At 32.7% G+C, this 213203-nt stretch overlaps 6 protein-coding genes and 4 long non-coding RNA genes across 15 annotated transcripts; 7 read left to right on the top strand and 3 right to left on the bottom strand.

Annotated features, from left to right (window-relative positions):
- Positions 1-578: 578 nt before the first annotated feature.
- On the bottom strand, positions 579-99562 carry LOC105839800 (probable G-protein coupled receptor 158). Of its 3 annotated transcripts, none has more exons than XM_036286434.1 (14): positions 99174-99562; positions 94410-98000; positions 70896-71079; positions 27384-27507; positions 24312-24455; positions 20985-21185; positions 13180-13248; positions 8785-8894; positions 7488-7702; positions 5719-5857; positions 4771-4876; positions 3973-4140; positions 3245-3479; positions 579-2652 (listed from the first exon to the last, which is right to left on the bottom strand). In XM_036286434.1, the coding sequence occupies exons 2-14, from the start codon at positions 96211-96213 to the stop codon at positions 2342-2344; spliced, it is 3810 nt and encodes a 1269-aa protein (XP_036142327.1). In that variant the 5' UTR covers positions 96214-98000; positions 99174-99562; the 3' UTR covers positions 579-2341. The 3 variants fall into 3 exon arrangements, with proteins under 3 accessions (XP_036142327.1, XP_036142326.1, XP_012541808.3); XM_036286433.1 differs by having other exon boundaries at positions 99306-99562; XM_012686354.3 differs by having other exon boundaries at positions 94410-97855; positions 99306-99562.
- Positions 43557-53947, top strand: LOC105839801. Its single transcript, XR_004963117.1, has 4 exons — positions 43557-44681; positions 46244-46622; positions 51305-52861; positions 53933-53947. It is a non-coding gene; the product is annotated as an uncharacterized LOC105839801 (long non-coding RNA).
- Positions 55025-56293, top strand: LOC105839804. Its single transcript, XR_001139333.3, has 3 exons — positions 55025-55140; positions 55434-55693; positions 56157-56293. It is a non-coding gene; the product is annotated as an uncharacterized LOC105839804 (long non-coding RNA).
- On the top strand, positions 56788-57621 carry LOC105839802. The gene has a single exon (XM_028193992.2). It carries the CDS (start codon positions 57041-57043, stop codon positions 57299-57301), a length of 261 nt encoding a protein of 86 aa, XP_028049793.1. The 5' UTR covers positions 56788-57040; the 3' UTR covers positions 57302-57621.
- On the top strand, positions 59478-74229 carry LOC105839805. Its single transcript, XR_004963118.1, has 4 exons — positions 59478-60182; positions 61181-61342; positions 61521-61731; positions 74106-74229. It is a non-coding gene; the product is annotated as an uncharacterized LOC105839805 (long non-coding RNA).
- A 2019-nt stretch (positions 99563-101581) lies between the features above and the next one.
- LOC114255334 lies at positions 101582-105207 on the bottom strand. The gene is made up of 2 exons (XR_003626624.2): positions 103889-105207; positions 101582-102660 (listed from the first exon to the last, which is right to left on the bottom strand). It is a non-coding gene; the product is annotated as an uncharacterized LOC114255334 (long non-coding RNA).
- Positions 105208-105444: 237 nt separating this feature from the next.
- LOC105833885 (Golgi apparatus protein 1) lies at positions 105445-115456 on the bottom strand. Of its 2 annotated transcripts, none has more exons than XM_012675972.3 (15): positions 115365-115456; positions 114621-114981; positions 113996-114558; positions 113154-113571; positions 112913-113014; positions 112447-112725; positions 112128-112297; positions 110866-110983; positions 110606-110802; positions 110306-110525; positions 109710-110036; positions 109447-109626; positions 108312-108540; positions 108012-108118; positions 105445-107213 (listed from the first exon to the last, which is right to left on the bottom strand). In XM_012675972.3, exons 1-15 carry the CDS (start codon positions 115439-115441, stop codon positions 107049-107051), a joined length of 3513 nt encoding a protein of 1170 aa, XP_012531426.2. In that variant the 5' UTR covers positions 115442-115456; the 3' UTR covers positions 105445-107048. The 2 variants fall into 2 exon arrangements, with proteins under 2 accessions (XP_012531426.2, XP_012531427.1); XM_012675973.2 differs by lacking the exon at positions 115365-115456 and adding an exon at positions 115121-115348 and having other exon boundaries at positions 107049-107213.
- Positions 115457-133213: 17757 nt separating this feature from the next.
- On the top strand, positions 133214-135160 carry LOC118645386. The gene has a single exon (XM_036286264.1). It carries the CDS (start codon positions 133214-133216, stop codon positions 135158-135160), a length of 1947 nt encoding a protein of 648 aa, XP_036142157.1.
- A 5733-nt stretch (positions 135161-140893) lies between these two features.
- LOC105837844 (GATOR complex protein Iml1) lies at positions 140894-176617 on the top strand. Of its 3 annotated transcripts, none has more exons than XM_036285553.1 (25): positions 140894-140977; positions 142397-142769; positions 143422-143547; positions 144987-145458; positions 145598-145794; positions 147235-147518; positions 147813-148039; positions 148119-148337; positions 148869-149042; positions 149129-149272; positions 150620-150628; positions 153404-153621; positions 156701-156906; positions 158830-159004; positions 159078-159278; positions 162374-162484; positions 168077-168150; positions 169972-170082; positions 171462-171669; positions 173008-173116; positions 173173-173427; positions 174013-174173; positions 174276-174444; positions 174534-174847; positions 176171-176617. In XM_036285553.1, the coding sequence occupies exons 2-25, from the start codon at positions 142419-142421 to the stop codon at positions 176366-176368; spliced, it is 4713 nt and encodes a 1570-aa protein (XP_036141446.1). In that variant the 5' UTR covers positions 140894-140977; positions 142397-142418; the 3' UTR covers positions 176369-176617. The 3 variants fall into 3 exon arrangements, with proteins under 3 accessions (XP_036141446.1, XP_036141445.1, XP_028048788.1); XM_036285552.1 differs by having other exon boundaries at positions 140971-141034; XM_028192987.2 differs by lacking the exon at positions 140894-140977 and having other exon boundaries at positions 141854-142769.
- Positions 176618-186584: 9967 nt separating this feature from the next.
- On the top strand, positions 186585-199472 carry LOC105840024 (coiled-coil domain-containing protein 34). The gene is made up of 5 exons (XM_036286263.1): positions 186585-186810; positions 189057-189426; positions 189756-190183; positions 194686-194826; positions 198852-199472. Exons 1-5 carry the CDS (start codon positions 186585-186587, stop codon positions 199010-199012), a joined length of 1326 nt encoding a protein of 441 aa, XP_036142156.1. The 3' UTR covers positions 199013-199472.
- The last annotated feature ends 13731 nt before the right edge of the window (positions 199473-213203 follow it).

Here is a 213203-nt window from a genome sequence, read left to right as displayed (position 1 = left end):
ACTGCTCCCGGGGAAACTCGCGCGCTGCAAGTTTCATTAAGCGAACGACAGATTCATTCTTGGATCTCTCCCTTAATCTGGGTATTCCGCGCGAAATTGTCTGATTGAGAAGATGAAATATCTTTACTAACCCGACTCTTTCTGTAACCGATGCTTAATTTAACGAGTCGAATGCAGATTTAATCGCGATCGTCTTTTCGTCGAAAAAGGAACTGTAGAGGATTAACCGCGAGTCTTAATCTGAGATTCCAGAGAATCTCGTATAACGAGCTGTTAACTTAATAAGCTGGATTTTGAAGAAGCTTTGAGTGGATTAAAAAACCATTTTTCCACAAATATTGTTACAAAAAGAGGGGAAGAGAGAGAGAGAGAGAGATCGATTTCTAGGAATAAATATTCATCTTAATTATAATATTATTTTATACAAATAATAATCTTTTCCATAAATTTGACGTTAATAATTAAATTATCTTAACGATCAGAGATATCTTTACTTACCTTTTAACGATATATTGGTTGATTACGTTCGAAACATATTAAGATTATTATTTTGTGAAATACAAAATCGTTTATCAGACTTGAACTTTATTCATCTCGTCTTTATTAATTGATTAATTATGCATTTTATTATTTACAATACAACGCGTTCACTTAAACTATACAGTAAGCTACACGATTAACGATGGTAATTATTAAAGTAATATTCACGTCAAAGTGAGCAATATACAAGCACGTAAATTATTTCTACACCGTTTACATAAACTGTTATTGGATAAAATCAAGATACCTGTAGAAATTTAATAGAAAAGTTTTATATGTGAAAAAAATTAATAAATGAGATATTATAATATTTATTTTTAAAAATTAATTAAATGAAGATTAATGATTCAATAAAACACTAAAAAAAAATAGAGCTTAAAATTTCGAGAAGCAAACAATTTATTTGATTTCAATAAACTTGACATTTAGGAATAATAAAATACACGAATTAGATTGCTCTTAAGCACTTTTGCGGATTGCGTTTTAATATAACAATAAAAATTCTTGCAATTTTATTGAGCGAATCACTACCGATATCTGCACACGTCATGTAAGATTGTTAGCAAAAAGAAAGATAGCATAAAAAATTGTTTCCCTTAACCCTTTCAAGCCCAAATTATTTTTACATCGCAGATTTGTTTTCCTAGATAAATTTATTACTTACATTTATTATATATGTATATATATTTATTTATTATAATCTCTGATTGTGTAATATAATACAATACCGTTGACAAATATAATACAATACAATGTAACATTATGCGACATGATTTAATGCACATTGTTATTTTACACTACATAATTATGTTATATGATATTATACATAACACAATATATTATATTACACATTCATATATATGCATATATTTAACATGTTCCTTAGGAAATTAATTAAAACAGTTTCATAATTTTATTAACTCTGTGCAGCATCAGGGAGCTGGAAAGGGTTAATGAGCCTTATCCCTTTAACTTGCTTTTACATTAATACATAATTACAGGTGTAGGCTATCTTGTGATCCGCGAACACGCTGACGAAGCACATTTTGATCCTGGAAAGCCCGTAGCCTGAGATCGATTTGCTGTTGGAAAGGGCGGATTACTCCCTAAGGGTAAATGAACGGTTCATTAATGACGCACTAGAATTGCGATCGTTCTCGCTTGAAAATGCCCAACAATGTAATTAATCTAACGGCTTAATTTTTTGGTTACTTCACGGATACTTGATATACACCGAAATATGAAAAATCGATATGTGCCGTGACTCTCTCATTAACATGCAAACAATTATTATTCACAATGACTAAACGGTCACTTAATTAACTTTCATTCAGATCAATCATTATTTCAACAAATCATTTTAATCGATCTTCGAGAAAGAGAAAGAGAGAGAGAGAGAGAGAGAGACATTCTTCGACGTTTAAAACTTCCAACCTGTCGTCGGAATAATTATTATTACGCTCGACAATCGAGAGATTAATCAATCTTATTAATTCAGAAAAACTTCTTTCAAGTGTCAGTTTAATTTATTCATGATATGAATTCATGAATTCGAACGAACTAGAATTTTTAAAATTGTTTTTATACAATGAATTATTATTATTAATATTAAATATTGGGCAAAAATTTCTTCATTAGTTTTATTTGATGAAATTGCGTACTGATTAATTGTTGTCAACTTTTCCGAAAGTCCGCGATTGATAATTATAATTTACAATGAAAATGATAAGTAATATTTCACTCACGAGCGTCAATTACACTATTCATTTTCACCGTTTTTCTTATTTCAAAGATAAACGCGTTACACTGTAACTTCCTCGGAAAACCTGCTTTTGTCATCGAGGTTGATAACTATGGCGTGCGTTCTAGCGTGACCGGATTTTCCTCTGGATTTGTCCTTCAAATCGGTTTCCTTGCTATCTTTCCCGTGACACACTTCCTTGCTGATGTCCTCAGTAGCATGCTTCGAGGATGTTGATACGGCGATGTCTTTTCCGATTTTCTTCGACTCTGGTGTCTCATTATCCTTCGACGTATCCCGCACATCCTTTCCTCCGAGCCCGTTTTTCTCAATACACGCGCGACATCGGTTTTCACCCTGAGAACTGTTTCCTAAACAAAGATAGAATTATTGGCCCACAGGGTGCAAAATTAATGGATCATCGTAAACGGACTCAAAGAGAGGAGAGAGTAAATGAATAGAGGTCTCGTTTAGACTTCCGGTTTCCATAGTAAATTTAACTTCACCGGGCAGTTTTCGCGCAGTTTTATAAAGCTATTCATTCTCATTTTTCCCATGTATATAATAGGAACAATTTTCCAATTTTTGCACCCTCCCCTTCAATTTTCAACTTTAAATATAATAATAAATGAATAACGCGGGACATATGTACTATTTTTGCTAGAATTTATACTTTTTCTGTTTTTATCTTTCGTCTTTTTCGTCTCGAGTTACGATCATTCCGTGCCATTTTTAAACTGGAAAAACTTCTCTAATTTTATTTCCGACTACTCCAAATGTGTATACATATATAAATAAAATGTTTTTCTCCAGTTTGTTACAGAATTTTTATCGACGAGATTTTTATTTCCGGCTGTGCTAATCTTGAAAAACGGTTACAACATATATTCATATGACATATTTCACGTCCTTGTCCATCCGTGCAAAATTCAGCACATGGTTTTTACAAAGTTTCTTTCTTACCTGCTCGGGCCTGTTCCTGACAAATCTGTCCGAGATTAGTTTCTTTCGTCGATTTACTGAGATCATTCAACTGAACGATGCTAGTCGAAATGGCTTGAATAGTGGATACTTGAGCCTCAACTCGATTCGAGGCATCCAGCATAGCTGCTAGTTTCCTGGATAGCTCCTGATTTCCTAATAATATGTTTTTCTCCTTCAGGACCTCTAACTGGTTGAGCAAACGGCGGAATTCGTCCTGAAAGCAAGTTGCAATCTCTCTCTCTCTCTCTCTCTCTCTCTCTCTCTCTCTCTCCTTCTTGCCATCTCTACATTATATCCACAATTTAAAATGCTAAAGTGCTGTGAAATTTTTAAATTTCATATAACAAATAGCAAAGGTTTTACGATATTATAGTTGAAAGAAATTTCAAAACTGCTAGAATTTAAAATTCTAAAACTTTGAGGTTCCAAGGTTCTAAGACTGAAACAGGTGCCAGTTCTAAAGTTTCGGCTTTAAGAGTTTACTTGTTTAGAGGATTAGGATTCTAGAACTCGTCTATGTGAAACCTTGAGATTTTATGATAAGCAGAATTAGGGTAACATTAGAGCAATACGATCAAAATTCGCTGCGAATCTGGAACTGGCTCGGATTACATTTAGGTGGAAGGAAATGCATAGCTTCCGGTATACTCCACAGAGACCGGAGAATCCGGACGATTTCGTTTACCCTGGTTTACCGAGGTGCTTACCGTGACAGAGTCGCTTTCTTCGGCGAAATTACCCTGCTGAAGCGATATCGAGTTGGTCTGGTTACTAGTACCCTGCGGACGACTGCTTTTCCCCAGGAACTTGCCGGTCGCGCCGCAAAGTTTGCCGATCGTCTCCTCCTTCCCTCCGTCGCGGAACACCACGTAAGCCTTCGTTAAATGCGACGTATGTAACAACTAAACTTACACAGCAGTGGGGGTTTCTATTCAAGCTAGGAGGAGGACTTTACAGTAATCTTGCTAAAGAGAGGGAGAGGGAAAGAGGCGCAAATAGAAAACGAAGCGGAAATTGCGCGATTTAATCTTATTCGTTGCCGATTGAATTTTAGCTTTATACGATACCGCAACTTCTATTTTCCCAGTAAATCTCGAGAGGAGAATGGTCTATTTATGGATTCATTATTGTTTGATCAAATATTGTCTCATTCTCGAATTTATTACTTTAAATAAAGTAAATCTCTACTCAAAAATATTTACAAAATAGATTTTCATTAATTCTTTAGAGCTATTTTCACAATTATCGTTTAAAGGAAAACTGTTTTTAATTCACCAAAGTACTCGCTATTAAAATCCGTTTAAAATTATTTTAGCGGATTAATAAACGCGTATACACATGTTTTATGTAATATTCAAATAATTTACTACGTATTATTCGTTATTGCAACACACTGTAAATTTGATACAAAATAATTGATACGCCAAAATAAAAATGCGCGCATGAGGTTGTAAAACATATAATGTGAATCATACAGTAAACCTACAATAAATAATACTTCTTACTTTACTGCCGAATATCAGGCAGAGCAGCAGTGTGACGGTAAGCTGGGTATGGCAGAAAAATATGATGTACAATAAATCCGGATTGGCCGGCGATTGCAGGAACAACCTGCAGCAAGGGGAAAGAAATTATTCAGAGCTGTTAGCCGCACGAAGCGCTATCGTGACGTAAGAACGGGCCGCTATACTCTGCGAGTGTCCCAGATCTTTTGTTATTTTTATTTGTTTCTCCCCCATCTCGAAAATTCAAATTGCATCCTCAAATTGGGCTGCCCCATATTCTTGATTGGATCAGGTCTTAATGATAGATGCGTTTGATGCAACTACCTCTTTGCCTTTGATAAGAATTAAAATGGAAGATTGAACGCGAAGGGGGAGCGCTCGAGTAGCTCGAAATTTACATTTTTGGTTTTACAATTTACCGTCGCGGCACGTAATCGCGTGCGTGTAAAAAAATTGAGTATACTCGCAATATTGAGACCCGTTAGAAAGAAATTAATTATAAATTCGTCAAGGGACCTGTCATTAAATTGCAGTTAAGGTGGGATATCGTTTGAGAAACCGTCGACGCAATATTTACATTTAAAATAAGGGTCGCCCTAAATTGACTTGCATTATGCATTCCACGATTAAATTCTTGAAATATAAAATTCCGAGGGATTTGATTAGATTTAAATAAATAAATAAAAGAGAAATAAAAAGGAAAGAGAATTCCATTGTTGCAACGCCGAGTAGCGAATCACGCGTATGCGTCACGTTTAATAGAGTCCTTTCGTTATTCCGCGCGGAAAAACGATTTCGAGCGAATCTCGTGTTACAAATAATTACGAGGGGGGGCGGGGGCGGGAAAGCGACGATAGCCTTGCGAGGTGCGCTTCCCGGACGAGCTGCAATCGGTCATTCCGAATAATGAATGGAAAGGAAAAAGGAGGTCTTATAACGCGAACTTACATTGAAACGTTGAGGAAGACTGATAGTAGAAATTCGTTGTAAATCGCCATTGAAATGAATCGGCTCTCATTAAACTCCGACGGAGTCTTTCTTACTACGATGCACAACCGGATGCCCCACACGAGGAACATCACCTCGACTGAAATCACGTGAAATTCCAAGTCACATTAGTCTCAATGGGAGGCTTTAGCGTTTTGCCCAAAGGGCCCGCAGAGTCGCAGCTAAGGGGGGAATATTTTCCATTACGCGCGATGCAAGAGAGTCGAAGGCGCGTCGATTCGCGTTTCCTAGTTGCGACTCTGCAAAATAATCTGTAGGGATCGATAGTGCCACGATGTAAGGATATACGTCATGGATATACATCATGGAGATAGTGCAATCGAAACAATTACAAGTTATCCAATCGAAGAATCCCTGGGAAACTGTCAGACGTAAACGCAATCGGATAACCTTGCATTATGCATTCCGCAGTTAAACTCGCGAAATGTAAAATTCCGAAGGAATTTGCAGGATTAAGGGCCTTCTTCGAACTACCGTGAGAATGCCCGATCGAGATACCGGCGTGTTTGCGTAAGATTTACGGATGCAGCCGTTTCCTTCGGAGGCCCGTTGTAAGAAAAGCAATGGCCCCTTCTCTCTCTCTCTCTCTCTCTCTTGCGTTGCTCTCTGACGACAGATGAATACGAATTAACTGTAATGCGAGGTCTCGCCCTCGAAGCCCGTGGCTACGTGCTACCACTATCCATCTTGATTTAAAATCGCGTTTGGCCATCTGCAGCAGCGTTACTAAATCAATATGGTGGTTCGCACGCGCGCGATTTTCCACATTACATATTTATACGCGTACGTGTGTATCGTATCTCGTAATACGCTCTAATCCTTCGTGATGCCGTAACTAACTGCTGCGCGAGCATGCACACACAACGATACGATCGTTAAATGCCTCTAATTTAATGTAAATTAATTTGATATACCGCCAAGAGCAATTTTCCGGGACGGGAGAGAAGAGAGCTCCCGCAATAGAGGACTCGGTAAATATATTTTACATCATGTAGACAGAGGCACGCGTAACTGACAGCGCGGATGGGTAATGCGAACTAATGCGTCCTGCCACGTGTAATACAGGAACTTATGGATACGGCGAAGCCGGGGATACGGCCGCCGGGAGACGGATGCCCACTTTCACGCCTCATTTATGATGCGCGCTGCACCGGTCCCGGAGGTTCTTCGCGGATTTTTGTCCTTCTCCACCCCTCCCCTCCCCACTCACTCCCGTTAAACGGGATTCCTCGGCGAAAATTCGAGGGACGGAGGGGAGGGGGATTCGCCGACTTGTTTGCATCGAGCGCCATCCGTCCCCCCGCGCAGCTCGCCACGCAACTTTCTATATTAAATATTTCAGTAAATAAGCTCGAGGCGCTGAAGGCGCTTGAGGTGGAAAAGCGGAGCCCGGAGTTTAATTCATCAGGAACTTTCCAACTTTCGATCGCATTCTTACGTGTGCGCGAGGGATCGATCATTCTATAAAAGCAAAGTTAATCCAATGCCGCCTACTTCCCGTGTAACACACACATATGCGATAGCTCTCTGCCGCGCGCTCATATTTCACTGGAGCTTACGATACAGCTTGCGATTACAGAAGTCCGCGACACCGAAGGCACCGAGCGTGCAGCGAAGGATTACAAGCGAGTCGATATCTTCTTTCTTTTTTTTCCCCCCCCTCTTTTAATGCGTGGCACACAAACAAGCACTGTCCACGCGGTACTCACGCGTAGTGAAGCTGTGGTCCCACCAGTCAGTACGGCAGAGATACGCTTTGAGATCGTCGGCGGTCCGCGCGACGATCACGACGGGCGGTGCGACCAGGGTCCTTATGCTCAGGAACACGCTGAACGTCAGGACGATGATGCCCAGCCGCTTCAGTAGGCTCGCGTCCGTTATTTTCACGGCCTTCGCCGATTTCACCCGGAAGATCACGGATATCCTGCGAGCACAGCATCACTCGTCGGATTTACTTTTTTTTCGCCCTCCCCCGTCCGGAAAGTTTTTCTCGTTTTGTTCCTTCTCTTTGTTTCCCGATTGACTGCCGTCGTGGGAATTCACGGATTCCGCGTTCTATCACGGCGGGAATTAACTGGTATTTTGAAAACCTAAATAGACCCACTGATATTCTATAGACGTAATACCTGACGTCAACGGCATTATTTTTTTTCAACGATAATCTGGTTATAAATATTGCATGGACCCCAACGGATTTTTTCCCGAACAAAAAATTGCGCGAGAAATGTCATAAAAATTGTAAAAAGAACTACAAAGATATCGATTACTGTGAGAATTGTTTTGTGAGAAACCGCACTTTGGCATTTTAATTAAAAAAAAAAGTCACAAAGGTAATAGAAATATATAATTTCAAAGTGTAATTAAAATAAGGTGCCCGCGATTCTGGCATTACGAAACTCAGGGGAGATTTTTCGAGTTTTCATTAAAAAGGAAAGATAATAAGAGACCGTCAAGATAAATAAACGATATAACAGATTAGCCTCAGAGTGCTACTTATTTTTCTGACGTAAATGCCACTCTAGGTGAAAATTCACCTATATAGTTAAAAATCTCTTTTTACACTTAAAACATTTTTCTTATATTCTTCTTGGATTTTTCTTTACAAATTGCCAGGTTAAAAGTTAACAGAATCAAGGTTGTTTTAGTATTAAAAAATATTATCTTAAATTTACTATCAAAAGTTTAATAATAAAAACTGCACTAAACTTGAATTGGCATCTGAAAATTCACCCGAGTTAAATATACCCTCGAAATCTCGTAGAACGGCAAATCACTCGAAAAATTGCCCAAGCCCAATTTTCACTCTCAGCCCGTCGTTTCACTCTATTGAGATTTGAGGAATATATATAATCGTCATTCGCAAAAGTGAAAAAGAAAAAAAAGAAAGAAAGAAACATCGGAGGCGAATTCAGAACGAACGGTTCTTACCCCCGAGGCGAGACAAATGGGAAAAATGGCGGCGAAAGGGCCGAGATATAATGTCATCGAGAAGCGAAGTACACTTACCGCCACGTTTTGAGCATGAGTGCCCCGTATGTGAGAGAAAAGCCAATTTCTCGTAGCCATACGCGCACGGTGCACGTGATGATGTTTGGCCTGGGATACATGACTATAGTCTGCAACAAGCAATCGCACATTCTGCAAAGCGATGCGTGAGCAATTTCCGCCGATTAATGCGCGCGTGCCGCGCGGGGGGGACGCCAGATCTACCGCGCCGTCCCGCCCAGGGTGTATTCACACATTCCGTTTCTATTAATCGTGCAAATTTTAACAACGTCATTTCGATAAATTGCCTCATTATCGCGCTGCCGCTCGCCCGGAATATGTAATTACGCAATTAGAATGTAATATTTAAAGCACTTTCAGAGGCGCGCGCCGCGCCTTTGAAACCGAATGACGAGGCGTCCACCCATTGAATCGCTGTCTCCCGCGCGTTTACTATTTATCCGCGTATGGGAGGATACAGGATATGGGATTATGTATTACATAACGATGAAATTCTGCATTAACTAATATCTAAATAATTCATGTTTAACATGGCAAATACGAAAATGATACATTATGGCATATCGCGTCCGTATTATATTGGGTATTACGATGGACAAGCGAAACGTAAATACATCGATTAAAATATTATCGCATATTTAATATAGCCCGGTGCGTAAACGTTTACTCGGAACTTTTTAACGATAATTCGTTACTTCCCTCACTTAAGATGACGAATAAGATGGGAAAAAGAATGAAAACGAGAAAATAGTCTCCTTTTCTCTCTCTCGTTGCTCCGTCTAACGGCAATTATTTCGTGATATTTGTAAGAAAGTCTGTTGTTATCAATATTACGAATAGAAGTTGCCGTAGGAATAATATTCGAATAATATCGGGAAGCGCGCTATGGAAAAGTACACGGGGAAAGAGAATACAGTGAGCGAAAAAAGGAAAACAGAATTCTCGCTGAACGAGCACTTTGGAGCGATTTTTCTTTTGTGTAACACGACGCTCTGACATCGCATAAACTTCGGACTCGAGCATGGATTCATAGACATGTTAGAATTCTCGGAGACTAATGATTTTCGCAGAGAAAAATAGGAAAATATATACCGGGGAAACGTTATTGGGAAAGAAAAAAAACGAACGAGAGAGAGAAATCTATTAATAATAACAGAGCACGTGTGGACAGTCTTACATAAACATTACGTTCTCATAACGCGAATTCGCGCATTATTAAAAATACGTCTGGGTAATAAGAGTTAAAAAAAGGGAGGAAGTTATGCGTGCAGCGAAAAATGTAATAAATTTCCCTCTAGAGTGGAGCATCTGCCGTAATTTGTCCTTTTTGTTACGCTCGAAAATTAGGTCCCGGACTCTACCGGGAAATATTGCAAAGTTAGGAAACAGAGTTCTGTCTTAACAAGAGCGGGTGCAGGGAACAAGGAGATAAAATGACGGGGTCGGGGGGGGGGGGGTGGAGGGAGGACGCCGCAAAATTCGACGATGGTTTTCCCGCCGACTTTACCGCGGCTCGGTGTATCGCGCCGATTTACACCGCCGACGGCGACGGCTCTCGAGGACGAGATGGCACGTAATACCGAAGTTTAGACGCGAAACGGAAGCAAGGTGAGGGGGGAGAGGGGAAGGGACGCGTCGCCCCCGTATAAGCGGGCAAACGACGCCTCATTAAGAATAGTACTTTCGAGTTTGGGCGAAGCCATCCGGGAGTTCGTACGTCGTAAGGGCAAGGCATTACGTAGGCACGACGACGAGCGTTCCCATCCCCGTGTGTGTGCCCGTTGAAATCTTGATACTAACCCCTTCACGGCCGTGCCATTACTCCAGAGCGGCGGGAGAAAAATCACGTCGTCATTTCTGACGTGGGAAGGAGAGAGAGAGGGGTCACGTTGCCGTCACGCGCTTACACGTGGCTCGATGGTCGCGCAGACCCGCCCGTCTATATGCGCGCGCGCGCGCGTTTAAGTGTCTTATATATCTAGACGTGTCGAGGGAAAAGAGCGTTGGCGTTATATTTTATATACTGGCGAGCCCGGCCGCCTCCGCCTGGCCGGAACGGACTGCTCTATCGCCGCGGGTTTGATTTCTGTTGATTCGAATGCCACGCGGAGAGACTGCGGGATGACGGCTACAACCGGGAGGATAGTACACTTGTTGTCACTTTGGTTAAACTTCCGCAGTAAATTCTACAATTCTGTGTACTGTATGCAACTTCGGCGCAAGTGAGTGTCACATAACTACTTCCCACAAGCACAAACGTCCTTCCCTCCCGCCGCGTAAACACCGAATGCCCGTGCCAGTTTCCGTTTAATTACTGCAGTTTAAAGTTTATCATTTAACAGTTTTGCTGTAAAAAAAAAAAAAAAAAAACGATACGTGTACACGGAGAGAATTCTCTCTGAAAAATCACTCTGAAAACCGCGGTGATTGTGAGGCAACGTGAACCTCGAAGAATCTTACTAGACTTTTAACAAAATTTACTAAAATTTTAATAAAATTTCGCAAAGTTTTAGTAAATTTTGTTAGAAGTATAGTTTTGCCAAATTTTATTAAAATTTTAGTAAATTTTGTTACTAAGTATAGTAAGATTCTTCGAGGTTCACGTTGTCTCATAATTACAACGATTTTCACGGCAATTTTTAAGAGAAAATTCTCTCCGTGTATATGTGTGTAATATATGCACGTTTACATGAAATAAAATACTCGTTGTCGCCCGGTGCGTTATAATTGATAAATCATTGAATTACGCAGTAACAGATACGTGATTAATATAACGTGAGATGACGATACGTATGTAACAATCCCGCTGTGAAATTTGAGAGGGAAATTTTAATTCTTCTTCCCCGCTTCGAAATCCCTTTAAAAATATATCGAATATGTAAAAGAGTTGCATCTCTCGAAGAAACCCTTTTTGCGCAAGGAAAAGGAAATCTGAAACGAAGTGGCGGGTACGGATGTAAAGGAAAAAAAAAAAAAGAAATAATAAAAAGAAGAAGAACTCATTTACCTCGACGTACGTTGCAATTTAGATTTTTCCGCTTTTGAAATAACACGATTGCGATCTTCAGCGCAATGTAACTGCAGTCACTACTTTTAATTCTCCCCCTTTTTTTTTCATTTGCACGAGCGCGCGCGCGCGCGCGCGGGATATTCCCCGAGTAATGATGTAACCGCTTACCGCGCGACGTGGCGGGAATTATCAAGCTGAATTAAATGTGCCTCGCGCGATGGGGCCTTTAATTAAGCATTTCGTACAACGTCTGCGACGACTTAAACGGACGGGGTATCTCGGGATACCCGCATCGAAAGGTGAGAAGGCCGTGTGGATCGTGTGCGCACCCCCCCGGGGAGGATACCCTCGAGTTTACGTTTATACAAATGACTTCTCCTACCAGCGAACGGGATCCGTTCCGGATTCGATAAAGCAGGTTTGCGAAATGTGATAGAAATTCCGCTATCAGCCCGATATATCAACGTAAGAACGTGCGCGGAATACGCGCGGCGCCACTAGCGGGCTGTCACCGCGGGTCAAAATTCAGAACAACCCCGGAGTACGACGTTCCGGGATTATTTTACGCCGCTACGTGATCTATGCGCTCGGCAGCGAGAGAAGGAGGAAAAAAATAGAGAGGAAGAGGAGGAGGTGGAGGAGGAGGGGGGGGACGTTTCGTTGCGCCGCGGGGAATGCGTGAAGTCTTAGATAAGATCTGTAATAAAATAGTAACGAATAATAGTGACGAGGCGTACATAGTTCCGAGGGTGGCTTCGCGGCGAAGGACTTTCGGGAGAAATCTGATTAACGGCTTAATTGCAAAGATCTCCAATTTAACACGGCTAAAGTGGACTTGACTCGTAACTCCGGCTTCGATATATTTCGAAAGTAACAGGTTTCTCGGGGAGAGAAGTCGTTTAATTAGAATCGGGACGGAAAGCCGGACGGATTACGTTCTCTCTCGCGGAAGGAGGGGCGACGAGGGGGAGGGGTGGATGGGGTGAGAATTCACGCGTCGGGAGTGTCGGGACGACGGTGTACATTTGGCACGTCCGCTTTAATTAGTGGAGCATGAGGGGCATTAATAGCTAGTGAATACAGGTAGAGTATACATCGTGTTTCGCGCGACCGATGCGCTAGCTGCGATACCGCGAATCATGTGTTATCGTAATTGGCGGGATGCATACATTAGGGGCCGCAGTCGTCGTGGCAGCGGAGGGCTGCGGTCACAGCCGACGCTGCGACGCGGATGCAGCAGGAGAGACGGACGGACGGACGGACGGACGGACAGCCGGCGGCTCCGGCGCGCACGAGGGTGGCTTTGTTATCGGACGCCCACGACCCTCATGAATATGAAACGCTTCGGGAGTATGCGCGGGTGGCGAGACGTACTCGGTACTTACCGTGCAGTATATGAAGAAGGCGCCCAGGACAATCACGCGCAGCAGAACCGGGCTGGCCGCTCGCACCACCTGCAACAAATCATTTTCGTTCGTTCATTCACGCGCCGCTGGCTCGTGGAACCATCGCGCGCGCCGATGGGAAACCGAAAACGGGCGCGCGCGTAAATAAAATCAGAGAATCGGTCGGCGGGGCGGAAGATCCCCGTTTCTCATCCCCTCTTCCCTCCTCTGGTTCTCATCTCTTCTGGGTGTCGTCGATGCGCGGCAGAAATTGCATCTGTCAAAAACTGACCTCGATCCGCCGCGATACTTTATATAGACGCGGGAAAGACATCGAAGTTTACGTTCTCTTGAGTTCGTAAATTCCCCAAGATTCCTCGGGATTCGAAAAGTATCCAGAAAGCTCACCCAAAAGTTTCCCCCCCCCTTCTCCGCCGCCGCCCCCCTACCTCCCTCTTTCCCTTAAACGTTCTCCGATACTTTTATTTTGCAATAACTTTTTCGTTGATTCACGAAGAATATGTCTCTAAATTACACACGGACAATTTTGCATCTTCGATCGCTCGGTGTGTCGGGATTTGTTACCTTGGGCGAAACCGATCACGTTGATTTTCGCGGAGCCACGAGGCGTCAGTGGAAATTCCTCAATGGTATTCCGTGACATATATTATTTAAGAGTATTTTGCTCCGAATGCTTTATTTATGTTGCCAGCTGCTTCCGCAGCATTGTGCGGCCAGCAAGTTTATATTCAAAATATATACATGTTTGTTGTACAACACGAGCGAACAGAAACGGGCATCTAGGCATCCCCGCTGTGCGTTCACTCATGTTTATTTTATTCAACAAAATATATTTGTTTACAGAGATTGGGATCTAATTACACACTTTACGTGATACTTTATAAATACCGGAGAACGACTGTTTTAAAAAAATGCCCTGAAAGAAGCAATCGGAGAGAAAGCGATCATACATATTTGCATTCTTGTTGAAAATATTTTTTAAATAAAAAGCCGGATAACCTTTATTGCATTTCCAAATGAAATATTCTCATTTTATTCTGTGGTTCTTCTTTTTTTTCAGTTACGATAAAAAAAATTGTTAAAAATACATATCACGCAAGAAATAAAAAAATACATATCATAAGCTGTCACAAATAAAGGGAAAAAGGGAAATCAAAGGTGAAGCAACTGTGTCATAAAATGATTTTCGTTCGAGTTTGTATTTTTGGTATTCCGTGGCATATCGCTCAAATGGGATTTTTCGCGTTTACCGTGCTTGTCGGAAGCAACAAATATTATTACGGCGATACAGTTCGGCAAACACGACCTTTGAGGCTATCCTAAAATCTGCCCGTGAATCGCTAAAAAGTCAGCTACATGCAACTTACATGATACTTTTTTGCGGGTGGAAAAAAGTAGCGTGGCGCTATCAGGTTGGAATATTTTAACTTGCTAACGTGCTAGCTGACGACGAAGAGGGAAAAAAAACAAAAACAGCAAGTTAGTTTAACGGCGTCTTGAAATATGTACACGGCACTTTTTTTACTAGCCATTACCAGAATGGCATGCCCGCGGCCGATAAAGAAAAGCGTTTGTGTAAAACCGCGCGTTCCCTACTCACAAATTATATAGTTTTGTGTAAAGTAAATCCCGGTTACGCGCGCGCGAAAAAACTTCGTGTGATATCTGCAAGCTTGAATCTTTCAATTGGTTACAACTCATAAATTATTCAGCCCGCATACGCGTTTGCCGGAGGGGGGAGGGGGAGGATTGATCGACATTAATGAAGACGGAATACTTTGCATAATACAGCCGAAACGCGATATAATATTTAATGAGCGGCCCGCGCGCGCGCGCGCGCGCGTTGACGCTGGACGGACACTCGTAAGCGCGAGACACGCTCGTTGTCAGTAACGTATTACGGCTGTCGACTGGATTCTTCTTAAAGCCGATAACGGGTTATAAATGCGTCGCACCTAGTTACCATCCATTTGCGCGCTTTCATACGATATTCAAGAAACGTGCTGAAGTAGAGGAAAGGTCGCGGGCATCGCGATGGGGAAATGCCGCAAAATCCACCGCAGCGCGCGCGAACACCGGGGTAGAATAATAGCGAATAAAGTGAGTTAAAGTCCGTACCCCCGCAACAAAGCTAATTTCCCGTTCGCGTGTCTCGACTGTTTCATTCGCGCTCCAGGACGGACTTATTTGTTGCTTCCGCTTCACCCCCCCGTTTCCCACCGCGTTCCATCTTGCGTGCGCATGTGTGTGCGTGTGTGTGTGTGTGGATGACAAATAAAAAGAGGGAGGACGCGAAAGAAAAGGGTTAGGGGGGGATGAAGAAAAGGAGAAATCATGCTCTTAACCCCCACCCGGGAGTTACGCCGGCTATTAGCGCTACGAGCGGTAAAGTGCAGTTTCCTTTCTGGCAAAAGGCGATTTGCACGAATTACCGAAGCGGTAAGTCCAGGAAGGACGTATCTGCAGTTCGCGAACTTCTTCACGGGAGACGAACGTACTCCGTAACGACCCTCTCGACGAAAAACGATCGCTTCGACCGCCCCAGGGGGTTACGCAACGTCCCGAGAACCCGACGAGGCCGTACCTTTCTTTCGGCTACATAAATTGAAGATCGACAAAATCGTAAAGAACCCGCCCCCTCCTCCCTCTCGCGCTCTTTCCCTACGTATCTTGGCGCTACAACGGGATTATCCCAGCCATTGGCGTTAGAAATTGTAACTTGAGAATTTTTTGAAATTGTAATCTGAAGAGCGCGAAACGAACGTGCCAGCTGTGAAATTCCAGACCATCGACTAATGCGAATGTTGAATACGGATGGTGATTGAAATTCATACAATTTAGGGTACTAAACTTGGGTATTATTATTGCATAAACTCGAGTGTAAACTTGGGGTAGGATATCGTGGAAGCAACTTGCAACATGAATTAATACAACGCCCCGCGAATCGTCCGTTAAGAGGTGATTTGCACAGGATCTTGATCTCGGAGAGTGGCATTTCAATTAGTAAATCCTTAATCCCGCTCAAGCTCACGGCTAACTTTACAAAGGTGCACATGCATCGCAATCGAAATAGATCATTTTAATTCTACGATCACCGTTCGCCGGCGAATCGGATTAAAACCGTTCGCCGATTCTTCGAACCTCTCTCCCTCCTAATGTAACAATCTCGAAATGGAACAGAATAATATTTGCCTTTCACTTAAGAGAGAGAGTTAGAGCGAGAGTTGGAGTGAATTCTATAAATCCGTTATAATACATACGAGTTCCATTATTCCGATTTCGAGGTAATCCGCGTTGTGTCCGCAGACACGAACGATTATAACCGGGATACACATCTCTGAACATATATATATATATATATATATCCATCTGCCACTTCATGAGACTGATTACGCCGCGATATTAAGCTTATAAATCGTAACTCGAACTATGAATGCCTGTGGGACATCGAACGACCGAATTTGCCCGTGTTAAACTCCCGCGCGCGCTGCGCTGTTTATCTTCCAAGTCAGATTTATTAATGGGACCATCAAGGGAAAGAAAAAAGCGATTATTCCCGTCCGTCTTTATCTCGTCATCTAAATCTAATTAAAACGTACTTGACTTTAATTATGCCCGTACGTAATGTAGATATTAACTTTTGTACCTTTCTTAAAATTTGTATACGGTGATCTTGAAATTTGTATAAAGTAATGACGATGTGAAACATTTTGCAATTAATTTCGATAAAATTAATTGTTTCGTTTTTTTTTTTTTCAAAAATTTCTTTCAAGACATCTCATATCTTTTAGGTCCAATTACTCAAACGTTCAGTTTTCTTATGTTGCGAACACATTGATTATTACAAAATATGAAACAGTATTGTAAAAATATTACGTCATTTGATACAAGATGTCTTTTAGTTTACATTTACGTTTTCACTTTTTACTTTTAAGCTGTCCAATACCGTTAAATACCGCCCGAAGAAATACTGTCCGAAAAAAAGTGATGTACACCGATATTGTTAACCTTCCTGTATGGTTCACAACTCTCAAAAACTCAGGAGTGCGTTATTGGCGCTATTACGTCATTCTATCCTTGTTTTCCATCGTTTAATATAAGGGTAACTATATCCAATATGGCCTACTATCCAACATGGTCTACTTGCTGTTTGTAAGTAGTTACATGGTAAATTCAATAAATAACGCTTATATGTCGTCCAGGTTGTTAACTTGACTTGTTCGCAATAGTTCAGTTTGTATATTGCGTTATTGATAGAGCCAAAAGCAAAATTTCCATTATTGTGTTTCTACCGATTTAATATTTCATAGACAGATGTATGTACAGTACTGCTTTCTATGATTATTAATTGATAATTAATTTCCGCGGTTTATATTATTGCAGTTCTACGTTTACTTTATCTTATACAATACGGTTTTTAATTAATAGTTTTGTCAACAATATTCTGCTCATACGGACAAAGAAAGAAAATATTTTGTAAAATAAAATCAATGCGAGCAACTTAAGCTAATAATGGATACATATATTATTGAAATCTCATATTTAAAATCAATGTTCAAAAAAAAAAGTTTCTTATTTTAAATCGGATAATTCGTTGTTAATTTTTAACTCAGCGAAAATTAGAAAAAATTGTAAAGCTTAAGTAGGTTACGTGGGGTATAGTAACTTTATGATAAAGATAAAACGACACAACAGCGCTGAAAAGAGCTGACGGCGTATTTTCTGAATGCGCTTTTAATATACATTTATATCACAGTACTGTTAATTTAAAAACTGGCATTCCATACCACCTGCTTTCATCTTGTGTATCGGATTGATCAAAAGATTCGCGTTTATTCTTATTTCTGTTTAATTAATACAAGAATTATATTTGCACTCCCTGACCCATTTAATAATTTTCCTCTATCCCGCGCAAGATTGTCCCTTTATTTTTTTTTATTTTTTTTCAACGGGAAAACTCGCAGGACGTCGCGCGCAATTTTAATGCACGGGATTCTCAGGGACACGTCGCATGTTTCAGGCCTGAATCCCATCCGAGGAAAATCAAGAGGCAGAAAGCCCCGTTCTACGGGCGACGATGGCTCGACGCCACCAATTTCGGGATTACGGTGACAGTGTACCACGGAAAATCTGGCCGTTTCTCCGCGTGAGATTCAACCCGGGGCAGAACCCCTATCGCAAATTCCGCGAAATTATCGTCGAAAACACACGCGCTGGCAGAGAAACTCCAACGCCGTCTTCCTTTTCCTTCTTTGGATCTTTTATCCGCGCCGCTTTCAATTAAAATGAGTCCGCGCTAGAATCATTTATGCTGCTTTTTTCGCGATACGTACGAGACGTTACCAGTACGTGCGTCTCTCGTGAAAGCGCGGTTTTATATGCTCGTGGGATGATTTATGCCTACACGCTCATCATCTGGTACGGCGTATATAAATTTAAAGATACGGCGGGACTCTCTGTGTTATAAATATCTGAATATCTCAGCAACGGAAAGCTCCATTCAGTGACGTTAAAGATGCAAGAAAGATACACGCTCCATTCAGAACGGAACGAACGCCAGCGAACTCCGGCGACTGCGAAATTAGCTTATTAAGCTGCCGAGTCCAACGGAGCGAAAGAAATTACGCTTTTATATTTCTTGAAATGTAAAACATTAAATATGCGCTGATTAGACTTTCTTCGAGGGGGAGCTTTATTAGTCTACATCCCCCTCCCTTCGAAGGGCGAAATTCTCGGGTCATTACCGTCGCAAAAACGCCAGGAAGCTCGCCGCGTGTCATTATTACGTTAATTAGTATCGGAGTGCCTCTTTGATATCCGGACAAACCGAAGCGCCGACAGCGCCGCCCTTCGCCCTCGTTAAAGGCAAAGGCTGCTATTTCACGAACTAACCCTCCAAGGGCTCCGGCGAACGAAGGTGTTGTGAGCTCAGAAGGACTAATTAACACCTCGCGGTTGAAAGGATTCTTCTTCCCGGTGTTTTTTAATGCGACGACAGACTTCAATTTTATTTGAAGAGCCACGGAACGACGAGAGGGGAGGGGAAAAAAAGGAGAGCCCGATAGCCGATATTCAGAATAAGCTCTTGATCGAAAAACGGATTTATCTGAATACAGAGTTGAGCGATAACCCCCTATCTGCATGTTTATTTATCCGTTCCGATTTATTCGCATACGAAACTTTATCCGCTACCCGTCGCCGTTTGTATAATTTGAGGAAACACCAATAATTATTCAGATATTACAAATACACCAATATTGAATGCCATAATTGGAATAATTCAATATAATACATTACGAACGAAAATGGTAATTACAATCCAAATAATGTAAATTTTAACAAAGAAGGAAAAAGAAGAAGGGTCGTTCGAGTGATCGTATGTACAAAGAAATTCACAAGTGACTAATACCGGCACAAATCATTAAAACACTGGGCGCAAGGGCACTCGCGAGGGTGTGACGGGCGTCGTGACATAATTACCGAGTCACATTCATCAGATATTGTTTAAAGTGGCACCCTCGTGCAACATTCTCCGGGGTAGCCCTCGCACCCGGGGAGAGCCCTTTCGAGTAATCGCGCGCGATATCGGAGGCTCCGAGCTGAACAGGATTAACGTGTTAACCTCGATTTATCCGATCGGCCGTTAAGATAAGCCGTAATGCAACAATGGCACACTCCTCTTTCTACCGGCGTGCTTTTGTCCACGGCGACGTTTAGATATCCACCACGTTCAAACGAGCGTCCGTCGGCCTAAACGCGAAACGGGTAGTCTAAGAATGGAACTAGGGATGTAGGATATCGCGTTGCTTTTCAAGCATAAATATTTGTGCACGGAGCTCTGAGGTATAAAGGGGTTCGTGTTGTGCAAAAATGAGATTACTCGTGCGCCAGGCGGTACTTCGAGCAAATCGAGTTAAAAATGCGCAACATAATGCGTAACCCAGTCAACAGAATTTTATGAAGCTAAACTGACGAAATGAAAATTTAACTCATTTTTATATGATAAATCAAAAAGATCGCTTCAAATGCCGTCCACAAGTGCGGCCTCACATTGGCCCCCGCATAAATAATGGATTTCGGACGGAATGTCATCTACATAGATATTTCACTACGGACATTACTTAGGATCTTGTTGGGCTTTTGGTCTCCCGTGCTTACTGGAGATTTATGTGTTTGTGGAACACGTTCGCTCTATTAGCTATCGCGATTTTAGAAATTTATTGACTCGCGTTTATACGGGCGCCATATAAGAAAATACATTTCGCAATTTCTTCGCGAACTTATTGTCCGGATTTATTTGAGCTTTGGGAATCGAGCTTTGAGCTCGCGAAATATGGCGATTAGCCTGCAAAAGGCTTTTCCCCTTTGAACAAACGGGAATATTCCCGCGTAAAATATCGATAATATCGTGAAATGTTGAAAGAACTCTAAAGAAATATGAGTTGAAATCTTTCATCGGCCCCATCCTCGGAGGTTCACTTAATTAAGAGGAGGTGGATACTTGCTGTAAACTACTAGGAAAAAGAAGACGCCACTTCTGCAGATAGAAAAGATGAAAAGTGTGCGCTAATATTAATTCGCGGATTACGCCTTCGGACATATTTAACGAAATATATAGGGCGCGGTTAAAGAGGAGCGAACACCGCTTGCGCGACAGGTCGTATTTATAAAAACGGTGGGTGGCGAAACGCATTCTCCGCTATTTTCTCCGGAACGCTAAACGATGCCGTCGATAGTTTGGAAGGGGTCTAAATGCAAAAGAGCCATCGAAGGCTCTCTCCTACCTTCACATGCCCGTATTTCCATGTGAAAAGGGCGACGGCTGGCAAGCAAGCGATGATGCAGCACTCCAGGATAAGTATCGCCGTGCGCATCAGCCAATTCAGGGATACGACGCAAGGCGAGCCATCCTCGCAGGATTCGCATCCTTCGGCGCACGGCAGGCATTCGAACACCCCGCTCTCGGCGTATTGGTTCTTCTCACCCTGTTGACAAACGCGAAATTATTTCCCTCAGAGGGGAGGGGGGACGCATCCGCAAAGGAATGTAGAATGCAGTTCTCCGAAATTAGTCGTGGTTAACCCTGATCCTATACCTGGGGTAGAATAAACCCCACTGGTTTTCGGCTTTAGTCTTAGAGTTAGTCTTTTGCTTAGCTTCGTGAATTTCTTTTCACTGTTTTGAAATTTAAATTGCCCCAAAATAACTTTTTAGACATTATTTTAGAAGTTTGAGGAATGTTAATTAAAAAACTTTTTGGGGGCCAAAATGTTTGACAATATACGAGTAATAACCGTTTAAAGAGGGATGTATTATACCCCTTGTGTAGAATACCGAATTATTTGATAGTGCGTAGGAGCTTAGGGTTAGAAGAAGCTTTTCTTATCTTTCGGAGAATAAACACTGGCGCTTTATCGGGTGCTTCCTTTTTTGTAAATTTAATATTGCGAACTATTAAATATTACGAGTATACACTTTGTATTTGAGAGATTTTTCAACATTGACGGCATTAGTATAAATATAATTGAAAAGTTTTTCACAAAAATCAGACAAGTCCAAAGAGGTAAATCTTCAACAGATTATAAGATAGTAAAAACCACATGAAATAGAATAAAAGGCTCAGCATTGTAAAATCTACCTATTCAATTAAAAATCAAATCTTTATATATCATCGCGCTGCATGTTGTGTTTTACGCAACACATCGCAACACACGTGTGTTGAGGTCAGGAAGAGAAAAGAAAAGAAAGATGTAGCACACTGCCTTCCCAAGGAAACAAATCGGATCAATGTCAATTAGACATCTAATGTGTCTAGTAGACATCTAATAGACATCTAACAAGACAAGGAAAAACAACAGAAAGTAACAAAGATCTAAGTTCACTATTATTTTTCCTTAGGTAACTATATCTATTTTGTGAGATGTTTATATTTGCTTTATCTCACAAAAATTTATAATAATTATTGCCAAATTCGAAATGCTAATTATAAATACCGCTACATCATTTGATAGAAACATTTTTTAGTTCACATTTACGTTTTTAAAGCTCAAGTATTTTAAATCTATCCTTTCTTATAATATTAATATAAACGAAGGAGGAAATATTATTTAAAGTAATATCATTCAGAGCACAATTTTTTTCGGTTTAATTTTATTCTCATAAAATAGTATAAATTCGTATTTCACGTTTTTGTTTTATTCCTGTCAGAAAAAATTGTTCACGACGTGACGCTATTGATAGAGAACGATTTGGCGCCATAACCCAGATTTTTTTTTTTTATATGGACTTATTTGGTTTTTGTGGAAACCCCCTTCAATTCTATTTAATCGATTTTTATTTAATCTTGGCAGTTATACGTGCGATCGTACTTCTCTTTTCACAATTTCCTTTCTTTTCGCTACTTTACAATAATCTCCGCGGATGCTTAAACGTTAATTAGAATTGACATATATCGTGAAAATTATAATCCCTGAAAAGCAGAATGGCGAATAGCTTTTTAAAAAATTGTCTGCAAAATAATTTTATCTTTGCATTTAGGATGACATTGAGACAGACTGTACCGTTTCGATTTAGAATAAGACAGTCCTTAATTAACAAAATCGACTCTTGGGACAAGGAATAATCTAAAACATCGAGCGTAATAATTTATCTTGCGTGCGAAATACTTTAGCAGATTTCACATATGAAAGACTAAAAATAATTCTCCGTGTTTCTTGTTTCCACTTTTCTTTCGCAACGGCAAGGAAGGAGACGTGTCTCTCGTGAAAAACTGAAGAATAATCATTTCCGAGTTCCCCCTTTCTAGCGTACTTTCGAGCCGACAATGCGGCACATCAGCGCTGTCCGCCGGCGCGACCGCGTCGAAAGAAAGAAAAGGAGGGAGAAAAAAAAAGGATGACACGTCGTTAATATCCCGAGTTCTCTGGTTATTAAGGATATATATTCGGCGGAGGAGATGTCACCCATTGTAACCGTTTTGCGGTTACAAACGGTCGCGGCGGCAGCCAACGGTGAAGCCGAAAGGCGCGTCTGGAAAATAGTTTTGCCGCGCGCGAGCGATGGAAATTGTCCATCAAATCACAAAGGATACGTAACACACGGTGACAATAGATGCCATCGTGCCTCGCTGTCAATACCCATTTCGCTTCTACGAGCGCGCAGAAGTGACGGGCCGGTCTGACGGACGCAGTGAAAACTGCACTCGGGAGGGGAAAAAAACGTCGTTTCTCCGCCACGTAATAGAATGCGCGGTAATGTGCGTTACGTCGTAACGCGTCGCGTCGCCGACGCCGCCGCCGGCGGCGACGATCTAATTGCGCTGTCGCGGTGATCTTCCATTCGCTGCAATCCTGTTTTTGAAGCCGTAGAAGGACGGAGAATTGAGGGACGAAAATGGAAACGCGATCCTCATATCAGCTGAATATTCCACTCGAATTGCGTTTTGCACCGCGCAATAACGGCGAACTGAATTGCACCGGCTATATCGATATGTATTCCAAATCGCACATTATCGATCCCTTACCTTCAAACACTTGGGGAAAATTGAATATTTTTTCCCCCCCTCCCCTTCTGCCCTCCTCGCATCCCGGCTCTTCGGGGCAAATAATTGTTGCTCCCATCGTAATTGGAATGTATGTCGTGGCGGGAGAAAGGGGGGAGGGGGGGGGGGGAAATGCGGTGGACAAAATATTATTTTACCCGTCGAGGAAATCATGAATTATTTTTCAATTTCGAAAAATGTTTCTGCAGACTTTCGCAAACTGACAGACCCCCACAAAACGTGCATTACCATTTTTCCCCATCGCGTTAAATTTTAATGAAAAATTTTGCCCATCGATATACTTTGAGGCTCGAAGTAATCAACCTCGTATTTGGCGAAGGTGGCTGCAGTTATTGCGGTGGGCCGCTTATCAAAATTTGATGAGATACGAAATACCTTCCCGATTTTGTATAATTTCGCCACGTCTACGTATAGCGAGGTAGATTCTTCTTTTCACCCTGCGCTTTCGCGGGGTGAAAAGAAGATATTACAGAACGGGCATCAAGCGTTCCGCGAGACGTAAAATGGAGCGCGCGCGCGGCTGTTTTTAGTTCGGCTTTAAACTACTCACCATCATCAATCTCTCGTACTCTTCCTCAATGACCGTGCCATTGTAGTACCTCTTGTCCGATTTCGTGTCCGGGTAGTAGAAGCCTCGTTTGCAAACGCATCGATAACTACCGCGGCGGAAGCCTAGCCCGGGAATGGCGATGCACTGCGAATAGAAGACAAAACGATCAATTGTATCTAATCAGTGCTACGTGTTCAAGCCTTTCGCTACTGTGGACGGCTATAATCCATCGGAATTGTTTCGCGCGAGCTGAGCTCGTGGATTTCGCAGGCTGAACACGAGCAGCGCTTTGTCCCTCGCTTGATTATAAATTTATTCATATTTCATTACAATATGTCGTATCTTGTAAAAAATTTCCGTTGTATTCTACCTAATCGGTCATGTGCGCGCGCGCATGTATTAATAACTTAAGGTAACGTCCGTTACGAACAGAAGAATTTCGCTCGTGTTTTCAACTCACTTTTATATAAAAAAAATAAAAGTCAGTTTTGATAAAAACGGTTTTAAGCAAAAGTAACGCCCGTTACGAACAGAAGAATTTCGCTCATATTTTCAACTCACTTTTATAAAAAAATAAAAGTCAACTTTGATAAAAACGTTTTTAAGCAAAAAGTTATTCAGGTAAAAATTTGAATGGATGGTTTGATACACGCAGTAGAGTAAATTAGGATATGATGGCCATACGGAGAAGATGGTCAACGGCTGTAAATTCTCCAATAATTGCTAAATAATGTGTTCTTGTAATTATTTTCAAAGGTAATCGATATTTACTGTATAATTTATGCGTATAAAAATAAAATTTAAAATGTGATAATAAATGTGATAATAAACTAAATAAATGTAAAATTATATTACTTCAATTAGCGTAGCTTTTCCAGCAGAATAATAACAATAAATGCAAATTAAATTTGTAAGATGACCAATTCTGGCATAATTTTATCCAAGTTGTAAATTGACAATGTTTCGATCAGATGCTTTTTGGTTCTTATCAAGTAGATCTTTGATAATATAAAACAGTAGGTGTGATTGTAAAAATTATTTCGTAAACGTCAGATGCTAGCAATCCGTGTTAGAAAGCACGTCTAAATTCCGTAACGTCTGACAATGGAACGTTGTCAATTTACAACTTTAATGAAATCATGCCAGAATTGGTCATCTTACAAATCTAATTTGAGTAAAATTATAAGTTTTTAAATTATTTCTTAAATGTTAAGTACATAAAATATGTATGACCAATTGTTCTATAATACTATGGCCATCTTTTCCCTAAAAGTTGCAAAAGATGGCCAATGTTTATGTTTCAATATTTTGATAATATAAAATGTTTATTAAGTATTTTCTTTTTAATAATATTACATGCTTTAAGCTTCAGTAAAGTAATATATCAAACGCTATTAAAAAATAATAAAAACGAAGTACGCTTTTTGTATTTTAAAAAAACTATGGCCATCATACTCGAGTTTACTCTATATATTAAGTTTGATACAAATTTTTCACTTGTGTAATAAACCATAGCATGTTCAACTATTAAAAATTTAATTAGTCTCGGTTATAGATTTTAGACAATTGAAAATTGAATTATTAATTATTAGAAAGAGTCAGAGAAAAACTTTATGTTAGGATTAACTTAAAATAAATCAATAAGACGCTAAAATTAATTTTAAATAGATCAGTGTTAAAGATTTAGAAAGAGTGAACGTTAAGATTTTAAAATCTGGATTTTATCTACAGTACTTTAATTTTAAATTTTATGAACTCTAAAATAGCAGAATTAAAAATGTTTTATTAGAAAGGATTGCGTGCAACGTAAAAACTAGCGAAATACTTCGTCTTTCGTGTGCATTTACGGTAGAGCTATTACCGTTTAAGTAAAAACAGAAAGTAATATTAAAAAAAATATTACAGTTATAATGAAAATCTCCATTAAAATGAAGATCTGCGATAAATTAGACGGCCGCGCTGCAGAATGGGCCAGTCCAAGGCAGTCGAAACAAATAATGAAAAAAAAAAAATAAAAACAAAGATAAAACGAGGCGTAATAGCGTCGTGAAAGGAAAAAACAATGAAAAAAAAAATAAAAAACGCAAATAGTGATACTTATATCATTTTTATAACACAAGTATGTTTTATCCTGTCGAAAGCCAGCGGTTCACGCGACCGACGGACGTGGAGAAGTGTGCTCGAAAACGTTCTCGCCAAATTGCGATCCTCTCCAAGTTTGTGAGTTATCGTTGCCGCGAATCGGAAAAACGCGCGGTTTCGGAAAAACACGGGGGGTTCAAAGTTTGGGGTTTACATAAGGAGCCGGGCCCGACAAGTGTGATATGTACGCCATTCTACATTTTTCCCGTAATTTTCAGGATTTTTCCACCGCGTATTTACCTGCACTCTTATACACGGCGGAGAGTAGAAGAGCTGAACTTTGAAAAATTTAGACTGACATCTACATAATAACGAAGATGTTAAAAATTTGTAATTTAAATTTTAATGGAAAAATTTTAAATCACGTAACAAAGGTATGTTAACGTTGGTTTCATTCAGGCTCTTATCACGACAAACGTTTCGTGAAATTTGTCAAGAAATTCACGAGGGCAAAATACGTGACTTACACTACAATGCAAATATCGCGCTCCGCGACGAACTAAATCGTAAAAACTCAACAATCTCGTCGAACAGAAATCAAGCTTAAACATTTGTGAAAAAAACCCATCGGCGGATTCTCCCTCCCTTCCCCCCCCTCCCCTCCCGGCCTTTAATCTGTGAAAAGTAAAACATGCCGATAACGCGCGCGCGGTTTGTTAGAGCGGGATAAAAACGCGCGGGGCGGGAGGGGGTGTGTTTTTCGCGCGACGGAAGCTGCGAGCTGGTGGCGCGGCAGGGTCGACAGTGGCATTTACAAATAGAGTCGGTCGCCACGCGGAAAAACATCTCCTCGGCGGTGGTTTTGCCCTATTCCGTACGGTACGTTTAAGCGCGGCGTCGTCGCCGCGCGACAACTCGCGGGGAAGAACACTCGCGGGAAACATCGATTTCCCCGGGAAGAGAAGCGCAGCGGTGGGAAATTAGCATTACCTCGGTGGTGCGCTTTTTGCACTTGTCGCTGGCGGCGAATATGTTGAGCTGCATGGATCCGGCCGGCAACGGGCACTGATCTATGTCTACCCGGCGCAGGTCTATGTCGATGCCGCTGGTGCCCCTGCGAAACGATAAATCAAACGTTTTGCGATTAAGCTTTTACCACGGCGGCGCCAAGGACGTATATAAGATAGGCATACACATTAGACTTGAGCGACTTGCGTCGCGCGCGCGCTTACCGCGCGAGGGGTGAAGTCTCCCCTCCTCCTCCTCCTCCTCCTCCTCCACATCCCTCTCACTCTCGCGCGAGAGGCGCGAACGAGTCGACGCCGCTGTTATCGGAATTAGATTAGTAGTAGAAACTAACGTCTGTTTTTACGCAATTCAAGCAGTAACTAACATCTGTTCCTAACTGGCATCTGCGCGAACTTGTATAATTGCGTTTTCCACCCGCGTCCTTAGGGACTGTGCTCTAACGACAGGCTGTTTCATTATTCACGTTCCTAAAATGCCGAAATAATGCGAAAGGGGTAGAGAAATTCCAGAGTGGGTAACGCAAAATGTAGAAAAAATGTTATTACACAAGAAGGGCGGCGTGGCGGGTTTTTAAAATCTGATCTGAATTCATATACATGAAAAGTGGCGTTGTTAAAAAAGTGGTAATATTAAAATCCTGTTTCGCGATTTCGCAATTTCTCTCTTTCTCTCTCTCTCCCTCTCTCTCTCGCGCGCGCGCGCGCGCGTGTGTGTGTGCCTGCACTCCAATCCTCCAGTTTTATATATAATCTTTAACATCGAATCAAATTCTCCTGCTCCGTGTCTCCTAATGCATAATTCAACAGTGCGCGTGTTGCTGCCGATTATGCGTGCAATATATCTTCCGCTGATTCGCGACTCATGTAACCCGGTAATCCTTCCTCCCGACATAAAACGCAATATGGTTGCTTTGTACCAGATATACGATATCAGCAGCTACTTCGTAACATTCAATGAATCCGTATAATATCGCGTATCGATTTCTCTCACAAGAATCTTCCCCCCCTCCCTCCCTCCTTCCCACTTCCCCAATATTTTGCACAAACGTGTTCCATTGGAGTTTCCCTCGCGAAAGATTTGATCGCGGGGTGCGAAGATATTGCTTCGAAATTGAGAAACTCAATGCAAAATCGTTTTTCAATTAACCTAGGACTAAAATTAATTTCCCGATAATCGAAACCGTCGTAATTATTTTTAACCCTTTTTTTTCCCCAGTGGGTAACGGCACCGCCCAGGTCTGGGACACCCTGTATAACGAGCCCGTCTGATTCCCCCACTTTCGATAGTTGGCCGGTATCGATTCTTGATTTGCAAGAATTACGATGCGTTCGCAGTTGCGCTGATAACAAATTTCCTTTAAACGGATATTGCATTCTTCGAAGCGACATAGCCCCCGTTCTTTTCCTTCCGCCGACATTTACCATGATTTCTGCGTGCAGTGGTCCGTGAAATTTTGCATTTTTGGATTTAAACGCGGGAACGGGAGAGCGACGTTATTTCCGACGCGCGATTGCGAGCGAATTCTCTCTACGTGAACATATCGCTCGGATATTTTGTGAATGGTGATTTCACTTAGTCCGGTCAAGTGGAAACGCTTTAGTTACACGGCAAAAGCGCTTTAATTCACTCGGATAGCGGGCGCTAAATAAATTTAATTTCTTAGTTACATAGGTATTACATAAAAGACCATTTCGTTCCTTTTTTTCTAACGCACTAGCTAAAAGCATTTAAATTAGGGGAAGTAACGCGTTACTCGTAACGTCGTTATCGTCACCGGTTTTTTTTTTTTTTTTTTTCTTTTAGCAACGGAACGGTGAATGAATTTAATAATTATTCTTTTATTGGGTACTTTTTATATCTTAAACTTATTTGTGACACAATTTCTGTTGTGTGTAAATGTTTAATTTTTAATTTTCAACTGTATTCATATAATCGGTTGTTATATTTATAGAATTATCTTTAATATGATGCTACAAACCAGTCATATTACCGCATACATTTTAGGAGCAATTTCATAATTCTCATGTTAAAATACAAGATTAAAGATACAAAATATAAATGAGTTTTGCTGAATTTATAAATTTAATAAAAATCAAGGTCTTTTCACTCGTATTTTGAGCAATTTTTAAATAATTCTCTTTAAATGCTTGCGAATTAAAAACAAAATAATACCGTTTTTATTAATATCTTGATGGGAAACACGAAAAAAGTAAATTTTTCGAACTTAATTTTATTTCAGTATAGAAAATGTAAATGTCGTTACTTTTAAATGTAACGGTAACGAGTTACTTTCAAACAATAACTTTGCCAACCCCGACGAAAATGTGAAACGCACGTAATTATTACTGAACCGTGTTCGCCGTATTTCTCATCCGTGGCAGGAATATAACTAGGATGTAACTTCTTACAAGGAACACAACTCATGTACAATCCAAAGAGATTAAACACAATATCTCGTTTCGCGGCACGAGAATCTAGTTTCACGGGAAATGAATTTCTTTCGATTGTTATTTCATTGTGCGCCGTTGCAGACCGTAGGACAACAATTTTATATTGGGGCAACGATCAGTTCCATATCCTGCTGCACGCGGGGAAAAGTACTTTGCGCAATAAATTTTTTGACAAATTTCTCAAAACTGAACATAAAACAAGAACAAATGCGCGAAAATGATGATAATGTACCCTTGTATACCATCGCGTGTTACCATAAAGCTACAAGAATTTTCGTTCCAATTATGGCAGAGCTAAATCGCAAAGGATTTCCCATTTTGAAAGCCAGCAACAATTAATATCATTGTATTGTTTCGTAGAAAGTTAGAAAGAAGGAAACCGACAGAAAGAGAAAGGGAGAGAGATTCTCTGCTGACACAGAGACTTCAAATGGCCGCTCTCGGAATAGAACTGAAAGCTCTCCGAACAGTTAAATCAATTTGCATAACTGAGTTCCGTTCGTATTTTAGATTAACTCTTCGTCTCATATGACAGCACATTTACAACATATCTAAATTTGCCATTAAAATAAATTGAATATTGATTTAATGTAGCCCTCTGTTCCGTCTGCCGCGACGTGCGATATGCTTCTATAAAAACTTGTTGCAGTCGGTAATTCTGTACGTGTGGATCGAACCTTTTACCGCAAACATGTTAACAAGACGTTAATCTTTTTCTTCCTGAACTCTCGTCTTGTTCAGTATAGGCAAAAATTTGATTTTATTTACATTACAGGAAGATAGTTAATTGGATCACGTCCTGAACGTAAAACCAACTAACAATGTTGCGGTTGTTGGTTGGATTCTTCCTGCAGCATTTAATCCAATTATTCTACCGGGTAACGTCAATCAATATAAATATTTGAAAACTGTGAGAAGCACAGACAAGTTTCCGGTTTTGCAATGAAATAAAATTTGATTAAATCAAAACCAGATTAAGTAAAATATTATACGTAAATACAATTGAAAAATAGAATTACGTATAGATAGAGAGCTAAAATTGTTACCATTTGTTAACGCTTGACGCAAAATTATATATTTCTACTATCGCCATTTTATTTGTACAGCTTTATTAAAAATCTATATAAATTAAATCTGACTTTATTTTAATAAAAATTCCAGATTTAATATTACTACTGTGGGATATTTAAAAGTTACAAAATTGCAACGGTTTATAATTGTTGAATTGTAATTGTTCTCGAGTAAAAAAAGTTGAAAGAAAATACAATTGTTTCAGTGCACGCCTTATATAAAGACATATTTGAGCTATAAGAATTTTTGCTGGGCTATAATAAGATTCTATAAAGGGTATGATATCTGCATACTTCCACGCCAGGAAGGTGAGGAATGCTGGAAATATCTCGGCCCCGTGTTCATCAAATTGGTCGTATCGATTATCGATTGCAGCTGCGAAAGGCCTGGGTTTCAACGGGAGTTCCGAATTATCATCGCTTTCACGAAAGCGCGACTTCACCTTCCATTAAGTTAAGTAAAGCCGGCGTCTTGTTATTGTTCGATTAGGCGCACGTAAATACTCGTGCAATCTTAATAGACGACGCAGTGGTAACTTACATTAAAATTTCCATAAGTGAACAAATATTAATAAATAATTGTGGCAAAAGTATGTGAGTACAATTAGAGGATTTGACCGCGTCGAATAAATCGGGATTTTTTTAATTAAAAAAAAAAAGATGCACATTTTATAAATATCGAATACTATTTTATAAAATCTCAATTAAAAGTTTTGTTTACCTACCATTTAAAATACAAAATAAGCTGTTTTACTCGAATAAGGTCGGTACTAGATTTCATGCAGAAAAAAAAATCGGTATTGACGTTCGGTTGGATATGTTTAAATATGCATATCTGTGGGTGTCCGCTCAATAATTGTGTTAGTAAAATTTTAAGCGCACAGTAAAAGGAATGTTGTTGTAGTCCGCGCGCAATTTAACATATATAGGGAATGAAATTAATTGAAAGCAGCAACATATTTTAACCTGTACCGTCAACGACAAACAATTTCAATGTTAAGAGAGACAGAGAGAAAGGGAAAATATTCACACATTTTACGTAATTGGATGAAAATGCTTTTTAACTTCCTTCATTGATATTCTCGATTACAGTAATTTGTTTAATGTGAATTAATGTGAATTAATATAAATTTATTCAGAGAGAAATAAACTTAAATGCATTATATATTATAATGCCGAGATTATAGGTAATTTTGTTATCAGAATTTCCTTTTTTTTTGCACTTGTATTTTTATTATAAAGAAAAAAATTTACCCCAAGCCTCGGAAAAATCTGTTTTTTTTTTTCTTTATTCCATGATTTTATGTATGACTTTCGCGTACGAATTATCTATTGAATTGACCTTAATTGATTTTATCAGCTTCAGCTGGTGTGCCCGCATTGTGTGTTTATTTATTTACTCGTCATCATGCGAGAAACGAAGCGCACATGTGTGTTCCATTATTCCCGAGTTGTTCCATAAGAATGCCAGGACGTGACGTGTATAATTATCGGCGTGTAATTCCGGCGCAAGTTAGGTTGGAGATAATAAGGTAACCGGTTAAACGTATAAATTAGGTGCGCATGTGCCTCGGAGGTTTTAGCAAACTCCCGATGCCGTGGTAACGCGGTGACCCGTGCCGAAAGCCCGAGCCCAGGCCGGTTACCGTATTACAAATTAGATCCGCTAACTCTTCTCTAGCAGATAATTCGTTTAACCGTCCGGGCGCAAAATAGAACGGGGAAACTGGACGGCCTTGGCTAAAGTGGATTTTTCAGCCGAACACAGAACTGACATAATTACCAGTAATTATGATAGGGACGCTATCGCGCGCCCTATCCGCAGAGTTAAAGATCCGGGAGGGAGAGGGGGGGGGTAACTTGGGGAATGGGGAAAGCCAGCTTTCGGAAAGCGTGATGGGATACAAGGTGTTCGCGACCGATTGCATTTCCTTCCAGTCTGCTGATCCTTCGACAAACTTGGCCAATCTTTCCTTCAAGGAAACTCGACGGATTACTCGCTCGGTTGTAGTCACCTATGGAAGTGCAAACTGTCCCTTATATCTTCCCTCTCAGATAATTTCGAGTAAACTTTATCTGAATAGAAATTCAATTTTAAACTTTTCGGAAGTCCATTCGGACCTGGACTTTCGAGTAACTATGACTGCTGCCGCGTTAGCGATAAAGATTGACAAATTGATCCACTAAAAAGTATTCAGTTGAAATGTACCCGCGGGGGATATCATGTACCTGATCACGATATTACTGACTTTATCATGATATTACTTTGCTTGGATGGTAATTTGCTTAAGTACTAATTTTCTTGGTCCTAACATGCTTGGATGCTAACTTCCTTGAATACCAAATTCCTGGCACCCAGATTTCAAGGAGTCCTAGCATATAAGGCTTGGCTTTGATCCTAGTTTACTTGATAGTCATTGGCCTAGATGCTAAGTTTGCTTAGATCCCACCTTCTCCTTTCTCTCTATTAAGTCTCTTTTGTTTGTCAGCTGTCAAGTTTCCTTCTGTGCTGTAAGAGATATGTAATATCAAACATGTAGGTTTGAGAAAAAAAACAGAAAAAATTCTGGTAAATTTTAAAATTTCCGATAAGTAAAACGTGTTAACAATAAAAAAATGTATAATCGAGAAATTAGAAAAATTATTATCAATATTTACAAAAAACAAAGAAATCAAATTACTAATTCTAATTGTGAAATACATTAAACTTGAATCAAAAAGTTAAGTCGAATTTAAAATATATAAAAATCAAAAGGTAAATTTCGCGTAAATTATTATATTTCAAAAATTAATTAATAACTTAATAAATAGTAAATAAAGAAATAAAATAAAAGTAAAGAAAAGCATTAGATCCATGCGAATGATAAGTTAATTAAATATTCGAGGACAAATTAATTTTCTTTTAATTAAATTGAAAAATTCTAAAAGGTGGGAAAAAACAAAATCAATTAAAAATAATAAACAAATACAGAGATATAAAATGTGCAATCTAATAAAATAAAATATAATATAAAATAAAACGAGAATAAGTTGAGAGTTACAAACTGGTGAAAAAACGGAACATCGGTGATTTAATAACCGTTTTAATTAACACTGCCCGCTTCCATTGCGAGTCTCTCATTCTCGATTGTAAGAAATTCTGTTCTGTCTCCCTGAAGAATCTGTCATATCTATGAAATGGAGATTCCCCAGCTTGCACTTGATGTGAAATAAACGATGCACGAACGCGCAGATAGCCGAGAGAGAGAAAGAGGTGGAGGAGGAGGAAGCGGTGGAGAAATTCCCAATGGGGAGAGAACGACGCGGCTGTCGCGATGCCGAATGTTATCATCCTCGCGTCTTCATCGTCGTTGTCTCTTTGATTCCATACGTAACTCGTCAGCGAAATACGCTTTCGTGAGACGTGATGCATAATGCGTCTCACAAGGGCGCATCAAAGTGCATGAGTTCCATTTGTATTATTAGTCACATAAGCAACAGTTAATTATATTACTCACTCCCATTTTCAAGAATGGCATGAAATATTTGTAGAACGTGGACGCACGATGTTTGTAGAGTTTCAATTAAAAAAAAATTAGTATATGACAAATTTGAAATTGCATTCCTTTTTTTTTCGTAAAAAATCTCTGGAATACTACTATTAATAATTATTCAATGTGCCTTTAATAAAAATTTAAATATTACAAAGCATACTAACGAACGAGACTCAAACGTATCTTGTTTAACTGACTTTCAAGCATTTGCCCTTTGTCTGTATTACAGATAGGAAGTTTGCTAAATCCGTTGGATCCATACCTTTCATCTTCTATTTGACACAAGTAATTACAGTTTTCAAGTTTTGCTCCTTTGACTCTATCTATATAATTAACTTATTTATTAATCTTTAATAATCATTTATTATTTATATATTTACGGTTCTATGCCAATTTTACATTAATTGGAGTTATACACACAATACTTTAACTACTGCAGATTTCTTAACGCTTCAAGTTTTGTCTCTCCGACTTCATTCTGTATCTCTCTTTTAAATGCAGAATTGCAATGTTTTCATTTTTAATTAACTAACTTTATTTAATTGGTAACCTATTTATCATGAGAAGCGACTTTTGTATTGTTTTATTTTTAATTCGTTTGATATACTCTAACAGTTATTTATATTATTTATATTACTTATGCGTCTAATTTTTTAATATTGTTTTATTTCTTTTCTATCTGTGTCAATGGTGTATTATTTTTTTATTTATTTTTAAAAATGTGTGTTTATATTTCGATTTACTCGCGACTAATAATGACTAAGTAAAGTCGAGAACTGTACTACATTAATGTGATTATGTGTACTAATAAATTATAGTTCACCTTACATTATCTTAATCAAGTTCGTTTTTTATTAGGTTTCTTAATTTTCTTTTAGCTTATCTTTCCTTATTACATATTAAGAAGATACACACATCAAGATTGGGTTAAAACAAAACTTAACTTTGCGAGTTTTTTGTGGAAAAAGAAACAGAAAAGTCGTGTTTGTTTCGTTGTTAAACTCACACTTTTCTTTATTGGACATTTAAATTACATCAAAAAATAATATAGAACGGTGCCAATTTATTCAAGTTTTCCTAAATCATGCTTTTCAAAACGACGTTTATGGTGACTACTGCTGCTCTCATAGAATTCATTAGAAAGCTTTGTAAAATTGAAACATAGATCTTATGTTTGACATAGTGTTTTTCAAAATATTAAAAAAAAAATGATAGCTCAAAATCAACATAGCGGTTTTTTAACTGTAAAGAACGATGAATAGAATGGACCGATTTTGGAATAGTAAAAACACAATTTTTTTTTGTAATTTTTAAATTTATTCCGCGAATCAAAATCGGTTTGTTTTCTTCATCGTTCTTTGTTCATTTTTTAGCGACGAAAGAACCATGTGTGATAAAAAATCCTCCGATAAACACTGGTTTCTGTATAGTGTCCAGAAAAAGCGTGTAAAATTTCAACTTGATCGATCAAGCTGCTTTCAGGATTTGATGATCGCGTGTTTTTAAATATTTGTGATTTACAAAACTTAAATAGAGAGAAAGAGCCACGATTTTATATTTGTCATTTTAATTAAATATCATTTTTTTAAATGTCAGTTTTAATTGAATGTCAACACAATTTTCTATCTCTTTCCGCTTTTCCATAAAAAATTCACAAAGTTAGATCTTTATTTTGATCTCTATAAGTGTACATGCTTTCTTCAGCTGATTGTATTTTAAAACAACTCCATTAATAAAATATCCAGCTAAATTTTATTCTTGGTTTTACTTACTTTTTTCATATTCATTATTTTTATTTGTTACCCGTAATTGGATACCTCCACTATTCAGGTCAAAATTCCTTTACCTTATTTATTTAATAACTGCTGCGTCATTATAGCAATTATCATTTTTCTCAGTTTGTACCTTCATATACCTTCATATACTGGCGGTTAGGAGGACATGTGGTTAGCGTACCTTGTATGGCTTTTACGGCGAGATTTTCAGTCAAGCTATGGAGAAAGAGAAAGAGAGATATGTCGAGAACCAGCTTGTGGAGGCGAAATTCTGTTAAAACTAACTAAGCGAAGGCGGTCGTGAAAACAATTTCACTCGCAACGAAGTGAGCGTCCTCATAGCCTCTACAAAGCGTTACGTTCTCTACGATATTTCCGTTGTCGCGGAAACGACTGCTATCTGGCTTTCATAAGATTGCTAAACAAGAGGAATTTGAAAATTTCCCGACTTTTCGCGGTAGCTCTTAAATCTTCACGTTTTTTTCGCTCTTCTAGGTTTTCAAAGTTGTTTCGCGGATTCACTTCAACAAAGCGTGCACGAAAAACAAGCTTTTATATACATATATTTTGCCTTACAAGGAATGGCATTATACAACAGAAAATGTGCAGGTATTTCTGGAATGTAAGATGTCAAGATACAGAGTTGCAAATCTCGACAAGATAATCGCGTCGCGTTAAGTCATGTCCGCGCTTTTTATTTAATTCTCGAGCTGAGCTGCATAAACGAAGTTGTTTCAAACCTGTGGTCATTTTTATTTTTTAACTCATAAATATTGACTCTAAATAATGTACCTAAATCCAGCATTAAAAAAGATTTACTTTTAAATTTACTATTTTAAAACACGCTTTATATTTAAAATTTTAAAACATCTTGATATGCAATGTATTCGTTTTATTACAACAACTTTACGTAAGTTTTAGTAATTAAAATTATCATTAATTGTTATTAATTCTTATTTTGTTCTATTAATTAAAATAATCTTTATTTTTATTACGTAATAAAAACTATATATATGAAATAATGTATTTACTCATTATTGACCTATTGTTGTATAACTTTTTTCTTTGCAAAAAGACCGAACCTATATATTGGCTATATTATCTTTATATTTAAAATTGTTTAGAAAAACCGTTTTTATAAAAATGTTACATGTATGTATATCATATATATATATGTATATATATATATATATATATATATATACATATATATATATATAAATTAGATTTTACTAAAATAATAAACTAAATTTTCAGGTATCTTATTTATTAACATTTATTATAATAATGTTTTTACAAAATGTGAATTAGCTCACTGTTGTAGCAAGCCTTCCAATTGTCTATATAACAAATATAGAAATTATAGTTTTAAAACCTTGAAAAAGTGTCTTTTCCGACATTCCAAGATTCGTATTGTAGAACTGCAGAATTTATTTCAATAAGCTTTCAATAAGCATACTTTTATTACAAAATATAACCTATACTTCAAATTTTAAAGTTTAATTTATGCCGCAATCTACAATAGTATTGTTTCGACACTTTCAATGAAAACGAGCGATATTATTCCGCGGTTTAAAACAAACAAATGTATGAATATTGCATATCTGTGGATATCATAACATTTGGTTTTGTTCTATTTCTACACATCAAAATCACATTCGTTGTTTTCACTCCAAAATATCGATGTGGAAAGAAGATATGTCCTTTCTATTTACGACGATCTGACGAAATTTCCTTAGAAATTTTATCCCATTTTAGTAGCCTAATTGTAGTCCATTGTAACCGCGTTCCATTCTTCGCTGTCGCACTCTCAACCAGCTGGAATTTACTTGCTGTATGACGGCAGCAAAAAACGCGCTTTTGTTTTTCTATTAGTAATTCGATTAAAGTCTCCGCGGAGAGAATTGCGTTACATCGTATTTCACAATTATTTAACGCGTTCCACTTAAATTTCTAACATCAAGGTGCCACTCTTGGTGTAGATAACACGAAGTCGAAAAGAGATACTTGTAAAATGCATAGAATATTCAAGGTATTTTACGAGAACGTCAAACTTCGCGAAAGGGACTGTATCCTTTGACAAATTCAGTCGATCTTTTCCTATCGAAACTTCAAACTTGTCGGGTTTCGAAGACGCAGACAAGTGACAATCTCTCACTACACAGTTAATTATTTTTATATATTCTTTAATGTAATTCTAATTTAAAATTCAATTATTAAAATGTTCAGTGGTAAATTGAATACCACAAAGTTGTACGAAAATTTTACGAATTTATCAATAAATTGTTCGCTAAAGAAGTTTGACGGAAGTTTTTTTAGAGAGCATTATGTACAAAGCAAAAAAGATTTAAAAAGTTACCAATGTTTGAAGTAGCTGCAAATAATAACAATTTATAAACTTAATTTTTCATATTTTAAACTACATTTGACATGAAAAATTATACATTTAACCAGAATTAAAGACTTTTTTAAAACTTTCAAACGCCTAATAGTTTGCAATGTTAAGAATATACATATTATATGTTACACGTATCATAACAATTTTCAGTACACTCTAACATCAATATTATATTTTAATTTTTTTCTAATTTAATTCTATGGTTAAAAAATTATTAAAACGTTATTAAATTAATAATAATTAATAATAATTAACATAAATTATTATCACTATCAATAAATTTTGTAATATTTCCATTCTTCTCTAATAATAACATAATATTTGATTCAAAACACCAGCTCTCTCTTTTGAACATTACATTTATAATAAGATAATAATTAATTCATAGTAATAGAATAATATATATAGCCGAATATGTAAAATCAAAATTGATTAAAGATAATCCGATTCGGATTTTTATTTTGCTGTTATTTTTTGTGATTTTATATACCTTTTCAAATTTATAAAACTACGCACCGAATAAATTTTCTATCTTAAAATACAGTTAAATAAAAGTTGAATTAGAATAATAATACCACAATATTAAATTGATACTCACAACAATAACATTATTAAACATATGTTACCGTCTTTTTTCAAATACAATAAAAAACTTTATTGCAAAAAAATAACACCTCAAGGATTGAACCTGGTTTCCTCTAATAATTATTTTTACAACATGTAATATATAGAAACACAACATAATTGGGTTAAGAAAAATTTTAAATAGTTACTTGTTTAGACGAATTATAATTTCGTCATAATTATAATAGAAACGTCCTTGAAATAAAACGTCAAGCGTCTTGCGCCAGATTGTGCGGGATTCGTGATGATCCACGCTTTTTGATTTTACATTAAAAAAAAAAACTTGTTTTGCCAGCAAAATGGCACGAATGGTAAACGACGAATGCGAATTCGATGGATATATTCATTTATATTAAAATATGTATGCATAGCTTATTGCAAACTTCGAATGAGAAATACGAAATACGAATCGCGCATAGTCTAGCGCAAGCTGACGCGTTTTGTTTACACCCGTCTGGCAGCTCGTTGCTAAGACACGAATATCAAGAAGGGGTCAGTAGGCGTCGACAGTTGGTTCGTACTTTAACACATTTACTGTTAAATCGCAGCTCTGGTTTAACCCCTTAAAAGGTATGCTCGTAAAAGTGGTAAAATCTGTTATCAATGCTGATATGTCCCGGAACAGTTTTGTGTTAAGTTCCACGCTTAATGAGTTTTATTCTTGAAGATGTTCGTTTAGCTAACTGGTTACAAGTGTTAGATATTACATAGACCTGCGAGTGTTTGAGAATTATGAGTGGTTTGGTGCGCTGAGTACAAATCTGGGTGCAGAATCTGCCTCTATCGCAGATTTTAGATTTTTCAGATAAATAGGGTAAAATAGTTAAAAAATAACGATTTTGGCTGTGTTTGTAAAAGTATTACAGAAAGAGAGAGGAGGGGGGGGGGAGAGGGAGAGAGAGAGAGAGAGAAAGCAAAATATTTGACTGTTTTCGTCAAACGTTTCGTTTGACTTCCATTTTTATTTGCCAATAATTTTTTTCGTTGAGATATCTTAGTTAGAAGTTATGAACTTTTGAAAGCATAGGAATACAGCTCTTTAGTAGATAAGAAACTAGGCACTAGCACAGGTAAACTGAATATATTCCAAAGAAAGTTACTGATGTTTGACTTCTGATGTCAGATTTACAAAATGGCGAATTTAATATAACGAATCCATAAATTTAAATTTTAATTAGATAATTCTAATAAATCTGCATATTTAGGTTTTTGTCACTGATTTCAGATCTGTGGTTAGATCCAAAATTACAAATGTTAAAAAAAAAATATACAAAAAAATGAAATCTAACTTTTCATCCCAACATAGTTTTGTGGTCAGATTTGTTTTCAGCGCACAAAATTACGTAGTAAACCACCTATAAACTCTCGCATCTTTAACAATCCTAATTTCACAAGATTGTGCTATTATCAGACGAAATAGGAGTACTAAAGTAGGTCAGTTGTAACTCAGTGATAGAGTAGTCTGTAGTTAACTGAGAAGGTCCATGTTCGGACCATTAATGTTTGAAAACGCCCTAGGTTTTTTCTCGCGTTTTGTCGCCTATAATTTTCAGAAATAAAATATAAATTGCTTATTTTTAAGTAATAAGAGATGAATTCAGAACGAGGGTCAAAGTTTTTAAGGAATGTACAGGATGGTGTGCCTTTGACGACATTCAGAATGGAATGTCTGGCCAGAGAAGCCTGAAGGCTTTGGGATGGACAAGAGGGAAGCCAATAGTAGCATTTGAGGACAAATGTGTTGTCAGACTGATCGAACTGTAAGATATTTAGGTGAAACACATATATCAGCAGTTAGCTGTCGAAGAAAGAGAAAGTTCTAAGTTTGAGTTCCGGCAATGCTCACATATTTTTGTCATGTTATAACTCGTACAAGTAATTCATAAACTTAGTTTAATTAGACTAATGGAAGATGGAAAAGAAATTTGAAATCATCACTGAAGAGGTTAATACAATCATACACGCATTGCATCTTCGTTACCAAAGTGATTTCGAGATATTCCCCCATGAATAAATTAGGTAAATTATTCTATTAATCATAAAAATTTTTAAATAAAATAAATCAAAATAAACAAAACAATTTAAAATTAATTTAGTTCTGTATATGTTAAAGAATATCAAAATTGGCACACAATTTAAAAAGAATAATTTTTAAGAACTTAGTGAAACAAAAATGACGAGAGTGATATTTGATTGTTTTTTAGAATATATTTGTCTTGCTGATATTCTTTGATTAGCCAATAATATTTTTTTGTCAACTTTAAAAATAGTTCTTTCCAGTATTGGACATTAATCAATTAATTTACTTATTAACTAAAATAATTGACTAAAAATTTAAATGTATAAATTATTATCAATGTAATCAATTGTTAAACGATTTTGAATAATTAATTAAATTTTCGCTTAACTAAAATAATGAATTAAAAATGAATAATAAGCATAATCATGATTGATTGAATTAACTAGTGAAATAAATCAAATATCGTTAATTAAACAATTAGTTAATAATTAATATTGATCTATTCATATTTTTCTTATTTTCTTTTTTTCTCAATGGCCACCGCACGAGATCATGTAGCACGAGATTATCTCGGCTGGTCGCATTATCACAGTAGCTAGCTGAAACAGACACCAACGACCATGATGCTTCAGTCATATCGTATGGAAATTTGACTAGACCTGTCGACCGCCATGTTACGTTCAAAAAGATTGTAAACCGATACATATTTTACCGTTATCTCTTTTCCTCAAATTTTTGTACACAACGCTTTTATCTTGTTCGCGTAATTTAAGTATAACAGCTTTCGACGCGTATTCTTTCTCTGACTGAAGTTACGTTTTGACGTACAAATTATTGAACTTTATCTTTGCCTTTTACTTGTGTTTGTCTTATACGCTCTATTAAGAATGTACATGAATGTGCGCGTGATGTTAATCCAGTGACAGTATTGTGATAGATAAAATTGTAATAATTTATGTTTATGCTACCAAATCAAGCTAGGATCTCCGCCAACGTTGCTGAACTTCTGTGATCGTATCGGAACTGACACTTTGTAATGATTTATGAACACTTGATGTTAATGAATGAATACCCGTGATAGAGATCAGTTTAATAGAGTTATTAAAAAGATAAAAATATTTTCATCTTTTATTTTATACATGTATATAATAAAGTTATAGCTTTTACTGATTTTCACGATTAAAAAAGATGTACAATGTGAGCCACTTGATGTCATAAAAAATAGCTACTTTTGACAGCATTAATTGTATGTCACCAATTATGAATTCTTTTTGAGATGCAAAAAGAATTATTTTTATAAAAATATAATAAAAATAATTCTTTTTGCATCTCGAAAAGAATTCATAATTGGTGACATACAATTGAGTTCTTTTTGAACTCTCTATGCTATCTGGGATGTTATTATGTTTGCTAAGATGGCGAATTAATAATCACAACGTTGAGTTGTGACTTAATAACTGGAGCAGCCGAGAAAACGATAAGTCGGCCGTTCTCATTTACACCTGATCCAACAATATCGGATATGCGAGACTCTTCTCAAAATTCCGTTGTAGCCACTATAAGCTTCAAGTTATAGTCGACGGAAGATAATTATACAAGATGTCTGGAGAGCCCGGGGACCAAATTTATACAACGTGTTAATGAAGTCGAGTGAATAAAAAAGGTTTATGTAAAATTATGTCCAAAACTGCTTTGTTGAAAAAGTTATAGACGTTAAAAAATTTTTATCAATTACCATAATGATTATAATAAATGTTTGAAAAGTTTTGTGCAAAAAAATGCAGACTTCTATTCGTCGAGTTAATTATTATCGAACTCTTTCGAATATTTCTCAAACACTTATTATGCCTGTATTTATTTTTCTTTAACAATTCAAAATTTATTACTGGATTATAGATAAATAACTGGATTAACACAGTGATAAACACACACTCGAGATAACACTTTATCACTGATGATGACTATCACTTTCTCGTACGTTAATTGCGAGCAATAGCTCCAACATATTAGATTTAATGAGCATATAGTATAACGATTGAACAGTTAGAATTTACGATCTATCGATAATTAATAAAATAAGGACGAAGAAAAACTTTCCGTCAGAAGCGACGTATAAAAAGCGGAACACTCTGCGTGCGCCCTTATTTTGCATCAACGCGTGAACGTCACCGTCACCTTTTTCTTCGCGCCTTTTTCTGAACAGCCCTGCTACAGGTCAAATTGTAAAAAAGAAACTTGGAGCTCAAACTTGGAGGTTTTGTTTTTTTTTTTCGTCTTTCCTCGTAATATTTATTGTTAAATTCAAATGCGTGATACAAATCTCGAGAAAGTTCTTTCCTTTAGTGATTATAATTACAAGAACACACACACACACACACACACACACACACACACACACACACACACACACAGAAAGGGAAAAATAATTGCGCTTTCTATATTTGGGCGTCTTCTCAATTTCTCGTTAATCGATTTAAGTTTTCGCTTAATTAAAGTCAACTAAAAATCAACTAAAAATTTGTGATAAGCATAGTCATGACCGATTAAATTGGTTATTAAAATTCAAGATACACAACTTAAAAGATGTGAAATCCTTTATCATAGTCAAGAATCTTTCAATCATAATTACCATAAGCTAACGTTTAAATTTGGCTTGGTACTTGATTTTTTGAGCTGCGTCACTTGAAACGAAATTTAATCGCGTTCGATTTAATCGCTCCGTAACCAAACTATTTTTCTCGCCGAACCGAGGAGAGGCTTCCTTCATACTTCGTTCGTGTCCGGGGAAGGAAGTCCGTGAGATTTCACCGCTTGCCACTAGAAGATTAAAGAGGAATCTCTAGTAATCGATCGCGTGTTCTTCTTTATTTGCCTTTCACGCTTTTCCCCGCGGGGAAACTGCAATTTCTGCAGAGTCTAACTGTAATCCATTGCAACTGCATTCCGTTCTTCCCGGCCACGTTTGCAACCTGAATTTACTTTCGCGTGATGACGCCGGCATTGGAAGCGTTTCATTCTGGAATAGTAGAGCGCACCTTATCGAAGCTAAAGGGCCCCGCGGAACGCCTCTAATCCCGGAATCCGTTTTCGAACGCAATAAAGAGCGCAAAGGCTATTTGCGATAAAGCTTAACGTTTGCCAATTGATAGCAACCGATAACGATAAGACCGAGTATCGAGCGGGCAGGAGAAAGACACCTCAATCGTCGTGAAATCGTGGTCGAGTAAACCGAAGGGGCAGCGTGAGGAACGTGATAAATTGCGCCGTGAAAGATGACACGTTCATATGTCCAGATAAATATATCCGTCATGCAATATGCATTGTGTTTTAATGTTGTGGGCGTCGGCAAAAACTTTCAAAGAGATTAACGTCAATAAATCGAGTTTAGTGTAAGTGTAAAAATATCGATTTTTCTCATTTAATTCTTTTTAAACATCGTGAAACGCAAAAAATGCGACAACATGAAGATGCATGCTGCATTTGTAATACATATGTTATACACTCGTTGAAAACGAGATACATTTCCGCGACATGAAATATAAGCTCGAGAAATTGAGTAATTAAATAATAATAATGCAGTGTCGAAAAATAGTCGAGATCGATGAAACATCTCACCAATCTGATGATAGACGAATGCATCTCTCGCATAAAGTAAATGTAACTATTAATTAAATATTTCATATGGTTTTCAAATGCAATATGTTTAAAAATAGAAAGAGATTTGAAGTACCGATAACACGAGGCAATAAATATCGGATTTTACGATATAGCAATAAAAGATAATCGAATCGATAATACAGCAGGAAGCATTTCGAGATTGCACTAATAAACGATAAAAGAATAAATCGTTGCTATAAAAATGTGATTGATAGTTTAATAGCATTCACATTTTTAAGGATATGGTTCACATTGTGATTTATTTACGCTATTATATGTTATTTCCTTCTCTTAAAGCAAAAGAGAGATAAATAGAAATACATATAGTTTCAAAAAACGAGCTACATTTTTCTAAAATGCGAAGATTAAAAAAAAATAATTTTTACATTTCATATTGAAAAAATTTTTTATCGAACCCTTATACCATTTATTGGAAGTTTCGTGCTATGTCAGTACTCCGGGTCCTCGAGTAACCATCGTGAAATTTCGCACTCTACAGGTAATAAACGGTTCTCTATTATTCCCCATCCCTTCAAGAACGTCCTTAAACTTATTCTCGCAATAGCCAGCCCAGATGGTCGACGTTTCCCCTCTCTGCTTCCAACAGGTTAAACTGGTTTAGGGCATTCTACGTCAGTTTCGAAACATCTTTGTATTTGAGCAGTTTCGTGTTCAATCTTCATTCATCATTATATATCTTTGACTGTTGTACAATATAACTTGTATTTTTATTATAGAAGTTTATTAATAACGATATATGAGAAATGTTATCTTAATATAAAAACGAAGGAATTTTCGGTATGACAGTAAGATTAGTTATTAAACATGTAAAAAAAATTGTTAGTTTCCACTGTGTAATAGAAAAATCATGCATATATGTATGCATATATTTATATTCATATTATAAATTTTTTAGTTTGAAATTTAAATTTAAAAATTTTACTTTTTCATTGTTTGTAGCGTATGTGTGTACAAGCAAGTTGTTTTTTTAATACTCTAATATTTTGAATGTTTCTTTCCTATCTTTCTAATACAAAATGCATGTGAGTATCTGTATTTATCCAAGTAATCCGGGTATATAAAAGTTAAAATATTCGCGATTAAATTTAAGGTCTCAAAAAAATTTATTTAATTTTCGAACGTTATTCAAGTTTTCAAAATTTTACAGCACGTTTTAGATTATTATTTAAAATCAAATATAAATAAAAGAAACATTTCTCTTTTAGGTTTCTTTTTTCTGTCTCAGAGATTCAGGTTTGCCATAAAAAATTTAAGATTATTGTTTAATATTCAGGAGCAACGGGCGGATTGTAAAATATTCAAAGACAGGGATTCCTCGAAGATTCAACGGCAGATTAGAGGGAAAAATAGGATTATCGAAAATCGTTTAAGGATCCGACAATCGAGGAATCGCTACAATGGCTGAAAGAACGTCGGTGGCTGACAGTGAAAAAGTGGAAGAAATCGCGCCCGATAAGACGCAAGAGGTCAACGCCATTTTGTCAAAGGAGACGCCGGTTGTCACGGAAGACGGAAGCGAAATTAAAAGTCGGACCAAGAGGAACATCATCGCCGTGCCGGAACGAAACGAGATGGAGAGAGACGGGACGACGTATCGCCGTGATATGAACGGACGATGGAGGCCCGTATTGTATTGATTAACGTTTCACACGGTTAGTTCGTTCTTTTGATTTTTTCTGCACTAGCAATCTTTAAACCTCTGATTGACAACCTGTGAGACGCACGCAAACAGCCTCCAAATTGGAAATATAATAAATTTTTAAAAACGTATAAGTGAAGTGATTGCAAATAAATAAACATTCGAGATATCATTTGAGATTTCAAAATATTACATCTGACATATTCGTTTTATTATTTACATAATTTAAATTTTTGATTTCAAAGTCAAAACCTGTTATTTAACAATAATATTTAAAATTATTAATTAATATTCCATTGTAATCACAGTAAAAATATTATTAAGTACGTTTATTAAAAATATTTTTATTGTCTATCTTAAATTTTGTATGCTGCCAGATTTATGTTTAATGGTGCCTAGTGTTAAAAATTAATAACCTAATGATAAATATCTTTTTCAAACACACAAATACTTGATAAATAAACGTTCTAAGATTATATTAACATAATTTCAATTTTTTGCAAAAATTCTATGGTTTTGTTGTAAAATTATAAAGCAAACATTTTGATGAAAATAAGTCGACTTAAAAAACAGCGAATATATTTGTTATTGGAATTATAAGCATTAAAAGTTGGGGATCTATTTTATTGTTATACATTCTAAAATTTTTCATCTAAAAGCTGTTTTGTTATAAAAGTTCAATTTGTTCAATTGTAAATCCAGCTTTCTGTTAATCTGCAAAGTAACTGTTATTAAACCTAAAAAAATCGAATTTAAAAAATCTCTTAAAAGCTATTTTTATAGTAAGAATGTGGTTTTTCTAAAAAAAAAAAGAAATTAAATTTTTCTGTGTAGAAACTAAATAAATTCTTGTCATTTAACGTTACAATTGATCTAAAAATTAGATTTTATATTAAAAGCTAAATGTTTTTTATTTGAAAAAATCAAACTGACTTTTTGATCTGTAAAAATTTTTTTTCAATTTAGAAACTAGAGATATATTGGGCTTGTTTTAAGCTATACCCAGTTTCGTTACTAAAAGCGATATTTTATTCGCGGCAAAAGTCAAATATTTGTTGGACTGAAAAGCCAAATTCTATCATCATAAAAGCTATCGTTTCTTGCGCACCAGTTTTTTCCTTATAAAAAGCTAACCATCTGTGAAATTGACTTCATAAAATATAGATAAATTTTTTTTACTGTTTTGGAAAGATGTGAACAACAATAAATAAAACCTTTTATCGCTCATTAAATATTTCCAATTTTTCATACTTTACCAAATGTAACTGTCGTAATTTGAATTTTAAGCGCCTTTTTCTGTTTTTCATTTTGTCCTTTCATTCCGCTTCCCCCCCTTCCTCTCTCGCTTTCTTTCTCTCACTCTCTCTATTGATAATGTCGATATTCACGCAATTTGAACAAGATCTTTTCTATGAGCCACTCAAATATGCATATTTATAGAATTTCACATTGCATTTGAAATGCAAAACGATGCTTGACTGTTCCGAGAACTTTAAGTTAAACGTACTGAACAACTTCGATTGCAATTATTGACCATTTTTTTGAAACTATAAAATGCCATATAAAATAATATATTACATTAGAAAAATTAATTTAAATTAGAAGTGATTACAAGATGTTCTATTATTGGTTACAATGAAAAACAGGGTAGTTCTATACATAAAAAAATAAATTAAAAACGTAAAATAAACACAGATTAATTATTTTGGGATGCATCATTTTTTGGATAATCAAATTTTCAAATATTTTGATATAAAATATAATATTTTGATATAAAATATCTTCTAAACCGCTAAACTTTTCTTACCATAATTTTATCTGAATATTTTTATGCACGGAGAATAATAAAATTAATAGCGATAATAAAAATATCTAGTTGTTATTATACAATATTATATAATATGCAATATAAAATTATGTATTTTTTTTTATAGTATTTATATTTTTTACATTAATTGATTTATTACGTCCATAAAAGTATTAAGCTACAGTTATTTAAAAAATAAATAGATTATAAAATATTTTATAGTCGATTTTAAAATATACTAATTTTCAAATTCAATTATTCAAAGATTAATATATTTTATTCTGTTCTTAACTTATTTTTGGATAAAATCATCTCTTTTCATAAGTTACGAAACAACACACAGCTACTCTTTCTTTCTCTCTCTCTCTCTCTCTCTCTCTCTCTCTCTCTCTCTCTCTCTCTCTCTCTCTCTCTCTCTCTCTGTACAGATTAAATAAATTTATAATACAGATAATTTGAATATTTAAAAACATAAACTAATATATAAAATAATAGACGAAAATAACAAATATAAAAAAAATAAAAATAAAAAAGGTGTGCAATGATTACAAAATATTTAGAAATATAATAACTCGGAAAATTTTTTAAATATAAGAACCTAAATATGTATATATAATATGTCTATATATGTTTATATATGTTTTATATACAAATTGGTTTACCGAGAAGAAATAAATATTTATTATGTAATAGCATGTTATGCAGATTTAGCAAAATTCTTTAATCTAGAAACATTATAATGTAAATTGAAGTTAAAACTTAATCTGTATGATTTGTACCTTCATGGAAAATTCTTTTAGAAATAATTTCATTTTAATCTACACATACTAGTTAAAATTAGAATTTAGTTATCATTTCTGCGAATTAAACATGTTGCGATAAATTCCTATCAAAGATACGCTTCACCTTTGACATGTCGTTGTGTAAATATGACGTAATTTCTGTAATGGAAACTATCAAAAATATGATTTTGTCGATTCATGGAGTTCTCGATAAAAATCCAACCAGTCGTTGCGTAGTATTATTAACGACAGCGTCTTTATAAGTTCTGCCTTTTCGACGAGGATATTTCAAACGATTTTTACGCGTCGCTTTATCAAGAACAAATTTTTAAGACAATTTGTATTGTGTATTAAAAAACGAGAATGAAATTTTGCACCGTATTATTATTAATCATTGTGACGGTGATGACTGTCGTGTCGTCATTTCCACTGAAGCCAGACCAAGCCGGAACGTCTACTACTCAAGCCTCGCCGAAAATTTCGCCACAGAATATCATAACAGTACCGGAATTTTCATGTCCACCCGGTCAGCAACGTGACGCAAATGGAAAATGTCGATTATTTGTGCAAAAGCTTAAGAAGTAGTTCCTTGAGGAGCTAAATATGAGGTAAATTTTTGCGATAACTTTATCGAGATTTGCAGAGATTGGTAAGAGACATATAAAAGAAACAAAAAATTTTTATAAAAATTACAATATTCGAGAAAAATAAATAGTTATTGCTGAACATTATTAACGATGTTATCATAAATTATAAGAAATTAGCAAGTAAACGGTTTCGCTCTTCTAACGAAGATATTTCGTACGTCATGTGCGCCGTTTGGAGAAATTGAGGTCAAACGTTTTGTGTGAATATCACAAAAAATAAAAATTTGGACCACGTTGTTAATCCCTACCGTGACGATGATGACTGTCGCGTTGTCATCGTTGACGAAAAACAAAAAGAGTTGACTACTATTGAAAAATCAAATAACAGTTGAATTCTAGAGCCTCAGTCACATATAATAGGCGTCAGTTCGTGTTTGATCGGTGATTTTCGTGTTCTGTTGATCAGCGACGTGATTCAAATGAAAAATGTCCAAAATGAAGAAAATTAAGCGTGACACATTTATATAATTTTATTGGCAGTCATGAAAATTTGAGAAAAAAACCGTAATAGAATATTTAATAATAGCATTAAAAGACACAAGAGTGAATTAGAAGTTCAATCTTTACTGTTTATTTATTTTAATAAAACAACAAAGACAATTATTTGAAGAGAATTAAAGGATTAAGAAATTTAGACGTGAATAAATTAATAGAACTCTGTATAAAAAGACCTTTATTAAAAATATATATTTTTTATTAAATGCTTTAAATAATTCAAGTAATGTAAAAAAAATTAAAATAAAAGTACATAATCCATTACATTCCGTGCTTCGGTATCATAGAAGATAAATTGTCTTTCAGATAAATTATTCATCTCTTATGTTATACACAATGTACATCATTAATCTTATTTTGACAATAGATTTTTTAAATAATTTTGAATTCTATTTTTGCTGTCGAAAATTTTATGAGATATTGTTATCCGAAACATTTCTTAACTAAATACGAATTTGGTTAAATTACATCCTGTCACATAAAATTAATTAAATATAGTTTTAACATATTTTTTAAAGAGAATTAATTTTTAGGATATTTCTGAATAAAATTATATTAATTGAGATTTTTTATTACATTAACTTACAGTAAACTCTAGAAATACGAATATCTCTGACATATATTTTTGAATCTGCTTTTTGAATGTGCGTTTATTACCGGAAATTTATATCCCTCGTGCAAACTTTTGGTACCGGAATTATCCCTGAAAAGCACGTATTTTCGTTCCCTTTTTCCCCAGGAATACTCCCGCATATAGTCCACACGTTTATTTCTACGATCGTATCTTGGTTTATCTCATAGCTGTCTGAGTACACCAATAAAACCAAATTTATGGATTCTGTGTGCGTATATGTGTCCAAAAAAGTACATATAAAAAATTTAAAGCCGTTGCACATAATTCATTTTCTATGTTGCCGAATAAAGACCGTATTTGTGAGATACTATTTTTTATATTTGTTTGCAGATTTGACGATACAAGCATCATCTCACAAACATATATTGCAATGAAATATCACATGACGAGAGATTGATTATTTATCTACTCAACATTATTGGACTATTTCATCAGTAATATGATTATCAATGTATATTTGTTTTTCGTGTGTCATTGATTACGCGATAATTTGTGGTCACAATATGGATTCCGATTTATTGTAATAAAATATCTGTCTATCAATCTATGTCTCTTTTATTTTTAAACGTATAAAATAAAAACCATGTATGTACGTCAAAATCTAACAATAAATAGAAAAAACCACAGAGTTGTATGTTTGTATACATCACACGTCACTACATGTATTGAATTTAAATGACAAATGAATCGCCGAATTTGAAACTGATTTTTCCCTATAGACGTTTAATTATAATTTCTATCGTGTACAGAGAAGCAACTACAACAAATATTTAATTAAAATAAAATGTTATTTATAAATGTATGCCCGTATCTATGTTCTATTTCCAGTGCATTCTTTAGGTCAGCTATATCATCAGCTTCTAACATTTATTGGTTTATACACGGTATTATCAGCGACGTGATAAACGCCAGCGGTTAATTTAAAGCCGAAAATGTAATAAAATATAAGTATATCGTTATTTATCTTTCTATTCAGACATAAATTTGTTTATCGATGTACAGATTGACCTATTTTTTATTGATCGACCAAAGATATTTTTAAAGATCTTTAACCATGTCAAGATCGATGTTAGAGTTTGTCACGTTGGTCTGTAGCTAGCGGAGCTATAGCGCCTCAGGAGAGGAGGGGGGAGGGGGAGTCATAGGACATGCAAAGCTTAGCCTGTATCTGTATATTACCCCAACGGGTACATTATTTAACAGTTTAGAGTTAGAGTTGTGTGAATGCTCCACTTATATTAAAGTTTCACAGACGTTTACACGGAAGAACGGCGGAGTGTTCTAGCTACGATGTTCATTGACGACACTGATATTTGTAGACTTCGATTGCGAAGAACAACTCTTTAATCCAAACGATTCTAATTTTTATTGTAATGAAGCAAAGTGCTTCGTCGGAAGTAACGTTTCTAAGTATAAATAGAAAACATGCGATGGCGAAGCGGTAAGATACTTGCCGAGATAAATAGAGTAAAGAAGCATTAAGAGCGAGAAAGGTTCGAAGAAGATTCACCCAAGTTACGACAGTGAAAAGAATCGAGAGGATAGAGAAAGAGATTAAAAGAAAAAGGAAATTAGAAGCGCGGGGATTCCGATTTTTATCTGCACTTCTACTTATTTGTACTTTCGAGCCAAGAAATTATTGTGTCGCTTTGAGATGAAATTGTTCATGAGGTATTTTGCTGATACTCGTGACGATGATGTTAACCTTGATACCATCGCCGATTGGTCAGGAGGACAAGAATGTAACATATACACAGCCCGAGTTTGGTACCCAGCGCAGAATTATAGTGGTACCCGCAAGAACAACTGCAAAACCATGTCCGGAACGCCAGAGACAGGATTCCAGAGGAACATGTCGCACGCCTCTATAATGACCGAGAAACACAGGTAACCGTTTCTTTGACGAAGTGTATTTAGGTCTGTCAGAAGCAGAACACAGATTCCAAATGAGCGTAATTAAATCACGCGCACTTGCACTCCAGATTCAAATTCGATGCGTGGCTCACATAAATTTTTATGAACTTTACATACGTGCAAAGCTGAGCACTTTGTATATCCCAACGTGTAATATTAGAGGAAAATTGATACTGACACAGATTTCCTAAAGCGACACCTTCAAAGTCTCGGAAAAACTAAACATTGCATATTAATACTTTAACAAACGTTGCATATTAATACTGTATTAATAAAAACACATTCTGTTTAAATAATAAAAAAAAATAAAAAAATTAGAATTTATACATATTCAAGACTTGTTTCTATATATATTGTTAAATCGGTTGAAAACAAATTTTTTTAATGCAAACGTAATTTTGATAATTTTTTCTGCAAATTGCACTGTTTAAAACAATAACAAGTATAGATAATATTAGTTATAGATAATATTAGATTATTTTACATGTACATAACTTTTTAAAAATTATTCTGTTTATGTCTTCCTTCTTCCTTATTTTCCTTATTGTGCTGTTTTTAAATACGTAATTACGTATAAAATGTAAATCAGTACACTTCTCTATTAATTAAATGTTCATATATACTAAGTATTTGTTATCATTACATATTACTCATGTACATACGCTTAATACTTTGGATTAAATAAAATGCCTCTGAGCTTTGATTGTTAAAAAATAATTTTTTTTCTACGTCATTGATCTTAGAGAATTTCCTCACTTTTTGTCTTATTAACGATAAGGCATGAAATCGATAATCGAATCTATCGAAATGTTGTCACCGCTTTTCCGCGACACTGGTCAGTTCTTTGTTGCGTTAACTTCGTGAGTTAATAGATAATAATTTGTTTACATGATTTTCTATACTATTATTATTGCAATTTATTTTTAAAAAGTAAAAAATAAAACGTTAAATAACGCGCGCGAAGCGGTAGTGTTTAGTAAAACATATTTCAACTTTTGATAGATTTCTTCTCAAAATACATGTGCATTTTATATCTATTTGCAGGCTTATGGATATCATCATTTCAATAATATCAGCTCAAAATCGAAAATACCGTAGTAATGACAGAAGAGCAAAAATATTTTACATTTTAAACTCGTAGAATTTTAATAAATTCACATTATACAGCTAATTTTAATCGTTACACGTTGTAAAATATGTGTAAATAAAATTAACAAAGATACTTGGCAACAACACTAAAGTTATACAAAATCTGTGTATTTTACAGTAAAAAAATTTTACTTTTTTCATGCAATAAATTAAATTATACTTTAATGCGTTAATTTACATGAGATACGCTAAAAACATAATTATTAAAAAATAAAAAAATAAATGCAAATAGTCAAATGCTAACAAGACGTGTTATCCTACTTGTTTATTTTTTGCATTATTATTTTTATATGATAACTGCAATTCTTTTCCTTAAATTTTTGTTTATTGTTCAAGATTACTTTTAATTAATATTAAAATTTAATTGTAGTCAGTATTTTTGAATATTTAATGGTGCGAAAATTATTAGGTGTTTATATTTCAAATTGAATTTTAGTTTGCATTTATATTTATTTGTCGATTTATATGCCGAATTGTTGTTTTGTTTCGCGACCATTATAGACTGCATACTTGACATACATTGCAACCCACGAATCTCAAAAAATTATAGAAATGAATAGAGAGCAAGAGAAAAAGAGAGATATGGCTGAAAAAATAAATAAATATAAACTTTGTAAAATATACGTTAAACATAAAAAATAAGTTAATAAAGTTGTTTTTTTTATATTAAATCTTATATTCTTCAACTGTTCACACACACACACACACACACACACACACACACACACACACACACACACACACACACACACACACACACACACACACACACACACACACACACACACACACACACACACACACACACACACACACACAAATAAACAGCTGTTTCTTATTTTAATGAAATATATGCGTGCTTAGAACTTATTTACATTTGACCTTCGTTTGTGAGAAAGTTTTGTAGTTGTAACTTCTCATTTAAGTAAAAAAAGATGTACTGATTCACAACCGGTTCGTTTAAAAAATAATGAAGCTTGCGCAATAGCCGGGAAGAACAGGATGATTATAAATAGTAGACACAAGATGCGTAGAAAGAAATAACACTGTGAGCTTACTTGTTGAAAGGATAAAGTGTGTACTAAAGATTGCTGTTTTAATAGGTAAGAAAATTGAAATAAATAGAAGAACAAAGAAAAAAGTGAGATAAAAATTCCTTCAAGTTTCTTCAAGTTGTTTTATATTTTATAAAAAAATAAGTTAAAACATTATAACTTAAACATATCCAGAGGATATTTAAACACATGAAAAGAGATATTATTAAGACATAAAAAAACTTTAGAAGACTAAAAAAGAAAAGATTTACATCAAACATTCAATATTTCATAAAAATATAAAATAGAACAAAAACGATGTATTACATGTATTTTTTAGATTTATGTGTAAATTTATTTAGATTCTCTCAACACAATAAAAATGTTCCTTAACGTTTTACTGACAATCATGTTAATGACGGCCATATCATTCGGAATATGTGCTAGGACCACAACTGTACGTTACGATCGTACTAGCACAGAAAAATATGTCCCCACTCGTTATCCTACAGGCTCACGTACTACTATCATAGACAGTCCTAGGAGATCATCTTGTCCACGAGGGCAAAGGAAAGATCCTCGTGGGGTGTGTCGGAGGCCATTATAATAGAGAAAGACTCAGGTAATTATTAATTTACTATTTCAAATCTAATTCTTGATAGAGAAGTGGTATAAACCTTCATATATAATCGCTTCAATATTTTCGGTAATGTAATACATACAAAGTTGCAAGAAACAGACAGATTGTGTGTGCAAATATTGAGCAAACTGATAGGAATTCTAATTGTTGAAGTTATGAAACATATAAATGTTGTAAAGCGTAATATTAGTTTTAAATATACATATTTACATATATATTATATTAATATAATAGATTATTTAAAAAAAGTAAGTTTTTAAAATATAATAGATTATTTAAAAAATGTAAGTTTTGATATACCTCTACTGAAAAATGTTTTTTTGAAAATTGATGTGTACTATACACGTAAATGTTACAATAATTGCTAAAATAAAAACACATCTTATCAGAAATTCTAATCTCTTCATCTACATTTTATATTCTTATTTTAATTTTTTTCTTACAGATTTAAAAATATCCATGACTCATAATTCAAACCGCTGAATGATAATGTAACGTATGCAATAAACTAATTTAATAGAGTAGATACAAACTAACACAAAAATTATTAAACAATTATAAAATTACTTAAAAAGTTATCAATTTTGATAATACTAATACTAAATGTTATATTGTTTTGTAAATATTTTTATATTATGATTAATAAATTAGTTCAATCTTTAAATCCAATCTTTTTCAGAAATTATTTTTCCTTCAATATCCAGTATAATTATTTTTTTAATACCAAAAAAACTTGAAAAGAGTATTCCGAAAGATATAAAATCGATACTAATTGCATGTTTAACCTTCAATATCCTATATATATATATTGATAACCAGTTTTTCTTATATAATGCTAATCAAATTTGCGTAAACAGGAAAACATAGATTATATATACCGAGCTTGAAATAGAGAAATAGCAATGCGAATTAATCTGTCGAAACGATCAAGCATAAAAGCAAGAATCGAATTTATAAGAAAAAAGAAGAAATTATAGTAAGATTATACAGAAAAAATTAAATTATTAACAGAGAAAAGAGAGAGAGAGAGAGAGAGAGAGAGAGAGAGAGAGAGAGAGGGAAAAAATAAAATAAAAGTAAATCCTACTTTTTTAAATTTAAATAAATAAATAGCTAAAACTGTTGCAAAATTCTCAACATTATAAAGAAATATATATATAAATTACAATAGAAAATTTATAATACATTTGAAGAAACAAAACATTTAAGAAAAAAAAATTTATATAGGAATTATAAACTATTTCGACAGAATAAGTAATGAATAAGAAATTATTATTGAATTGGAATTTTCCTCTTTTTCTAGATTAGTAAAGAAAACTGTAGTACACAATGAAAGCATTTCTTAATATTTTCTTGATAATCCTAGTAATAGCAACTATTGTAATATCATTTGGAACATGTAAACCTAGTGCTACGACTAAACATACTATTGAATATACAACTGAAGAAGCTAGATCAGCAAGTATTGGAAGTACCGTCCTCAAGTCTCATCACCGTAATATCATAAGGGTACGTTCGAGAAATGTGAAACTTGGTTGTCCTTTAGGAGAGAAACAGGATCTTCGTGGAGTATGTCGTAAAGTGTTGTAATGATGAAAATTACATCTAGGTAATTATAACTAAATTATAACTAATATTTTGAAATTTATTTTTAATTATAATAAAAATATCATCAAGTTACAAACATGATTTATTCACACGTTAATTAAAAATCAATTAATCAAATTTCAAAACTATACATATAATAAAATTATAAACAAACAAGGAAATTTCTGTTATGCTCGATTGTTACAAAAACTTATTTTATAAAAATTAAATATAAAGATATTATTAAAGATATTGTTAAATATAAGATATTAAAATAAAATTGAAATAAATTATTAAAACTTCTCCAGCACATATACGTAATTATAATATAATAAAATAAGTAAAAATAACTTTGTTTTGCAATTTCAGCTGCAAATTTCTCAAAATTGTGACAATAAAGTAATTCATAAATACAGTATTTGACATTCAAAAAACTATAGAAAATTATTAAATTTATTGTCTTTTTATTGAACTATGTAATATTTCAATGAAATAAATAAAGTTAAAAAATGTAAAATAATAAAATTATATATAAATCTTAATGCAGTAATCTTTTAATTTTTGTATTGTTATATAATTCTTTAAGTGTTTCAATAATTTTATTAAACTTTAAAATCAATATCTTTCAGGAATTATTTATTTTAAATGTCATTACATGATGTGAAAGTGCCTTTTATCGCTAATGTCATCATCCATCAATGTAATTGCATCGTAAAACTTCTTATGTTAAGGACGAAGTTTCCGATGAGAACAGGAAATGTAAATAACGCAACGTTGAACAGAGGCATATTTACACATTTACTTCAACTTCAATAATCGTTTTACAAAGTTAAAACCTCGACATTAACTTCATTCAAAGATATAATTCTGTTTATAAAGTACTTTTATTGAACCGTACTTATTAAAAACTATACAGTCTAGCTTGCAATACATTTCTTTCAGAAAATATGAAACGTGTCTTTAGTGTCTGCTTGCAAATATTTACAGGAATTCAGCTTTTCTGGTACGTCAGTTGAAAGTTATATGTGATGCAAAGTTCCAAAATATTACAGCAGTAGCATGTATAGTAGCAATATAGCACACAAAAATATTTTTATCTATGAATATTTTATCTATTAATAAAATTTCGGTAGATTCATGCATAATATACAATGTGTTATAACTTTCGACTGCGTATACATATACAGGTACTTATTGCAATATTAAGCTCACAAGTTCAATAGTCAGTATAAAAAAATCTTATATGTTAGTTTGTAATCAGTTTTTGGTAATGAAATTCATATCATCAGAAAAATATAGGGTGATACATAGTAGATGCGCAGTAAAAAAAGAATGACAATATGTGTGCTTATTTCCCGAAGGTATAAAGTCGACACAAAACTGTATTATAAGAAAAACTGAGAAAATTCTTTTAGGTTCTTAGACGGAAACAAAGTTGTAAAACAGAAATATAAAGAAATAAAAATAAAACTATTGGAAGAGCATAAAAATATTATATAAGAAATTTTAAAATAAATTTTAAAAGAAAAGTACACAATAAAGATGCAAAAAGAGTTGTGAGTCATTACAAAAGTGATGTATTCGGTAGAAATACTGTATTCTTGCTATCATTTTTATGTCTGATGTAACATGCGTATGTAAAATATACGGAAATGATATGAGGTTATCGCACATCTTTCTAAATTTTACTTCATCTTTAATATAATTTCGCGGAAATAAATGTTTATTCGCGATGTGTTACTATTTATCAATGGGTAGTTTATAATTTTTAATATACTGTCATATCAACATTGATAGCTACGTTGTTAATATATGTATATATGGAGAAACATCTTTATAAATATAACGATCACACTTTCTAGTAAAACAATCGTGAAACTTTGTGGTTTCAAATCAACGTTCGAAAATGAAATTATTCGTAAATGTCCTGCTATTAATCGCGCTATCGATAACCATTGTGATTCTCCCCGGAATTTGTCGGGAGGACTCAAATGATTCAAAACAAGTTTTGGTTCACAACACAATGATACAAGTGCCGTATAGAAATATTTGCCCGCCTGGTCACAGAAAAGATCGTGGCGGAAAATGTCGCTGGATCTTTTAACAAGCAAAGAAGGTATTTATTATACAATTAGAAAGAATTTTTGTTAGACTTTATTACAAATTTTACCATGTTGTGACAATTAGTTTTTTACGTAAAAAATGTTAAATACTTCAAGCAGAGTTTATGTGTTAAATGATATTAATATTTAATGATTTGAAGGCTGAATGGCACGCGCAATATCGTTCTTTCTACCACCTTTCCTTTGTTTTTATATTTAGATGTGATGATTTCACATGCAGAGTGACCACTTTTTATATTAGAATTCATACTACAGATTTATACTAAAGGTTATGCTACAAACTTTTTTTAATGAGGGGCCATTTCATATTTCAAGTATTCTTGATGTATTCTTGATGTATTAAGAAATATTCGACTGATGCTTGTTACATGTACATAAATACATATACCTAAAATTTATAGAAACCGCAATTTCTTGCTTCTCAGAAACTTGAATTTTATTATCAACCAGTTCCGTGAAAAGGCTTACGCAACCGAAAGAATATAAATATAAGACTGACGACGGACAAACAGATAGAGTTCGTTTATGTGATAGCACAATAACAGACAAGTTGTGTGAATCAGACAACATTTTCGTGACGATCGAAATAAATAATATATAAGTGAAATTCAAGAATATATATAGTTATAACATAATTATATATAATTAGAAAGAAAAGAAGGTGCCAAATAGAATTTAAACTTTATACGATTTACATTTGAACTTTGATTTTTCAGTTTTTAAAATAATTTCTTGAGTTTTACGTAAAAATGAGATTTCTCGTAAGTATTCTACTAATAAGTGTGATATTGGCGACTACTATGATCGTACCTAGAGCTTGTCGAAAGAACACGAATCAAATATCGTTTCCTATGATAAAAAATAGTATCATAGTTGCTCCATATAGAGGGCCTTCCCTTTGCCCGGCCGGCCAACGAAAAGATCATCGTGGAAAATGTCGTCAGATCGTTTAACAGAAACGTACAAGGTAAAGATAAAAGAATGGAGTAACTTTAATATTTAATATTGAATGGTCAAAAATATGTACAGATACACACACACAAAGCTGTCACAATACTTTTATCTATATTTCCGCTTTAACATCGTGTTTAAGTATAGTTATTTCGCGGAAGAAAATATTCAATTCGCTACATTTTATCGACACACGTGGTAACATATCGTTCCAAATATATAAAACGACATACTACAATTCCCCGCACGAAAGAGATGTTATTGCGTATCTTTTTCCGGATTGACAGGCTTTTTGGAACATATTTGCTACGCGTTACAGCTGTGTCCCATCAATAATTCTATTTTTCAAGCATTTCCTGATATATCAAAGTTGATATCTGAGGTGGATAACTAAATCTTTATAATGGTTCATCGGTCTATAGAAACGATCGTGGAACTTCATTAATAAATTTCTTCTCGCGCGACGACAGAGATTTGTGCTCAATCGAAGAAATATAAAATAAGTAAAAATGTTCATATTGTAAATACGAACCTATTTCTTTTTGTTTGCATCTTTTCTATATTTTATCTTATAATTTCTTGGTTTATTTATTTATTACATCTTATGTCTAACTGAACATTACAAGAACCTTTCAGGATCACAATCCTATTTTTTTCTTAACCATCGTATTAGAAAGATTAATATTTCTTATAAATACGAAAATTTATTAAATGTTGTAGTCAGTCGCCAATATAGTTTTTTAATTTTCGGAAACAATCAAATTTGATGATTGTCGAATTTCATTAATAATCAATTTTTCTTAAAAAGAATTGATGGAAAGAGTATAGACATCTGCAACGGGCAAATTGTAGAGTTTACCTGTTGGAATCTACGAGACAAATCTGTGAATTAAGGGAAAATTTATAACAATTAAAAAAAATTAACAGAAGCTAAAAGACAAAAAAGAACTCTAATCAAAATTGTAAAAAGGTAGGATATCTAAATATAAGAAAGTATTATAAAAACATTATATATCTCTTAAAAGAAAAGAAAAGAAAATTGAAAAGAATAAAGAAAATAAGATATTAGAAATACTATATATGTAAAATATTTGAGAAATTCTATCATTCAAACTTTTCATTATTACTTAAACCTTATAATATTGCAGGAAAATGAAATTTCTTATAAAGATATTGTTGATATTTGTAATATTGATGGCTGTAGTTCCACCTGAGAATTGTCAAAAGAATCTAAATGTTGCTCCTGTTAGTATTATAACAGCTCCGATTAGAGCCCGCCCTGACTCTTGCCCGTTTGGTCAACGAAAAGATAACCGCGGTAACTGTCGCCGTGTTGTTTAACGCGTACAGAGATATAAGGTAATTATTACAAATTTGAGATAAGATATTCAAATATTCATAATTAAACGGAATTTTTTCTGAAATATTATTTTTGTTCAAATATATTAAGATTAATAATTGCTATATATAAGTAATCGAACATTTTTTGAACAGTCATAATTTCTTTCTTATTTTAATGTAATCGTGAGAATTTTTATTAGGTTTTTTCATTATATTAGGTTTACTCAATTCATAAAGTACAAATGATAAAATTGCAAGAAGCAAACTGTAAAGGTTTTTTTACTGAAAATAAGTAGTTGGAAAAAATGGTGAAACAGAAAAGGGATAAAAATTCAATGAAGTATTGGGAGCGAACGTGATGTAGCGAATAGTGCATTGGTCTGTTACATCGAAAATTCCGAGTTTGATCCGGACAAAACCGGAAAAATTTTATACGCTTGTTTTCCTCTTCAATGGAATGACAGGTTATCAAGAGTATTTTACGCCTCAAAATCTCTCTATCTTAGCCGTTTAAAACTGTTATTAACTATAAGTTCAATGTATCTGTGTGCAATCTACGTGTGCATCATAGATACATACAAAGAAAACTTTCAGGTCCGATTTAGATTATAGTGCCATTAAAATTGAAAAATTAAGTATTAGCAAAAAAATAACTGTATTATTCAACAACAGATATTGAATTACAGTAAAGATACTGATTTATAATAAAATTATAAATTAAGATTTACGTTAAATTAAATAGATGTTTTTATTATTTTAAATTTTATAAGCAATGCTAAGTTTTTGCATTAAATATCTGTTTATTTAAAAAATAAACTCTTTGTTTTATTATTTTATTTTTTTTTAAGCTTTTTATTCCACTAGAATACATCTAGTTGCTTATATTTTTAAGAATTTCTTATGAAAATACATCTCCCAGAAAATCACATATTTTTCTTAAAATACCTGGTTTCATATTTTTGTATTCATTCAATAATATAAATATTACGTAAAAAAAAATACAAATATTGTAAATATTATACGCAGAATGCAGACATGAAAATATAAGTTTATCTCTTTTTATCTATGTATTTAAATTTAAAAATTTCATTGAATTTTTCCGTCTTACATCTAGCTGTGCCTTTCAAAATGTAATGTTATTCTTTTTCAACCATGTCTTTTAGCATATCAATAATAATACTTTTTATGCATATGCAAATTTTTTTATATGTGTGCAACGGTGATGTAATTTCTTAATTTTCAGAAACGATTGTTGAATTTCATTAATAATCAGTTTCTCTGATAATAAAGATTTTATTAAGTAACTATAAATATCAAGAATTGTAAAGGCAAATTTGTAAATTTTGTTTACATGTTAAAATCTAAAAAATGAATTTGTGAGTCAAGTAGAGGTCTTTTTCGAACAGATGTTAGTTTCGCGCTTGTTCGGATACAGTCGTAAGATTCCGTTAGAAACCAGTTTTCTCACTATTTTTGCTTTATGGAAGAGATATAAATGACAGATTCGTAAGAGGCACAGCAGAAGCCGTTTACTTATTGAAACTATAAACGAAATAGTGGAATAGTGAAAAAAATATTTTAAAAAATTCGATAAAATTAACGAAAGAAATAGAAAACTAATCGACAAGAACTTTAAGTAGGTACAATATTTATAAGAGAAAAAATAAAAATTCAAGATCATTAAAAAAAAAGACAATTTAGAAAGAAAATAACAATGTTTAAATTTTGACTTTCTAATTTTTTTATTATTTAAAAAATCAGGTTTTACAGTATCATTTAAACATGAAATTGCTCGTGAATATGTTTCTCGTAATTATGATATTGGCGGCCACTGTAATTCCATCCCGACCTTGTCAAGAAGAAACATCAATAAATAAAATATCGACGGATGAAACATCGACAAACGGAACATTGACAGATGTAGTGCTACAAAGTATTATAGTGGTTCCGGATCGATATATCGCTACTGGTTGTCTAGAGGGTCAGAGAAAAGATCATCGGGGAGTATGTCGCGATGTTCTTTAACACAGGTATCAGACAACTGCTAATTAAGAATTTATTTCTCTTTTACTTGTATTTATAATATACGTAAAAAGAAACAATATTTTTGTCAAAAAATTAATGGAAAAATCAGTTTTCTTTTTCACAAGAGATGGAAAGTAATTTACAAGTTACAAGTAGAGTTCAATCGAAACAATCTTTTTTAATTTTGGATGAAAACAAATATTCGATTATGTGTCAATTTTGCAGGAAACTGAAACCGAAAACTGAAACTTTCATGGCAATCCTAAAAAAATCATATATCACATACAGCACAAGCGCATACATATATGTTTATAATATGATCACCATGTGCTAATATTACAATAATGCTATCATCATAATTTGTAGTATATTATACAATAGTCGCAGTATCATATGTAGTCATATTATCGCAAAAATAACAAAATTTCAAAACAAAAAATAAAAATATTTGGTGCCGTAAAAGTTTCATTGCATTCGGTGTTACTGCAAGTTTATACGACTTGATCAATTTCGACTAGGTCGCCAACGCTGCTTTTCAATTTCAGCCAAAACCGAAACTAAATTTTCGATCAGATTTTAATACATAGGCGTCCGCAGCGAGAGGCAAGAAGGGGCACTTGTCCCTCTCTCCTTGAAAAATGGCGACACGATCGCTTGGATCGGTGACAAGAAAGGATAAATCTATAAGGATCTGTAGAGAGGACAAGAAGGAGTATTTACCCTTCTAAAAAAGATCCTTTGTTTTAATAACATGTATTATTATATTAAATGGTGTTATAAAAGTAATTTATTTATAACACATTTGCTTATTTTTTGTCCTTGATAATAATCTATTTTATTATCTGATAGTACGTCACGTTAATTGCTACATGCATAATTAGTTAAATTTTGTTTAGTCATTTGGTTTCTTTGTTGTTCGAATTTTGAACGTAATCGTGAAATTCCGTTAGCAATCAATTTTTTCACTATGCTCACTCAATGGAAGAGATATAAATGACAGATTCGCAAACTGCAAATCTTTTTACTTGTTGGAACCAGTCGGTCGAAACAGTAAAATAAATATTGACACAAATACGATAAATTAACAAAAAATGAGTAACTGACAAGAATTTCAAGAGAAAATACAATGTTTATATAGAAGAAAAATCTAAACCTGAAACAATAAGAAAAATGGCAATTTTTAAAAAGGTAACAAATAATATTTGAATTTTGACTTTTTAATTTTTTTTATTAAAAAAAATTAAAGTTTTGCAATTTATTTAAATATAAAATTGCTCTAAATATAAAATTACTTAAATACAAAAATTAACTAAAAAGTTAATTTTTTTTACAAAGATTATAAATTACATTTTTTCAATCTGTTTAATATTAAAAATATATAATTAAAATAAAAATTCTGTTAAAGTAAAGTAAATAAAATTTGTTAAAATAGTTTTAATAGTCGGAAACTACTTATGGTCCAACATATTTAATAAAGAGAGAATTATTTCAATTTTTGATAAAAGAAATAGCTCTCATATGTTGGATACATTTATTGCTGAACACTTCACGTATGATAAAATTTTCAGTTGAATCTAATAACGTCAAGACATTTTATAGCGCAAGTTTAATCTAAATAATAAAAAGATCGAGGGAAAAAAGAAGTTTCTTCTTTTAAGTCTGATAAACTCTTTGCAGTTTTCTTTTTCTCTTGCAAACTCGGTTTTCAACGTCTCTCCAAAAGATATGCGAACTTGGAAAATTTGTAACTTATATGATATATTATCCTTACTTATTTGAGTTTAACCCACAGAAAAACCGATTGTTGCTGTAGAAAAAAATATGTTTTTTCGTTCTCATGATAGCGACAATAAAAAAGAACATAGCAATAGCCTACGCATTCCGGAAAGTCAACTATACGTCTAGTCTTCTCATTACGAATTAAGAATTAACTGCCAAAAGAACACTTTATTTTTATTAAAAACACGTAGCAATTTGCGTGAAACCGCTTAACCGCCGAAAGACTATCAAGGAAATATGAAACCTCGCTCGGGATTTTTTAATTAATTTATTTTCTCTCTATCTCTCTAAACTCCAACTATTTTCGTATTCACATACAAGAAGTTTGACGAAGTTTAACGATTTCAAACGAACGCACGAAGGTATGAGAGCGATTCTGCGGGGTTGGCTGGACGGTAGATCTTTGGAAAACTCTCGCTAGTTACGACAGTTTGTTGGCAAGCAACTTCTCTAGTAATATCGACAAGGTTGCGTCCGAGCGAGTTGGCAACTTTAGTGTAACTTTCCACCGTCCATTCCACCTACTCACTTGTTGCCCCCCCTTGCATTCACGCAGGGGCAAGCAGGAGCGCGATGGGCATGCTATCATTAGCTCGGCATAATGCGACCATGCGGTTACCTTTTGTGCCCTCTTCGCACAGTTTCGCCGATTCTATCAAAGGAAAACAAGATCGCGTATAGTGCCCGTATACTTTGCTGTCGCAAAAACGACTCGCAGTAACTCTTCTTTGTCGGTGAATATCCGGGCGCGCACCAGTCAACAAATCTCTAAATGCGCGCACCATAATTTCCGAAATGTCTCTTTGTATACATCTCTCAGTATACCTCTGTATATCTCTGGGCGTATGCTGCCTCTATTGAGCGCTTGATGCCAACTAGAATAGCTTTAAAAAATTTCAATTCTAACACTTTATATATAATTATTCATACATAATATTTAAAATATCATTTCAATTATATTATAATCTTATCGTCTTTTTTAAAATAAAAGTTGATGTCAATGCATAGATATTTTCCAGTTTTAATATTTTTCCTATTTTACAAGCTGATTTTGTTGTGATTCTACAAACTACTTCTTCTACACAAACTTTATTCTTAAAAAATTAAAACTTGATTGATCGGGAATTTAATTTTTTAATAATGTTATCACAGTTTTACGTTTGGGAATAAAGAATTTTGCGATATTAGGCAAGGAAAGGAAAAGAGAGAGAAAGATAGAGAATCCATAAGGCGCTTTTCTTTAGAAAGTGCACTTCCATAGCAGAAAAGACGTAAGCTTCTCTACTTCTTTATCAACTATAAGTACAATGCGTCGCGATGTACCGGAATAATAAATGTAACAATAAACTGATTTGATGGCACAGAAGGTTTTTCGCAAGCTCAAATTGATAAATAAAATATAAATATTGAATAAACACACATACCGACACACAGTAAGCGGAATATCTCAATAAAATTATATTTCCTTTTTTTTCTGCTGATAACAGCTTTTATATATTATGAAGAATACTCTTCCGTCTTTTCCTCAATAAATATATAAATCTTTCTCGTGGGAAATACATCATACGTTGTTTTCTCATTCCCGTACACTTAAACTATGCGTTACTATATCTATATATTGGCAAAAGATTAATCACCAATAGGTGTGAAATAGCCAATATAGAATTTACATTTAAATCAGAAATTCAGTTAAAGTAATTCACATTATTCATGATAATATTCACGATAGAATCCGCCTCAAAGCGAATTAAAAATGTTTTATCAAGAAGTTAAAGTTTTGTTATTATAAATAATTTTTAAATGTGGAAGAATTGCTTTTTCGAGGAAACATTAATTTTAAGTTCATTTAAGGAACCGTAATCGAAGTTGCTTAATATCTAGGTATTTGGTCTGAAACAATCCATGTATCGTGCAATTCCCCTCGAGAACTTATTACATTTAAAATATCGGATATCGTCAGATTTTCTTCATTTATCCTATTTTTCTTTTCTTCCCTTTTAGATTCATTAACGAAAAAGACATTGCTATTGTAAAACGAGAAATAATATCTTTATAATTTTTGCGGGAAAGTGGAACATCGAGAAACGTAACTGAATATTATCCAATCCTTAAATTGAGAGCCTCATTAAAAAAATTCAATATGAATATTACTCGATCCTTCATATTGCTTTTCTCTTTTTACATTACGACGGTTTTATTAAGCAAATGGTACCAATCTGCTGATCAAATTTACGTCGTAATTATGATAGAATTGACACATTCAATCTAAATTGACACATTTAACCGGTTCCCAGTTGTTACGAAGGAAAAGCGATGGAGAGATGATTTTTGATGATTTCTTCATCAAGATGAAACGAATCGTTATAAAAGAAAAAAATTATGGAAACTAAATTTTGACGTAATCAATGATGAGAGAAAATGTTAATTATTGTTATTACAGTTAATTTTCCCTCATTTAGGCGTGTTTACTTAGATTTTATAAAACTCTCTGAAAATTCCCGGATTTTTAACGAGTTAAAAATTTTTAATAAGATTAGAGAATTTTTTAATTTTGGAATTAATTCTTTTTTAATTTTATTATGTCTTCTGATGTTAGAAGGAAGTAATATAAAGTAAAAAGACAATTTTTACGCAACACACATATCAAACTCATTGAAAATACAAAATTCGAAAGGTAATTAAACACACAAAATCAATTTAGAATAATGTGTTGTGTCTTCTATTGTCAATAATTATTTTTATGTGTATCACGATGTGTGTGCCACACTTATTGCTAATTTGTTTTGCAGAGTTAAGAGAAAATTTTAATTATTTAATTTTAAATTTAATTTATGTAAAGTTAAAATGTAATTTAAGAAACAACTTTGTAAGAAAAAGACCCAGTGTCCCAAAAAGACTAGTGTACGGTCTGTACTACTAACACGGTCTGTGTTAGTATTTCGTGACAGTAAGAAATATTTGATTTTTGTAGTTTTCTTAATTATTTTGTTATTTTTATGATGTTTTTATTTGAACGACGATTACTACCATAATTTGCTTTTTTTAGTTGATAAACGCAATTTAATCACAATAGCCTCTTGGATACGTCTGATTGCTGGCTCTTGCGTATATTTTATGGCATGCTTGATCATGCTGGCATAAATTCGTCAATTTTATACTATTTGTGAAAAAAAAATCTCTTTTTAAATCGGCATGACTTTTTGAAAGACTTGGCTTTCAATTTAGTAAAGCCACATTTGCAACGTTGTTTAAAAATAAAAACATTAAAGCTATTTGCGTAATACAATTCAAGAAATTTTAAATAATGGCGATGACTGTACTCAGACTTTTAATCCTAATACAAAAATAAACTAACAAAAAAGATGTTCTGTATGTCCGTCCGCAGATAATAAAAAAACGTGGTTTTGTGTGGTGTATGTGACGAGCTAATTTGCGACTATCATCGCACGATTTCTTGTTTAGATTGCGTACAAAAACATAATTAATATTATTATTTCTTCAAGTTTGATCATTCTACATTGTATATACCTAAGTCTTTTATGATAATATACTATAACTTTTTATAATAAAAAAAGATTTGTGTGAAAAATTATCATTTTATTATATTTTCATTACCCGAAAAATACCTTATTTTTAGTCATGCAAATAATTATACTTTTTGCAACTGAAACATATAGATCAATTTTTTCTGAAAAATCATACCTTAATCTAAAAAACCTCAAAAGAATTTTTCTTAATAATAATTTGTTATTAAGTTATGAATTTTTTTACGAAATTCCGTTTCTTGTTAATCTCGGGAAATTTAAATAGTTATTGTAAAAAAAATTTTAATAAATCACCAAAATAACTATCGAAATTTAAAATGTAGTTACTCAAAGTAATTAGGAATTTTTTCAGATTTTTTGCATGTATTTAACATTTTGAAAGAAAGGACGGGATAAAAAGAAGTCAATGTGCAGACCGTGTTAGTGAAAATAAGTGTTCAGACGGAGGGTTAAAAATAAATTTCAAAGATTTTCCTGACTATTAATAAAGTCTCATAAAAATCCACATTTTTTAAGAATAAAAAATTAATTTCCTAAAAATTTTAGGTTTTTTCAGCTTTTCCTGGTAGTATAAACATCCTGCCACTATATAATTTTAGTGATCTGAGAGAAATTTTACTAGGAAATTCTGTAACTTGCTGATTCTTTATTTCGCGCAGCGAAAATTTATCAATGAAAAAGTTCGACGCTATGTATGTACATTTTCAGTGTTACGATTTAACTAAAAAATTGCAAGTTATCTCATTCTAAAATCCTCCGGCTCCGTAAAACTTTTGACACTTGAATTTTCAGATTCTTGAAATTCTTTGAAGTTTCTATTCTAAGATCCTTGTACATCCTGAGATTTTCAATTTAAAGAGCCTTGGATTCAAATATAATAGCGGAACGAAGATGACGGTACAATATCTCGAGCGGCGCAGGCTGTCCTTAATCCGCGAATAGTAATGTGTGTACGTTCATAATGTAAGTGGCACTTACATTACGCAGCGTTCTCTCAGATTTTCATCTATGTTCCATCTTTTGATACGACGTAGTTAAAGATTGATGAGCTCCGTAATATTTCAATAATAGTATCGACCGCGAATTCCAATTTGAAATTATTCATTACGTTCAATCTGATATTTACATCATATAAATCCAGATTATTTTATCATCTACATTTATATTCGAGCATTTGCACGACAGATTAAGCATTGGAGATTTTTTTAATTGCGTTTACGCACGTAAACATATTTCAATGTCAATGTGTAATTAAAATTCGAAATCGTTATTATGTGGGAATACGAAACGCGATAGTCGAGTATGAGCATAATACGAATGCATGATATTACTGACGTAAGAGTTATACAGACCTTACACGATCAATATAATATTATGAGTATACTTGTGTATGTATATTGTATATATATATATATATATATATATATATACATGAATTATATATAAGTATATAAAAGTAATTAATTTCAATAAATATTGACATATTATACACAATATTAATGCACAATATTATTAATTGTTTATAGTTAATATTGATGCAGACCGAGATAATATATTCTAATAATCCAGAGAAAGACGAGGTAAAACAATTTCTTCATTTAAAAATCCATATAAAATCTAGATAACAAACAAACACTGTGAACGCAGAAATAACCTTGTACAAATGTAATTAATGCATATCAGTATTACTGATTTATAATTTATTACTAATTAGTATTATACTAATCGGGTCAAGGGTCTGTTACAAAGGGGCCTTCTCTCGTAGACATTCTCGATTTATCAACAAGTAAACTAAGTTAATCGTTCGCTTGATGCGATGAAAAGAATACTCACTTGAAGAAGTAGGTATCGTTGATGTATCCGAAGAAGGGTACGGTGTAGGTCAGCATCCAGATATTGCCACCCCCGCAGTCGTAATACGGTTTCGACCATCTGCCATCCTCGTATTTCACTGTCAAGATTTCGTCCTCCTCCCTTTCCGTGTGCGCGCTTTCATTCAACCTATAGGTGTGGAATCCTGGAATAGAGCGACAGAGAGAAATCATTAAATAGGTCGAGTCTATTCTTCCCTGAAATTTAATTAAAAGATTTCCATCTTAATGACGACTTAATTAGTACGTATAATTGATTAATTTGTAATTTAACATAAAGCAGTTAGAATTTTTTTACGCATTAGTATTAATTACTATGTAAATTAATAAAAATATCACCATCAAAAATGAATTACAACATATTTAATCAAAAATTAATTGCACTGTGTAGATTGAAATTGCATTTTAATCAGATATTCCTGTAATTGTAATTAGTTGACATTAATTACTTATCTTGATAGCAATTCGATAGTAATTATTATTTGTTTTATCTGATTATTTAAAAATAAAAAAAAAACACGTCTTAGAGCTGCACGGAAAGAACAGTTTTCTTAGTATTAAAAAAATCTAACTAGATATAAATTTGAAAATAATTTTTGTTAGACCATTGAAATAATAGTTAAGTTATATGGGAAGCTATAAGTTGCAAAGATTATTTGTAGCATGGCTTATTATGTACTTGAATATATAATTATTTTTACGCATTAACAAAAATTATTTTCAAATATCTATATATATATCTAAATTCTTAGATATCTCAGCAAAATTGTTTTGATTTTCATATAAGAAACATAAATGTACGTAGAATAAGTTTTCTTTAGACACATTACATTATTTGTTCTCACGCAATAGCATAATTTTCCATGCATCCACTCTTTTATTTCGCTTAGATGTAATCTTCAGACCGACTCAAGCTATCTTTTCGTCAGTATCTGAATTAATTTTCTCAAAACTATTTTTCCTTTATTTCTGCACTCACGAGCACAGAGTTGACTGAGACAACGTTTCCAGAAGTTAATCTCTAGAAATTCAACGATCCAGACGCCCACCTCTCTCTAGAAATCCACTGTGTAAGGTTCCGAGTAAGGTCTTGGTAATTCAAGGATCTAACAATAAGAGTCTTGCACGTGTATCTCAGTATGTGCGGCGTGCACACAGCAGAGAGAGAGTATTAAGGATTCGTATAAATATATGAGGTAGTACGGAAGGAGGTGCCGCGAGGAATCGTCCCCGAGTTCCCCGGGTAGATAAAGGAAACGAGCTTCGTAGTCGTATCTGTTTTTCTGTGGACTTGCTACTTGCTTTTTCCGCCTCGCCTCTCGCCGTCGGCATCGTCGTCGTCGTCGTCGGTCACGACTGCCGTTTTCTCCCTACATGAAGAAATTGCCGAGCTTTATCGGTCATGATCCGCCCAAACGTGAGAAACGTTATTTGCCCAATTTTCTTCGTGCCGTGTCGCGAAATAATCGATGTCATTTTCAGCATTGTCGTTCGTGTAACACACAGCACACGTCGCCGCCGTAGCCGTTTTACTTTTTCGTTTCCACGTCGTACGAAAAATGCGGACTTTCCTCTTCCTTTCCAAAGGTAGTAACATCTCTGGTTCAAATTCTCAAGCATGCTACGCGTCTCAGATTATATTAAGCGCAACGGAACTCGCTATCGTGGCAAACGGTAATAAAATTATGCAGCCTCGTAAATATTTATCAAGACGACTTGCGTATATTTAAACCCGGTAGGGATTAGAGCTGCCATTTAAGATAATTACTATAAATCCGTACGTTCTTTTAAGTTGCAATTATATATAAATTTCAAACTGAATACTGTCGTTTGTAATTAGCAATAATGAACCGATGATAAAATACGACTGGGTCAGTTTATGTTTATTTTATTATATTAACGAAGATACGTATGCATCTAAATATTATTGTATCTTTCAGAAAATTGTTGCTTTAAGAATTGTCGGGAGAATTTTACTACGCAGGCATAACAGTTTAGTGTAATTCAAACACAAATATGAGAAGAAACAAGTGGGAAAGTTGATACTATTATCTACGAAACAAGAATATGTTCCCCAGCTTCTCTCTCTCTCTCTCTCTCTCTCATATATTCATTTTATTTAAACGCAACTTGTTCATGTTTTATCTAACGCGAATGTTTAGAGAAAGGACACCCGCATTTTATGGCCCGCGTGTGCTACGTCCGAAACGAGATAAAGATATATGACCGGCGCATGTACGTCAACAGTTAAAATATTGTAAAAATATGGCAGAAGACACACCGCTTGGGATCGTAAAATAAAACCGATATACGCCGCGTGCACCTGCTTAAGTATAAGCTCATAATAAATTGTTAAGTGAATGCAACTGAATAAATTAAACGCCGCGTATGAAGATAACCGAGCATGAAAGAAAACGCCCTTAATTAAGACGGTCTTAATCAAGGCGCCTTTTTATTCTCGCGAGGCTGACGAAAAATCGGGGAAGCGCCCTGATACAGCGCCAAGTCGTAACGCGTGCTCCTTTTTTTTCTCTCCTGCTCAACCATTTCTCGTCTTTTACTCCTCATTTCGCTTCCTCGTTTCCCCGACCTACCTGCAAAAGCAAAATCCCTGCTTGATTTATCCGACAGTAATTTCTCCTTTAATACAGACCCATACGAAAACCTGTTTAGGAAATGTGCATGATATTAACCGTCCGTGGTTCGGATTTTTAAATACCATTGAATTTTTAACCCCTAAGCTTTATCTTAATGGCAATTAAAAAATACTTGTCTTCAAACCGTTAAACAAAATTTATTTCGCAAATGAGTCTCGTTAATGAGTCTTGTAAAGTACTTTCTGACAATAATAAAGAGATATCCTGTAAGGAATTTCTCTTCATTTAACTTTGATAAATTAGAGAGAAATGTATACAAACAATACAAATTTAGATAATTAAATTTTATTTTGCTTTTACTTCTATGTTATATTTTGGTACACATCTCGAAATAATTATAAAATTTAATCAATACATTTTTGTGAGAAAAACACACGCTTTTATTGGAAAAAAATAAATTCTTACTCTTTCATCACTGAAAGGATTCAAAGGAGATCGAACGTAGTCGTACAGGGCGGAGAGCAAAAAACGCCAAAAGATTTATTGACGTAGAAAAATATTCAATTTGATTTCAGGTCAGGTCCAGTTCCATTAAAGACGTCAAAGACGGGCAAAGATGGAAGAAGCAGAAGAGAAGCGTTTTAAAGGAGCATCTGAGAAAAGAGTGGAATTAAATAAATAAAATTCTTTTACAGTATATGTGTACTCTGAATCGAATCACTTACTTTATTTCCTTCATGTCCTTTTACGTTGTTAGCAATTCTCTACCACATTCCTCGAGCGTTTCATAAAATGCATATATAGTATGTGAGAAACATACGTTATTATCATGTAATATTTTCTTTCCCTTCATATTCCGCTGACAAAATAAAAAAAAGCTGATTGATGGTGGAGCACATTAGTGGTTTCTCGCATGTGTTAGCATCTTTTTACTTTTTTCTTAATTCCAGATCTTTCACCCGTCCGTGCTTGAACTCCGCGAATTTGTTACATACCAAGATATTTGATTCTTAACATATTTACGAACTTGGACCTTTTGAATTTTACGTTCCTGAGGCGTTCTTTGCGAGCTTGAATTCTTGGAATCTGGAATTTCCGATTTATACTTTTACTGCTAAACTCTTGGACTTTTAGATATCTAACGCTTCGAAAATTTTGAAATTAGCCAGACTTGTGGATAACGTATAAAATTAGTAATTAAAAGTTGTAACGCGGATAAGAAGTTAGTAATATGTTTTCATAAAGGAAATAATCTTTAAATTGAATGAAGAGATTGAGTCACAAACTTTAATTAAAACACCCCAGATAGACATGTCATACTGAACATAACATATGTAAATATTTATTTATATTTCGCCATTGCCATACGCATAAAATTGCAACCATTATCTAGGACATTGCTTTAATAATAGGTTAATTGTTTTCTGCTTTTGGCAAAATAAACAGCATATAATCTATACAGTATTAGAAGACGTCTTTTATTTATGAGGATGCTTTCGAGTAATATGCCGTCATTTTCAGTCCAATTTCATTGTGCTGAAATATGTTTTCTGGAAGATTATATTTTATAATCTTTTAGACAGATTTTACATGCTCGATCCATTCGTCTTAGCTGTAGAATAATAATTCGACATGGAGAACTGATATGGAAAATATAGATGCAGATATTTCACAGGCTGAGAAACGTATCAGTCGAGTATATTTGAATTGCAGAAAACTTCTTTGCTGAAAAAGCTCACTCTGCTTTGCCGAAGCTTTTAATTTCAATTTTTATTTCACGTCATAAATATCATAATGCGAACATTTACCTCCACATTTCATTAATAACGTATGTGACATACATACTAGTATTAGTCACAATTTAATAGCTGCTTTTTATTTCGGCGTTGGCTACGCCGCAATACATCATTACAAATTTATTACAATTTCATCAACATTGCTTATTTATATTTTACATGTTCTACGTTTGATGTTTGGACATAAAATATTACATCGGAAAATTTAGAAGAACATGCAACATCCGCAGATTACGAGTTATATACATCACGTTGCGGTGTATTAAACGTCGATAAAATATTTAATACTAGATATTGTTGTAGATAATTGTTTGTAAATTTTTCACCGACAATGCCGGTTTCACTAAAGGTATTTAGCGGCGATGACGTTTAAGCCGCAGTTTCCACGGGTCGGACGTAATCGGTGGCGATTAAACATGGACTCTCTCCCGCATTCCCTTCGGGGGCAATAAAAAGGCCTGTGAAGCGTCTCTTTAAGAGTCCCCGAAGTCCTCGTTTCTCATCGTCGAACGCTGCTCGTCCAACCATCGCCCCATTGTTTGTTACGTTATCGAGCGCCTTTTGCGAGCTTTTATCCGCGTCACGGAGCCCCAAAACACAAGGCAAGAAACCGGAGAAGCCGGGAGAAGCTACGTGCAGCAGTTCTCGCACGTATGCATGCGATGGATACGCGCTCCCAGAGATTGTCTGAGAAATTTCTCCGGTGCGCTCCGGGGCGTTTTTACAACGGCGAGAAAGGGCAGGCGGAAGTAACGCATTTACAACTCTAATCTAATTTTTAAAGGCAATTCTCCGATATAAAAGTTTCAGCGGCATTCAGGCACAGGTGAGTGAAACGTCGGGTGAGAGAAAATGCGTGTGAATTATTCGCGATGCTTCGCGCTTAAGTGTACCTGAATCCGCCCGACTAAGTGTAACGCAAATGTAATCCCTTTTAACGCATTTATCACAATTTAGCCCGCGCTCCCTCTTTCCTATCCCGCACGCCGTTTGTACAAGTAAATGTGTAAAAGTTTTGATACTTATAAAAATAAACCCGCGAGGCTTTCCCCCCCCCCCTCCCCTCCCCCCGTGATAAATACACCCACGAAAAGCGCGCGCGGGTTTTGCGAGAGCAAATAGCTCGGCGTTCACACGGCGTGTTTGGCGCCAAACGTGGCATATGATTACGGTTTATTCGCCTCACACGAGGATTATAGCCGGCATAAAGAGGTTCGTGCAATCTCATTCAATTAGACAGAGCGGAGACAGAGGATGCGGATTAAAAGATAACGCCGCCGTCCGATACAATATTAGAGGGTGAGCAAGAGTGAGAGAGGCGAGAGGAAGCTGAAAGACGCGACTCCGTTCGTGAAATCGCTTGTTATAGAGGAGGCTTGGTATCACGGGAGCGTATTATATATCTTTACACGCCCGATGGAAATACGCGTATTAGTAGCTTAATTCACTCCGCAAGTAGATAGCGCGTAACAAAGGGAATTTAACACACAACGTAATTCCACCATGTCACGAAACTTAGGCCCTTTGTGAAAGATTTATAACAAGACCCTATCGGGCCTCTTCCCATCGCTATATATATATATATGGTACGTATAGGGCGATATCGTTATACGCCCGTACCCACAATAGCGGTAGGTATCGTCACGGCATTGGCATGGAACGATGGAAGAGAGATCACGTCGCCGCGACGAGGCAGCGCGCGTCTACACGGTTCACGACATATCGATCGAGGTTTCGCGACAGAACGCTGAGCTCAGCATTGTCTGTCGTCGTGTGTGTTGAAGGAACGTGCGGCATCGTTGCCGTGACATTTCCGTTCCTTTCAACGCGATATCGATACCGTTGGATCTAAGAGCCTTCCAGTTTAGAGCGACGGAACAATCTACCCCCGGAGAAGTTCCCGCGGGGGTAGATCCCGCGCGGTAACCCGCCGGCCGCATCTCGACGGTCATTAATTCCGCGGAAAACATTTTTTATTACTTTTCGAGAGGAGCGACGGCGCCGGAGGGATGGGGAGAGGGCTTGCAGAGAGGTACAAAGGATCGGGCTCGCTTTCTGCTGAACGTTTCGCGAGTATCAATTAAAAAGGGCATGATTTTCCAATTAATTTAAAGAGGGGCTTTAACATCCGAACGACGCTAAATCTCTCTCTTATGACAGGGCTTTAAGTATCGCACGGATGCGAACCGTTGACACATTTAATTGTAAATATTGAAAACACAAATATCACGGGGTATCGCGAAAGAACGATTGAACTCCCTCGGGTAATATGACGAACTTTCCTCTCTCGTAAGAGGAAAGGGCAACGTATGAAATTTACTCTGACATACAAATTAGATCATTTAATTTAAAGTGTAAACTTCCCTCTTTTTTTTTTTAACGCAATTTAATTACAGTCACATTTGGACACCTACTTACATTTAAGGAATTAAAAGTTTCCAAACATTTTCCGTGATTTTTTAGCGTCATGAAACTTGAAAAATAAAATATCTCGAGCGAAAGCAACGAGTTTCGAGCAAATAGAAATAATTAAATCCACGAATGGGTTCACAAAGAATCGTTACGCGTTCCTCCGCAGAAGTCGGTGCATATAACGATCGATAACTTACATGGTTTCAAGCACGGTGTAGATTTTTATCTGGCATATCAATAATGCTATCGGAAACCAACAATACTGCGTTCAATTTTCAATAACATCGTGATTTCTTTTTCAGAATTGCTTTTTCGCAACGCGAAACCGATAGTGGTATTCAACCTTCACTTTACCGCCTATATAAATAATTATTTTACAAAGATGTAAATTTGTAAAATTCTCTCTCTCTCTCTCTCTCTGATTCAAATTCGCAGATATTGAAAAAAACGTTTAATTATATTTTCTATTTTTCCTGTCGACGAGGAGTGAAGAGCACTGCACAAAGGGACAGTCCATTTAATTTGTTCGAAATTGCTTCCCAAGTCTTTTATTTCTTCTTACATGGTTACGTCGGTCGCACGGGAGCGTGTAAATTGTATTGCAATGTACACACGCGGAGGGGCTGGATTTAATTCAAGTAGTTACCCATTTTCAAGTATTTTTATTATAGAACAACGCGTACACCGATGGACGGGGACGAGAGGCACTGAACGATAAACGATGAAATGCGTTTTTGCCGCCAACACTATTTACCGAAACGGGAAATTGTCACGGGGCGGCAAAAATTTATTTGTAATCTCGACAACTGCTCGCGAGAAAGTTTCTCTCCCGACATGTTGAAATTTTATTGAAAAACATACTAGAAATCTATCTATATAGAATAATTACTTCACGCGAAAATGGCGAAATAATGCAGTAGCTCGGAAACTCGGCTAACGGAAGGCACCGACTAAGAACTTCTGAAACAGTTATCCGATCTTACCGTGACTTAAATATATATATATGCACGGTGTAGCCTAATGTTACTGCGCCGCAAGTTTTAATGGAAGAGATTGCAATTTGATAAATTCGAGATCAATCTCTCTCAACTTGGAAAATGCAATGGTAGACCGCCATTTATCTCTTCGTCTCTAATATTTAACACGTATGCCTTACAAACGTATTACAAAATCTTGAAAGAGAGAGAGAGAGAGAGAGAGAGAGAGAGAGAGAGAGAGAGAGAGAGAGAAACGCGGACAACTTTTAAATAGCAAGAAGCACTGAATAATTCATATATTTCGATATATCTCGTGAAAAGAAATGGGTTGAAAAGAGTTAATGTTAAATCTTCTTAGTCAAGGATTGACCCAGATAGTCCGGGGGTTGACCTTTCCCGCGATACTGTTTTACGTGAGTGAAACCGGTCGAAGCTGTTCGCAATCGTCGTAAAAGTAGAGAAGCCATGCTCGCCTACCAGAACGTAGCAATAATTTATGTCGCCTCCGCGAATATAGCAGCCAATAACCGCGGCCAGACGGTAACAGCCAGGGAAGATTGTCGGGTTGGTGGTGGTCGGGCAATTTCTAGGAAGGCAAAAGCGCGGAAGAAAAGGCGACAGAAAGAGGGCGAGAGGCATCACGTGAATCGCAGACTTTTCAAAAAGGGCAAAGACCCGAACGTGATAGTTACCCTCCGATTTAACCCCATCGCCAGTATATTTTTATGTCCCGAAGGCGGTTTCTGGCTGGTGAAGGTGCTGAAAACTTTTCTAATAAGAAGGATGAAGGAATAGTTAAGTTATTTCCTTCCTCCCTCTTTTATCTCCAGTTTTATTTTATAAGTAACGCAAAGTAATTTTATAAAGCAGAAATATGACATCCTTTTAACAAAATGTATTTTATTATTTAATTCTTTTTTTGTTCTTCAAGGGAGTTTCTATACAAGTCTAAAAGTTTTCGAGTCACCGCGTTACAGTAGGCAACACGTCCATTGTAAGAAAATCTTAGTTCCTGGCGGAAAATTAACTCCAAGCGTTATTAAAGGAACAAAAAGTTTGTCGATCCCGGTCACGCAACAAACGTTAAATAATGCAATGTTAAAAAATAGAGTTATTAATAGCAAAATGGATAATTGTAATAATAATAGCAAATTTAGTTTGTCTTAGAAAGACAGGCCGGAAACTACTTATCGTGTCTCACGAAAGTAGTTGAAGAACTCTATTAAAGTTATGAGTGTACCACACACTCGTCTACATTCTAAAAGCTTGCGTGAAAGAATCTAATACTTTACGTTGTACTCACATTAACATTAATATTTTCTTATTGCCATAACCGGCTTAAATCTATAAGATAAATGCAGATATTCTTTTATTTACAATAAAATTACGTTTCAAAACTTTGATGTAGAATATAACGTTAAATGCCCTAAACTGTCGTTATATGTGCTTATTGTTTAAACTACGCAGGATTAAGTGTTTGCGCGTAAAACATAAACAATCTATATTATACACTAAAATTATGTTTTATGTGTCACCTATGTAAACAATAATCTAAAAATTATCAAAGATTTAAATTTCATCAGAAACAGCAAAAATTATATTATATTATAAAAGTTATATTTCTTCATTTTTAACATTTTACATTTTTATTTTATCAGTACTGAAATCATATGAACATATGAAGTTGTATAAACAATCTTACAATTTAATTAATTTTTTCTGTAAAGATAAACTCGAGTATGATAAAGTTTTTTAAAATGCAAAAAATATACTTTTATTTTTATGATTTTTTAATAGCGTTTAGTATATTACTTTACTGAAGCTTAAGGTATGTAACACTCTCGATATTATAAATAAAATAGAAAATAAAAATTTTATATTATCAAAATATTGAAACATAAATATTGGTCATCTTTCATAATAAAAAAAAAGAATTTTTAGAAAAAATATAGCCATAGTATTGCAGTTGGCCATACATATTTTATGTAGTTAATATTTATAAACTAATAAAAAAACTTATAATTTGATATATTTAGTTTTATTGTTACATACTAACATATATTTAATTTTATTTTTAAACGTTTCTAATAATGAATGTTCATACAAATTTAGCATCTACTTAACTCATTGTACGGAAAAAATTTGATATATCTATGATATATCAAATTTAAAATATTATGTGCGCAGCTTAATTTTCGTCTTTTTTATAAGATATATACATAAACACTTACTCCGAAAAAAATCATGGGCCATTTTACCCAAACTGTGAGAAAAAGATAGTCTTAGTATTTATTAAAAAATAGAAAAAAAAATAAAAAATATAATTACACGTACATTACAATTTACATACCATTATTATGTTTCTAACGTTAATTGTGACAACCATATGCTTAACCGTAATTTATTCGACGTTGTGGCAATTTTTAATGAACACATGAAAAACTTTACAGGCATTCAAAAATAAAAACGTGATATAATATCTACAATATTCTTATAATTAGTATATATAAATTATAGTAAATATCAAATATCTTTGAAAATAATTACCAGAACACATTATTTCGTAATTATTGGAGAAATTATAGCCATTAGCCCTTCTCTGAATAGCCATCGTACCCTAATTTATCCTATAGTATTATTCAATAATTTACAATAATAAATTAAATATTAAACTGATGTACTTAATAATTGATATAGAATTTATATTGCTTATATTGTTTACATGAAAAATATTTGTACAAACATAATTTGTATAAATAATGTGTAAATAATTTATGAAATAAATAATCAATATAATCTTGAAATGACGCACCCTGATTTAAATTAATATATGATAGTAATGTTATTTTATTTAAATAAAATATTATTCAGAAAAGATGGAATTATTTTATTGATAAAAATAATCATCAATTTTTATTTTAAAAATAACAAAAAAATTGTTTATTTCTTAAGAATATGTAATTGTATTATAATATTTAGTATTATATAAAATTAATATTTAGCTTAAACACAAATAAACATCAACAATTAAAAAATAAAACTACTGCGCATAGTAGTCATCAGTATAAAAGTTCGTAAGTCGAAGGGAATCGTAAGGGATACCTGAATATAAATGGACATATTTTATCGATTCTTCAGACATATTTTTCTTGGAAAATATACTGAATGGAATGTCCCGACGACCTATCCCGATAAATCAGAACCGAAAAAGTTAAGCAAGTCACCTTCTTTCTTCACGCAGCTTCATCTCGCTTGTGAAATCGATTCTCCGTCGATTTTACGCGCGTGCATTCGCTTTGGACAACTCGAGGCTTCTTCGTAGGAAGTGCTCAGAAATTTTCTGATGGAGCCCATTCGAGACATCGTGTGCCTGCGCGCAAGCACAATATTGAGTTTCGAGTCTCCCTTTATGCTTCCACATTGTTCCCGCAAACGAGACGTTTGCTAGGAGCCTTTGTCCTTCGCGGTAAACTTCGGCATTTCCGAAAATCAAAGTAGGATCCAATTTGCGAGTTTTTGACAACTTGCATATTGAATGTCACTTCGATACTTTTTTCGCAATACTCGCCTCAGACGATAACTGCGCAATCAAGTCGAAAATGATTGTTCTGTCGGATTTACCGCGAAATCAAATAAAATCCATATCAGCGAGATAAATAGTAACAATGTTTACCTATAATTTCAATCCTTCCGTATTTGTCCGCGATAGAAAAACAAATTTGCAAGCTCCGCTGTTATGATTCTTCAATTATCATTTCGCGTTATTACTCGTATGTTTTCAACATCCATTCGTTATATATGAACGCAATACTGAAATTATCGAATAATAAAGTAAAATATAAATAATATACAATTTTATATTTACCGTGTCTTTATATATTATAACTGTTACCTGAATATGCACGAAAATTAGTAATTGTTCTTTAAACACTGCACACCAACAATTGTCTGATTGTAGAAATAAATCTCAATTCTGATTCAAGACTTAAGAGTTAAATTTAAGAAATAAGGAGTAAGCACTTTAGAAATTATATTTAAATATATTGTATTCGAAGGATTATGATCTGTAATACTTTTAAAAGATCTCAGCCATTTTATCAGTATAATTTTTTGAGGGGTAATATTTTAAAACAGTTGTAGCTTTTTCAGCAATTTTTCTATAAAATTTCAAGTATAAGAATCGCAAACATTTTACTATTCCAGAGTTGTCTCAGAAATGTTACAGATATATTTCGCAACTTTTATGAAATGTTTCACTTTTTAGTTGAAATATTTCTTTCGAAATACTTTTGAAAAATTTCGGTACTTTATGTTGTTCAACCGATTCTAGACTCAAAGTTATGAAATATTTATTACTTAAGGTGTTATTTATAATAATGTGACGACTGCATAATAGATCAAGAGGAAACCGAAATGGTAATGTAGTCCTCTCATAAAAATAAATTCATAAAATTGATTTTGTGTTATATATATATATATATATATATATATATATATATATATATATATATATAGTATAGTGTTTTGTTGTAAAGTTATATAATTAGTCAAAATAAAGAGAAAATATTGTAGAATATATGTGCAAATATATGTACATATATTTATACCTATTAAATAATTACTTCAACGTGAAAATTTTAGGATGTATGTGTCACATCTCAAAACATTAAAAAAATTAAAAAATTTTATAGACTGTACACTATTATTATATATATGTGAATAACTATTTAAAATTTGCGCACAGTTCTCTTATTGACATGAAAGTTATTTAATTTCATACAGTTTTTCTATCTCATGAACGGACATGAGAATCAATTTCTATTGGTAACTGAAAGAAAGCGGACAAGAACCTCTTGAAAATTATCGAATAGTTGAAGATCGCTTTTAGACTACTTCTTTATTAAGATGTAATCTGTGTGAAGTGAATTTCAGAACGATCAAAGATAGAAACTTTTCGGAAGATTGTGTCCAAAGTTTCAACCAAGAATTCTATTTGTCGAAACTGTAATTTAATTCTCGTCTCGAAGCTGGGACTCATTTTACAAGTAATTGTTTTACAGAAATCCCAAATAAATATTTTATAAATTATTTTAAATTGTTTTAAAAATCAATCTTGTAAATTTTTTGTACGTTCAAAACTTGTTTTTCTCTCTTGAAACTTTAAATGTAATAATAATAATTTTTGTATATCATGAATATGTTATTTTAAACCACATATTTCTCTTTTGCATTTCTCTTTTGAATTGTAACGCACATTGTGCGGACTCTCTTTTTTTTTATTTATACTTCGCCTACAGCTTGACATCAAGGTTTATTTTAAATTACACAGTATTAGTTCTGCTTTGCAACAAGCTATTGTTATATAAAATATAAAAGCATTCCGTAAAACGACGCAAGCGTACAATGAATTGTACTTGATCATGGATTTCAGAATACATATATATTTTCTCCAATGATACAAGCGTTCCGAACTAGCGTTTCCAATTATGTTTTAAAACGGGCACCCTATACCTTCTTCTCGTCCCGTTTCGCTGTAAACTTTCGCCGATTTAATTTATACGCATTAAATCTCGGACGGTCTGGGAGCAAGTCGTGAGCAAGAGCGTAAGTTTCATCAAATACATAATTGAAAGAGTTTGATTGTCCTTGAATGGATTCCGTGTAGGCAAGTCATTTATAAGCGAAATGTCGGACGGTCTCTTGTCCGGAGAATTTACGCATATACCTTCGGGAAAATCGATACACATTGTCAATAAATATATCGACGCTCTCTACCGCACCAATTATCGGGCTTGCGGAACCCGCATTTGTCTCTCGCGCGTCTAATATTTGAGAGGAAAGCTGGAGGAGGATGTATTACATTCCTGCGGTGGATGAGAAATACGATCGCGCGCATAAACTTAGGAATTGAACGGCGAGGGCAAGGAAATTGAAACCGCGGTGTCTAAAAAGCCATTATATAAACAGCTTGTTGTTGCAAAGTAGCGGAAAGAAGAAACACTATCAATTTTCTTGGGACACACGTTTTACCGGATACATCCCCTCGAGGGACATTTCGGGTCAACACCAGACAGACGAATGTTTAGTAATACCGAGCTACGTAATATCACTAAAATCTCTTAACAGATATTACATACATCCTATATTTCATGATTTAAACATTTCAATCTCCACGAAAGCTCGCACGGTCCAGCAGATCGAGCTAGCAGGAATCGTGCTCTTTAATTATTACATATTACTAAACGTGTCCAACGTGTAAAATCATTAAAGTACTTTGAGTACGTCGGTGAAGATATACACGTATCATCATTATTAAACGCTATGCTGTTATGCAGTAGCTTACATTTAATTTCAAGACTTGATATGAGCTTAATAAAAAGAAACGTATAACACTTCAAACACGCAAGCTTAAAAATTATGGAGGACGTCGTTCTAAAGTTTAATTTTTTTATATACTTTCTTTTTTTTTTTTATAGTTTTTCCGTCCTTCGTTATGTGATCTTTATAAGTTCCTTTTAGCTCCATCGCGAGAAATATAAAGTTGAAGGCGTTAAATCCGGAAGAGAAATGTGATGATAAGTAGCCCGAGTAGGCATTCCAGCCACGTCAAGCGGGATCGCGAGGCGCGAAAATCACGAGTAACATTCGCGCCGACACCGATTCGCCCGGAAATTATCGTTTTAATGGTAGTGCGATGGCACTGCCGGGATCGTTTTATGTCTCCGAGATCGTTTTATATCGCCGCGAATTACGAGTAAACTCACTATCTTTCCTTTACGCGCGAATTTACGAGCGGAAGAAAGCCCGAGAGATCGATGACCGATTGCAGTTATTGTACAATGATGCAATTCGAATGGGATTGGCCGAATTCGCCTGTCTTCCTTCCTTGATTTTTTCAACGATATTCCAGTATATCCCGTTTTCCTCGTACACAACACGCAGGTGGTAAAACGAATAGATATCGAAAAGTTTGTATTGATTTTGTGTTAATCGACACGGCCGTAAACAACATAGAACTCCAGTGTAAATAATAATAATTCTCTTCGCGAGGTGTACATTGGTTAGTTAATAAAGCCCCGTGTTCGTAAGGCACGCAGCGTTCATAAACTAGATATTGGTAAAGCCGTAAAAAAAAATAAAAAAAAAAAGGCAACATCGAGTGCAGAGGCAAGTTAATCGCCTGATAAATTTGAGTCTGACTTAATTAACTAATGAATTTTTACCGGTTATTCCCGTGCATCCTACTGCTGGACCTCAACTTTAATTTAATATGTAATTTTGGCTTAGTTAGTTTTTAAAGCTCTCCAGTGACCCCTCTATTTATTGCGCAGATTGCGCCAGGTCATCCTTTAGCCGCAGACACTCCAAGTCGCATGAAACAGAACAGCGATTATTCACGACGTCACTAACCGAGTACAGAAAGTTTCCGAGAGAGGTTCAGAACTCACCGATAAGAATTAATTTCGGATGCAGCGACCTTAAAGGGATCACTGGTCCAAGACTGTAGGGAACTTCTTCATGATTATATAAATCTAAAGAGCAGTTGGCGATAATTACATAAATATTTTATCGTTACGCGCACCTCTCCGAAATCTTTAACAAACTGAAAATTCACCAAACGAGATTTTTCTTCATATTCCAAATAGCTCGAAAGATACTTGTCCATTATATTGTTCACGTTACCGAATAAATAAACCATTCTGGTTTCCGTCGTGTCTGGAAATAAAATCCAGCGACGGATAGCTACACCTTAAATGCACAACAAGGATAAAGGTCTAAGAATATAAGAACCCGATGGAGAGAAAAACAGACTTGCATTAACCTACTGAGAACGCTGAATATAGAAATGGGATATTGCATTAAAACAAACTTTAGCTGTCACCCTCCTTGTGGGGCATAAGAACTACGTAAACCGCGTATTTTACGTTAATACGATCGCAGATATGCTTTTTGTGACAACACTTTTTGTAAGCACCGAGTGAGTAAGATGCTCGAGTGTAGAATTTACGTTTTTTCGTACTTTCGTAATTGTTATCTTGTAATTTTCTCAGCCGCGCATATCTCAAGCAAACCCAGTCCTCTATTGTATTTTCAACGTCCGGAGAACAAGAGAACATCATCTGTTCTAACATCGACGGCCGCCCGCGCCGTCTCGTTTCAGCGTCCCGGGACAGTTTATCTCCTTGAACGGATCCTACTATCAGACGAAATAATTCGATTTCGTTTTGCTTTCTTTCGCGATCATTCAATTTCGGCGGACAATCAAGGGCCCTGCGCAGAAACGACAAGTAATCCCGAACTGACTCTCTATTAAAATCCGAGGTGGATTCTTTGTGTTCTCCGAACAAAACCAACTTTTTCAATCGCTTCGTGCTGCAGAACGCGGGTCAGGATCATAGATCATTTTAAGGATTCCGTACGATAGTTATCAGTTCTAAACTCCGGATAAAAGGACGACAGCTGTAAAACTGCTGCTGTCTTCGTTTTAAGTTTAATACAAAAAGAAAAAAATGTTCATTTTTCTTAGAATTTTATACGCGTCTAAAAGAAAAAGTAACTGCATCTACCTTTTTAGTATTATTAATAGGACTCTAAGGCAAAAAATTACCACCGTTTTTCATTATAAAATATCTTTGAATTGGCTTTACAAAGAATTCCAAATTCTTTTATACACTTAAATATATTAAAAACTTTTTAAAATTAACATTTTATATACACAATTGGATAAAAATGCATTTTTTCTTTAAAATACTACGAACACTTGACTAAAGCGGTTTTTATTTTCTGCCCTAAACAAAGTTTTCCCTAAACAAAGGAAAGCATCTAGGTGCGTTCAGTCTCAATTTGTGTATGTCCTTTATAGAGGATGTTTTGGAAAATTGCCTTAGGACACGAATGATCCTATTGTATATAAAACGGTTCCTTGTTTTATATTTACAAATTTTTATATTTACATATTTTCCTTTATTTTTATCTATATAATTCTCGTTTATATTGAAGGAATTTCACAAATTATTATAAAAAAGTTAAAATTTCAACAATCATATAAATACTTACTAGAAATGTTATGCTAAAGTATATGTAAGTCATTAAAGAATTGTTTATATCTGTAAAGTAACGAAAAATAACGACAGTAATAAAAAGTAATAAAAGTAATAAAAATTAACTTAAACACAGATAATTCAACTGTACCCAGGAAAAATGTCATTAAAGAATTTTTTATATCTGCAAAGTAACGAAAAGTAATGACAGTAATAAAAAGTAATAAAAGTAATAAAAATTAACTTAAACTCAGATAACTCAATTGTGCTCAGAAAAGATGTCTAAAAGACGAAAACAACATATGTACAGGAGGTGAATTCATGCTAATAACAACAAAATTTTTTTCGTTATTAGCATGTAATCACCTCCTTTTATGTTTTAATTGTGCAAAAGAATTTGGAATTCTCTCTCTCTTTCTCCCTCCTACCCCCTTCTCTCCCTCCCTTCTTCCCTCCCTCTCTCCCAACCCATCTTTCTCTTTCTGTAAAGCAATTCTAAAATATCTTCACAGTAAAAAACATTTTGCATTATGGTTTGCGTTAAAACCTTGTTAAAATTTTTATGTTAAATTCAACATTTACTTGTTATTTTAACATATTACTGTTGTGTTAATTCAAGTGAAATATTAAGTTATTAGAATTACACACACTGAAAAAAAGTGTAAAAGTGACACAATGTGCACGTATTTTTAATTTTACATAATAATATATTCTTTGTTATTAGTAATAGAATTTATTTGTTGAAATTGACAGAAAAAAATGTTAAGTTTATTCTATAATACAAGAACGACTGTTATTTCTCGACGTGATTGTGTAATATATGTTATAACAGTATTAAAGTAACATGTTACATGTGTTACTTTAACATAATTTTCTCATTAAATTGTTACATAAAAGTTATGTCAAATTATAAAATTTACATTTATTTTTATGTTAAAATATAACATAATATTTATGTTGCTATTTAACATATGTTTAATATGTTAAATTAACAAAAAAATTTTTGTGAACCGCTTGAGACAGGCGATATCTGTTAAATTTAACACAAATTTTTTTACTGGGTTCTAATTTAAAAAATGTTATTTGCTTTACCATCCTCTTTAGATATTAAAATCCTTCTCTGAATTTATACATTTTATTTGAAATCTGAAATTTTACGCTTAGTGAACGTTGTTGTGTGCAGTTGTATGAAATTAAATTATTACACACGCGTGTGCGTGCGCGCGCGCGCGTATGTGTGTGCGTGCGTGCGTGCGTGCGTGCGTGTGTGCGTGTGTGTGTGTGTGTGTGTGTGTGTGTGTGTGTGCGCCTTTTGCAGCAATCAAATGACTAAACCGATTAAAGCAATCTATTGGAGACTATATCGAATTTAAGTTATAAACTCACGCTGCAGAAAAACTATAATGATTGGATGAAAGGGTAACTGCTCCACGCCGCGCGATGTAAAAGTTAGTAAAGTTGAAACGAACGGAAGCACACAATCCTTTTTTTAATTTAAAATTTAAAGTATTCTTCAGTTTTACAATCTAATCGACTTTACTTGCTAATTATTATTACCACCTACTTTCAAAACTTGTCAATTTTTAAATAGAATACAAAGACTTGAAAATTATCCACGGTATAAGCGTACGAGAACGCAGTTAAATAGAGAATTTATAATTATTATATATTGACAACTATAACTTTAATAAATATATTTTCAATACAGCCATCATTTTTCTACCAATTTACATACAAAATTCGGAAAATTGCTTTTTTGCATTGAATGATAAAACAGGTCAAACGATTCTCAATCGAATAATGACAATTGCATAAATATTGAACGTTCCGCTAGTCATTGGCACATTGTGCGATTGACTTATACATTAATTAATATACGTTTGATTTACGTGCTAATTAATGTAACAGCAACCGGAGCGCTAATGTTTCTGTGGCTAATACTTGGGGTCAAAAGGCCAGTTATTTTCGATAGTTGGTACAGAAATCGATCAATCACGTCCCCTTTTCTTATTCGGATGCATGCACATGTAAAAATACGTTCACGCGGGTCTAACGCAAACTCAATGCTAATCAAAGTTTTCTTGCTCGCAAAAACCCGTGATTATTTGCAAATCAGTATCAACACAAAATTTGTTACAGACAAATCAATCAGAAGGATTAAACGTACAGATGGATAAACACTTAATTTTTAACCATATTTTAGTAATAAAAAGTTCCTTTCTTTAAGTGCATTACAGCATCTGATAATTACTATAAAAATCTGCAATAAAAAGTAAAGGGACATTGATACGCATCGATAATTATTACAATTAATAATAATTACTATGTAATTAACCAGATGGTTATATTCGAAAACATATAAATTCCTTTGGCAGCACTGATTATCTACATACTTCTATCGTATGTATATGATTTCTCTCTCTCTCTCTCTCTCTCTCTCTCTCTTTCTCTTTCTTTATTATACAAGTGCCGTTTGAACAATGAAATAACCATTGAATAATTAGCGGCGGGATTGCGATTCAGGAAGGAATAAAACAAATCACACGAATTCACGGCCGATATACAATCATTATAATTTTAATCATTATCATCTTATTATGCGAATTGCTTGAAAATCCGCCAACGAAGTGATCGATGCCAAGTATTCGATAGCGCTTGCGGAATGCGAAATGATCGGGTTATTTGAATTTCTAATTTAACAGCCGTGCACAAAGGGTTCGGTATTAAATTCATATTGCGAATACGAACGCATAACAAAGGTTCCGTAATTCCGCGGGGACGTAAATGACGGATGATTTCGCAACACGCGAGATATCCCCAGTAAAAATGAAAATATATGGTGCGCTACGATACTTTTTGAACTCGCATTATACCGCGGGCGGTTTATTTCGGCTATTTTTGTTGTCTCTTGGACATTTCCCAGAAGCGCTCTTGCGCGATGCTAGAAAATCTTCCGTCCTCCGTTCTCGAAAGTACCGAAAACGCAATAAGAGTCCTCATTAGAATTAATTATTTGTTCCTCTATCCTTCTGCACTCCTTACCTACGATATGCTATTTTAAATAAATTACGTTTCTCTTAAAGATTAATTGCATTTTTTTTGCGTCACATTAATATCAAACGTTATTCGCGTTGTATAACGTCTGTGAGACTCGTCGTGACACTTCTGATGTGCAAATTCATCACGGCGCTTATTTTTTATTATTAGATTTCTTTTCTGCTGGTGCATAAATAATGCACTTAATAAATACGTGCGTTAGATGTATCGCGTAACTTTCTGCATGTAACGCATACTTTTACTCTCCTTGGCTCAACGTCCAAGCCATGTATCATGAACTACTGCTCAAAAGTCCTATAAATAAGAGAAGCAGCGCCGCAATAGTTTCTGCTGTTTCTGCTAACATAACGCATTACTTATCGATATCGCTTGTATCACTTCCACGCCATCTGATTTCTTCGACAGCTGTGTTTAGCTTTCACCTTATATTTCTTAAACTTTCCCGTAGAATTTTCCACTTCAAATAGATTTTCAACACTTTGCCGTATATTTCATCGCTGTTTCGTCGCTATGTAAAATTGCTCGTAAGTAATTCGTCTATTTAACAATATTTAATTAGTGACATTATTTCTCTAAGATAATACTATTAAATTCAACATGCGGATAAAAATTTAAAAGATAATGATTTAAGAATTAAAGTTGTAGAAAAGATTCCATTTCACTTCGTTTAAGGAACATTGTATTCTTTTTTTTTTTTTTTTTTGTTAAAAGAAATTCAATTCAAGCCGTTTGCTTAAGTTATTTCTACTCTGGAGAATCCTATTGGTAGCTGGATTATTATCGACGAAGATTTCGATTCCATCAGTACGTACAATCCTTCTTCATCAAGGAAAGTAATATCCCGAAAACCTTTCTCTCTTTTGAGCTTTTTCCTTGATCTTTTACTTTTCTGTATTGAATGATTTTGTAACCGAACCTCAAATTGAAATTATAAAACGTCATATATTTCAAAATAATCAATCAAATTAAAATTATATGTCTACTCTCTAGAGTTTTATTTAATAAGATAATCTTACTTTGTAATAACTTGTAGTTATTGTTATATATGTAAGAAGTATTGACAGTTAATCGTTGAGAAATCAATTTTTCTTAGTGAAATATTAGTACACTTAAGTACGTTTTTACCAACGTAGATTAATTTACGTAGATTAATCTTGATTTTACTTTTACTTGTTATCTCATTCTAGTTACAAAACTTAGAAAAAGATCAACAGTATGTTCGAGATTAAAGTTAATCTACGTTGGTTGAAATGGGCCTTAGAAATGAAAATAACTGCATTGTTTATATCGCACATAATACAATGATAAATATTTCATAAAATAAATATGTATATGCAAATACAGTTTATGTATGCAAATGACTAAACTTTAAAGCAAAAATGTGTCACGCATCTTTATTTATTTTTCTCTATTTTTTACTTATCTCTTTCATAATTTACATTCTGTTACAAAATAATTGTCAACAAAAAAATGTACAAAAAAGTTATATATGTGTCAGCTAAAAAGCTGTTAAGACTTTAAATTTTAATTCAAGTGTTTTTCTTTTAATTAAATAATTAAGTAGTTTTAACAAGAGAAAAAGTGTTTTATTAACAAGTTTTTATTTACTTCAGCAGTAATAAAATTGTTTCTGCCATAAAAAAAAAAAATAAAAATTACAATTTTTCGGAGAACACAGGTAGAAAATTTCATTAAAATATTGGAAAGATAATTCAATTATCAGAAATAATCTGCTTTTTTGTCTTTACTTGTGTCTCTCTTACTTCTTTCCTCGCACGCACTAAAAAGGACATCTGCCTATCATCGGCGAGATTTAAAAAGTTACAAGGTAAAGGGTTAACAAGCTTAAATAGTTTACCGAAAAATGCAATATTTCGCAAGTTGAAACTTAAGCAACTCAAGACAAAAAGCGGCATCGGAGAAAAAAAGGTCTTTCCCTTGAAAATATTTACAAAAATATGACGAGCTTACTTTTCTTCATAGAGAATAAATGTGGCAAATTACTTTTTTGCCAACGATATATCTCAACATATAAAATGAGCTTTATATAAAAGGACAATTACACACGCCTCATCGTAAATTAAAGTTCTTTGTGAACTAGAGGATATTACGAACTTTTCTTTGTACTACTCGTTATTGCGCAAAATTGTCACGTAAAAAGTTTCGATAAGTTTGCGATGGATAATTTGTGCGGTGCTAATTAACTAATGTTAATTAAATGACTGCAAATACTAGTAGGACTTTTTTATGAAGAGCTAATTATTGAATATTTTTTAATTAGATGTAACAAATGAAATAGATTAAAATTATTTAAAAAAGAAGTCTTTCACGACCAACCTCAAACGCATACACTTTTCAGTTTGTGGAGCGAAAAAGATAAGTTAAACGAAAAATGTAATCATTGCAGCTGTCTGCTAAAAATGGAAAAGTTTATACAAGAAGTTGACAGATGGCTGGTGCCCTGCGGACATCTGCAAGCACCATCGTCTTGCAGACGAGTGTATAAAAGCATAAAGAGAAGCAGAAAAGATCATTAAAAAGAGACAGTTAAGAATAAGAAATGCTTAAGACGCAGACAGCACAATTCGTAGCAAAAATATGATAATACATTTTGATTTGAACAATACGAAACGACGAAAATAATGCAAAACAAAACCGTAGGGTGTAACAAAAACTAATAATAATGATAAAATAAAGCAGTTACACAACACGTATATTTGATTGTACGGTACTATAATGAAGCAATCTTGTTAGTAATATATATTATAAATTTGAGTATCGTATTATAATTATCGCTGTAGTTACACAACTACCCATTACTACTGCTTGCTAAACTAATTGACCGCTACTGGCTGTACATGGCTGCTGTAATTTTGCCTGCGGGCATTCACGAACGTCTGCGCCGCATTTTGTTATCAACTTGCTCAATGCCTGGTCTACACAATTACGAATTATAAAGACGATATTTGTGAGTTGTTAAACGTTTACAGTATATAAATTTCGCGAGATTGAGAACATTTGATAAATTTTAAGCAAATCAATTAGCGGGCGACTATTATTCATCATAGATTAATAAATCTATTTGTTTAATAAATTAGTATTAATGTTAATTATTATAATAGTAATATATAATAATAATAATACATTTATTAAGTGATAATATTTTAAATAACACAGATCTGCAATGAAAAAAATTTTTAACAATTTCAAATGTTTTTAATGTACTTTTGCTGTTTAAAATGCGAATTTATTATCCAGATTTCACATTATAAATGGACAATGAATTCGTGTGTCCAGCAAAAATATATTAAAAACAGCTAAAGTTAAAAAAAGAATTCTCAATTCGCACGGTTGTGTAATCGTAATTTATATATATTTTTCTTTTCTACGTTTATATTCGTTTAATGTTTCTTTTTCTCTCCTTTATCTTAAGTAATTTTCTGAAAAGTTTGCAGCAAAAAGCCTTCAGTTAACTTGGTGAATAGCTTCTTGGAAAAGTGGAAAAATTCACTCAGCCTCTTTTATATTGCTGATTTCTCGACCTAACAATATCAATAATTGCAATAAAGAAAATAGTAATAACCACGATAACTTGCCTCGGCTGAACTGCTCGTAACTGGCAATTACCCTCTCGGCATTCTTCCTGGCGATGTAGAACCACTCGCTGCTGTTGCTCAAGTACTTGTACTGGATCGCGAGGTCCTTCACGAGGATGCCGTCCTGGTTGGGCAGCCGATGGGCGAACGGGCAATACAACCACCGATCCCGGTACTGTAACTTGTCGTAACAGTTGCCGGCGGCGAAGATGTCCTCGTCGAACTCGACCATCGAGAGTACGCTCGCGTGCAACAGATACTCGGAGGAGAGCATCACTTCCGGCGCGTACTTCCAAAGCCGGGTGAGCATGTTGGCACGATTTACGGCGAATTCCGCCTCCAGGCGAAATCTTTCCTGCGCGTATTGGTCCACCACGCCCTCGCCGAGGTTCAAATCGGTGCCCGCGGTGCAGTTCTCCCCCAGGGTGTGCTGATTCTCGATTATCCGCAGGAAACGCGTCACGATGTCGACCTGGGCGGCCTGCGGCCTCCTGCGAGTCGGCCGTTCGGGCGACGAGACGTTCGCCGGTTCCTCGTAACTCGCGTAATCCAGCGCCACATCTTGCGGGACGTCCTCCTCGAGGTCGTGGATGGACTCGCTGGTATCGTCGAGCGTGTCGATGCTGAACGTCTCCGTTGTGTTACGGTCGGTCGTCGCAGCTGCCGGCGCGACGGTCTTATTTAGAGACATCGCCTTCCTCAATTTACTCATAGGGTCGTTCTTGTAGGAGCTCTTGAGGGAATCGAGCTCAAGGGTCGAGCGCAGAACACCGTGATTCTCCGAATAATGCATTTTGAGCGTATCCTTCCGCGTCTCATCTTTGACCTGATCCGCGGATCGACTGTTCGCATTATCTTTAGAGATATTCGGTTCAATCAGCCAGGAAAGATTACGTGTGAGGGGAAAAGCGGAATTCTCCTCGGTAACGCTCCCCCTTTTACCCTGATACAGCTTGAGTAAACTTTCCAGTCCTTCTGATACATTATTCTCAATTCGATCGAGAGATTGGATGTTGACCGAGTTATCCTTTGAGAAATTTCGCTCAAGAAGCCAGGAATGATTACGCCTCGGTGAAACGGATCCCTCCAGAAAATCACTCACTTTTTCCACTTGACGCGCCTTGAAGTGATTCTCGTGATCCCCGCGAACGTCGGGCTTGATCCTATTTACCGCGCCGTCCTTCGAGCCAGGATCCCTCGCGGAATCCTCTATCTTCTGGCGCGCGAAATGGCTCCTGGATCTCCCGTGGCGGATCTGCGATCTTTCGATGCTCGTCATGTCCACCTGCTCGATCCTCTCCGTCCAGAGAATCTCCATCGGCCGGATGCCCGTCGGCGAAACTTCCTCCGCGGAATGACGGCCTTCCGCCGTTTGCGGGCGGGTTTCCACGGCGCGGAGTTCCCGGCCGCCGCCGCCGCCGCCGCCGCCGCCGTCGAGGGCAGCGATTTCCGCGGAGTGACGCGTCGACGTCGGAGAAACTTCCGCGGGATGACTTTCCGCGCGGCGTAGACGACTCTCGTACGCGGTTATCGGACGGCGATTCAACAAAGTCCCCGCCGCCGAGCGATCGACCGCCGCGATCGGATCGCGTGTAATCGTCGGGCGGGCCTCGGCGGCGCGGAATCCCGTCGGGTCGACGAGCTTGCGATCGACGAGGGCCGTCGAGCGGTGGTTCTGCTGATGACGCAGGCACTCCTTCGCAGGCTTCTCGATCTGCGGCGGTACCTTCTCGCGGTGGCCCGCGAGGGAATCTTGCGTGAACGTAAGCAGGATGAGCGCGCACCAGATGCCTGACGCACTCATCTTCAGCCGCTCATCTTCCCCGTTCCGCGCGACAAACCGTCCGCTTGTTACATCCACACGCGACGGCACGTCGTTTCCTCGTGCCCGATCGATCTCAATCCCGACATTCCCACGGCGTGGGATTATCGCCCGTGTGTAACAACAGCTATTGCAACAGCTGCTCGCGATAACGTGACCACGCCTGATACATTAGTACGCAATTATATGTTTCTTGAGATCAATTTAATCATTCTCCTCCTCGCCCAAGTAATTAATTTCAACGTCTCCGCAAACCAAAATGACCGTCATCCATCTCTTCTTCCCGCATATGGCGTGTACTATCGTTACGCTTCTACCGAGAGATTTCAGCGTTACAACTTTGGATATCAATTTCACGCAACGGTCATATTTACAACACGACTATACCTCTAATCGCGCGGCTACTAACGACACGATATCTCTATACTTCACGAGATCATTGAAGTATAGGGGATTTTAATTTAACGACCCTTACATCTCACCCCCGGAACTTCGGGCCCTTAATTTAAGTCCTTTGCCGATAGAGAATGGCCCTCTAACGTCTTTGTTAATCTCACGCAGCTTCTTCCTCACCGTATTTAATAGATCCTGGCGCCGAGCATCCTCGGAATCTCCGCGCAATCTTACATCTCTCAAGACTTTATGGCCCTTAATGAATAGTATCCCTTTTAATAGACTCGATAACTAATAGCTCCTCCCGACATCTCCGCAATCAACTTACCTCCCGCCCGAAACTGGCGCAATTTCAATGTTTGCTCCTTTTTTTTCCTCCCTTTATCAGCGAAACTCACGAATACGGCGGCTCTCAACGGTGGATATACCTCGCGGTAAATCGATCTCGTCGGTGATCCGTTCTCGTTGCTCTTGAGATTAGACCGTGCGTGAAGTGTTTTTGCGCGGGCTACTAATCGAGATGTCTCTCTCACTATCTCTCTCTCTCTCTCTCTTTCTCTCTCTCGTTCCTTCTCTCGCGCGGTAATCCGATTTCCACGCAAATACCTCTCAGTTGATTTTTGTGCGGCTCATGTGGATCGGAGTTTTGTGGGAGTTGGGGAACCCCGGGGGGCGCAACTGCATCGCAGGATCGATCGGAGATCGGCTAATATGGAAAGTGTTCAAAGCCGAAAGCGTTCGCTCGGTATTTCGGGAACGTCACATCACGATTCGATCTACCAGACCGATCTCCTACCGGACGAGGCCATGTCGCGGCTACGTTTGATCGACAAGTTCATCGCGTGTATAATTACCGTGGAATCAACGCCGCCCGCGATTCGGAACGATAAATAAGAGCGATCCTCCTCCCCCGATACTGTTCGGTTCCTTCGGCAGCGATCTCACACAAATGCAAATTGCAATTAATCGAGCTCTTCACTGACGACACCGGCCCGATTTGTCCCTCTCAATCCCGCGATTTTGCAATTTTTCACACACATCGTCATAGTTTACGACACACTCACATTACATCGCACGTTGCGGCGCGAGAGAAATACAGACATTCGCGGCGAATATTGATGATATTTTAACGAAAAATTGGTACACGGCAAACTCATCTGTTGGCGCGAGTCGCCATTTCGGCCCGCTAGCGATTAATGATAGTGTTAACGTTCCAAACATTGTTGCGCACCTAATTGTTAATAAAGCATACACGTATTTATTTGCCCCGTTAGTCAATTACTTCCTTGCTTGCTTGCTTGCTTGCTTGCATGCTTGCTTGTTTAGCCGAACAATCGTAATCGTTTATCCAACGTGCACCATGACGCGCATACGTCCTGCAATTAAGTGGACAGTTAAGTGGCCGGAATCGTAAAACGAACATGCCTCCTTCATCAATTTTAATCGCGTATCGCTCCTACTTGCGGTAAGGGTGTTGAGCGCCAATAAAATTTGAAAATGCGAAATGCGAGCAAAAGAACATACATGTGCAAATTGGTGTAACGATAAATGACAGAAATTAAATGCGCCTTCAATTATATAATAATCATCAACTTTTGCGAAAATATTAGGAGATAACGCAATTTCATCAAATATAATGTCCATGCGAAACTGCGCGTTAAAAGTCACATATATAATAATTCCATTCCTATTATTAACGAGAATTAAATCTGCATCGGCACATTGTTTCGTAATTATACAAATTAATAATTTTGCTTTGATGTATATTCGATTACAGATTAACTAATACGATCTTGTGAATAAACGACTCGCGGTTTTATGGAATTTCATTCGTGCGTCGTAATCGGCGAAATACCGAGGACCAAAAAAATTTCATTTATGTGCAAAAATATTTTTTTTACTCGATCAAACTGATAATTATAATTTATTTTAAAGGGGGACTTGTCCGACTCCTCTGTAATATTAGTTAATTAATTTGATTTCTCTAGTAGTAATCTCCTTGAATTTTCTTTTATTTCTTCGCGAACCAAAAGCTTAAAAAAAATAAGAATAAAAATCGTAAGAATTTAAACCTACGTTTGCAAACAGTTTTCAAAGAAGTGATAAGCGAAGCAAATTTTGATCTTTTTTTTTTATTCTCACAACACGAAAAGATTAGTATAATTTTCTTGACAATCAACTTTTAACAAATTATTTTTAAAACTTCGATTCACGAAGCTGTATTGTCGGATTAAAAATCGCGTTCCAAAGTGCATTTATTTTTAATAATAATATTCGACAATTAATTCCATCCTTTCTACTACGACATATGTATTAAATCGCGTTGCATGCATTCTCTTTTTTTTTAAAATTAAATACAAAGAGCAAAAATTTCAACAAAAGAAACCGAAAATTATTTTTCAATCAATTCAACAAATCAACAATGTCCCATACAATTCTATTTTACATTAAACCGTTATTAATCGTTTCCGAACAATTATACATGAATCGCTCATAATCGGTCATCCGTCATAAATGTTCGAGATTGATAATCGGATTAAGGGACGTACATCTACACAGTCCTCGCAATCGCACGAATTGAACTGCGTCCCTCGCAATCTCATGTCTCCTAAAGAAAATTAAAAAAAAAAAAAAAAAGAAGAAGAAGAAGAACGAAACAACCCGCGTGCGATCCACCTTACATTAGGGGCAGCGAATCTCTGACGGCGTGCCTTTCTTTCTTTCGCGCCTCCCGATCGGCTCTCTCTCATCAGTTTCAAGTTGGATCGACGGATCGAGTGTGCAGACTCGCCCTGTCGGCGGTCATTTTACGGCGATTCCCTGGAAGAGGACCAGCGAACTTTCAGTTTTTGCCCCCAGTCCTTTTACCCTCTCGCGCGATCGCGACGGATCTGTATGCGCTCGCACGCGGCGTCAAACTGACGACGACGACGAGGGTTGGGAAACCCGCCACCCTTCGTGCCAACCAATGTGTGAATGCAGAGCGCATGATCTACCCCTCTCTCCTACCGCAAGCGAACCTCGCGCCGGCATCCCGACGCTCTCCCGACGCTTAATCTAGATCTTAATCTTCATCTTCGGTACGCCATCTCCGCGCCGTTTTATGCTTCCTGCTGGGATCGTACGAATAAAATGGACCTTCCATTCCGCCGTGGCAAAGGAACGCGGTTGCGAAACGCGAGCGTACATACAGAGTGTGCCAGACCGCGCTTCCGAGAATTTAGCAGGACGTCCCTATTTTTTTATAACTTAAAAATTTTTCACGTGCGTCACACGTTTATTACATTGACATCCGTTTGAAATTGTTTTTATAGAACGGGCCGAAAAATAAGATATTTTTACGCATTACGTAAACCTGTTGTTCAGAGAGAAATATAAATAACGTATGCCTGCTTTAAAAATATATAAAATATGATGCAAAATTAAAGTAAATATGAAATTAAATAAATCAATAATAATTCTAAATAAATACGCATATCCACATGTTAACCACGATTTAGTCTCAATATATTATCTAAAAATAAAAACAAGCAATTTTTTTCTTTATACTTGCTATTTTTTAATTATCGGAGAGAATTATTAAAAATTTTATTTTTTTTGCGTAAAAATCAGAAAAAAACCGATGCTGAATCCGTAATTTAATGCCGAATGTTATAAAAAATATTGTTTTAAAATTTCAAATTAATTATCATGTGAGTTACCGTTTTGAAAAAAATACGTTCAAATTTTTACAATGTTATTTTAATATGATTTTACATCTTACTTTTGTTAACAAATATATATTTTTTAAAACAAAAAATTAATATTATTTATCTATATCTTTAAACAAGAGTGTTATGATATTGAAAAATATCCTGTATATTTTTTTCGATTTGTTAAAAATCTATAATCCTTTAAGAGTAAAGAGCAGTTGGTTTTCCATTGGCACCTAACAGAACAAAAAATCATCGAGACGTTAAAATAATGTCAAAATGACTCCGAAATGATTATTAAAGTGACTTTTCAATCACATTCAGTCACGATTTATTTTAACGATTTATTTTTGACGCTATCATGACTTGTTGGATGCAAAGTAATTTTTAATCGCTAGGAAACTCTATTTATATATTAACATTATCATAGAAAAAGACTTGAAAATTAGCTGAGTAAAAAGGAAGTACGATTAATATGGAACATTCTATATTATGTATTTATTTAAGGAGAGACTCGAAGCTCTCGCTTTTAAACTCGCGTAAAAGATTATAGTAGCCTTCATAAAAACATGAACAAATAGTTACGTTTATCGTGCGTTAAAACGTTATACGTTTAAATAACATTTTTTAATGAAACGCGAATAAAAGTTCATTATCTAGCTATAAAAACTCCGCTCCGATCAAAATTAAGTTCACGGGCTCACTTCGGAAATGTTTGTGCTGAAAATATATCTCTTTTACGCATTTCTATTTCATTTTGTAATCTATCTTAACGGTTCAATTGTTGATTTAGCTCTGTAACGTTTTCAAAAAGACAAATACCGCAATAGTTATTTATTTTGAAAGAATCAAGAGACACGGTAGTGGCTCGCGCCATTATATAACGTTATATTCTCTCTCTCTCTCTCTCTCTCTCTCTCTCTCTCTCTCTCTCTCTCTCTTTCTCTCAAAAGACCTATCGGTTAATAAAAGGTTCTATCTGGCGAGTTTTAAAAACACAACGACGATACTTCAATTAACTTCTAATGTATATCAATTTAAGTTCAATTGTTGATTTTGCCTCAACACATTTTTAATGTAACATCATCTGTCTATTTTCTTTTTATACGCACGTTAAAGATTCACATACACAGGCGGACCGTATGCATTTGCTCCATGTTCTTACCTTAAAACAGACGCTTTTACCTTTGCCATCTGCTATTGAGTATTAATATCATCTTTATTCATTTGACCTGATTTTTTCATCCGTTATATGTTTCATTCCGTTTCATTCTGTATCGTAAATATTTAAGGCTCCAAAGGTAATATGGTGAAAATGTATATAAAAGTCTATATTTGGGGACAGCTAATATTAAGCTCGTTAAGCTTATTTGGAAAAGCGCGAGTCAACGAATTTCAATTCCGAATAATACAACCTGTCGTGCAATTATAACGCGATAAAGAGAATAAACAATCACAATACTCGAGGTAAACCGATTAGATAAGCTAATTTAAATAATAATAAACAATAAAAAATATCGCATTAACTACAAAAGAAAAAGAAAGAGAGAGAGAGAGAGAGAGAGAGAGAAAATTCGGATATTTCGTTCAGTAAAGATTTTAGTGAGATTTATCTCGTGACATCAAAAATGCTCTTTGCTTTCAATATACATTTAACTTAAAGCGTACTATACACACACAGGTGAAATCTGGGTATGTTTGAGACACACAACTTCTAATTTTACAGAAATTCCAAGAATAAATCTGTTTCCTTAAAAATGTTGGCCGTATCGTGTGACACACAAAATTATCGATAGAATTCCCAATGTGACGCGCGAGAACGATACCAGAGATAGTACGGCGCATTCCCGATTTTTATATTTTTTATAATTTTCCAGTTTCAACCAAACACACTTTCGTTCTCGAGTGCGAAAAATGCGCGTTTTAAGTGAGATAAAAAAGGGAAGGCCAAAAATCACAGCCAGTTGATCGAGTTGCGATCGGCCACTCGGGATCGCACAAATCATAAAAAAAAGATATACGTGTACGATTCAAAAACAAGAAAACAAAAGAGAAAAAATTGCTGCGACAAGAAGACACACACGTTAAGTAGGTGGAAAAATATACAAAAGTCTATATTTAAAACAGTTTAATAAGCTCGTTAAGATTATTTAAAGTAGGAGTTAACGGACTTCAATTTACAAATAATGTGATATAAGTCGATCATAAAAGCAATAAACAATTGCAAGATGTAAAGAGTCCATGCACCGTATTGTTGTCATTGTCCAATCGAGGTTTCTTTAACTTTACCAAAGACATCCAGTTTTCACCGAAGACGTCGAAGTCGAGGTCCGTTGAGTTTCTGCTGAGAAATTGAGATTTTCTTAAATTTCTGATCGAAAATACCGATTTTTAAATTTACATCGCTTCCACATGATCAAGTTCACTGGCAGTTTTTCTACTCGCGTAAAAAGGTCCGAAAAAAGACATAATACCTAATTACAGTTAGAGGTATATATACATACTTAATAAATCGATGGATACGACGATAATACATCGCGATTTCACAAATTAACTAATATTTCGTAATAACAAAGGATAAACATCAGCATTAAATTTATTTAATTTATATAAATAATTTAATTTATATATTTAATTAAACTAATATGTTCTATTTAACATTGTTTCATACATGTAAGCAAGAAATTCTATTTTTATATATAAACAATAATAATCCTACTTATAATTTAATCTTTTTTAAAGAATTTAATAACTTTAAATCTTTAAAATTTCAGCAAAATATTTTTTTTTTTTTTCGATATTGTAATAATCATCTAAAGAGCATAATATTATTGCTTTGATAACAATAATATATAAAACATTTTAATTCTTGTTTTGAAAATATTGTTATTTTCTGACATTTTTTCTTCTCAACTCATGAAAATTATTATTGAATAATGAGAATGGATTTTTCTTAATGGAAAAAGCTATACAAAATTTTTCATGCAGACAAATCAAATTATCTCTTTAACGCTATATAATCTCATTTCAATTTTTAACATTTTAAAAATAAAAATATTCTTAAAATAAGAATGTTCTTTTTTCTTGTGCGTACTCCAGCATTCGATGACGATTGAGAGCGCCTTCTTTTGAACATCGAGATATCGATATACTTCGCGTGTAATCGAAGTACGTACTGAAATTGCATCCCTTGATCGCTGATCGATCATAAGAGATGAAAGGTCTCGAAAGTAGAAATTGGTTTTCGCTTTTTCGTATTAAGAACAAAAATTTTATTTTCTTCCTTTTTTATTCTTCTCACTTTTTCTGTAGAATATATGAATAAAAGAGAATTTGTAATCCTTCTATCGATATAAATAAAAAAAGATAAAAGCCGAAAAGAGTTGAGCCTGTTAACATTCCCGACTATCCGAAAAAACTGTATCGAAAAATTATTTTAAAAACTTTTTTAATTGATGATTTTTCAGAGAGAGAGAGAGAGAGAGAGAGAGAGAGAGAGAGAGAGAGAGAGAGAGAGATTAAAACTCGCTCTTACAGATTGAAAAAATCGCGCTTACTCCTCCTTAGTTTACCTGTTTTATTTGTCTCTCCTTTTTTGTTGTTACCGTAAACGGAACGGTTGCAGCGCGTGATGCCGCGCGATTAGCGCGGATAATTGCGAATATCGAGCAATACGGTCGGTCGTGACGATAGCGCGCACTAATTAACTCCATTATGCGTCCCGTTCCAGGGAGAGGGGAGGGAAGGACGGAAGGATTCGATATTTTGCCAGACGATTTACTCGCGACAGACTGAAAAGCACAAGCGACAGTTTTTCGAACTGGCTAACTGGCTTGCGTGACGTCATGCAAAGTAAACATGGCGGGCTTTCCGTCGCACATAAACAAATGCGTTTGCCAATTGCGAGAATCGCTGAAGAAACAATTCATAATAGCTAATGACGTGTGAACGATTGGAAATTCTATAAAATCTAATATAACGTCGTAATTAATCCGAAATGCTTTCTCGCAATAATTTTAATTAGAAATATTTTATGGATTTAGAATATTAAAAATACAACGGATATAATTAACGATAAGCTGCTTTCAACTTTTATTAAGTAATTTCTGAGTTTAATATTTGAAACTAAAGTGCGCCTTTCGTTTAAATCTCGATAAAATTACCCGTAATTATCGCGCAAAAATGTTCATCAATATTATTTTCTATGAAGTTACTTATTTATTTACCCCCACAATTAAAATAGTGATTAAAGTGGCGTGTAGATGATCGGTAATTCTATAAAATCTAATATAACATCGCAATTAATTAAATATCTTCTGGCGCAGTAATTTTAATTAAAAATGTATTAATATTTAAAATATTAAAAATATGTGTGATGATTATAATTAACGATAAATTGCTTTCAATTTTTATTAATTTTTGAACATAAAAAAATTTTTTAAATAAAATGTGCCTTTAATATTGACTTCGATAAAATTGCGCGTAATTATCGCGCGAAAATTTACACTTTCGTTAGTAATAAACTCGATAAAGTTACTTATTTATTTAGAACCGCAATTAAAGTAGCGATTAAAGTGATGTGCAGATGATCAGTAATTCTAAAAAATCGAATAATTTGTAATTATTCCAAGATATCTTTTCGTAATATTTTTAATTAAAAATATATTCAATAGCACAAGGCTATTTAAATTTAAAGTTATTAAAATATTCACAAATATATTATTGTTCAAATATTTAAAAGTAGAGTATATAATTAATGATTAATTTTCAAGCTTTATTAATTTCTGAATTTAGCACGGTAAAGCGCGTCTCTTAATTGTTTCAACTTCAAAAAAATTATGATTATCGTGCGAAAAATTTTGCTTCGTCAGTAATATTTTCTATAAAGTACCTTATTTAGAACCGTAATTAATAATGTGTAGACTGTTGAAAATTCTATAAAATTTAATATAACATCGTTTTTAATAAAAATCTATATATTTTTTATTAATATTAAAAGTATGGAAAATTTAGTTGACGATAAATTTTTAATGTCTTATTTTTTCAGTTAAATATTGTAGCGTTTTTTATTTTGACGGCAAGGGAATTAAGGCAACAATCGCGCGAAAATTTGCACTTTTTGTTTAAATAATTTTTTTTTAAGTTATTTATTTAAAATTACGATTAAAGTAATTCATTTATCTAGAAAAGATAATCCGAATTGTGATAAATCTCATCACACACATACACACATACGTATATTTCACAAAACAAATAAAAATTTATAATTCTTATATATATTTACATAGGAGCCGTCATGCGCACGACAAAGATATATACGTGCGCGTATCGGTCATATTAAAGTTACAAACGAGGAACTGAGGCTTAAAGAGGGAAGACTCGGATTAACTTGTACCCATTGAGCATACATCTATTTGGATTTAAATCAACTTAAAACATATTTTTGTTCGCCTCCGTATGAATCGTATCACAAACGCAAGGTACAGAGAGCAAAGAAGAATCACAAAAACGTGTCCTTCTCTCATCCACATTTTACTCTTGCACACTCGTATGCGAAGTCGTTCTCACAGAATGACCTCGAGGGTCCCTCAGGAATAATCGTTACACGGTCGCTTCTCATACCGGTTATTCGAGAATCGACATCGTGATGAACCTTTGGACGTGCTCTCTCGCTCTCTTCGCAATTGCGTCGCGAAGATTGATCGAAATCCCCTGAGAAGGAGGGAAAGAGAGACAGAATACTTGGTACTTCAAATAACTAGTGCTCTTATTTTCGACACCTCTCTCTCTCTCTCTCTCTCTCTCTCTCTCTCTCTCTCTCTCTCTCTCTCTCTCTCTCTCTCTCTCTCTCTCTCTCTCTCTCTCTCTCCCCCCCCTCTCTCTCTCTTTCTCTCTTTTTCTCTCTCTCCGCATATGAGCTTCTAAATTAGACTCAGAGCAACGACAGTACACATATTCAGCTCATGGGCAGCATATATTTCCAACAATTTTTGGCATTTTGTTGTTCTCTCTTTATTTCGTTAAAATTGCGTCCTATGAACAAAGGCGAATAAATTCGCTGGTTATTTTATTTCAATGTTTATTATTTCTTTTGTTTTTAAACTAATTTCTCGCAGATAAAGATAAAATAGTATTATACACTTAAGAAAAAAAAGAATCGTTAAAAATAGATCCTCAAAATTATATATCTTTCGCAGTAATCTCGATCTACGTAATATAAAGCCGTAATATCAAATAACATAGTTCCTTTCATTACTTCTTGTAACAAACTTAAGAGCGTTCTTCTTGAATATAAAGAGATAAGCTCTTGAAGCTTGTTGCAAATTCTGGAGAACACCCTGTATTTTTGGAATCATAATGTTACAATATAATATATATTGTATAATATATATATTATGTCTAAATATTTAAATCTCTTCCGCTGTCCAATCTTCGAATACTCGTATATTCTTAAACGTTTACAATCTTCGTTTCGCATAATATTGCGTGTACTTAATATGCACGTCAAAAATCTCGTAGCCTTTTCCCGATTATTAATACAAAGATTCGCACTTTAAAAACTTCGATAAACGAAGGTATAAAAAGACCGATGTTTCTTTTTTTATCATAAACTTGCACTGAACCATGTCGTCGACCAAGTCAACGCACGTGTTAAAGTTTATATAAAGTTTGTAATCCTTCAACTAATCTCACAAAAGTCATTTCACTAGTGGACGGGCTCCGGCTGTGTCATCACTTGTTCTTCATAATCATCGTCCGCCTGGTCACTCGGCCACAGAACATACCAACGATGAAGATCACCCCGATCATGGTAAAACCAACGATCATAAAGTAACGTCGCGCTGGGGAACGATTCACCGTTGAATATAACTCCTCAAATGTATTTGGCGCAATCAACTGTAATGCAATAAAGAAAAATGTGATTATCCCGGGACACACAATAAAAAAAGGTAATTATTCCGAACCAATGCTCCACCTCCAAACAAGCTGAAAATTTTTGTAATAGCTTCTTATGGTTACAAAGTAATGTAAATACCAATTTTTAATCGGTGGAAGTACAAAAAAACTTATAAACATAATAACATAAAAAAGAAATACAACATAAATATATTCTATGGCCATATGCACGTTTTAGTGATTTTTCACTAAATTCGCGAAATTTTAACTCAAAATATAAATAGTATACAATTTACAATAAAATTTACACACCTTTAAGATAATCTTTGATAAAAGAGGGCTTCCTTTCAATGACAAAATATCAAGATCATAAATGGACTAACGCGATGTCCGACTACATAAAGAATCGATACACACACACACACACACGCACGCACGCACGCACGCACGCACGCACGCACGCACGCACGCCACACAGACACGCGCGCGGTAGAGGGTGCAAGGGAGGCCTTCTCTCTCCGCCTCCCGCATCCACTCCGTCGGTAGAGATGCCCTAGGTAAAAGTACGCAAAAGTACGGTGCGTACTTCGTTGATGATAAATTACGAGTTATCCGACATGGTTTCTCAACAAAGTACGCACCATACTTTTGCGCACTTCTGCCTAGAGCACCTGTACTGACGGGGTGGGTGCGAGAGGAGGGTCAAAGGCCCCTCCTTGCACTCGCCGTGCGCGCGTGTGTGTGTATGTGTGTGTGGTATTTTACATAATATTTAATCTTTCATAATCTTTCACCAACCTTGGCAGCATTTTTAAACATTTCCATTCTTGTAGTTAACATCTTGTAGCAATCAGGTTGCAAAGACTTATTGCTGTCTTGCAACGCATTTTGCAAGCACATTATATCTGTAATATAATTGTTATTAAAATTATTAATATATATTTACTCACATATTTATTTATATTATATACAATTTATATCACAAAAATTAATACAAATTTAATAGACTTGAATTCAAAAGAGAATCATTGTATAAGTCAAATTCATATTTTCTAGATTTCTATAAATATTAATAAACAAATGTATAAAATTACATACGTCTTCCTGCACCTTGAGGTACAGCACTGCAATATTTACTAATATCTACGGCACATGCTTTTTGTAACAAGGGATCCACGTTGATGTCAGCCTTAGTTTGCTCTATCAGATCTGCAACTTCCAAACGGCATTCCTCCCTCATATCTCGATTTCCAGCATTAAATTTCCTTTTCAGACACTCTTCGACGGCACCAGGCTCGTTTTCATCTGACCGACATATAGTTTCAATCTAACAAAAAGAGAAGAATTTTTTATTGAAATTTAATTCTACAGTAACTATTAATTGCACAATAATTAGATTTAAAGTATTTGGTACACTGGAACCCCAGTAGACTGTTCGAGGGTCTAAGTCTACTAACGCGGGGTGATCTCCTATTGCTGAAATTTATCCCCACTTTGTGAAATTCAAGGACGTTACGACGTTGTCATCTAACTAGTTTATATAATTATGTTTTAAGACTAAATGTAGTCATCACTTAACTTATAAAACTTAAAAATATATTTAAAATTTATAAATATAAAATATTATTAGACAAAATCCAACTTCGATTACAATTGACGTTCCTTTATTTACGTGATTACACTTAAATAATTTACTTTAAATTATTGTTGGCTATTTTATTTACATTTGCGTAAATTTTTTTAAATAAAAAACTTATACAAGAATATATTTTTTATTTATATTACAAAAAATTTTTAGACTATTTTGATATATTTATAATTTAGTTTTTTTTTATGATACAATATAAACATGCTTTTATATATTTTCAAAATTTTACTATATGATTTTCCCTCTTGAATATATTTAAAAATAGAAATTTTATTTTTATATATTAAGCATTTTCGTTTTTGTTTTTCTAAAATATTAGTCATTTTTTAATGAATTGATCAGATCACAATCTAACACAAATCTTAATCTACATGTACACATCGTAACTACGAAAACTGCTTACTACACGATTGCATTGCTATCCCTCACTTACGCTACTCATCTGCGCCAAGTGTATATGGAGGGGATAGTTTCTACTAACGCAGGGTTCCAGTGTATAAATTAATATTCTCTATCCCCACTCAACTATAAGTGTTCAAATTTTCTTAGAATAATTGTAAATTATAATTCTATGGTTTTTTTTACCTCGTGCGCACACATCGTTGCTAATAAAGGATTTAAATGATAATTTAATGCAGCTTCTCTTAGAATATTAGCCATTTGGTGCTCGCATTTAGTCATCAGCTTCGATTCTCGAAATCTGATTTTCAAACATTTAATTACTTTTCCTTCAAGTTCTTTATCAGTACGTTCATGTATTAATACCTAAAGTATGTATTCACAAATTAATTAATTAATTAACTATGTTAAATATATTTACATAGATTTTATTTTCATTTTCTTTTTACCTCTTTGCAATGCCTATCGATATCAGAGCCACACGCATTTTGCAGCGCAGTGTTAAATCTATAATCCGTATTCTGTTCGATCATTCTTCGAATCACAATGTTTTTACACTTATCATCGAATGTGATTTCGTCTTTGTATTTTTTAAGGCAATCCAAAGTTTGTGATTTGCTCACATCGTGGCAGTATTGTTTGATCATGGCTCGACAGATACTCAACAAAGGAACATCACTGGAACTGTCTTGAAACTCCTGTTTCCTTACTTTGAACAGCTGTTTATGACACATATCTGATAGTTTAGACTTGTGCGATGCCAAGCATTCTAATACCTAAAACAACCTTAGTTTTAATAACATATTTATCATAAACACTAGAATTTGCTTAAAGTAGCCATCTAATAAAGAAGCAAATAATACAGAATTTAGAAAAAAAAGAACAAATTGTAATTTATAAATACTAAAACACAAATAATTGTATTTTTATATTTAAAATTTTTTTAAATGTAAAATTTTTATGTAAAATTTTATTTAAAAACTTTTTCTCTGGTTATGTGTATATAAATATGACAAAAAAGATAAATAGAGAATATTGTCGCTACTTGTGAATTGCCTCGTTCTACATTAAAACACAATTGTTTGATATCAACTGCACAGGTCGCTTGCAGAACAGGATCAAAGTTGATATTTTCTCGTTGCTGATAAAGTTGCGCTCGCAGCTGTTGCCTGCAATCCTTCATTACACGATGCTGAGAGTCCTTCATTATATCTTCCTGCACAATTGAACTTAAGCATTCTATTACATCGGCTTTCGTTTTCGATCTACATTATGATACAATGTTATATAATTTATTCTTAAATTTGAAAATATTTGAATTCTGTGTATTAAGAAATTGAATTACTTAGGACACCATCTCTTAACGTAAGGCCTGCATGCCTCCTTGAATTTATACGTAAAATGATAGTTTTTTAATGATATTAGTTGGAAATGTTCCACGGCTGTTTTACATTTGTAATCGGTGCGTGCATCCAGTTCGTTTTTGTGCTCGATAAGACATTCCATCATGTCTCCTTCATCTTTTCCATATTTTAATACCTCCTAAAATACGTAAAAATCATTGACAATAAAATAGTGAAGTAAATTAGACAATTCAAAGTATACCTCACAGTGACGTTCCATAATATGTTGACACGCAGAAGAAATTATGGGATTCAACTCCACACGCTCAGCCTGTTCCTCAGTAAAATTTCCAACTGCAAACTTGCATTTTTCTTTCAAACTGCAATTAATACAAATTCGATCAAGAAAATGATATTTCATCAGTTCTAATAAAAATATCAAACGTTAAGATGAAAGCCAATATTGGTTACAGTGGATCTTGGTATATAATAATAATTATGTGAATTTTTTATAATTTTTAGCTTGCATAAACTGCGTATCGTATATTCATCGATTTTAAAGAACAGTCCTTAACCGGAAATTCAATCCAAAACTAGAATATGTAATATCACAAGTTGACGAGCAATTTAACGAATATATGGTGTGCAGTTCATATGATGTAAAAGTAAAAAAGTCACAAAAATTATTAGATTCAAATCAAGATTTGTTGTAGACTGATATTAACTCTTCATCTTATTTAATAAAAAAATTTAATATTTATAAATCTAACAGGAATTAAAAACATAAAAAATATTTGGAATTACCTCTAAAAAGATTTTTTTTTAATACTTTGTTAATATTATGCAAAAACATTGCACGCGAAAAAACTAGTAATTATAAAATAATAAATTATCAGCAATGTAGCTTTAAGGGGATATTAACTGCTCTGTTTTATCACTAATTTTTTGGACACCGAAATATTTTTATTGATTGCGTGGAATTGAAAATCCTTCTTCAAAATTAAAGTACAGATAGTAACGCGGTGCGCTGCAATCAATTTTATACAAAAAACGAAAGAAAGTTAGAAAATTATAGTTTTGTTATCGACTTCTGTAGTCGACTCGTGAAAACATTTGCTGCGTATAAAAGTTTTAGACTTTGTACGTATAAAATAAGCATTAGGCGCACTTGGAATTTTAGCAAAGAACAATATTTTGCTTTTAGAATAAGCCTAGAAACCTTAGAAAAAAAGTTTTCCGTGTTTAAGAGGATCCTATCTGTTTTATCGACAAAATTGTACAATTTGTTTAAAATCCTTCTCCACAATTAAAGTATAGACGATAACAGTGTGCAGAATACATAAACTTTAATTCTGGAAAAGGATTTCTAAATCTATAAAAGAAATACATACAAAATTTTGTTAATGACGTGCCTAAATGACTCTACATTATCGACCTCGATCAAGTTTGACGAGCAGTTTAGCATCCTCTTAAGCTTTTTTTAATGTGTAATTTTCATTATTTAAAATTTAAAATAATCAGTACTTCTCTAAATTGTCCTGCAAGCATAAAATTTCTTCCCCTTTCGCAGTTTTATCATAACAGAATGACGCTAGTTCATTGAAGCACACTTCTTCTATCTCGGGTTGCAAGTCGACATTCATAGCACGCTGCCTCATAACTCTTCTAATTTCTTCCAAGCAGTCCGCTCTTAACTGAATAAAATATAAAAAAAACAGTACAAATTTTAACAAGAAGTGTAATAACAAAGTGTTAATAACTTGAATTTTCAGTTTGAAAATTAAATTATTGAACTATCTTATTTAAAAATTAATTATGCATTTAGTAATTTCAATAATCTTACCGTCATATTTTTCTGATACACGTGTCGATACAAACATGGCAGTACCAGAGGCCCAGTTTCAGGATCCATCTGTTTGCCGTTGCCGGCCCACGCATTTCTTGCATGACATAACCGCATGGCATCAAATTTACATGCTCTGTACAATTGCGGATCAAGTTTGAAGTCTCTGGCGATAAAGTATTGTATTTGCACTAAGGCTGTTTCACAGGCCTCAGTCATCCTCTCTGTTCCTAGTTGTTCCATTAAACAAGATATCACTCTGGCATCTCCACCATGCACCTAAATTAGATATTAAAAGTATTTAATATACACAGAGTAATAAATATATCCGATAAATTCATTAACCATATACTTGAAGCAAAACAGTTTAAAATTTCATATAGAACTCAGAATTTCTTATATATAACTTCCATTATACATACCCAGTTAAAACTTTTACATTTGTATGAAAAAATAAATTACTTACGTCTCTACAAGCTAAATTAACTACAGGTTGACATTGTTCTCTTAAAACTGGATCAATTCTCCAATCTTCACCAGCATCAGCTTCCATAATTAATTCTTCCAACTAAAATTACATGACATACATTTTATAAAGAGATTATATCGTGTTCTTAGAAACGTTGTTGAAAGAATCTTATAAATGTGTTATTAATAATAAAAAACTTCAATCTTAATATTTTTAATTTCTTCTATCGATTATTTACCGCTCTTTGGCATTCCGGTGCAACTCTCAATTTCCTCTTCCTCGTTCTTGTATGCTCCATCAAACAGTGTATCGTGGCGCCGCCGACCTCAAGACTATTGCAAAAACTCGTAATATCATTGGCACATTTATGCACAATCTCTGGTGACAGTCTGTAATCTTCCATTAGCAATTTCCTATGATCAAACATTTCAGATTGACAATTCCCATCGATTTTACTGCCATTTTTCATGGCAGATTCCAAACAGAGCAAGATTTGTGCTAGCTTGATATCTTTGTCTTCAGATACGGATCGCCTGCAGTGATTATTTCTAATATCTTCCTTACACGCTTTAACTAGACCCTTACTTATTTTATAATCAGAAGCAATGAGCTTCTCTCTTCTCGTCAACTGCTCTTGACATTGTGCACTCATGGATCTATCAATATAAAAGAATTTTAATATAGAAATTTTTAAATAATGTTTATATTTTTAAATAAGGTTAAATCTATAAATTGATATAAAAAATAAGTCTTTTTAAAAGATAAAATTTCAAATTTTTAACATACATGTTTGTTTTTTTTAATATAAAATACAATCCAACATTGAACTTCAACATTAAATTCTAGTAATTAGGAAGTTTGCAATTTAAATTAACACATAAATAAGAAATTAGTATTAATGCAATCAAAGCGTTTGAAAATATTATATTGAGTACAATTTTGAATATAACATAGTGCAATTTGTATTTCCCATAAACTAATTTTTTTTTAAACCTTAATCCTAATTTATTCAGAATCATATGACATTTGAAAGTGTACAATCTTGTCCTACATTTAAACCATCAACATTTAAATACTTACCTATCAGTTTTATATTTCATTAAACACTTATAGACTTGACCACTGCCTGGTCTAATGTTAGGACAGAATTTAATACGATCATGACTACATGCCATGTAGAGCTGACGATCCAATTTAATGTTTTCAGCTTGAATCTCGGACACATGAAGAATAAGCCTCTTGCACTCATGTCGCAGTTGCTCAACATGTTCTTGCAGACAGGCTAATATCTGACCTTGCGATATATCTCTGTATGGCTGTAAACTGTCACACTTAAAATCTCTAATATCACTTGCACAATCTGTCTTAAAGGGAGTCAGAAGTCTGAAGTCACTGAAAGCAATCCACTCCAATCTCTGAATGTAAGTGATACAGTCAGGATCACTGACCATCTCTCGCTTGTCAATCAAGCAAGACAAATAAGCCCCATGATTTATGTCAGAATTCTTGCACTTTAGAGTATCCAATTCTGTGCCACATGATTTTCTGGCTAGCCTTTCTATGTTTTGATTATCTGTAATGTTCTTGATATAGGACCAAATTGCTTCCTGACACTTCTGATTGATCCCAGATATCTCAGTAGGCTGCAAAGTTTATGAGAAGAATTAAATTTCTGATACTCACCTCTATTTTTCTGCATACACACCTTGAAAGTCTGAATACACTCGAGCAGCATAAGCTCATCGTTGTTCCCATCAATATCCCCACAAAGGCGATTTAATTTATCGCGACACTGGCCGTTGATAATCTTTAATGACCCATCGTCCTCGGATTCTCTCTTACGTTCGTAAAGCACAGCTCTCTGAATTCTTTTGGTTCGAAAACTATCGGAGAAGAGCCAACCGATTTTGGAAGGCTCATCGGCCTGCTGCGCGAACACATCTCCGAAATACGTTGACGTTGTGCAATGCAACACCGACAGGATGAGTATCGCTGATAGTACTTGCCTTGTGTATTCCATTCTTGACGCTCGAGCCTCACTCTTTAGCGAGTCATCATTACAAATCCTGTAAAGAGCACGTCATTGAACGTAGTTCATTCAGAATTCGTTTAATGCCACTTGATCATTGAGAATTCTTTAACATCATCGACAGATCAAGATATTGTTTAACTAAAAAGAAAGTTAATAAAAGAAATGAACACGACTTTGCAAATCTCTTCTTTACGTCACGGCCGGTCGTTTGTTATTTCTTCTTCTTTTTCGGGCTTGTGATTGTTGTTGATCATCTACCGTATAACATCATACGCGTGAGTATTGGTACCAGTAATTGTCCAAATGTCAGCGAACAAATATGATTGGTATGAATAACATAGAGCAACATAGTGAGGTCACCGGGATTTTTACAACGTCATCTTACAGGATACATGGTATACTATTCACGATACGTACATTATCGGTAGCAAGGTCTGTTGATAAACGACGGAAGGGGAAAGAAGGTCTTCGCATGAGCGCCATTTTGGAGCCATACTACTAGTTTACACCGAGCACTTGGTACGCGTATCAAGTAGTGAATTTAAGCTGTATAACGTCCTGGGGCCCGATTCTTGAATTCATTCGCAAGAGAAACGTATACGCAAGTACTCGCTCTAACAGAAAGTTGTAAGTTTATTGGTTAATAGCCATACGATAGCCAATAAATTTCTAACTTTTCTGTAAGAACAGAATTTGCGAATACGTTTCTCTTGCGAATAAATTCAAGAATCGAGCCCCTGGACGACGGACCTTCCTTTATTCCACTTACCTCGGCAGTAGATAAAGGGGCGCTCTCTCTCTTTTTGGGCTACCTGCTGGGCCGGCAATACCCTGGGATATGAGAGCTAGGGTTGATTCAATTATTAGCTGTTGTAAGACATTTGGACAAAATAACTGTTTACTCCTCTATGCGGAGTTCTTACTCAAAGGTCTTGGGTAAGCTTACTCTTCTATAGTAGCAAGAGTGACAATGACTTACGTCACTTACGAGTAACAAGAGTGGTAATAAGGGCGATAAAATCAGAATAGTAGTAAGGTAGTAGCAACTATGGATAATTCTGGCAACAATATGATAACCTTTTAATAAAGATTATAAAATAGTCATGACAATAAACTGATAATTGAGTAATAATAATAATAATAATAATAATAATAATAATAATAATAATAATAATTGTAATAAATTAGCAGTTACAAAGTCTTAGTGAAATTATAAATAATAATATCAATAGGATAACTGTTTGATAGTTGAATAATAATAATGATAATTGAAAATTGGTAACTCCAACGGTAAAGATTATAAGGCCGTAATGGTAATAAGATAACAGTTGAATAGCGATAATAATAATAATAATAATAGCGAAGTTGGCAATTGTGAGAGCTCAATAAAATTGTAACTAGTAATGACGAGATAAATTGATTGGTGGTTGGATAATAATAAAGATAATCGCAACAAAATTAGCAGTTACAAGAGTTTAGTAAGATCGTACACATAATAATGACAATTTAATAATTAGTTGATAGTTGAATAATAATCATAATAATAGTTGAAAGTTGATAACTTAAATAATAAGGATTGTAAATCAATAATTATAATAATAATAAGATGATAATTAAATAATAATGATGATTGCGACGAAATTAACGACTACAAGAGTTCCGTAAAATCATAAATAATAGTGGCAGTAAAATAGCTGGTTGGTAGTCGAACAATAATGGTTGTAACTAAAGGTCGACAACTATAGTAATAAAGATTATAAATCAACAATAGTAGTAAGATAATAATCAAATAGCAATAATAATAATAATAATAACTGAAAGTTGGTATCTTCAATAATGATAATTCAGTAATAATAATGTAAAACAATAATAATAATAATATTGCAATTAAATAGTAATGATAATACACTTCTCGCAAAAATTAAAGAAACAAAAAAATTTTCTAAATTTTTTGCCAATTTTCAACAGGCTGTATTTTAGTGAAAAATGGTTGTACAGGAAATAAAAAAACATAGCTTTTGAAGCTTGAAGACTCTAGTTTTAGAATTTTTTGGTTAAAAATTTTTTTGAGCACCGGTAGCCATGCAATTCTTGGATAAAGCACGAAGAAAAAATTTTCAAAATTTTTTACATTTTTTTTTCGCTCTACGGGCATGAAAAAAATTTTTCGAGCTAAACCAATGCATAGGTCGCATAGCCTGTTCATTCAGCTTCAATTTGCTTTTTTTGGAAGTCAGATACGACTATTTGTCTTCGAGATATCAAATTTTGAATGCAAAAGGACCCTTTTTCACTCAACTGCCGATATCTCTGAAACTACTGGTCGCCTAGCGAGCTGACGAGCGGTTTCGTTTTCTGCAGAAAATTTCCTACAAAATCTGTCATGATTGATTGAAAAAAAAATTTTGTCCCACCTGAAACGGTAACGTGAAAAAAGAGCAAAAAAATGCCATTTTCCCCTTTTTTGGTAAATCGACTGTGTCTTCGACAATATTGGGGCAAAAGCTTAGGTTAGAAGAAAATTTTACAGTCTAATGTACCCCAAAGACCCCCCTAAATTTTTAGATCGATCGGTTCAGCGGTTTCCCCGGACCGATTGATTGAAATTTGGAAAAAATTAAGGGAACAAGACTTTGTTCCTTAAATTTGACCTAATCTTTTTAAAATTCAATAATTTCATTTTTTTTTACTTTTTACTCAATTTTGAGTTTTTTGAAGATTGAGTAACAAAAAAAAATCCAAAAAAATTTTTTCAAAAATTTCGAAAATTTTCAAAAAATTTTTTTTGAAAACTTAAAAAAAAATTTGAAAAAAAATTTCTTTTTTTTCGTTTTTAAGAAAATCAAACTTTCTGACGAAAATTTTGATTGATGATTGATTTACCGCCGGCATTAGCGTTATCCAAAGCATACCACGTGGAGGTTGCACGGTCGGATTTACGCTTCTTTTGTGCTTACGCACGTGTGTTAATGATTCTTCGAAAAAAATGAGACCCCGTGGTTCGTCAGCTCCACAGTATTTTGCGACTTCAAACTCATTTTCTAAAGTGTGTGTGTGTGTGTGTGTGTGTGTGTGTGTAAAGTGTGTGTGTCTCGTGTTCAGTATCGAGTGTTCCCGCCTCTACTCCTAATCACAGCTTGCAATCTTTGTCGCAATGCAATTTCGGATCATCTGTTGAGGGATCTGACGCCAAATTCTTATCAAAGCTTTTGCCCCAATATTGTCGAAGACACAGTCGATTTACCAAAAAAGGGGAAAATGGCATTTTTTTGCTCTTTCTTCACGTTACCGTTTCAGGTGGGACAAAATTTTTTTTTCAATCAATCATGACAGATTTTGTAGGAAATTTTCTGCAGAAAACAAAACCGCTCGTCAGCTCGCTAGGCGACCAGTAGTTTCAGAGATATCGGCAGTTGAGTGAAAAAGGGTCCTTTTGCATTCAAAATTCGATATCTCGAAGACAAATAGTCGTATCTGACTTCCAAAAAAAGCAAATTGAAGCTGAATGAACAGGCTATGCGACCTATGCATTGGTTTAGCTCGAAAAATTTTTTTCATGCCCGTAGAGCGAAAAAAAAATGTAAAAAATTTTGAAAATTTTTTCTTCGTGCTTTATCCAAGAATTGCATGGCTACCGGTGCTCAAAAAAATTTTTAACCAAAAAATTCTAAAACTAGAGTCTTCAAGCTTCAAAAGCTATGTTTTTTTATTTCCTGTACGACCATTTTTCACTAAAATACAGCCTGTTGAAAATTGGCAAAAAATTTAGAAAATTTTTTTGTTCCTTTAATTTTTGCGAGAAGTGTACTTGCAACAGAACTAGCAATAATAGTGTCAATAAGATAACTATTTGATAATATAATAATAATAATGGTAACCGCAAGTTAGTATCTATAATAATAAAATTGTAAATCTATAATAATAATAAGATAATAATTGAACAGCAGTAATGATAATAGTAACGAAGTTAGCAATTGCAAGAACTTAGAGAAATAGTAAATAGTGATGATGACAAGAGAGTTCATTAGAAAAAGGAAACAATAATAGTAATAATAATAATGACAATCGTAACAAAATCAGCAATTATGGTGGCTTTAGTAGAGAATCATAGATACCAATAATTAGGAGGTAATGATTGGATAACAATAATTATAACAGAAGATTGACAATTATGTAACCCTAATAAGGCCAGATTATAAATTGATAATATGGGTTTTAATATAATGGCGGTGCTAGGAGTTGCAACAGAAAATGACGAATAATGATTATCTGAATATAAATTTTCCTGGTGGAGGCGCGTTCCTCAAGATGTTCTCCACTTCTTCGTCGAGTTGTTCCTCGATACTCATCTATTTCTTCCAAGGTAAAAATTTGCGGATTGAAGGGGTACGTCAATGTTCGGGGTTTGGTAGGGTTAGCTGGGAGCAAGTTTATTAAACTGTACAGGTTGTCTCATGGAAGACCTTTTAGACGCGGGGTCTCGCAGCAAGAGGGGATATTGTGACGTCATTGGAGTTTAGTTGTCTCACTTACACTTAGAAAGTGTAAGTCTCTCTCTCTGTTCAAATGATTCCAGGTGTAGCTGATACAAGTGCAGCTACACAAGTGTAGCTGAGCAGAGAGGAAAACGCGCTGGTAAAACAGAGAGGAATAGCAATGAGTATGACAAAGATAAATAACACTGACGTCACGACCAATCAGCGTTAAGTATCCGGATGAGACAACCTGTACAGTTTAATAATCTTGAGCTGGAAGAGGATCGTCTAAGGGTCGGGAATGTTTGTCTATGGGGGATATCAAAAAGTTTATAGGAACGATCGGATCTTCTATATCAGGGATTTCATCTAAATTTGGGAAAAAACTGTCTTCAAAACTGTAGATATCCGTGGGTATGAATTCGGGAGTGTTAGGTTAGGTTTCAATCGTTTAGTGGGAGTGTTAGGTTAGGTTTCAATCGTTTAGTGATAGCAAGTTTCAATCGTTTAGTGGGAGGGGGCGAGGTGTGAGATTCTTCGACCTCTTCGTTTGGCGGAGGAGGCAATTCAAAATTGAGGAACTCTTGGATATCTCGGTCGAAATCTTTAAGCTCTTCCCTTGTTAAGGACCTTGATGATACGCGGTTTGCTGCGCGCCTACTGAAGGGAATGAATTTCATCAACCCTTTTTGTTGAGGGAAGAAAGGAAATATTTTGATATGCTCGGAACTTAATTAATTAAGTCCTTACTTGGTGACGCTTCGCGTCAATGGCCTGGACGAATTAAAGGATGTTGTAGCCATTTGATCTACATTGATAAAGAAAAGAGGGAAACAATTATGAGTATCGGCTCGAAAATTAAATCTGGGGGAAATGGTGTTTGCAACTATCTTGTTTATTTCATTTTTATTTATTTGGGCAGAGAGGAGATAAAGACAAAAGGAAGCGGGAGAAAGAAAGTTGTGGCCTTAAGATCAATATTGAGCGGCTTGACTAGTAATTTCTTAAAGTTAATGTGGAACAACGACATTCGTGCTTGGTAGAACCTCGCAGTTGGTAAACGAACGCTTGTTCATTTACTATCGCACAAAAGATAGAATATGAAATCTTAAAATAATTCGTAAAACGAGAAAGGAAGCGGCGATATTCGGGCGTGGCTGAGCCTCGCCGTCGGCAGATGAGCGCTTGCTCACCCACTATCGCACCAGAGATAGAATATGAAAACTTAAAATAATTCTTAAAATTAAAAAGGAAGCGGCGATATACATGCGTGGCAGAGCCTCGCAATTGGCAGATGAACGCTTGTTCACCTACACTATCGCACCAGAGATAGAATATGAAAACTTAAAATAATTCTTAAAATTAAAAAAGGAAGCGGCGATATACATGCGTGGCTGAGCCTCGCAATTGGCAGATGAACGTTTGCTCACCTACACTATCGCACCAGAAAGAGAATATGAAACCTTAAAATTATTCTTAAAACGAGAAAGGAAGCGGCGATATTCGGGCGTGGCGGAGCCTCGCCGTCGGCAGATGAGCGCTTGCTCACCCACTATCGCACTAGAGATAGAGTATGAAATCTTAAAAATAATTCTTAAAATTAAGGATTTAAAAGCAAGAATGTCGATAGTGAGCTTTAGAAAAGGGAGAGGGAAAGAGAGACAGAGAAAAGGAGAGATCTATTGGCCTAGTGAAAGAGGGTTCGATGGAAAAACCTGGCTGGGTTGCAAACACGCGGAATTATGATGGTAACTCAAAAGGACTACTTTATAGTTTGACTCTGCGCGTCGCTTAGTATACGGTTTAAGGACACTGTATAGGCTTCTCAGAACGATAAATAATTATCATTGATTATAGTTTCAAGATTTATTTATTGTATTAATAATTATACTTTTGTATGTATAAAATAGGGTTACAGGGTATTATAATAAGGCTACATGAACAAAAGCAGAAGAGAAGTGTAGTACAATAATTCGGTGTTAACGGACTTACCAAGATAGCAGTGAGGAACAGGGGTGGTTCAAGACTTCAAGATCGAAGTTGTTCTTTCAGGTTTGCTCTAAGACTTTGTTCTGCAAGACACGACTATGCACACGAAGTACACGCACGAATCAAAACGGCATAAAAGCGTGTCGGTCTTAATTGCAGGGTTTATATACCCTTAGATGCACATAGATCGAGCCTCCCTTACCCCTCCATGGCTATCTTAGCTAGTCGGATGCATAATGCGGCTTTTCTTTGAAGTGTACGTGACAACTGACCTCGTCGCATGGTGTAAAAATAGGTCGTCCTTGATGGTGATCCAACAGGATTCGCGATCTAAGTCGATCGAAAATTTACATGGTGTAATTTAAACGGAAAAATTTTAATTTTAAGGATGCATAATCTAAATTTATAATTAAATTTAGTTATTAATTTATCGATTAATTTTCGGTTATATATTTTATGTGAATTACATTTTAGATTTGTATAGGGGTGGTTCCAATTCGGTTAACAATTGGCGCCCAGGATGCTCGGGTAGCTCCAACGAGTTATCGCCTTACGCTCCGCAAGGATACATCAGTGAGCGTGATTATCGGTGTGAATGAACATACATGTGGTAGATACGTACGCTACTCACGGTGTAGGTCGGCCGCAAGTTAATCAATCGAGTTAATCAATTTCGATTATTCCGTTTTCTTGAATGAATCATAGTTATCGGTGGATTGGCGCAATGGCATAGAATTATTTAAGAATTTTAAAATACTTATTATTGTTTACTAGTTATCGATAAGGATAAAATAAGAATAGCAATAGAGTAAAACAAAACGATCGATCGTATTATAACATGAGCGAATATGTACAGTGGTCGATTGATTAACCTAGCTGTTTACAAAATTGATTTTAAATTATTGTTTGTCGATTAGTTTAATTTGTCGTTGTGAATATTCAGTGTTTATAAGTTTATGTATTGGTGACTATTATTTGTTTATCCACAATTCTAAATCTTACTACAAGCTTTGCGCTTACATATCCTTAATCTACTCGAGATGATAGAGATATTTCAAACAAGAATATTTACTTCACCTGATATCTGGTTTGCTTATTATCTGGGGTCGGTTTCTCCCCAACAAAGTTTCATAATAATTCTGAAATAATATATTTGGTTTTATAAAGCCAAAATTTCTAATGTTTGTCCAAATATATGTTAAATTATTACAAATAAAAGGAGTAGTAAAAAAAAAAGAAAAAAAAATATATATATATATTCTTGTTTGAAGGAAGTTATGAAACAAAATATGTAAATATTTTCTTAATTATAGAACAATATTCTTTTGCGTGAAGCAAAAGTCTTAAATTTAATTTTCAGGTGATCGGAGATTGGAATGTGTATACATATATATATGTGTCAGTGTGCCAGCATATATCATATGTCGCATCTCCCGAGACGTGACTCTCGGCAAGGCCTTCACAACATCGGCTTCTAATGCTACGATTCTACTTGCAGTCAAAGTTATCGAGATATTACGTTATAATTCCTGGCGATTTTCTATTTGTTTATAAATTATTTTTAGGAAATTGAAATTTTCAGATAGTTTATTTAATAATTCGTTAATTTTCAGTATGCTGATATACATATATTTATATGTACACATTCATGTGCGAGCGCGACTGAGTTTCATTCCTTAATTCCTTATCAGTTTATAAGGTAGTTCTCTAGAGTATGTGTTACTGGTAGTTATATTACATTGGGCATGCATATTATAAGCGAGTCGATAAGAATTAATATAAAGCGACATAATATATCATCGGTACTGTATAACAATTGGTAATATATAAAGTTGACAATATATAAGAATTGATAATATAATAAGTAATATAGTGTTCATAAAAATCGGTAACGTATTGATAATAGGAACGATAATATAAGGTTGTAATAATGATTAACAATAGTATTATTTAATATTTGTTAGTAATGATTAGTAGTGCTATTCATTAACAGTACACAAAAGGTGAATGTAGATCAACTCTTATAATCATATTATTATTTGCACATGCAACGATGCTTAATTTCCTTGGAAATCTTGAATTCTGCGGATGATTATAGTTTTGTTATTGCAGTAGTCTTGAAATATGATTTTAGTAATTTTATTATAAGAATTATGATCTTTAAATTTTGAATATTCTTATTTCAAGATTCTTTCCGAGGACAATGTTCCCTTTTGTGTAATTAATAATAGTATGTTAATAACCATGGATTAATCTGGGATGACCTTTTATATTTCATTAGGCTTATTCATTATCAGAATCATGTTGATAATTATGCTAATATAATAATCACTGTTTGTAACAAAATTACAATGATATCTATAATCTATAAATTTGTATTTGCAATTTGTTATCCTCGTTAATGAGACGTTTAAGGAATAGGAATTGGTGAAGGTATCGTCAAGGGTAGAGTATGGTATGAAAGGAGAATGTATTGTCTCGAGAATTTCGAGATATCGCAGTTTTGAGTTTGAGCTGCAATCTACTCATCTGAGCGCTTTCTTCCCAGAAGGATTTTTGAGCTTCTGAATTCGTATTTTTGAGTTCGAGGTCGTATAATATCTACATAACGACGTATGCAGTTTCTTACAACAGACCCTCAGCGTGTTAGCGACTTTGTATATTTTCAGGTCATTTTATAATGACTTTAGCGTATTTCAAAGTCGTTCAAGATTGCCATGGGTGTTTACGATAATGGCTATCTGAGTAATTTTCTCTAGGACCGAAATATATGATAAGCACAACCATCTACTATCATCATGATTCGTGACAACTCAATGCTGTCCGATATAGCCAAATCATCACGAGCAAGTTGGGATTCCGTGCCGAAGAGTCGACGAGAGAGGACGGAGTTTAGTCATATACATCTTAAATCAGAAATAAAAGCGAATATCAAATAGGAGGCTTTACCAGCTAAATGATAGTATCTTAGTGAATCGGCTCAAACAAGTATACACTACGAAAGGCAACAGACTGAAAAATCCTAAGGCATAGTCCTTTGTCCGCGGTAAGTGTGGCGTAGTAACGAGAAGGAGACCGGCCATCTTGAACCCCGAACACGCGGAGGAACAAATCTTTCATCACCGACGTAATACGCTAGAAGCCGCGAATATCTCGGAGGAGCAATTATAAAATGTCTATGGAGGAGGAAATTAAGTAGATCCAGAATCGAAGCCTTGCCAAATAAGACAGATAAAGGTAGGTCCCGAAGGTATATCAGCTCAACAAAGCCTTAAGTATTGTGACGTGACAGCCGCAGGCTGCTGTCCGTCACAAGGCCCTGAGGCCCCTTACGCAATAACATCAAGGGCCCTGCGTCCTCCCGCTCGAGAGCGGACGCAAAAGCGTATTCTCTGTACTTTTGTGTGTGTGGCGTCCCACGTGCTGTCCCTATAATTACGTGTTAAGATTTTTGCGAGCGTTATACCGCGGGTGCGGCGGAGATCGGTGGCTGTGAAGATCTCCTTGTAGTTGTCGGACGTCTCGTCTCCACGGAAAATCTTTCCGGGGATTGCAGAGGAACGGACAACGAGGGAGTCAAGGAAGACCCTTTCTAAGCGGGGGTCCGCAGGTAATGCCGCCCTTATCTTGCCTACCGTTTGTGCCATGTAAGAATTCCGATACTGCCGCTGAATCACGCTTTCAGGATCCAGCGACGGCGCGCGAGGCCGACATCCCGACGGGGCGACTGCAGACCCGAAAGTGCGGGAAGTGCGGCGAAGGAATCACGACAACTCAAGATCCGCCGACGCCCCGTCGAGGAGGAAATGACGCCCCGATGGCGGAGGATACGCCGGGCGAAGAGAAAAGAGTCGGCCGCGCAAGGAAGCGCCAGGATTCCCGTGCCCGGGGCCCATAAACATCGACCGCCGTGCGTGGATCGATCAGCCGGCGACAGCGTGGGCACCGCGCTCTGCGCGAAAATCGATTTTCGCGAAATCAGCCAATAAGGGCCGGGAACGCCGGAGGCAAGGTGGGGCGCGCCGCCGAGCGGTCCCCGCGAGATCCAGGATTCCTCACTCGTGCTGCGGACGTAGCAATTAAACTGTGTGTGTGTGTCCCGAGTTCCCGAGCCGAGTGTAAGGAAGGGCGCAGGGACGAGAGTCATCCCGACCCGGAGGAGGCCAGCCAAGGAGAGGCGAAGTGGTGAGACGAGCGTCACTCACACTGTAAAGCCACCGATTTCGCGGGTTGGGCGAGCCGCGAGGAAGTCGCGCACTTGTCGCAAAATCTCGGCGTGTTTATGAGAATCCCGAGCTCGCGGATCCAACGGAGCATCGTCGTCTCGCCCGATCGCGCCCGTCCGCGTGATTTCGCTACGTGCCGTGTGTTTCATAATCGTTTCGCGTTGCGTGTGCGTCCCGATCCGCAGCCGAGTCAATTGTTGTTGCGTCCGGTCGTCGTGTCGCGGGTTATTCCCGCGCTGTATCTTGTCGCGTCGTAGAAGACTTTGTTCGTCAATGTTGTATAATTTGGTCGATCGCACTGTGACTGCGAGCCCTTCGGGGAGTATATTCGGATAATTATCGACGCGTTTGTCGTATCCCGCCGTACTGGCGAATCATTAGTAATCATCGCGCTTATCTTCGCGAGAATCGTTCGAGCACGGGAGAACACGAGTCCGTCGCATGTCGCGCGGGCTCGGAGTTGCGATCCGTCCCGTTCGCCCTTGACGAGGTCACCCTGACGGAAGTCGGCGTCCTCCAACGACGCCGAGTCAAGCGTAAGACAAGTCGGAGAGTTCCCGCGTACGCATCATAGCCCGCTCGTTCAACATACCGTTCTCGCAAAATTTGATATCCAGCGGACACCCGCTGATAACGCGCGCGAGCCACCACCGCTCCGCAGAGTCGTCCATTTCTGTATTTATTACGATCAAATACAATTGTTATTTTTATTTGTTACATCGGTGTCGTACAAGTAATTCTCTCGCCTTCCCGATTCCATCCGCCCGCACCGAACCTCCCCCTCTGCCATTTGAGGGCTGAGCAGCTGGATCTCGGAGCCGCTAACGTCCCGGTCGCCTAACGTGCGCCCGTCTCTCCCGAAAGTCGAGTATCCTCACATTTGTTTGCGAGTTGGTGAATACAGAGTGGTACGCTTAACGTACCTGGCGCCCAACTTAGAGTAACGTCGGAAAACCTCGCGAGGATAGTCGCCCCGACACCCGGGCGGCTCAGGGCCGCGACCAGGGACGGAGGCGAAGTTGGCCGTCGCTCGCGAGCGGCGGTTACAGTATATATAATCTCTATTAATAATGATATAAGAAAAATATAAAATACAAAGCCTTGGCGATTCTTTCGTCAATATACAAGGTAAATCTGGTCATGAATAATTGTAAAATTAAGGATAGTACTTCAAAACTAATGCTATGAAGTTCATAAGTAGATCGGAAAAGCATATCCCATATTTAAATTGTTACTCGAAATAACAGATAGTATATAAAGAACAATTGATATATATAATTAGAAAAAATAAAAGAGTAATTTCTTTTTCCACCTTGTAAATTCATATCGTTAGGGAAACCCACGAAGCAGTCAGGCTGCCGGCACATGTTTCATGTCCTTGTAAGGACACGCGTAAACAAGTGGTAAATTATAAAAGAAAGAAATAGTCAAAACAGACTGGATATGATCAGAAGTTTAGCAGATGAAACCAAATATTGTAAATAAATTATTGGCCAAAGAATTCAACGAATGTTTAGACAATATTAAAGGAAAACAAAAGTAAAATATTGAAATTATCATACCGCACATTATCAAAGGCAATGTAATAAATAAGAAAAACATTACAATATAAAGATAGCATTTATAACAATAGAAAGATCTAGATAAAAAGTTAAAGTAGAATAGTAATATTGAGTAAGGGATTTACCAAAAACAGTAGAATCATACAAGAGTTACAATAATAGAGATATAATCCAAGCCACTGTAATCAGGCTATAAGAACACACACATGATCTCTAAGCACGCTTAACTGTAAGGATAACTAATATCTACAAGTAAGCGGAATAGCATACCAGGTAACTGTATCAATATGTTTTTTTTTCTAAACTAAATACTTATATTTAAAAGAAAAAAAAAGAAAAGAAAATCTATATAATATAAAAAAAAAACTTTTTATCTCATTGGATAAAAATCTAGGGATTTATTCCAAATATAAATCTGTTGACTAAGTGAATCATCTCTCGATGCATGAGAAACCCACTTAGAATTAGAATTTGTTAATAAAATTTGTAGATATTACTCCAAAATATTTAATATTTATGGATCTAGGTTAAGGTTACTAACACTAATTTAGTAAGAACTGCTAAGTATTTTTTCTTTTTTAGCAGTTTAAAATTTAAGGGATTATCCCAAGCATAAAATTGTTGACTAAGTGGATGGTTAATGAGTATATAAAAAAAAAAAAAAAAAAATCCATTTAGAATTAAAATTGTTAGGTAAAATTGTAAATAAAATGTTAAAATATTTAATACTTTCATATCCCGGTTAATGCTATTAACACTATTTTATTAAGAATCTGTTAAGTATTTCTAAGTCCTAGTCATAAGTTAACTATAAGGTGGAACTCTTTAAATACGCTGTTTTTTTTTTAATAAAAAAAAGAAGAAGGGTACATGTGTATATAAAACAAATATAAATAGGATAGTCATAAATTCAGTTTCAAAAAAGAAACAAAATAAAACACTCAGATATATACATGTACTTAACAGTGAAGACATAAATCCAGAGTTCGTATAAAACTGGAAAATTTAATTTTAGGAATAAAACTGTGATACTAGACCAAATATACAATATAATAGGACAAAACTATTTACAACTCGTATATTTTATATTTACATTTTCATACTTATTTATTGAATCAAAGTTAATTTATTTACACACGTAAAACGGGGAAAATATACACAATTAAAAGAGAATAAAAGATAGAAAAACAATGGCAACTCAAGATATCGGCGCTGCGCAAAAGGATACAAATAAAAAACGGAAAAATGAATCGCCGTTACAAAAAGAAGCTAATAGAGACAAGAAACCTAATTTCACTATCTCTCCGAAAAATCTGGCAATGGAGGATCAGTTTCCTACAGAAATAGCTCAGGAAGTCATCGTACCACTGGATATTAATATAGAAGATAATAATCCCATTGAATCATCAAGAAAGAAATTCATTAAATCCCAACTATCCAACCGATACTTCAAAAACAGCTTAGGATCCTACATCGTCCATATTGAAACAATGCAAGAGGAACAAAATATAGGTAATCTTCACCCGATTAGTATCGGGAAAATATTACACCAAAAAAGGAAAGAAGCAAATTACAACCGTACATACAATGACATAATTAATATAAGGCGAAAAGGAAAAAACATGGTCAGCATAACATTTAAGTCTCCAGAAGAAGCGAACAGATTTATAGACTGTAAGGAACTTATACCAAAATCTTGGATAACCTATATACCCAACTATAAAATCTATAGAACAGGAGTACTAAGGAACATAGAACAAGACATCACGGAAGATGAATTAATGGAGGATTTGGAATGGCCTAATAATCACCAAAATAAAGTGCAGATAAACAAAATAGAAAGATTAATGTATCTAGACAGATACGATAACATATTGAAGCCTTCAACAGCAGTAAAAATAACATTTGAAAGTAGTTTACTCCCGGAATTTGTATATTTGTACAAGGTGAGATATAAAGTTCTTCCATATATTAGTAAGGTTAAAAAATGCAACAACTGCTGTAGATGGGGCCACTCTACGAACATGTGTAGAGGTAAATTAACATGCGCTAACTGCAGTGAAAACCACACAACAGAATCTTGTAGCAACGCCATACAAAAGTGTATAAACTGTGGAGATGAACATAATGCTAGAAACCAACAATGTTCCTCCTTCAAATATCATAAATTGGTGAATTGCGTAATGGCATATACTAATAATTCTCAATTTATGGCCAAAAGATTAATCAAAAGAAAGGAGATTATCAATATTTCGCAGATACCAACCCTGTTCAAGGCCTCGACATATTTGGGATGGAATGCCCAAACAGACACGGAGGCCTTTTCAGTGGTAGAAAATAGATCTAACAAATCTGAATTAAGCATTAGAATGGGAAATAGAATCAGGTCTCACAGACCCAGCATGGAAGAAAATAACAAACAGTTCATAAGAGTGGAGCGAAGAAAATCTAGTCGAGAGCTCAATCTACCAAGTAACCGAATACGAGAGGTGACGGATTTAACCCCAGTAAATGTTGTAAAAGAAACGTCAGATACAAATTTACATACGTATAATTTAAATAAATATAACCTAAGAAGAAGGGACAAGAGTCCAGGAGTCCGGTCAGTGTGCTCAAAAGAAGATAGCCAGTTGGAATTAGAGCAGACAGTATCAACAAAGTCCTCGATTAAAAATAAATATCAAAGTATAAAACAAACGTTAAAGGAAAAGCTAAATACGGAGGAAATAATGCTTGATATAAATAAAATCATAAATTCTCAACACTCGAAAGAAAACAAATGGGAAGAGTTATTGTACTATATGATTGCGATCATTGACCCTGAAGAAAGAAGATAAACATCCTTTCGGAGGCAGCCACGTTTACAATATACAAACGAGACATTAAAATTCATCAGAATACTTCAATGGAACTGCAGAAGAGTTAATGGGAAAAAAACGAATTGTCTAACGTAATAATGAACTACGATATCATATGCCTACAGGAAATGTGGCTTCAACCAAGTAATAAATGGGAAATAAACAATTTCCATTGCATCAGAAAGGATAGAAGACAGGGTCATATAGGAGGAGGCACAGCAATTCTGATCAGAAACAAAATAGATATGAAGATAGTAGACCTAAACTTACCGGATTATCTGGGTCTCGAATATACAGCAATATCAATTGTTAAGGGGTTACACCAACCTAGACGGTCAAAAAACAGGCCTAACTTTGATATTTTATTCCTCCTAAACGGGTAGTGGGAATTAAATGAAATTTTGGGTGATTATTGACTTATGTTTCGACAATATAAAAAAAATTTTTTTATTAAACAATGGCGACGGAAAGCAGAAATATGGCCGCCGACACACATTGAGGTTTGGAAAAACGCATTTTGCGGTGACCACTGTCCCGTCTAAACGATCCATCTGAAACAAAAAAACAAAATGGTGTTTTTAAGTTAACAGTAGTGGTTTGTCGGTGACGATCGCCGATTGTCGATTTTATCGTTTGTTACAAAATGGCGATGAGTTAAAGTTAAAATTAAAAAAAAAACGAAAAATTTTTGTCCTTTTCATTTTTTTATTTTTTAATGAAGACCGATTAAAAAAAAAATAGATCGTCACCGACAAAAGAATGTTTCTGAGAGTATTGTGTAAAAATTTGAAAACGATCCATCCATTAGTTTTTGAGATCTGGTGGTCACCGACTTTGAAAACCATGTTTTGAGAAAAACGCGTTTAAAGTTTCAAGTTTAGTTCTACTATTGTTAATAGCCGAATTTTGCACTTTACCTCTAGTCGACAATTCTGGGGCCATATGAGATTCCTTCCACATCAATAACAGCAGTGCTTTGTGAAGACTTTTGTTGACAGCGAGCAATCTTTTCTTCGCGCGTCGCCTTCTGCGCTCGTACTTCGGCCACATTGATGCGCGCTCGGTCTTGATTTTCGCAATATGCAGCACAATTCTTTTATTATCATTAATAAATATGCGGCAGCATCTTCATTAAATGTGTATGCAGCAATATTGGCAGCAATTTGCACAACGTGTGCACCGCTGTGCTGCACTTTTGGCGCTATGCGCCAAATCAGATTGTTCAAACTTTTGTTAACGTTTTGCGTAAATCCACCGACGCATTTCTCCAGTAAATTATCACTAGAAAGTTGTTTTCAAATATTGGACGAATGGCTTTAATCACATCATCGTCCAGTGGCGATTTATGTTGATATTGCTCCAATTCGAGCACTCGAACGCTCGATCCCGTTTTACTCAACTCTCTGTAATTCCGGCATTTTTTCAGATATCAACATAAAACTTTCAGGATATATTCTCGAAACTTGAAGCTTCAAGAAAATGTAATAAAAAAAAAATCGAATTTTTTTTTCCGCTAGGTTGGTGTAACCCCTTAAGGAAGGAAGAAACCAAAAAAACAATAAAACAGAAATAATAATTATATCATTGTATAGACCACCAAATTATCAGATGAATAGAACGAAGTGGAATAAACTATTTGATGTATTCACAGAATTATCTCAAAAATACGAGGTTTGCATATGTGGAGACTTCAATGCGCAGTGCACAACATGGGGATCATCTGTCACCAATGCGGAAGGAAGATACTTAAACGAGGCTATCAGTGGTTCTCCATTTATGTTCTTAAACGACGGATCACAAACCAGAGTTTCAGCAAACGAAAATTATCACAGTGTACCAGACCTTACACTTGCGTCAGTGAATTTACGCTCAATCACTGCATGGGCTACAGGTGAAGATCCTATGGGAAGCGATCATTTACCTATCACTTTCACAATGGAAGACAAGGGTAGTAGAAATGAGAGAGTAGAATCTTCACAAACACATGGAAAAACAAGAAGCAAACTGGACCTATTACATATGAACAAAGAAAGATTTCAAGAATTAACTACAGATGCCATGACTACCTTAATAGATTTACAACAACCAGGAGCAACTTGTTATAAGCAATGGAGTGATCGGATCATCAATAATGCTATTCTAGCAGGAGCGCGTATGAAAGAGGGTAATGGAGAAGTTAAAATGTTCAATATTAAAAAAGGAACATTCCACACAATAATATACAAAAAAAACTCCAAAACTATAAACAAACCATGGTGGGACAAAGAGTGTATGGATGCAAAACAAAAAAGAAAAGAAGCGTATGATAGACTTATAAAACATCATACAAGAGCCAATCTGCTAGAATATAGAAAGATCTCAGAAGAAGCAAGGAAAATTATAAAGAAAAGGAAAAATCAAAATTTTAAAAAGTTTATTAACGAGTTGAATCCGTTTGTGGGAACAAAAAAGTTTTGGTCAAAAATAAATGCCTTTAAAAAATGTGCATACCTCAATCCTTCATCACCACCAACGGAATATAAGAAAGCACACATTGAGAAAACAATCAATACACTCGCCCCGATGTGGGTTAACGATTCATTTCCGGAGAGTAGTCATTCCAATCACAATGAAATTTTTGAAATACCATTCAGCATACAAGAACTAAGGTCTATAGTTAAAAATCTAAAAAAGGAAAGTTCCCCGGGTCCAGACTGCATAAGTAATGAATTTATAAAAATATTACCAAGCTTAGCGATGGAAAAGTTACTGAATATATTTAATAAGATCATTCAAGATGGATCCTTCCCAAGTGACTAGAGAAACGTGGATGTAATACTTATACCAAAGCCGAACAAAAAGGACTTCAGACCTATATCCTTGGCTTCCTGTACACTGAAAATGTTTGAGAGGTTAATTCTAAAAAGAATCGAAAGACTTGTTGAACTTGAAAGAATCTTGCCAAGATCGCAATACGGATTCAGAAAAGGGAAATCATGTGAAGATTGTATCGCTTTATTAAACATGGAAATATACAGAGCTTTTGCAAGAAGACAAATGATTGGAGTGCTATTGTTAGACATAAAAGCTGCTTATGACAACGTTAACCCACAGATTCTTTTTGAAATTATAAACAAACTTCCAATATCAAGTAATTATAAAACAAGCCTTAGAAACATGATTAGCCCTAGATATGCCAGTTTCTACGAGTCAGGAGTATGGTATGAAAATAGGATTCTAAATAAGGGTTTACCACAAGGATCGATCTTGAGCCCTTTTCTATTCAACCTTTACGTAAAAGATATACTATGGAATATACCTTATAACTGCCAAACTTTACAATTTGCGGATGACATAGCGGTGGTTTGTTCGGATTTTGATACTGAAAGAATTAAAAGCTCCTTGTCTTCGGCCTTTGACAAAGTCCATACATGGCTGAGATCTATCGGACTAGACATCTCAGTTCCGAAAACTCAGTGTATGATACTTAACAGAAAAAAAATATCCCCGAACTCAGATGGTCAGTCATTGGAACCAAGTGGACTAAAATTGCAAAAAGAAGTGAAATATCTAGGAATTGTATTGGATGAAAGCCTAAGATGGAGCAATCATATCAACGCACTTAAGGTCAAAGCAACACGATATGTGAATGTTCTGAAATGGATAGCAGGCCCGTCATGGGGCATAAAACCGAAACAATGTATAAACTTCGTCAACGCAACAGTTGGAGCTCAAATAGAATGGGGTAGTCTATGGTACATAAACGCGGCTAGGACGCATGTAAAAACCATAAAAAAGATTCTTTGTCAAGCATATAAAATAGCCTTAGGAATACCAAAAACGATACCTAACAGAGTATGTTGGAATTTTGTAAAACAAAGGAGTCTGCTAGGAAGGATATCTATTAAAACAGATAGATATATATCTAAACAAATACAGCTAAGAAATAACATGGTTATTAATAAAATAAAGAACTTTTACATTTTGTCTAGATCAAAAAAGATTGTTAAAAGAAATATTCCTTTTGTGGTAGATAGATGGGATCAAATAAAAGTAATTGAAAAACATCTTTTCAAATGGGAAGTTCATCCAGCCTTCCATTATCCATTCAACCAGAGTTTGGAGGAACTGGATTTAGACCTAAGATCAGGAGCAATGGCCTTGCTGTGTGACAATCCGGATAACGCCTTCAAGAATCTGATAGATTTCAATAAAGTAAATGTTAATGAAATCACAATCTACACTGACGGATCGCGTACTGAGATTGAGACTGGGATTACAATGGTGGGTTGTTCGGTGTACGTTCCTCATCAGAACTTAACCCTTAAATACAAATTAAATGACCTAACAAGCTCTTTCACTGCGGAATCGGTGGCATTGTTGAAAGCAATAGAGTTGGCACAAAGGAATAATTGGAGTTACATAAACATATGCACTGACTCCAAAAGTAACTTGGATATAATAAACTCCCCAGCGGATGTAAATAAAAACACCATAAAAAAACTAAATCCATGGGTAGAAGACATCAGACAAAGAATAAACGAGGCTGAGGGAGTAGGAAGTAAAATTCGGTTTACATGGTGCCCAGCACACAAAAATATCAGTGGAAACGAGATTGCAGACAACGCAGCAAAAGACGGAGCTTTAATAGGGGAACCTATAGATAACAAAATCGCCTTTTCAGAAGCTTTAGCATCATTGAGATCCAACTACAACCAGATGAAAGAAGATTACATGGAAAGCATAAACATAGGAACAGGAAATTATTATATGTATAATTTCTCAGACGTAAACATTGCTAAAGTAGCTAAGTATAAACTAGATAGAAAGGAATTATGCCTATTAATAAGAATAATAACAGGCTATCCGTTTACTAACTCTGTAAAGTTCAAATTTGGTCTAGTAGACTCACCGGAATGTAATTGTGGAGAATTAATACAAAACTTAAACCATATTCTATGGGCTTGTCCCCTCTATAACGAAGCCAGAAATACCTTATATAGTAAATTATTTAATTATAAATGTTATGCTCCTTTCACAATAGAAAGTTTGATATCGATGATTAGCGAGAGAATAGCCAAGGCTGTAATTAAATATATATTAGAGATAGATCTTAAGCTATAAAATTAGACATAAAGTTAATTATAAGCTTTGCTGAGTTGTTGCCAAGGGATTACCTTTTAGGCGGGAAGAGGGTGGCGTCCTCTAAAACAACATAGTCAAAGTATCAGAAGACCAAAGAAAATCACTTAAGACACAGTCAACCCCTGGGATCTGTGTCTATCTGGTTGGAAAATCGTGGTACTGTGTCCCCCAAGGGACAGAAAGCCATAGGGGAAGAAGAAGAAGAAGAAGATCACGAGCAAGTTGCGAGTTGCGAGTTCCGTGAGTTTGTAGCAGATAACCTAAAAAGTACGACATAAATAATTTGATTATTACAATTAAAAATAATCTGTTTTTAATGTATGGTAAGATTATTAACTTCATTAAAATAGTAATTATATAACACAATCATGTATTTTTAAAGTATTGTCTAAAGTAATATTAAAGAGATTATTTTATTTATTAATTTGTCTATCAAGTTTCTATTATAACGTATATCTAACGCATATCTAACGTATATCTGTTTACAGTATATCTTAATTTACTATGCACTTGTATTACAAATTAAAAAAATTTATTGTAAACATTATTATTAGTTTCACATTAGTGAAATATTCATGCATAATATTTATACATAAAGATATATGATTTTTTAAAATAATGATAACACCATGCAACTTATCATTAACAGTTGTTACAAGAAAGAAAAATATTTATACTTAAATTTTTATTTTACTTGTAATCTAAAAAATATTATTAATAATGATTTATTTAGTAATTTTACATAATTTATCTCATTTGTTTCAAAGTGTTAACACCATCCGTTTAATAAAAGATGACTTTTCTAATATATATGTTAGTTAATAATAAATAATAACATTTATTGAGAATCAATGTTTAATTAAAATATTATATTAGGTTTTGAAATAATACCGTTATGATAGAAACTTGATAGACAAAATAAATATTTGTAAATAAAATAATCTCTGATATTACTTTAGACAATACTTTAAAAATACATGATTGTGTTACATATAATTACTATTTTAAAGTTAATAATCTTATCATACATTAAAAACAGATTATTTTTAATTGTAATAATTAAATTATTTATGTCGTACTTTTTAGGTTACCTGCTACAAACTCACGGAACTCGCAACTTGCTCGTGATGATTTGGCTATACCGGACAGCATTGAGTTGTCACGAATCATGATGATAGTAGATGGTTGTGCTTATCATATATTTCGGTCTTAGAGAAAATTACTCGGATACCCATTATCGTAAACACCCCATGAGTGCTTGGTCTCGATATGTCGAAAGTATAACTATTATACTTTTCGTCATATTGGAATATCGTCTTAGATTGCAGATTTATTATTGGGTCATAAGGATTTGGAAAGATAATAGAGAAGGAGGAATAGTCGATTGTCGAGAGGTTTAGGATGAGTCATCAAGGGAGTGGTTCTAGTGAGAATCTGTATAGAGTCAAGGTTCCGAAGTAATAAGTTCCAATGGCTTCTCTTTGATGGAGAAGTCCCTCCTTTTGTTATTATAAGAGCGAGATCCAATAATATTTAATAGTTTAAATTAGGTCCAAAATTATAGTATCTAGGGATTTATTATTTTGCCTTCTGAACGTGGTCATCCGAGTTTGATCGTATTTCTTAGGTTTGTTTTTTTAGATAGAAGACATTAACGTGCGTTACTTATAAGAAAGGTTAGTTCTGTTAGTAAAATAGGTTATATAGAGGAGAAGTGACGTCTTCGCGAGAATCTGACTCCTTTAGTCCTGAAACAGAGGAACATAGCTGAGTTTTTAAAGAAAAAGAAAAAGAAAAAAAAGAAAATTTTAAGACGACGTCACAGCTGATCAGCCAATGATTAAACACATTCACTAGTTATTTACTATTTGATACGCGTACCAAGTGCTCGGTGTAAACTAGGTCATAGACCTAGTTTAGGGCCACCGCATAAACTCTTCCATAACGCGTTACGTTACGTTAAGTACTCCATACGAACTTAAGTTGTACTTAAAATTTAACTTAAATCAACGCACAAAGAAATCCTTAACGTAAGAACTTAAGAACTAAGGGCCACCGCACAAACTCTTTCATAACGCGTTACGTTACGTTAAGTACTCCATACGAACCTAAGTTGTACTTAAAATTTAACTTAAATCAACGCACAAAGAAATCCTTAATGTAAGAACTTAAGAACTTACGTTAAAAGTTTCTTTGTGCGTTGATGTAAGTTTAATTTTAAGTACGAACTTAGATTTATGGAGCACTTAACGTAACGTAACGTGTTACGAAAAAGCTTGTGCGGTGGCTCTTACACCGAGCACTTGGTACGCGTATCAAATAGTAAATAACTAGTGAATGTGTTTAATCATTGGCTGATCAGCTGTGACGTCGTCTTAAAATTTTCTTTTTTTTTCTTTTTCCTTTTCTTTAAAAACTGTATTTTGGTAATAATAATATTATTTCACATTGTAATATAATCAATACTATTATAGAAAGACTGATCTGAGATTATTAATTTAGGATCTTTACAACACAAATGACTTTAGTTAAATTAATTAATAAATACAACTTCGGTTTTATTTATTTATTTATTTAATTATTAAAGTAAACATGTAGTAAATATCACATAATTTTATAAGAAAGATAATATTTACATAGTAAATGCAGTCACAATTAAACAGCAAAGACAGTTTACAGTAACTCATATTGTAAAGATCCTAAATTAATAATCTCATTAAAGTTTAATATTTAGCACTAACCTGCGTCTTGCTGACCTGTTATCTCCGCGAGGTTATTTTGGTCTTTCATACACCATCTGTCACAATCACGGTTCTGCACCATTCTGCACTACACGCATCCCATGCTACTCCCGAAAGCACAGTGTTGTCAACTTCAGAAATAAATTTATGGATTCTAGAGATTTTCCATCATTGCCAACATTCTCCCCTAGTTTTTTATGGATTTTGGCTCCTTACCAATCCTCGGTCTAGATATACTATGGCCGGAATTCATAGGCCGGTATTCATAGTCGGATCTTATATTTAAGATCATCTTAAGTACTGTCTTAAGATGCCATCAACCAATCACAGAGCCGTATTAGCATCTTAAGACATTGCTTGAGACGATCTTGAAATAAGATTTGACTATGAATACCGGCCATAGTCGAATCTTATTCAAGTTCCAGCTTAAGCACGATCTTGAGACGTCAATGCTGTTATTTCATTGGTTAAGTAAGTCTCAAGTCGGCTCGAAGCTAGACTTAAGACAATGTTTGAGCTTAAGATTGGTCTATGAATCCCGTCCTATGTCTATGCCTGAGACGTTGTTCATATTTTTTTTGGTTTATGCATAGACCTTATAGGTCGGTATTCATAGTCGAATCTTATTTTAAGATTGTCTCAAGTAATGTCTTAAGATGCTAATACGGCTCTGTGATTGGTTGATGGCATCTTAAGACTGTACTTAAGATAATCTTAAATATAAGAATCGACTATGAATACCGTCCATAGATATGGACTGGCAATTGCCTACAGTTTGTGTATAGAAAACGGTGTCCAGAAGAGGTGCGAGAGAGAAACAGACTTTTTAGTACTTCTTTCTCTAAAGTTACCAGAAATAATCGCGCATGTCAGCACCATGCATATATATGTATATACATATATATATACACACACAAGTTAAAACACGTGACCAAAACGTATCCAATCATTGGATTTCAATGTGTAATATGTACACGCATCGGCAGAAATGGTGTCCTTCGGCGTAAAAATTGGGGATTGCGCCGGTGTTGCATCCTTCACCAACGCCACACGCTCAAGAAGGATAGAGTTATGATGAGTGAGAAGACGTGATACCGATTCGCTGGTGTCCAATATCCGTTTCACTCGCACTCAAGCGAAAAACGTCATTAGTATTAAAGCGGGTCACACACACTTTCCGTAGAACGTAACAGTAAGGTTTTGACCAATCACGTACTTGATTTAGTCGCTTACTGTTACGGTCGCCCAATCCAACATGTCGAAATCTTACTGTTACGTTCTACGGAAAGTGTGTGTGACCAGCTTAAGTGCGAGTGAAACAGATATGGACACCAGTGAATCGGTATTGGCTTAGTTTACATCGTGCATTTGATACGCGTATCAGGTACCATGGGCCCGATTCTTGAAGTCATTCGCAAGAGAAACGTATACGCAAATACTCGCTCTAACAGAAAGTTGTAAGTTTATTGGTTAATAGCCATACGATAGCCAATAAATTTCTAACTTTTCTGTAAGAACAGAATTTGCGAATACGTTTCTCTTGCGAATAAATTCAAGAATAGAGCCCCATATTCGTATCAAATTCGTACTAAATATTTAGTACGCACGATGTAAACGCTGCCGGATCAATTTGGTACGAGCGTATCAAGTAGGAGTATCGTACTAAACTGATACGCGTACCAAGTGATACAAATGTCGATGTAAACGCATAAAACGCATTTTAGAAAGAATTTAGCAATTGAGCATAACCTCAGTGCTAAAATCTAAAAACCGGTGTGAAAATGTCTTAGTAGGAGACATCAACATGAATTAAATTTGTATTATATTTTTTACAGTACATGCTTAGTACATTCGATGTAAACGCGCCCGTACTAAGGCTTTGGTGCGCACCAAACTTAATACGCGTACTAAGGTTTTGACGATGTAAACTAAGCCATTACGTCTTCTCGCTCATCATAACTCTATCCTTCTTGAGCGTGTGGCGTTGGTGAAGGATGCAACAGCGGCGCGATCCCCACTTTTTTTGCTCCTCCGCGTCTCCACTTCACCGCGCGCCAAGTAATACGTACGGCGCTTCGTGTATGTGGGTGATCGCCGCGCTGGACTCCGAGGGACACCATTTCTGCCGGTGCGTGTACAAGCATGCGCAAAACATATTTCCGGACTCTTTAAAGGGTGCGTTCCGAAATCTACTGCCAGTACTGACAGTACTGTTTTTTCGTTCCGAAATCGTTTTCAGCGTGCTGTCAGCAACTGTAAATTACTATCTATTCTACAAAAATAGACCCTAGGGAATTACTGACTTCCGGCTAATTTTACACATTGTCCGGAGGTAGTGCAAATTCAGTAAAGCATATGGCCGCCGTCCGCCGTACATTAATGTGTATAATTAAAATTGACGAGATTGTTAAAAAATTAATTGTAACAATGGAAACTGTTCGATACGAACTTATTGATGGCGACAATAACATTTATGAAGTGTTTCTGAAAATCACGCGATGATTATATCACACAATATTTTGTTCAATAATGAAATAATAGAGAAATTCTATTTTTTTATTATAATTTCTACCTAAAATGTGCTTTGAATCCTTCATCCGAAAGTAAAGCAATAACATTTTCAATATAATTTTTTATGCGTGGCCTTAATTCCAATGGTCTACGCTTAGTAATCATGTTTAAGACATTTAGAATTTCTTCCTCATCGTCTGATGAACTGTCACTGTCACTATTAATAACATTCACAATACCTTGCACTGCAATTATAATTGCATTGACATTTGCCATAATTAGATTGTATAAAGTTAGGTTTTTATGATGGCATCAACAGTTGCTGGTTTGACTGTAAACACATTCCGTTTTTTAGTGTTGCCAGTATTCACTGGCGTTTCGGAACAGCTCAAACCCAGTAACTTCAGTAGCAGTACTGTCAGTACTGTCAGTAGATTTCGGAACGCACCCAGAGAAAGAAGTATGGACACGGTTTCGCTTGGTATTGCCAGTCCATATCTATAAGGTCTATGGGTTTATGGTCTTAACCAGTTCTAACCTTTTTGTAAGTGTTTGTAAATGAGCCTGTAATTGCCTGTAATTTTATGAGAAACTGCAAGTGGTAATTATTTAGTTTAGGCACTGGTATTCAAATATCGATGTAGTTGTGCTTATTCGATACAGTTTTGCTTCAAACGAACGAATCTGGCAAAAAAAAGCGTCGCTCTGCCCCGGAAAGCGAAATAATAATCGCTAAAGTTGACTAATATTCAGGTTATGAAACCTGTCATACCGACACAATGTAATGACTTGAGCACGCGCAGCGATCATATTCTCACGCTTTTAATCACAAGCGCATGCTCTGTTTAGCACAAGTCATGTTAAAAATGCGCGAATTTCAAATGTCTATATACATATTTTTACAAGCACAATTTTTTGTGTGGAAAGTCGCAAACCCATGTGGTGCAGAGAATGCTTTACGCACACACACACACACACACACACACACACACACACACACACACACACACACACACACACACACACACACACACACACACACACACACACACGGGGGGGGTGCAAGGGGGGCCTTCGCCCCCCCCCCCTCCCGCACCCACCCCGTCCAAGTCGCTAACCCATGTGGACTTTACTTTGCTTGCAATGTACATAGGCAACCAATGTATATTGCAAGCAAAGTATGAGGCCACATGGGTTAGCGACTTGGACGGGGTGGGTGCGGGAGGGGAGGCCGAAGGCCCCCCCTTGCACCCCCCCCGTGTGTGTGTGTGTGTGTGTGTGTGTGTGTGTGTGTGTGTGTGTGTGTGTGTGTGTGTGTGTGTGTGTGTGTGTGCGCGTAAAGCATTCTCTGCACCACATGGGTTTGCGACTTTCCACACAAAAGATTAGCAAGATCCTTACGCAAAGATTGTTAATGATGGTTGATTATTACTAGATCATATGCTAATCTTTACAGTATTTATTATTTTTAATATATGTAGACTCATTTATTATTAGTTACTATTAGAATACAAGGAAGTCGTTAAAAGTACACATACATTTTAAATTCGCGCCTTTATTTCATGCACATATGACCACCAAGCATGCGTATATGGCCGCGAAGCATGTACATATGACTGTAGAGCATGCGCACATGGCCGCGGAGAGTGCTCTTGTCGCTACATTTCGCCGATATGACAGATTTCTTAACCTGAATATTCGACAAATTTTACGATTATTATTTCGCTTTCCGGGGCAGAGCGACGCTTTTTTTTGCCAGATTCGTTCGTTTGAAGCAAAACTGTATCGAATAAGCACAACTACATCGATATTTGAATACCAGTGCCTAAACTAAATAATTACCCAAAATACAACTTTTAATTAATTATTGCTTATTAATATAATATACATATTCATAATTATTAACATCTATTTTTCATCATGTACAATATGTACATTATGTAAACTTTTATGTTCCACATAGTATACAGAATGCCGGATAAAATATGAAGCTTTTTAAGCTGATAGTGCATCAGAAGAATTTCAGTGGAGAAGACCTTATTATCAACCCAAAGGATTATCCTGGCATAAAAACTGGCGATGTTGTCGAGATTTACCACCCTGATGATGAGTTTAGCCGCTTGCTATTGCAAGTTACTTCCTTTAAAGAGGACTTGCAAGGTCGTGAAACTATTAGCGTGGAAAATAACGTAGCATCGATGTTCCAGCTGCGAACGTTTGCTGATGTGTACATGAACATAGTGAATCCAGACGATGTAGCTCTAGATTCTATAGAATTGACCTTTAAGGATCAATACATGGGACGCAGTGAGATGTGGCGTCTAAAAAACAGCTTGGTAATATATTTTTTATTTTATATTATTTGTATTTAATTAAAAAATTTTTTACAAAAATTAAATATGAAAAAATTAAATTTCCTTCCAGGAAACAAAAAATTATCTTCAAACTATTGTAAATATGATTTTTTCTTAATTTATAATTGGTATAAAAATAAAATTGTAGACACTTTAATATTTTGTAAATAAATTTAAAAGGAAAAAAATCTTGTACTTATTGTTATTCTTAGAACAATTTTATATTTATTATTTATTCCATAATATTTTAATTTATTTTTTTTATAATATTAATAGTGATAAAGGTAAAAAGATATTTAAAGCATAAAGTAATAATTTTTTCTTTAATTTTTTATTTTCAAAAGTTTCTTTGGACATTTATAAGTTTTAGGCCTTGATTAATATTTTGAGTTAAAAAAATTTTTTTTTTAATCTTGATACACTTGTGAGAATTTTATATCTTTATATTTGTATTTTGTTTTTTATTTAACTCTTACTGAAATACAATTGTTCATGATGTAAACGCTAACAATAGAAAATGATTTAATGCTGTAATTTGGATAAAAAAGGATTGAATTTTTAGAGGAAACTTTTTAATTAATATAATCATCTCTTTCATATTTTGTAGTAATATACATAAATATGTTCTTTATAGGTAAACACTTGTGTGTACATCAATAAGAAAATAGAGTTTTGTGGTGGCAGTATACGCTGTCAAGTATATGAGATGTGGTCACAGGGCGATCGTGTTGCTTGCGGTGTTATCACAAATGATACTAAAGTTAGTACAAAATTATGGTACTTTATTAATTAAACATTTATGTACACCTAAATGGATTAAAGCAAAGTCCAACTTAGCTAATGTTTTTTGTAGAAAATTATACTTTTCTTTATTTGATATTTTAATTTTTAAATAAATTTTATTTGATAAAATAATCTAATTATGTTTCTTTTGAAATATAATTTCTTGTAAAAGGCTTTTACAGTGATCATTGTTATTCTTATAAAGTTCATCAAAAAGTAAACTGGAAAAAGCTTTATTTAAGCTTTAACATAACTGTTAAAATTACATTTTTCGAAATATTGCATTTGAGCAAAATTAATCAAAATCAATAATTATAGTGGTTTTTCACTGTAAGTTTTGCTTATTATTTTTTTGCAATAAAAAACAAAGCATCATAAGAAATCTTGTTAAACAATCTAGTTAGTGTCCAGAAAAGATGTGAAAAAATTACACATTAATCGATTGAGCTGTCTTCAAATTATAGTAGTTACATATTTTGAAACATGTTAGAATAGTAATGCGATTTTATATAATTTTGTAATAAAATTTAAGTCTTTGTGTGGCAAATATACTTGCCACTTTTTTTTTTATGATATACTAAATACAGTTTAATGAAAGTATAATTTTACTTTTTTTTAATATATTAATACTTTGTTTTTTATGTTTTTCAACATTTTTATATCTGGTTGTTCATATTTAATTATTTATAAATAAAGTTGAAAATAGCAATTTTTCATAAAATGTTTCTTGGCGGGTTAAAATTGGAAACTGAAAATTTTACTGAACATTATACACATGTAAACAAAGTATAAAATACATTTCTTTCAGAATTTTTTACATGTTAGATTTTTGAAATATTAACAATCTAAAACTTACACTATTTCAAAATCTGTAAAATTCAAAATCAGATATCCAAAAACAGAAATGCACGATTTCAGAATCTGTCAGGAAAAATGTACCACACAAAGATTAAATGATAGAAAAAATTAATCTTTAAAATGAAATATTCACGATTTCTCTATCATTTCGTTTTTTCATAAAAAACTTGCCAAATTAGACTTTATGGTATGTGGTTATATATATAGAGCAATCTCGCCCGATATTTGGGGGATACCGTCTATGAGTTACCGTTCTCGCCTCGAGAGCTAGTCTCGAGCGAGTGGGGGATACCGTATGCAAGCAGCTGATACCGTATCGAGAGCATTCTCGAGAAATATTGAGATTAACGTCGAATAAACTATCGCATCTAACTGGAAAAGCGTTACTCGTTATCGCATATATAGAAATTCCCGTTTAATTGAGCGTAGCCCCCTCGGACCTGGCGTTCCCGAGGGAAAGCTACGTTGCAAATTTTGGCTATAGATATCATATATGTGTATATGATTTCTTAATATCGTATCTTTATTTTTATTGTAAAAGGAGATCTGAATTTTTAGGTGGTGTTTCGATCTTCCACAAGTATGGTATACTTGTTTATTCAAATGAGCTCTGAAATGTGGGATTTTGACATACATGGAGATCTTTACTTTGAAAAAGCAGTTAATGGATTTTTAGCAGATTTATTTCAAAAATGGAAAAAGAATGGCAGCAATCATGAAGTCACCATAGTACTGTTTTCGAGAACTTTTTATAATGCGACTAGTTTGGAGGAATTTCCGAATCACATGAGGGAGTGTTTACAGCATGATTATAGAGGAAGATTTTATGAAGATTTTTATAGAGTTGCGGTACAAAATGAAAGATTTGAAGATTGGACCAATATCTTGGTACAATTGCGTAAATTGTTTACTGATTATCAAAAAATAGTTTTGGAATATCACCAAAAGCTTGGTAATAATATGCCTAAGGCAGTAAATTCTACTGCTGCACAAGGCAATTTTCTGGAAGTGTTAAATATGTCTTTGAATGGTAAGTAAAAAATTAAATAAAGAATGACTAAAACGCAGATTTATTTGTAATTTTTATTAAAATTTTTATTTTCATTTTTTGCATTTTCTCTATCTTCTATTTATACTATTTCATATGTGTATCTATTCATACTTTTTAGTTTTTGAGAAACACTACTTGGATCGCAGTTTCGACAGGACTGGTCAACTATCTGTAGTCATTACACCTGGAGTTGGTGTCTTCGAAGTAGATAGGGAGTTGACAAATGTAACAAAACAGAGAATTATCGATAACGGTGTGGGGAGTGACTTGGTATGCGTTGGAGAGCAACCGCTTCATGCAGTTCCATTATTAAAGGTGCTACAAGTGTAATTATATACATATGTATACTATCATTTATAAATTCAAAAAGTATTTCAATGAGAAAAAAATCATAGAGGTTTAAAAATATATTTAAAAAAGCTATAAATTTATTTTTTGTTTTGTTTTTATTTTGCAATAATATTTTGTATCATAAAAATTATGTAAAACTAAAAATTGAAGATATTTTAAAAAATTTTATTTTACTTTAAATTTTAAAGTTTAAAATGCTGAAATTTTAAGAAATAACAGTAGACAAAAATTAACAAATAGTACATTGTGTAACAAATGCGGAAAGTCGGATATATCCCATAAGGTCGGAGAGTGGGCAACAACCGATGTGCATGAATTGCCTATACTATTTTTTGTTACAAGTGCATAAGAAAAGATGGAAATAAGAAGTTTAGGGAAAAAGGCGAGGGATATGCTAGGGACTCTACAAATAAAACTTTATTTCTACATAGTTTTAAGTAAATTAATTTCTTTGTAGTCTCTTTTTTTAAATTTGGACAATCCTTGGAGGTGTAAGTTTGCTGTCACATATAGTGTTTCGATATTTGGATTTTTAGTACTTATCTTTACTGACATTAATCATCACGTATTGTAATGTTTGACTTCTTTTACGCGATCTTGATATGATGTTTGATCCGATGTCTTTGAGTGATGCGAATTAATAAGTTAGTCAAAGTTAAGTTTGCGAAAGCGACGAAATATCAGTAATTCTGTGAAAGTTACCATATGCGTGTTGCGAGATGGCGCGTATACGAACGTGTAATAACGAAGACAAACATACGAAAAACGAGGTAAATGTGCAGAACTGTACAGAAAAGTATTTTTGCATGGCTCACGCCATCTATTGGGAGGACAAAAACAATGAATTGATTACTTGTGTGAAAAAACTGTTCCATGAGAAATCGGCTATTTTTCAAACAAAAAAGGGAACAAAACTTGAAAAGGATGACTTTCGATGCACATGTAACAAAAAATATTTTAACTAGACTCTCTAAAATAGGTATTAAAAAAAAATATTAAAAAAATCTTACGACTATTTTTTGTAATGCTATTGAATTTCTTGTATAAAAACTCATTTTTACTCATTATAAAATGTTTTTAATTTCTGAAATTAAAAAATTTACAGCAAAAAAAAAGGAAAAATTTTCCTGAATTGCATAAATGTTTTCAACATTTTTTAATCCTAGAACACTGTTGTACATAATTTAACATGTAACCTGCAGATTAAATTTGATAGTGTGCTTTTTGTGTTTTTTTTCTGTTTGAATTTGAATTATTATAAATATTTTATAAATATTATTAAATATTATAAATAAATATCAGTCAAATCGACAAATGTTTCTGAAATTTACATTTAGAAACGATAGTATACGTACATAATTTATTTATATAAAAGTAATATTAATGTGCAATATTTTATTCTAGTTTCATAACAAAGATTCTTCCATAAATGCACCAGATGACTATAGCATGCCTCATTGGATTAATCTCAGTTTCTATTCCACTAACAAAAAAATACCTTATTCTACGTTCATACCGCGAATAAAACTGCCGCAAAGGGTATCGAAACATTCGATGGATAACATAAAATTACATTGCAAAACCAGACTTTTACAAGAAGATTCAAGAGAATGTCTACATAATACGTTATTCGATTACGATGCTTATGACGCACAAGTGTTCCAATTACCCACAGTTCATACCTCAAGGTAAAATCAAAATTTTTTTTTATTTTGGAAGTATTTGTGATAAAAATATAAATTATATAATAAAATTCTGTTATCTTTAATACAAAATAATTAATAAACAAAAATTTTACAAAAAATTATACAAATTATATAATATTTTATGTAGTTTTAAAAATGGATAAATGATAATATGTAATACTTTTAGTTATTTACATTGTCTATAGAAAAAAATAAATTTGTCTTTTATCATTGTTATTCTATTAAATTATTAATACATATATCTTATTGTCATTTTTCTTACAATTGTTATTTTAGTGTACAAAGGATAAATACGAGAAGGAAAAAGACGAGCGTGGTATGCCTTGAAACTCATAATAATGGCCATTTGTTAAAGCTCTTAAAACGTAAAATGTCAGATCCTGATATACATCATCCTCCGCCCGAAATGCATTCGCCGCCAGTTCTGGCATTACGGAGCGCGGCGATAACAATACCATACAAAACGGACGACGATAATGTTGAATCTAACGAGGATAGAACCGGTAAGTGCACATATATTCAGTAATAATTTTTTATACTATTGAATTATTTATTAAATAGAATGATGAATAATTGCATCAGGTGTATCCAGAACGCCGGTCAAAAGCGATTTAACCGACTCTGAAATATCTCCGCCCTTTAGACCTGTTGTTGGTAGCGCTGGCAGTCCAACGAATTCAATTTCTCAACCAACAAATATACTTAGACCTGGTAGAGCATTAATCAATCCTTTTGATCCATCACATGTTACCATTAAACTTACCAGTAACAGACGACGATGGACTCATATATTTCCGAAAGGTAATTATTATATTGTACTCATTTTATATGGTTAACTTATTTAGATAACTATAATAATATAATTACAATATAGTAGAGAGAAGGGTTTGTAATCCTTTTCTCTTTATTATATTGTAATCTATATCTATAAATAACCTGTATCTATAAAACTACTTTTTTGTTTTATTTAAATAATTTAATAAATATTTACGCGATATTTATATTAATATTTATATGATATATAAATTTATATTATAATAAATATAATTGATTTTTCTTTATCTTTTGTTCTTTGTATAAAATTGTAAATGTGCTAAATATTATTCATATACAAAATTATAATTGAGATATGGAATGGACGTAAATACAAAACCTGTAGACAATAACAGGTTTCTTTTATAATATGTAACATTTAATTCTTTTTATTACATTACAAAATAACTATTTAGTTTTAACAGTCCAATTATTATCTTGTATATAATATTATTTAATATAATAAATAACATAAATTTATAGAGAGTCCATGAAAGTTATGTTAATATAATTTTATAGGACCTACAGGAGTTTTAATACAGCAACATCACTATCAAGCTGTTCCAATGCAGACATGTTTGGAGTCACAGAATGAGGCTATACCATCGACTATAAGTGGATCTTCGATGGAAACTGGGACGAACAATTCAAATCAGATTTCAAGATCAGCGTCTCAGACAGGATTCCAAGATTGTTAGTATTAAATATTATTAAATTAAGATATTCTTAAAGTATATAACTAGAAATATAACAGATAATGAAATTCATGATTTTTATAGACACAAAAGGAAAGTTACAACGACCTAATCTTCCTATAGCTAACGGAGATAAAACTGCGAATCCTTCGACTATGGCGAAAAAAAGTATTACTCTTTTGTGGGGTGCTACTGGTGAACAAGAATGGACGCCTGCTCTAACAACAGGTTTGCTTTAATATTTCTGATAATTCTCTGAAATTTATCTACAAGTTTGTAGGAAATGATAGAGAGATATTAGAAATGTTATATTATTATTCAAACATTTAATATTCTTTCTATAATTGTTAAATTGTTAGGAAGAAAATTAACATAACAGTTGAGTGATTTAAAAAACATATATATATATATATATTATATGTATAAAAAGTTTAATATTATTTTATACATTAATTTTAAAAAATGCAACAAAGTTATCGACTTAGTGTGAGCGTCAATATATAAACTTACAGTCTAAAAGAGAGAATTCCTGAATAATCCTGAACAATAAGATTTAAAAATATTACTTATTTGAATAACAAGTAGTGGTTTACATTACACATAACACACATATAAATCCAGTATCCATAAGTTATATAACGCTTCTTGTGTATTGTGCTTTAATTACATACAATAGTTTATTCAGAATTTTTTATATAAATGAAATAATATAAGTATCGATATATAATAAGCAGGAGTGGTCGTATGGTTTTGGCATATTGTGGCTGTAGATAATTAATTTCTTCGATTCTTATATTTTATATTATGGATTTAATATTTATATATAAATAAATTTTACATTATCTTTAAACAAAATATAAATATTTAAACAGTCAGCAAAAAACAATGGATAAAACATAGTTTGTTGGCTGTAGATTAGCTTCTATTTATAAATAATTCAATGGTAGTGAAAATTAAATTTATATTGCAATTACATGTTTGTCATATCAAACGTCAGCGTCAAAGGAGATTAATAAGTCGTTACAACTGATAACATTTATAATAGAATGAAAATACTTGAAAACATTTTCAAAACAAAGTAATATTCTAATATAAAGGACATCATCATTTATTGCACTCATATAATTTGATCTGTATAATACAAAAACATATTTTTTGTGCGATACAAAATATATTTTAATGATAAGTTAAATTATTATAATTTTTTAATAATGTTTGTTTTTTATTTATTTATAATTTTACATTTTACATAAGTAAAGTATTTTTTTTTTTACAATAGCTTTGCTTTATCCAACCTTGCAATTATGTTCTGTTCTCAATAGAATCTCTGTATCATCGTATAATTACATTAGATATACATATATTTTACACGAAATCTAAAATTTTTTTTTTGTAAAAAAGAAATATTTTTATTCTTGAAAATATTCAATATTTATTTTTACAAAACCATCGATCATCGATGTACAAATAATGTTATTTATTTCCATGCTATGGTACGTCTAATTGGGATGCAACGCTGGACGCATTGATACGTGTGTGATGTACAACTATGATGTCACTTGCGCTGTTTTACAGCAATCATAGGTTAGCTCCATACACTATTACAGATTGATCCGGTTATGGTATATACATTTGTTTATCTATGTTAGGGACTCAGCTCGAAGTAGAAACGTTATTATTAAATAGTTCTTGATAATTCTTCATTATTTCTTCACTATAATTATTCTATTCTAGTGTTGATGCATGTACAGAAAATTTCTAGAATTCAAAACAATTTCTTTTTTATTTTATTTTAAAATGATATCAAATATTGTATCTCTCTCTTCATATTTTAGATCTATCCATTTGCATTGAAGCTTATTGTCTTCACTATGAGCAGCTTTCATTTCTTGCAATCTAGGTTCGCTTCTTGTTCTTTGTGGAGCATTCGCAAACTACTGTTTTTGCTGTTTTCGTTAACTAAATATGTGTTTTTTTTACCTCACATAAAGCTTATATTTTTCCGCATTATTTATGTTTTTTAATGTATATTTTATGTCTCCTCTCACTGACAAAATGTACTACAATATTAGCCTTGGATTTTTACATTTATATGTTAAAATATATCTACGATACGTAGTTTAGAGACGCTTATATTTTATATTCTCTCTTTTCTGTAGATCTAATCGAGTAACTTTATTGCACTGAAATATAAAAAGGATAATGTATATCTTTTAAATTTATTAGTTACTTGTATTGTGTTATACACGTGATTTAATAATTTAAAATTGATACATCACTATAAAATATTTGTTATTAAGCACATTATGACTAATAATTGTCAGACAGCATGCATTTAGAGAAAAAACTTTAATCTTTATCATATATAAATTATAGCATTACAGCAAACATAAGTGTTTATGAATGCATGTAATGTGCTTTTATTTAATGTAATTAAACTTGTTAATAGGAAACGTGCCTAATATGATAAAGATTGAATTATAAATATACAGAATATTTTAGAGAACTTTCTAAATATAAATTCCTTTATGTATGGTTTTATAAACTTCATATTATTTTTTATGTGTAAAGATAGACTTCTACTAAAAACATTGTGTTACTGTTAATATATACACTGTAGAACATTCTGTATACTGATTATATATTAGTAGTTTCTGCCAGAAGGTAGACTAATTATTTGTATTGGTAAAGGGAGATTGAATCAACAATATGTAGATTCTCGATAATTTTACATTTATTTAATTGTTAAAGCTAATCTATGTATTTGTAGAGATAATTACACTGGCGCAAAAAAAAGAGACAAAAATTTTGACCGAATTTTCAGGCAATCTTCAAAGTGATGCAACTTTGCGAAAAATCATCCAAATTACATCTACTTTTTTTTTAATTAAAGCTCAAAGATTCTACTTTGAGAATTCCTAGGCGAAAGTTTGATTTGTTAAGTGCGAATCTTTTGTATCGCATAAAAACCAAACATATTTTTTTTTATTGAAAAAAGTAAAAGTTTGTTATCATTTTTCACAAGTTTTTTTGTTAAAATCTCGTTAATATTAAATCAGATTCTTAAAGATCATTGTTTTCTAAGCAATTAAAAAAAAACATTTCGATATGATGTTTTTTTGTTGATTGCATACGAATTTGAAATTTGCACTGCATTTTAGGGTATTTTAGCGAATACCCTAAATACGATACTTTTTGAATATCATGAATTTTGAATATCAGTGTGATATTGCACATTGATTTTATTCGTGTTTAATTCAATCATATCGCCGTCATCAAAGTGACCCGATGTGCACCACGTGGAGATTGATGGTTGGATTTTCCACATAATATGGCCCTGAAAAGGCTGATTTTTTAAATAAAATTTAAATTTTTATTTTTTACGTATGAGTATGTGTATATGTATGTTTACGTGTATGTGTGGGTTTATGAGTATAGATGAATGTGATTTTCTGTTGACTTTAGTGAAATTGTTGCGTCAGCTATTCGTTATATTCAGATCAGTAAGTACAAATTTCCATCGATGAATTTCAGAGCCACATGTGCAAAATCCGACCGTCATTCTCCACGTGGTGCACATCGGATCACTTTGATGATGGCGGTATGATTGAGTTAAACACGAATAAAATCAATATGCAATATCATCGATACTCAAAATTCATGATATTAAAAAAATATTTATTTGCTAAAATATCTTAAAATGTAGTGCAAATTTCAAACTCGTGTGCAATCAACAAAAAACATTGTATTGACATGTATTTTTTTAAATTGCTTAGAAAAGAATGAACTTTAAGAATCTGGATTAATATTAGCCAGATTTTAACGAAAAACTTGTGAAAAATAATAACAAACTTTTACTTTTTTTAATTAAAAAAACATGTTTGGTTTTCATGCGATATAAAAGGTTCACACTTAAGAAATCAAACTTTCGCCTAGGAATTCTCAAAGTAGAATCTTTGAGCTTTAATTAAAAAAAAAGTAGATGTAATTTGGATGATTTTTCGCAAAATTGCATCACTTTGAAGATTGCCTAAAAATTCGGTCAAAACTTTTGTCTCGTTTTTTTTTTGCGCCAGTGTAATACACAATCGAAATTAAAATATGAATAATAATCTTATTTAATGCTTCATTTTTATAACTTTTGTTAATTTTCAACAAGTGACATCTTATCGAGCATCTATTTTATATGGTTGTACAAAGAAGAAATAGATATTAAATGAAAGTAAAACTAGAAAGGTTTAAAATAGAAAAAAATATTCTTGAATATTAAATATTATAAACTTATCTGTTTCTTCTCTCGCATATATGTAAAACAATGTTTTAATCATTTCAATTACTTTAAAATCTTATATGAAATAGGAGTCGACTGGAAATCTTTAACGATTCCCGCGTGTCTACCCATCACTACCGATTATTTCCCAGACAAGCGGAGCTTACAAAATGATTACGTCGTGTCAGATTATAATCTTCTCCCGGACGACGTTAACTCCGATTTTGCCCAACAGCGAGCGATATATAAGAAACCGCTCACAACCGTGGAAGTGTTTAAAGAGCTGGTCTCACAGCGTTTGGCCCAAGTATAAAAAAGCACTCAGTTTTTTGTACAGGTATTTTTCTCTACTTACGACTACCTCAACTTACAAATTAAAGATTTACGATAAATTAAAAATTAATTAATAAATTAGATAACGAAGCTGATTAAGATGTCAACCGATTGTTAAACCGGTGTATTAAAATACAAATTGAATAAGTTTATTAATTCTGTAATATTAAACGTTATATAATATTATAAATATTAAGAGTTATATTTTTAAGAAAAAATATTGTTTTTAATTATTTGTTAAAGTTAATCTGTGTTTAAAATAAATATTAATTTTATAGAGGAAGATCACCAATTTCAACTATTTTTTTGAATTACATTTTTTAGACAAAAAGTAACAATTAAATTTTCGAAACAAACACAAACTAAGAAATATTTTCTATCTAACTGATATAACAATTTTTACAATATTGTTTTGAATTTTACAATAATAAAGTTTTTGTAAGATAAGGAAAAAACGAGCGTTAACAAATGAGCTTCACAATTGACAATAGTGCTATGTAATGTCGATAATCACAATGTAAACAAGACAATAATGTTATATTTTCTTTTTTCTTACTTTCTAAATGAGAGGCGTCTGTACAAAATACAATTAATAATTTATATAAGAATTCTTAGAAGCCTTTTACTTAGATACAAAACGTTTTTGTCAACTTATATAAATACTTTATGCTGTTGCGTAAAATGCAACATATACCGCGAAGATTAAAATATAAAGATTAAGTTAGATCACTAATTTTATAAATAGATCTCATAATGCTATGCCTTTTATCCTATCTTATAATTTTTATTGTTTTGTCTTATATGTAGTCAGTTTACACTGCATTCCATGTTATATTTAAAACCGCATATGAGAAAAATAAAAATAAAACAGTTTAAAATGCAGTTAGAAACATCTAAAATGATTTAATATTATCAATAATATACTTATATTATTTAAACTATGCAATTTGCAAAAAAATTACAAATTTTATATTACGTTTTTGAAGAATTATTTTTAATAGATTTTATAAAGAAAATGCTGCAGATATACATTATTATTTCTTTAATTATCTAAACAGGTAATTTAATTTCCTAAAGTGCCGCTAAAGAAGTGCCGCTTTAACAGACCTATGTCGGTATTGGTGATTCTCCTCTAATTGCAAATGTTACATTAAGAATTATCTTTAATCTTTAACATTTTTTTATTTTAAATAAAGGTGTATAATCGTTCTTAGTAATATGTAACATTTTAAATACATTGACAGGAATTGTGCTTGGAAAAATAAAAAATTGAAATATACTTATCGAATATTGCTAATACGATCCGACACTGGATGTTTGTTTGTACGACAATTTATTATTGCACAATAATTTATTGTCCCAGTGAACATTTCAACGTTTAGTCTATATACAGAGCTATTTGTTATTATCGCATATTATGCACTACTAACATTTTTTAAATAACACTAAGAGTAGATGGGATTATATTAGTTGCTATACATCACCTAGCGCTACAGAATTTCTTTTGCTAAAGATTACGAATTTAAAAATTCATACGAGATGTAAGCTCGAATTCTCTTACTAATCCGTCACTCTCACACGGATCCATACATCTCTTGTTTTGCATGTTGTGTGTGTATGAAATATAAATACTATTCAATTTACAATCGAAATTTCAGAACGTAATTCTGTCGTAAGTAGAGGGATATCTGTATTTTTATATATGGTAATTGGCAAAAAAGATTTTCCTAAATTATAATTTTGTACTTGATAAATTTATGAAAAAATTAAGAAAAGCTTTAAATATTTTTATTTAGATATTTATTCAGACTTATTAATTTATTATTTATTAATTTAATGTTTAAAACAGATTTTTATTTATTTTAAAAAAATTATTTATTTTTAATTTTGTTTGCAAGTACTTTGCTTAGAGGTCATATTTATTTTTTAATATCAAGTCTTTTGAAGCACTATGTATTAATTTTTCTTATTTATAACAGTTTTATCAATCTTTTTATCTAAAATAATATCCATAATTTTTTATGGAATTAATATCGGATAATTGTGAAGGTGCTTTGAAAGACTCAGTGCTTTAATTTTTTTTAATTTGAAAAAATTGGAGGTAAGAATATTTTAATAAACAAAGCAATTTCAGATTTTTTTTCGTTACAACTTCAAAGTATATCGTCGTTCTAAAAGAGAAAAATCACTTTTTTTAAGGGATACTTCATCCCCTAAATATGACATTCCGCACGTACGAAAAATACTTTTAGCTCTTTTAGATTTTTATATTTAATAACTTATTTAACCCTAATTCTACACACTATCAAATAACTCGGTATTCTACACAAGAGGTGTAATACACCCCAGCTTCTTTAAATAGTTATTACTCGTATATTATCAAACATTTTGGCTTAAAAATTTTTTTAAATATTTTTCAAACCTTTAAAAATAATATTTAAAAGTTATTTTGGGTCAATTTAAATTTGTAAACAATGAAAAAAATTTATGAAACTAAGCAAAAAACTAAGTCTAAAACTAAAGGCAAAAACCAATGGGGTTTATTCTACTTTAGGTGTAGAATTAGAGTTAAAGAAGAATCAAATCGGCTGCGGACACTTGTGACATGTTCCTTGTTAGAAGAAGAAATTAATGAAAATTGTCTTTTGAAAATTTTATAGAGAATATACTAAAATGTACCTTCAGAAAGTAATCAAAGCGAAAGGAAGTCATACTAAATTGTAAATATTAAATTATGTTCTTTTTTTAATTTTTTGTTAAATTTGTTATTACAAAATAAATATAATCTTTTTTTGTCCTAGTTTGAAACAAAACATTTCTTAAATAAATTACAAATTAATTAATTATAAATAAACACATTAAATAGAGGAAATAAAGAAAAACTTTTTAACATTAAAATTAAATTAATAAAGTTATCTAAGCAAAAATGTTCAAAGCTTTTCATTTTTTTATAAATCTTAAATAAAAACTTAAAATATTGGTTTCTTTTTTGTCAGTCACTGTAATCGTATCTGTGAATTTTTTGGAATAATTACACATATTATTATATTAAGGGTTTTCAACTAATCATTTTGCCATCACTTAACAAGAATCAGAGCAATGCCTCTGGCAGCAATGTCGCTCCCGCAATTAGTACGGTAATGCGTGGCAGACAAACCGAATCCGAGCCCAAAGAAGAATATCTGCTCAGCATTGGAAGAATTTTTCACAAAATATCACTCTTTGATAATTCTATAACAGTTACGAGATACCGTCCACGGTAAATATATAATTTGATATTTTATCAGTTTTATGTTGAAACTTAATATATTTTTTATGCATTTGGCTTTTACCTCTCTGCCCTTTAATCTCAGCTATTGCAAAAGTCAATTTTTCCAAAACTTTATTAGTGGTTGAAAAGATTTTTTACTTTGTCACTCAGATATTTTTTAGGAAGTTTTTAGACATTGTTTTTAGGAAAATAGGTAAATATTATTAAAAATTACTTTTTGTTTTTTATTTTTTATTGTTTTAAGATTGACTTATTTTTTAAATAAAAAATATAAATTATAATTTATTAATAATAGAGCTATTTGATCTTTACATGAGATTAGTGTCGTTTCAGATCTCTTAACCCTTTCAGGGCGGTGGGAAGTATACTTCCCACCTCATTTTCTTCAGTTTTTTCGATATAACTGAAGTCTGTTACATCGCATAATCGTGAAATAAATTGTTATATACTTGTTAATGATAGAATTATGCACTATAAGAGTTTTGCATCAATCATGTATTTTGCAATTGTTATCAAACAAACAATAACGAAAAATGCTCTTTTTTCACGATAAGTTTGTTCTAGAAGCCTCTTAAATGTAAATAAACTTTTAGATCATAATTTTAGACCATAATTCTAGAGATGACGAACTAAGTCATATTAAGTTAAAGTTGCAGAAAGTATATTGTTACTATTTTGTATTCAACAAAATATATTGCAAAAATACTATGTTCAGCATATGAAATTGATTCATTTACTTAATTTATAAGTCAGTTGTATAGAATTTCGTACTTAATGATTATTTGGGTTGCTAATTATGAAAATGACTTGAAAAATGTAACATTCAAAGTAATATGGCTACAAAATATCGAATAAAATGATTTCAAGAATATAATTCCGAGAATTTTTTTATCAAAAATTATGCATTTTAGCGAAAAACCGGAAGAGACCTTTTTTATTTCAAATTTTGTGAAGAATATGGCTATATTTTTTTTATCTCCGAATTTTGAATTTTTATGTCCGACGTCTGCCATATTGGATCCGCCATTTTTTATTTTTAAATTTTGACCTTGGATTCGGTTTTAGCATGATCTAAATCTAAAACATACAGATGCGACAAGATTTATCCAATATAGAAAAAATGTGCTACAAAAAATTTGTTTCTTAAAGGATTAATGGATTAAAATTAAAATTTCAAACGTTATTTTAAGCAAAATATTGTAACTATTATTACAACTAGAGTTTTTTTATTTTACGTAATTAATAAACAAATTTAAACTTGTTTTTAAATATTTTGATTATTACTCTTTCTATTTTCGTAAAAACATAAAAATTAAGTTATGAAGATAATTTAGATTTGTACGATGAAAGATCAAATACAAATGTTCTGATTCAAATAATATTTCTTAGTTTTTAATTTTAGACTACTGAGAGAGAGGGAGGTGGAGAGAGAGAGAGAGAGAAATAGAGATTTATAATTGTGGTCACCGACGGACCGTAGAAATCAGTGGCTTTATTGTTAATGAATTATTATTTATATTTTTTATTTTTATTTAAGGAATAAATCAATCTTTAAAAATAATAAATAAAGAATAAAAACCTAATTTTTAAAATATTTTCGACTTTTCTAACAAGAAATTCCTAAAAAATTAACGTAATGAAATAAAAAAATCCTTAATATTATTTTATAATTATAATTAAAAACACTAATTTTTAATTATAATTTTAACCACTCTTATGTAATTTATTTTTTACATAAAGGTTTTATATATTTTCTTAAAAACTAATAGGTTATTAAAAAATAAGATACAAAACTTGCATTTAACATGTAATAAGACACTGCTTAAATTAATTTTTATTAAAACTAGCATTTTTGTAATACAACATATTAGAAATTCAAGCAACAAATGTTAATAATAACTATATTTGTAGACATCCTTACCCACCCTTCAATATTCACTATCAATATCGATTTCACGCTCCTCATCATGATACATATGAAGTTTCGCGGGTGTCTTTCACCACAGAGAAACTCGAGACCTATAATTGGAATTATCTAGATCACTACATTTGCACACGTGGCCATACTGATTTTGCCTTAGTAGAAGTAAGTGACATTTTAAAAGTTTGTATTATTATATATAAAAACATATTAACCTCAATGTTTTGTTTTATTTCAGACTCTCAAATATTGGCGGTTTCGAGTCTTTTTATTACCGTATAATAATCCTGCGACTCGCAAAATTTTAGAAGGTTCCTCAAGATGTGACATATATTCTCCGCTTAGTAATGCTGAACAGGCCTCATTAATGGATGGTTTCTTACGCTTTATTGAGGGATGGTTGAATAAAATACGACGGCCGAATCCCAATAAAAACTGGGTAATTTTTTTTCTATAAATATATAGAGATAAATTAATGAATTACAGTTTTTTATTATTTGTTAGAGAAAAATTTTTGATGTATAATAATTTAATAAATAATAGAAGACGTTCCAAAAAGTAGCCATATCATAGTAACAGACTTTACATTAAAAAACATTTTGTATTTTTAATACAAATTTCCAATTTGTAATAATTATAATAATTTAAGTAATACTTTTTATATTAAATCTTGATTACTGTAATATTGAAATGCTGCTGATACAAATCTTTTTGGAACATTATATTTATAAATATTTTAATTGCAAATATTTTATTTTGTTCTACGTAATATTTATTTTTAAAAATGCTTCATAGTTTTGTTGTAAATTATATTGTTTGAGGAGATATATTCTTTTTTTTATTCTGATATTTGGAAAAACGAACAAAAATACAAAGATTACAATTTACATCTGTGACACAGAATACAAAAAATTTTTGAAAGCAGTTTCTTTTTCTTGCATACATACGAAAAAATTATATATAAAAATTGCATTTTCTGGAATATCTCCTCTATACTATACTTGAATGTTGCATGCTCATATTTTATTTTATTTGCACAAACTTATTTTAATGCTTTTGTTAATTATTTATTATCTTATTAACTTTTGAATTACACAATAAGCATATGTAGCATAAAATATATCTTATTAGAGAAATAATCATCTCTGATGGAACCTAATCTGTCAATTGTCTGTAGATAAAACATTGCTGTATAACATGCTACAGAAAGAATATACAAGACAAGGAAGACATACAATTAAGAAACTAAAAGAAATGCACGGCTTTTTACGACAAAGCTTATTTTGACACCTTGCGTTAACGTCAGCCTATAACATGTACAATAGCAACATTCGAAAGTATTAATTTACTACTTAACGATGTAATACTATATACTCCTACCTACTCTGGTGTAAAAATTTTAACAAAATTGTAATGAAATTTTGGTGAAATTTTAATGACATTTTGTTGAATTTTATATATTTATTTTGGAACATTTTAACACGATTTTGTCAACACTTTGTAATGACAAATTAATCCTAGAACGATATACTTATTTTTTTCCTCTTCAAACATTATACTAGATTAAAAATGTACCTCGTTCCTTCCCAAGCATTCTGCATTGAACAGATAGACTGAAATCAATATTGTGTTATACGCATGGTTGGGAAAGTTACTTTGTAAAAGTAACTAGTTACAGTTACAGATTTTGAAAAATAATTTGACGCCAACGAGTGTTTTTATCGATTCTTAAGACTTTAAATTAAATTGTGATCAGTGTCCCGAATCGATCCCTTTATCTGCTAAATTAAGAGATAAAATCAAATTTATGTTTGACTACAAAATTACTCCGGTATAGCATTCTAGGATTAATGATATTTTATTGAAAAATCATTATTGATGATTATTTATTATTATTGAAAAATAAAATATTATTAATTTGTTATTTATTTGTCAGGAAAACATGAATTACAAATGTCATTAATTTGTCATTACGGAATATCTGCTTTTTTGTTGCAAAATTTGATAAAAATTTATTATATAATAATTTCAATAAGATATTAAGAGGATACTAAACAGCCCATCAAACTTGATCGAAGTCGATCAAAGTGGTCCGTTATTCTAAATAATTACCGATATTAATTCGTCAATGTAGAGTATTTGCAATTTTTATTGCACTTTTATTAAATATTTATAAAAATTTCAGTAAAAGGACAGTTGATAAAATATATTAATTTGGACCCCGGATTGGCAAATAAAATTAGTTTTTAAGCTGCTGTATCGGATTCTGAGATTTTAATTTGTCAGGAAAATAATTAAATTAGTATATGAAACTATTAAATAAGTTATTATGAGAATGATATATTAATAGAACTGATAAACAATGAAAATTGACTGTGAACAATACAAATTAATATGTAAAAAAAATCTTGTTTAGTTAAAAAATATCTCGGCGCTTAAAAATATTTTTTGCACAAACCTTACAATTTCCAGCAGTAAAATATTAGAATACAAAATATTTTTGGAGAAAATCTTTAAAAGACATAATAAACAACGTCGTTTTCAAGTATCATTCAAGATTTAAAATAATTGTTAATGCTTTTGTTTTTAGATATCAATAAATTTTTTATTAAGTAAAACTGATTTGTTTGTGCATTATTACGTTTTACTAACGTTTTACTAACAGGAAAACATGAATTACATATGACATTAATATATATTTTTTAAATATTAGTTAATTTTTCATTATGGAGTATTTACGCTTTTTATGAAATTGCAAAATTTCATAAAAATTTATTATAATTTCAATAAAAATACGATAGCTAAAATTATCATTTTTATCAAATAGAACATCAACTATTAAAAAGATTATCATATTTTACTATAGCATAAAAATATAAATTAATATGTTCAGAAAATTCAATAATAATGTGTTTAAAAGTTTTGTACACTGATTTTAATACTTTTTTTTAACAAATTAAAATTTTGTACATTGGAATCAGATTTGGCAGCTCAAAAACTACAAAAATATGTTTTTACATACCATTTTAGAGGCCATAACTTTTTATTAAATAATATCGATTCTTAGATAGTAGAGTTTAATTACTTTTGGAAATTATAATAAACTTTTATTGATAAAGGTTAGTTTGACTCAAAATGCTCTTGTTTGTTCGGAAAGGGAAAGTAATAATTTTGTATTAATTTTAGATTTGTATTAAAATGTCATTTATTTTTTGTTAAACACAGAAAATAAGCTTTAACGAAACATAATTAAAATTTTCCTGTATATTTACTAAAATATCAACAAATTTAATGAAACGTCAAGTTCATCGAAATTTCATTAAAATATTTCTACCAGAGTATACATATATGATCGTTCCGAAATACATATCAAAGTATTTGTAAAATATACATTAATGGCGGATTAAGATTACAATTACGAAAATCAAAATAAATCTCTACTTGTAAATTTATTTACACATTACATACAAGTATACTTAGTATACGATAAGTAGAGATTTGTAGCTTGTGGAATGTATGGGGAGGGGTTTTCAGCATGATATGTTTCAGAGCCCCACAGCTCTAGGTGGTGTCCCTCCAAGAGATCCTGCCTCTCATTTGACCAGACGCAGGCACAGCACGAGCCTGATATTCCTCACTAACCAGGTACATCCTCCCTTCCTGTAGCCTCGATATACTGAGTCCAGTTGTTGGAATTCTCGTTCACACGAGCTTCCAATTAATTAACTATGAGTACGATAAAAGAAAGTTTCTTGGAAAGATCTTTTACGGCTTGTTATATACACAACATATATATAACATTCCTAGTATAGAATATTGGATGAAATAAAGTTGCAGCAGGAATGATAATTTTGCACATAACAGTAAAAAGAAGAAATTTTGAAACCGTTTGGAGACCGTGAAACAGACAATTACAATCTGCTACAAAATATTGATGTTGCAAATTTTTTTTGAAAACTTGTAATTGAAAAAAACCTCTTTTTACTCGGATGTGGAATAGTCCCAGCTGGTGCAATTTTATCCTTAATTTTTTAAGGCTAGATGTATTCAAGTTTCTCGAGATAGCAAATTGCTTCTTTGATACGTGTTACTTGGAATGATCAGGCCAGCTTACACAATACAATATAATCTCACGATAACTGTGATCGTGCTTGATATATTTTTGCATTGGATGTGCATCTATGATTTTTAGTGAGCTTATCTGTTATGCGTCATATGTTACGATGTGTTTAATTTCACTATTTTTTCTTCGTTTATGTATTACTAGCTTTAAAAGGAATTGATTTAGCAGTATAAATAAAAATAAGTTTATACAATACTTCCTTCAAAATGGTTTCCTACAACAATGATACATTCTTATATTTGTGAAGTTTTTGGCTTTTACATTGTTACTTTTACATTGTGAAGTATTCCTGGAAATTAGTGTTCTTAATTTAAAAAAAAAAAATCTGAAAAAAATGGCTGTGATAATAAGGTGTTTTTAGCTTGCCACACTTATTTTCATTCCTTAATTTATCACTCTTTAGTCGCGACAAGACCGCGACTTTGTCCTTGTAATTCTCATTCTAATTAATATTTTTCAGTTTGTAATAGGAGAATTGAAACTGATAAAATCTAAATAAAACGAAGCAGAAAAATAAGAGAGAAATATGAAATTAGAAAACATTAAACGGTATCGGAGAGTGACGAATTAGGGTTCTAAAAAAAGTTGAAGGTCTAAGTTTTTCCATTTTTTCTGAATAATACAAAAAAAATACGATTTTACGTGATAACAAATTTTATTGATAAATTATTTATTAGAACTGATGTGATATAATATGAAAGAGATCTTAAAACCTTCGACATTGAAGACAATAAAGATGATATTATCTTAAAAGAAAAAAAATAAAACATGGCAAGAAAATGTAAAATTTTGTTTTTTCCCAAAATTTCCCAGAATTTTTTCCATGCTAAAAACACTGTTGGGAACTATTTTTCGATATCTTTTTTACAGTGTTCTTGTTTTTGTACTGACTTCTTCGGCGCTCTCGAATCGTTTTATACACTAAGCTGCGTTTTCTTTTATACTACGAATACTTTAAGAAGTATTTAATCAGTCGGAAAAGAAGAAAACACAAAGAGTGACCGCAAAAACAGGCCTAAAATCGCGATGTTCCATGATGTACAATTATTTACCGTCAAAATCGATTCAAACTTTGATGTCCACGAAACGGGCGATTTTTGCGATCACTCTTTACAAATGGTATAACGATTTATACCAAAGAAATTAATTGCTGCGGTCAGTAGAAAAAGCAGGTTTGTAACTGTTGTAAAATTCTTTTAAATGATTTTGATTTAGAGCCGGTTTCACAAACTCCGGTTAAATTAACCAACCGATTATTTTATTGGAATTGACCAGTCGCATTTGTTAATTTTGCTTAACGACAAATACGATTGGTCAATTCCAATGGAATAATCGATCGGTTAAGGTAATCGAAGATTATGAAACCGGCCCTTATACATTTCAATCCGACAAGAATTAAGGGAAAGAACCAATTGTGTTGAAAAATTTTACTACAATTGCAAAGCTGCCTTTTTGTTGAACGCAACTATTGCAGAAATATCGAAAAAGATATTTTAAAAAGAGAAATTTTTTTAGAATGCTTTTAAAAGTTTTACAAAGGTTGGTAAAAACATTAGTGTTTAAGGAAACTTTGAAGAAAATATTGTATAAATAGATAAAATTACTTATTTTTGTGCAAAAAAATCAATTGTAGGAACTTTTTAAAACTAGTACACATTGTATATATGTTACAAATAACAAATTTGGAAACGCTTGTGATTTTCTTGTATCTCACAAAAAGTTAAATATTTTGGTGAAAACTAATTATTAAGAAGTTTGTAAATACGTATTTTAAAGAGCAAAGATAGACATTTTGTTCCTAAATTATTATATTACATAAAATTCATTTTTTTACTATTTTTATTTTACTTTGAAACGTTGTAGTTCAATGAAACAAAATTAGGTAATAATTATCATAACATTTAACATAAAAGTATACGCATTAGTTATTGCAAACAATATCACTATATGCCTCGAATATAAGAAATCCGAATAAAGAAATCTAAATTTTCCGAATCCTGGTTAAAGTGTTATTTTTTTTGCAATAATTTCATCGCATTTTCTTAGTTTTTTTTTATGATGGGGAAGATGGTATTATACGTTATTATAGGCGCAAAACTATTAAATTACTCGACAATTTAATTTGTGATATTATGTTTTCCAATATGGACTGTTTTAAGATTGACGTAATTTAAAGTACTGAAAATTGAAATGTTTACTAAGACAATTAATTAGTGCATGTACACAAGCAAACATCCAGTATCGTTTCATATTGGTATTATATTTTTTTTCGGGTTTTACCATAAAAATTTTTTATATAAAGTAGGATTTATAAGATTTATTAAAAAATTGGTATAATTTTTTGCAAATTTTTTGTATATAAAAGGCATTTAAAATGTTATCACTAATATTAATAATAGATATTAAACGTTTATAAGATATGAAGAAATTAATTACACTGCAAACTAAATATTTGGAAACATCGATAAAAATGTAGATAAACTGAAAACAACATTATTTATTAGTAAAAACTGATTGGACGTTTTATAAAAAATGTGTTTTTTTATACAAAAGATTTGATGTGATTTATTACGAAAAATTATTGTACTAATTTTTTTGGACAACATTTTAAAGTTTAAAAATATAAGACTTTTTAAGCTTTAAAATACTGTTAAAAAAATAGTACAATAATTTCCTAAATTTCTTCAAATTTTTAGGAACAAAACGTCGTAGCGACAAAAACACAGATTTAACATAAACCTGTAGAGACACAGATTTAAACACAGATTTAAATTCTATTTTAATTAAAGTTCTATTTTTACTCTTTAAAAACGTGTTTGAAAACTTCTCTGATTTCTTTTTCCATCGATATATATTCAGTACATGCGAGAAAAATGCAAGCGTTTTCAAATTTTTGGCAATGCACACACACACACACCCACACACACACACACACACACACATATATATATATATATATATATATACATAGAATCTGTTTGATAAGATCATATTTGGCATAACTCAAACTATTGTATGAATTGAAAAAAATACATATACTTGATAAGTATTTTGATGCTTTATTATCAATAATTTATTGAGTTGTTTTTATTATCAATAATTGCCTGTCATCTCGGAGATATACTTTCCACTAATGTTATGACATATTTTTGAGATAAAGATTTCTAAATAAATCAAATTTATAAATAATTATTTGTTCCCAAAAGGAAATTTTGTCGGAAAAAATTACGTTTTCCCAATGATAAATCAAGTTTTCTTGCGCTTCAACAAATCTTTTTTTCAGTGTGTTTTCTAATAGGTTTTTTACATCTTTCTGTCACTAAGGTTTAACGATAATTGAAGCTTTCTTAATATATAATGTCAATGGCTGTGAAAGGTTTAAGTCTATAATTAAAGTTTTCTTTACAAAGCATTAGAAAAAGACTTGCTCTACACTAATTGGAATTTCCTGTTCTAATGGTTTCCAGATAAAAGTTTTATCAGATATTCTCTTATCAAACAGATTATATGTATCATGGAAATCATGAAGATCTAGAAAAAAATATTTAGAACAAAAGTTGTATGGTTTTGAGGGAGATATAAGATAATACCGTTAGTTTGACCTTGGATAGTTGTTTAAATGCCATCTTCAATTTCTTAAATTTTTTTACTTTTTATCAGTTATTTGATTTTTGATGTTCTCTGCAGATGTTGACAGGGTTTTGTAAACAATATTTTTATGTATAAAACAAATTAGGCAAAGTCAAGTCAGGAGAATGAGGAGGCCAAAGGAATCCATTTATTAAAAAAATTACTGAAGTATTCCGTTACAATACGATGGGGTGGCACACCGTTTTATCATTACTACATTTTTTTCCGCGCAAGATTGACCTTGATCCAAAATCTCAGATAGCTTATTTTGCAAAAAGTGAAGGTAAGTTTTACGCGATTATTTAAAAAATATGCCAATCAAATATTCATTTCTAATTCCATATTATGTTGGTATGGAATTAGAAATGAATATTTGATTGGCATATTTTTTAAATAATTGCGTAAAACTTACCTTTACTTTTTGCAAAATAAGCTATCTGAGCTTTTGGATACCATGGTGAAATTGCTTACTACAACAGTGTTGATTATCTGTTGACTGAAAATTGTATGAGGATAATAAAGTAGAAAGAGTTATATCTGTTGGGTTATTTATTGTGATAGAATAAAAATTTGTCATTGAAAACAATATATTGAAAGAATGTTGGATTTTTTCTTATTAGTAATGCCAATGACATAATCGTCTTCTTCGTATTACTTCTAGATTTAGACTTTGGATTAAAGTGATATGATAAATGTGGAATTTGCATAATCTTCCACATGATGATATAAAAAATTCCTAAATTACAATCTATTTTTCTAGTTTAGATATGAGAATTCAAGTTTCCTGTTGGCACTATCTAGTACTGCTAAGGCACGAATTATCGACGTTATGTCTAGCATTTATTCGTTCCCGTGATTCTATACGTTCTCGTAACAAAATTCTTTTTCTGTATCGCATTTAATTCTAAGAAGGTATCTATTGCGATAAATCTTTCTGTTCTATGAAATTACACTCAGTTTCACTAAACACAAGAATAATATTAACGATTACATATGAATCGTAATCGACCATTTTAAAAAAAGCTTTAAAAAAGATCATTAATTAATACAGAACAGAGGAGAAAGGAGAAAGAAAGAAAAGGAAAGAGAGAGAGAAAGAGAGAGAGAGAGAGAGAGAGAGAGAGAGAGAGAGAGAGAGAGGGAGTATAAAAAATACAATTATATATAAAAAATTTACCTACGTGTCCTTCAAATGAGGTTAAACTAATGCCACCATCTTATATCCTCCTCAAAACTTCTGTCCTAAATATTTTTTTTTAAACTCCATAATTTCTATATTTGATTATATCTTAAAAATTCTATATTTGATTATATCTTAAAAAACTTAAAAACAAAACACTCTGTATAGATGTGTTTATATAATCCAACGCTTTATACGAAAGCGACACTTTAATGTTAAATGCATTCTAATTATATATTATATTTTCACAATATCATCAGCTTGTCCATTCACAATTATCCATACTTTTCATCATACTTTCCAGACCAATCTAGTCGGCAGCTCTCCTTTCAGGGAGCGACTCGGAAGCAACCGTCTGCCGGAGAAACCGAGACCAAGGTTTGAATATGTTTACCTTGACGATTTTCAGCATTATTGCTTTTGCGCCAATCTTTAACTGCGTAGTCTTGCGGAGTCCTTTTTTGTTCTTTTTTCAGTGGACTATTTCCAATTGGTGTATCGATGGTTTTCATTCTTGCTTAGTTTATTATATGTACAAATGGCAAATGTTTGGTCACTGAAGCGAGTTTGGTCACTTTTGCACTATATTGTATTTAATTGGCTTATTTTGCAAAACACCCGTTATCTTATGAATGCTACATATTTTCAGTGTGCATTTGATGTCAAGTACAGATTTATTTACTGGTGCACAAAGAGCATTTCAATAAAGGAGGACAGAGTGCAACATTTGAGGCTGAAATGCGCGATGACGATATGAAGCATGATCGGTGAACTAATCTTTGATACTTTTTCTGAAATTTGACCTTGTTTTATAATGTATATGGGTATATTAAATTTCAATTTCTTTTCAGTTTAATGCTTTTGGTGATTAATTTATACTCTCGCTAAGATCAGAAGCACAAAAAAACAAAAAAAATCGGTACACAAGCGCGTTATATATATGACATTTTCAATTCTACATTATTATCGTGCATGTTTTTTCTTGTTTTGCATAGTTTTCATTTAAAATACACTTAGAGTGTCTTTGCGTACTACAATGTATATGTACTACAACGAGTTATCCTCGCTCCGCATTTTCGCTCATCGTGGGCTTTGATAATAATCTCTTGATGTCACTTGATGTGGAGCAGGTGCAACGCATTAGGAGGAAAGCAAGAGAGCCTAAGTGCCCCTTCCCCCACATAGTTTCTGTATCTTTCAGCTTCTTTCATCTTTTTTGTTCATCTTCCAACTAATTCCTGCTCAGAAAGTATACATACACGACGTGTCAAAGAACAAACAAGATGCAAAAGCTTAAATGGCTGTATGTATACTCTCTGTGTAGTGTTTAAAGCATTTTGGTAGTGAGTGAGGGAGTGACGGGGTTGTTGCTCCTCTGTACAGGAGAGGCATGTAATGAATACCGCTGCGGCTGCCCGCACGTGCCTCGACACTCCTCGCCACGTGCCAAACAGGTTGGTCTCACACTCTTATTCTTTTCGCAATTTAAATTAAGAGTATCAAATTATTTGCATGTTTAACGTTAAATGCATACAACGCGTTTTACTTTATATGTTAATGTATTAATCTAAAATTGTATTAATCCAAACGTATTAATCTAAAATTTATATTGCCAGATATTTATTTAGTTGAAGATGTAAACAGTTATAGTTTATATTAAATAGTATTATAATAAATTAATTCTTACTTTAATTTATTTTTTATTTGAACACAAATAAAAATTACGTATTTGTTTTTTAAATAATTGAAATGTAACAAAAATATTATTTAAAGGTTATTCAGAATTATTGTTAAAAGATTGTAATAAATATATTAGATCTGCCAATAAAAAAATTTACTTTTACTTCGTTAATTTTCCGCAAGAGATATAAAATTTAAATCTATATCTGTAATTAAAAATTACTTGATGGAACAATAAACAGTATATCTCTTATTTTTGAGATTTACAAAAATAAAAATTGGAAGATTTATATAACAACAAATTCAGTTTAAATAACATCATGCGATACAAAAGCATAGGGTTGTTTTTTTACTTAATTTGTTATGAGATAATATAGAGGTGCAAAGTAGAATAAAACCTTTTTGCTTGTTTTTAGATAGCGTTAATATATCAATCGCTTTATAAATTCTGTAACTTTGCTGTACGAATTAATGTAGTTTTTTAAATGAATATCTTTTATTTACATTTGCATGATTCAGATCTGGTTCCAAAGTGATGGACAGAGGACGTGTGTCGCCTGCTAGCGAAGCCGTTTTGCCATTATCACTCGAGCAACAGCAACAGGATCATTTCGACGCTAATGATGACAGGTACAATTTTAGTAATATTCATTTTAGCAACAAAACAGCCAAATATGTCAATTTATTCAACTTTATTTGAAAGTATCAATGTTTTTATGTAAAAAATTTATTTGGTTTGTTAATTACAAAACATCTCGCATCAATCATCAGTATTAGACTTATCATTTTAAGAAAAATTTTAAATTATAAGATTTATGAAGGCAAAGATAAGTAAATTAATTACTTTAAAAGTGTATTATATTTATTTTCAAAATAATGAAAAAATCCTAGATCTATATAGCATTTAAAAATGTGATACAAAAAATTTTGCAGCAATTTTCTACTTGAGTTAAAAATTGTTTTAGTAAAAAATAAAAATAATAAAAGTATATTAAACTAATAGAAGTATATTAAGAAATTATGAAAAAAATCTGTTTTTTTTATATTATATAAGTACTTTAAATATTTAATGATTTAGTATAAAATTAGATATAATAAAGAGATATAAAATAGATATAAAATTTCATTGCAATGCAAAGATTAGTTATTATGTAAATAAACAAAATTTATTTATTTGTTTATTTACAGAACACTAATGGAAATGCTGGAGATAGATCTGTTTTAATAATAAATAATAAGTAATAATTTTTGTCAAAAAAATTTTATAGATTTGGAAATTTTCCCGTATGAAAGTATGTTATTACCAGTCTAAATTGTGGAATTTGTACCAAAAAAACGGAAAAAAATTTTATAATTCAATATACTTTTACAATTTCTTAATCAAATATGACGTTGTAATAATATTTGGTTGATATAAGAGATTTACAATTTGTATGAAATTCGACATTTTAAGCTTATCATGTAAATGATAGGAACATTGTTTAGTTCTTGAAGTTAATCTTTGATGCCTAATTGAGATGTAAAATAATTTCATGAAAATTTAGATGTATATGTGCGTGAAAAGTTGTGATAAATAGAACAACGTGAAAAAAAAAGTTTTCCATTCTTGGTATAAAATCTAATTCAGACTGATGTTAATACGTATACTTTAATTCTGGAAAAATTTTCCAAAACTATAAAAGAAATACGAAATTTGTTAATGATATAACTAATACTAATAATTCTACTTCTAATATTAATAATTCTACATTATTGATCTCGATTAAATTTGACTGTCACGCCAGCATTCCTCTTAAACTGAGAATTGAAATGAAATTTTATATAAATTATGTGTTTTACGGTTCTCTCTGTTTGAAAGTGGACAGTTATCTTATTATAAGACACAAAGCTCCGAACCGTGCTTTAGTGAGGTTCTAGTTTAAAATAGATAATGAATTTTCTAGAAAGGCTTTGGCCTTTCTCAAATAAATACATGTTATAATTATAAACTTGATCGTCTGTTTTTACAGTGGAAATCAGGAACTGACCAAGATGAAAAGTAATGCAACCAACATGGAAATTTTGGAAGCCATGAAACATCCTCAAACTGGTGTCGGCTTCTTGACACAACATCCTTCGCTCCCTAGCCAAACGTTTGTTAGTGCTGATGCGATTCAATGGTTAAACAACCACATAGAAGGCGGGGTAGGGGTCGAACAGGGTGTCAATACTATGAAGGTAAAAATTTTGTTATATATTTGGCAGGTGCAGCAAATAAGATTAGAGTGGAAAAAATACAGCATTTCTTTAAAAAAATTTTTGCGATATTAAAATGTTAAAATTAAGTTTTTACATGGAACAAACTAGTATAAATTCTGAATAATAGAAAATTACGATTTTAGTAATCTATAGTGCAATTTAGCAAATTTCGGTTTTTAAATCATACTACTTGCAGGCTTATCAAAATTCCTTATTTAAAAAAAATTATAATGATATAAAAAATTATGAAAAATTTTTAAAAAAAGGAAAATATATTTTATTATAATGTAAAGAACTTAAAATATTCTTTATAATTTTAGGGCTGTAAGCTTTTATGTGAAAAATATTGCGATTTCTCTGATATTACTTACATATGCCGAAATATACAAAAGCAGCTACCTATATCCGAAATATTACTTTTAAAAATATTATATAAAAAATTAAATGTTGGAATTCTTTTGGATTTAGTAACTTCTTCGTTACGAAATAAACATTTGAAAAATGCCAAAACAATTATAAAGCCTACTGTAAATTAACGAAGAAAAGTAGGTTAAGTTGTAAAAAAAAGTTAAATTTAGTGTGTTTGTTACAAATTCTTCTATTCAGTCATATGCATTTGTTTATTATGTTTTTTGTGAGACTTGTTTGTTAAATTTTTTGGTATTTAATATTTTTATTTGAATTTGATATAAAAATCAAAGAGAAAGAAACGTATTTTTCCAATAAATATAACTAAATGTCATGTTTTATGTAATATAGTATGTAATTTTTTTAAATATTAAAATAATAATTATCTAAAACATAAAATTTAACTATTTTAAAATTTAATTATTCTTTTGTCTATGCAGAAAATAAAAAAGGCGAAAACTTCAATTCCAAAATTAGCTAAATATTTTCTCTTGCTGCAAAATTCTCCAGGTGCATTTTAAAATAGAAATTGTATTTCTTATGCCATATTATACATATTTTATTGAAACTAAATAAATTTTTTTATTTATATAGCTTAAGCGAAAAAAATACGAATTTTGTAGCTTTAAAAAAATATTCCATATGAAGCTAACTACTTTTGCCAATGGGCTATTTAATTCTCTACATATTTTTGCTATTGTTAAAAAACGTTATAACAAGAATACTTTGAAATAAAACTTTAAATTTATCTTATATTAGGAAGAATCAATTTCCTTTACAAATAAAGGATCCTACTTAAAACAGAACGTTTAAACAAAATTTATTACGCTTAAACAACAAAAGAGATTTTAATTATATATTTTATTAAAAGCTTTGTCGTGAATATAATAACAATTTGTCTTTGTACAGGGGATGATTCAAGACAAATTAATATGCCATGCATCCGGAGACTTTTCGAAACCATTTGTCCTAGGATTTTATTTATATCACATTGTACAGGATAAAGAAAATCAAAAAGGTAAATACTGCGACCGAATTATCGAGGATTCGTAATTTAATGGCTTTTTTTAATAGCCGCAGATTATTCTGCTCCGCTTGGGAATTTGCAAAGTTTCGAAAATGAATGGGTGGAGGTTGAGATGAAATCGCCGAAAGGATGGTGCGAACCAACTTCTTCGACAACAGTATCGACTCCTATAACAATACCTACTTGCGACACTATTGACGAATCCAACGTACCACCTTTTTTGAAAGATGATATAGATATTTACAGAATTGGATTGGATCTGAGAGAAGAGACTGATTCAGTAGATGACAGAAATGCGACAGGTAATATTAAAATTATTTAGTATGCGATTTAAATACGTATCTTTTATATCACAGCATTACAAATGCTTTTTGAAATATAAAAAATAAATCTTTAATTTACAATGAAATTATGTACATAAAGTGTAGACATAAAAAATATGATTATCTATCACATATAGATTTGAATTGATAAAGTATAGATATGGCGGTCGGCAAAAAAAACAAATGGGAAGAAATTTATTATTTAAGGTATAATTCTAGATCTAGACTATAAAATATGTAAAACAAAAATAAAAATAACAAAATAGCATAACAAACGTTGTTTTTTAATTATAAATGTTTAAGTATTTACAGTTTAGATACTTTTTAGTATAGATAAATAGATAAATATTTATTTAAATATTCAGAATTACAAAATCAAGAATAACAACATTTTGGTGGAGGTTTTGTTTTTTAATTATAATGTCTAAATATTTGAATATTTATAATTAAGAAATTAACGAATCTTTAATCACAATTTTGTTATTTTGATTTTTATCTTTTATCTTTGAGAATTTCTTCTTAAATTTTCTTTTATTTGTTGTTGAATATCTTGTTCTCTTTTAGTGTCTTTGTATAAACATACTCATCTGGACATTGACATCAATAATAAAAGTGATAGAATTGAGTGGGGTCACTTAAGATATCAGTCCGTTTACAAAGTAGATACTTCTTATGAACTTGTAGTGCAATGGATAGCATCATCCGGCAGTATAGTGGCTGATCTAGTAAGTATTAAATTGCCACCTTTCTCTCATTTCCTTTATTTAGAAGATGAGAGTAGGTATCGAACAATAACTATCGAATTGCTAATCGATTTCTGTCTAAAGATATTCGTTTGGCAACGCAAAGCTCAAATGTGCGGGATACAGATGGTACCCATTCCCAGCGATTTGTTAGCACTACCCTATACGTTGAAGAGCGATCCTCTCAGAGGACCTATTTTCATACCGCTCGATACAGAGTGTTTGATGGCAAATAAGCGGCACCTCTTTGAAGGTTTGTTTTAAATTAATCTCTGATTATATTAATATATTTATTTAAAAAAATTATCTTAATTTATAAAAATAACGAATACAAATTTGTAGAATTCCGAGAAGATACTTATGCACAAAGGCTGTTTTTATTCCAAGAAGCAATTCTGCAGAGATTCGGTTTTATGCCATGCTTAGTTGAAAATATCGAAAATGATCATCAATACGTTCACATTACTGGTAACGCATTTATACTGGTGCCATCCATCACAAATACTCGGCCGCGCCCACGAACCGGAACCAATATTGTGCGGCGAAATACAAGTCAGAAAAAATATCCGGTTCATCCGGACCAGTCTAGTCCACATGAAGCGTACATTACTAGACATGTTGGTGGAAAGAAGGACGATCATAATATAGATAGGAAAGTAAGTGATCTTATTGTATATATTTAGACAATTATTTAAATTTTTCAAATCTCGGTTCGCACAAACTAAAATACTTCTTTGTCGCTTTGATAGAACGAGACAAAAAATAAATATTATGAATTAATAATATTGGTATAATAAAATACATTGATTTAATAATAATAAGATAAATATGTTACTTATTAATATGTATATATTAATATGTAAATTATTAATATATATATATATATAAAGTAAATATTTACTCATTATATAAAAACTTTCGAACATACAAATAAAAATGGGAATAAAGGGCAATAATCAATTCCCTTTTAATTTCTTATTTTCATTAATAATGATTCTGGATAATATATTTAAAAAAATATTTAGACATGTTATAAGATATTTTAATACGGTACAAAATAAATTATTATAAGCTTTACACTCTTAACAACGTATTTTTTTTTTAAGTCTAGCATCAAAATTTACGTTTATCTAATCCCTCTGAATAATTAAAATTTAATGAATAAATTAGGTATACAATAAAATTAATGTATAATAATGTGTCACTTATGCACTAAATCCACACAAAATTTTTTTGTTTATTTTGTTTAGTCTAACAAATTTTTTCTGTAGGCTAAACAAGTTACACTGGAACCCCGCGTTAGCGTACTCCGCGTTAGCGGAAACTATCCCCTCCATATGCACTCGGCCCACATGAGTAGCGTGTGTGGGGATAGCAATGAGCAATGCAGTCGCGTATTTCACGGAGTGGGAGTGAAACCAAGCAATAGGAGATAACCCCGCGTTAGCGGACCAAAGCCCCGAACAGTCCGCTAACGCGGGGTTCCAGTGTACTAGAAACCCCCTTCCACATATTAACAAACTTGAAAGTCAGATGCGCAAGATTTATGCGGTATTTATGTGCTCTGATATTAAAGCAATTTTGATTTTCTACATCCTAAGAAACTTTCGCTGAAAGCAAGTAGTCATATTTGTTTCTAAATTGTTTAAAATATGTAAAATTACATTACTTAATTATGCAAATTGTATGTTTAATTTATGCATTATTATTTCTAAGTAATTTTAATTATTGTGTTAAAATTCTGAAGGAATTTCTTTCTTAATGCCAGAGATATAATTGTTATAAAATTTCTTTAAAAAAATTTTTATTAAAAAAATTAACGTTTTTTTAATAAATATTTTTTTGTAAATTTATGAAGCACATTATTATATAATTTATTCACTAAATTTGGATTAAGTGGGGGAGAGGAGTTAATCAGACTTCTATCAAGCATGTCAAATTTAGGTGTTCAATAAAAATGTAATTGTTATTAATTTTAGATGGGTTTTTTATGGTCTTGGAATCATATGGTCAGCCGCAAGTGGAAATCATTGTCTCTTTCAGCGGGTGATGAATTTTTCCAGAAGAAAATTATACAAGATTTTCGACACTTCTGTTCCAATGGAGACAATAGACTGAAAGAGTTTTGGGAATCTTGTTGGGAGTTAAAAGAAAAAACTTGTACAAAAGCTAAATAGCAAGATATTGTTTTTAATGTTCTTTTATCCAAAGATTTATTAAGTTATCATCGATCATTTATATGAATTTCATAAAATGTTATCGCTATTTGTGATCATATTAATCTTCATTTATGAAAAGTACAATTATATATAATGTTTATAAGATATAACTGGTATAGCAGGATAATAAATTGTGTAACAAGTGCGGAAGGTCGGCTTTTTTAGCACGAGTTCACCCGTACATGTTGCACACCGTATTTTTTATTACTCGTGCATCGAAGTGTAGTTCCTTGAGTGCCTTGGGTTCTTACGAATTCTTTTTTTTTTTAAGTTATATTAGTGTGCCCTCAGCCTACTCTGCGTATTTTCGCTATTTGGACATTCCTTTTTTACTCTTTTCTCCTCTTTGATTTTCAAATCAACTTCCCAATCTATTTAGTAAAATTTCACAATTTTAGCGGTTCAATATCTAACCAGTCGTCTATGTATACGGATGCTTAATATCTAGTGCTACCTGATTATATATCTTACGAATTGACAGGTTATACCTAAGATTAAATTAGGTTAGATTAGGTTAGGTTAAGTTATCGCGAAAGCAACGAAACGTCGGTAATTCTGCGAGAGTTACTGTATGTCGCGAGATAACGTGCATGTGATACCATCCGAGTGTGCCCAGATAACAAAATGCCCGCTAAGTGAGCTCACGATGCATGCACGTCGTGCGGATAATTTGCACCGCGTGAACTTATAGTGCTAGATAGATATGTCTTCAATTGATGCTCATATAACTCGCACGCGTAAGTGCCACATGCGTGCGGGTCATATGAGCATCAATTGCTCTCACTTTGTACCCTACTTTTTAATATATATAATATATATTATTGCAGTTATAAGAACGTTAAATTAAAGAAAACAATATATATATTTTATAAACGTAAAAAGACATTTAAAGACATTAAAAAACATCCCAGTGAACACATTTTATAGCGGCAATATAACATGGAAGTTACATGTTACATTTTAACATTGTTATTCTTGTGATATGTAGGTGCTATATGACATGGAAATAACCTGTTACGTAATATTTGTTATACGCAAGTGATATAGCTGTTATACATCGTTTTTGCGTTACAGTTATTCAACAGAAATTGTATATATATATATATATATATATATATATATATATATATATATATATATATATATATGTTAAAAAAGACTGGATGTGATTCGTTGAAAATTGTGAGTTATTACTTCCGCCAAGTCGAAAAATGTGGTTTTCGGGAAAATGCGTTTAAAGTTTCAAGTTAAGTTTTATTGATATAAATGTTTATATGTGGATACTTACAGCTAATCAGCTATTCCAGGCCCATAGAGTATCCCCTCAGCTTCTTCGAAATTGCGCAAGGTATTCAAATTCTCGTTAGTTTGGGCCATTCTTTGCTCTACGGATTGATAGGACGTTCGTCGCTCTGCATCTTTTATGCGCTTATCTTATATGCGCTCGCCACCTGCCTGAGCACGGCCGGTTCAGAGGCTCGTAACTTTATAACCGTTACAAATTTCATTTTGCGCCTTTAACACAATATTTTTAATATATACATACTTAGGGCTATCAAATTATGCAAAAAAAATTTCGATTTTTTTTTTACCAAACTGACCAGAATGAACCTTTAAAGTAACCATCATATATATGATAATTTTAGAATTATGTAAAACATAGTGTATTATTGCATAATACATAATGCATATTATCATTTTTATACAAAACTTCATAAAGAAAATAATCCTTATATTAAGGACACTCTACATTTTATCAATTTACACATATAAAATACGAAATATATCGTCTACAACTAATTGTAAGATGTTTCTAAAAATAATGCAAGTTTCAACACTATGAAAAGATATTCGTATTTTCTATTTAACAAAATGTAATTGTTAAAAATATGATTTATACAATGTTATTATAGCTGTTGGCATTTTTAACTAGTTTTCTTAATCATATATTAATACAACATTTCTTAGTACAACAGAAAATATTTAACAAAAGTTTTAACATACTGTAATATATTATTTTATTTTCAATCTATAACAACAAAAGTTTTTCCATATTAATTTACCAATACAGATCGAGACAACAGAGATAAAGATTTAATTAATCTTATATACTTTTCATATTGAAAATAATGAAAATGTACGTAATCAGTAAAGTAATTTGAAAAACACAATATACTAATCTTTCTCTTATTGAAATTTAGTTACTAAAGAATATATTTTCTACATATATGTATATATAATGTTTTGAGAAATAATCTATATGTGGTATTTAGTTGTATTAAAGAAACTATCTTGTATATGTCTTAATGATCTATACATGACTATATATTATATTTTTAAATAACATTTCTTTTAAATATTCAATAATTAGTAAGTTATTAAATTGTCATAATTAAAAATACTAATGGATAAATTGCACTAATGAAACATCTTATTCTACAATCGAAAACCGCTTATTAATTAAAAAAAAATTTTATTTTAATCGCTATGTCGGAATTTTGTTATTAAATATTGTAATATAATAAATCGCGCGCGGATATTATAATATATACAAACCAATACCTAAAATTTTTCCATTTTTTTAAAGAACTAATATTTTTTTCTTCTATAAAATTTTTAATCTTAGGTAATGTTAAATATTGTGTGTGTTCACTATGCCATCACGTGTGCGTAATCACTGTACCATCACACGTGTAATCACACGTGATGGCATAGTGCGATCTTCTATGCGCGCATGTATGTCAAAATCACTTCGTGAAGCGAACATAATGCGTTCGTGCATACACGGTGTGATAATCACGCCGTAAAGGTAACATGACCTCGCACGAATTGTTATCTGGGTGGTAACAAAGACGAAGGTATGAGAAATGATCAAACGTGCAGAAAAAGTCATGTTAGAAAGTTTTTCACCACAATTTACGTCATCTATTAGAGGACAAAAATTGTAATAATATTAAAGTGCTGAAATCGGCGACTTTGTGCACAAAAAAAGTGACACAAAAGGGACTTTCATGCACTGGTAACAAAAATATAAATTATACACTGTGTACAATATTATTATGTATAGTAATATATGTTATTTAAGCTATTACAGACTTTATGAGCAATTCGTGATTTGAGATTCACATATCGCTTGATATGATATGAGATTCATAAATAATATGAATAAGCAGATTCAAATTTTGCATTTTTTGTTTATTGCTGTTATATCAATAGAATTTTTTTTCGAAATTAAAGGCTACAAATTACAAATTAGTCAATTTTTATATAAATGATATTTATAATCCGATCTTATATTTAAGAATTTTTTAATATGATTTTAAGATGTCTTATAGTCATTTCATTAGTTGGATAGAATTTTAAGGCCGCCCATCCTATCTAAGTGTTAAATCATGAATTACGAGTCCTAAGCCAGTATTCATAATCAATTCCTGAATTTCAGACCATCTTATGTACTGTCTTAAGTCATCATCAATCTATCCTATTCTAGAACATTTTAAGACATTGCTTAAGAGAAGATTCCAGTGTAACAGTTCTAAAAATATATTTTATGAATCTTTTAGAAAAAATAATTGATTATATCTTAATAAACTTTTTGGGGATATAAAAAAGCATTCTTAAAATACAAAGAAAATTTAATTTTTTTTAATTTTCTTTATTATATACTGAACAGCATATAATAATATCAATGACTTCCGGCGGTATATCCGCTGTTGGCGTACAATGTGACGTCTGTCACAATCATCTGGAAACAAAAAACAATTTTCTGAAGTTGGATAGCTTACACTGGTATCAAACCCTATTTTTAATAAAAAATATAAAAAATTGAAAAAGTAGCATTTGAAAAAAAAACAATTTCGATGAAAAATTGGATTTTATATTGTTGATAAAAACGTTATAAATAAACGATAAAATTAAAATGATAGGTTCAATAGCTGAATAAATTTATAACGAATTGAATGAGCTATGTGCAAAGTTGATTGCTCGATTAGTTTTTAAGTTATCTTTTATGCTAATTTGAAAAATAAGGTTTCGAAAAAAACGCGTTTAAAGATTTTGATAAAATTTCACGATACTTACAGCTGAAAAATCAATCTGAATAATTAATCTGCAATAGAGTATGCCTTTCTCTTCCTCGAATAAGTCATGCTGCATTGTTTGTTCCATTTTATGAGACGTACGAACTTTTTTTGACCTCTCTAAGCTACGACGCTCTGCTCGCAGTAGCCGCTTCTCATTATAAGAATCTGCGAATATTTTACATTATTGTCCAATCACGATGCCCATTGTTTCCCACGATTTTTAATATGAGATAATAGTCATTAAATATAGTAGTAGCCAAGTAAGCGGCAATTTCAATCGTTTGTGAGCCGCAGCAGAGATGTTTTGGAATGACAAATGGTTGCGTTAAAACTTTCATTACAATTTTGTGTGTATCCACCTAAACATTTTTCTAATACATCGTCTCTGGACAGATCTTCGTAAATTGACAACAGATAATCTTGGATATCTTTGGAAAAAGGTTGATGCTCAAACTCATGAAATTTTTCAGTCACTTCGGTGACTCACCACTTACATCAGTTTTCAGCTCTCGGTGGACAATATTGATGTTGCGGATTTTCATCAGTTGAATACATGTGATAATAAGTGACCATTACAGCTTTTTTTATTTCACTCACGGAATCCGGATCGTCTCCTTATCGCTAATCCATAATATTTTGTTAATTTTTTTATAAGTGCATCTGTCAATTTTCCCTTTTCTCCAAGTTTCGTCACTTTTATAAATATTTCTCACTTGAGTACCCATTCTCTTCTCCATGTGTTCGACACATTTATTTTTTTTTAATATTACATTTTCGTCGTAAGGTTGTAAATCCAAAAAAGTGCTTTAAAAGTCTTTGAGTCACCATCACCGATATAATTGGTATATTTACATTAAACTCTTTTTCAGATCTCGAAAACATTTCTTTTATTAAGTCAACTTCCATTTTTCCTTCTAGAATGACAACGCACGTTTCTTGATGAGTTTCAAGCCACTCGAAATATTTCGGAGTGCCCTCTTTGTTTTTTCAGTAAGTGCAAGATTGACAAAGTAGCTGCTTTACAAGATCAAATATACCTTTCCAGTGTTATATCCTATAAGGATCGTTACACCAAATAATGACGAGAACCACGCTTTTTCCAAGTGCCGTTACCGGAAACAGTCAAATTCAGCAATGGGTTTTCTTTTTGCGAATTCAATTTTTTTCTTCTACGGCTTTATAAGACAACATACGGAAGATCGCATTTGTTGAGGTATAAATATTTTTCACGGCAGCATATAATAAACATTATTGTTTAGACCTTGACATATATCCATGATCACAAAACAGATTTATACCTTCTTTACAAACTCCCAACAATCTCGTAACAAATGTGATTCTTCGGTTAATTTCAAAGGCATTGTTTATAAAAGGACTTGAATCAATTTTCCTAATACCACATGAATAATACATAACGGCGACTTTAAACCTAATCCACGATTTCCTGTTTCACTCAAACTTATATCTTTTTTACAATCTTTACAAATTAACATTTGTGAAAGAGCGGTAAAAATTTCAATAAATCGATAGCCATGAGTTTGGCTTGTAATAAAATCTTCATCCGTAGGTTTTAATTTTTTTACTGCAGAACTTAATTGTGGCTTGGATTTCCATCTCAAAAGTATATTAGTTTCCTGCAAACTTCCGCTTTCACAATCTTGACTGATGAAAATTTTCGTATTTACTTTTTTGCGAAACATTTTTAAACACATCTGTACCGAAACGTGAAGTATAATACTGAATTTAAGAAGGTCACTGCCTGTGCGAACTTGGTTCACACACACACACACACACACACGCGCGCGCACGCACACGCACGCACGCACGCACGCACACGCACAAGCATACTTATATATTTGAATAGAGAACTATATTTAAAAGATTCCATAGAGTTTCCAAGCACAACAATAGATTGACCTTAAAAATTTTTTCGGTTTTATACCTGCCACTGACTGCTTAGTACCGACCGTTTGCCGTTTCGAATTCTGACGCGTCTCACTAAAATGTGACGAAACTTCGTTATTTTTGCAAATTTAATCTTAAAATTTTAGGAACATATTTTTTAAATGTACTTTTAATTTATGCAAAAAGTCGCTTTTTTTTCGATTTGGTACACTGAAATCCGCCCTTAAGAGGATGCTAAACTGCTCGTCAAACTTGATCAAGGTCGATAATGTAGAGTCATTTGGGCACGTTATTAACAAAATTTTGTATGTATTTCTTTTATAGATTTAGAAATCCTTTTCCAGAATTAATTGTGGAGAATTTTTAATTCTGTAAATGCAATAAAAAGTTGTACATTGAAACAAATTGTACAATTTTGACGATAAAACAGATAAGATCTTTTTAAACACCGAAAACTTTTTTTCTAAGGTTCCTACCCAGTGAACACAGTAATATAGCAGCAGTGTAACAGCAATGTAACCGAATATAACAAGTTACGTTACTCTGAAATTACACGTAACTTACATGTAAGTTAGAATTTCCGACTCAGCAATATAACATGTTATAATTACATGTTATCTAACCGTTACACAACAGTTACAAAGAAAAATAAAATAAAATAAAAATTTCATTTTTTTGAAATTATTTTTATCAACAGCACATACTACCCAGTGAACACAGTAATATAGCAGCAGTGTACCAGCAATGTAACCGAATATAACAGGTTACGTTACTCTGAAATTACACGTAACTTACATGTAAGTTACAATTTCCGACTCAGCAATATAACATGTTATAATAACATGTTATCTAACCGTTACACAACAGTTACAAAGAAAAATAAAATAAAATAAAAATTTCATTTTTTTAAAATTATTTTTATCAACAGCACACTACATTTAGAATAAATTTTTATTAAATAATTAAATTTAAATTATGTAATTTTTTATTTTATTCGTACTTGCCGCTGCTAGATTTGAACCCGGGACCTTAGGATGACGAACCTTGTACTCTACCTGCTACGCCAATTTGACTCATCGATATGGGTACTTGTTATTGTCTACATATACTTATATGTTATAAACTGACGCAACTATATTATTTTTTATAAAAGCAATTAAATTTTGCAAAACATATTAAAAATAAATAGCATTAATTTATTTACTTATTAATTTCATTGTTAAATTTATCTTTTTCCATAACCTTAATAATTAATTTGATGGAAATTGCGATCTATTTAGCACTAATCTTTGAAGCGTTCAAATGATTAATTAGATGGTTAACTATATAGATCGTAATTCTAAGAAAAAATTGAATGGTATACATTTATTATTCTGTTTTTGTTCAGCACATGATGAATTTCGATTTTGTGCATTTTTTGTGCGCAGTAATTGTAGACAAACCGTTATTTTTGAAAACATCTTTATAATAATTTTTTTTATTATCAAATAGATCTGTCATTCAGGATGTTATAATGTTGTCTGATTTCTAAGTCAACTACGACGCATCGTTCCGTAATAACATTGATACGAACGTGTTATGTTACGATTATACAATTTTTGTTGAATAACTGTAACGCCAAAACGATGTATAACAGCTAGATTACTTGCGTATAACAAATATTACGTAACAGGTTATTTCCATGTCATATAGCACCTACATATCACAAGAATAACAATGTTAAATTACATGTAACTTCCATGTTATATTGCCGCTATAAAATGTGTTTACTGGGCATTGGCTGCGTATAAAAGTTTTAGACTTTGTACGTATAAAATAAGCATGGAGCGCACTTGGCATTTCAGCAAAGAACAATACTGTGCTTTTAGAATGAGCCTAGGAACCTTAGAAAAAAAGTTTTCGGTGTTTAAGAGGATCCTATCTGTTTTATCGTCAGAATTGTACAATTTGTTCCAATGTACAACTTTTTATTGCATTTACAGAATTAAAAATTCTCCACAATTAATTCTGAAAAAGGATTTCTAAATCTATAAAAGAAATACATACAAAATTTTGTTAATAACGTGCCCAAATGACTCTACATTATCGACCTCGATCAAGTTTGACGAGCAGTTTAGCATCCTCTTAAGGGGATGCTAAAGCTGTCCTGTTTTATCAATTATTTTGCTTATTTTCAATTCACTAATCTTTTAATTGTATTTACAGAATTAAAAATCCTTTTCCACAATTAAAGTACAGACGATAACATAATGCGTACTTAAGAATTTTATTAAAAAATAAAAAAAAAATAATTTATAAATTAAAATTTTTTTCGTTTTTTTAATAAAAATCTTAAGCGCGCATTATGTTACCGTCTGTACTTTAATTGTGGAAAAGGATTTTTAATTCTGTAAATACAATTAAAAAATTAGTGAATTAAATGTTAAACTTAATCGAGATCGATAATGTAGAGTTATTTGTGTTAATTGTTCATAAAAATATTTGTTTCAAAATACAAATTATGTAACTTATACGTACAAATGAATGGTATTCCTCAGTTGAGATATAGAAGTTACATAAATTCAGAACAATTGCCAAAATAACTTAGAAAAAATGATTCGTTGTAAGACGTTATAAAAAAATTGAAAAGTTCAAAATATTAATTAAGGTAGTTTGTTAATAATAAAACGTTTATTCAAAGTTGTTTTTATATTGAACATGGTAATAATACAAAAGGAAGAAAGAGTTGGTAGACAGAGCTCGGCAGACAAAGTGGCCAACAGCCACTATATACTAGCTTGATCACTTTGCTCGAATTAACGACATTACACAAAAGTTGTTATATTTTAAATAAATCTGCCGGAACTATGTAATCGTCAAAGCGGGATTTTGTAGCCAAAATACCAATCTTTTAAAATAATTTGTTGAAAAACGGTAAGTTACTTGGGTTACAAAGGTAAGTTACAAAGGTTTAATACTAACAAATACAAAAATTGAACACTTATTTTATATCAGGATGATTGAAAACTACAAATATTATAATAATTTCGAGAGACGACACACTAACTGGTTCGATCAGCTTCTCAACGTGACTGAGGATATTGAATGGAACGAGTTTAGGCGTTCTTAGCGCGATGACAAAACCTTATGGTCCCCAAAACCCTTGTGGCCACTTTGCTCGTCTTTCCCCTATTATTCTTGAAATTATTATATTTTAAATAAATAATCAATACAAAATAAATATTTTTATAATAAAATTGTACAATACATAATTAAAAATATTAAGAAAGCATTTAAAAATGATTGTCTGCTCATTAGGATATTTCAAAACTTTTATTAAACGTTTCACTTTTTAGTTAAAATATTTCCGAGGTATCGCTGAAAAATTTCGATATTGTATGGAATATCTTCCTCGAGTAAAACATATATAGCCAGAAAAAATTATACATTGAAATCGACAATTATTGATATGTAAAGGAATACTGTAGACAGTTTGTTTTACCAGTTAAGCAATAATTTTTGTAATAAGATTTGTATATATATTTTTTATAAATACGGAAATACTTTTCCAAAATTAATTCCAGAATACGTAATTACTATCAATCTGTAAACTGAATTTTATATCAAGAATATTGAAATATTGAAATTTATAAAAGAAATATAATACGAAATCTCGTTAAAAGTTATGGTTTAATCACTAAAGAAGACTATTTCTTCTTTACTGATTAAACCAGAATTAGCATTCTCTTAAATGGAAGAGTTTAGAGATCTATTCAGACATATCCGTACCGTATCCGTATCGTACACGGATACGTGTCTGTATACGAACATGTAAGAATTAACAATAAGCGTCTGGCACTGATGATCACGGTTGATCACAGTAAGTATATTCCTTTATCCGGGTATATGGTACGGATACGGCACGGATACGGCACGGATATGTCTGAATAGGCCTTAGAACTTACAATTGGTTAAGAGAATTCTCTCCTGAATCATACTTCAAAGGATTCGTCTTTGTTCTCCAAAAAAATGCAACATCAGATCTATTATACATGCATCTTATATGATGTAAATGCATCTTATACTCTCAAACGAGTAACAACGTTTCTATAAAAATATTTATATGCAGTTGAATTATAACAAAGCGTCATAGTAATGATTACGTGTCATGTCAAGTGACATCAATGAGTTATCAAAGGTGTGCAACGATGATCAATGATAGCGGCATTGACAGCTGGAAGACGGGATCCAATTCTAATGGATTCGCTCGAAACGAATTTGGCCTCGTCGATCATCGCGCCAATTCCGATGAAGATGCAATTGTGACACGAGTGAAAAACTCAAGTTCTGGCTCCGAAATCCGTTACATCAACCCTGCCATTTATACAGAATCCTTCAATGAAGAAAGACTCGAGAGCAATTACAAGCAGGAAGGTCGCTGTCAAATCTAAATTAGAAAATCGAGGGAACTGAAAAAAATCCTTTTCGAGTTTTGATTTTGAAAGATTACAATAATTTCTCCAAGCGAATAAATAATGGTAGAAAGAGATACACAGTTTTATTGAAGTATCTAAAAATTTATAGATAAATGTAGATCTAAACATAATTTTTTCTTGTATTAAAATAATTATACATATAAATATTAATATTAAATTAGAACTGATACATTCTATATAACAATCATTATTTCATAACCAAGAATAACTTCTAGCTTAGATATACACAAAATAATAATAAATATAATACATAAGTTCATTATATACATATTACATATTATAGTTTATATATATATATATATATATATATATATATTTACATCATATATATATATATATATATATATTATACATTATACATTATATATTATAGTTTATTATATATAATTATATATAATTTAATATTTTTTAAAGAATTTACTAATCTTAAATTTTAGCAAAAATAATTATGTAAAGATGAACACAATATAATTGTTTTAATAATAATAATTTTTTTAAATTCTAATTCTTAATTTAAAAATATTATTATACAATATTTCTTTTCTCTTAGTTAATTCATAAAAATTATTATTATGAATAATAGAACGTATTTTTGTTAATAAAATTATATATTTTCATATATATGAAAAAAATTTTATATTAAAAAATGTATAATAATAGCCACGGTGCATAAGAACAAATTTTAAAGAATTATACCACAAATAGTGTAAATATTACAGCAAATTGATGAAAAACACAATACAAATTTTTATAATTTCTTTTTTGGTCCACATTTACTACTTACCTTCCTTTTACTATAAAATTTTCTTCGTATATGAAACAATAAAAAATTGTTTATTTATTTATAATTTATTTTCTAAAAAACTTTCTTACAAAAATGTGAAAATCCAAAATTATAGTAAAATATATTATTTTTGATAAGATAACATTTATTAAATTATATTACAAAATTTTACAAAAAAATTACAATTTACAATTACGTAAATATATTTACAAAAATAGATGTAAAAATAGAAATATTAACCTTTTGTAAAATATTAATAACTATTTGTGCAATTAACTTTGAAACAATATTTTAAATAGTATTTTCCAAAAAAATGAATAAAATTTGGAAAGAAGTTATTCAATAATTGAAGAAAATGTTTTAGTTATATTATGTATAGAATATTTAAAAATATAATTAATCTATATTTATGTTTAGAAAAATTTATAATTATTCTTAAATTATAATATAGAAATATTGCAACGTAAAATATTAGACATTTAGCATAATAACATTTTAAATAAAGAATTAAACGGTTTTTTAAATAATTGTAAAATATTAATACCTCAAATTTAAATTTAATTTTTGACAAATTAAAAAATTTTAATCATACAAAACTGCTGCATTATGACGTGTTATCTAAGCACAATTATTGCAAAATTTTCATCAATTAATAATGCCATTAAGTCAGTCTCGTCAGTTTTGTCAGTCTTGAAACACAATTACTAGCTAAATTTCAATGTTCAGAAGCATTTTTAAAATCCCCTCTTTTCCCCCCCTCCAAAAAAAAACTATAAATTATTTGTTGCTCAAAATAATACCTCGACTAGAATTTGAATCTGAATCTTTCATCATTTCATGAGAGCATTTTCCTAGTTCGACTACCAAGGTAGCACACAGTATTATTCTTCGCAATAATCAGTATATCTTGAAGAATACATGTTTTTTTTTCAAGTAACATGTATATACAATACTAATAAGTTAACTATTCAACTGATAAATATTTTAAGATCCGCTGCAGACCAAAATAAGCAATCTTAACTTTAAGTTCAAAACCTTTATCAATCGAATAGTTCATTTATTGTTTTTTTTTTATCATACAAATCACAAAATCATAAAAATTGCTTTAAGTAAACAAATTATATTTGTTAACGTGCTATGTAATCTTAATATTTCAATATTTAACATTTAAGAAATAAAAATTTTTTAAAAATATTTTTTTTCTGTACAGAATTCTGAACGTTATATTATAATTATGTTGATAATCCCATAAAATTATTTTTATATGTATCCACATTTAGATATTTTCACCAAACTGTTCTATAAGAAAAATAGCAATTGCAAAGCCGAAATTAGCAGTTTAGTGTGATTAAACATAAATAGTATAAAATTTTAGTAGAAACATCCTTTTCCATCTTAAGGGTTCATAACGTCTCTGAGTGAATTTCTGTCGCAATACTTTACAATTAGTTTTTTTTTTGCAGAATGTCATAACAGAAACGCGATCGATGCGAATCGCTGCAACTCCAACGCTTCGGCAATTAATTTACCTATCATCGTGACGGATACAACAAGTGTCAATCATGTGGACAAACATTCGGGACAGAGCACTTACAGATGTTACTCGTCATCCTTTCCGGACGCTACGTTGCCCTCCGTATCCCTCGAACCATCCACGGCTCGATCCGCGGTTTCGTCCGCGGGCACCGCACGAGTCGAGCGGCGATGCAAAATCGATAGTGATCAGAATGAGATGAATGCTGATCAAAATGAGACAATAAAACGAGACAAGTACATTTGTTTCTCGTCTTGACACATACACACAAAGAGCGGTTTTTCTCTAAAGTGTCGAAAAAGTTAGTTATAAATACAGATCTGAAAATAATTTTGTTCATCAAAAGATCATCAAAATAATTAGCACACGCAAGAAGTTGGCTAAAATGTTTAGTTTTGCAGCATTGCTCGTTGTGCTTGAATGTTCTTCGTAATTATTTTGCTAATTCAACAGAATTATTTTCAGATCTGTTACCCAGCTAAATTTTGACACTCTAACAAAACTGTTCCCTCTGTGTACGATTTTTATTAAAAGCGAATGCATGTGTGTGAATACAATATTGCAGGTGTGTCCTGGATAGTCGCCAAGTCATGCGAATTTCCACGACATCGCTCTCGGTTGAGTCGAGCATCGGCGATCATCAGACGTCAAACGGGTCCTCCGATCTCGGTAGGAGAATCGCTTACGCAGAATGGATGCGCAAGAAGCACGAGGCCGCGCAACGTGCGAGGGAGAAAGAAGAACGCGCCGCGAGGAAGCGACAGGAAGAAGAGGAAAGGGAGGCACGGGAAAAGGAAGAGAGGGCACGGCTGGAAAAGGAAAACTTTGTAAAGTGGATCGAGAGGAAGAGGCAACAGGAGCTCAATAGAAAGGCGATGCTCGAGAACGAATTGGAATTGCAGAGGCGTCTGAAAGAAATTGAGGATAATCTCGCCGGCGCGAAAACTACATATCTCCGTCGGTGGTTCCACAAGAAGAAGGAAGAGCAGAAGGGTGCGGCGGTTATACTTTCGGCTTGTCAAGCTTCATGCGCTTGCGGAGTGACGTAATATTAAAGGGATGCTAGAGATGTCTATTTCATTCGACAAAAAGACAATAATTTTTGTAACACAAATCTTTTTATTTATCTTATAGATTTGAAACTTTTTTTCTAGAATTAAAACGTACACATCACTAATAAATTATAGAGTTTATACCGAAAACAAAAAAAAATTGTTAAATCGTGGTATTTTTAGTCAAGTGGTATCCATGATCTGGGGGTGTCATGTCATAACGATATTTGCTTGACATAAAAGATCTACAGTTTGTATTCATGAAATTCAAATTTCTATGCTAGTAAATGAAAAGAATAATGTAGAGTTTTTTAAGTTAGACTTTGATGAAAAGTCGATAAGTAGAACAACACGAAAATAGTATATTATGTAACAGGATGTAAAGTCGGACTTTTGTGCACGAGTGCACGTGAACCCCATACGAAATTCTTTTTTGTTACATGTGTGTCGAAAGTGGTACCTTTCGTACCACTTTTTGTTGGTAAAATCGTCAATTTCAATACTTTAACATTTTTGCACAGTTTTTATCCTCTAATAGATGGCGTAAATCATGGCGAAAAACATTCCAGCACAATTTTTCAGCACGTTTGATCATTTTAGTACTCCTATTCGCATCATTTCGCGACATGCATATAACTTTTGCAGAATTGATTGACGCTTCGTCGCTTTTGTGAATCTAGCCTTAGTTAATCTGTCAATTTGTGAGAACGCAAGACACTCAAGAGACTACACATCGACATACAAATAACAAAAAATACAGTATGTAAATGTAACACGAGTATGGCCTTTTGCACTTGTGCGGAAAAGACTGACTTTATGCCATTGTTACATAATGTATTATTTTTGTTCTCGGTATAAAGTTCTATTTGCAGATTGTTATTATTAATATTTATTCTGAAAAAGGATTTCTAAATCTATTTAAAAAATATATATAAAATTTTATTAATGATATATGCAGTTAGTTACTAAAAGGTTGCAACACTTCTTTTTGACGAGTTTCGAACGCAGCCTTGCTTGTGGATAAACTTAAATAATATAATATATATTAGTTAAAATAAAGTTTTCTGCAGATATGTGATGCACTATTTTGTGTAATAAAAGTAAACTTTATTCTTAAAATTATAAAAATTGCAGAAATGAATAGAGGAGGTAGGTTTGTTAATTTTTGTCTGGCGGCACTGATAAACTAGTGCATACTTCACGTTTATGCATATATGTTAATTTGTTTTAACACATAAAATAATATGTTCATATTTATTTCGTAATTTTTAATTTATTTTGCGTATATAATATGTTACATGTATATGTTATAAAAAGAACATTAATGTTCTTTTTTGTTTCAAAATGCACTTAAATATTATATACGACGTTGTATAATTTCTCATTATATAATTTCTTAGTTTAACGTTCTTCATAGTGCATAGTTATACATACACTGCCCAACAATGATTCGTTCTATTCCTTTAGCGAGTTTATGTAGGATATGTAACATGTCCTATATAAATTTGCTAGGGAAATGAATCATTGTTGGACAGTGTATGTATAACTATGCACTATGAAGAATGTTAAACTAAGTAATTATATAATGAGAAATTATACAACGACGCCGTATATAATATTTAAGTGCATTTTGAAACAAAAAAAAAAACATTTTATGACATATAGCAGTGTATTTTATGCAATGCTGACTTGCCTTTAGCTGCTAGTGCAATTGCTCTAGTACCGCGGCAAGTACGCAATTATGCTGCATGTTAATTGGTCTGTTCTTTCTAGCTGCACTGTTGTACTGATGCAATAAGTTAAAGTAAGACAAGTATATTTTTTCTTATTCTAACTTATTGCACCAGTGCAACAGTGCAGCTAGAAAGAACAGACCAAATATTTTAATTATTATAAACAAAATTGTACGGTTTATATATCATCAATAGGATTAAAATGTAGAAAAAGACTGTCTTTATCATTGCTATAGAGTCAATTGCAAAAATTAAATATTTAAAACTATTTTATCATTAAAATTTTAAAAAGTTAACAAACCTGCGCCGGTCTCCTCTACTTTAATTACAAAAATATATATAAAATCTTATTACAAAATTTTTGTTACAAGATTTCGTATATACATACTTCTTTTACAGATTTGAAAATCCTTTTTCAAATTATTTACTCTAGCATCCCTTAAAAATATAAATAAAGCATCTAGATAAGGCCTAACTTCGTCAAATTTTTTAAGAAAACAAAAAAATATAAAGGAAGACAAATATGTAGTCGACTGACTGGCCAAATTCTTTTATTAAGTTAAAAGATTACGACGTTTCGACCACGGGGTTTGATCCTTCTCGAGCGTATTTGCGAGACTACAATCATTAAAAGTCCGTGACAGCGAATTTACAAACAATTCTAAAATTATAATGGTCACAAATATAAAATTATATAAAGAAAAACAATTATATAAAATAAAAAAATTATAAAAATATAAAAACGCCATGCAGATAATACATTAGAACTTACATGTATTATTGTCAATTAATAGTGAAACGATGAATATAATAAAGACAAGTCAAATTCATTTAAAACGGAAAGTCAAAACAAGATTAAATTTGTCGTCAAGCGTGTATGAGTGCAAACAAGCGTCTGAATATTTCTGTACATCAATACATTATTGAATGCTAGAAGTAAACATTATGCGGCCCTTATCACCGTGTTATAGACACTGTCTAAATTCTCAGCGTCTTTTTTTTAATTTATTGTGTTATGATTCTTCTTTATAAAGAACATTTCGGTAATCTGTCTTTTTTTTCTGTTATTTTCGCAATGCAAAATGCACGGAGATTGCTAATCAAACTCATGGTTTATTGTTAAGCGATGTTTGCTGACTACTTAGTGGTCACTTTCATGTTTCCTTGTATCATTCATGTGTTCTTTAATTCGCGTCTCGAGATGACGTTTCGTTTGTCCCACGTAAGTCACGTACAATTCGTACATTTAATGCTGTAAACTACATCAGTTCTTTTCAAACTCACAATCCGTTTTGTCTTTGCCTTTTTAATAATGCAATTTAATTTTTTTGGCACTTTAAACAAAGTGTTGATGTCGAACTTGTTTAAATAATGACTGATACTATCACTAATACCTTTAATATATGGTAAGAATAGAAGGCGTCAAATCTACCGTCGCCGGTCGTCAACATTGTTAATCTTGCTGGTAATACGGTTCATTAATTCTTTTTTCTGTCTATTAACAAACTTGCCGATTAATCCGTCAGGGAAGCAATTATTTTTTAGAATACTCTTCACCCGTAATGTATTGATGTACAGAAATATTCAGACGCTTGTTTGCGCTCATACTTAACGACAAATTTAATTTTATTTTGACTTTTCGTTTTAAATGAATTTGACTTGTTTTCATTGATTCATCGTTTCACTATTAATTGACAATGAGACACGTAAGTCCTAATGTATTATCTGTATGGCGTTTTTATATTTTTATAATTTTCATATAATTTTTTTTTCTTTTTATAATTTTATATTTGTGACCATTATAATTTTAGAGTTGTTTGTAATTTCGGACTTTTAATGATAGTCTCGCAAATTATTCATTTCTAACCACTCGAGACGGACCAAACCCAATGGTCGAAACGTCGTAATCTTTTAATTTAATAAAAGAATTTGACCAGTCAGACTACATATTTATCTTCCTTTGGATTTAATCACTGGCGATAATAAGCGATTCCTGCTGAAAAAATATAAAGATGTAGTTTTTATTTCATTATAAAAATAATATTTTTTTGTATTTGATATTTAAATTTTATTATAAAATTATATAAAAACATTGCGTGTTTCCAAAACGTGTAACTATTGCATTTTGAAAGCAGCTCAGACCAGTTTGCAATTTAAGTTTTTTAGATATTAAAAACTAATGCTTATTGTAGAATTTTAACAATGCTTTATTTTTTGTTGCATCTAAAAATAAACGAAGATTTTTAATTAAAAAATCGAAGTTGGCTTTGATTAGTTATCATTTTGTTCAAATGTAATATTTTGAAAAACAGTTATGTCAAAACTTAGATCTATGTTTCAATGTTTTATGCTTTATAAAATATTATTATTTTTCTTTCTCATGACTCCTGCAAAAGCAGCAGTACTCTTATAAAAATATAATACTGAACAGTATTAAATTGGCCAGTAATTAATACTTATTTGAAGTATTAAAAGTATTATTTGTATTTTTAGGATGATCACATTGTCAAACGTCATTTTTAACAACATGATTTAGGAAAACTTAAATAGCGACGCCATTTTATATGGATCATAACATTTAAATAAATTTTACAATGGAAAATAAACATAACTTCTTTAATTGTCTCTTTTCATTTTTCCATAACAAATTTGTAAAGTTAGGCATCGTTTAGATAAACATATGGCCCTTTAAGAATTATCTATTTTGTAGCTCGGCATAAAGAGCAGGAAATGAGGCAGAAGAAGATGGACGAAGAGCGCGAGAGGAGATTGGAACAGAGTACAAAAGCGTATGAAAAGTGGCGAGAAAATTCTAAGAACAGACCTAAGCCTGCCACGCAGGGATTGCTTCGTATGTAAAATACAATATCATTTAAATAACAAAACAATCGATACACACAAAGGTGATATCATTTATTTGCTACAACATAAAATAAAAAAAAGTTTCTTCAAAAAATAAATTTAAATATTTTAAATTAAAACTTTGTGTAATTAAAATCATAAAATTATTATTTTTAAGTCCAAGTTTGGCATAATATCTGATTATAGAAGAATGAAAATATTAGCTCTTTATTCGGGATACTGTGTTAAGGTCTTCAAAAAGATCTTATTTAAAAAAAATTTGAATCAGTATTTTTAAGCACCAAACCAAAATTGTTAACAAAGCAATTAATCATTGTTGAAAAAGTAATTAATCACCGAAAAGAAGAATTTTATAACAAAATATAATGGGAATTAGCTTTTTATTTTAAAACTTAGATATTTGATTTTAACGGATTTAACTTGATTTTAAAAGCTCGATTAATTTGGGAACATTCGATAGAAAGTTTTGTTAGATTTTTTAAATTGTTGCAATTTGAAAAAACTTGAAAAAAATCTTTATTAAATGATAAATATCGTTTAATTTTATATTTATTTTTTTTTATTCTGTAACGTCACGCAGTCTTTTATAAAGTATTAATTTATTTCAATTACTCAACCTCCTTAAAAAGTTGTCACGCTACTGTGTTAGCAACAGTTTAATGACTTACCCACATAGCCTACAATATGGATGTCTAACCTAGCAAACACAAAACATAGCAGCAACATTGCGGCAATGTTATAACATTGTAGCAACATTACAGCAATATTACAAAATTGCCGCAATATTGCTGCAATGTTCTGTGTTTGCTGGGGATTTTGGTCTTTATTTGATCCAAATATCTATGGACGTAACACAAACATTATTGATCGTTCAAAATATATTCATTTTAAAAAAATGTTTATTTTACGTACATCTAAAAAAAATTTTTGCCTAAAAAAATTCCTGTGTGTAAGAAATAAATAATTAAAATGCATCAGGATTACAAAGTTATTATAGTCGATTATACTTTGTCACTCTCGTCACAATCAAGCGTCAACCGTGCGGATCATATATATAATGTCTTCTCTTCCTCTGCGTCCCTAGCCGTCTCTAGGCATGTGTCCCCGTTTCTTATTTCTAAGCACATGTCGTTTTCTACTGTGTTGTTAGGCACATTTCTTCTCTCTACGTTTTCCTTTTCCCCTTTTACGACCTTTCATCTCACCACGTGCTGTGCTCCTCCGCATACCCTAGCATATCCGTTGAGGGCTGTCTCTTACATTTTCTTACATTCGGACTTCCTGATCCGTTGTCTGTCCCCAGACAATTGTTCCCTATTGAAAAAAATCTCGTCACAAAATCACATAACGAAATTGCGTAACAAATCACGTAATTAATGACGCTCAAACATGTAACAAAATGTTTTAAATTGTTACCTGATTTTTTAAAATCATATGATTTGAAAAATTATGTAATTTTGAAGAAGTACGTTATTTGAAAAATTGTACTACTTAATAAAAATAATGCTATTTAAATAATAGAATATTCCCACCAAACACCAAGTTACATGTAACGTATTTGTTAGTTGTAATTTTCCACTCAACAATGTAATTGTAATATAACACGTGTGTTATATTGCAATTACATTATTGAGTGCAAAATTACAATTAACAAGCACGTTACATGTAACTTTGTGTTTGCTGGGTTGTGTAAGTTTTTATTCCTATATAAAATGTAATAATAATTTTCTAATTTTTTAATATGCTTTTAATATATTTTAGATTTTAATAGGTAAACTTTGAGAATATATAAAAATATTCAAGAGAATTAAGAAAAAAATTCATCGCAATTGCGTAAATTCATAACTTTTTATCCGAATTTTGGATGCAAAAAGATTATAAAGTTACACAAATTGCAATGAATTTCTTTTTATCTCTCTTGTCTTTATATATTCTTAAAGTTTATCTACTAAATATGAAGCATTATGCATATTTATAGCAACGCGTTTCAATGCATCAAATACATTGCACCGTAACATTGCAGTAGCCTTACATTGTAATATTTCTCAGGGCAGACATTTCAGCGTTGTCGCAAGCTTGCAGTAACATTGCAGAAACATTTTGCAACGTCCATGCAATATTACAATATTTCAATGTAAGGTTTCTGCAATGTTTTTGTAATCTTTCGATGCTGTATGGGTATGCCGCGCTTCCCCGTATCTTATATGTCTGTTGAAAAGTGTGTCTTACATTTTCTTGTGTAAAATAATTTTTAATTCGTTTTTATATTTAATAAAAATGTTAACGTGTATGAGAAAAACATTTTCTTGAGAATTGATCTAAGTAGATCAAGTCCAAAATCCTTCGAACTTACGAGCTGCATCATCTGTCCGTTGCTTCGATAAAGCGAGAAAAAGAGTAAAAAAAGGATAGACGCGCCTCTTAACTTTCTTTCTTTTAATTCGTTGTGATTCATTTTTTTATTAGACTCTCAGAAAATAATTTTTTATATATCTTTGGATTTTACTTAAATTATTTGTAGTGAAACGTGTTAGAGCATTGCTCCTCAATAGAGAAATTGAGTTTTATCTCACAATCAGTTAATAAATTTTAGACATTTTTTCTTAAGTGAAACTACGGTCTTTGGTTTAATGGCACCAGTCCTTGTTAAAATTTTTTTTTTATCTGTCAAGTTAGACATTGTTCTTGCATAAGCCTGAAGCTCATGGATGGCCATTAGAAAGTGAAATCTTCATTGAACTAAGTTTTCTCTCTTTTTCTTAAATTACTTTTTTAAAGGTTAGCGAATAAAAGAAATCGCAGATTTTTACGTCCTTCGGACGTAACAATAATAATATTATTCTTAATTTTAACTTCCAAAAGATTATATAGATCAGAAAATAGTAGCGCATGCAATGTAAAGTTGCTCCAAAACTATAAGTAGTTCGAAAACTAAGAAATTTTATAGTCATGATATGTCAGTGATGATTTTATAGTCATTATATGTCATGAAATTACATGTAATTACATGTAATATTTTATAAAATCATTGTTGCACCTTTTGAATCAATTTTTAGAATCAATTGCCGTAGAATTGTAATAAAATTAGAATTAGTTTTTCTCTACTGTCAATTTCTATTAATTTTTAAATAATAATTAGTTGCAAAATTAATTTTTGCCAACTGTTTTTATATCAGAACTATTTTTCCATGCTTATTTTTCCTCTTTCTAATTGTTATTATTCAGTTGACCTTGCTGATTTAGCTATGGACCTTAATAAAGTGCAATGTTTAGTTATTTCTAAGAAACAAAAAGATACTACTTTATAAGTAAGGCTAGTACTGCAATTTTCCTGCATAATTTTCATTAAACTTACAATATAACTCTCTAAAATAGCATTAAGTCTTATGGAAAAAAGAGTATTAAGTAATTTAATATAAGAATCCTGAAAAATTTTAGAAAGAAAAGAAAAACATTTATAAAGAATATTTTGAAATTAAAAAATAAAATGCTTATCATTGAATTATATAATTGTCTTTAAATATGATATACCAGTAAAAATGTGACAACGATGTTTGTTAATTTATTTCATTCATTATTATAAACAACTAAAATATGATATAACCTTTTGTCGCCAGTGGTAATAAACAATAAATAAGTTAATTAAGTCGACTTTCTGACAAATTAATTTATTAGATAAATTGTACTTATATCTAAAAAAACCAAAATCAATGGTTGAAACGTTGTTTATCTAATAAACTAATTTGCCAGAAGTCGACTTGATTAACTTATTTATTGATTACAAACAATTCTTTTTTACATTAATTTTTATTAATATTATAAAATATTAATAAAAAAAATATTTTTAAATAAAAAATGATCGTTTTTATTACTAAAATTTTGTTTATTATTTATTTTTTTGAAGATAGTAATGCCAAAAACTCTTCGAAAGGTATATATATCTGAATAAAAAATTATATAACTTCTATTTTTTTTACTGGAAAACCTCCATAAAACTGATACATTATCTTTTAGCTCATCAGAAAGCGAAGCCAGCATATGTAAATCCAATTCCTTGGCAATCGATCGTGGAGAACGACTCCGACGAAGTACAAGAGGATACGTTTGACGAAAAAAAGAGGAATGTAAATCAATTGAAATTGAGTAACAGAAAAACGATTATGACGCATCAATAACAAATTGCGACCAAGGAAATCCATTATAACACCTAAAATACAATTTGAATACGAGAATTTGTAACATAACAATAAATTAAAGAAATCTTTCCAAGAATTTTATGCTGCTTACAATTAATTATAATCTTCACTTACAGCTTTAATTGTCAAAATATTTTATTACAAAGATGCAAAAAAGCTAAAAAACATATGTCTTAATTTGTATAATTTTTAGAAAGAGAAATTTTGAAATTTACGATTATTCTTTTTCTAGGCAAATTCCACAATGTATTTGACAAATATAAGTCCCTTTACTCACGACATGATTGTTTAATTGATACTTCAATCATTAAATTGATCGTAAATTAAATTGTCATAATTTGTATAATGGTTATAAATTGTATTTATCATATAAATAAGATATTGTTTATGAAAAATAATTATTACATTATTTTTAAAAAATATAAATTTCTATTTAAAACATAACAATTCTTTTTTAAGATTATAATTCTTAATACAATATTTGCTATTATGAAATAAATATTTATTGTTAGCTTAACTGCAGATTTTAACAAATAATTAAAAAACGAAACTATTTCTTCTTAAAAATATAACTCTTAATATAATTTAGTATTAGAAAAGTAATATTCAATTTAAATTATTAGTTCTATTTATAGAACATAATTAATATACATAGTTCACTTTTTAAATATTATGTTAGTCATAAGTCCAGAAATTTGAAATAAGTCATAAGTAGAGGAATATCTGTACATATATAAGAGTAATATGATAAGGTATTACATCTTGATTAATATATATCAATTTAAAGTGAATGATATAGATTTTGTTCACACGTTTAATGACAACCTGTGCTACATAATACAAAGTATTTGATTATAACAAGACAAAGCAGACCTCATGACTTTGTAATCGGTATCTTTTTCTCTCTTTCTCTCTGACTCACTCTCATACTTTTTCACTCTTACTCTCACTCACTCATTCATACTTTCCTTCTCTCTTTCTCTCAAATAAATATCAAATTATTACACCTTCAGTCCTTCTAACGACGTGAGAAGAACACACTTATTATTTCGTAAACCATTAATTGTATAGTACAAGAAATATCCCGTGAGACCTTTTCTCATCGTCTATTTGCCATACGTAAGACACATTATCTTCCTTGGACAACGACTCTTTCTTTTAAACAATGCTTAGTTACTTCACACACAAACACACACACACACACACACGCACGCACAAACACAAACGTCATCAGATTATATACAATATACACAATGCTTACATCCTTACAAAGCGCCTAATTTACAATCGAAATAATAATTTCCGACAATCGAGCAATATCGAGTCGAGAGAGCAGGGTAGGCATATAATCGTTTTACGTATATGTGTACGAGTGTGTATGTAACAATCATACGTGTAAGTATGTGGTAAATATTGCTTTTTGTACATTATATTCTGGTATACACATGTACACGTAACTTACGGTCTAAAGCTCCTCATTCCTCACGTGATGCCTCGCTGATCATTTTCGAAAAGGAAATGGCAATAAAGCAGCGATTCGTGAAGATAATGCGCAAATGTATGTCTATGTACTTTTTTTGAGGTCGGCGATAGTACCTTTTTTCACCCCATTGTTAAACGCTATTACTTCAGTCGATATTGATTCAACATCAAACTGCGGAATCATATTCAACGTTAAATTGACCTAATGTCACGTATGATGGAAAATATTAATATTATTTTTACCTTCACGCGACTGAAATATCTATTCTATTGCCAAACAAATGTTAGAGTTTTGAATTCTATATTACATCTTTTTTTATGAAAATATAAAAAATAACTTTATTTTTTAATTACATTATCTCAATAAAAATGTGTATATAGCAAGAAATATGAGAGAAAATAGGAATTTTTTAAATTCTGATTTTAAAGATTATGATGCTTCATATCGTAAATAATATGCAAAATAAATTCTGCTCAATTTTTTTCAGGATTAAATAAGTTAACATTTTTTTAAACTAAATTAAGTTACAATTAATGGCTTATAAAAATTAATTTAACTAAATACGTTAAATGTTACATGAATAAAAAACTAATTTAGTTAAAAGTTACTTTAAATTAAGGTAAATTAATTTTTAAAAAGTTATTTATATTAAATTAAAAAGTCGTAATTTTTTAAAATTACGACTTTTTAGATTACTCAAAACAATTATAATATAAATCATCAAATAAACTTAATATTTTATTTTTAATTTAAGTTTATATAAAATAATAATAAAATAGAGTTTTTTTCTTTCATAATTTTTTTCTTTAACTTTAAATTTTTTCAACTTTGGAGAAGAGTTAATAAGTTAAAATGTTTAAAAAATAACTAAGTTAAGTTAAAAGTTAATAACACTTACTTTTTTATCTAATTACTACCCAACCCTTGTTTTCTCTAATTCGTTTAATTAATGTACTTCACAAGATTTAAGGGATATTCTCTGATATATATATTAGTTGTATTATATATTGCGACAGAATAATGCAACAAAAATTACTGTGGACAATTACCAGCACGGGTAAATGTTCTCCATAAAAATGAGAGAAATTCAATATGTAATATCGACAACTAGAAAAATATCCGCATAGTATGTACATTTGTCTTTCCTTATGTGAGTATGTGGGTATTCTCGATTCTATTTTGTGTGTGTGTGTGTGTGTGTTGGTGTGTAAAAGTAAGTAATATGTATTTGTGTGAAATTTTAAATCTTCGGCTTAATAGAATGAATCTATAAAAGTTTCATTGGATTCATAATGCATATAGATACATATACACATATACGTACGTAAGCATGCACACATACAAGCACACACACACACACACACACACACACACACACACACACACACACACACACACACACGCGCGCGCGCGCACGTTCACACACGATATGTACGTCCATGTGAATTTATATGCATTTATCGATATACATTAAAATAAATAAAAATTTCACATTCTTTCGTTTAATTTTCGATTTTCTCCCAGAACTTTTTAAAACTGCGTGGGAGGAAAAAATCAAAGGAAGAGATAAAAGATTTTACGATTAGTAATGCGTGTATTACGTTTACTTACACGTGTGGTCATAAAAACAAAAACGATTGTGTCAATAACATTGCTTTTGATAAATCGCACAATTCTCATTGACATGTATTATTTTATATTATTTCTGATATTAAAAGAAATATATAAATAAATATCAAATGATAAAAATCTTGATTAAAAGTGTCTGTTTAATGAAAAAAGAAACGGCCACGATTTTATTAAACAAATTACTACTTTTTATATAATTTTATGTCTAACTAAATAAAACCGTAATCAGATTAGAAATTAAAATTACATTGAAATTTAACTAATCCAAAAATGCAATCAATCTCAGGCTTAGTAAACTTTGCTTAGATTGATAAATCTACTCAATCACAATCTTTCGTCTGATTATGGTTTAAATTACGTTCAGAATTAATTAACACATAAAATTATATGATTATAAATTTAATCATAAAGTCCTTGCAAAAAAGCAAACAAAAAATTAGAAAGTATTTGAAAATTTTTTAACTTTTCTCTAAACATGAGATAATCAGAAATTCACAAGTTTAAAAAGTAAATTTTATTTAGCCCTTTAATGTTAATCGGTTTTCTACGTCTCGTGATTGCATTGCCGCTTATGCGATAGAATTTTGAAGAGGCACTTTAATCACACAATGACTGATTTTGACCACGCTGTTTCTCTCTCCCTTCTTTCTCTTTCTCCCCCTTTTTCGTTGCATCAATAGTATCAAGTACAGAAGGGTGTACAAATTAATGCGTAGAGTGAAGAAAATTAGGAACGAATGACTGAGTACAATAGGAAAAGTTAGAATAAAAGTTAAGGATATTTGCCTATACAACATCAGCTAAAAATTATGAAAATTTAAAAACTGTGGACTTTTTAGATTTCTTTTTTTTTGCTAATCAACGACAAAAAAATTTTGATCGTCAGCATCCAAATTTTGACCCTAAAGGGCCGTCGCGCCGCAGACTTCTGCATAATACAAAATGCATAATGCATAAGAGAATTAACCAATCAGAGGTCTTTATTTTTATCCTAGGGAGGGAAATAGACGACTCTGATTGATCGATTCTCTTATGCGTCATGCATTATGCGTTATGCAAAAGTCTGTGCGGGGACCTAAAAACTGCAAAAAATAAAAACAACGAATAATTTGGTTAAGGCCCGGTATTCATAGTCGAATCTTATTTCAAGACCATCTTAAATACCTAATCGGCGACAAACTTTAAGCCGACAAAGTAGCTGTAGGACTGCTCGTCGATCACGATTGATTCTTATCTTGTAAAACCAATCAATCATAAACATAATTCCAAATGGTCTTAAATATAAGAACCAATTATAAATACTGACTGAAAAGACTTGCGCAAATTAAATAATCATATTTTTCTGGAGGTTTTAAATTACAGAAGTCAGTAACTTTTAAATGAATAAATAAAACCAAATGAACTTTTTCACAATCATTTATTACAATTTTATATTTAAAAAATTTATTTGACACGTAATGCTATTTTCTTATTAATTTGTAATGACACTAAAAAAATGTCATTTGTAATGATAATATAAATAAATAATAATATAAACAAAATACGATTTTACATGAGAATTAAAAGTAAATAAAAGATAAGAAACATTTAACCCAATAGGAGAATTGTGGTCAAATTTTACATAAATGCTCAAACAATAATAGAAAAATCGAATTTTTATATTTTTAATAATGCTTTAAGATGTGACATACATATCCTTAATAATGGAGAAGACCGCAAATGTCTCGACTTTTTTTATAATTCGAAAAAAGATTGATAAAAGATAATATATTTCAACAAGATAAGAAAAAAATATTTTATACACGAAACTGTTCTAAATATGTATTAATGTAACATATATATGTATAACTGGTATATATATATTCGTCAAAGTAGCGCGAGAATTGATACAATCAATAAATTCGACAAGTAACGCAAAAGGTACATTTTAACTGTCGAGAAAAGGAGGGAAAGCGAACCGTGAAGCTATTCAAAACACATTCGATTTTAGCGGGAATCAATCATGCGAATCCGTGCAAAGGACAACAGCGAAAGGGAAGACTATACGGGAAAAGGGAAAAAAACGACGATTTTTTTTTTACGAATACAAGGGTAAAAGAGGAAGTGAACAAGAAGAGAGGATGAGAGAGCGGGACAATGCGCCAACGTAGGGGAGAAAGCTCGAAGGGGAGAAATTCTCGATACCCCAAAACCCGTGGCTTCACCCTCCATAAATTGTACGTGTTGGAGGGAGCTTTTTGTTAAAGCCGAGCTATCGACGCGAGAGAACGCCTCTTTAAAGAGAACGAGGATGTCCGCGAAATCGAATGCCGTACCGAATACCGGGAGATATGAGCATATCCGTCTTAAATTCTCGAATGCGCGTGGAATGAGTTCTCTCTCTCTCTTTCTACCTCTCGAGACCCTCCCTCTCGTTCGTCACCCTCTCGTATAGCACATTCGCGCGCGAAACAATTCCCTCCGTACCTCATACCCCGCGCTTTCGCTCCCCGTCCCCCTTCTTTCGCTTTCATTCCTCTTGCTTTCGCGTGCCAATTCTCCCTTTCTCTCTTCCACCCTGCGCACCCCTTGTTTCCGCTTTAGAAATGTTGAGAGCCTGAGAGACCGAACCAACGTTAATAATTCACCGATATAAATAGTTTATATTTTTCACGCTAATAAAAGCCGAAATAGTCAAAGGGAAATATTCTAGATACTAGATAATAAACGTTTTGCATTTGCGTCCTAGAGTTTTTAATTAATTCGATATAAAATTAAATCGACATAAAATTAAATTTTTTTGAAGAACGCGTATATCCGCGAGACGAAAATCACGCGATATATATATACATATATATTTTGTGAATTATTTTAAAAACTTCCACTCGAAATTGATCGGCAAAAAGATGAAAAATTTGGTAACGGGTAGGAAAATAAATAAAAAAATGACAATACGAAAAAGGATCAACTCAATGTTAGTTTAATATGAAAAAAATGTGTAATCTGTTCAATAGGAATAATAATGATATAATAATAGAGATAATAGTAATAATAATAATAATAATAATAATAATAATAATAATAATAATAATAATAATAATAGTAATAATAAAACGTAATGCTATAATTAATAATATGTAATGTTTGGCATCGTTATGTGTTTGCGTCTGTACAATAGTCTATTTTCTGCGGTGTTTTCGAGTTCTTTTATAGATTGCCGCATACATTTCGAAATTAATATCTATACTGCATATTAGTGAGTGAAGCCTATTCTGGGTGTGACGAATACGATTACACAATAATTAATACGGAAAACCAGTGACTGCAAAATTAATTAATAATAACGCAAATAATAGTTATAATAATCGACATTGCAATAGTGAAATGATAATAATAGCAAAAATATACAATTGCAATAACAATAACTAGTGAACAAATTAAAATATCGCGTAATTAACTAATATACACAGGAATAACGGCAACGATTATTACTGCGCAACTGTGATAGATAGTAAAATCGTCAAGCAATTGCTATGCCGTTGCTCTTAATATTAGCGATCATAGTTAACATACAAGAGAAACAATTAATCGGTTCGTTAGATAATGTACCAAAAGCAGCAATACGCTTTCTTTTATTTTACATAATCGCTTCTCGTCCCTGTCAACACGATATTACGAATTAACAATTACGCATGTTTATCACGCAGCTTTCCGTAGGAAAAAATTATGCAAAAATTACTGCACAAAAAATTGCATATTTTTGTGTATGAATTTCTGCAGTTTTTACAGTTTTTTGTACAAAGTTTTTGCCTTCAGAATTTTTCTGCAGAATATTTTGCAAAATTTTATGTAATGTTTTCTGAAGTTTTTTGCCTTCAGAAAAAATTACATAAAATTCTGCAAAATTTTCTGCAGAAAGTCTGAAGGCGAAAACTTTGTACAAAAATCTATAAAAACTGCAGAAATTCATGCACAAAAATATGCAATTTTTTGTGCAGTAATTTTTGCATAATTTTTTCCTACGGTTTACGAAGTCTTTTCGCAAATTTTTAACGCCTCTGCCTTAAAACAACATAATCTTTTGGAGAATCCTATTCATAATAAACAAGAAGAATTTTATCTTAGAGTTCTCTTAAAATTATAGTAACTATAAAATAAAACACCAACAAATTTTCCTATAATTTTAGTAAAATATTTACTAAAATTTGTAGTAAAAATTAGAATATAAATTACTACAAAGCAAATATGTACTAAAAGTTGCTTTACAAATTTAATAGATATATATTTTGTAAAATTTTGTAAAATTTACAAAATAAATTTAATAAAATTTATTATAACTTTATTAAAATTATAATAAAACAATTTTTTTAATGTTTATGTTGTCCTTATTATACAATTACTATAATTTTAAGGATAGATTCTAAGAGAAAATTCTTTTCTTCTAAAAGCAATCTTTGATAAAAAAAGAAAAGACAATAGGAAAATATCACTTACATATATTTACAAAATTCTAAGTCAAATTTTCATAGTTAAAAAATAAAAAATTTTAATACTTTAGAAAACTTAATGTAGACCAATTTTGGCGAATATGTAACAAACTGCTTCTACAGTAAAACGTGCTTCGGAACATTTTTCTTTACGTAGTAGCTTTTAGAAAAACGCAAATTTCCAATTTCAGCCTAAAATCGTTGAGATCATTATTATTTTTAATTTGCAGCATCACATATTTTGATTATTAAACACCACATTAAGATTTTATTAAATCAATCTCGTAATTATGTATCGCGTGTGTGTACGAACATAAAATGAAAAATAACATGTATATTCACATATTCGTACCTTGAAACAATACAATTTCTTTCGAAAGAATCTTCAATTACATGTTTTTGCCCCCAAAAAATCAGTAGTTTTTAGAAAAGGGCACAATGGTTCGTGAAAACTCACATTTTCTATTCTGAATGCTAGAGAAAAAAAGAAGGAATATTTAATCCGTAATATTTAACGATTAAAGCGCATAGAAAGTAGCTACATTATGGTACATGTGGTAACAGTTGTATCTCTTTACCTCCGGGCAGCGAATTTAATTGAATCGAATGCTCCCGCATCTTCCAAAACTCGATGTAACTTCTTTGTTTTGAGAATATGAAAAATAAGCCTCTATTGTCTCAGGTCACTTGATATGATTATCGTTGAAAGGGTGGCAAATCATGAATCTTCGCACTCTATCCCCCCCCTCTCTCTCTCTCTCTTTTCTTTTTTCTTCATTTCGTGCATCAACTTTGTAAGTGTTTGTAAGATTGATATTAGCAGCGTGACGAGAATTATACTGCATGTCACAACGACAGTTTCACTGGTGGTGAAACTCAAACTCGCTCAAGCACGGCACAGTCAAGGGATTCGCCCTGGATTTTCCTTTTCTTTTCATCACGTTTATTGCCGAAAACTACTGTGAGGCAATATAATTTTGCACGGTTTAAACGCGAAGGTAACAAAGAATTAGTTCTAAAATACAGATACCACAACAAAGCGTGTCTCTTTCGGGAAAACGAGATAAAAGCTGTTTATTTGAGAAAAATGCGTTAAATTAAAAAAAGAAAAAGAGAAATCAAAGACGTTTCGTGTATCTGTTTATAGCGTCTTGTTCTTGCAGTAAACCTTTCTTGGAATAAATATCAGACAACCGCGTTATATCTCGATTCGTTCCAAATTATTTTCGTAAAACATGTTAGAGACGAAAAATTAATATTGTTTCATATTATGTCTGTACTTTCTTGTATTTATACATGTATGTACGTTTGGCGTATTTTACAAGAATTCGCGAATTTGTCAATCCGAAATATTTGTTAACAAAATAATCACTGCTGGTACTGTTTAACAATTGATTTTTCGATAGAGTTACTTTTGTTGTGTGCTTCTCTTGTCTCATTAACAATTGAAATAATATACTTTACGAGAGTAAAATTCCTTCTTACAGAAGATAAAATTCTTTCCCGTAAATGTAGAACGTAATTATAAATAATTTCGTCAGTTTTGTTTCGTAAGACAATGCTGGGAATGACCGCATTCTCCGCTGCGGTTGATATAGTGGTCTAATTAGGTGTGCTCAAAGTGATACTTTATGATAAATTACATCGCCTAAATCCAGGCTACGTTAAGATTTGCCGCGTTAGATGGACTAGGATAATTCCGATTAAAAGAATTCTATAGATATCTATTATGAATTCCTATCCTCGATTCAGAAAATTTACGAAAAGAAATGCCTTACTCTTTTTTTTACACACAGCAAAGTGATTGTGTTCATATTCAATCTCATAATTTGAATAAATAAATTCATAGATTTGTAAAATATACGTTGTTAAGTTTTTACAAGTATATTTAAAAAATTTGGTACTGCAAAGAAACAACAGTAGCGAAGAAAGATACTAACAAAACAACTTTGCTCGTTTCATCATTTATTTGAATAATTTTTTTGCATTCACTTAATCCAGGGATAATTACTTAGTTTTATTTTTAAATAAACAATCACAAGATGTTCTTTTATAATTAAGTCACTATTATTAATTGCATATTATTGAATGTTTTACATTCTGTTAGTAGAAATATGCAAATAAAGATTTTTGACGCCGAATTGAATTTTATTTCTTTGTTTGGATCAAAATCAAACTGAATCAATATAATTGCTCGAATCAAATTAAATCGGACTGAATTCGTTAAAATATAACTTTTAATATAACTTTTAATTATTATAACAACATAAATATTGAGTTAAACTTTAATATATAGATAATAAAAAAATTCTATTCAAGAAAATATTAATTGTATAATATAAATTATTTTGAATATAAATTTACAAGATGACAAATTTACAAAATATATGTAATTTGTTTCAATTCTCTTTTCGAAAATTTTCAAATAGTGCGAATTCCACTCATAGAGATTTAAATCCGAATTAAATCTGATAAAATATTTGAAATAGTTTGCTCATCTCTATTTATTAGTATGTGATTATTATTATGTATGTAAATTTACTTAAAAATTAATTTTAAAGAAATGAGAAAAGTACGATATGATTTTTCAATTAATAAAAAAAACTACTGCGATTAAGCTCCATTCAATGTTGCTTTACTATTAAATATTAAAAATTAAAGAATCAAATTTAAACCAATTCCTTAAATTACATATTTTATTATTTTTAATTTCCATATATGTTCTCTCTCTGTATGTGTGTGTGTGTGATTAAATGGAACATAATTCAATATTACAAATTTAACAACGTATAAAATTCATTGCATGTGATTACCTCTGGGTTAAATGTGCAAATAAAAATTGTGAAGTCTTTCCATATTACGATCGACAAGTTATCCTCTGCCCATCAAACGTTCGTTCCCATTCGCAATTTTATTTGTTTGCATAAACTCAAGCTAGTTGTAAATGAATCATCTTTGATTTTTTTCTTTCGCCTCTCTCCTGTCACTGCGAAAAGAGAGAAAGAGAGAAAGCGCGAGAAAGGTGAAACAACATATCTTTCTCAGCACAAAAAAATGATATGTCTTCTTATACATCTAGGAAGGATAAACAGTACTTTCTTAACTCGCTCGCTTATCGCCTTCGTAATACTTTTGATATTCCTGTAGGATATACAATTCTGACGTTTTCTCACAGTACACACGACAAGTTAGAACCCGTATGACACTAAAAACTAGACACTACTAGAAAGTATAGTACATAATTTGTTACGTATATGTGGTAAAATACGGACGAGTTGCGTGGAGTTTACAGAGGTGGACTCAGACGATCAATATTTGCGAATGGAACCAAAATTAAAGTGAATGATGAATATTTGAATATTAATCCATTATCAATTATGAAACAAACACAAATACAAAAACTGTAAGTAAAGCAGTACATTGTATGTTATATACATATATAATTTAAAATTATAAATAAATGTATATAATTGCAAATTACATACATTTATATATAATTATATAAAATATAATGAGTATATAATATTCCAAAGGGCCAAATCTGAGTATCTTTTACTTCGATAGAATGTCAACAGAAATATAACAGAAGCTGCTAACAGAATATGATAGCAGAAATTTCCTGCAGAAATTGTTTAAATGTAATTCTTTAAATAAGGTATTCATTTTTAAAGGATTACGAAATTACAGATTCTATTCGAATTCTGCCAAGCCTCTACCGATATGATCTAACAGCAAATTATTAGAAGAACAGAAGCTGTCATTATTGTTCAAAAGATATCTTCAAAATACCTTTCTGATGTCTTTTAGACATTGTATACTGCTTAGGTATCCATAAACATGAGTTAAAAAAAATGAATATAGATAATATCATATAGATAATCTATTGCAATTTTTTGACCAAATCTGCTGCCAATCTGTTGTCATACTGAAGGCAGCTTTTGCTTATTGGGATATATATATATATAAAATATATAATATGTATTATTTGTATTTAGCCTTTTTATATAATTGAAATATACATTATACATGTTTTATACATATGTAAAATTTATATATATATATATATATAGCTTTCTTTTTGAAATCAAAAATATCGGAAATAATTTTCTTAGTGCTCGTGCATAATATTGAAGGCTTGCCAATGCTCGGCACGAAAATATTGATCCTCCGAGAATTGCTTGCAAAAAAATAAAATTTAGTTATTGCCATATCAATCTGCGACTCTTGTCACAGAGATATACAAAGAGGAAATGGAATTGAAAATTAAGATGGCGCTGAGAGGAGTTATCGAGATCAAAACGAGTTATCGCTGAATCGGAACAAACAGTGGATCAAAGGTGGATCACATCATCGCGTTGTAACGCGTATTATATGCTCGCTCGCTCTTTCCGCTATACGACATATAGCGATGCTGCTTCGCAAGAGGCCCGTGTTCATGTACCGCACTTTTAAACACCGCACGTAACTAAACTCTCTCCCCGCCATTTACATTTTTCATCCCACACTCGAATCCCTTTAGGCAATGTCACCGACCTCCTTAAAAGAAAACCTATATTGTACAATTGAAAATATAAATACACATAATTATATATAAAATGATTATATTTTCTTTCGTAAAATATTTCTGTCCACACACGCGTGCGCGCGCGCGCGCATACACACACACACAGAAAAAAATTAGAAAATAACTTTTACAAAGTTTACATAAAATAAATTGTTCTCCTTTACAAAAATTAAATTATGATTATATATTATAATCACGTATATAATTTTATAGATTATTATATTAACATCTTTTTCTTTTCTATAAATATCACTTTTTATTAAAAAACAATGCAAAAATTATCCTTCTAATTATTTTTCAATTCTTATTTGTCCTGTATATGTATATGAAGAGATCATAAAAAAGAAAACATGTATGAACATATTTTATATATAATTACATATATTTATTTTAATTAGCCGGGAAAAAATATTTCATATAAAAACATATAAAATGTTTATATTAGTTTTCTTTTTTTGTAAAATTTTTGTTTAATATAAAAAAATAATAGTCATATTGAAAAGAAACTAATTTAAAAAATCATTTTTGCATTGCTTTTTTTAAAAAACGAAGTATGAAAAATTGTTTATATATAATCATATATATTCCGGAATATATATTATATATGAACAATTTTCATACTTAGCTTTTTTAAAAGAAGCAATGCGAAAATTATTTTTTAAATTAGTTTCTATCTTTTCAGTATAACTATTAATTTTTTATATCAAACAGAAATTTTACAAAAGAAAAGAAATTAATGTAAACATACATGGACATATTCTGTATATATTTATATTTTTATATAAAAATTTTTTCCAGGTATAGGCTTTCTTTTACCGAGAGGTCTACCCAACATGGATGAGATGGGTGCATTTTAGCGCTGAATGTATCGCTGAGTGGAAGCATGAGCCTGAAACATTTCACTGGGGAGTTGTTAACGCGTGAAACATTCGAACAAATTATCTCCGATACACATCAGAGTATTCTTAAATTTGTCAGATATAAAAATGTAAATTTTGACCACACACACTCTCTTTTTGTGCGGGCATATAACACGGTATCGTAATAATACAATTTATTGGCGCAATATCGGCCCAATATATCCCGAATCTATGTCAACATCAACCCAATCTCTTGCCAATGATTTGTGTTACTAAGAGTAGATCGCGTTTTCGTAAACAAGCATGTGTGTTCTCGCAGTGATGAAGTCGGTCAGTGTATAGAAAGGCACGCAATGAGAAGTCGGAAGAATGCAGGTTTAGGAGGAATGGAGACACCTCTCGCGTTCTCCACGCTCTTTTTCTGTTTCTGTCCAAGTGTCCAATCGCTCGGAATGTAAGGGAGCTCCGTTTACTCGACACATATTTTGTATTCGAAGAGGGATGTTCGGAAGGCAGAGACTATTCCGACAAACTATCGAGCGAATTTTCTTCTCGAATTGACTGTAATTCATGGTGGTGTCAATCCTCTCGAATATGTAATGAAATTTTACCTAACGCAAATAATTTAAAATTAAAAAAAAAAAAGAATTTCAACAGAATTTGCGAGGCGTTATTACAGTTTATAACAGATAGTACACCTCTTGCGAAACTCTTATATTCACCCGAAAATAGTTACCTGGGTTTTTCCCTCCCTCTATAAACAATCTAGAGTAATTTTTCTAAAATTTCTAATTAAAAGTCATTATCATTAATTATAGATGATTATATTATTTATTGTTCTATAATTTATTAGTCATCTGTACACAATAATCTGAGATTATTATGTGGGTACAAATTTAGTAAATATTTTCTTAAAAGTAAAAAATATTACAAAAAGTATGTATTATTTTAGAAAAAAAAAAATTACTCCAATTGTCCTTTATTTTGTCGTTGCTAGAGTGTAAAAATTATCCCAGGTGACTATTCTCAGATTAATGCTGAATTGACTTTAAATCATGAAACTTGGTGTCGACGCACTTTTGTATATTTGAACATGGATATAATGTGCAGGTTCTATGAAAAAATTTCCTCGCGCGTTCCGTCGTTATATCTGAGAGAAGTAAATATA

Source organism: Monomorium pharaonis, chromosome 4 (assembly GCF_013373865.1).
Source record: "Monomorium pharaonis isolate MP-MQ-018 chromosome 4, ASM1337386v2, whole genome shotgun sequence".
NCBI lineage: Eukaryota > Metazoa > Arthropoda > Insecta > Hymenoptera > Formicidae > Monomorium > Monomorium pharaonis.
This window is presented reverse-complemented; position numbering and strand designations above follow the sequence as displayed.

Bases quoted from the DNA above. Each gene is read 5' to 3' on its own strand.
- LOC105839802 (XM_028193992.2), top strand. From the start codon at position 57,041: ATGAAAGCATTTCTTAATATTTTCTTGATAATCCTAGTAATAGCAACT.
- LOC105839800 (XM_036286434.1), bottom strand. From the start codon at position 96,213: ATGAGTGCGTCAGGCATCTGGTGCGCGCTCATCCTGCTTACGTTCACG. The intron at 13,249-20,984 runs GTAGGAGAGAGC...GATTTGTTGCAG, and splicing joins GGAAATACGGGCATGTGAAG to GTGGTGCGAGCGGCCAGCCC. The intron at 8,895-13,179 runs GTAAGTACCGAG...TGCTTGTTGCAG, and splicing joins CCTTCTTCATATACTGCACG to ACTATAGTCATGTATCCCAG.
- LOC105833885 (XM_012675972.3), bottom strand. From the start codon at position 115,441: ATGGCTCCAAAATGGCGCTCATGCGAAGACCTTCTTTCCCCTTCCGTC. The intron at 110,526-110,605 runs GTAATTCAATTT...ATCATAATGTAG, and splicing joins GTTAAGAGATGGTGTCCTAA to ATCGAAAACGAAAGCCGATG. The intron at 107,214-108,011 runs GTTGGTGAAAGA...ATTGCATTACAG, and splicing joins TGTTTAAAAATGCTGCCAAG to TTGATTGCGCCAAATACATT.
- LOC118645386 (XM_036286264.1), top strand. From the start codon at position 133,214: ATGATTAGCCCTAGATATGCCAGTTTCTACGAGTCAGGAGTATGGTAT.
- LOC105837844 (XM_036285553.1), top strand. From the start codon at position 142,419: ATGAAGCTTTTTAAGCTGATAGTGCATCAGAAGAATTTCAGTGGAGAA. The intron at 153,622-156,700 runs GTATAAAAAAGC...TATTATATTAAG, and splicing joins TCTCACAGCGTTTGGCCCAA to GGTTTTCAACTAATCATTTT. The intron at 174,848-176,170 runs GTAAGTGATCTT...TATTAATTTTAG, and splicing joins ATCATAATATAGATAGGAAA to ATGGGTTTTTTATGGTCTTG.
- LOC105840024 (XM_036286263.1), top strand. From the start codon at position 186,585: ATGATCAATGATAGCGGCATTGACAGCTGGAAGACGGGATCCAATTCT. The intron at 186,811-189,056 runs GTCGCTGTCAAA...TTCCATCTTAAG, and splicing joins GAGCAATTACAAGCAGGAAG to GGTTCATAACGTCTCTGAGT. The intron at 194,827-198,851 runs GTATGTAAAATA...ATTATCTTTTAG, and splicing joins TGCCACGCAGGGATTGCTTC to CTCATCAGAAAGCGAAGCCA.